Source organism: Anomaloglossus baeobatrachus, chromosome 5, assembly GCF_048569485.1.
Source record: "Anomaloglossus baeobatrachus isolate aAnoBae1 chromosome 5, aAnoBae1.hap1, whole genome shotgun sequence".
NCBI classification, from domain to species: Eukaryota; Metazoa; Chordata; class Amphibia; order Anura; family Aromobatidae; genus Anomaloglossus; species Anomaloglossus baeobatrachus.
This window is the reverse complement of record NC_134357.1, coordinates 294585647-294874004: the sequence shown is the minus strand read 5'-3', so window position 1 is coordinate 294874004 and position 288358 is coordinate 294585647. Positions and strand designations below refer to the sequence as shown.

The window sequence follows — 288358 nt, the reverse complement described above, 5'->3', positions numbered from 1 at the left end:
ATCTCCGCCTCGCGCCCGCCCTCGGGTGGAGCTGCACCTCCTTAAAAGCTCCCCCTGCCATCATGGCGGCGCGCGACCGTCCTTCTATGTTTGGATGTCTGGCAGCGTGCTGCCACGCCACTGCTCAGGCATTACTGTCTCTTGTGGGCTTGGCCCTTGCTGCTCCGGCAGTACCTCGTTTGCAGGCCGTGTTCCTGCCTTGCTGCTCCGGCAGTACCCCCGTCAACAGGCCGTGTTCCTGTCCCAGGTGAGCTCCTCAAGTCTCCATTGGACTCACCTGCTTATTGAAAGCACACGTGCGTGGGCACCTCTGTGCTACCCTCGTGCCATATTCTCGTGACTTCCACTGGCACACGTGCGTGGGCACCTCTGTGCTTCCCCGTGCAACAGGTACACCGAGACGTGAGATCTGTGCCATACAACCCTCACGGGTTAGGGCAGATCGGTGTACATAGATCGTCTGTGACATTCCAGACGATCGCTAGCAGCAACCCGCTCACTCTTCACCCACCATAGCGGCGGTCCCTTACACCGCACAGTGGACCTTGACCGGCGGAAGCAGTCCATTTCCCATCTTGGCACGCTTCCCCGGGTCCCCCTCGTAACATTACGGTCGCGCCAAAGGTCTGGCTATGGCTGAAGAGCAGCAGCAGTTGCTGCGTTATGTGCAGCAGTTGGAGTCACGATTGGCAGCAGTGGAGCAGTCTTCCTCCGATAAGACTACTCTGACGACAGTCGCCACCCAGGCGGCTACCCAGGCTGTGCTATTGGGCGGAAGGTCTCCTCGCCTTGCGCTTCCAGAGCGCTTTAGCGGCAACAGCTCTGAGTGCCGTGGTTTTATAAACCAGGTTACCACCTACTTAGAGCTGTCCGCGACTCTTTACGCTACCGAGAAGGCGAAGGTAGCCTTCGTCCAGTCCCTGCTCACAGGGAGAGCGCTGAAGTGGTCCACGCCGTTGTGGGAGCGCGGAGATCGTGTGGTGAATAACTTAGCAGCTTATCTTGGGGCCATGAGAATGGTGTTCCTCGGGCCTCAAGTCACCCACGATTCCGCGCTGCGCCTCCTACGACTTCGGCAAGGGTCTGCTTCAGTCGGGGACTTTGCTGTACACTTTAGGACACTGGCCGCAGAGCTGGACTGGCCGGATAAGGTCCTTGTCCCTGTGTTTTGGGAGGGCCTGGCAGGGTTTGTCAAAGACGCACTGGCCACACGTGAGGTGCCTGCCACTTTAGAGTCCTTGATTCAGGTTGCCTCTCGCATAGACATCCGCCAGGCGGAGCGAAGGCTCGAGGTCTCTTCAGCACCCACGTCTTCTCGGCCTAAAAAGCGTCTGACTCCCGTCTTCCATCAGACAGGTCCCCCAGCCAGTCCTGTAGGCGACTCCGTGGAGTCAATGGAGGTGTCCAAGGTGGTCTCCTCTGCCCCAGGTTCTCGGTCTTGTGTCATCTGCTTTTCCTGTGGGCAGAGGGGACACATAGCTACCCGATGTCCCAAACCGTCGGGAAAAGACAGCGTCTAGTTTCTATCAGAGGGGGGACTCTAGACGCTACTTCTCCCTCTAGGTTGACTATCAGCGCCCAGTTGCAGTTCGGCACTACTCTCTTCTCTGCCCTGGCTTGCTTGGACTCAGGCGCTGAAGGCAATTTCATCTCGACCTCCCTGGCAACCCGATACTCAGTTCCCCTGGTTCTGTTGCCCAAGCCACTCAGGGTCCGGGTAGTCGACGGGTCCATACTACTCGATCCTATCACCCAGATCACCATCCCTCTCAGGATGGATGTACCACCGGGACACCATGAGCAGGTGTCCTTCCTGGTGCTTCCAGGGGGGACGGATGAGATCCTACTGGGCCTTCCCTGGTTGAGACAGCATGCTCCTATACTCAACTGGGCAACAGGGGAGATCTCATCCTGGGCAGGATCCTGTAGAGAGCACCTCGTGACTACCGAACCACCCGCTACCATTAGGTCGGTTGGGTCCTCAGGGAATACTGAGGGGCCGGGTTTACCGACACCTTATGAGGCCTACAGGGATGTCTTTTCCAAAAGGGCCGCAGATACTCTTCCTCCCCACCGGCCATATGATTGCCGAATAGACCTGAAGCCAGGCTCCGAGCCCCCTAGGGGCAGAGTGTATCCACTCTCTGCTCCAGAGACTGAGGCTATGTCCAAATATATTCAGGACAGCCTGGCGAAGGGGTTCATTCGCAAGTCTATTTCACCGGCTGGTGCAGGGTTCTTTTTTGTGCAGAAGAAGGAAGGGGATCTGCGCCCCTGTATCGATTACAGGGGATTAAATGCAATCACAATCAAGAACAAATACCCTTTGCCCCTCATTACTGAGCTATTTGATCGATTCCGCGGGGCAAAGGTCTTCACAAAGCTGGATCTACGCGGGGCGTATAATCTAGTGCGAGTCTGAAAGGGCGATGAGTGGAAGACCGCCTTTAACACCAGGGACGGTCACTACGAGTATCTAGTAATGCCCTTCGGACTCTGCAATGCCCTCGCCGTATTTCAAGACTTTGTGAATGACATTTTCCGGGATTTGTATCTTTCCGTGGTTGCATACCTGGATGACATTCTTATCTTCTCCCCCGATCTTACCACCCATCGGAGGGATGTCATCCGAGTACTTAAGAGGCTCCGCACCCATTCGTTATATGCTAAGCTGGAAAAGTGCGTTTTTGAACAGGAATCCTTGCCGTTCCTGGGGTACATAGTGTCCAGTCAGGGGTTAGCAATGGATCCGGGGAAGTTGGAGACAGTGATGAACTGGCCTGAGCCCCGCTCGCTGAAGGCGATCCAGCGATTCTTGGGGTTTATCAATTATTATCGCCAGTTCATTCCCAACTTCTCGACGGTGGCAGCACCCATCATTGCCCTTACCTGCAAGGGCGCTAATCCCAAAGCATGGACACGGGAAACGGTAGAGGCATTTCACACTCTCAAAACTCACTTCTCCAGAGCTCCCATCCTTCATCGTCCAGACATCTCCAAACCCTTCCTACTGGAGGTAGACGCCTCTTCGGTCGGTGCAGGTGCAGTCCTGTACCAGAAAAACGAACGAGGAAGGAAACATCCGTGTTTCTTTTTCTCCAAGACCTTTTCTCCGGCCGAGAGGAACTACTCCATAGGGGATAGGGAGTTACTGGCGATGAAACTAGCATTCCAGGAATGGCGGCATCTCCTGGAGGGTGCGAAGCATCCATTTGAGGTTTTTTCTGACCACAAAAACCTCACATACCTCCAGACAGCACAACGCCTGAACCCAAGGCAGGCCCGTTGGTCTTTATTCTTCTCCCGGTTCCGCTTTATTATCCGCCACCTGGCCGGTGAGAAGAACGTACGGGCCGATGCCTTGTCACGTTGTATGGTTGTGTTGGAGGAGGACGAGGAGGAGCCTCGTCTTATACTACCCCCGGACAGCTTGAGGATGGTCACTCCCACTTCTTTGGACCAGGTGCCACCTGGCAAAACCCTCGTTCCCCCTGAACTACGGAACGAGGTGCTATCGTGGGCCCATGCCTCCAAGGTCGGGGGTCACTTCGGGGTCAAAAGGACCAGAGACCTGGTGACCAGGCATTATTGGTGGCCGAGACTACCCCAGGACATACAGGAATATGTGGGAGCCTGTATGTCATGTGCTCGGAATAAGCCGTCCCGGCAGAGACCAGCAGGTCTTCTTCACCCACTGCCAGTGCCGGATCGTCCCTGGGAAGTGGTAGGGATGGACTTCCTGGGAGATCTGCCCAAATCAGCAGGGCACAGGGTCGTATGGGTCATCACGGACCACTTCTCTAAAATGGTCCACTTGGTGCCTCTCCCACGACTCCCGACGTCACGTGCTCTCGCCACCTTGTTCATTCGGCATGTATTTAGGTTGCATGGCATGCCTGACAAGGTGGTGAGCGACCGGGGTCCCCAGTTCGCGTCTCGCTTCTGGAGAGAGCTCTGTAAGCTCCTGCAGATAGAGCTGAACATCTCCTCCGCATACCATCCCGAGACCAATGGACTAGTGGAGAGGACTAATCAGACCTTGGTAACTTACCTCCGCCATTTTATATCCGCGCACCACGACAACTGGGCTAACCTCCTTTCTTGGGCCGAATTTGCCATTAACAATTCGGTCCATGAATCCTCTGGCCAGACTCCGTTCCTACTCAATAACGGACAACATCCCAGAATCCCGGTTCCGATGCCCATTACGTCACCCGATACTAGAGTGGAGGATTGGGCTACCAAGGCCCGGGAGATCTGGGATGACACCCAAGAGGCTCTTAAAAGGGCTAAAGACCGGATGGTGACAACGGCTGATGTTCGCCGCCGCCCTGCACCATCCTTCGCCCCTGGTGACCTAGTATGGCTGTCCTCTAAGAATGTTAACCTACGGTTACAGGCAGCCAAATTCGCCCCTAGGTATCTGGGTCCGTTTAAAGTACTACAGCAGGTAAACCCAGTGGCATACCGACTCCAGCTCCCTCCACGCTGGGCTATAGCCAACACCTTTCACGTGTCCCTCCTGAAACCCGTACGACTTAATAAATTCTCGGGGTCCCTGCCGGCTCAAACCGACTCCCCGTCCGACGACCCTGAGGTGGCAAAACTTGTGGAGACAAAAGTCATACAGGGCAAGAGGTACTACCTCGTGGAGTGGGCCGGCCGTGGTCCGGAGCATAGATCCTGGGAGTTGGAGGATCATATCCGCGCCCCGGGTTTGATAGCGGCCTTCGAGCACGGACAGGGGGGGGGCCTAATGTTACATCTCGTGGCTCTCCTGAGGCAAGGACTGAGGCAGTCTCCCATTCCTTGCCTGCCACGAGCACTCCTGCTCAGCAGCGCCGAAGGTCTGCCAGACTGCGCAGTGTGCAGGAGATACCTTCTCAGAGAGGCAGCAGAAGGGTGACACCTAGTGGTTCTCCTGTTACAAGGAGTGAAGCGGTCTCCCATTCCTGGCCTGCCGCAGACTCTCCTGCTCAGCGGCCCCGAAGGTCTGCGAGGCTGCGCAATGTGCAGAGGTTTACTGCTCAGGGAAGCAGTGAGATTCCCGTTATCTCTGCACATTGTGAGACCGAGGATCCCGCCTCTATTTCCCAGAGGCAGGAGGGTGAGCATGTGCAATGCGTGGTGGGTCCTGATTCGCTCACTGACGTCACACGGCTTGATGACAAGGCTGATGACGTGGTCAATCCTGACTGGCCAGGCTGGGACGTCGTGGACCCTGATTGGGTCAAGTCCGTCATCTCCGCCTCGCGCCCGCCCTCGGGTGGAGCTGCACCTCCTTAAAAGCTCCCCCTGCCATCATGGCGGCGCGCGACCGTCCTTCTATGTTTGGATGTCTGGCAGCGTCTGTGGGACCGTCCTACCAGCCGTTTGGTTTACCGTACAAACTGTGTCCGTGTCTCAGGCTGAGTGAGTACCACAGTGCCGCAAGGCACAGCGCTGCCCCCGCTTCCCTGCGCCCACCAGGCCCCGCACCTCACAAACCCATCACCGGGCCCCGGGATCACCAACCCCTACCCACGGAGGGGCGACACAACACCTGGCTGCTCCCCTTCACCATCCCCGGGATCCCCGTCCAGAGCAGCGGTGGTGCAATCACCACAACCGTGGGTGGCGTCACGAACTATAACAATCCCCCACACCCAACCAACAATCCCCTTTCACTCACGGGCGAGGAGTGTCGCTCGAGAAACCCTGGGATCCGGCCCACAGCTCGAGCCACCACTGAGCTGCTGCCGGACCCGAGCAGAAGGGGTGAGCGCGGTGTGCTGACACCCTCCTCCCCGCCCGCGACAACTTGGCGTCACGAACAGGATCTTACCGCTCTGCCGTCTGGTAGAGGTGCGCCTTGTTACCGCCGGAGGTATCCGGCAGAAAAATTTCAGAAGCCGCCATCTTTGGCGCGAAAAGTTCCCGCTCGAGCGTCTTCTCGAGCAGTAGAGGCGCGAAGGCCAAAACCCCGCCCCGAGAGAGGGGCCGGAAAGAGCTAAGGGGGACGGAAACAAGATGTCTGCGCCCGACGGAGCCGCTGGAGGAGCGGTGGTCGCAGCCGCAGCGGCACCCGCGGATGGGAATGGACCTGCCCAGGTCCCGGCCGTACCGGCGGGAGGTGCCGTGGCCCCCACGCTCGCTCAGGTCATGCCGTTTTCCTTGCCCTATGCGCCCGGAGCTGCCTGGCTACCGCAGTATGACGGGAAACCGGATGCCCTACAGGCCTTCCGGAAAAAGCTTAACCCGTTGCTAGAGCTGTACCCCCTGACTGATAAGCAACGTGCAGCGATAGTGCTAGGCCAGTTAACCGGTGCGGCGGAGCAGGAAGCGGAGACCTGGGCCGAGGGGGACCAGCTCTCTGTAGCCACCATCTTTGAGAAGCTACAGACTGCCTTTGAGACCCGGACTGAAGCTGAGCTGAGGATGCAGTTTTACCAGTGCCGGCAACGAGCTGGGGATAGCATTCGGGACTATGCTCTACGTCTGCAGACCGCCCTCCGCACGCTGAAGCCGGTGAACCCTATTAATGAGGCGGATAGCAACAAGATGTTAGTGGAGCAATTTGCGCAGGGGATGAGGTCCCCTGAGGATCGTAAACAACTCCGGCTGTGGGGCCTGGAACACCCTGATGTGGACTTTGCTGTGTTAAAGGAGCGGGCCATTAAAGCACTACAGCCTCCAGCAACCGAAGTTCTGGAACCCGCCCCGTGGCCCGTCGTGGAAGAACTGGCAGCCCAGGTCCGTCGCATGGACGGAGACCTTGCCAAAATCCTGGCTGCACTACAACCTCTGACCAGACCTCAGCCTCCGGCGCAGATACAGCTTGCTGACAGTCCCGAGGACGTTCCCTGGATGCAGCGGAGAAGTGCCGACAACCCGCGGAGCAGACCCCCAATCTGCTACAAGTGCCGTAAGCCGGGTCATTACTACCGACAGTGCCCGTTAAACGAGCAACCCCTGGGGCCCCGGGCCAATCCTCAGGAGTAGAACATAGTGGCCCCCCGGACTGGCAGGACCGATATATCGGGGCCCGCCCTATCATCCCCGTGGCTGTGGACGGCATACCAGTGATGGCTCTCTTGGACACTGGATCACAGGTAACTACCATACCGTACACGTTGTACCAGCGGTACTGGGCCGTAGACGAACTGGCGCCCCCAGACAATAGTATAACATTGATTGCCGCTAATGGACTCCCATTGACCCAGGTAGGGTATAAACAAGTGGCTATGACAGTGGGGCAAGCCGAACTGCAACACCAGGGTATGATTGTGATCATGAATGAGCCCAGTGATCATAACCTGAAAATAGTGCTGGGAACCAATGTGATGGAGCACTGCATGGCTGATGTGTTAACCCTATTACAACAGCTAGCCGCCACAGCAGCAGGGAGCCGGCAGAGGGCTGTGCAGCGTGAGATCCGAGCCCTGATGTACCGCCAGCATGTAAGCTCAACAAGAGGGGAGATTGGTGGAGTAAGAGTGATGGATGTTGCTCCATTGACTGTGCCCCCTAGGAGTGAGATGATGATCTGGTGTAGGGCAGCAGTAGGGCCTCAGGGGCGTGACTACCCTGCGATGATGGAGCCCATGCCTTCTGAGCACTGGCCCACTGTGATGGCCGCCCGAGGGGTGGTGGATGTGAAGAAAGGGAGAGTGCCTGTGAGAGTGCTGAACTGTGGAGAGGAAGAAGTCAGGCTTCCCCGGTATGCCACCATTGCCAAGCTGCTCACCCTGGACACTCACACTATCCATGAAGCCAGTCCATCCACACTTCCACCTACCACCAGCACTTCCCCACCCCAGGGGGAGACAAAGGAGTGGCATCAACAGCTACACGTAGGCACTGATGATACCCCTACACATCACAGGGCAGGGGTACACAGGGTGGTGCAGGAGTACGAACAGGTTTTCAGTAAGCACCCCCTAGACTTTGGGCAGATCAAGGGGGTCCAACACCACATTCCCACAGGTGAACATCCCCCTATCAAAGAGAGGTACAGGCCTATTCCCCCTGCACATTACCAGTGTGCCAAGGATATGTTGAGGAATATGAAGGAGGCAGGGGTTATTCGGGACAGCTGTAGTCCCTGGGCCGCTCCGTTGGTACTGGTTAAGAAGAAGGATGGTACCATGCGGATGTGTGTGGACTACCGGAAGATCAACCAGATAACCCATAAAGATGCCTATCCATTACCTCGTATTGAAGAGTCTTTGGCTGCACTGAGAACTGCAAACTACTTCTCGACCCTTGACCTCACCAGCGGATACTGGCAAGTGGCCGTGGCCCCCGAGGACCGGGAGAAGACCGCCTTCACCACCCCGATGGGGCTCTGCGAATTCAATAGCATGCCGTTTGGGCTGTGCAATGCCCCCGGGACCTTCCAACGGTTGATGGAGTGCTGTCTGGGACATTTAAACTTCGAGACCGTCCTGCTGTATTTGGATGATGTGATTGTTTATTCCCAGACGTATGAAGCCCATCTGGAGCACCTGGCCGAGGTGTTTGCGTCCCTTGCCAAGTTCGGGATGAAGTTGAAGCCCTCAAAATGCCATCTGCTGAAACCCAGGGTGCAGTATCTAGGGCATGTGGTGAGTGCGGATGGTGTCGCCCCCGACCCTGAGAAGATCACTGCCATCCAGAGCTGGCCGAGACCAACTACAGTGAGGGAAGTAAGGCAGTTTCTGGGTCTGGTGGGGTACTATCGGCGCTTTATAAAGGGGTACACGAAGATGGCTGCCCCCATGCAAGATCTCCTCGTGGGACAGACCAAAGGTGGTAGACCCATTGGAGCCCCACTGTCGTGGGAGGACAAGCATGAGGAGTCCTTTTGCCAGTTGAAGGCGGCCTTGACCGGAGAAGAGGTCCTGGCGTACCCTGACTATGGGCGCCCGTTCATCTGTCATGATGTATTTTACCTTCTCACTGTATTTGCTGTAATACTATGTCAGGATGTGATGTCACTTTCCTTTGGTTGTACTTACTGAACACTTTGAAATGTCTTGGGATGTAAGTAACCATACCTTCCCCCCATCTCCTGTGTCTCTGGGCCCATAATGCAATTATCTCCTGTCCACACAGCCAGGGGAACTTCTCATTGTTTCGTAAGCAGTGGATAACGCCAACTACACAAACCTGTAGACATCTCGGAGCCAACCTTCTAGAATCTTCTAGTGGGCCCAACCATTGCATAGACCCCTACCCTTGAGGGGCGGGCCCACGAGCTCAAACAATTCACTCCTGTTTCTAAATGCAGTTGGGAGTTGAGTTTTTGAAGAGGAAGGGAGCGAGATCTGAATCTGCGGACAGACCTCGCCGTCCAGTGGATTGTGTGGGATTTCTGGGACTCTGAAGAGGACTATTACGTTGTGATCTGGCACTTTGGATTATCGGGAGGTGCCCCCGAATCTGTTTTATTTGGACTTGTCGTGTGCTGTTCCTGTATTCCTGTTAGTAAACCTGTTGGATCATCCTCGGCCTGTTGTCTCTCTTTGCTCTGATGTACACCCCGTCACAAACTGGTGGCAGCGGCGGGATCAGAGCAGAAGAAATGGAGGACAACAGCCAATCGACGTCTGAAACCAGAACCTCAGGATACAGGAACTGGACTGTGGCGAGTCTACAAACAAAGGCCCGTGAATTAGGTGTCGGCTACAAAGGACTCTCTAAGGAGCAACTAATTGAGGCATTGGAACACGCTTGCCTGCAAGATGGCACCGAGGAACAATTTCCACAGCAAGGGGAGCAAAGACGAGAGCCGGAGGTGAATACCCAAAAAAGTCAATGGGTTGTGTGGTACAAGGAAAAGATGGCACTGCTTGGAGCTGAAGAGAAGGAGCGCAGGATGGAGGAGATGGCATTGCTGGATAAGCAGCTCGCTGTGGAAGCCGCGAGAGGTTCCAGACAGACTGTAACCCCAGCACCCATCATGAGGGAACTTCCCAGAGTGTCCCGCAAAGACTTCAAGCAGTTTAATGAGGCTGCTGGTGACATTGAGGGCTTCTTCCAGGACTTTGAGCATCAGTGTCGATTAATGGAAGTCCCAGAAAGGGAGCGCGTCCGGCATCTGGTTGGGCTCTTAGAGGGTGGAGCTGCTGCAGCCTATAGAGCTATGGACCCTCGGTGGAACTGTGAGTATGCGGATATTAAACAGACTATTCTAGAACATTATGCTGTAACGCCAGACACTTACAGGACTCAGTTCCGTACTCTAGCATGTGATGAGGAAGTGTCCTTCAAGATGTATGCCCACAAACTCAAACATCTGTGGCATCGTTGGTTGGAGGCAGAGGAGGCCTTAACCTTGGAGACCGTCCTCCAGGTCCTCCTAAAAGAGCAGTTTTACTTCAAGTGCCCCGCTGAGATCCGGGAATGGGTGCGTGAAAGGAGACCAGCCACTGTGGAGGAAGCTGCAGCTCTAGCTGATGAGGCTCTCACCATCAAGCCTCAGTGGAAAAAACTACTACCCAGTGAGAAAAAAAACACCAACCCCCCAACGCTGGTGGCCCCTGGTCCTTCTGGCCCCAATGTTCACCATCACCCTAGACCGTCAACTCATGGGGACCTTCGTGTGACTGTGCCTCGCATTACTCATGCTCCACCTTTGGGAATACGACGCGGAGGAAGAATCCCAGAGCGCAGATGTTATGGATGTGGGCAGCCTGGGCACATGCAATTCCAATGTCCAGGTGTTCGTAGACAGAACAGCTACAGACCGCCTTTGCCTGTTCATTACCTACAGACACCTTCACCAGGAGAAGAGCTGGATTCTGTGCCTGATGACTTGCCAAGTGACTCAGATATCCTGGCTCCCCTACCCGGAGTCTATGGGGTGCGAGCTCCAGCCACCTGTTCTTCTGATCTTCAGGACAAACATCTACAGGAGGTCGTGCTGGATGGCCAAAAAGTTGTTGGCTTCCGTGACACTGGGGCTTTCCTCACCATAGCCGATCCCCGAGTAATTCAACCACAAGCAATTCAAAAGGGACCAGGAATTGCCATTGAACTGGCAGGAGGTACCCAGAGATATATTCCAAGAGCGAGTGTGACCCTGGATTATGGCTTTGGGGCAAAACAATGTGTGGTCGGTGTGATGAGCGGCCTCCCTGCAGACGTTCTTCTAGGAAATGATGTGGGGAATCTTCATTGCCACTTTGTCGGTGCGGTAAGCAGAAGTCAAGCCAAGAGAGCAGCCCATGTGGACGTGTACAACCCATCCATGGAACTGAGGCCACCAGAACTGCCATTACAGCCGGTGAGTGATTCTTCTTGTGGGGATAATATGAATGTTACTTGGGATAAAGTTCAGTTTAGACAAGAAGTAGAGACTGACCCCACCCTTGCTAGTTTTAGAACTCGGGCTGAAATAGGGCAGCTAGGGGAAAACGGAGAAAGAATTATCAGAGAAAATGGACTTCTGTATCGGGTTGCCAATGCCGACTCCCTAGATAAGCCCTGGACTTATAGCAAACAGCTGATTGTTCCTCAGAAGTACAGAATTCCCCTATTACACCTGGCTCATGACATTCCTACGGCTGGCCATCAAGGCAAAACCCGCACCGAGAGACGATTGACTCAAACTTTTGATTGGCCGGGGATTTCCCAAGCAGTGGCGCATTTCTGCCGAACTTGTGACATATGTCAGCGTAGAGGGCGACCCGGAGATCACCCAAAGGCACCCCTGCAACCGCTCCCTATAATAGAAGAACCCTTTCAAAGAGTAGCTGTTGATATCATTGGACCTCTGGCTAAACCAAGTAAATCTGGAAAGCAGTACATTCTCACTGTTGTGGACTACGCCACCCGATATTCAGAAGCCGTGGCCTTGTCAAGTATCTCTGCAGCCAAGGTGGCCGAGGCCTTGGTTATTATTTTTACCAGAGTAGGATTCCCCAGTGAGATCTTGTCGGACCAAGGCTCCCAGTTTATGTCAGAGTTGGTCCAGTGTCTGTGGCGCACCTGTGGAGTACGAGCGATCCGAACGACCCCGTATCATCCCCAAACAAATGGACTTTGTGAACGATTCAACGGCACTCTGAAGAATATGCTGAGGGCCTTCACGGACCGAGATTCAGACTGGGAGAAGTACCTACCCCATCTCTTGTTTGCCTATCGGGAAGTTCCCCAGGAGTCCACTGGGTTCTCCCCCTTTGAACTACTCTATGGAAGAAAGGTCCGAGGACCCTTAACCCTGCTCAAGGAATACTGGGAGGGGCAAGTTGAAGATACAGGAACCCCTGTTGTCCCTTATGTCCTAAAGCTGCGAGAAACCTTGGCCCAACTTGCTAGTTTTGCACAGAGTCATTTGCGTATGGCTCAAACCAGACAGAAGACATGGTATGACCGTAACGCACGCTATCGGGAGTTTGTAGAAGGACAACAAGTCTTAATGATTGTTCCCCATCGGCAGAATAAACTGCAGACCACATGGGAGGGTCCCTTCCGGGTTCTCAGAAAACTGAATGATACCAATTACCTTCTTGCTTTAGATGATCAGGGGCTAAGGCAAAAGACTGTCCATGTGAATATGATTAAGGAGTACCATGACCGGAACATTCCAATGATAGCAAGCTGTCGGTTGGCTTCAGAAGATGGTCAAGAGGATGAAGACTCTCTACCTGATCTCGTGGAAGCAGCGAGAGCCCCATCCACTGTGGAACAGGTTCCCCTGGGAGATTACCTGGACTCCTTACAGAAAATCCAGATGCTGGAAGTGCTTCAACAGAGACGGTCTGCTTTCTCATCCCAACCAGGTCGAACCACCGTCACCCAACATCATGTGGACACTCAGGGCATCCGTCCCATACAACTGGCTCCTTACCGGGTACCTGAATCAGTTCGAAACACCATGCAGCACGAACTGGAGGAGATGTTACAGCTTGGGGTAATCCAGGCCTCCCATAGCCCTTGGGCCTCCCCTGTGGTGTTAGTACCCAAGAAGGATGGGAGTACTCGATTTTGTGTGGACTATCGGTGACTAAACGACCATACCATCAGCGATCCTTACCCAATGCCTCGTATTGACGAACTTCTAGACCGACTGGCTGGGTCCCGATATGTCACTACCTTGGATCTCAGTAAGGGATACTGGCAGATCCCTCTAACGGATGAAGGGAGAGAACGGTCCGCTTTTATAACCCCCTTTGGTCTGTATGAATTTCTAAGCATGCCTTTTGGAATGAAAAATGCCCCGGCCACCTTCCAGAGAATGGTGGATCAGATCCTCCGGGGATGTGATGACTTTGCTTGTGCCTACTTGGATGATATCGCCGTCTTCAGCCACACATGGGAGGAACATCTGAATCAAGTAGCCATTATTTTGGACCTGATTCTTGCAGCCGGCCTAACTATTCGACCCGATAAATGCCAATTGGGGATGGGGGAAGTCCAGTACCTAGGACATAGAGTGGGAGGAGGGAAGCTCCGACCTGAGCCTGCCAAAATCCAGGCTATTAGAGACTGGCCTGTACCCCAAACTAAGAAACAAGTTATGGCTTTTCTGGGCACTGCCAGTTATTACCGAAAATGTGTTTCTCATTTCAGTACTGTGGCCAAGCCTCTTACCGACCTGACCAAGAAAACAATGCCCCGGCTGGTGATCTGGACTCCAGCCTGTGATGAGGCTTTTAACCGGCTGAAGGATGCTTTGATCTGCGATCCTGTCCTGGCTGCTCCAGACTACAAGAGGAGATTCATTGTGCAAACGGATGCCTCTGCTTATGGACTGGGAGCTGTCCTCAGGCAGGTGAATGCAGCTGGGGACGAGCACCCCATCGCCTATCTCAGCCGGAAACTGCTGGACCGAGAAGTGGCCTATGCAACTGTTGAGAAGGAATGTCTGGCTGTAGTGTGGGTCCTTAAGAAACTACGGCCGTATCTGTATGGACGGGAATTCACTGTGGTTACTGATCACAATCCCCTCACCTGGCTGAACAGAGTCTCTGGGGACAATGGACGCTTACTGCGATGGAGCCTGGCTCTGCAGCCCTATAACTTTACCATACAATATAGAAGGGGCAGCCAACACCAAAATGCAGATGGACTGTCCAGGCAAGAGGAGCCTTGAGTCCTGTCAGCCATGCCTGCGTGTACTTAACCAGCGACCTGTAGAGGTCCCTAGTACGTACACAAGTTGGGAGGGGAAGGAATTGTCATGATGTATTTTACCTTCTCACTGTATTTGCTGTAATACTATGTCAGGATGTGATGTCACTTTCCTTTGGTTGTACTTACTGAACACTTTGAAATGTCTTGGGATGTAAGTAACCATACCTTCCCCCCATCTCCTGTGTCTCTGGGCCCATAATGCAATTATCTCCTGTCCACACAGCCAGGGGAACTTCTCATTGTTTCGTAAGCAGTGGATAACGCCAACTACACAAACCTGTAGACATCTCGGCGCCAACCTTCTAGAATCTTCTAGTGGGCCCAACCATTGCATAGACCCCTACCCTTGAGGGGCGGGCCCACGAGCTCAAACAATTCACTCCTGTTTCTAAATGCAGTTGGGAGTTGAGTTTTTGAAGAGGAAGGGAGCGAGATCTGAATCTGCGGACAGACCTCGCCGTCCAGTGGATTGTGTGGGATTTCTGGGACTCTGAAGAGGACTATTACGTTGTGATCTGGCACTTTGGATTATCGGGAGGTGCCATCATCCTCCACACGGACGCCAGTAACGTGGGGCTAGAAGCGGTCCTATCCCAGGTCCAGGATGGAAAGGAGAAGGTGATTGCCTACGCCAGCCGAAAACTCCGGCCGACCGAAAGGAACCCTGAGAACTATAGCTCCTTCAAGCTCGAGCTATTGGCGTTGGTGTGGGCTATCACGGAGCGGTTCCGCCACTACTTGGCGGCGGCAAAATTCACCGCGTTTACGGACAACAATCCGCTGACTCACCTGAACACGGCCAAGTTGGGCGCGCTGGAGCAGCGGTGGGTAGCCCGGCTAGCCAACTATGATTTCACCATAAAGTACCGAGCTGGTCGTGTCAACATAAATGCTGATGCACTCTCCCGGATGCCCCATTTGTCAGAAGAGGGGTGCGAGGATGACGACCTCGAGGAGATCGAGTTGCCTGCGTTTCACCAGCCGCCTACTGAGAGGGTACAAGTATGTCAGCAAAGGGTGGATCTGGACCCGCGGCCCAGTCAAGAGTGGCAGGACGCCCAGGACCAAGCACCGGCTGTCCGCCTTGTCAAGACTCTGGTGGAACAAGGTGCTATGGGAATAGACCCTGCCGCTCCAGCCGAAGCCCAACGCTTGTGGAAAGAACGGAAACGGCTTTACCTACACCAAGGGAGGCTGTACCGTGAGCTGATCAACCCGAAGACCCATGAGAAAATATGCCAGTTAGTCGTTCCTCAAGCTGATGTCGCTACTGTCCTGCGGGCATACCATGATGGTGCTGGCCACTTCGGGTGGAAGAAGCTGGAGATGCTGTTGAGGGAGCGGTTCTATTGGAGTGGGATGCGTGAATCGGTGGAAGCCTGGTGCCAAGAGTGCGGTCCTTGTACGCTGAGGAGAAAGGACGAGACTAGCCAGAGGGCACCGTTACATCCCATAGTCACCCATCAGCCGCTGGAGCTGGTCGCCCTAGACCATGTCAAGCTCACCCCTAGCCGAAGTGGGTACACCTACGCATTGACCATGGTAGACCACTACTCAAGATTTATGGTGGTAGTCCCCGTTAAGGACCTGACTGGTCGAACCGCTGCTCGAGCGTTCCAGGCTTATTTTTGCCGACCCCATGGGTACCCCGAGAAGGTGCTGACTGACCAAGGCCCGGCTTTTGAAGCAGAAGTGTTTCACGAATTCTGTCAGTTGTACGGCTGCAAGAAGATCCGGACCACTCCATACCACGCCCAAACCAACGGCATGTGCGAGAAAATGAACCACTTGGTCCTGGGGCTCCTCAAGACGCTACCGCTGGAAGAACGGAACATGTGGCCGGAAAAGTTGCCCGACTTGGTCGACATGTACAATAATATCCCGTCCAGCTCGACGAAGTGCACCCCAGCGTATCTGATGAGGGCTCGGCCTGGCCGCCTGCCGGTGGATCTGGAGATGGGGTTGGAGGCCCCGGAAGCACTCCCTTCAATGGCAGAGTGGGAAAGACGGAGGAGGGCACAGTACCGGCAAATCCAGGAGTATGTGGAGAAAAACCTCAGTCGAAGTCGAGAACAGCAAGAGCACCGGTTCAATCAGAAGGCGCCCGCAGGTCCTTTCCAGCCAGGAGATGTGGTGCTGAAACGGAAGAGAAAAGCCCACAAGCTGGATGATCAGTGGGAGCAAGTCCCTTACGTCATACAACCCACAGAATGGGGAGATGGGAAGACCTACCAGATCAGTCGTGACCAAGGGGGCACCCTGGCCACAGTTTCCCGGGACCATCTAAAAAAATGCCCCCCAGCGTTGAAGGCAGAGGCTGAAGTACCGGTTCCTCCACCCGTGGAGAAGGCAGCAGAGGTAATCCACACTGTAATGGGTGACTTCCCAGCAAACTGGCCTACACAGAACGGCACGGTGATACTCCCAGTAATACTGTTCCCACAACCCGTGGATGAAGAAGTAGTGGAAGCGGTTAACCGTGAGCCAGAACCAGTGCCAGTGCCCAGGGATGAACCTGTACCCAGCCCCCTTACACCTCCGCCTGCTCCACACTATAGCATGGAGGAGGAACCGATTGTTCCCTCTACCCCACTGTCTAGCAACACTGACACCGGGCCCCGAAGGTCCACCCGTTCCAACCTAGGTAGACCCCCACTTAGGTACAGGGAGACCGTTCTATGAGTAAAAGGGGTCCGCAAATGTGAAGGAGTGGTTGTTTGTTTGAAAAGTTGAAAGTTTGAAAGTTCTGCCAATGAAGAAAATGATTACCGAACAGTAACCTGATTTGTTTGTTGATTTGCAACCGGCTGGAGCCGGCACCGTTGTCCCCGTGGGGACCGTTTTTAAAAATGCATGGGAACTATCCATGGACAAGCCCGTGAACTTGCAGGGCAACCACAGACGTTAGTGGCTTGTAAATATGTTGGTTACCGTTACCGTTTCCGCAATGCCGCCTCCGGAGAGGCAGGTTGGAGGGAGGGCCCTGAGCAGAGCAGGCCAGGGCCCAGCCGCCAAAGGAACCGGTGGCTACCCTCTGGAGGGAAGGACAGATCCCGCTCGGGTACCGTGTGCTGGACTGTGGGTCAAGGGGTGCTGCCTGGGTTTTAGGGGCAGCATCAGGGCCAGGTTACTTGGGTGGGAGAGAGCGGAAACCGTAACCGTAAACCGTTGCAACGTTTAAGAAATGTGCCTCCCGTCTTGGGAAGAATTTATTAAAAATGTTATGCATGTTGTTTAACCCTGTTATCCCCTTTTTACAGAAAAATAAAACCGGTGTAGGACGGCAGCCCGCGGACGGTCTGCATTTTGCTAAGGGGGAATGTGTCGCCCTGGGCAAGCCAGGGGTCACAGGTCACAACACCACCACACCCCACACTCCAGGTAGGCACATCACAGCTAACCAGAAATCCTTGTTGCCTTCCTCCAGAGGCTGATGATTCACACCAGGGGGTGGGCCAGGTGGTTGGCTCCGCCCACCAAGGAGATCACAGCTCTGGAGGCGGGAAGTACCAGGCAGATTAGCCCGGGGAGGGCAAGAGTAAACAACGGAGTTGAGTGAGGAGCAGATAAGAGAAGTGAAAGTGGAGGAAAGAAGAGTAGTAAAGGAGGAGAGCAAGAAGTGGTGACAGAGCAGAGAGCGTGCAAAGCCTGAGGGCCCAGCTTTGTGTAGGGCCAGAACAGCAAGATCAGCGACGGCGGCGACTGTCTGGAGGGGGACCGTTTGCAAGTTCCTGGAAGGACCCCGTTGGCTGTGTGCCCGGTGGTCTGGAGCAGTGTTCCGAAGGACAGTCAGCACCAGGGCAGGGGCCTCTCGGACCCTGGCAAGGCTAGGAGTCGCCAAATTTGCCGAATCCGTCAGTGAAGGGGACGTAGATCCCCCAGCAACCAAGTCCCGATTGAAGGCAACAGCCCAACCTGAAGCAGAGAGACACCGCCACCGCCAAGGCACCAGTTTCTCAGGGCCAGCGCCTGCGGGCAAAGTGTAGAGCTCCTCCGGCCCAGATTGCAGTCGGGGAGCGGGTAACCGGAGGGAATCCACCGCTACCATCAGTCAAACACAGGTGCAAGGAAGAGGGACATCACCGTCACCTACCGGGAGTGCAGGTGCAGCCGTCTGTGGGACCGTCTACCAGCCGTTTGGTTTACCGTACAAACTGTGTCCGTGTCTCAGGCTGAGTGAGTACCACAGTGCCGCAAGGCACAGCGCTTCCCCCGCGTCCCTGCGCCCACCAGGCCCCGCACCTCACAAACCCATCACCGGGCCCCGGGATCACCAACCCCTACCCACGGAGGGGCGACACAACACCTGGCTGCTCCCCTTCACCATCCCCGGGATCCCCGTCCAGAGCAGCGGTGGTGCAATCACCACAACCGTGGGTGGCGTCACGAACTATAACAATCCCCCACACCCAACCAACAATCCCCTTTCACTCACGGGCGAGGAGTGTCGCTCGAGAAACCCTGGGATCCGGCCCACAGCTCGAGCCACCACTGAGCAGCTGCCGGACCCGAGCAGAAGGGGTGAGCGCGGTGTGCTGACACCCTCCTCCCCGCCCGCGACACCAGCACCAAAGCAACCCCATACCATCACATTACCTCCACCATATTTGACAGATGGCGTCAGGCACTTTCAAGCATCTTTTCAGTAGTTCTGCGTCTCACATGTTCTTCTGTGTGATCCAAACACCTCAAACTTCGATTCGTCTGTCCATAGCACTTTTTCCAATCTTCCTCTGTCCAATATCTGTGTTCTTTTGCCGATATTAATCTTTTCCTTTTATTTGCCAGTCTCAGATATGTTTTTTTTTCTTTGCCACTCTGCCCTGAAGGCCAGCATCCTGGAGTAACCTCTTCACTGTAGACATTGACACTGGCGTTTTGCGGGTACTATTTAATGAAGCTGCCAGTTGTGGACCTGTGAGGCGTTGATATCTCAAACTAGAGACTCTAATGTACTAGTCTCGTTGCTCACTTGTGCAGCAGGGCCTCCCACTTCTCTTTCTACTCTGGTTAGAGCCTGTTTGTGCTCTGCTCTGAAGGGAGTAGTACACACAGTTGTAGAAAATCTTCAGTTTCTTAGCAATTTCTCACATGGAATATCCTACAACAATAGACTGTCGTCACATGAAAGTTCTTTTTTTCTGTCCATGTTGAGAGTTTAATGGAACCAACAAATGTAATGCTCCAGATACTCAACTAGCTCAAAGGAAGGTCAGTTTTATAGCTTCTTTAATCAGCAAAACTGTTTTTAGCTGTGCTAAGATACTTGCGCAAGAGTTTTCAAGGGATTTCTAAACATTCATTAGCCTTCTAACACAGTTAGCAAACACAATGTTCAATTAGAACATTGGAGTGGTGGTTGTTGGAAATGGGCCTCTATACACCTATATAGATATTGCATTAAAAACCAGACGTTTGAAGCTAGAATAGTCATTTACCACATTAACAATGTATAGAGCGTATTTCTGTTTAATTTAATGTTAGCTTCATAGAAAATAATGTGCTTTTCTTTCAAAAATAAGGAAATATCTAAGTGCCCCTAAACTTTTGAACTGTAGTGTAACACTCGTCTGGAGAATCTGGGGACGAACGTAACGTGAAAAAGTCCTTATGGTCAGTTTCGCTGGACAGTTATTCAAAAAGTCTAGAGTGTCTTTGTCAGGGTTCTTCTACTGATGAATTACTAGAAGAGGAGACTAACAATAAAAAATTAACGTCATCCCTGTTGGGAAAATTAGTGTCTAACCACAAAATTGCAAATGCCTCCCCAGCACTTTAAGGCTAGTGTTACATTTTGTTAAATTGGAATAAATGTTATGGTATAAATGTTATGGTATAATGTGTAAGGCCATGTGCACACGTTGAGTATGTGATGAGGTTTTTACCTCAGTATTTGTAAACCAAAACTATTTCTGTATTTTTTACCCATTTCTGGTATTGGCTGACAAATCCTAAGGTAAAAAAACCACCAAATATTCAATGTGTGCATGTCGGCTAAACCCAACCTTTGGAAATTTCTACTTTTAGGCCTTAAGTACATTGTGCATTTGGTGAGGTTTTTTACCTCAGTATTTGTAAGCCACAACTATTGGTAGGTAAAAAATACAGAAGTGGTGCTCGTGTTTCTATTCTACTTTTCCTCTGATTTACCCACTCCTGGTTTTGGCTTAGGCATCTTTCACACATCAATTTTTTGCCATCAGTCACAATCCGTCGAATTTTGAAAAAAATGGATCCAGCGACCGATACCGCTGGATCCGTTTTTTCTCATAGACTTGTATTAGCGACGGATAGTCTCATGTTTCATCCATCGTTCAACGGATCCGTCGAAAAATGTTTGTCCGTCGGACAGAGACGACGTCCACAGTAACTTTTTTGTGTATGTCGAAAAAACGGACAGCAACGGATCCGTTGCCGTCCGTCGTTTGGTAGAATGGAAGCCTATGTGCGCAGGATCCAAGGTTATCTGTGAAATGATGTAATCCGGCGACGGATTCCGTTTTTTTTAACTGAGCATGCTCCAAGTATTATTTAGCCCCCAGCTAGTGAGATCCATCACGAAAACCGATTGTGATTGATGACAAAAAACTGATGTGTGAAAGGGGTCTTACAAACACTGAGGTAAAAAACTCACCAAGTACCAAACATGTGCATGTGGTTTTATTTACAGTGGAACCTCGGTTTATGAGTAACTTGGTGTGCGAGTATTTCGCTATACAAGCAAAGCTTACTGTAAATTTGTAACTCTGTTTGTGAGCAAGCTTTGCTGTACAAGCAAATACTCACCGCACACACTATCGGTTCCGTACTTTAACCGCGCTCTGACCCGCTTTTGCAGTCCACACACATACAAACACACATGTACACACACACATATTATGCTCACCTTACCTTCCGTTCCCTCGCCGGTCTCCTGCTTCTTGTAGTCCACCGGTACAGCATGTGTATCGGGTTACCATCGCGATGATGGAGGAACTTCCGCTGTCAGCCGCTTCTCAAAGGCAGCTCATGCCTTTGAGGTCAGCGCGCTGGCAGCGGAAGCTCCGGCATCGGTCGCGATGGATACCCAATACACACCCTGTACCTGCGGACGGCAAGAACCAGGAGGCCGGCGATGGAACGGCAGGTAAGGTGAGCAAAATATGTGTGTTTGTGCGTGTTTGTGCATGTGTGGAATGGCACAATAGGGGACCAGGATGGGACATTGAACATGTTGTGGAACAAATTGTCTGAGCTTGCATGATTTCCTATGGGAAATTTTGCTTTCCTAGACGAGTAACTTGGATTACAGGCACACTCCCAGAATGGATTGTTCTAGTAAACCAAGGTTCCACTGTACAGTACTGTACACTGTACATGAGCCACTTGCCTTTGATTGGCCAGCGCGCTGCCTTTGAGTAGCGGCTGACAGCGGACGTTCCTCCATCATCACGATGGTTACCTGATACGCATCCTGTACCGGCGGACTACAAGAACCGTGAGGCCGGCAATGGAACGGAAGGTAAGGTGAGCATAATATCTGTGTGTTTGTGCGTGTTTGTGCGTGTTTGTGCGTGTTTGTGTGTGTTTGTGTGTGTTTGTGTGTGTTTGTGTGTGTTTGTGTGTGTTTGTGCGGACTGCAAGATCGGGTAAGAACGCAATGAAAGTATGAAACCGGAAGTGTGTGCGGTGAGTATTTGCTCGTACAGCAAAGCTTGCTCGTAAACTGAGTTACAAATTTACAGCAAGCATTGCTCGTATTGCGAAATGCTTGCAAACCGGGTTAATTGTAAACTGAGGTTCCACTGCATTTATCATTCTTTTATTTGCTATTCTTCAAAAAAGAATGGAGCTGTAAAATACAATGAGTGTTCTTAGTTTAGGAACAAGCGGACAGGTTCCGTGAAATGGATTTGATATGAAGTGGGCTCAGTTGCTTAGCCTGCTCCATGCAACTCCTTCAAAAATCCATTGCACATATAAATCTGAGGTCAAGAAGGGGTTTAAATACAATGAAAAAATAAGTATTTACTAAAACAGGCAAATCAGGAGAACTGACTGTTCCTTTTCAATGAGACTGGTAGAAGAGATACAATAAGTACCACTATGGCAGAATAAGACTCAGGGAGGGGGTAACTCTCAGTCATTTTTCTAACTGCTGATTTTCCCATTCCACAAAGAGACTCCATGTGCATTAAAATGACTGTTTTCTGAGGAAATGTATTCAGTGGAGGGGACATGCTGAGTATACAATATGTTTACTTCATAATAAGCCCTGTTTGTTTTATTATTAACTGGTTTGCCTACGGCTTCTCCATCTATTGACTCTGCTGACCCACAAATGTCCTGTACTTCCTGAACTTAAATATAAGAAAGCATACTGTTGTGAAAATCCCTGTACAACCCACTAAGTGAACCAATTATTAGAGAAAATTGTTGACCAGGGAGTGAAAATTACTATTCATTAAAATAACAACTTAGTATTATTGAGAGCGTCGCATTTCATGCCTGATGAAACGAGAAATGAGCAGCCTGCATCTAGTATATATAGCTGAATGACTCAGTGGCATCGTAAGGGACCATGTACTGTAACTGGACAAGGACCAACAGGTCTTATTAAAATATGTTAGTAATGGGATAAGCGGACTCGTGGATGTTCGGGTTCACCGGGTTCAGCCGGACTTTAGTTAAAAATTTGGTCCAGTACCTGGACTTCACCCGACCTTGACCTCGGACCTCATAAAAGTCAATGAGGCACGAACTTTGGTGCTCTAAAATGATTGTAGAAAAGGCTACAAAAGGAAGCAAAAGTAAGAGCAGGATAATTGTGGATAGCGAGTAAATAAAAAATAAAATTACATGGGGTCCCTCCTATTTTTTATAACCAGCCAAGGTAAAGCAGACATCTGGGGGCTTATATTATCAGACTGGTTATTATTTGGCCCTTCCCAGCCTAAAAATAGCAGCCTACATCTGCCTCAGAGGTGGGGCATTCATTAGATGCGCCACTTATGGCGCTTTGCCCAGCTCTTCCCGATTGCCCTGGGGGTAATATTTTGGGGGTTGATGTCAGCTGTGAATTGACAGCTGGCATCAAGTCCAGGAGTAGTAATGAACAGGCATTTATCAGACACACCCATTACTAACCCAGTAAATGTACAGTTAAAAACACACACACATACTGGAAAAAAAAGTTTATTTCATTACGACTCACCCACACTCCCTCTTTCACAAATTTATTAACTAAAAAATCCCCAATTATCTGCTATATCTTGGCGTTTATCAAAAATAGGGTATACCTCACGTCATTGTTTTTTTTAATTTATTTTGTTCCCAGCAGCGGCCAGGCATTTACCTCTTGCTAAAAACTTTTTGATTAGGTGCACTTCACTTTACCATAAAATGTATTGAGAAATATAAAGAAAATTCCAAATGGAATTGAAAAAAACCAAAATAAAAACGGCACTTCCATTGCTTTTTGGTAAAAATAACATGCTAACTTTGTTTTACGGGTCAGTATGGTTATAGTCATACCAGATTTAAAAGTTGTGTGTTTGTTTTTATTTTTAAATACATTGCAAAAAAAATGCTTCTGTCTTCATGTTCTGAGAGCTATGCTTTGTTAATTTTTGCGACAACAGAATTTAATGATGTGTGAGGGCTTGATTCTTGTTTTTTGCAAGGCATACACTGTTTTTGTTGGTTCCATTTTGGTGTATATGTCGCGGGCGGAGGAGGGGACGCTGCGCTCTCCCACTGCTCGGGTCCGGCTGCCGCTGCTGCTGCGGCCTGCTGCTGCTCGGTGGCTCGAGCGATGGGCCGGATCCCGGGGACTCGAGCGGCGCTCCTCGCCCGTGAGTGAAAGGGGTTTGGTTGTTGGGATAGTTTATTGTCCGTGACGCCACCCACGGTGATTGAGTGAACACCACCGCTGCTCTGTCTGGGGAGCCCGGGAGTGATGGTATGGAGCAGCCAGTTGTTGATTTGCCCCTTTGTGGGTAGGGGGTTTAGTGGTCCCGGGGCCCAGTGATGGGGTTGGAATGGTGGACAGGCGGGTTATGGGGCCTGTGGAGGTGCAGGGACGCAGGGGCAGTGCTGTGCCGCACGGCACGGAGGTACTCACTCAGCCAAAGGATGATGACAAAGTTCTCAGTAAACAAACGGCTGGTTGGACGGGTCCCTCGGACGGCTACGGTGCTGATGTTCCCTGCAGTTAGCGCTGACGGTCTCTTTCCTGCACCTATGTATAGTCTTTTGGTAGCGATGGATTCCCACCGGTAACCCGCTCCCCGACCTGGATATGAGCCGAGGAGCCCCCTCTTGCCCGCAGGCGCTGGCCCTGGGAAACTGGTGCCTTGGCGGTGGCGGTGTCTCCCCTTAACGGTCGGACTGTTGCCTTCAATCGGGACTTGGTTGTTGGGAGACTCAGTGGTCCCCTTCACTGACGGATTTGGCAAATTATGGCGACTCCTAGCCTTGCCGGGATCCGAAAGGCCCCTGCCCTGGTGCTGACTGTTCTTTGTATACCGCTCCGGTACCGCCGGGTCACCACCCGTCCACGGTCCTTTCGGCAACCTCCGAGCAATCTCTCCTGCAGATGGTCACCGCCGTCTGCCAACCTTGCTGTCTCAGTCCGGGGCACACACCTGGACTAACTTCAGGCTTCTTGCTGTCACTTTTCTCTGTCACTTCTTCCTTCTCTCACTACAACTCCACTGTTTTCTCCTCACACTTCAAACTCTCAAACTCAACTGCCTGGTTTTCCCGCCTCCAGGGCTGCGAACGCCTCGGTGGGCGGAGCCAACCGCCTGGCCCACCCCCTGGTGTGGACATCAGCCCCTGGAGGAAGGCAACAAGAATTTATGTTTTGACTGTGGTGTTCCTGCAGGGAATGTGGGGTGCGTGTGGTGTTATGACCTGTGACCCCTGGCTTGCCCAGTGCGTCACATTCCCCCTTAGCAAAATGCAGACCGTCCTCGGGCTGCCCGTCCAACACCGGTTTTATTTTCCTTTTGTTTTTCTGAAAAGATAAAAAACGGTAACATATATACAATTAAAATAACATCTTCCCACATCGGGAGGTACTCTTACTTAAACGTTACGGTTTTTAAACGGTTAACGGTTACGGTCTCCGCTCTCTCCCACCCAAGCAACCTGGCCCTGATGCTGCCCCTAGAAAACAGGCAGCACCCCTTGACCCCAATCCTGCACCAAGTTACCCGAGTGGGATCTGTCCTTCCCCTCCAGAGGGTAGCCACCGGTTCCTGTGGTGGCTGGGCCCCAGCCTGCTCTACTGCGGGCCCTCCCTCCAATCTGCCTCTCCGGAGGCGGCAATTGCGGAAACGGTAACACAACTTATTTACAAGCCACTAGCGTCTGTGGTTGCCCTGCAAGTTCACGGGCTTGTCCATAAGGAGTTCCTTATGCCAACAATTTGCAAACGGTCCCCACGGGGACAACGGTGCCGGCAACGGCCGGTTTCCCAAATCACGGTAGACAATCAGGTTACTTTCCATTAATTGTTCATTTTCATTTTCAAAAACTTTCAAACAGACACACTGGTGGTCCCAACGGGGACGGTGCAGCGGTGCTCCGCTGCCATCACTCAGAGTCCTCAGCTAAGGCGGATCCATCCCCCTCCACCAGCATATCCAGCATGCACTGACATGCCTGCTGTGACAGGGGCACCCGGTACCCATTTCCACCGGTACGCGGGGTATGGAAAACCACTGGGTCTCCTACATAGCGGGAACGCTCACTTGCCTCCTCAAGCTCAGCAGCGGACCTGGGGCTGGGGCCGGAGTCATCATCTCCTGTTCCTGCGTCAGGTGGGTTACCGCCAGCTGCCGCAGCCTCTCGGCCTCCAGCATCCGGCACTTCAGACCCTTCTGTGGTAGCACGGAGCAGCAGATTAGGCGAGCTTACACTGACGCACCCCATAAGTAACGGCAAGGGTGATGCATAGGCCGAGACTAGGCCGGGCCCCTCAGCCGCAGCGGCCGGTCCTGGTAGGACATAGGGACGTGGGTCACCAATCGACTCTGTTACATCCATTCCCCCTCCGTACATCGGGGCAGTTGTAATCAGCATCTCCACCTCGTTGGTCCACTGCTCCATCATCCGGAAGATCTGATCCTGCTGACGCTGGTGGAATTGAATCACCCGGGCCTTCATCCAGGCCACGGTCCCAGGCTCGGGGTCTGGCACAGTCACCACCGGGACTTCTGGCACCATTCTGTTAAGGGGCCGCGGTCCTAGCGGTTCCCCCTGGTGTACTTCAGGGACGTCCTGGACGTCTGCAGCCGGCTGGCCCGCCGGGGCGGCTTGGCAGGGTATCGCTACCGGTTGGGCAGGTAGCGGGCCTAATGGCGGAGCGGCAGCAGCCATCACGGGTAGCGGGGAGAGAGGCAGGGTGAGCGGAAGCCGGCCGGGCCCCTCAGCTCCAATGGCCGATCTCTCAGGAATACAGGGGCGTGGGTCTCTTACCCGCTCCTCCAAATCCTCTTCCACCTCGCGTCTCCACATAGCAGCCACCACGTCCGCCATGTCGGTCTCCCACTCCTCCAGGAGGAGTTGCATGTGGGCCTGCAGACGATTACTCAGCGGGATGGTCCGGTCCCTCAACCACGTCGCCGTGCCGGGCGCAGGGGCTTCCTCGTTGGGAGTTGGGTTATGCATTTTGGTAACGAGGTCTTCCAGGAACCCAATATCGCTGCAGAGTCCTGGCGTCTCTGCTTTTATAGCTGCGTTCACATGCAGCCAGCCGCCATTCCGTCTCCCCTTAGCCTCTTTCCGGCCCCTCCTCTATCGGGGCGGGGTTTTGGCCTTCGCGCCTCTGCTACTTGAGAAGACGCTCGAGTGGGAACTCTTCGCGCCAAAGATGGCGGCTTCTGAAATTTTCCGGCCGGACACCTCCGGCGGTCACAAGGCGCACCTCTACCCAACGGCAGAGCGGTAAGATCCTGTTCGTGACGCCAAGTTGTTGCCCGTGGATCAGGGGTACTCAGATCCGGGCCACGGGGTCACTTCTGTGGGTATCACGGTGGCGTGACCCGGTCTGTGATCCCCGGCTCCACAGTAAAAGGGGATTTGGTAAGGGAGATTGTCCGCGACGCCACCCACGGTTGTTGTGAGGTTGTGACACCACCGCTGCTCTGGACGGGGATCCCGGGAGTGATGGTATGGAGCAGCTAGATGTTAGTTCTCCCCTCCGTGGGTAGGGGGTTGGTTGTCCCGGGGCCCGGTGAGGTAGGTGGATGGGTAGCAGGCGGGTTATGGGGCCTGTGGAGGTGCAGGGGCGCAGGGGCAGCGCTGTGCCGCATGGCACGGAGGTACTCACTCAGCCAAAGGATGATGACAAAGTTCTCGGTAAACAAACAGCTGGTTGGACGGGTCCCTCGGACGGCTACGGTGCTGATGTTCCCTGCAGTTAGCGGTGACGGTCTCTTCCCTGCACCTATGTATAGTCTTTTGGTAGCGATGGATTCCCACCGGTAACCCGCTCCCCGACCTGGATATGAGCCGAGGAGCCCCCTCTTGCCTGCAGGCGCTGGCCCTGGGAAACTGGTGCCTTGGCGGTGGCGGTGTCTCCCCTTAACGGTCGGACTGTTGCCTTCAATCGGGACTTGGTTGTTGGGAGACTCAGTGGTCCCCTTCACTGACGGATTTGGCAAATTATGGCGACTCCTAGCCTTGCCGGGATCCGAAAGGCCCCTGCCCTGGTGCTGACTGTTCTTTGTATACCGCTCCGGTACCGCCGGGTCACCATCCGTCCACGGTCCTTTCGGCAACCTCCGAGCAATCTCTCCTGCAGATGGTCACCGCCGTCTGCCAACCTTGCTGTCTCAGTCCGGGGCACACACCCGGACTAACTTCAGGCTTCTTGTTGTCACTTTTCTCTGTCACTTCTTCCTTCTCTCACTACAACTCCACTGTTTTCTCCTCACACTTCAAACTCTCAAACTCAACTGCCTGGTTTTCCCGCCTCCAGGGCTGCGAACTCCTCGGTGGGCGGAGCCAACCGCCTGGCCCACCCCCTGGTGTGGACATCAGCCCCTGGAGGAAGGCAGCAAGGATTTATGTTTTGACTGTGGTGTTCCTGTAGGGAATGTGGGGTGCATGTGGTGTTATGACCTGTGACCCCTGGCTTGCCCAGGGCGTCACATATATATAACATTTTGATATATTTTCATTCCATTCTTTGGGGAGGTGACAAGAACAGAATAGTCTGCAATAATGGAGTATTGCAGTCTGTTACCGGTCTACTATGAAGTGCAATCACAGGTTGGACTTCACTTACGTAGCAGACACAGGAGTCTTCAGTTGGTGGCCAACTGCCAAGATAAACCATCGGCATACCATGATCACATTGCTTTGGGAGTCAGAATTGGGGTCCTTACTTGGTCCCTAACCAGTTAAAAGTCAATGTCACAATTGACAGCATACTGGCAGGTTAAACCATCGCAATCAAAGTTAGTTATGTTTACAGCACTTACTCTAGGGTGCTGGCTGTATAACATTACAGAACATAACTGAGCCCACTCCTTACACTAAATGCGCACATCCACCATAAATGTACAGCAGGTATCTCCACTAGGTTTAGTTTAGAACACCAATTGCTAGATTAATGGTAAAGAGCATGTCTCATCAGGTAAAGCTTTTATGTGTTAATCATATTTTCTAAAAAATGTTGGTAATTTTTAAATTCAAAGAATAACACAAATAAATAGCTTGTAAGCATACTGCACATTAATACAAAGATGTAAATGTAGCCCCCAGGGAAGGGGGTACTCGGTCCCTGGCGGTAACAAATGGGAATGTCACTCTGGTGGCCGTTGTCCGGTCCCATGCCCCGGGCCCTTTTTTGTAAGTGGGGATATTTTGGGTGCATAAAGTTAATGTCATGTGACGCCACCTGCGGGTTGCGGTTAAGGATAGAGAACCGCCGCTGCTAAATGTGGGTACTCCCAGAGCTGGTGGTGATTGCAGCAATGGTGTTAGGCCCTCCTCAGGTAGGTCCGTGCCTGGGAGATGATGAGGGATAATAACGGAGACCACACCAGGTTGTCTTTAACAGACTCTACTCACTTTGACCCAGGAGTTGCTGGTTCAGGTCCCGTGGAGTATCAGTGTCAATGTAGTGATCCAGGTTGCTCAGTCCCCGGCACTCTCTGTTGGTTGGGTCCCCGTAGCATGAAGCGTTTGGGGCCAGACTGTCCCTTTTGGGGTACAGTTTCCTTCTCCATACGGCGGGCAGTGCAGACCCTGTGGGGAGGTAAGTGTCCGAACCACGATCCTAGTTTACTACTGATGCCCCCTGATTATTTGGTTCGATTGAGTCCGTGAAGGTGTCCTCACTGGGCAGGTATTTATCAAGTCGTGTAGAACTGGTGCCTGATCTAGGGCCCTGTGCCCCGTGCGTGCTCCAGTCCCAGCGGTATCTACGGTACCCGACCTGGCGACCTCTCTCCTGTGCCCCCGAGTCACTGCTGCACAGACCCAGCTCAGGCACGTCCACACACCTCTCCTGTGTGCCATGCTCTCTAGACTCCCTACTGACTGCTGATCCCTCCCACTAGGCTGGCTAATCCCAGGGACTTGTTCCTTTCCATGGCGACCATCCCCTTATATGGTTAACCCTCTATGCCCAGTGTGGAGTGGAGAACTAGGATTTTAGTTGTGCTTTGGTGGTATCGGCACTAAAGGGTACTTTACACGCTGCGATATCGGTACCGATATCGCTAGCGAGCGTACCCACCTCGTCGGTTGTGCGACACGGGCAAATCACTGTCCGTGGCGCACACCATCGCTAACCCCCGTCACATGGACTTACCTTCCCTGCGACGTCGCTCTTGCCGGCGATCCGCCTCCTTTCTAAGGGGGCGAGTCATGTGGCGTCACAGCGACGTCACACGGCAGCCGTCCAATAGAAGCGGAGGGGCGGAGATGAGCGGGACGTAACCTCATTCCCACCTTCTTCCTTCCTCATTCCGGTGGAGGCAGGTAAGGAGATGTTTGTCGCTCCTGCGGTGTCACACACAGTGATGTGTGATGCCGCAGGAACGACAAACAACATCGTACCTGTCGCAGCAGCGATATTAAGGAAATAAGCTATGTGTCAACGAGCAACGACTTCACGTTTTTGTGTTCGCTGATCGTTGCTCATTTGTGTTACACGCTGCGATGACGGTAACGGCGACGGATGTGCGTCACTAACGACGTGACCCCGACGATATATCGTTACCGATATCGCAGCGTGTAAAGCACCCTTTATACTCCAGGTCCCAGGGTGTAGGTCCTGCATCCCCAAGAGGATGCAGTTCCTTGTAGTGCCCTGAGTGTCTCAGGGGCGCTACATAAACATAATAAATACTGAGTAAAGTCAGTTCGTGCAGGTAACAGATGCACAAGAAAACCTTCTAAAATTCTTAGACTAAGGGGGAAGATACAGTATGTACATGTGTGCTGGTCAATCTTCATAACTCCCATACAAATAAATAAAGAGGACCACATATGTTTGGCTACCTCTATACCCACAGCTAGATAGATGTTGGTCCTAGCAACAGGCCTCACGTCTACCAAACATTTATGGCAAATCTTGTGGTGAGATAGGAATAACAATATAACATTAACTCAGGGATACAGCTAGGGTTTAGCATGGGGAGTAAGGGTTTGGCAAAATACATGGGCACCTTCTCAGATAACAATGTTGTTTCTGAATGAAGATCTCAATGACCAATGTTAGAGTGACCATATAGTGGTAGAAAGCAGTTCTGCAGACCCAAATAAGGGTTACATATAGTGACTCACGGGGGCCTGCGGCTTAGGAGCCATCAGTGTGCACACTAGGGCAGTACGATGACGTCATTACTTTATGCTGCCTCTGAAGACCGCCATAAAAAAAAAAGTCAGAATCTGTGGTGCTGTGATTCAGGATTAGGTGAGTATACACTTTTTCTTTTCTTTTTTTTTTAATGCGTGTATATGTGTATGGGTTGTTTGGGGGCTCCTATTGTATATAGGAGGCAATGTTGAGGCACCCGCTGTATATAAGAGGCTGTGTTGGGGCTCTGCTTTATATATGAAGCTGTGTGGGCAATCCTGCATTATATAGGAGGCAATGTGAGGGTTCCTGCTGTATACAGTGTGTCCACCCATATCCTGTCCACCGCCATTAACTTGAGAACGGCGGAAGCTATAGGCATAGAAGTGGTGTCTAGGTTTAGTAAAGCATGCACTATGCAATGAAACCACCTATAGCACCACCTGGTGGAAAACAATGGAGTTAGCATTTTTATCTCGAAAACGGAACGAGATAGAGAAAAAAGGTGAATTACAAAGTTGTAGGGCATCATCAATTCAATGCGAATCGACACCTTGCATACAGAAATGCTATGATTAGAATGTGTAAAACTCACAAGGCTGTGGACGTGAAGTGATACATCATGGAGACCTTCCTACAAGTCATTGGGTATGGTGGCTGTGTGGAGTGGCCTCCACGCTCACCTGCCCTGACCCCATTGGACTTCTTTCTGTGAGGTCACATCAAACAGCAGGTGTATGCGACCCCTCCACCAACATTGCAGGACCTACGACCACGTATTACAGATACTTGTGCAAACGTGTCACCTACCATATTGCACAACAAGCAGCAAGATACAGTATGCTGTCCAGAGTCCAGATGTGCATTGCAGCTGATGGTGGCCAGTTTGAGCATCAAAGTTAAATAAGCGCCATATGCGTGACCAGCATTCAGTGTTTTGGGTATTTCGTATTGAATTGATGATGCCCTACAACTTTGTAATTCACTTTTTTCTCTATCTCGTTCCATTTTCGAGATAAAAATGCTAATTCTGTTGTTTTCCACCAGGTGGTGCTATAGGTGGTTTCATTGCGTAGCGCATGGCTACTTTACTATACCTAGACACCACTTATATGCCTATAGCTGTAGCTGTGCTGTTCTCAAGTTAATGGTGGTGGACAGGATATGGGTGGACACACTGTATAGGTGGCAATGTGGGGGCTCACGCTGTATATAGGAGGTATGTTGGGGCTCCAGCTGTATACAGGAGGCTATGTGGAAACTCATACTGTATAGAGTGGCTATCTGTGGGCTCATACTGTATATAGGAGGATGTGTGGGGGCTCACGCTGTATATAAGAGGCTAAGTTAAGGCTCCTACTGTGTATAGGAGGCTATGGGGGAGGCTCATACTGTATATAGGAGGCTATGTGGAGACCCATACTGTGTATAGGAGGATGTGTGGGGGCTCATGCTGCTTCTAGAAGGCTATGTAGGAGCTCATACTATATATAGGAGGATGTATGGGGGCTACTGCTATATATAGGAGGCTATATAGGGGCTCCTACTGTGCACAGGAGGCTATGTAGGGGCTCATGCTGTTTTTAGGGGGCTATGTGTGGGCTCATGCTATATATTAGGGGCTATGTGATCGCTAATATTCTCTATAGGGGTCTACATTTGCATTGAGTGAGTCTGCTTCCGCTAGTCGGGTTTTGGCCGGGAGCCTGCGAATCCTTGGAGTATACAGTGCTTGCGTTGGGAGGATTCACAAGTCTTTAGCATGTGAGAATCGGAGCCCAGGTGCAAAACAGATGGAGAGATTAAATTCTCCATCTTCTCCATTGTATGTCTCGGCATATATCAAACTGCACTCAAATTACAGCAGTGCAGTCCAATGTTTTGTATGCACCCATAGATTTGTATGGGTGCACTCCGTACAATATACTCTGCCAATTGAAACATGCAGTGGTTTTTTTCTCATGCCGAATCGACATTAGAAAAAAAATGCTAGTTGGCACTGCTCCATAATATAACATTGGAGCAAGTGCTATCCGATAAAACAACAGGTAGCACTCCTCCGAATTATACGAATTATATTATAATGTGAGTGAGCCATTACTTTGAGGATACCATTTTCCATGGGGGGAACAAAGGGAGGTTCTGTTAAGCTATGTTCATGACTCGCCCACCCCAGGGCTATGGGACACCCGGTGCCGAGCCGGACTAGTCCGGGGGTCGTCATTGGTGGCGGGGCCCGACTCCGTGGCCCTGGTGGGTGTCAGTTAAATAGGCTGGTGAATAAAGTTTATGGTTGTCGTGACGCCACCTGTGGTTTGCGGCTATGAAGCCGCTGTATGAGGCCTTCGGAGTGATGGAATGGCAGCAATGGTGGTACTGCTCCCCACAGGTGGAGCGGTGCCCAGGGGACACTGTTGGTGCTTGGAAGTGTCTATGCAGAGAAATAACTGAGGCAACACCAGGGGTGCAGTTTGAAGGTCTTTACTCACAGTTCTTGTCAAGGCCTGCAGGAGCCTTTGGACTGCTGGGACCACCGTCAGGGACCTCCGACAATCCCGGGTTGATCTGGGGGTAAATGCCAGTGCACCCCTCTAATTGTGTCCTTTCTCAGCTGACTTCACTGGCTACCAGCTCTGAAGCTATCTGTGGCCCTGGAATCCCTTCGTTCCCTGCTTGGTGTCACCTGGACCCTCCAAGTCCCAGGGTCTTCACCAGGAAGTGTCACTTTCTTCTTTCTTTAGCTCCTGCCTGACTAGAGCTCTTCTTCTACTCTCTGTTTCTCTCCTTCTCTGTTGCTTTCTTTCTCTGTTGTGGACACTCTGAACTCACAGAGCTCCTTTCTCTTTCACAGCTACATGCTGTCTCCTCACTCTCTCACTCTCTGAGGTAAACTGAAACTCTGACCTTCCTCTCTGCTCTACACTCGGCTGGCTCTTCCCACCCCCGGTTGCTAAGCTACCACCCTATGGGAGCAGGGATGGGTCTTATGACCCCTCCCAGCATGCAGCATGGGAGGGTTGCTGCCACTGTCCCTGGTCCCAGTGTGTGCCTAGCAATGGGTGTAGTGCAGTTTTACCTGTGAACTGGCATGTACCCCTTTCCTTACCCAGGATGGGACATCACACCTCTGACTGGGGTGCAATGTCTCTGTGGTGACGGAAGCCTCAGGGGCGCCACACTCCCCCACAGCGAATCCCAGCACGTCCTCGGGCTGAAACAACAAAAACAATGGAAGAAACTGCAAAATTTTGTTATGCATAAAACATTAAAACTTTAGGACATTACATCCCTTTATGGGAGGCACATAAATAACACATTCACCGGGGACCACATTCCAGTCCAGTGGCCCGGTAACACATAAACAGGGGGGGTCATCTTCAAAAAGAACAGGGGATAAGGATTCAGGAATAGGGTGTCATCTTCGAAAAGAACAATGGGCAGACATTCAGGGGCTATGTACTGTCCTGACTCCATTAACTCCTTGTCGTCCTCCACCAGGGGCTCCGACCCTTGATGGCGCCCACTGGGACTCCGACCCAGCGGCGATCAACAAGTCAGACAAGGTCCTCCTCCTTCCACCTCTCGTGCTGGGTGGCGTCTCCCGGAGAACTTAGGGACATTCAACAAAGGCAGGAGGCATAATTTCTGGAGCGGGCCCTTTAAAACTTTCAACTTGAACTTTTAACTTCAGGGGTTAACTTACGGATGCGGTTACCATTGCAGGGGACCGTACTGTGCCAATGTCGTATGGGACACCGGACTTCTTCTCCAGGCACAATACATCCCCGGGCTCTGAACCTCCAGCGGGAATGGTGGCGGGGGCAGCGTACACGGTACCTCTTGATCCCGGTGTGGTGCTTCACAGGGCTCACTCGTCACGGTGCTGTCGGGTCCTGGCTCCCAGCTGAGGAGGGATGCCGTGGGGGTCTGCGTGGCTTTATCTTCACGCGACATGGCTGCTGCGGCGGCCCTCTGTTCCTGGGCCCACACCACGGCGACCATCCTCCGGACTTCCACCTTCCAGTCGAGCACCTGCTGCAGTGTCTGTGCTCTCACCCGGACGCAGAATCGACCCAGCTCCCGCTCCAACCAGGCAGCGGTTCCCGCGGGGAGCTCACTCGGGCCGCGATCCTCCACATCAAGGGCCACTCCGCCTCTTCCACTTCGGAGTCCCGCCATGCTGCTGACAGGGCTGAACGCAGACATCCGCTCCCCCTTGGTCTTTTCGTGATTCTCGTTCTCCGGCTGGTAAGTCGACTTCTCCTTTCTCTAGGCAGCAAGCTCAACTGTCGAACAGTAAATTTTCTTTTCAAAGCGCCATTTCTCAATCCTCCTCCGAGCAGGGAGGAGGCAGGGCTTATTTTCGCGCTCTTTCCTGCAGGCACGCCCCTCTTCTTCCCGCGCTCAGCCAGGCTAATGGCGGCGGTTTTCAAACAGGGAAAGTCTCTTCAGCACACTTTCTTCAGGCACACAGTACCCGGTGGGACCGGGCACGAAATCCTGTTAGTGACGCCAAAGTTGACTCGCCCACCCCAGAGCTATGGGACACCTGGTGCCGAGCCGGACTAGTCCGGGGGTCGTCAGTGGTGGCGGGGCCCGACTCCGTGGCCCTGGTGGGTGTCAGTTAAATAGGCTGGTGAATAAAGTTTATGGTTGTCGTGACGCCACCTGTGGTTTGCGGCTATTAAGCCGCCGCTGCTGTATGAGGCCTCCGGGGTGATGGAATGGCAGCAATGGTGGTACTGCTCCCCACAGGTGGAGCGGTGCCCCGGGGACACTGTTGGTGCTTGAAAGTGTCTATGCAGAGAAATAACTGAGGCAACACCAGGGGTGCAGTTTCAAGGTCTTTACTCACAGTTCTTGTCAAGGCCTGCAGGAGCCTTTGGACTGCTGGGACCACCGTCAGGGACCTCCGCCAATCCCGGGTTGATCTGGGGGTAAATGCCAGTGCACCCCTCTAATTGTGTCCTTTCTCAGCTGACTTCACTGGCCACCAGCTCTGAAGCTATCTGTGGCCCTGGAATCCCTTCGTTCCCTGCTTGGTGTGACCTGGACCCTCCAAGTCCCAGGGTCTTCACCAGGAAGCGTCACTTTCTTCTTTCTTTAGCTCCTGCCTGACTAGAGCTCTTCTTCTACTCTCTGTTTCTCTCATTCTCTGTTGCTTTCTTTCTCTGTTGCGGACACTCTGAACTCGCAGAGCTCCTTTCTCTTTCACAGCTACATGCTGTCTCCTCACTCTCTCACTCTCTGAGGTAAACTGAAACTCTGACCTTCCTCTCTGCTCTATACTCGGCTGGCTCTTCCCACCCCCCGGTTGCTAAGCTACCACCCTATGGGAGCAGGGATGGGTCTTACGACCCCTCCCAGCATGCAGCATGGGAGGGTTGCTGCCACTGTCCCTGGTCCCAGTGTGTGCCTAGCAATGGGTGTAGTGCAGTTTTACCTGTGAACTGGCATGTACCCCTTTCCTTACCCAGGATGGGACATCACACCTCTGACTGGGGTGCAATGTCTCTGTGGCGACGGAAGCCTCAGGGGCGCCACATTCACATGTTGCTTTTTTGCTGCTTTCCTTTTGCAAGCAAAATCTGCTGTATTGGCAGTAAAGCAGCTGTTACAAAAAGCAGGTAATGCTGCTTTTTTGCTGCTTTTTTGCTGCAGATTATGTTTTATTTGTATATAGTACATGTTTAGTAAAGTTAATTCACCAAAAAGGTAAAAAAAAAATTGTGGTTGCATTATTTGCATCATTATTGCACACTCTTTGCTTTCTGTGGTGAAAAAATGCAGCAAGACCGCTAAAAGAATAGATGGTGCATTTTTAAAAAAAATCAGCGGTTTTCCAATTCAGTATTTCTGAAATCTCTTAGCTTTTGCTGGTATTGTAAACAACAGCTATTATTTGCATAAAAATATGCAACTTGTAAACAAAGCCTTTTACTGTGCAGGGCGGCACTATTTCGCTTTTTTTCTTTATATGGCGCAGTGTAGTGTGAAGCTAGGGAAACTGGGGAATGTGCTCTAGAAGTGATCAGTTATTGATAGCTCTGTGTTATTTTCTGCAGAAATACAGTAAGACCTAGCTGGAAGAAGTGATAGTAGCCTGCTCTGGATGAAGAGGAAAAGCGAAGATTAATAACTTCCCCCAGAGACGTCACTAGTAAGTCAGGATATTACATGTACACTTACCATATACACTATATATAGAGCTCCTGTGTATAATGTCACCGGTGATCTCTATATTATCTGTACACTATATACAGAGCTCCTATTTATAATAGTGGTAATATTAGTGTTATTAGTATTGTAGTTTCTATTCATGATCATTATTGTAGTATTATTTGGTCACTATGTGGTGATATGATGTGGTCTGGTCATGGTTTTATTGTATTTATCCTTTGTATGTGATATTATTTGGTCACCATGTGGTAGAAATATGTGTTCTGGTTGCAATTTGGTGGCATTTCTCTCTTGTATGTGGCATTATTCAGTCACTATGGGGTGGTAATATGTGGTCTGGTCATGGTGTGACACTATTTGTCCCTTGAATATGGTATTATTGGTCGTGGTATAGTGGATTGTGTTGTGGATGGAGGTAATTTGTTCTCTCTGATATTAATTAGGAGAAGATTATTTAATTCCATTTAAGATTAAATACTTGGAAGTTTAACCCCTCCCTGTCCTGTGGCTATTGCACAGTGGCAGAAGTGCACTTACCAGACTTATCCAGTGAAAACATTTAATCGCCTCTCCACAGGATAAGTGATTACTTATTGATTGGTGGGGGGTCCAACTGCTGCACTGATCAGCAACATCTGGAACTTTTAGCCCCATTAGACTAGAGCTTGTGTACGATTTCCACAGTCCCACCACCACGCTTGGAAAAACTCCACTTCTGCAAATTGTCCTCAACAATCACACATTATGCGCTGTTTGGCTCCACTATGCTGCACAGTCGTCATTTGATGCACTGCTTTGTACAGCACAAGCGATCGGAGCTTCAATTCTACTAAAAAAAAATAATAAGTTGAAAAATAAAGTTTTTAAAAATCTGAAAGCATGAAAAAACACAACTTCAAATCACCCCCTTTCTGTCCTATTGAAAATAAAACAATAAAAAATGCACATATTTGGTATCACTGCATTCAGAAATTACCAATATATCAAAATAAACTAATCCGATCAGGAAATGTAACAAAAAAAAATTCAAAAAGCCAGAATTACGGATTTTTGGCCTCCGCAACATTGTAATAAAATGCAATTAGAGACAATCATAACATTGCATCTACCCAAAAATGGTATCAGTAAAAATGTAAGCTTAGGGTGCAAAAAATAACAGGAGATCCAGTACAAGGTAGTACAGTATTACTAATCGCCTTCCCCTATACATCAAGCTTTGCTCTGATAATTTTGATGGCCTCCTTCTTTATTATAACTTTGCACTTTACCCCATTTTAGTTCTGTATGACTACATCACTCCAAGTACTGTATAACAGGTGGTGCGGCTAATTTCACCCCTCAATAACAAGCAACATAATGAGGAGTGGGGCACATATCACCTTTCTCATTATTCTGATATATCTGTGTGCCGCCCCCACGTCGGCAGCCGGGCTGCTCGGATCCGGACCCACGTTGGCTCAAGGGGCGTCCGGATCCGAGCAGGCCGCTCAAATAAAGGGGATATTTACAGGGGATAGTGTATCTACAGTTCATGACGCCATCCGTGGTGTGTGGTAAGATGGAGTACCACCGCTGCATCTGGGGAGTACCCGGTGGCGATGGAGTGGGCAGCCAGGTGTTTAACCCCTCCACGGGTAGGGGGAATGCTCCGGGACTCGCTGATAGTGACGGGGATGTGCCGTTGGGGAGGTAAGGGTCACTTGCGTACTCACTCCGTCCATAAAGCTGACACCGACAACTTAGTAAAAGTTCTGGACACCGCTGCCGCTGAGGGGAGCACGTTTGGGTCCCGTTTATGCTGTTGTTGCCTGATGATCTGGGACCTTTCCCTTGGCCCCTTGTTCTCTTTTTAGTTGTCCCCTATAGCTTAAAACTAGTCGGGTCCTGCTCCCCAGTGTGGCTAACTGAGGGAGCTTGATTTCAGGGTTCACACTTGGGATTTCCTGGACCGTTTTAGTGGAAAGTCATATACCCCTCGTGGCGCTAGTACCCCGATTTTGGAGCAGGTGGAGAGCGGATCTTGAAGGCTCCGTTCTCGTTGGGTAAATTGTCAGGTTGCCTGAAGCTACTCCCTGACTTAGGGTAAACGTACTCCGTCGTGCCCTTGTCCCAGCCCACCCCTGACGAAGCTGTCCGCAGCGATACGCGTGGGGTCCTGCCTTGTGCTTTCAGCTCCCTGCACAGGTTGGGAGCATGATATACGATATATGTCTTTACTGAGGCACCTGAACGATAGCCATCTGTGGGTTTGTTTGGCACAGGTTCTGGTTAACCCTTATGCCTAATGTATTATGTGCACTGTGTGATTCTGCATGCCATTGCTTTGTCATCTGCTATCCCAGCAGGTTTGGTTGGCTCCATTCAGGGTCATTCTCAGCTGTAGTTTTCAGTTACCAGTACAGCTTATAGGTGTTGTTCCTGGCACAGGATTTATCCTGATAGATTGTTTATTTGCTCTAACATATGCAATTCAGGAAATACGGCAGCAGGTTATCTGTCCCTCAGTGATTGGACTTATTTATACATTATTGCATTCCATGCACAGGGTGGCACCCCTCATTCCCATCATGAGATGTGGGGGTTTTTTGTACATTTGCTATGTATTTTAAATGATTTAAATCATGTTTTGTGTGTAATCTTGATTGTTTAATAAAATGGACTATTAATTATATTGAAGATCACTGTGATATGGTTTTATCCTTTGGATTGCGCGTCCCTTATGCATGAGCTTTCCTCTCCCCAACTGGTCCCAGCCCGGTGATGGTACAAGGCCGCCGGCTGTCCTCCTCAACAATACCGTGCTCCTTGTCACCATCCCCTGCGACCGGGGGTTCAGCTCCTACTAGGCCCAGACCACCGTCTGCTACCTAATACTTCCAAGGAGACCAGCTCCTGATCTCCTCTCTCCTTCACTTCCAACACTTCACTGAACTACTCCTGATACTCCTGACCTCCCCTTACCAATCCCCCAAGTGGGTGACCCTATTCCACTCAGGCCGTCCACTGGTGTGTCTGGTGGGTGTGGTGCAGAGTGTTCCTAGGATTTTGATTTAGCTGGTTTTGGCAACACCATTGGTTAGGGACCCGTCACCAAGGAGAAGGTGGATATTGTACAGAAGAGCAGATTGCACAATACCCTGTGATGACCTGATAGGCCAGGGCATTACATCTGCTCATTGTCAAGGGGTAATATATGCCCCCCTCCTGATCATAGTGCTCGTCGTGATCAAGAGATGAAATCAGCCTTTCACGTTATTTTTGGGGTGATAATCGTTCATTGTCATTGGGGACCCGCAGACCGGGTCTGTGATTGGTCAGACACACTGTCACACAGGCTGGGGGTGCACCTGACTGCAACCAATGACAGATACCGGTGGGTAGGGAAAGCAGTGAATATTCAATTAAGGTTAATAATTGGCTCCGGAAGTTAATGTGTGGCGCCCTGGACAAGCCAGGACGTCACAGGTACTACAACAACACACCCCACACCCCGGCTAGGCACATCTAGGTCAAACACAAATCCTTGTTGCCTTCATCCAGGGGCTGATGTCCACACCAAGGGGTGGGCCAGGCGGTTGGTCCCGCCCACCGAGGAGTTCACAGTCCTGGAGGCGGGAAAAGGAAGGACAGTTTTTCAGTTCAGTTTTAGGAAGTGAAGTGGTAGTAGAGGAGACTGACCGTGTCCGAGTGCGTGGCCCGGGCACATACAGCAAGGTTGGCAGACGGTGGTGACCGTCTGCAGGAAAGGCTGATTGGAGTGACCCGTAAGGACCGGGGACGGGCGGTGGCCCGCCGGTACCGGATCGGGGAGTGAAGAGAAGCCAGCACCATTCCGCAGGGCCTACGGACCCCGACCAGGCTGGGAGTCGCCGTAAAACTGGTCAAATCCGTTAGCGAAGGGAACCTCCGGGGTTTCACAGCAGTCAAGACCCAATTGAAGGCAACAGCTCACACCGTAAAGGGAAACACAGTCACCGCCAAGGCTACAGTTCCCAGTGCCAGAGCCTGCGGGCAAAAGGGGCTCCCTCAGCATCCATCCAAGCTGGGTAGCGGGTTACCGGTGGGAAGCCATTGGAACCGTGAACACAACACAGGTGCAGGGAAAGGCAGTTGTGTCGCCCGGGGACCAGGGGTACTCAGATCCGGGCCACGGGGTCACTTCTGTGGGTATCACGGTGGCATGACCCGGTCTGTGATCCCAGGCTCCACAGTAAAAGGGGATTTGGTAAGGGAGATTGTCCGTGACGCCACCCACGGTCGTGGTGAGATTGGAACACCACCGCTGCTCTGGACGGGGATCCCGGGAGTGATGGTATGGAGCAGCTAGATGTTAGCTCTCCCCTCCGTGGGTAGGGGGTTGGTTGTCCCGGGGCCCGGTGAGGTAGGTGGATGGGTAGCAGGCGGGTTACGGGGCCTGGTGAGGTGCAGGGTCGCGGGGGCAGCGCGGTGCCGCACGGCACGGTGGTACTCACTCAGCCAGAAATCAGGACACAGTTCTTGGTAAAACACTCGGCTGGATGGACGGGTCCCACAGACGCTGCGGTGTTTCCCCTGACCCAGTTTGGTGGTGTAAGTCCCTTTCCTGCACCTTCCGTACACTCCTCCTGCGCTCCGGCTTCCAGCTGGCTCCCCGATTCAGTACCGGTGGGCCACCGCCCAGCCCCGGCTACCTACGGTTCCACCAGCTGTCTCCCCGGCTCCCTGCAGATGGCCACTACCGTCTGCCTGACTCTCTGCTGCACGAGGGCCCTAGGCTCCAATCCTAGGCCCCAGTCTGCGTCTGCCTCTCTGCAGACCTCTTCTCTCCTCCTCCGCCTGAACTTGACCCAGCTTGTTTCCTGCCTCAGGCCAGCTAACTCCTGGGTGGGCGTCTCCATCTCCTGACTCCGCCCACCTGGTGTGTCAGTCTGAGCCCGAGGAAAGGAATCAAGTTTCACTGGGGGTGTCTGCTGTGAAACTGCTGGGGGTGGGTGTGTGTGTGTGTTGTTACCTGTGGCCCCTGGCTTGTCCAGGGTGCCACATTCCCCCTTAGCAAAATGCAGACCGTCCTTGGGCTGCCCGTCCATCACCGGTTTTATTTTTCTTTTTTTTTAACTGCAAAATATTAAAACATTAAACACAAGCATTTTCAATCTTCCCACAACGGGATGCACATTACTTTAACGTTGCAATAGTAATCAAACACTTTTAATAATAACAGTGGAACGGGTCCTTCAGTCACCCACCCAAACAACCTGGCCCTGATGCTGCCCCTAAGAAGTGGGCAGCACCCCTTGACCCCAGTCCAGAACCAGGCTGCCAAGATAGTTAACGGGATGGGTGCTTCGCTGCCGTTGCGGCCGGGCGGACTGCCGGAGCCGTCGTCATCTCCGTCGCGGCCGGGCGGACTGCTGGGGCCGTCGTCATTGGCGGTGCGGCTGGGATGGAAGCCGAGACCAGTGGCAGGGCGGTGACAAAGGTAAGACCTGGGCCCTCCCTCACAGACGCTGCGAGCTCCGCTACCGGTGACAGAAGTAACGGGTCGGTCGGGGCGTTGGCCGCGGGCACGGGCACTGACGTTTCAGCGGTGCCGGATGGACGGGACATCTCGTGCAGCGGTGTTCCAGGAACCAAACAGTGGCAGAGTCCTGGCGTTCCTGCTTCCACAGCCGCGGTTCATATGCGGCCGAATGCCATGCCGTCCCCCTTAGCTTCTTTTTAGCACTTCCTTCTTCAGGGGGCGGGGCTCCACTTTCGCGCCTTTCCTGCTCGGGGAAGACGCTCGAGCGGGAAATTTTTCGCGCCCAAGATGGCGGCTTTGCAAAACTTTCGGCCGGACATCTCCGGCGGTAACAAGGCGCACCTCCACCAAACGGCAGAGCGGTAGGATCCTGTTCGTGACGCCAAATGTGTCGCCCGGGGACCAGGGGTACTCAGATCCGGGCCACGGGGTCACTTCTGTGGGTATCACGGTGGCGTGACCCGGTCTGTGATCCCAGGCTCCACAGTAAAAGGGGATTTGGTAAGGGAGATTGTCCGTGACGCCACCCACGGTCGTGGTGAGATTGGAACACCACCGCTGCTCTGGACGGGGATCCCGAGAGTGATGGTATGGAGCAGCTAGATGTTAGCTCTCCCCTCCGTGGGTAGGGGGTTGGTTGTCCCGGGGCCCGGTGAGGTAGGTGGATGGGTAGCAGGCGGGTTACGGGGCCTGGTGAGGTGCAGGGTCGCGGGGGCAGCGCGGTGCCGCATGGCACGGTGGTACTCACTCAGCCAGAAATCAGGACACAGTTCTTGGTAAAACACTCGGCTGGATGGACGGGTCCCACAGACGCTGCGGTGTTTCCCCTGACCCAGTTTGGTGGTGTAAGTCCCTTTCCTGCACCTTCCATACACTCCTCCTGCCCTCCGGCTTCCAGCTGGCTCCCCGATTCAGTACCGGTGGGCCACCGCCCAGCCCCGGCTACCTACGGTTCCACCAGCTGTCTCCCCAGCTCCCTGCAGACGGCCACTACCGTCTGCCTGACTCTCTGCTGCACGAGGGCCCTAGGCTCCAATCCTAGGCCCCAGTCTGCGTCTGCCTCTCTGCAGACCTCTTCTCTCCTCCTCCGCCTGAACTTGACCCAGCTTGTTTCCTGCCTCAGGCCAGCTAACTCCTGGGTGGGCGTCTCCATCTCCTGACTCCACCCACCTGGTGTGTCAGTCTGAGCCCGAGGAAAGGAATCAAGTTTCACTGGGGGTGTCTGCTGTGAAACTGCTGGGGGTGGGGGTGTGTGTGTGTTGTTACCTGTGGCCCCTGGCTTGTCCAGGGCGCCACACAGTCACCATCAATCTACCGGGAGAGCTACCGCAGCCGTCTGTGGGACCCGTCCATCCAGCCGTTTGTTTGACCAGAGACTCCGTGTAAATTACTGGCTGATTGAGTACCACCGTACCGTGCGGCACAGCGCTGCACCCGCAACCCTGCATCTCACCAGGCCCCGTAGCCCGCCTGCCATCATCCTCCCCACTTCTTCACCGGGCCCCGGGACAACCGACCCCCCTACCCACGGAGGGGAGAAACAACATCCTAGCTGCTCCCTGTCACCGCTCCCGGGATCCCCGTCCAGAGCAGCGGTGGTGTCACAACCTCACGACAACCGTGGGTGGCGTCACGGACTAAATTCCCCAATCCAACCACCCCTTTCACTCACGGGCGAGGAGCGCCGCTCGAGTCCCCGGGATCCGGCCCACCGCTCGAGCTACCGAGCAACGGCAGCCACAGCAGCCGGACCCGAGCAGTGGGTGAGCGCAGCGTCCCCTCCTCCGTCCGCGACAACTTGGCGTCACGAACAGGATCTTACCGCTCTGCCGTCTGGTAGAGGTGTGCCTTGTGACCGTCGGAGGTGTCCGGCCGAAAATTTTAAGAAGCCGCCATTTTGGGCGCGAAAAGTCCCCGCTCGAGCGTCTTCCCGAGTAGTGGAGGCGCGAAAGCCGAAACCCCGCCCCTGTAGAGGAGGAGCCGGAAAAAGACTAAGGGGGACGAATGGCGTCTGGCCGCATGTAGTCCGCGGTTATAAAAGCAGGGACGCCAGGACCCTGCGGCCATCTTGTGGTTCCTGGTAGAGGCGGCCGCCCAGCGATGTAACAGCCGTCCCGCAGCACCGTAGCACCCGCGCCTGGAACCGCGGCGTGGGTGGAGGTCCGGACCGCCCAGCTCCAACAGCAGCTGCAGATCAGGATGCAACTCCTCTTAGAGGAGTGGGAGGCCAACATGGCGGAGGTGGTGGCGGCCATACGGAGACGCGAGGTGGAGGGAGTCTTGGAAGAGAGGGTAAGTGACCCACGCCCCTGTACCACTAGTGGGTCGGTCATCGCGGCCAAGGGGCCCGGTCTACACCCGCTCGCCCTGCTACCTCCCCCGCTACCCGTGTTGGCTGCTGCTGCCCCGCCACTAGGCCCGCTACCACCACCACCGGTAGCGGTACCCCCGCCAATCCGCCCAGGCGGACCGACCTGCAGCCGGGGCCCGTGACCGCCCGGGGCCGCTCCCGTGGAAGGTGCCGAAGTCCGAGGCCGTCGGAAGAAAAATACCGGAGGCACCCGTGGAGACTTCCCCCGAACTGGTGCCGACAGACCGCTCCGTGCAGGAGGTCCAGCGGGAGACGACCCCTGTGCCCATTCCCCACGCCTCGGCTGAGGCCGCGCCGGGTTGCTGCTGCAGGGCAGCACCCCAGGCCATGACACCGCGGGACCTTCCCCCCAGAATGCCAGTCCTGGGCAGCATAGAGGAGGTCTCGCGGGGCCCGACCCGTGCGCCGGGGCCCGCAGTAGCCCTTTACTGGGACAGAGGACAGACCCCGCTGGACCAGGAGATTGCGGAGAGGGAGCGAAGGAAGGCGGAGCTGGTAACCCGTACGATAAAAGAAAAGGAAAGCCTCCGCCAGGCCACCTTCCGGGTACGGGGCCCGTTCTATGAAGGACAAGTGAGGAGGTCTGACGTCCGTCGGGGGTACGGGTTCATATACGAACCGGGCCTGGAGGCCGAAATCTTTGTGGCCGTCGGGACGTCAATGCCCACTTACCCGAGGACCATCCAGGCCGCAACCTGATGCCGGGGGGCTTGGTCCAATACACCAGGCACTGCGGGGAGAGGGGTTGGTTTGCGCTGGATGCGAAGCTGAGGGGCAGTCAAGAGGCCCGAGTATCTGCCCAGCCCCCTCCCCTGGCCGACACCGTGGATCTGGAGTGAGTCAGCGGTCTACCGTTGTTAGCAGTTGTCCCCGTTTGGACCACCAGTACAGTTTGAAAGTTTTTAAGTGATAAGAGGTAATCAACCGAAGAAGTAACCTGATTGAGGTTTTGATTGAACCGGCCGTTGCCGGCAACTGTTGTCCCCGTAGGGACTGTCTGCAATCCTTGCATAAGGAACTGCTTACGGACAAGCCCGAGAACTTGCAGGGCAACCACAAACTTAGTGGAATGTAAATAAAAATGTGTTGGCTTGATGGCTTGATTCCGTTACCGCCTCCGGAGAGGCTGATTTGGGAGGATGGGCCTGGAGGAAAGGGATGGCCCAGGCCCGCCACTACCGTAACCGGTGGCGATCCTCCAGGGGGTTCAGGGGCTCCCATGGACGTGGGTCCCCTGAAAGAGACCGTACCCGCTCGGGCAACTTAGTTCTGGACTGGGGTCAAGGGGTGCTGCCCACTTCCGGTCTGCATTTTACTAAGGGGGAATTTGGCGCCCTGGACAAGCCAGGACGTCACAGGTACTACAACAACACACCCCACACCCCGGCTAGGCACATCTAGGTCAAACACAAATCCTTGTTGCCTTCCTCCAGGGGATGATGTCCACACCAAGGGGTGGGCCAGGCGGTTGGTCCCGCCCACTGAGGAGTTCACAGTCCTGGAGGCGGGAAAAGGAAGGGCAGTTTTTCAGTTCAGTTTTAGGAAGTGAAGTGGTAGTAGAGGAGACTGACCGTGTCCGGGTGCGTGTCCCGGGCACATACAGCAAGGTTGGCAGACGGTGGTGACCGTCTGCAGGAGAGGCTGATTGCAGTGACCCGTAAGGACCGGGGACGGGCGGTGGCCCGCCGGTACCGGATCGGGGAGTGAAGAGAAGCCAGCACCATTCGGCAGGGCCTACGGACCCCGACCAGGCTGGGAGTCGCCGTAAAACTGGTCAAATCCGTTAGCGAAGGAAACCTCCGGGGTTTCCCAGCAGTCAAGACCCGATTGAAGGCAACAGCTCACACCGTAAAGGGAAACAGTCACCGCCAAGGCTACAGTTCCCAGGGCCAGAGCCTGCTGGCAAAAGGGGCTCCCTCAGCATCCATCCAAGCTGGGGAGCGGGTTACCATTGGAACCATGAACACAACACAGGTGCACGGAAAGGCAGTCACCATCAACCTACCGGGAGAGCTACCGCAGCCGTCTGTGGGACCCGTCCATCCAGCCGTTTGTTTGACCAGAGACTCCGTGTAAATTACTGGCTGAGTGAGTACCACCGTGCCGTGCGGCACAGCGCTGCCCCCGCGACCCTGCACCTCACCAGGCCCCGTAGCCCGCCTGCCATCATCCTCCCCACTCCTTCACCGGGCCCCGGGACAACCGACCCCCCCTACCCACGGAGGGGAGAAACGACATCCTAGCTGCTCCCTGTCACCGCTCCCGGGATCCCCGTCCAGAGCAGCGGTGGTGTCACAACCTCACCACAACCGTGGGTGGCGTCACGGACTAAATTCCCCAATCCAACCACCCCTTTCACTCACGGGCGAGGAGCGCCGCTCGAGTCCCTGGGATCCGGCCCACCGCTTGAGCCACCGAGCAACGGCAGCCGCAGCAGCCGAACCCAAGCAGTGGGTGAGCGCAGCGTCCCCCCTCCTCCGCCCGCGACAAATGCGCGACCTGGAAGCAGTGTACAGCCGCGGCGGAGCCTCAGTAAGTACAGCACGCTTGCTTCTATCCCCCATCCCTTCTTCCAACATTTTTAATTGGATTCTGGTCCCGATAGACTTAAATGGGAACCAGATTCCGGTCCGGAACCGGATTTAAAAAAAATAGATAACAAGGACTCCCTGGTCCTGGTTATTTGCGAATCCGCCGATCACTAGTCCTAAGTAGGCACCCCTCTTTCCAGCACCTCCACTAGCTACGCTACTAAACAGGCACCTCTCGAGTTTATCCTTATGCAGTTCCATGCAGCTACAGTGTTATTGTGTTATCTCTCATAATTAATTATTGTATGTAACAATTTTAGTCCTTTATAACACTGCATGCTTTTATAATGTGTACAATAATAACAGAAGGTAGCTGGCAAACCTTGAAAAACTATTTTAATAATCCAACCAGGTAGTGATTCCCTGAGAGTGAACAGCCTTGTCACCCTCTAGTTAAAAGAGGGCATTAATAGAAAGGATTTGTTCTGCACTGGATTAAATAAAAGCTGGTGATAGAGAATAATACTCATGACGTCAGATATTAAAGGGGGAACTGGTACAACATAAATGTGTATTATAGTGTTTTTGCTTCTTCCATAATATAGAAATCTCTTTTGTATGTATTCAAAATAACAATGCAAAATGTGCTGTGAAGCAAATGTGGCCTAAGTGCTATTTAATTAGTTACATGAAATACCCTCTTTGGTTTTATTCTGCTGTGAGGGCTTTGTTTATAATTGGCACATTATGCACATTTTTATCAAGGTGATGTACCATGAGGGCGAATTCACAAGTGACAAATTTGTTGCAGAAATGTCTAACTTTGTCCTATTTGCGTTAAAGGGGTTTGCAGAAATCCAAATCTATGTGCTTGCAGCCTAATCAACCTCATTCTGATGTCCGAACCTGATTTTTACTACCGTAGTAGAAATTCTTGAACATTTCTGCATTCTCAGACATTTGTGTGCTGTGACTATAGAGTAGGTGGTCCTAGGGGATAGGTACCAGATGAAAAGAGAATTGATGATCCCCCCTTCCCTTCTTTTCCTTTCCTTTTCTTTAGTGCTCCCCCCTATATTTTTGCCACCATACAGTTGACAACCCTGTTATGACCTTACTTTTTAGAATCACATAACCCCTGGAAAGTCTGCTGTGGATCATGCCAGACCCCAGTTACCAGTTGACTTTCAGTTCTTCTACAAACACTTCCTCACGTACAACCCATTTTTGTGCAGTTTATTCATATGTCTGATACTCAAGCCTTTACTGTCATATATTTTCACATCTTCTCATTGTTTTGTTCGCATTTGGACTGTCATGTTCGGACAAGGGGATGTCCGGCGCACAGCGCAATGCAGAGGTACAACATGGATAGAAAGGGAGATTAAGGCACTGACGATAGGGAGCGGGGGTCAGGACACCTCTTGAAACTAACCTGTGTTTGAACCCTGAGCCCCCCTAAGGTCCCTATATGAATCCTTCTCTTTGTCACTGCCACGTGCCTTGTCCCTATCTATCCCTCCACTCACCCTGGCTAGTGTGAAGGCTGGTGAGTGCATTAGGCTACACCACTACAATAGTCTGACAAAGGAGAAGGTAGACAGACAAAGGAGCATAGACAAAAGGGATATACTTCAACTTCAAAGCTGCAGCCAGACACCAGGGTTGCAGGCAACAGGACTCCAGCAGCAACAAGAAGCTTCCTCCTCCAAGGTGGTCAGTTCAGAGTGAATCTAAAACTGGCATCAGGTGACGGAACATGTGACAATTTAAGGTGGAGGGGAGTGGTTACAAACTGGCTGCACCTGAGATAGGAGTAACGAAGAACAACCAGCAAAGAAAGGTTCCTAAATAGTGGTGGGCGGCCTTGCAGATCGCCAGATCTAACCGGATTAAAAAAAAATGGTTCTTTACCGGAATTGATCCCAGATATCAGGCCAGACGCCAATCACCATATAAGTCTATGGGTGCCAGAATCCGGTGCTTAAAAATGATGGTAGAAGGGATAGGGGGATTGGAGCAAGCACACTATACTTACTGGCCTCCGCGCGGCTGTAGCTGCTTCCGGGCCACTCATTCTACTTCCGGGGCTTCTCATTATCACTCATCCGTAAGCACTGCTTTCCCCACCCACCAGCAGTCCTGGCATCTGGGATTCGTTGCAGTCAGATGTGACCCCAGCCAGTGTGACCACGTGTTGTACTGCTTGAGATCGCAGACCCTGTTGGCGAGTATATATCGTGTTGTGGTGCAAAAATAAATAAGTAAAAAAAAATGTCATAGGGTCCCCTTGTTATGATACCCAGCACAGATAAAACATACGGCTATAGGCTGCAGCTGCCAGCTGTGCGGTTATCTTGGCTGTGCATCAAAATTAGAGGAACCTCATGCGTTTTGTTTTTTTTTGTTTTTTTTATTTATTTAAATAAATAATTTTTAAAATGGTCCTCCCCAATTTTGATTACCAACCATGATAAATCCCAACAGCTGGGGTCTGGTATTCTCAGACTGGGAGGTCCCCCCCAGCCTAAAATTTGCAGCCTGTATCTGCCTAGGATTGTGACATCCATTAATACGACAATCTTCTAACTTTACCTAAAGTTTTCCAATTGAGTTTACTGAGGTGACCTGAGGTCAGGTTACCTGCGATCACAGGTGAAGTGCCGTGGGATGTTTTTATTTTATGTCCGAAACACGTAGGGTGCTCTCATGTGTGTCCTCTCACCTTATGGATCCTTTTGAAGATTTTATTTATTTGTCCAATGAAGTTTTTTGATTTTTAGTTGTATGGATTTTCAGTGCTGAGTCTATTCTTCCTTACTCCCTCTCAGCCTTGTACCAGTTTTGCCTGTCTGGTGGACAGCGAGCACTTTTAAAGTCCTGGAACACAGTTGCCTAAGGTAAGCTGAAGCCTTCTTACTTTAATGCATATCAGCACCTTTATTAAGGTAAAAAAAAAATGGACTGGTGCCAAAACGCGTTGGTAATTAATAAAAACGCTATCTGATGATCCAAAGCTCCTCAATTCACACAGCTCAGTCCACCTTATGTGATTTACTTTATTCTGGTAAGTACAGATCTGAAAGATATCTCTTCCAGCAGACATTCACCCATACAGATCTGGAAGATATCTCTTCCAGCAGACATTCACCCATACAGATCTGGAAGATATCTCTTCTAGCAGATATTCACCCATACAGATCTGGAAGATATCTCTTCTAGCAGATATTCACCCATACAGATCTGGAAGATATCTCTTCCAGCAGACATTCACCCATACAGATCTGGAAGATATCTCTTCCAGCAGACATTCACCCATACAGATCTGGAAGATATCTCTTCCAGCAGACATTCACCCATACAGATCTGGAAGATATCTCTTCTAGCAGATATTCACCCATACAGATCTGGAAGATATCTCTTCCAGCCATGAGTAGCAGCAGCAGATATTCACCCTTAAACAAGTGTTGTGTCTTCACCTACTACAAGGTAAGCACTCTGTCAGTGGTCTTTTTTTATGGGTATTGTCCTATTGTGTGCACTTTTTTCCCTTTTGGAATTCTTTAACCCGTTATTTCTCACTCACCAACCAAAACATTGTCAATTGCTAGCCGTCTCAGCGTCTTCTTACTTGTGAGAATCAGCTCTCCAATTTTCAGTGTAGTAAAATATCCTAAAGAAAAGGCTTCCATTAAAAAAATAAATCAAACAAACTACTCCAAACAACCTCCAACTACAGCAATAACCTACGCAATAAGGCTATGGAAACCAGCCATCATTTATCAATTGTGAGTTTCTTCTTTCTCCATCTGCTTGACTGAAATAGCTGAATCACCTCTGTAGTACTCTGTGCCAAAATTTCCACAATAATGTGTACCAGGTAATCAACTCCTACCAGAACTACACGCCTGCACATTCCAACTAACTGACCCATGCATTACCAAGTCTCCTCCAGGTAGTTTGAGAGTAGAGATGAGCGAACTTGTTCAAAAAAGGTTCACCTTATTCAAGTTCGGCATGAGCCTTGCCAATACAGAATTGTGTTCAGAAGCCCGAGCACTTTTCTGAAAAAACGACAATGTTCGGCTTCGTTCAGTAACTGTTCGCGGTTGCACTAATGCTTTTCTTCTATGTTATTATGAATTTGGCTACGATAGTGGTGCTGTATCATGAGCAGAGGAGGTAGGGTGAAGTCAGAGGAGCGGCAGACTGGTTTTTTTTTCTTAACTTAAAGGTAAGGTATCGTGGTTTTTTATTTTTGTATTAAAAATAGTGATTATGAAATCAAGTATTTGTAATACAAATGAAAATTGGTGCTTATTTAGTTTTTATTTAATTCTAATTTTACTGGAGGCACTGGGGGCTGCCATGCTGGATTTGCTGTGTGTGTAACGACAGTTACTCACTCCTTTACGGCAGCCCTGTGCATAGAGAACAGTGGTCGGGATCCGACCCCATCATTTACGTTACAGTGGGCGTCTGCTGTGACCTGGACGCGCCCCCTGGGCTATCCAGATCACAGCAGAGGGAGGAGATCAGCGGCATCATTGTGGAGCTCACAGCGTATGTTGTTAGCTCCACTATACCCCTGCCAACCACCGGGATATATGAGTACGGACCGCCTCCCCTCCCCCCGTTACCGTCTACGATGACACACCCTCCCTCCGCTCTCCCCAGCCCCTGCTCTGCCCCCGCTACTGCTACCGCCGCCCCTCCCCCCTCCATTACTGTCTCCAATGACACCCAATCCCTCCGCTCTCCCCAGCCCCCGTTCTGCCCCCCGCTCTGCTGCCACCCCTCCCCCCACCATTACCGTCTCCAATGACACCCCCTCCCTCCACTCTACCCAGCCCCCGCTCTGGCCGCTGCTGCTGTGTGTGTGTGTGTGCCACTGCATGTGAGTACCGCCGCTGCTATCGTCTCCAAAAACACCCCCCCTCAATATGCACCCCCCGCTCAGTGTATCTAATCCTATCCTGTGTAATACTGTCTGCTGAGCTGTGTATCTAACCCTAATCTGTGTGATACTGTCTGCAGGGCTGTGTATCTAATCCTCCTGTGTGAAACTGCTGAGCCGTGGATCTAATCCTATCCTGTGTGATACTGTCTGCTGAGCCGTATATCTAATCCTCTCCTGTGTGATACTGTCTGCAGGGCTGTGTATCTAATCCTCTCCTGTGTGATACTGTCTGCACGGCTGTGTATCTAATCCTATCGTGCGATACTGTCTGCACGGCTGTGTATCTAATCCTATGTTGTGTGATACTCTCTGCTGAGCCATGTATCTAATCCTATCCTGTGTGAAACTGCCTGCTGAGCCGTGTATCTAATCCTCTCCTGTATGATACTGTCTGCTCAGCCGTGTATCTAATCCTATCCTGTGTGATACTGTCTGCTGAGCTATGAATCTAATCCTATCCTGTGTGATACTGTCTGCAGGGCTGTGTATCTAATCCTCCTGTGTGAAACTGCTGAGCCGTGTATCTAATCCTATCCTGTGTGGTAGTGTCTGCTGAGCCGTGTATCTAATCCTCTCCTGTGTGATACTGTCTGCACGGCTGTGTATCTAATCCTATGTTGTGTGATACTGTCTGCTGAGCCGTGTATCTAATCCTATCCTGTGTGATACTGTCTGCAGGGTTGTGTATCTAATCCTCCTGTGTGAAACTGCTGAGCCGTGTATCTAATCCTATCCTGTGTGAAACTGTCTGCTGAGCTATGTATCTAATCCTATCCTGTGTGATACTGTCTGCAGGGCTGTGTATCTAATCCTCCTGTGTGAAACTGCTGAGCCGTGTATCTAATCCTATCCTGTGTGGTACTGTCTGCTGAGCAGTGTATCTAATCCTCTCCTGTGTGATACTGTCTGCTGAGCCATGTATGTAATCGTCTCCTGTGTGATACTGTCTGCACGGCTGTGTATCTAATCCTATGTTGTGTGATACTGTCTGCTGAGCCGTGTATCTAATCCTATCCTGTGTGAAATTGTCTGCTGAGCTGTGTATCTAATTCTCTCCTGTGTGATACTGTCTGCTGAGCCGTGTATCTAATCCTATCCTGTGTGATACTGTCTGCAGGGTTGTGTATGTAATCCTCCTGTGTGAAACTGCTCAGCCGTGTATCTAATCCTATCCTGTGTGATACTGTCTGCTGAGCTATGTATCTAATCCTATCCTGTGTGATACTGTCTGCAGGGCTGTGTATCTAATCCTCCTGTGTGAAACTGCTGAGCCGTGTATTTAATCCTATCCTGTGTGATACTGTCTGCTGAGCCGTGTAGCTAATCCTCTCCTGTGTGATACTGCCTGCTGAGCGTGTATCTAATCCTATCCTGTGTGATACTGTCTGCAGGGTTGTGTATCTAATCCTCCTGTGTGATACTGTCTGCAGGGCTGTGTATCTAATCCTCTCCTGTGTGATACTGTCTGCACGGCTGTGTATCTAATCCTATCGTGCGATACTGTCTGCACGGCTGTGTATCTAATCCTATGTTGTGTGATACTGTCTGCTGAGCCGTGTATCTAATCCTATCCTGTGTGATACTGTCTGCTGAGCTATGTATCTAATCCTATCCTGTGTGATACTGTCTGCAGGGCTGTGTATCTAATCCTCCTGTGTGAAACTGCTGAGCCATGTATCTAATCCTATCCTGTGTGATACTGTCTGCTGAGCCATGTATCTAATCCTCTCCTGTGTGATACTGTCTGCAGGGCTGTGTATCTAATCCTATCCTGTGTGATACTGTCTGCAGGGCTGTGTATCTAATCCTATCCTGTGTGATACTGTCTGCAGGGCTGTGTATCTAATCCTCTCCTGTGTGATACTGTCTGCACAGCTTTGTATCTAATCCTATCGTGGGATACTGTCTGCATGGCTGTGTATCTACTCCTATCGAGTGATACTGTCTGCACGGCTGTGTATCTAATCCTATGTTGTGTGATACTGTCTGCTGAGCTGTGTATCTAATCCTATCCTGTGTGATACTGTCTGCTGAGCTGTGTATCTAATCCTATCCTGTGTGATACTGTCTGCTGAGCTGTGTATCTAACCCTATATTGTGTGATACTGTCTGCTGAGCTGTGTATCTAATCCTATCCTATGTGATACTCCTGCTGTCCTTGGTGACACTTTAGACATTTCTGGTCACCAACAAAATGGCTCTGCACTGTGTCCCTACATGTCATTCTCTGTTATCTGTTGTAATCACTCAGATTAGGAGGGGGGAGGCATGCCATCAAGCACAGGAGAGCAGACTCCGCCCACTTTACTGCAGCTGTAATCCAGGCTTTTTCTACAGTGGGATTTCAGTAGGATTTCAGCAGCTGCTCCCCCTAGTGTTTAACAGTGGAAAATATCAAACTTTTTAATATTTTTTTTATATTTTGCTCAATTAAAAACAAATAATAATATTTAAGCAAAACATTAAAACATTATTACTTTATATTTTTTCAGTTATTGAATTTTTTTTTTTTTTTTGACGATACCTTCCCTTTAATCTGTGGATGTTCTGGCAGCCAATCAGGCTGCAGAAAGCATCCACATCGTTCAAACACAAGGGCTAGTGTTATTGTCTGCCTAAGTCACATGTCCCTCTTAATATAAGAAGCAGACATACGGTGTTGGCGCCATTTTGAGACTGCTACAGATTGGGGACGGTGTTGCTGCTGCATATAAATGCAATCAATATTCTGTGGTCCTGCCAGCGATTTAAATTTCAGTATCTAAATTCTGATTAGATAAGGAAGCCAGCACAATTTCTAAACTGTACTTATTAATAAATGGAGATTTTTGGCAAAAAATTGCAATCTTTTGAGCTACCCCGCCACGTCACGGCAAATCTCTATGGGGCAGTCCTACTCTGAAATATTTTATTTTATTTAAAGGGTGCCATGCGGCCACAGGCTATTTAATTCAAACAGCACTTGCCTGTGTGACGCCCTGGCCTATCAAGTCGTCACAGGACATTGTGAAATCTGCCCTTCTGCATGGTGTCCATCTCCTCCTTGGTTACAGGTCCCTGGCCTTTGGTATTGCTAAAAGCAAGCCAATCAAAAACCCTAGAAACACTCTGCACCACATCCACCAGGCACACCAATGGGTAGCCTGAAGGGAATAGGGCCGCCCACTTGGGGGGTTGGTTAGGGAGGGTCAGGAGTGTCAGGAGTATTCAGTTGTGTGGTGACTTTCGTAAGGAGAGGTCACAAGTTAGTTGGAGGAGGTTAATAGCTGGGCTCCTCAGTTACTAGGTGGCAGACGTTGGTCTGGGGCTGGTAGGAGCTGGAACCCCGGTCGCAGGGGATCGTGTCAAGGGGCACGGAACTGCCAAGGAGGGCAGCCAGCAGCCTTGAGCCATCTCCGGGCAGGGGCCAGGGCAAGGCGGGGTACGTGGACCCTAGGTTGGGAAGTAGCTTCAAGCGTCCTGGTAATTTACCCAACGAGGGCGAAGACTTCATGATTCGTCCTCCACCCGCTCCAAAATCGGGGTACTAGAGCAATGAGGGGGATAGGACTTTCCCAATACACAGTCCAGAAAATCCCAAGCGTGAACCCTGAGAGCAAGCTCACTCTGTTAGCCATACGGGTGAGTAGGACCCGACTAGTTCTATACTACAGGGGCCAACCAGTAAAGAAAGTGCCAAGGGAAAGGTCACAGGCTAACAAGCAACACCATCGGTCACGGGATCCCAGCGTGCTCCCTCCCTGCTACAGCTGTGCTAAGAATTTCGGTTTACAAGTTGTCGGTGTCAGCGCTATTGGACTGAGTGAGTACGCAGTGACCGTTTCCTCCCCAACGGCATCCCTCTCTCACCATCACCGAGCCCCGGGGCATTATCCCCCTACCCACGGAGGGGTTAAACACCTGGCTACCAATGCATCGCCACCAGGCCCTCCCAACAGCAGCGGTGGTACTCCACCTTACCACACACTGTGGGTGGCGTCACGAACTCTAACCACAAAATCCCCTGTAAATACCCCCCTTTTATTTCGAGTGTCCGCGCGACCCCTGCCAGGTCCGGTGACCCCTCGAGCCACCACGGATCCGGATCCGGTCAGCAGCCTGGCTGCTGGCGCCGGGGCGGTACACCTGGGCCTATCCCACCCACAGCCATGACTCAGTCATGGGTACGGGATTGAAAAGCATCAGGTAAGTGCTGTTTCACACAGATAAACAGTTCTGCTTTTAAATGTGTGAGGTTGTGACGCCCCTGACCTATTCAGGGTGTCACAGGGAACTGCACTTCTTACCTTATGGTGCAGAGCTCAAACCCCCATGGTTCCGGGAACCCCACCTTTGGTATTGTTTCCAGCAGCACTCAAATCCTAGCCACACCTCACACCACACCCTGTCAGGCACACCAGTGGGTGGTCTAGCTGGAACAGGGTCACTCACCTAGGGGTTAGGCTTACTGGTGGGAGGGAGGAAGTCAGTGAGAGGAAGTGGAGAGCAGAGCTTAATCAGATTATTACTAGCTCCCAAAGAGTGAGGAACTGGGATTTGGAGCTCCCTGTGGGACTTTTGGCTAGGTTGCAGACGGTGGTCTGGGACCGGAGGAGTCGGAGACCCGGTCGCAGGGTATTAGAGAAGGGTGCCCAAATTAAGTTTTGGAGAACGGTCGGCACCGGAGTATCTAGTAACCGAACCGGTACTGAGCACGGAGGGGTACTGGACCCTAGATCAGGGAGTAGCTTCAAGCAACCTGATAATTAACCTGTGGAGGATGGTCTCTTTATGAACTTTCCCCAAGAGCTCAGAGATTGAAGGCAACAACACCACAAGGGGGATAGGGCTTTCCAGCTTATGCGGCCCACTGAAATCCCAAGTGTCAGCCATCGAGAGTACAGCTCCTCTACTTAACCATAGGGAACGGGACCCCGACAGCTTTAAGCTGAGGGGTCACTCAGAACATCTAAATACTAGTGCATGGAGGCAGGTTACAGATCATCAGCAATACCAACGGAAGCGGACGCCCGGACGAGCTCCCCTGAAGTGGCAGCGACATCCAGAGACTTGGTTTATTTCTGTGTCAGAGTCTGCTTTATGGTCGCATCAATATCAACACGACCTGAGTTAGTACACTGTCCTTCCCTGCGTCCAACCTGCACTACACACCCCTATGTCCCATTATCCTGAGTCTCGGGGCCTCCCCTACCCATGGAGGGAACGTCATCTGGCTGCCCCACTCCATCTCCCCCGGGTACTCCCATCGGCAGCGGCGATATTCCCCTTACTGCGGACCATGGGTGGCATCATGAACTCTTATCCCCTGTAAATAGCCCCCTTTTATTTTCGAGTGGCCGCGACCCCCTGGTCTGGAGACCCTCGAGCCACAGTAACCCCAGACTCGAGCAGTCCGACTGCTGCAGGGGCGGTACAAGACCGCATGTCACCCTTTAAATAAAATAAAATAAAACATGTTAGATTAGGACTGCCCCATAGAGATTTGCCGTGACGTGGCGGGGAAGCTCAAAAGATTGCAATTTTTTGCCAAAAATCTTTATTTATTAATAAGTACAGTTTAAAAATTGTGCTGGCTTCCTTTTCTAATTTTTTTGGCAGGTGGGTAGCCTCCACCAAGCTGTGCACCCTATTTTGGTCGTTCTAGCTGTCTGATTTTGGTAAGTGGTGACTGTTCACACTCAGCGATCAGTCCTGTCCACAGGCTATTTAATTCAAACAGCACTTGCCTGGGCCTGTCACGCCCACAGCCATAACTCAGTCATGGGTACGGGATTGAAAAGCATCAGGTAAGTGCTATTTCAAACAGATAAACAGTTCTGCTTTTAAATGTGTGAGGCCACATGGCACTCTTTAAATAAAATAAAATAAAATATTTCAGAGTAGGACTGCCCCATAGAGATTTGCCGTGACGTGGCGGGGTAGCTCAACAGATTGCAATTTTTTGCCAAAAATCTCCTTTTATTAATATGTACAGTTTAGAAATTCTGCTGGCTTCCTTATCTAAATTCTGATAACTAAATATGTGTTGCTGCGGCCTGCCCCAAATCGACATTTCAGCTTCGAAATAGTGATTGCTACTTCTGTGGTCCAGACACAAACTGTCATTTCATCATCTAAATCCTGATTTCTACTACTGTGGTTTAGCCCAAACTTGCCATTTCATCATCTAAATAGTGATTGCCACTTCTATGGTCTGGCCCAAAATTGCCATTTCATCATCTAAATCCTGATTGCTACTTCTGTGGTCCAGCCAAAAATTGCCATTTTATAATCTGAATCATGGTTTCTACTTCTGTAGTCCAGCCAAAATTGCCATTTCATCATCTAAAAAATGAATAAAACTCTGTGGTTCAACCCAAAATTGCCATTTCATTATGTAAATAGTGGTTTCTACTTCTGTGGTCAGGCCAAAATTGCCATTTCATCATCTAAATAGTGGTTTCCACTTGTGTGGTCCAGCCCCAAATTGCCATTTCATCATCTAAGTAGTGATTTCTACTTCTGTGATCCAGACAAAAATTGCCATTTCATCATCTAATTAGTGATTTCTTCTTCTGTGGCCCTTCCCCAAATTGCAATATCATCATCTAAATAGGGATATCTACTTCTGTGGTCGAGCCACAAATTGCCATTTCATCATCTAGTGATTCCTACTTCTGTGGTCCAGGCACAAACTGCCATTTCATCATCTAAATAGTGATTCCTACTTCTCTGGTCCAGCCCAAAATTGCCATTTCATCATCTAAGTAGTGATTTCTACTTCTGTAGTCCAGGCACAAATTGCCATATCATCAACTAAAGAGTGATTTCTACTTCTGTGGTCCAGCCCAAAATTGTCATTTCATCATCTAAATAGTGATTTATACTTCTGTGGTTCAGCCCAAAATTGCCATTTCATCATCTAAATAGTGAATCATTTAGTCACAGGTGATTCACCGGTGTGGGCTTAGGGTTGTGAAATAGCTGGTTAAAAGAGGGGAAGGGTACATAAAACATGAGCAAGAAATCCAAGGTCATGGTGGAAGAGGTTAATAAGCTTGGTGTCCAAGGTGTACATCAGGTAGGTGCTAATGTTACTGAAAGCTCTACTGAATAATCACCGGCTCGTACGATCCAAAGACAAATGACAACTTCTGTTACTGGACGGGCTACTTGACTCCCTTTCTTTCACAGTCACACGGCTGTACGACTATTAGATGAGGGCCATAAAGTGCATGTGGTACAGTGGATGGCAAGTGCTTCATCAAATGGCTGTAATAACCTGCAGGTAACGGGATACGCAAGGACTGCACGGAACCACGGGGGTTAATCAATGCAAATTTAAAAACATATTGCACAACACAGGTGGAGGAATAGTGCGGGAAAGGAGGGAGAGAAAAGCGGGAATGTGCACAGCAGTAGATATAATGTAATATACATACAACCACTTTGAATAGCTTGTCAAGGGTGGGAAGCCTCAGATTGTACTCCCAAAAGCAAAACACAAAAATCTTTATTAAGCAAAAAAAACGCAGGGTCCTTGTTACCTTACTTGCATAACACAGTGCAGAGTCATTTCCTATCTGTCCCTAACTAAAAGTAGTGTGCACACTTAACTGCAGGTTTCAGCGTGGGGTACCTCGTCACCGTTGGGGCCCGTATTCCGCCGGCAGACACCTCTAAAGTTCAGTCTTTGTCCCGTCTCTGTAATTTGCCCGTGCTGTCTGGCTCCTCGCTCCACATCCAGCCTTTCTTGGATCTGTGTCTTGGGGAGATGTCACGAACACTCAGGTACTTGGACCTTGTTCAGCAGGGCAGAATGCGGCCTTGCCTTCTTCAGCACGTCCGAACACACACACTTCAGCATAAACAGCTACCAAACAAAACTAGCTCCTCCTCACATCCTGTTCAGGACTGTACCAAGTAAATCAAGCAGCAGGGGTTTGTGCCCGCTGTTCTTTGTTTTGACAGCAGGTGGCAGCATAACAAGGAAAAGTTAACAGTCTTCTAACCTATATATGTAAATGTTAACAGGTCTTACATTCCCCCCCCTCTTTAACCTCGGCCGTCCCGGCCGATACTCTCCTGAAGCGCTCTGCACAGGGGCACACGGTGGCAACTCCTGCCCTGCTTCACAACCTGTTGCTTGGGAGCCAATGTCTTTAAAACAGGATCCAGTGACAGAACACACAAATTCATCTGCCAAGTACCGATCAGGGGGAATACCAGCATTAGCCCGCTCAGTCCGGCGTGGTACTACGGCTAAGTCCCCAGACGTCGGCGCCGTATCAGGGAGTACAGTATTCTCATCCCCATCTCTGGCGATTGGTGACTCCTGCTCTGCAGGGGTGGCACCTGTGTCTTGAACGGATGGGGGCGTGGATCTCTCCCAGTCTGCTGGGTTGGTCGGGGCCCGCCACCATTCTTCATCGTCAGAGCCCTCTTCGAGGGTAACAGGAACGGGCACGGGCACCATCTCCGAGGTACTTTGTCTGGTCCTGTCTTCTGAATAGCAGGGCCTCAGCATATTGCGATGCAGGATGAGGGTGCTGCCTCTTTGCTCGCCTCTCACTTCGTATACTGATCCGTGGGGTGAGATTCTTCTGATCACAATGTAAGGCTCTGTTTTCCAGCGCTCGCTCAACTTATATCTCGGGTGCTTCTCTGCAACTAGTACTCGGTCCCCTGGCAAGAACGGGGTTTCACACACAGGTTTCCGCTGTGGATGTGTCTTTTCTTGCAGCCGCTTGGTGACAATTCGATGGATAGTCTCCAGCCGTCGACGGTGACAGTCAACCCAGGAACCCACACTCTGACCTTCACTGATCTCGGGGGGAGCTAGGTTCAGCTCTTCAATGCCTCTTCCGGCTCTTCCAAACAGTAGCACGTACGGGGTGTACCCAGTGGTGGAGTGGACACGATTATTGTACGCCCACACGAGTTCTGCGAGATAGCCGGGCCAGTGATTCTTACGATCATCCTCTAACGTGCGTAGCATTTGTAGGTGGGTCCGGTTAAATCTCTCGCAGGCTCCGTTGCCCTGTGGATGATAAGGCGTAGTCCTTGACTTCTGCATTCCGTAAATCCTTTGCAGCTCTCTCATGACACCGCCCTGAAAGCAAGCCCCTTGGTCGGAATGTATTCTTTTGGGGCAGCCGTACACCCGGATAAAGTCATCACTGATGGCTCGAGCAGCTGATTCAGCCGTCTGATCTCTGGTGGGCGTCACCACTGCAAATTTGGAGAAGTGATCTGTCATCACAAGGCAGAACTGATAGCCCCGGTGGGAGTGACCAATCTTCAGATAATCGATCATGAGTACTTCCAATGGCTCTTTGGTTGCAATAGTCTGTACTGGTGCTCGCTGTGGGGGAGCTTTACTTAACTCACAGGAACGACACAGTTTACAGGCCTTCTCTACTACCCGAAGCATCTGAGGACAGTATACTATTCTTTGCAACCACTGGTAAGTCTTGTCCGGTCCGAAATGGGCTCCCTTCTCATGCGCCTCTCGGGCCAATGGTACTGCCATCTTCTGGGGTATCACTACTTGCCACCGTACTTCCATCTCTGTAGCTAGGTGCACCTTCCGATACAGCATCCCTTCCTGCACCGACAGCTTATCCCACTGGCTGAGAATCTGGAGGGCCACGTGCGACAGCGTGGCCCGTATTTCCTTTCTAGGCTTGCGCTGCTGGATCACCCACTCTTTCACTTGAAGCAGTTCTGGGTCAGATGACTGAATTTTCACCCATTCTTCTCTGGTTTGGCCAAGCAGGCGTGATGTCGTGCCCGATGTAATTTCCAGCATACGAGCCTCTACCACTTGAGCGGTGAATTTACTGAAGTCCGGAATTTCGTCTTCCTCCAACTGTTCATCTCTCTCCCCCACTGGGGCTTCGGTGGTAACACGAGAAAGGGCATCCGCATTCTGATTTTCATGCTTGGAGCGGTACTGCACATGATAATTGTATCTGGAGAGTCGTGCCAGCCACCTCTGTTCCATTGCTCCCAGTTTGGCGGTGGAGATGTGAGCCAGGGGATTATTATCCGTATAGACTTCAATTTGGGCTCCCGTAGATATTCCGAGAACCTTTCGGTTATTGCCCATACTAGTGCCAGTAACTCCAGCCGAAAGGAACTGTAATTCTCGGGGTTGCGCTCGGCTTCCCGTAACGTCCGACTTCCATATGCAATCACCCGTTCAGTACCATTCTGTACCTGGGCCAGTACTGCACCCAGGCCGTAGAGGCTTGCGTCTGTATACAACCGAAAAGGGAGGTTATAGTCTGCATAGGCAAGCACAGGGGCGCTAACCAAGGCCTCTTTCAATCGGTGTAAGGCTTCTGCTTGTCTTGGTCCCCAGCAAATTTTCTGTGCTTTTGGTCCTTTCGCAGTCCCTCGGAGCAATTCGTGCAAAGGTTCTGCCTCCTTCGCGAAATCTTTGATAAAGTGACGGTAATATCCGGCTAGCCCCAGGAAAGCTCGAACCTCCCGCACTGTGCTGGGTGTGGGCCATTGTAGCACTGCTCTCACTTTCCCATCGGAGGGCTGTACGCCGGCTTCCGACACCTTGTGTCCGAGATATTCAATCCCTTCCTGAAAGATCCGGCATTTTTTTGGTTTCAGTTTAAGCCCATGGGCCCGTAACCGCTGAAACACTTGACCCAGGTTTTCTAGATGTTTTTCGAAGGTTGCAGAATACACTACTATGTCATCCAGGTAAATCAACGTGGCCTCGAAGTTCATGTCTCCAAGGCAACTTTCCATGAGGCGCTGAAAAGTTCCTGGGGCATTATTTAGTCTAAACGGCATGCGATTGAACTCGAAGAGTCCCATGGGTACAATAAATGCGGTCTTGGCCTTGTCTTTCTCTGCCACAGGGACCTGCCAATATCCGCTGGCCAGATCAAGGGAGGAGAAGTAACGTGCCTTTCCCAGCGCCGACAGGGACTCCTCTATCCGGGGCAGAGGGTAGGAATCACGAACCGTGCATCCATTAAGCTTGCGGTAGTCAACACAGAAGCGGGTAGACCCATCCTTTTTCTTGACCAGCACGATTGGGGCAGCCCATGGACTCTGACTTTCTCTTACCACCCCGCTCTTCAGCATCTGCGCCAAGAGCTCTTTTACCTCTTGGTAGTACTTTGGGGGTATTTGTCTGTACCTTTCCCTGATCGGTGGGGCATCTCCAGTGGGTATTTCGTGCTGAATCTTGTCAGTACAGCCAAAATCTTCTGCGTGACGGGAGAACGTGGCTTGATTCTCCCAAATAAAGTCTTCTATGGCTTGGGCTTGCTCCGAAGCGAAGGGGCTCAGGTCCACTCCCATCTGCCCTAAGATGACGCGACTGTTCCACTGATCAGTGGGTTTCTCTTTTCTTTCCATAGAAACAGCCCAAGTCCAGGCTTCCCCTGCCATGGGCTGCAATTCAATCGATTCTGCGGTCGCCACCTCTTCAGGCGCCAGGTAGACATAGGCCAGAACAACTCCCGAGGTCAAGGTGTAGGCCTGTTCACCGGTGTTCACGCAACGGAAAGGGACTCTTCCATTTCTTACTGTTGCTAAAGTGCGATCCACCAACGGTTCATCTCCGTTCTCTTCACCACGGTAAGGCTCCACCAACACCTCCATCCCCTCGAGTGTACGGTGGGCTCCAACTGGCAAGGTGAGGACTGTCTCACGATTTGGAGGTAGAGTAATTGTTGTCTGTCTTGGGACTCGAACCCTCCCCACCGGGTAGCGGCTCCCACCATTCCTCCACAGTCCTCGGGCACGGATAAGGTGTTGGAAGACCTTTTGGGCGGGCCTGTTAGCAACTGTCATCTTCCAGTAATCACAGCCCCCCTTGTTGAAGAGCAACTGGTCTAATTCTTTCAGGACGTTCATACCCACGATAGCCGGCACTTCTCTGTCGTACCGGCCCTCCGTTAACACAATCCCTTTTTTGCCTAAGTTCTGGCCACATGCACGTATGTTCATCCACACGACCCCTACAACCGGAATGGGAAGATTGTTTGCAGCCCTCAGTTTGATATGTGCCCCTTTGTCAATGGATACAGTTTGTCCAAAATGTTGGTAGAAGAACTGTTCTGGCATGGTGGTCACTTGGGACCCAGTATCCATCAAGCATCTTACTTCTTTCCCTTCAAATTCGGCCATGATCGTCGGCGTGCTGGCTGCTATATCTTCAGGGCGTTGGTTTTCTATAAGCTCAGTTGGTCTCCCCGCCATGTGCCCATCCATGGAGGGAGGCACTAGTTTAACGGCGGTCTTTCTTGAGACGTCTTCCTCTCCGGACAGTGTCGGAATAAATGGTTCTGATTTCCACAGTTCCAACACTGGTACTCTCCAGCGGGTCTCGATCGTCTCTGCTCAATCTGTCTCCTCTCTTCTTGATAGGTATGCGTGCGGGTATTTGGCCGCGGTGCTGTCGTTCTTACTTCTGACGCCGGGGCTTGCATATTCTTCAGCAACTCTTGTAGAGCAGTAACCGTCTCTTGTAACTGATCGACTTTAGCCTCAAGTTGGCCCGGTTCTCGGTTTTTCTCACCCAGGACTATCTTATGCATACAAACTTCTCCCCAGGCGTTCTGCGGGTCGCAATTTTCAGTTTGTGCGCGGGAGACTGCTTCTTCCAATATTTCCTGGAAAGTTAGTTTTTTTTTCTACCCTGAGCCGTTCACGGAGGGCACCTTTGATCTTGGGGTTATGTAATCCGCGGAGGAATTGATCTCGCAGGGTACGGTCAGCATAACCGGGGGTTTGTGCTAGCTCTGGCTCTGCTGTAAGCATTTGTCTTATTATTCTCTGGAGTGCATTTGCATACTGTGGCAGACCTTCTTCTTCACTCTGCAGCCTGTAGAACAGTTGCGCCTGTAAATCTCCTGCTTCTGGTTTCCCGCCATACACTCTCTCAAGAATCTTCACCACCTGCTCTAACGTCTTTCGTTCACTCTCAGGGCGCAATAAAATAGTCTCTTGAGCATGGCCTTCAAGGGCAATCAGCAATATCTCCCCTTGATTTTCTGCAGTCACTCCTGCTACTGTCAACATGCCCCTCACTCTCTGCGCCCAGTCATGGAGAGGTACATTGTTGCCAGTAAATTTTGGTATATGGGTCAGCATAGCCCCCAGGGACAGCTGCCTTGCTGGTATTCCCCCATCAGGTTGTATTAGAACACCTCCATCAGCGACACCACCCTGTCCGTCCATTGTTCCGTACCAGCCTGCGTATCCTGCCGACTACGCCAAATGTAATAACCTGCAGGTAACGGGATACGCAAGGACTGCACGGAACCACGGGGGTTAATCAATGCAAATTTAATAACATATTGCACAACACAGGTGGAGGAATAGTGCGGGAAAGGAGGGAGAGAAAAGCGGGAATGTGCACAGCAGTAGATATAATGTAATATACATACAACCACTTTGAATAGCTTGTCAAGGGTGGGAAGCCTCAGATTGTACTCCCAAAAGCAAAACACAAAAATCCTTATTAAGCAAAAAAAACGCAGGGTCCTTGTTACCTTACTTGCATAACACAGTGCAGAGTCATTTCCTATCTGTCCCTAACTAAAAGTAGTGTGCACACTTAACTGCAGGTTTCAGCGTGGGGTACCTCGTCACCGTTGGGGCCCGTATTCCGCCGGCAGACACCTCTAAAGTTCAGTCTTTGTCCCGTCTCTGTAATTTGCCCGTGCTGTCTGGCTCCTCGCTCCACATCCAGCCTTTCTTGGATCTGTGTCTTGGGGAGATGTCACGAACACTCAGGTACTTGGACCTTGTTCAGCAGGGCAGAATGCGGCCTTGCCTTCTTCAGCACGTCCGAACACACACACCTCAGCATAAACAGCTACCAAACAAAACTAGCTCCTCCTCACATCCTGTTCAGGACTGTACCAAGTAAATCAAGCAGCAGGGGTTTGTGCCCGCTGTTCTTTGTTTTGACAGCAGGTGGCAGCATAACAAGGAAAAGTTAACAGGTCTTACATGGCCTCTCCTCTTTTTCCTCCACCTCAACATCAAACACAGTACAGTCTTCACAGGCGGCACCCCAATTACCCTTGTTTTCCATCTCGTCACAACTCTCCAACCAAACAAATAACTGTGAAGAACCACAGATTGGCGAGTCTCCAGAGTTTTTAACATATTCTATTCCATGGGCATCAGAGGTCTGCTCCAAAGATTCATAGACTCAAGAGGAAGAAAGCTGGAACGGGGGTCGGATGAAGTAGGGTCCAAGCAGAATCCAGACCCTCGTTAATAGACGTTAACTCCCGGGGTTGGAGGTGATCATGATGAGACTCAGATACCTGAAGTGCACACATACTGTACTGTGCAGGAACACCAAGTATACCATATCTTTCTAAATCCAACATAACACCACCACCTGCACCTTCCTCACAGTCTACCAGTTTGTCATGTATACCCTTCTCCACTCTCTCTCAGCACAGCAGCCAGTCCTCAGTCCCACAGTTGTGGCGATGTAAAAGATTATTTCCTTCTACACATGCCAAAGCTAAGAGCTTGAACTTCACCATATCTAAACTGTTAGCCACAGAAATGCTGCCTTTCCATCTTGTGGATACAGACAGTTTCCAAAAGCTGATGGCTGTAGCAGTCCCCCAGTACCAGTTAGCCAGTCCCCATTACGTCTCTAATAAAGCTGTGCCTGCGCTACACCAGCATGTCACAGACAACATTATCCGTTCCTTGAAAAACTCTGTGTCTGACAGGGTACATTTTACCACTAACACCTGGAAGAGCAAGCATGGCTACGGGCATTGCATCTTGCTGACTGGACAATGGGTGATTCTGGTGACTGGGGGGCATGCGGGGAAGAGACTGCTCCACAAATCTTAAAATCTCCAAGGCTGGCGGGACCAAGCTCTGTATCTACCACTTCTTCCACTGCTTCTGCCTCCTCCAACTCCTCTAGGGCCTCCACTTGCACCCTCAACCTCTTCCTTAATGTAACACTCATTCCAACAGAGAGAATCCCCCCCACCTCTATACTGTGCAGCGAGGGCTCACCGCAATCAGACAGTTTTGAAATTAAAATGCATTGAAGAACGCAGTCACACAGCTGAAGAGTTGTGGACAGCTATCCAGGCCGAGTTTCAGCAATAGCAGTCTCCACTAAACCTGGAGCCAGAGAAAGCTGTGTGCAATAACGGTGCCAACCTGGTGACGGCCCTACGCTGGGGCAACCTCAGACACATGCCTTGCATGGCTCACGTCCTCACCCTGGCTGTACGGCAATTTCTAGGCCACTATCCCGGGCATGGATGTGCTCTGCATAAGGCACAGTCACTCACTTTCCCTGTTTCTCCTCTCAGCTAATCGACTTACATTGCCATAGAAGTCTTTTGGCTTGTGGCAGCAGCGATGAGCCCTGATTTAGTATGTCATGATGCATTGCCTGGGCCAAGCAGTCAGGTCATGGTGCAAATCATGCTTTCAGATTGGCACAGATGAAAAACATCTGCATCCTTCTGAAGAGTTTCAAAATGGTTACTAAGATTATCATCATCAGCATCACTATTTCAGTCATCTACATGCTGAAGCACACTTTGAATAGTCTGTGGGAGGAGGTGATAGTCCCACAGGAAGAGGAAGAAGCAGAGGAGGATGCGGAAAGAATACCAATATCTCTAAAGTACGAACTGTCGTCGCAGGTGGCATGGGAAGGTGGAATACAGCAATCAAGGGAGTCTTATGGTACCAGACAAACTGTTAATGAAGGTGCAGGAGCCAAAGAACAAATGGAGGAGGACAACGAGGAAGCGTTGATGGGCACGCAACAATAAGGAGATGAAGGAAATATTGATTCACTCCCTGTTGTTCATGGTTTGTGGTAGGGGATGGAGGAAACAAGCTTGAGTGTTACTCCGCCACTAACAGACTATGGACTTGGACCTCATGGAAGCGCCCAATACATTAGCTCCTTCTTGCTGCACTATCTGCAACATGATTTCCGAATTGTTATGATTACAAATAGTGCTGACTACTGGATTGCCCCTCTATTAGACCTGCGGTACAAGAGTAAATGTGGCCAGATGCTTCCTCCCTTTAAAAGGACAAGCGCATGCTGAAATATCGAAACAAGCTTGTACACAATCTTAAGAGTGGTTTTACCCAAGACAGCAATGAGGAACACAGTGTGCATTGCTGTTCTAGACTTCCAACCCTGAGGACATCGAGGCGTCATCATAAAAACATTAGCAGCAGCAATTTAAGTGGCAGAAGCAATTTCCGCGAGTTGTGGCACACATTTTTTAGACCATCCTTTGCACCAGCAAAAGAGGATACAAGTCTGACACATAGTGAACAACTGGAGAGGATGGTGCCTGAGTATCTAGAGCTCAAAATAAATGCCATCAAGAGGGGTTTGGACTATTTTGCAGCTGTCTCACTGCAACCAATCACAGCAGCCAGCGGGCGGGTCTATATCGTGCAGTAAAATAAATAAATAATAATAATAAAAAAAAAAAAAAATGCGGTTCCCCCCAATTTTGATACCAGCCAGGATAAAGCCACACGGCTGGAGGCTGGTATTGTCAGGATGGAGAGCGCCACGTTATGGGGAGCCCACCACCCTAACAATAACAATATCACCCAGCAGCAATCCAAAATTGCCGCATACATTAGATGCGACAGTCCCGGGACTCTACCCCGCTCATCTCGAATTGCCCTGGTGCGGTGGAAATCGGGGTAATAACGGGGTTAATCATGACAAGCGTCTCCCCAAGACACCTTCCATGATTAACCTCTAAGTGAAAGTAAAGAAACACACACAGCGAAAAATCCTTTATTTGGAATAAAAGACAAAAAAACACCTCATTTACCTCTTTATTTATGCCCAAACAACAATCCAGGTCCGAAGTAATCCACACGACACTGTCAGCTCTGCTACATGAAGATGACAGGGAGCGCTCTGTGTCCTCTCCACGCAGCACCTGAAGTGAGCCGCGCTGCCACCACAGACTTCATTCTGCAATGCCGAGGTCAAGGTAACTAAATCTTCCTATGTTTCTTATTAAAGGCAGTGGCTCAATGGGTAGAGCTACTGCCTAGGGAGCATTAGTTCACGAGTTAAAGTCCTGACCGCCCTGGTAAAAAATGTAATTTATTTTAAATTATAATTATTATTTATTTATAATTCTAATTTAATTTAATTTACTTTAATTATGCACTGAGGGGAGGAGCCGGACATCAGCTGTGAGCTGCGGACCACACCTCTAAAATCAGAGCAGTTCACTGCTTGCTAAACCTGAAAAATGTACTTTTTGTGTCCAACAAATCTTTCTTCAGTTTATTCTGTCTGCTGATCGTTTTAGGATGGATCCCGGAAAAGTACAAGTCATTTTAAATTGGGTGCCACCCAGAGACCTCAGAGGACTGCAGCATGTTATGGGTTTTGCCAATTATTACAGAAAGCGTATTAAAGGGTTTTCTCAAGTGGTCAAGCCACTTACCGATCTCACCTGCAAAGGGGCTGATCTTACAGTTTGGTAATCTCAGGCGATAGAAGCATTTATGCAGTTAAAGCAATGTTTTATGACTGCTCCTGTCCTTTTTCAACCAGAGCACTCTCCGCTGTTCATTGTGGAGGGTGGACGCTTCTGAGGTGGGGCTGGGGGTGGTGTTCTCCCAAAGACCCATTACATTCACCAATTTGAGACCCTGTGCCTTCTTCCCCAAAAAGTTTTCTTCTGCTGAGAAGAATTATGATGTGGGGAATCGAGAGTTGTTGGCCATAAAGTTGGCCTTCGAAGAATGGAGGCATTTTTTGGAGGGGGCTGTACATCGGATCACTGTTCTTACGGACCATAAAAACCTGTTTTAGATCAAGTCTGCTAAATGGTTAACTTCTAGACAGGCTAGGTGGTCGCTTTTTATTCCGATTTTCACTTTTCCATTACTTTTCGGCCTAATTCCAAGAATGTTAAGGCAGATGTCTTGTCTCGCAGTTTTAATCTGTTTTTGCCTCCTGAACCTCCTTCCTCCATTCTTCCTCATGGGGTGTTCGTTGCGGTGTTATCCTCCGAATTGAAGGCTGAGATTCGTGATACGCAGTCATTTGCCCCTCCTTTGTTTCCCGATGCCAAGTTGTTTGTTCATGTCCAGTTTAGATTACGGGTTCTCCAGGAATTTTATGACTCTGTGCTTAGTGGTCATCCGGGGGACTCGTAAGGCTATTGCCAGGGTGTTTTGGTGGCCCTTTATGTAATCCGATGACGTCGTGTTTGTGACTGCTTATGGTACGTGTACACTTGCTAAAGTTCCCCATAACCGGTCGGCCGGGGAATTGGTACCTTTACCAATTTTGGATAGATCCTGGACTCATTTGTCCATGGATTTTATCACCTATTTACCTGTTTCTATTGGCAAGACTGTTGTTTGGGTGGTGGTAGACAGATTCAGCAAACAGGCGCATTTTGTTCCCTTGTTGGGATTACCTAATGCTGAGACTCTGTCCATATTGTTTATGGAACAAGTGGTTAGATTACATGGCATCCCTATTAACATTGTGTCGGAAAGAGGGGTTCAGTTCGTCTCAATATTTTGGAGGGAATTTTGTAGAAGGTTGGGTATCGAGTTGACCTTTTCTTCATCTTACCATCCCGTGACCAATGAGCAGACTGAGAGGACCAATCAGTCAGTGGACATAATTCTGCGGTGTCTGGCTACGTCTCAGCAGGACGATTTGTGTTTCTCGCTGCCTATGGCCGAGTTTGCTTTCAAGCAGTCCACGGGCATTACTCCATTTTTCTGTAACTACGGTTGCCATCCCGATTTTGGTGAATTTAACAAAATTGATTCCGGCTGTCCTGGGGCTGATTCTGTGGTTCAGAGGCTGGGGGATGTTTGGAGGGAGTTTTAGTAAAATATTGGAGTGGCCCAAGGGTGATAGAAGCGCTCTGCCGGTAAGAGACAATCAGTGAGACCTAATTTTCAGGTAGGGGATAAGGAGTGGTTGTCTACCAGGAACATTCATCTAAGGATTCCTAAATGTATTGGTCCATATGAGATCATCGAGATTGTCAACCCGGTGGCTTTTTGTTTGCGTTTCCCACAGTCATTTCGCATTTCTAATGTGTGTCACAAATCCCTGCTCTAATCTTTGGTTTCTTCTGTTTCTGAGTTTCCACATCCTCCTCCTCACGTTTTGGTTGATGGTCAGATAGAACATGAGATTGAACGCATTATCGATTCTTGGAAGGTCCGTAGCTCACTTCAGTACTTGGTATATTGGAGGGGTTACGAACTAGAGGATCAATCCTGGCTCCCAGCATGATCTGTTCATACCGATTAACTTACTTGTGCCCTTCATAGAAGATTTTGTGGGAAAATTGGGGGTCCGGTGGCCCCCCCTTTGAGAATGGGGTACTGTCATGATTTATTCCTGGCTCTGCTGCAGCTGAGCTTTAGCTATATGCCCCCACTGATACAGGTCACGTTAGGGGTTAATTCTTCCTGTCTCGTTCCAGAGCTTTGGCCACTATATTTTGGCAATGCACCTCCAGAGTTATGCCAGTGATATTTCCGGCTCCTCTGCATTCTGCTTGTGAGTGACCTGTTGTCTGCCCTACACCCTCCTGACCTCCGTGATCACCTGACCTGTTTTTGATCTCTGTTCTCTATTCCCGTCCTGTCGGTGTTTCTCCCGGTGTCTCCCTTTAGTTCCTTGCTCGTCTGTCTCCCTGTTTATGTCGCGGGCAGTGGGGTGACTGACCATGTCAGGGATGGCTGCCCAAGGTGGTCGGATCCGGGATTGTGGCTGGGGCTCGATTGGCAGCCGGATCCGGGGCTCGTGCAGCGGCCCGTCGCCCACAACAAATAAAAGCGGTTATTTACAGGGGAAGAGATTATCAGTGATGCCTCCCGTGGGTTGCGGTGAGGATTGATGACACCGCCGCTGCCTGGATATGGGATGCCCAGGGCTGATGGAGCTGGGCAGCAAGGTGGAATCCCCTTCACGGGTAGGGGAGGTGTAGTCCCGGGGCCCAGAGGATGGTGCGGGATTGCAGGGAGCAGGCAACTTAGTTTGTTGTTGTGGTGCTGGATGAGCTGGTGCTGATTTGGACGGTCAGTAAACACACACATAGTCTGTATTGTAAACCAAGGCCAGATGCCGGGAGCCTCTGGAGGGGTGTGCTGGTCCCGCACATGGGTTGACAGGGCAGGGGCCCTTCCTCCTGCACTTGTAGTTTCTTGTGTTGACTTAACCCGCATAAAACGGGAGAAATCCGCTCCCCTATGTTTTGTATCCAGTGGGAGCCGGTGCCCGCAAAATCTGACCCTTGGGATCTCTGTGGGTTCTGCCGGACACCCTATCCCCCGCGCTGGGCTTCCGTTTCGCTCTCTGGGCTACTTGTGGAACAAAGTCTGGAACCTTGTCCCCTGCTGACTAATCGGTAGGGTGCGTGAAGCTGTCCTTGCCCTGGGGTCCTGGTACCCCGACTGTGCACGGCCTCCGGACCGGATTCACGCTGTCAGCACCGGCGGGCTACAACCCTGCCCCGATCCACTTTAGGTCTCCCGCGACCGGATCTCCGTCACCTGTGGCCCTACTCTGCCGTCTACCACTTAGTCATCTCAGGTAGTCCGGGAGCTCCGACTCCTGACCACCACTTCACACTCCTCTCCACTCCATTCTCCTGACTAATCTGTTGTGTTACCTCCCCTGACACCTCAGGATCCCTAGGTGAACGTTCCCATCCGCCTGGTCCCGCCCACTGGTGTGTCCCTATAACCCCCAAAACACTCCTGAAGGTCTGACGTAATCCACACGAGGTCCCATGACGATCCCGACTCTGCTACATTTGAAGTTACAGCGCATGGTCAAAGAACATGACCACCCACTGTAACTGCAGGCAGAGAATGAACTACAGCAATCAGCGGTGACGTCACTCAGGTGAGCTGTGGCCACAGCTGGCGGTTCCCACGGCCTTTCACCTGTGACCGCAGGTAACCTGACCTCAGGGGACCTAAACGAACTCACTGAGTTCAGACCTATATCTCCTAGCAGAAAACTGCATTTTTTGCCAAGAGATAAAGATTTGGTGCTGAACTTTTTACACCATATTCCTGCACACAATCTACACCTCCAGGCAAAAATTGCATCACTATCACATGTGTTATGATGCGTTTTGATGCGCTTTTTTTTTGCCAGGAGGTGTGGATTAGAGTGCAGGAATATGCTGTAGAAATTTCAACACCAAATCTGCATCTTTTAGCAAAAAATGCACAAAAACAGTTTTGACACTGTTTTGGTGCAGTTTTCTTCCAAGAGGTGCAAATGTGGTGCTAAAATGTGTGCACCAGAATTCAGGACCATATTTGCACCTCCTGGGAGAAAACCACACCGAAATGTCATCAAAACCATTTTTGTGCATTTTTTTTGCCAAGAAATGCAGATTTGGTGCTTAAATTTCTACAATATATTAATGCACCCAATCTACACCTCCTGGCAAAAAAAATGCATCATAACGCATGCGATAGTGATGTGATTCTTGTCATGAACTGTATATTGGGTGCAGGAATATGGTGTAAAAATCTGCATCTTTTATCAAAAAAAAATGCAGTTTTCTGCCAGGAGATGCAGGTCTGTGTGTTCATTGAAGTGCTCTGAGGTCTGGCTGAGGGCCGTGGCAACCTCCAGCTGTGGCCGCGGCTAACTTGAGTGCCGTCACAGCTCACAGCTCACAGCTACCTGAACTTACAACAGGCAATCATGTTCTATGACCGCTCGGTGTAACTTCAGATGTAGCAGAGCTGGAATCATCGTTGGACCTCGTGTGGATTACATCAGAACTGGGTGTTTTGGGGTTAATAAAGTGGTGAAAGGGAGGGTTTGTATAAAATAAAGGATTTTTTCAATGTTTGTGTTAATTTCTTTTCACTTACAGATTAGTAATGGGAGGGTCTCATAGACGCCTCTCATTACTAATCTGGGGCTTAGTGGCAGCTGTGAGCTGCAATTAACGCCTTATTACCCCGTTTCCCATCGCACCAGGGCAATCGGGAAGCGCTGGGTAAGGTGCCAAGCTTGTCGCATCTAATGGATGTGGCAATCTTGGGTGGCTGCTATTTTTAGGCTGGGGGTTCAATCACCAACAGTGTCTCCAGCCTGAAAAAACCTGCCCCTAGCTGTCAGGTTTTATCATGGCTGGGTATCAAAATTGGGTGGGACCACACGCCGTTTTTTAAAACTGTTTATTTAAATACGTTTTTTAAAAAAGGCCGCATGGAGTTCCTCTTATTTTGCTACAGAGCCAAGATAAACGCATGGCTGGGGGCTGCAGTCTGTAGCCGTGGGCTTTATCTGTGCTGATATCAAAAGATGGGGGACCCTACACCAATTATTTTATTTATTTATTTTATACCACGATATAGACCCGAAGACAGCATCTGTGATTCCAACCAATCACAGACGCTTTCTGGGGGTGAGGTCTGACAGCAGGCAATCAGAGACACCAGTGGCCGGAGAAAGCAGCTATTATGTTTCATGTCTCCGGGACATGCTGTCTGAATTGTGATAAACCAGATGCTCCATTGCAGATATCTAAGCAATAAGTGCCTCAATAAAGAGAACACTGCAAGTTGGAAGGTTATTCCAAATGAACTAGCAATACAGTGGAATGTAAAGGTTTGGGCACCCCTATTCAAAATTGTTATTGTGAAAAGTTAAGCAAGTTGTAGATGAAATTTCTTTTGTATTTTAGGACAAATCAAAATATTTTCATCTTCTACATTTTACAATTAACTAAAGAGGAAAATGGGTCGATGCAAACAGTCGGGCACCCTGCGTGATTAGTACTTAGTAGCACCCCCTTTGGCAAGTATCACAGCTTGTAAATGCTTTTTGTAGCCAGTTAAGAGTCTTTCAATTCTTGTTTGAGGGATTTTCATCCATTTTTCCTTGGAAAAGTCTTCCAGTTTATTTTTTTATTTTACTCACTTATATAATGCTACTAGCTTTAGTACCCGGGCGTTGCCCAGGATAGTAACTGTCTCTCTGTATCTCTTCGAGTTTCTGTCTATCTCTGTGTGTCTGTCTCTGTGTGTCTGTCTCAGTCTCTCTGTCTATCTCTGTATCAGTCTCTCTGTCTGTCTCTCTCTATCTCTCTCTCTATCTCTGTGTCTGTCTATCTCTGTCTGTCAGTCTCTTTCCCCATCTGTCTCTTTCGCCGTCTGTCTCGTTCCAGGTCTGTCTCGTTCCAGGTCTGTCTCGTTCCAGGTCTGTCTCGTTCCAGGTCTGTCTCGTTCCAGGTCTGTCTCGTTCCAGGTCTGTCTCGTTCCAGGTCTGTCTCGTTCCAGATCTGTCTCGTTCCAGGTCTGTCTCATTCTAGGTCTGTCTCGTTTCCCGTCTGTCTCGTTTCCCGTCTGTCTCGTTTCCCGTCTGTCTCGTTTCCCGTCTGTCTCGTTTCCCGTCTGTCTCTTTCCCCCGTCTGTCTCTTTCCCCGTCTTTCTCGTTCCCGGTCTGTCTCATTCCCGGTCTGTCTTGTTCACCGTCTGTCCCTTTCCTCATCTGTCCCTTTCCTCATCTGTCTCTTTCCTTGTCTGTCTCTTTCCTCGTCTGTCTCTTTTCCTGTCTCTTTACTTGTCTCTATCTCTTTCCCTGTCTCTTTACTTGTCTGTCTCTTTACTTGTCTCTGTCTCTTTCCCTGTCTCTTTACTTGTCTATGTCTCTTTCCCCCTCTGTCTCTTTCCCTGTCTCTTTCCTTTTTTCTGTCTCTTTCCCTGTCTCTTTCCTTGTCTGGCTGTCTCTTTCCCTGTCTGTCTCTCTGTCTGTCTCTTTTCCTGTCTCTTTCTCTTTCCCTGTCTGGCTGCCTCTATCCCTGTCTGTCTCTTTGTCTGTCTCTTTCCCTGTCTGCCTGTGTCTTTCCCTGTCTGTCTGTGTCTGTCTGCCTCTGTCTGTCTCTTTGACTGTCTCTCACTCTGTCTCTTTCTGTCTCTCTCTCTATCCGGTCACCCCATCAACATCTTATTACCTCACACATAAGCTTCTTATACTAACAATTTATTTTGTTCCTATAGCAACCAATTACAGCTCCTCTTAACCTAATAGCTCGCAGCTCCATTGACTTTAATGGAAGCAGTTTTTTTGGAGCGTAACTGTAAAGCGCGGGGTTACATTTTCCCATCCAAACATAGTCTATGACATTCCCCAAGTGACATGACAAGTCTGTGCAAAATTTCGTGACTGTAAATGCGACAGTGCGGATTCCTTTTGCTGACATACATACATACACACATACATACATATACACATACATACATACACTTTATATATTAGATTAATTCCACAGCGCTTTACAGATGTGATCACCGCTGTCCCCATTGAAGCTCATAATCTAAATTGCCTATCAGTATGTTTTGGAATGTGCGAGAAAACCAGAGTACCCAGAGAACACCCAATTAATTCCACAGCGCTGTACAGATGTTAGCAACACTGTCCCCATCGGAGGTCACAATCTCAATTCCCTATCAGTATGTCTTTGGAATGTAGGAGGAGGACAGTTCTGCGAGACTCCTGGGTCACCACAGATTTTCAATGATGCTCAGATCAGGGGACTGTGAGGGCCATTATGAAACCTTCAGCTTGCGCAGTTTGAGGTAGTCTGTTGTGGATTTTGACGTGTGTTTAGGATCATTATCATTTCTAGAAGCCATCCTTTTTTCAACTTCAGTTTTTTTACAGATGGTCTTAGGTTTCCAGCAAGAATTTGTTGAAATTTAATTTAATACATTCTTCCCTTTACCAGTGAAATGTTTCTGTGCCGCTGGCTGCAACACAACCCCAAAGCATAATTGATCCACCTCCATGCTTAATGAATTGGTGAGACATTCTGTTCCTGAAATTCTGTGCCCTTTTTTCTTCACACATACCTTTGATCAATGTCTCCAAAGATTTCTATTTTTACCTCATTCGTCCACAGGACTTGTTTCCAAAATACATCAGGCTTGTTTAGATGTTCTTTTGCATAGTTCTGAAGCTGATTTTTATGGTGAGGATGCAGGAGAGGTTTTCTTCTGATGACTCTTCCATGAAGACGATATTTGTGCAGGTGTCTTTGAACAGTAGAGCAATGTACCGCAACTCCAGAGTCTGCTAAATCTTCCTGAAGGTCTTTTGCAGTCAAGCAGGGTTCCTGATTTGCCTCTCTTGCAATCCTACAAGCAGTTTTCACAGAAATTTAGCTTGGCCTTCCAGACCTTATCTTGACCTTCACTGTTACTGTTAACTGCCATTTCTTAATTACATTTTGAACTGAGGAAAGGGCCTTCTCCTGCTTTGTGGGCCTTCACCATTTTCATTTTCAGAGTGCTAGGCAGCTGCTTAGAGCAGCCCAGGGCTGCTATTTACAATAACATGCCACTGTATATGTCAGCGATAAAGCATATTTTTTGTTGACCAGATATTTGCCCCATTGCTCAACTGCAAATACAATCAAAATTAATTCCAGAAAAGTTCAATTTCACCATAAACCAGAAAACAACTACTCACATACAGGTGTATGAAGTGTCACAAATGACCTATGCTGTACAATATACAGGCAAAATAAATAAATATATTGGAGTGCTGTTTTTCACTTATAAAGCTATTGGACTATGCATACAAACATCATGTAGCAATAAGAGGAACCTGTCAGGATGATTTTGTTGGAAAAATAATTTTTATTTCTATAGCGCCATTATATTTTGCAGCACTTTACAGTTCAGAGGGTACTTGCACAAACAAGAATAGACATTAAAGTAAAGGGTACTTTACATGCTGCGACATCGCTAGCGATTGCTAGCGATGTCGTGCACGATAGCACCCGCCCCTGTCGTACGTGCGATATGTCGTGATCGCTGCCGTAGCGAACATTATCGCTACGGCAGCGTCACACGCACATACCTTGTCAGCAACGTCGCTGTGACCGCCGAACAAACCCTCCGTCAAGGGGGAGGTGTATTCGGCGTCATAGCGATGTCACTGCGGCGTCACTAAGCGGCCGGCCAATAGAAGCGGAGGGACGGAGATGAGCGGGACGTAACATCCCGCCCACCTCCTTCCTTCCTCATTGCCGGCGGGACGGAGGTAAGGAGATGTTAGGCGCTCCTGCAGTGTCACACATAGCGATGTGTGATGCCACAGGAACGAGGAACAACATCGCTACTTACCTGACAACGATTTTTTGAAATTAAACGACCTCTCCAAAACAAATGATTTTTGTCTTATTTGCGATCGTTTAAGGTCGCTCCAGCCTGTCACATGCTGCGATGTCGCTAACAACGCCGGATGTGCGTCACAAACACAGTGACCCCGACGATATATCGTTAGCGATGTCGCAGCGTGTAAAGTACCCTTAACACGCAATTAACCCATACTAAGAGGATTGGGGGTCCTGTTTAATCTACATACAAAACAGTTATTGTTTCTATTGATGTTCTAAGACCTACAGTATACTGCTAATTTCAGAAATAAAATTGTCCTGCCAGGTTCTCTTTATTATAGAAACCTCTTACCATAAACAACAGAGATGTATACAGTGTATATGGTCTACATAACACAGAGAAGAACATACAGTATGCACATTATATCTTATCTATCTCAACTCAGTATGTCTGTTTCATCAAATTAACATAAAAGAAATCACTTCTATGTTGTAATTATTCCAATAATGGACCTTTAAGCTATAGTATGCCTATACAGTGACAGTGGTGATGCCACATAAGATTGCAAAGTCACATCACCACATAATGTTTGAAAAAGCCCATTGACTATCATTACTATCATTACAATTGGAAATTGCACTCTTATGGACTCTTAGCCGAAAATTGCGCAGCCACAAGTCATTTTGTAGCCTTATCTTTACTGTCTTCATGTTCTTGTTCTTTTCTGCATTGTTACATACTTACCATGCCTAATAAAAAATATATTCGGAAAAAAAAAAATCACTGATTACAGCTACAACTATGAGCTAATATCTCATTCAATCTATAATTAGAGGAAAATTGTTCCATTTCTTAAGGCCTTTTTGAAACTCTCCTGCTTTTTTAAGGTTTTTGCATTATGCTTCAATTCAAACTAGTAATGATACACTAGATGCGCAAGACAGAAGGTCAATGAGTCCTCCAACACTTATTAAGTGCAGTGAGCAGTCAGTGTATTATTTAGTGTACCGTCTCCAAGCATATTAAAATTGTTTCAGTTACGCAATAAAAATAGTCATATATAAGGAAGAGAGCTGGGCAGTGTGTTAAATAATCCGTCTGACTGCATGTCCATCCCTCTTTCTTCCCCGCTCCTTTAGCTTATTTGTGGACAAAACAAAAAATGTATTTACAGTCTATCATACAGGACACAGTAGTCTATAAGCAGTTAAAAAAAGAGCATGACACCTACTTTGCTACTAATTCCAAAAATAAGCAGAATACTACACTTCATTGTTGAAAGCAGACACCCACAAAAGAGAGAAGACAGAAGACCCCATGATCATACTCACCAGTTGCCTAATGGAACGACCTGCGGTAGAATGCATCAAGTACCTGCGGTGGAACACAGATTACACACACACACACATCAGATCGCACATCCACATGCATCAGATCCCACATACACATCAGATCGCACACACATCAGATCGGACACCCACACACATCAGATCGCACACCCACACACATCAGATCGCATACCTGTGGCGCCCCTGAGGCTTCAGTTGCCACACGGTACTGCATCTCCTTTAAGATGTAGTACTCATCCCGGGTAAGGAGAGGTTAATCGCCGGTGTTTCTCACATTCACACACCACAAACAGTTAGGTACCTTTTTTCACTGAGGGGATGGCCTGCGGTAAATAGGGGGGTGGCCATCAGGAAGCATGGGACTTTCCCAGTCACTTGGGGAAAAGGGAAGCAGCATCTTCACACATAGTCAGTTAGCCCCAGGCACAGCTTGGGGTGAGACACACCTGGGACTTTGGTCCAATCTTCTTCTACTCACACTTCTGGGAGCGTCATAGGACCCGAGGCTTGGAGCATCCAGCTCAGCCCGGGTTCTCTACAGCTACACAGGATTTCAGGGTCTGCGGAGAGCGCAGGGAACACCCGCAACCCGTTCCATATTCCACATACACAGGGATTGGAGGGACCCGGCCAGAAAGGACTCACAGTGGGAACACCGGATGTGAATTCGAATTGCTCGGGATCGGCTGCGGCCCATCACAGCGGTGGCCAGTGCTTTGGAAGCGGCAACTGAGTTACTTAAAGAACTGTGAGTAAAACACCTGGAAACCGCAGAGACTCTGCCCGCCTGTAAGACCTGTTAACATTTACATATATAGGTTAGAAGACTGTTTGTGGACTTTCCCTTGTGTTATGCTGCCACCTGCTGTCAAAACAAAGAACAGTGGACACAAGGCCCCTGCTGGTCCGATTTACTTGGTACAGTCCTGACAGGATGTGAAGAGAGACAGGAGGAGGAGCTAGTTTTGTTTTGTAGCTGTTTATGCAGAGAGCAGTGTGTTCGGCCGTGCTGAAGAAGAGAAGGCCGCAGTCTGCTCTGCTGAACGAGGTCCAAGTACCTAAGAGTGTTGCGTGGCGTCTCCCCAAGACACAGATCCAAGAAAGGCTGGATGTGGAGCGAGGTGCCAGACAGCACGGGCAAGTTACAGATCCGGGACAAAGACTGAACTTTACAGGTGTCTGCCGGCGGAACACGGGCCCCAACGGTGACGAGGTACCCCACGCTGAAACCTGCAGTTAAGTGTGCACACTACTTTTAGTTAGGGACAGATAGGAAAAGACTCTGCACTGTGTTATACGAGTAAGGTAACAACGACCCTACGTTTTTTTGCTTAATAAGGATTTTGTGATTTGCTTTTGGAGGACAATCTGAGGCTTTGCAGCCTTGACAAGCTATTCAAAGTAGTTGTATATATATTACATTATATCTACTGCTGTGCACCTTCCCGTTTCTCTCCCCCTTCTTTCCCGCACTTTTCCTCCACCTGCTTTGTGCAATACGTTATTAAATTTGCATTGATTAACCCCCGTGGTTCTGTGCAGTCCTTGCGTATCCGGTTACCTGCAGGTTATTACATGCCTATCATTACTGGGGCTGCCGCCCCGCGCTTCAGTGCCCGCCATTCAGGGCTGTATTTTGCCTTCGTGCTGTCCTAGGCACTTTAAGTGGTCGCGCCCCTTAGTGACAACGTAACACTATGAGTTTTCGCACACGACCTCTGTTTAAGGCAGATCTACTCTGTAAAACACTTGAAAAAGTATCAATGAGAAAAGAAGGGCACTAACCCCCCCCAATGGGGATCACCACAGGCACATCAAAACATAGCATGAGTATAAAATATTCCCACCACACCGTCCCCACTTATATACTGTGACTGTCACACTGCCCCTAATAAACTACACACTGCCCTCCCTTATAAATTATACCCACCACACCTTCCTCAATTATCAAATATGATCTGTACATTGACCTCACATCATGCTGCCCCCTCCTCCCAATGTCCCATGCATGCTGCCCCCTCCTCCCAATGTCCCATGCATGCTGGCCCTCCTCCCAATGTCCTATGCATGCTTCCCCCTCCTCACAGTGTCCCATGCATGCTGCTCCCTCCTACCAATGTCCCATGCATGCTGCCCCTCCTCACAATGTCCCATGCATGCTGCCCCCTCCTCACAATGTCCCATGCATGCTGCCCCCTCCTCACAATGACCCATGCATGCTGCCCCCTCCTCACAATGACCCATGCATGCTTCCCCTCCTCACAATGTCCCATGCATGCTGCCTCCTCCTCACAATGTCCCATGCATGCTGCCCCTCTCCATGAGCTCCTAATGCTGCCTTTCTCTTTTACATAATGACACCTCCATGCTGCCCCATTCATCATACTAAGACCACCACACTAACTCTTATGCTGAGACACCCCCCCACACACACACACACTACCCCACTCTTGATATTGACTCCCCTACATTGCTCCACTCCATACTGAGCCCACACATGCTGCCCCTTCTCCATAATGAGCTCCCAATGCTGCCCCCCTCTCATTCTGAGTCCTTACACTCCCCCCATCGATTTTGTCATTGCACTATCCCTCAACCCTTGTCCTCTGTCTCTAGCATTGGCCCCTCTCTCCCATTCCCCCAGCAGCAGCCTCTCTCCCCCGCCTTCAGCAGCAGCCTCTCCCCCAGCATCAGCCTCTCTTCCCCAGCCCCCCCAGCTTCAACCTCTCTCCCCCAGCGTCCCCCAGCATCAGCCTCTCTCCCCCCAGCCTCCCCCAGTTTCAGCCTCTCTCCCCCAGCTTTCCCCAGCATCAGCCTCTCTCCCCCAGCTTCCCCCAGCATCAGCCTCTCTCCCCCAGCATCAGCCTCTCTCCCCCAGCTTCCCCCAGCATCAGCCTCTCTGCCCCCAGCATCAGCCTCTCTGCCCCCAGCATCAGCCTCTCTTCTCCGAGCCTCCCACAGCATCAGCCTCTCTCCTCCCAGCCTCCCCCAGCATCAGCCTCCCAGCCTCTCCCAGCATCAGCCTCCCCCAGCATCAGCCTCTCTCCTCCCAGCCTCCCCCAGCATCAGCCTCCCCCCTCCCAGCCTCCCCCAGCATCAGCCTCCCCCCTCCCAGTCTCCCCCAGCATCAGCCTCCCTCCTCCCAGCCTCCCCCAGCATCAGCCTCCCTCCTCCCAGCCTCCCCCAGCATCAGCCTCCTCCAGCATCAGCCTCTCTCCTCCCAGCCTCCCCCAGCATCAGCCTCAGCCTCCCTCCTCCCAGCCTCCCCCAGCGTCAGCCTCCCCCAGAATCAGCCTCCCCCCTCCTAGCCTCCCCCAGCATCAGCCTACCCCTCCCAGCCTCCCCCAGCATCAGCCTCCCCCCCTCCTAGTCTCCCCCAGCATCAGCCTCCCCCAGCATCAGACTCTCTGCTCCAGGGCCCGCTGTCATCTTCCTGGCTCACGTGAGTATCCTCTTCTTACACCGGCTTCCATCGCGGCATCCTCTGCGGTGTCCTGCTGTGAGCTCTGCATGTGAAATCCACACAACATTGGACGCAGCACAGAGGAAGGAGCTGATTGGCACGCCTGCGACCCCGGAAGTGCAGGCGCCGGCAGTTCCGGGGTCAATCAGCTCTCTGTGCCCGGCCGCCGCAGTTTGTCTGCATTCGCGTCTTAATTGATGCGGATACAAATAAATGGAGGTGCGCCTCTCCCCCCTCCCCCCTCCGAAAATACAGCGGATTTAATGGAAATGTAAAAAAAAAATTATTTTTTTTTACTGCTAGAAGGTGCCGCCCCCCCCCCCGCATCGCATCCTGCCACCCCAGGCACGGGACCATGGGTGCCTAATGGTAAATACGGCCCTGCCGCCATTACTACTCCCCTCATCATCCTCCCCGGGGCCTGCTCCCCTGAGGACAGCGACGGCTATTCCCTGGCCGCATACCTCAGGTGGCATTATGAAATCAACCTCCCCCCACATGCATCAGATCGCACACAAATACACATCAGATCGCACACCCACATACATCAGATCATACACCCACACACATCAGATTGGACACCCACACACATCAGATAGCACAATCACACATCAGATCGCACACACACACTCCCCACATTCGGCGATACCAATTGCTTCTGGCCAGCAGGGAAACCTGGGACGCAGTGTAGTGGAGTGCGAGGACCTGTGGAGGAACGCATGGAGGACCTGATGTGGAACGCATCGATGCAATCAGTATTGCCAGATGTAGTGTGTGTGTGTGCGATCTGATGTGTGTGCGATCTGATGTGTGTGCGATCTGATGTGTGTGTGTGTGTAGGTGTGTGTGTGTGTGTGTGCAATCTGATGTATGTGAGTGTCAGCCAGAAGCAGGGGAAGTTCGCGTGGGGCATACTGGCTGGGAGCGCCCACCGAAGATTGCAGGAGGAACTGGGAGCGATGCAGACATCCAGGTACTGGTAAGTATGATTCTCCTGGGAAGGGGGGGAGTCTTCATTTTTTTGGGGTGTAAACTTTCCCCCAACCATGTTTCCCCGAGAATAAGCCCTACCCCGAAAATAAGCCATAGCACATTTTTCGGGCAAAAAAATATAAGACAGTGTCTTTTTTTGGGGAAACACAATATATGAAATGCCTGAAAAAGATGTGGTAAATTTCAACTGGTATGAATACTTTTTCAAGGCACTGTATGTGTGTGTGTAACATGCAATTTGTGTATGTAGCATCCACGATACCGTAAGGGTACAAATTGATCTACTAGTAGTTGTTCTGTGGCCATCATTCTTCGTAAACCTTGGTAAAGATGCAGACACGCATTCAGCAAATGTAAATGCAACCTAAATTTTTGTATGTACAATAATAGGGAATAATTAATTCATTGAGTGCCTCTCTAACTTTATTTGATGCAAAGTATTTTGCGTTCTGTATCAAAAAATAGGCACCGAGTGCTATTAAGATAAATATTAATCAGAATGACTTAAAAAAAAAAACGTAAAAATAAAGAAATAAATGGTGTCCAAGGGCACTTAAGTTTGGCTACCTAAGCAATTACCCCTTAATGACCCAGGAATTGTTCATTTTTGTGCTCTGTTTCATCAGCAATCAATTTTACTTTTCAATCAATATAGCCATGTAAGAGCTTGTACTTTTATTTTGCTGGATGATTTGTAGTTTTGAATGACATTATTTATTTCACCATATAATGTACTAAAAAAATGAAGTCTGGAAAAATTTAGAAACCCTCCCCCCCATACACACCATATTCACCATTGTTTTTGGGACTTTCCTGTTATATGGTAAAAAATCATATAGCAACATTATTCAGCATGATTATGGCGATACCAAATATTGTCTAGTTTTATTGTCATTTTAGTAGGGAATAAAATGAAAAAATCTTAAATGTGTATAAAACTCCCCTGAAAGAAACACAAGAAAAAAAAATTGATTTCTGTCACCATTTCTTAGACCCATAACTTTTTATTTTTCTGGCTATGATGCTGTGTGAGGACTCGTTTTTGCTTGCTGAGCTGTTGTTTTTAATTATTTGGGAAACTTATGGCGTTTTCATTGCTTTTTTTGTATTCTTAGGGGAAGTGTAGGAAACCAAAAAAATGCAATTTTGTAGGTTTGTTTTTTTTTCACCATTTAGGATATGGTTTTAATCATTTATATTTTGATAGACTTTTTTACACAAGGATACCCAATATGTATATTTTTTATTTTTGTTTAAATCGGACTTTATTGAACAATACACAATTATACAACATATTAAAACAGGAAGTTTACATGTAAACCATAGGAATGTTATGTGTTTCATCTGAGAACGAATATAGATAATCACAGAAGTTTCGAACATTATACTGTATCTGTCTCAGGCCTATAAGCAAATTCCACCTATCAATAAAGTATCCCTTTTAGGTGAGGCTATGGGCCTGAGAAAAGGAATAAATGAAGAATAGATACCCAATGTGCCTAGAAAGGACGGGAAAATAAGAAGAGTTAGGGGAGTAAGTTAGACCAGGATATTTTTTTATTTTTAATGCCGGACATGTTGATCCAAATGGTTTTATTTTATTTTATTTTTTTTAATTTTTCCTATATTTTCTTAGGAGATGCAAACCTCAACTGTTCAATTTCTTATACTATATACTGCTATAACATAGTATTGCACTATATAGAAAATGTGGTGAGGGCAGCTACTTGGGCTTAGGTAGGCCCTCTACTGCCTTGGTAGCCCAGAGTCATTTACATGGCTAAATTATCACCAACGGAGCAAGCTCTGTACACTGTTATAGGCTAATTCTGGCTGTGTAACACAGCCATCATCTGACTGTTATGAAGAAGGATCAGCAAGTGTGTTGGTTTCATACTTTCATTATCGACCTATGACAAAAATGTATGTTGTTAAGTGGCTAAAGGGGTATTTCTATCTTGTACACTTATGAGATACCTAAAGGATGTGTATGAAATATATAGTTAAAGGGAACCTGTCAGGTGCAATATGCACCCAGATCCACGAGCAGTTCTGGGTGCATATTGTTAATCCCTGCCTAACCGTCGCTGTATACACTAGCATAAATAAAGAGATATATAGAAAAAGTATTTCTAAAGATCTTTTATCGTATGCTAATGAGCGATGGGACTAGTCCCTAGGGTGTTATATCCCCTGACTAGTCCGCTTCGCATGTTAGCACACCTACAAGGGCGTACTAACATGCTATTCAATGCAGCGTCTCTAGCGGTGACGGGAGTACTTGTGTTCGCTGTGACCACACTTCTGAATCCCGGGCACTTCTGGTCATGCGCAGTATGCAGCCAGGTATAAGCGTCCCGGCTTCAGAGAGGTCTACTGTGCATGACTGGAAGTGCTTGGCATTCAGAAGAGTGGTCACAGCGAACACAGGTATGCACGGTGACGCTGTATTGAATAGCATGTTAGTACACCCCTGTGGGTGTACTACTTCCCCCTTGATAAAGCGAGCAATAAAGACACGTGAAACGCGCGTTGGGTGGTTTCTTGCCAGTCCCCCTGCAGGTATATACTTTTCTGAGCTGTTTAACCATGTATATGTGTTATTTGACTGTTTAATGTTTCAAACAACCTTTGACACCTTCTATCTCCGTGACTTTGACACAGTGATTAACCAGCTCAATCTACTTTTTCTTACCTTAGCCCTGCACGGGGATGATTACTTCTCTGATTATTTCTATATATGGCTTCATGCCTTATAATCTAAAAACAGGCATTTTAGCCTTTATGGTTTAGATTTAATCTACGTGGGATTTTGCCATTACTGTTTACAATACATCTATTTTGTGTAATGTTTGTTTTGCAATGTGTGCATAACCAGTCAATTTCCTCTATGCTTCTTTTAAATGTGTCATATTTATGTCAATTTTTTAAGTGTTTACAATAAAAAATATTTTTATAATTCTATACAAAGTCCACTTGTTTTTCCTCTTTTGCCATAACATGCTAAGAGGGCGGCTAGCTGGGGGATATAACACCCTTGGGACTAAGATAAAAGATATTTAGAAATACTTTTTCTAAAGATATCTTTATCTATGCTAGTGTACACAGGGACGGTTAGGCAGGGATTAGCAATATACACCCGGAACTGCTCATGGATCTGGGTGCATATTGCACCTGACAGGTTCCCTTTAATGTGGGTCCCACCAATAGGACCTTCATCTATTTTGCTAAATGGGACCCTGAAGCATACCACTATCAGTGGAGAGATGGTTGGACTTCCCATAGATTTATTTAGGAAATCCAACTCTTTCTCTAATGACAGAAGTGCCCAAGGACCCCATTCTCGATATACTGTACGTGTCCCATTGGTGGGACCTACATTCTCTGTACATTTATAGTATATCCTGTGGCTATATCATAAATGAACAAGATGCCCCACATCCAAACAGTTTTCCTGCTACTCTAGCTCCCACCCCACTATGTCACGGATTGACCTGGCTATTGGGAACACACTTATGACCTCATATGTACAAACGGTGGCCTATCTACCTAGAAGCATATCTGATCACTCACCACTCCATGTTACACTTTCATGGGGAAACCCCCTCACCTTGTCTAGGCCTATCTGGAAACCTAATCCCTTCTGGATTCAGCTCATAGGGGGATCTTTACATGATACTATTTTAGAATATTTTCAACTTAATGAGTGCTCTGCACCATCACGTATAGTCTGGGACTCTATGAAAGCCGTGGTAAGGGGCATCTATATTAGAGAAATATGCATACGTAAAAACCAAAACAGACGCTACACCCAAAGTCTGATTCAGGAAGTATCTGTTGCGGAGGCTGCGGTGGTGCTCAACCCGACAGAGGAAACGAAAAACACTCTAGAGAGGGCACAAACGTCACTCAAAGAAAATCTCATGTCGGCGGCAGCAAATAAACGTTACCTCCTCAAACAGAAATATTTCATAGAGGGAGAGGGAGTAGGGCACTTACTAGCCACGGTCATTAAAGCACAGGAGGGATCTTCATACAGTCAGGGCCAGAAATATTTGGACAGTGACACAAGTTTTGTTATTTTAGCTGTTTACAACAACATGTTCAGAAATACAATTATATATATAATATGGGCTGAAAGTGCACACTCCCAGCTGCAATATGAGAGTTTTCACATCCAAATCGGAGAAAGGGTTTAGGAATCATAGCTCTGTAATGCATAGCCTCCTCTTTTTCAAGGGACCAAAAGTAATTGGACAAGGGACTCTAAGGGCTGCAATTAACTCTGAAGGCGTCTCCCTCATTAACCTGTAATCAATGAAGTAGTTAAAAGGTCTGGGGTTGATTACAGGTGTGTGGTTTTGCATTTGGAAGCTGTTGCTGTGACCAGACAACATGCGGTCTAAGGAACTCTCAATTGAGGTGAAGCAGAACATCCTGAGGCTGAAAAAAAAGAAAAAATCCATCAGAGAGATAGCAGACATGCTTGGAGTAGCAAAATCAACAGTCGGGTACATTCTGAGAAAAAAGGAATTGACTGGTGAGCTTGGGAACTCAAAAAGGCCTGGGCGTCCACGGATGACAACAGTCGTGGATGATCGCCGCACGCTTTCTTTGGTGAAGAAGAACCCGTTCACAACATCAACTGAAGTCCAGAACACTCTCAGTGAAGTAGGTGTATCTGTCTCTAAGTCAACAGTAAAGAGAAGACTCCATGAAAGTAAATACAAAGGGTTCACATCTAGATGCAAACCATTCATCAATTCCAAAAATAGACAGGCCAGAGTTAAATTTGCTGAAAAACACCTCATGAAGCCAGCTCAGTTCTGGAAAAGTATTCTATGGACAGATGAGACAAAGATCAACCTGTACCAGAATGATGGGAAGAAAAAAGTTTGGAGAAGAAAGGGAACGGCACATGATCCAAGGCACATCACATCCTCTGTAAAACATGGTGGAGGCAACGTGATGGCATGGGCATGCATGGCTTTCAATGGCACTGGGTCACTTGTGTTTATTGATGACATAACAGCAGACAAGAGTAGCCGGATGAATTCTGAAGTGTACCGGGATATACTTTCAGCCCAGATTCAGCCAAATGCCGCAAAGTTGATCGGACGGCGCTTCATAGTACAGATGGACAATGACCCCAAGCATACAGCCAAAGCTACCCAGGAGTTCATGAGTGCAAAAAAGTGGAACATTCTGCAATGGCCAAGTCAATCACCAGATCTTAACCCAATTGAGCATGCATTTCACTTGCTCAAATCCAGACTTAAGACGGAAAGACCCACAAACAAGCAAGACCTGAAGGCTGCGGCTGTAAAGGCCTGGCAAAGCATTAAGAAGGAGGAAACTCAGCGTTTGATGATGTCCATGGGTTCCAGACTTAAGGCAGTGATTGCCTCCAAAGGATTCGCAACAAAATATTGAAAATAAAAATATTTTGTTTGGGTTTGGTTTATTTGTCCAATTACTTTTGACCTCCTAAAATGTGGAGTGTTTGTAAAGAAATGCGTACAATTCCTACAATTTCTATCAGATATTTTTGTTCAAACCTTCAAATTAAACGTTACAATCTGCACTTGAATTCTGTTGTAGAGGTTTCATTTCAAATCCAATGTAGTGGCATGCAGAGCCCAACTCGCGAAAATTGTGTCACTGTCCAAATATTTCTGGACCTAACTGTATAAAAATAGGCTGAAGACGGAGTCGCGTGACCTTGTAACGGAAAGTGAGGATATAATGAGGGAGATAAAGAGGTATTATATGCGATTATACACATCAGACTGTGACCTTACGGAGACTGAGATAGAGCAATATTTGGATGCTCTCTCTCCCCACACTAGCCGATGAAGAAAGGGATTTGTTGGATCGAGACATCCTGTTGGAAGAATTGGAGGAAGCGCTTGGCCAGACACAAAACGAAAAAGCTCCGGGAATGGATGGCCTGCCTGGTGAGTTTTATAAAACTTATGCATCTTTACTGCTACCTAGACTACTGAAAGTATTTGAAGAGGCTGAAAGGCAGAGGGTCATCCTGCCCTCTGTGAGGGAAGCTTTAATAGTCTTAATATTAAAACCCGGAAAAGATCCTGAGATCCCGGATCCGTACTGCCCAATCTCTCTACTACCAACAGATGTTAAATTACTGGCCAAGGTGCTTGCCAATAGGATGTCCCAAGTCATCTCATCTATTATACAGAATGATCTAACAGGATTTATTCCATGTAGCGCCACATCTTTGAATCTCAGGAAATTATACTTAGGGATTCAACATAGTTCTGAGAAGCCAGGGGAAATGGCAATTTTGTCCTTGTATTGGGGGGTGCTACTGCTATGGACAATAAGAAACACTCTGCCACTTTAAGAGACAGAAACCTCCCCGTGTTGAGGTGTAAGGGGTAGTCGGACCCCTGGTAGTGAAGGAGCTGTTTTTCCCCCCCTGAAGACGCCACAGTAGTATGGTGGCAAATTGTAAATGTTAATGGTAAAATGTTACCTGTCATAAACTGTTTCCCCACTAGGTGCCAGTGTAGAGCAGTGGTTCCCCTGGTAACAGTGGCAGGGAATGAAGGGGCAGGGCAGCCTAGGTGGGGAAGGAAGGGTTCTGAATGCAGAGTCCAGTGTGCAGTGAGATGTGAGAGGCGAGCAAGCTCGGTCTGAGGTGACGGGGCAGAGTGTGGGAGTGAGACGAGGCAGTCAGCCTGAGTGAGTACTCTTTTCTAGAAAGCAGAGGAAACCCATGAGAAACGGTGGAAGAGTTGGGACTAGTCCGGAGCCGGTGGTGTGTACTAGAGTGGAGTGCAGCTATCAGGGGGATAACAAGTGGCCCCTGCAGGCGAAGGTTAGTGCCCTGACAAAGAAGTGGAGAGGTGAGAACTTATCCAGAGCCGGTAGTGTGTGCTGGATCTGCCCTACAGTAAATCCGGGTTAGAGCGCAGCTACTAGGGGGTTAACGTATGTCCCCTGCAGGCAAAGGAAAGTGCCCGTAGAGAAAAAGGAAACCGTTTTTGTAGAAAAGGACTTGTAACTTGTAACGTACTAAAGTAAACCTGCTGCAAACAAAAAGATGGAAGCTTTGTTTACTAAATCGGTGTTTGGTTTATCCGCTGCCTGCAATTGTCTCTTTCCTGAAAGTGAAGAAGGAGCTGGAGAGCACAGAAAGAACGCTGACATGTATGTGCCCCTGCCATCCCACTCTGCCCCAACAACACACCTGTATTGCAAGTAACGGCCGGGCCGGGGTTCAGCCTGCGGCCCACAAGGCGAGGGGACCTGACTACACCCCCTGAGGCGCCCCCTGCCCCCGTTACAGAGGGGTAATGGAATGTTCTGCTCCCCCTGCAGAAAGTGTGCTAATGGACAGCCCGAGTGTAAGAAGAGAAGTGAGTTTCTGTTTTGATTTTAGAAGCGTGTGAAGGAACACACAGCCGGTGTGTCTCGGAGGAATGGAGTTTTTCTTCTGAATCGAGAGAGAGACTTGCAGATAACAGGGAACAAGCGAGGAATCTGAAGCAAGAAGAAGTTTTTGATCTCCTTAACCTGGCCCAGGAGAAGTGCGCACCTTCAGATGAGACTGCTGTTGGGGGCCCCCGGGACTGGATCCACGTCCCCAGCATCACTGTGAGTTGAATATTGTGCACATACTAGGGGCTAAAGTAGGCTTCAGTAGGTAGAACACGGCATCCGTGTGGCCCGTTTAGCAAAGGCCAGAGAGGTTACGTGTAGAGTAGCATTGTACCTGACTGTTTTTGTGTTTCTTGAACCTGTAATAGTTGGAGCACCGTGCTATTGAGCGGACCAGCTAGAGAATACAAAAGTGTTGTTAAATCACGTTTTGCCACTGTATACCCCGTGCCTGAACCTGCCTTCTCCACATCTTTCCCCGCCTGTTAATAAATACACCCTTGTTGTTCGCACCTCGTCTTGTGTACTGTAACCTACTCTGCACTGCGGTGGTCCTCTCGGCAATCGCTTCAAGTGGCGCTGCAAAAGCAGGGTACAGTCACCAAGATGGAGGCAGCAGACAGCAACGGCGGGAACGCTAATATTAATGGGGGTGCTGTGGGCAATGGTAGAACCCCTGCAAGGACACTTCCAATGGGCACCATATTTAGTGTGCTACCAAAATTCGATGGCAATAACATGGCACTGTGCGACTGGGTGTCCCGGCTGCAGAGCACCCTGAAAGTGTATAACATCGGCCCAGAGCTTGAGGTGGACTTCCTAAAGGGAGAAGCACGTAGAAATGTCTGTCTACAACCAGAACCCACCCGTAGTACCCTGAAAGAGTTAGTTGGATTCTTGGAAGAGATCTATGGCAAGACTGCTAGTGCGGGACATCTTCGCGCCAAATTTTTTTCGAGGCTGCAGCGGGAAGAAGAAGGGATCTCTCAGTATGCAACAGCACTACAAGAAGTGTTAGCGGAGGTCCAGAGAAAGGAGTCAGATGGACTCGGCGGCATAGGCTCTACCGACCGGATACTCCGGGAACAGTTTATTCTGGGATTGCATAGCGTATCCTTGCGGCGAGCCCTGGCAGAACGGGTCTGAGCGAATCCGGCTCTTACTTTTCGTCAAATCCTACCAGAAGTAGTAGCCCGAAGTAAAGAAGAAAGTTACGCATCTGGGGTGGTGCGCGTCCAAACCGCCACCTTCAGAGTGGACCCAAACTGCCAGGTGGGACTGGTCCAGGTGGTGCAAGATTTACAGAAATCCGTTCTCAACGTACAGGAGAAGCTGACCCAGATGGAGCAAAGAATGAGGGACTTGTCTGGTGAACATCCCTACCCAGCTGCATCCTCCTCCTTCCAACCTGGCCCATTATACTCACGCAATAATTCCTCGGCTCTACCAATGGGGGACTGGAGGCTGCAGGCTTCCTCTCGTCAGCCACCAGAGGCACGAGGTATTCCCCAGCGAGAAGACATCCACTGCTGGGGATGTGGAGGTCGGGGGCATATTGCCAGGGGTGCCGGAATAACACTCAAAGCCAACGGAAGCCATCGTTAAACTACCAACCCTTGCAGTAGTGCGGCACTCTGCGGGGGAGGCGAGAAGGGAGGCCGCTCCGTATCATAACGAACATTTGATCGCTGGTTGTCCCATCCTACGTGCTGAATTCGAGAGTGTCCCAGTGAATTGCTTGATAGATACTGGGTCACAAGTGACGACGATGCCAGAAGCATATTTCAATCAACATTTCCAGACACTGGCCAGGCCAGAGAAAGAGACCCTTATCCGGGTGATTGCTGCTAATCAACAACCGATCCCGGTCACAGGAGTTGTGTGGATGAATGTTCGAATCTGTGGGCAAGAAGTGGGGAAAAAAGGGATCCTACTAGTCCCCGAGCCCATCAACGAAGATGTACCTGTAATATTGGGGATGAATGTCCTACGTGAATTAGATCAGATTATGTTCATCAAACAGGGACACGGATACTGGAAGCAAGCTACTACACATAAGCCTACACAGGAAGCACTTCAACGGCTGATCCGCGTCTGTGGGACGCAGAAGAGTGTGCCATCTCATCAGACGGTAGGGGTCATCAGGGCTCCTGGGAAGGAACCTATAATCCTGCCTCCCGGCCGAGAAAGTATATTACACCTCCCAGTGGGAACCTATCGCAATCTCGATGGGATAGAAGTGATTGTTCAGCCTGTAGCAACCAGAAGAGTGGACCAAGAAGTTATGATAGCTCGTACGGTAGCTGTGGTCCAACAAGGACGCGTCCCTATCAGAGCCTTGAATGTGGGCCCCGGTGAGGCCACCTTGCCTCGAGGGATGGATCTGGCCCTGGTGTACGTACATAAAGGCGAGGTAATGAGTCATAAAGAGATATCCTTATCGCCAATAGAAGGTGTGGGGTGGACCCTAGCAGTCTCTGCGAGGGCCAAAGAGATGCCATCCCCAGAGTGGAGTGGAAAGGCCATCCTCGATCAGATGGAAGTGGATGTGAATTCGCTGGGCCCTGAGCGTGTGCAAGCAGTAGAAGCTATGCTGTGGGAGAACCAGGCCGCATTCGCTCGCCACGCTGAAGATTTCGGCTGCACTGAAGCCATCATGCATGAGATACCGACCGGGGAAGCTCGTCCGATTCGAGAACGGTACCGACAGATCCCTCCCAAGATGTACCAAGAGGTAAAGACGTTACTGAAGCAGATGCTGGATTCAGGAATAGTGCAGGGCAGCCAGAGCCCTTGGGCGGCCCCGGTGGTACTCGTCAAGAAAAAGGATGGAACCATCCGGTTCTGTGTAGACTACAGAAAACTCAACGCTTGTACCATTCGCGACTCGTACCCATTACCACGAATCGAAGAATCCTTGACGGCCTTGGGGAAGGCCAAGTACTTCTCCACCTTGGATCTAGCAAGTGGGTACTGGCAAGTACCTGTGGCGGAAAAAGACAAAGCCAAGACCGCGTTCATCCTCCCGATGGGATTGTTTGAGTTTAACCGGATGCCCTTCGGACTCTCCAATGCTCCGGGCACGTTTCAACGGCTGATGGAAAAATGCTTGGGAGACCTAAATTTTGTATAAAAAAGCAAAAAAGAAAATATCATTACTTACAGCAAGATGGAATTGCAGCTGTATATTGCTCAGGCCAAAAGACTACTACTACTCCAGCAGGATACAGCTAAACCCCCACTAGGTGGAGGCAACACAGGTGCAGGTGGAGCCATTCACACTCACTTCCAAATATGGAGGAGGTGATGGCTGGATGGTAAAACTGCACACTGGTGGCTTGCATAGAGCACTGTTCACACTAGCAGACGCACAGTCGCAAACCCGCAGCCTATTAGGTGACGCCCATACTATTAGATCAGGCGGGCTGCCAAGCCGTACCCCCACTGCGCGCTACGTAGGGACAGAAACTCTGATAGCAAGGCCTAACAAAAAGGGGCCTGGCTGTATCCTGTACAAAAAAGTTTTTGAGGTTTTTTGTTAGCGTTATGGCCATAAGACGTAAGCCTACAACCCTCGTCATGGGAACCTCATGCTTGTAGGTCCCTACACTATATATAATATAAAAAAGCAAAAAAGAAAATATCATTACTTACAGCAAGATGGAATTGCAGCTGTATATTGCTCAGGCCAAAAGACTACTACTACTCCAGCAGGATACAGCTAAATCCCCACTAGGTGGAGGCAACACAGGTGCAGGTGGAGCCATTCACACTCACTTCCAAATATGGAGGAGGTGATGGCTGGATGGTAAAACTGCACACTGGTGGCTTGCATAGAGCACTGTTCACACTAGCAGACGCACAGTCACAAACCCGCAGCCTATTAGGTGACGCCCATACTATTAGATCAGGCGGGCTGCCAAGCCGTACCCCCACTGCGCGCTACGTAGGGACAGAAACTCTGATAGCAAGGCCTAACAAAAAGGGACCTGGCTGTATCCTGTACAAAAAAGTTTTTGAGGTTTTTTGTTAGCATTATGGCCATAAGACGTAAGCCTACAACCCTCGTCACGGGAACTTCATGCTTGTAGGTCCCTACACTATTGGAAGTGAGTGTGAATGGCTCCACCTGCACCTGTGTTGCCTCCACCTAGTGGGGGTTTAGCTGTATCCTGCTGGAGTAGTAGTAGTCTTTTGGCCTGAGCAATATACAGCTGCAATTCCATCTTGCTGTAAGTAATGGAGACCTAAATTTTGAAGCGACACTGATCTATCTGGATGACATCATCGTGTTCTCGGCCACGTTCAAAGAACACCTTGACCGGCTTGGACAGGTACTCGGGAGACTGCAGGCTCATAACCTGAAGGTGAAGCCCAAAAAATGCCACCTCTTAAAGAGAGAGATCGAGTATCTGGGCCACACAGTGTCACAAGATGGAGTCCTACCCTCCGCAGAAAAGGTGGCGGCCATTCAGAAGTGGCCAGTCCCTCGAACGGTGAGGGAACTCAAGGCATTTCTTGGACTCGCCGGGTATTACTGCCGGTTTGTCAAAGACTTCGCAAAGGTGGCGAGTCCTTTGAACGAGCTGCTGAGGGGGACCGCCGGAGTGTCGAAGAACCAGGGCATCTCTTGGGCTCAGAGACAAGATGAGGCTTTTCAGGCTATGAAGAATACCCTTACTTCAGCCCCGATCCTGGCCTATGCGGACTTCGACCGACCATTCCTGCTGTACACCGATGGTAGCCTTCATGGACTCGGTGCCGTATTGTCTCAGATGCAAGATGGACATGACAGAGTCATTGGCTACGCCAGTAGGTCCCTGCGGGACAGCGAAAGAAACCCCCACAATTACAGCTCCTTTCGACTAGAGCTCCTGGCCCTAGTGTGGGCCATGACAGAGAAATTTGCTGGCTTCCTGACAGGAACCAAGATCCAGGTCCGGACAGACAATAATCCTCTGGCCCTCCTTGAGAATACCAAATTGGGAGCCTTGGAACAACGGTGGGTGGCTCGCCTTGCAAAGTTTGACTTTACCATCTATTATCGCCCTGCTACCGAAAACGCAAATGCGGATGGGCTGTCAAGAGTGACGGTGGAGACCCCAGTGGGGGATCTCGATGAACGATTAGAGGAGGAAGAAACGCCAGACTTTAGCAAGTTTGGGCCCTCGGTGGTTGCGTCCCAGTTGAGTAGGCAGGCTTGCACACTGCCCTGGGGAGAACCAATGAAGAATGGGGACGTGCTCAAGATGCAGACGAAGGGCTGCAACAGATGAAACACTGGGTAACTGAGAAGCAGAAGCCAGACAAACAAGAAAGGGCTAACCTGGATGCCGAGATGAAGAGTGTCTTACACCAGTGGGAAAGACTGGAAGTTCGAGGATCAGTGTTATATCGTAAGAGACAACAGCCAAAACATACAGAAGCAAGATGGCAGGTGGTCATCCCCAGAAAAATGGCTCGAGAGATAGCTAAGGAAGCTCACGAGTTTGGCGCTCACTTCGGACCTGCAAAGACCTACCAATGGTTACAGCAGTACGTGTACTGCCCCAGGTTGGCGTCTGTGGTGGAAGAGGTTTGCCGGCAATGTCGAGTATGCGACCTCGTTAAAAGCACCGAACAAAGGGCACCTGTTCAGACCATACAGACCAAAGAACCGCTAGAACTATTGATGATTGATTATCTCCTCGTGGGACATTCCACTCGGGGACTACAATACTGTTTGGTTATGACCGACCATTTCTCCAAGTTCGCTGTAGTCACCCCGACTAGAGATCAGACTGCTGAGTCGGTGGCACTGGCCATCTGCCAAGACTTCATCCGGGTGTATGGATGTCCGAAGCGGATCCACTCCGATCAAGGTGCATGTTTTCAAGGCAAGGTGATGGAGGAATTATGTCGTATGTATGACATCGAGCGATCTCGGACTACACCTTACCATCCCCAAGGTAATGGAGCATGTGAACGCTTCAACCACACTCTACTCCAAATGCTGAGAACATTAGAGGAAGATAAGAAGGCATGTTGGCCGGATTACCTGGCAGAACTGGTCTGGGCCTACAATAACCGAGTTCACTCCACTACAGGTTACACCCCATATCTACTGCTGTTTGGAAGAGTTGGGCGAGAAATCATCGAGCTGAATTTGGAGCAGCCAGAGGATTTCATGGAACGAACTGTCACTTCGTGGGTGAAAGAACATCGACAACGATTACAGACGATACGTCGGTTGGCTTGTCAACAGCTACAGAAGAAAGAACATATGAGCCCTAAACCGATTCAAGAGATACCGCTTCAACCTGGAGATCGAGTGTTAGTCAGAGAGAAACGCCCCAAGGGTAAACTGAGTGAAAGATGGGAAGTTCAACCCTACAGAGTAATCGAACGGGTGTGTGCTGACGGCCCGGTCTACAAGGTGCAAATTGAGAATGGAGCGTCCGGCCCTAGAGTACTACACAGAAATATGTTGCGACCATGCCGGTCTGAAGCTCTTTCTACGCCAAGATCTCCTGCAGTCTCTGCCCCACTCCCTGAACTTACGTCATCTGTGTGTGAAGTCGATGATGACTGGTGGACAGTCCCTGATGCAGGGGGGGACCCTCAGCCTTCCGGAAACGGAGATCCCATGGATGAGCCACTACCGCCACGGGAAGAAGAGACCAGTCAAGATTCCACTGCAGCTCCCACAGCAAGTGTTCCTCCGGAAGCTAGTCAAGCCGGGCCTGATAGTCAAGATCTTAGAAGATCTCAGAGGTCTACTGCAGGGGTTCCACCAATCCGATATGTTGAACAATGTACTAGGTCTTCTGTACTGCCATTGTTGTCTCCTCTACAGGTTTGAACCTTCCTTCAAAACACAGTGGGTTCGAAGCTGTGATGACCGAGGACGACCATCATTAAGTGGGGAGACATATTGGGGGTGGTACTGCTATGGACAATAAGAAACACTCTGCCACTTTAAGAGACAGAAACCTCCCCGTGTTGAGGGGTAATGGAATGTTCTGCTCCCCCTGCATAAAGTGTGCTAATGGACAGCCCGAGTGTAAGAAGAGAAGTGAGTTTCTGTTTTGATTTTAGAAGCGTGTGAAGGAACACACAGCCGGTGTGTCTCGGAGGAATGGAGTTTTTCTTCTGAATCGAGAGAGAGACTTGCAGATAACAGGGAACAAGCGACGAATCTGAAGCAAGAAGAAGTTTTTGATCTCCTTAACCCGGCCCAGGAGAAGTGCGCATCTTCAGATGAGACTGCTGTTGGGGGGCCCCCGGGACTGGATCCACGTCCCCAGCATCACTGTGAGTTGAATATTGTGCACATACTAGGGGCTAAAGTAGGCTTCAGTAGGTAGAACACGGCATCCGTGTGGCCCGTTTAGCAGAGGCCAGAGAGGTTACGTGTAGAGTAGCATTGTACCTGACTGTTTTTGTGTTTCTTGAACCTGTAATAGTTGGAGCACCGTGCTATTGAGCGGACCAGCTAGAGAATACAAAAGTGTTGTTAAATCACGTTTTGCCACTGTATACCCCGTGCCTGAACCTGCCTTCTCCACATCTTTCCCCGCCTGTTAATAAATACACCCTTGTTGTTCGCACCTCGTCTTGTGTACTGTAACCTACTCTGCACTGCGGTGGTCTTCTTGGCCATCGCTTCACTTGGACGCTGCTAAGGCATTCAATAGCTTGGAATGGGGGTATCTGTGGGCGGTACTTCGGGAAATGGGTTTTGAACACAGATTTATAAATTGGGTGACGTTGTTACATGACTCACAGGTGGCGAAGGTTAGGGCTAATGGCAGGGTCTCTGAGTCTTTTCCTCTTGGAAGAGGTACTAGACAGGGTTGCCCACTCTCACCCTTGCTATTTGCTACTGCAGTGGAGCCATTGGCAGTTGCAATACGGAGGGCCAGAAAGATAACGGGATTTAGGTGTGGAGCCGTGGAGCAGAAGATATCATTATATGCGGATGACCTACTTTTATATTTAGACAGGGTACATTCCTCGATTATGCCGGCAATGGATATCATTCAAGAATTTGGGCGGAGGTCTGGCCTTCGGATTAATTGGTCCAAATCGGCTTTAATGGCGTTAGACCCTCTCCCGGTGGATTTCTCGGACTTGCAAATACCGGTTCCTGTAGTCCGAGAGTTTAAGTATCTGGGAGTAACTGTTAGCCCAATTCCGAAGGATTTCCAGGCCCTAAATCTGGAACCCCTGTTGCAGCGGTTCAGAGCAAAGGTACATACCTGGTGCCGCTTGCCGCTATCAAATATCGGTAGATCTAATTTAATCAAAATGGTAATGATGCCACAATTACTATATTTTATACATAATTCTCCAGTGTGGATACGTAGGGAATTTTTTGCAAAAATTAATACATTATTCCGGGAACTTATCTGGAAGAAAAAACAGGCTAGGATTCAATTGGAAGTGCTACAGCGGGGAAAGGAGGAGGGAGGATTGGCGGTACCAAACCCATATATATACTATATAGCCTCCCAGATGCAACATCTTAGGGGTTGGGGCAAAGAAGGAGCATATGAGAATAGTGGTGATCTAGTGAGAGAGGGATCGGTATGGAAATATCCGGGTTGCCGGTTGGATGTGGGACAAAGACAGATAAACGGGGCACGATCTCCCACGCTGGCTATGATATTTAGAGTATGGGACAGAGGTAAGGCTCTTTTGAAGATAAATGGGCCTACGGAGTTCTGGCCACTGTGGCGGAATCCGGATTTGCCAGAAATTAAAAAATTAGTGGGGTTCAGAGGATGGGAAGATAAAGGGATCCATTTAGTGTCACAAGTACTACAAAATAATACTTTTAAGAATTTTGAGCAATTGAGAACGGAGTTTCACCTCCCGCATGTCTTCTTTTATCAATACTTACAGCTGAGACACGCACTGGAAAGACAGGGGAGGACAAATCCGGTGACAGTGACACATAATCAAACATTACATATGCTACTTACATCTGAGTCCTCTAAAGGTCTTATTTCGGAATTTCGGAATTACCTGCCCATCTGGAGACATACCCACTGACTGTTAAAAGCAAATGGGAACGGGACTTTGGCCCCTTGACGGAAGACCAGTGGTCCGACATTCTAGAACAAGTCCCTAAACTGGCAGTCTCTGAGTGCCAAAGGATTTCTCAAGTATATCTCATCCACAGGGTATATAAAACTCCCAGCCTACTATTCAGGATGGGACTTAGACCAAATACACAATGTGTTAGGTGTGGACAGGATGATGCCCATTTGATGCATGTTATGTGGGAGTGTAGACACATTGGTGATTTCTGGAAACAAACCCTGGGACTCAGACCAAATATATCATATCACAATACAACCGTCGCCTTGTCTATGTTTGTTGAGTCTGTGGGAGGGAGGAGTAGACCCGGACTCTCCAACAGCCCTGGGAATAGCATGTATCCTGTATCAAGCAAGAAAGATACTGGCATACCATTGGTTAGATCCTCTACCACCAACGTTATCAGAGCTTAAAAATAAATTAAATAATGTCATTAGATTGGAAAGGGCAGTAAATTTAAAAAGAAAAACACTGAGAAAGTTTTACAAAATTTGTCAGCCATGGATGGAGTTGCCAGGTCTCCCCTCTGGGGCACTAGTGCAGGATGCAATGTTGGACCAGTTACTGTTGTGCTTGCAGTGAATGGAACGTTTGGGGGGTAAAAGTTAAAACTAGTGTTTTCTGTGGCGAAGTGGACTTTGAGCGGCGCTGTGGGAGGGGGCTGGAAGGATTTAATTGATGACTAAACGGGGAGAGAGAGGCAAGCGGGTATGGAAATATGATGCGGAGCGACACGGCTGATGGAGGAGGCTTTCCTATTAGACTGAGGCATTGTTGCATAGTTTAACTTTTGTTTATCTGTGGAGCCATGTTGTTTGTAGGCTCAATTTATATAATATAACTGTGATTTGAGAATTCCTTTTTTTATATACAGAGGAAGAACCTGATTTAAAGACAGCATATGCTTTTTCAATGTACGCTTTTACTAGTTATATAAGATGCAATATATTTTCTCTGTATTGATTCCTAATTGCTTATTAAAAAAGATCTGATTAAAAATAAATGTATAAGATGGGAATGCCCTTGTAGGCCCCAAAAAGTGTTTGCCTGTTCCAAACGTCACGTGTACAGCAAAAAAAAAAATATTCTAGTGTGAATATAACGCACCCCAGGGTTTTGGGGTACTTGGTCCCGGGCAGTATATTTACTGGGACAGATCACTGGGTAGCTGTTTCCCGGTTCCATGTTCCTGGGAGTCGCTTAAAAGGGGAATTTGTACAAGGGAAAAATAATAAAAATAGTTTTTCGTGACGCCACTTTCGGTATGCAGCAATATAGGGAAAGCCGCCACTGCAAAGTCTCTCACTGCTGGGGCTGGTAGTATTGGACAGCTTAGGTGTAATGGCTCTCCGCAAGTAGAGCTAGGCCCCAGGGGAGAATGAGGGTGGTTGTAGTCTATGGGTGCAGAGGAGTAGGCATAATTCAGATGACACAGGGGCTGCGTTTAACTTGTGCTTTACTCACTGCTTTGGAGTTGCTGCCACTCTGTTTGTACTGGTCTTTACCAATCCGGTATTCCCTTTGTTCCAGTGTCGTTGTAGGGAACTGGTGAGCTTTACCTCCATGCACCCTGTAGTCGATGGGTCCCCGTGGCTTGGAGCATTTTTGGGATCCCCTCCTGTTGTCTCCGTCTTACCTCGGCAGGTAGCTTGAACCTCTCGTGGGTCGGACCTCTGTCTCCGTTTCCAGGTTCCCTCTCTGCTGCTGTGCCCCGGACATTAACATTGGCAAAGTCATTGATGGTCCCCTTACTGGGCAGATTGTTATCAGGTGAGCCTAAAGTGTCTTCCTGAACCAGGGTTCTGTACCCCGTCGGTGCTCGGTCCAGTGAGTACTTCACCGTACTCTCCCTGGCAACCGTACTCCTTTTTACTCAGTAGGTCACTGCACACTTTCCCATCAGCACGTCAACTTCTGACTGACTTGGTGTATGGTTACTTTCTCTCTGACAAGATGTCCATCGTCAGTCCACTTCACTGACTAGCCCCTCCTCCTCTCAGGTTTCTGACTGGTGGATTGGGTGCATCCCAGCCTATAGGTGACCACTTGTCAAGTCCATCTCTAGTCTGTTACCCAGTCTGTGGAAAAGGGCGTGGTTTGTGTGTGTGTTGTGGTGTTTTACCAGCACTGGTCTTCCAGGGATCGGGGGTTGGATCTAGTACCCTGTGGCACCTGACAGTCAGGGGCGCCAGAAATACAAGCAAAATAAAGCTTTATTACATAATAATTAACTGTGACAGGTTCACGGGAGCAAAACCTACTTGGAGGTGTGCCGCCCCTGCAGCGGTCGAACGGCTCGGACCCGGGGGTGATTACTCGTGGTTCGAGGGTCTACGGACCCGGGAGCTAGGGGCCACACTGAAATGAAGAAGGGGCTATTTACAGGGGAGATATAGTTCATGACGCCACCCGTGGTGTGCGGTAACAGAGTACCGCCGCTGCCGATGGGGGTACCGGGGTTGATGGAATGGGGCAGCTAGATGACGTTTTCCCTCCTCGGATAGGGAAGGCCCCGGGACTCTGGATGGTGGGGTGCAGAGGAGCGCAGGGCTGCTGGAAGCAGGGAATGACCATGTACTCACTCAGGTCGGTTATCGTGGTGCTCGATGATGTTTTGTAAAATTATTACACAAACATGCTGCAGATGAACCAAAAGTCACAGTGCACCACTGCGAGCACGTCCAGGTATCCGCTCCCAATAGTATTGCTTTTGCTATGTCCCAATTTAGTCCGACCTCTCCGAAGCTTCGACTCCTCGGCCCCTCGTATTCCGAGGGCCACTCCTTCACTTTTCCTGAGAGCTCCAACCCCCGGTTCCCTCTCCCTTTGAGAGTTTCTACTACACTTCCTCTACCTTTGCTCCCCTGTAGCCGACTGACTTGTCACCTCCCACCAGTCTGCTTAACCCTTCGGTGGGCGGCCTACTCACTGGCTTGTCTGTCCTGTACTGGTGTGAGTGTGGATTGGGGGTTTGAATGCGGTTGGTAGCAATACCACTGGGTGGAACCTGGAACTAAGGAGGGTGGGTTCTGCACTATAAGGTCAGGAGTGCAGTTCTCTGTGACACCCTGACTAGTGCAGGGGCGTCACACTGCCGCAATTCCGCGCAAGGCAATGCAGTGGTAAACACATACCTCCCAACTTTTAAAGAAGGAAAAGAGGGACAAATTTTTAGGCCACGCCCCCTAACCACACCCATTTCACAGTCACGCCCATATCCACTCCCCATCCACACCCATTCAGCACAAACACGCAGGCAGCCGGCGGGCCTCCAGCACGGACACGCAGGCAGCCGGCGGGCCTCCAGCACGGACACGCAGGCAGCCGGCGGGCCTCCAGCACGGACACGCAGGCAGCCGGCGGGCCTCCAGCACGGACACGCAGGCAGCCGGCGGGCCTCCAGCACGGACACGCAGGCAGCCGGCGGGCCTCCAGCACGGACACGCAGGCAGCCGGCGGGCCTCCAGCACGGACACGCAGGCAGCCGGCGGGCCTCCAGCACGGACACGCAGGCAGCCGGCGGGCCTCCAGCACGGACACGCAGGCAGCCGGCGGGCCTCCAGCACGGACACGCAGGCAGCCGGCGGGCCTCCAGCACGGACACGCAGGCAGCCGGCGGGCCTCCAGCACGGACACGCAGGCAGCCGGCGGGCCTCCAGCACGGACACGCAGGCAGCCGGCGGGCCTCCAGCACGGACACGCAGGCAGCCGGCGGGCCTCCAGCACGGACACGCAGGCAGCCACAGTGAGGCGGCCGGTCGCCTTCACAGACAGGCGGCCGGCCGCCTTCACAGACAGGCGGCGGGCCGCCCGCACAGAGAGGCGGCCAGCCGCCCGCAGAGAGAGGCGGCGGGCCGCCCGCACAGACAGGCGGCGGGGGGCGCCCGCACAGACAGGCGGCAGGGGGGCGCCCGCACAGACAGGCGGCAGGGGGGCGCCCGCACAGACAGGCGGCAGGGGGGCGCCCGCACAGACAGGCGGCAGGGGGGCGCCCGCACAGACAGGCGGCGGGGGGCGCCCGCACAGACAGGCGGCGGGGGGCGCCCGCACAGACAGGCGGCGGGGGGCGCCCGCACAGACAGGTGGCGGGCCGACCGCACAGACAGGCGGCCGGCCGACCGCACAGACAGGCTCCGGCCGGGGGTGAGGGGGGAGGGAGGGAAATCAGCGCTGGGGAGATTAGTTTACTGTACCAGCAGCAGCACAGGCAGCGCTCCTCTCTATGCCACGTCTACTAGGATGGTAGGAGGGAAAAGCAGGGAGGCGGAGAGAGAGTGGGTGGGCGGAGCCCGGGAGCCGGCCGTCCCGCCCGTGGCAACGGGACAAACAACGTAAAGCGTGAAAGTCCCGCTGTATCCGGGACGGTTGGGAGGTATGCAGCATGTTAGAATGTGTACATAAGATCCCGCTGGTGGTGGCCGCAGCTTATAGGCCCCAAATCTGGTGACAGGTTCCCTTTAAAGTGAACCTGTCAGGTGCAATATGCACTCAGAGCCAGGAGCAGTTCTGGGTGTATATTGCTAATCCCTGCCTAACCGTCCCTGTATACACTAGCATAGATAAAGAGATCAGGAACAAATATTTTTAAAGATCTTATATCTTATGCTAATGAGCGCGGGGACTAGTCACAAGGGCGTTACTTCACTTGGCTAGTCGGCTCGCATAGCATGTTAGCATGTTATTACGCCCCTGTGTGAGTACTAACACGCTATATGAGCCGACTAGCCAAGTGAAGTAACGCCCTTGGGACTAGTCCCCGCGCTAATTAGCATAAGATATAAGCTCTTTAAAAATACTTTTTCTATAGCTGCCTTTATCTATGCTAGTGTATACAGGGACAGTTAGGGAGGGATTAGCAATATACACCCAGAACTGCTCCTGGCTCTGAGTGCAGATTGCACCTGTCACCAGAAATTTAGCAAAAAAAATAAAAGATTCCCCTCTGCAGCTCCTGGGCTGCTTCTGGAAAGGTTCCTGTTGCTATTGTGCCCCCTTTGAGACCTAAAATACTTTATGAAGTCTTACCTTTTTGTATGCAAATCTGTTTTTATGGTCACGGGGGTGGGCTGCCTGGCGTCCGTTATTCCCCCTCCTGCCGCTGTACGCCGTCCCCCATTGCTCATTTCCATACATTAGGACGCCTTCCTCATGTAACTGTCCTCCTGAAGTTTTGTGCATGCCCAGTGCCACTCTCGCGGGAGTAAGCACTGTGCAAAGTGTGAACGCTTTTGAGGTGATTGCGCAGGCGCGAGATTATGGGCGGCGCTGTGATTGTCATCAGCAGCGTCATCCAAGTACCTGCCCATAATCTCGTGCCCGTGCTTCTCACTCTGCCTCCACCGTTATGCGCAAGCACTGGCCATATGAACCACGTTACCTATTACCGTGGGCGCGAGATTATGGGCGGCGCTGTGATTGTCATCAGCAGCGTCATCCAAGTACCTGCCCATAATCTCGTGCCCGCGCTTCTCACTCTGCCTCCACCGTTATGCGCAAGCACTGGCCATATGAACCACGTTACCTATTACCATGGGCGCGAGATTATGGGCGGCGCTGTGATTGTCATCAGCAGCGTCATCCAAGTACCTGCCCATAATCTCGTGCCCGCGCTTCTCACTCTGCCTCCACCGTTATGCGCAAGCACTGTCCATATGAACCACGTTACCTATTACCATGGGCGCGAGATTATGGGCGGCGCTGTGATTGTCATCAGCAGCGTCATCCAAGTACCTGCCCATAATCTCGTGCCCGCGCTTCTCACTCTGCCTCCACCGTTATGCGCAAGCACTGTCCATATGAACCATGTTACCTATTACCGTGGGCGCGAGATTATGGGCGGCGCTGTGATTGTCATCAGCAAAGTCATCCAAGTACCCGCCCATAATCTCGTGCCCGCGCTTCTCACTCTGCCTCCACCGTTATGCGCAAGCACTGGCCATATGAACCACGTTACCTATTACCATGGGCGCGAGATTATGGGCGGCGCTGTGATTGTCATCAGCAGCGTCATCCAAGTACCCGCCCATAATCTCGTGCCCGCGCTTCTCACTCTGCCTCCACCGTTATGCGCAAGCACTGTCCATATGAACCACGTTACCTATTACCATGGGCGCGAGATTATGGGCGGCGCTGTGATTGTCATCAGCAGCGTCATCCAAGTACCTGCCCATAATCTCGTGCCCGCGCTTCTCACTCTGCCTCCACCGTTATGCGCAAGCACTGTCCATATGAACCATGTTACCTATTACCGTGGGCGCGAGATTATGGGCGGCGCTGTGATTGTCATCAGCAAAGTCATCCAAGTACCCGCCCATAATCTCGTGCCCGCGCTTCTCACTCTGCCTCCACCGTTATGCGCAAGCACTGTCCATATGAACCATGTTACCTATTACCGTGGGCGCGAGATTATGGGCGGCGCTGTGATTGTCATCAGCAAAGTCATCCAAGTACCCGCCCATAATCTCGTGCAAGCAGTAATAGGTAACATGGTTCATATGGCCAGCACTTGCGCATAACGGTGGAGTCAGAGGGAAAAGTGCGGGCACGAGATTATGGGCGGGTACTTGGTTAATGCTGCTGATGACAATCACAGCGCCGCCCATAATCTCGTGCCTGCGCAATCACCTGAAAAAGCGTTCACATGCGCAAAACTTCGGGAGGACAGTTACATGAGGAAGGCGTCCTTGTGTATGTAAATGAGCAATGGGGGACTGCGTAAAGCGGCAGGAGGGGGAATAACGGACGCCAGACAGCCCGCCCCCGTGACCATAAAAACACATTTGCATACAAAAAGGTAAGACTTCATAAAGTATTTTTGTAGGTCTCAAAGGGGGCACAATAACAACAGGAACCTTTCTAGAAGCAGCCCAGGAGCTGCAGAGGGGAATCTTTTATTTTTATTGTGAAATTTCTGCTGACATGTTCCCTTTAACTGGTAGGGGAGCCAGGATAAAGCAGAGCTGAAGCTGTTGGGAAGCTAGGACCCAGCAGCTCTGCTCCACAGGCAGGAGACCACTGATCGGTAAGCTAATAGAAGCCTGCAGATGTCACTCTCCATAGGTTATTGCCAGTGCTATCTGCAGGAGAGAGAAGAGCTGATTGCACGGTCTCCTCAGCGTCCTGACTCCCCGCGTGTCTGCAGCAGTGAGAAGCCGCACACGGGGAATCAGAGAACAGCTGCAGACAAACGCAGGCTCCGGGACTGGGGGGGGTCGGCTCTGGTGCAGGGGGGGGGGGGCTCTGCTGCAGGGGGGGGGTCGCTCTGCTGCAGGGGGGTCGCTCTGCTGCAGGGGGTGATTCATACCTCAGCAGCAGTCACAGGAGTAGGTGCGCGCTCGGCTCTGTAATGAATAGTAGAAGGGAGAAACAGCGAGGCGGGGCTACAGTGGGTGGGTGGAGCCGTGACAAACAGCCTCACGGGCGGGACCCGGGATCAAAGGCTCAGAAGAGGGACTGTCCCGCTGTATCCGGGACGGTTGGGAGGTATGGGTAAACATTTGTGAGTTCAGCTTTTCATGTGTTAATTTTATCAATGTCAGTAAAAACATGCGTCCTCACATCATGCAGCACTAAGACCTTTCAATCGATAAAGATTTTGGCACTTTGTTACAAGCTGTTTTGTTATCCAACTGCTGAACACATTGAGACCCTCCGGTGCACTGACAGCCGCCCAGGTGGGAAGCCGAGTGTTTGCGCCAAATAATCTGTATCCATGACAACCGCACGCCTGTAAAACTTGCCTATTACAGGCTCTCCCTAGGGCACGGCAAGAGCAAGGAGATAAACATTCATATGTAGGCCAAGTTGGCAATATAGATCTGTCTTAACCCCTTAACTCCCAGAGCCTGGTTTTCATCTTCACGACCAAGCCATTTTTTTTGCAATTCTGACCAGTGTCACTTTGACAGATTATAACTCTGGAACGCTTCAACAGATCCCGGTGATTCTGTCATTGTTTTTTGTGATCCATTGTACTTCATGGTAGTGGTAATTTTAGGATGACTTTGCGTTTACTTGTGAAAATATTGAAAATTTGGTGAAAAGTTTGAAAATTTCGCAATTTTCAAACTTTGAACTTTTATGCTTTTAATCCAGAGAGTTATATCACAAAAAATAGTTACTAAATAACATTTCCCACATGTCTCCTTTACATCAGCGTAATTTTGAAACATAAAGGTTTATCAGCAATTTCTCCAAGAAAATTTAAAAAAACAATTTTTAGGGACCACATCACATTTGAAGTGTCAGGAAATACCCAAAAGTGACCCCATTCTAAAAACTACACTCCTCAAATTGCTCAAAACCACATCCAAGAAGTCTATTAACCCTTCAGGTGTTTCACAGGAACTAAAGCAACGTGGAAGGAAAAAATTAAAATTTAATTTTTTTTACAAAAAAAGTTACTTTAGCCCCAAATTTGGCATTTTCACAAGGGTTACAGAAGAAAATGGACCACTTTAGAAATTTCATTATTTAAATTTTGGAGCGCAAAATTACTGTAATAATGTAATGAAGAGGTGCGGCCTGCACAGCCACAGTCAAATGTACAGTGCCGCCATGTGACTGTGGCTGTGCAGGCCGCGCCTCTTTATGACCATCACTTTAACAGATATGACTACGTACAGTGCACTGTGTGTACGTGTCTACTACAGTAATGCAGTCAGGCATAAATTAAAGGCACAGTGCCATCCCCAACCACGTCACTGCTAGCAGACATAACCGCATATTGCAATGTGCGTGGCCATGTGTTTTAAAGGGACAGATATCCACACCTATTGTACCCATTCCCTGTAGACTGAGCCCTCGCGGGCAGGGTCTTCTCTCCTCCTATACCAGTCTGTTTTGTACTGTTAATGATTGTTGTACGTATACCCTCTTTCACTTGTAAAGCGCCATGGAATAAATGGCACTATAATAATAAATAATAATATCCAGAAGCGTGTCCTACACTGCTACATCCCCACCAGAAAGTAGCTGGAGAGGAGACAAGTGGGGTAGGGGAGAGGTGAGCAAGACTTATTGTCGGCTTTCCCTTATTAAAATGTGTCTGTGTGCATGTATGATGTGTATATCTATGTCTGGATAATGTATGCATTTATATCTGTGTACTGTATGTGTGCATCGCTGCATACCGTGTGTGTGTGTGTGTGTGTGTGTGTGCATATCTGCCTACTGTATGTGTGCATGTCTGTGTACTGTATATGTGCATGTCTGTGTACTGTATGCGTGCATGTCTGCATATGTGTTTGCATGTCTGCGTATTGTATATGTGCATGTTTGTGTGTCGCCCAGGGCTATGGGGTAGTCGGTCCCGGGCCGCATATGTGCGGAGATGCTGTGTCACGGTTGTGTAACAGCTGATGCACGATTCCGTGACCCTAGGGACGCTTTTTAATGGGGAACATGTACAGGGGAGATGAAAGAGTTTATATTGTGACGCCACTTGCGGGTTGCGGTTAAGGTGAGGGAACCGCCGCGGCACAATCTGTTACCACTAGGGATGATGGTGGTGGCAGCCTGGATGGTAGGCCCTCCGCAAGTAGGGCCGAGCCTCAGGGAGTGGAGGGTGGGATCCGTCACAGAAAGAAGGGAGACCACACGATGGGGATGCAGTGCAACTTCTGTTTTACTCACAGTGATGTTGAGCTGTGGCACTGACGACGGCTGGTTCAGACCCCTGGTCCCTTTTGTCCCAGTGCCGGTGTGGTGACCTGGTAGTCTCTTTCCCCGGTACTACTCACTGGTTGGTGGGACCCCGTAGCTTGGAGCGTTTGTGGGTCCCTTACTGTCTGTCGGCAGTCTCTCGTCCGTACGGCGGGCAGTGCGAACCCTGTAGGGTTGGTGTTCTGTTCCGGTCCCTGGCTCAATCTTTACTGCTGGTGCCCCCGGATTCTTGGGTCAGTGAGGTCTGTGAAGGTCCCCTCACTGTGCAGGTGTTTGTCAGGTCACCTGACCAAGGGCCCTGAGCCCTGTCAGTGCTCTGGTTCTAGAGGTACTTGGCTGTACCCTCCCTGGCAACCACTCTCCTTGCCACCTAGATCACTGTTACACAACCCTGTCTGGAGACATGTCCGCCCCCTTCAACTGTCACTACCGGACTAGTCGAGTGTCTGTCTGTGTCTGTCTGTCACTTCCCACCGGGCTGTCGGCTAGGGGACTGGACTGGCTCCACCTCTGAGTGGCCATCCATTCGGTCCCGGACTAGTCAGTCATCCGTAATGGGCAGTGGGAATTGGGGATGTTATGTGTTTTGGTGGTACCGGCACTGGTCTTCCAGGTCCCTGGCGGTAGGACCTGCATCTTTGCCAGGATGCAGTACCTAGTAGTGCCCTGAGGGGTTCAGGGGTGCTACATCTGTATATGTATGTGTATTTCAGCGCACTGTATATGTACATGTCAATACCCTCCATTTAATTGTGAACTACGTTTGAGATACAGTACAAAGCTGAAGGAGTGCCATATTGGACTTCAGAATTTGCTCAAATGGTTTGTGGGTGCCACAAATAAAAAATGTCACTTTTGCAGAGCCCCTGAGGTGCCAAAACAGCAGAAATCTCCCATAAGTGACCCTATTTTACAAAAATCTGCACCACTGAATGAACTCATTTAGGGTTGCAGTGAGCATATTGACACTACTGGTGTATCACAAAATTTTATATTATTGGCTGTGAATAATTACATTTTTACCACTAAAATGTTTTAACCACAGATTTCCACTTTTCACAAGGGGAATAGTTAAGAAAAGGCTCATAGTGTGTTACAAAATTTCTCCTGAACATAGCAATACCCCACATGTGACTTTACAATACTGATTGGCCACATTGCAGGACAGAGAAGGTGCCATTTGATTTTTGGAGCACAGATTTTACAAGTGCCAAAACAGCAGAAACCCCCTCAAGTAACCACATTTTGGAAATTGTACCCCTCTGTGAATTCAGCTACAGATTTAGGGACAATCTTGTCTCGGGAAAACATCCATGGAGTTAAACACAGTGAATGTTGCAGAATTAAAAACTGCAGATAAGCTTTTGTACTATCCAGTACATTGTAGCTCCTGTCAATATTTCCAAAGCAGTAATGCAATGCCTATGTCTTTTTAGTCATTTTTCACATTAGCTATGTATCTTTCTCCTTTCTCTAGTATTCTTATAGCAGTAGCACATTGCCAATGTATCCTTATATTATTGAGTGCCACAGAATATGCTTTTGTAGTTATTTTGTTTTTTCGGGTAGTGTCTGTTCACATTTGTTGAAGCTGCTGGTCAGTTTTCTGATATAGTTGTAGTGCATTTTTTCTGATCTAGCACTCCGCCTCATAGCCAGGGTGTGTCCACCATCTTATTTAGCCAGGGACCTATTTGCCCAAACATGCAGATTTTTAATCGCATATAGAGGCATTTACACTTTGGTTTCCGATATAATGAGATCACTCTGCCGTTGGTTGTTGGACTCTAATGAATTGGCCAATACATAAGCTAAAAATCTCTTTTTGTCAATATTTCAAGAGCAGTAATGCAATGTCTATGTCTTTTTACTATTTTTTCACATTTGCTATGTATTTTTCTCCTTTCTCTAATACTCTTATAGCAGTAATGCAATGCCAATGTATCCTTAGATTATTGACCGCCACTGGATATGATCTTGTAGTTTTGTTGTTTTTTCGGTTAGCGTCTGCTCACATTTGTGGAAGCTGCTGGTCAGTTTTCTGATATAGTTGTAGTGCATTTGTTCTGACCTAGCACTCCACCTCATAGCCAGGGTGTGGTGTTATGATTCAGTGACCAAGGAGGATCAGAAAAAGGACAAAAAACTAGGAAACCCAGAATGTACTATCTAAATAGGAAAGGACAGAAAAGAGCACTATCTGCAGCCGTGCAATACCCTAGAAAAAGAACCAACACGCCTGATATGGAAAAATACTGAGGCCACATGGACTCTCCCCCTCTATATCAATACTCTGGTATTTCTGGGATCCAAACAAAACACTAATATAGTGGAGGGACTGAAATTAGTACCAAGCAGGACAAAACAAAATACATAGCAGAATATGCAGCAAGGTACACAGACATTCCCAGCAGGGAATGATCCAACTCCACCCAGAACTCCACACAGGCAAAATCAGGAAATAAGCCTTTGTACCTAAACAGAAAAAACAACAAGAAAGTGGAAACCACTAGCAGAGGTACAAAGACAAAAACTTATCTGAAAGGAGTTCTGCTAGACACAGAAGGAAGTTCTGGCTTCAGAATGTCCTTAGCACACAGGAGACAACATTGAGCACCGGCAAGGAACAAGAGAACACTACTCAGTTATATAGGCCCAGTCAGAACAACCTGATTGCCAATCATCCTCAGCTGTCTGGTTTCTATTCAGCAAGCCAACTCCACTACTAGCACTGACCACAAGAGGGAGCCCCAAACTGGAATCAGGTCCAAATGTATTTACAACAGTGTGCCCGCCATCTTATTTAGCCAGGGACCTATCTGCCCAGACACACAAATTTTTAATCGCACATAGAGGCTGTGAGGATTATGCTGAGAAATATTATGAAAATATGACAAAGATCAGTCAGCTGTCACTGTATGTCCATCCAACCCCCTGCCCTGTAGCCCGAAGAAATCATCATGCACTGCCCCAGGGCCAAATGTTGGTGAAGGTGACAAATCCAATCAAAGCATTTCTTGAGCAGAAGCACTCCCCGCTGAGTGAATTGTCCTGCTCAGGAGGTAGGTAGAGAATTCCAAGTTTATAACCTACCTTCCATCAAAACCCCCAGACGGAACTGAGCCATTTAAAGAGTTACAATATTGGGGAGTGTGTTGTTCCCACAAATAAGCTAGGAATCTGAAAATATGAGAAAACAATAGAAAAATAGGGGTACTACCGTGGCACATCTCACAATTTAGTGGTAAAGTGTGTGACATGTGTCTTATTGTCAGGCATATTTTCACATTCGAGAAAACAAAGGCCAAGGGCGCTGGACCTCATTATAGAAATAAATCGCACGGACCCCGATTCACAATAGGAAAAAACAATAGAAAAATAGGGGTACTACCATGCTGGTACATAATGAATTAATACCACATTTGTGAAAAAGTTGCTTTTATTGATACAAAAGTGAACAACAATAAATGTGTGACGCCCTGGGCAAGCCAGGGGTCACAGGTCACAACACCACCACACCCCACACTCCAGGTAGGCACATCACAGCTAAACTACAAATCCTTGTTGCCTTCCTCCAGAGGCTGATGATTCACACCAGGGGGTGGGCCAGGCGGTTGGCCCCGCCCACCGTGGAGGTCACAGCTCTGGAGGCGGGAGAAACCAGGCAGTCAGCTCAGGGACGAGCTTGAGTAAGGAGTTGAGCCCAGGCAGGGCTAGAGTGAAGTTGAGTCCAGGAGGAGGAAGTGGAAGGAGTGGAGGAGTAGTCTAGACAGGGCAAAAGTAAACAGCAAAGTGAGAGTAAAAGTAGAAAAGTGGAAAAAGAGGAAAGCAAGTGAAGTGACAGAAGAGAAAGAAAGCCTGAAGGGTCCAGCTTTGTGTAGGGCCAGATCAGCAAGGTCAGCGACGGCGGTGACTGTCTGGAGGGGGACCGTTTGGAAGTTCCTGGAAGGACCCCGTTGGCTGTGTGCCCGGTGGTCTGGAGCAGTGTTCCGAAGGACAGTCAGCACCAGGGCAGGGGCCTCTCGGACCCCGGCAAGGCTAGGAGTCGCCAAATTTGCCGAATCCGTCAGTGAAGGGGACGTAGATCCCCCAACAACCAAGTCCCGATTGAAGGCAACAGCCCAACCTGAAGCAGAGAGACACCGCCACCGCCACGGCACCAGTTTCTCAGGGCCAGCGCCTGCGGGCAAAGTGTAGAGCTCCTCCGGCCCAGATTGTAGTCGGGGAGCGGGTAACCGGAGGGAATCCACCGCTACCACAAGTCAACCATAGGTGCAAGGAAGAGGGACATCACCGTCACCTACCGGGAGTGCAGGTGCAGCCGTCTGTGGGACCGTCCTACCAGCCGTTTGGTTTACCGTACAAACTGTGTCACGTCTCAGGCTGAGTGAGTACCACAGTGCCGCAAGGCACAGCGCTGCCCCCGCGTTCCTGCGCCCACCAGGTCCCGCACCTCACAAACCTCCACCGGGCCCCGGGATCACCAACCCCTACCCACGGAGGGGCAACACAACACCTGGCTGCTCCGCATCACCATCCCCGGGAGCCCCGTATAGAGCAGCGGTGGTGAAATCACCACAACCGTGGGTGGCGTCACGGACTATAATCATCCCCACACCCAACAACCCCCCTTTCACTCACGGGCGAGGAGTGCCGCTCGAGAAACCCCCGGGATCCGGCCTACAGCTCGAGCCACCACTGAGCAGCGGCCGCCGGACCCGAGCAGAAGGGGGTGAGCGCGGTGTGCTGACACCCTCCTCCCCGCCCGCGACAAATGCATGTGATAGTAACACAATTGGTAGAAGGTATAAAGTATCTGGAGTAAAAGACCAATTACAGAGACAGAATGGAGGAAAAAATGTCCCACATGAGGAAGATAAGCTCCCACCAGTACAATTCTTAGGATCCAAAAAAATAATATAAACAGTAGGGAGAAAATAATCCCACTAAAAATTCTCGTCCATGCAGATTAAAAGAAGCAAGTAAAAAATGTGTATGCTACGCTGTATAATGTGCAAAAAGTCAATCACAGGGCCACATATTAAATAAAGCCACCAATGATAATAAATAGTACAAAGTGCAAGACAATATGTCATGTAAAAAACAACATTGGTGGTAAAGTGGCACCTGGAGACCTACCTGCTTGTATCATACACACAAAGGAGGGGGAGGCTATCATCCGCACATGTGGGACCGATCCCGACACGTGTTTCGCGTGTGCTGCTTCGGGAGACCGTGACCGCTGCAGTGTGAGTGGGGAATATATATCTAGGAATCGACAAGGCTGGCAGCAGCTGATTAATCAGCGCTGTGTCCAGAGACAGGTGGCTGCAGTAGACACTCTGAATGCCGGCACTCGATATGACTTCTGGGTTTGGGAGAAACCTCCCGGTGACGTCATACCCAGAAGTCATAGCGCTGAGGCCGTGTCGGAGTGCGCGCGCGTCAGGTCTCCATAGCAGCGCTGAACAGCTGCAGTCATGTTGTTTACTGGCACAGGTGAGGGCAAAGCAAAACAGAAAGCCAAGGACAGAGGAAAATCAACAATGTCAATAGGGCCAATGGTGATAACTATCAAGTCAGCCAAAATAGGCATATTAACAAAAGTTTACAGCAATTGGCAATAATATCGTCGGCAGTAGTCATCAGATACATAATATATGTCACAAGGCAAATATTACTGAAGTTTTATAGTAGAATCCTGAGTTTTCATCTCCTGTGGAGATCCCAGCTACAGATATATATTTGACAGTTCAGAAAGAAAAAATGGAAAAGATCAAATTTGAAAAAAACAAAAGAACAATAGAAGAAAATTAGGAACACTGCTAAAAAAATAATGTAATAAAAAGAAGCAAGAAAGGTCGGTGCAACCAATTTACAGTACAAGACAAAAAGCAATTGTAGAAAACAAAGGCCAGCGGATTCAGGAAGTAACCTAAAAACCTCCACCACAACATGAGGAGGCGGAATACACATACATGTATGGATGTTATTTCACATACGTGTATGCCCGAAATGGGGGTTTATACAATAGAAAAAACATATATTGAGACAAGATGGCACCATAGGTCAGAGAAATGGCGAGAATGAGAGTCTTTCATTCAGTCCATCTGGGGAAACGGCTCCAAGACGGAAGATCCACTGACACTCCCGCTGTGCCAGTTTCTTCTTGAGATCGATATGCTATGCGATATGGTATGTAAATTTATATAATTCTATCTTCATCCACTTGTAGAGATGCTGCCCTCTTATGTCAGAGACACTTCGGATGTCCTGAGGAGATTGGATGGTATTTATGTGGAGGGTGGTATGTCACTGGTGATCTTGGCTGTTGAGGCTTTATACATCAGCATTCAAAAACACGGCCTGCGGGCCATTGAATACTTTTTTAGGATGAGCTGCTGGAATCCACCTCTATGCTCTCTGGTGCTCGAGCAGTTGGAGTTTGTTCTCACGCACAACTTCTTCGTTTTCGGTGATTGGTACTTCCTTCAGCGGTGCGGCACTGCGATGGGGGCGGCGTGTGCACCCTCCTACGCAAACCTCTTTCTTGGCTTTTGGGAGAAAGAGGTTTTCGTGGGGGGCGTCACTGCTAGCTCCCATGCGCAGTGCTGGCTTCGCTACATAGACGACGTATTCATTGTCTGGGGAGGTGCCATCCCCGAACTCGAGGATTTTGTGCACCAGCTCAACTCCAACAGCTATAATATCCTGTTGACTTACCGCCACCATACTCGAGTCATCGATTTCCTTGATCTCAGGATCTCGGTGATGGAAGATGGTGTGGTGGCAACGGATATTTTTAGGAAAACCCTGTCTGCGAACTCTCTCCTTCATACTACATCAAGCCATCCGACATCAACGATACGGGCTATTCTGGCTGGGCAGTATTTGCGCCTCCGGCGGATATGCTCGACGGATGAGCTTTTTTGAGGAACAAGCTTTAGACATGCGGGAGAGATTCACAGCGCGTGGCTACAGTAAAAGATCTATTAAATTGGGATACCAGAGGGCTAGAGGCACCAGCAGATCCAACCTATTGTCCCGCACCTACGTGAGTCGCGGTCCATCTTCTCCCTCCTCCTCGGGAGCCACCCATTTCATCTCACCATTTAACAACCAATGGCAGGAGATCCGACGAATTTTGTCTAGACACTGGAATGTCTTAATAATGGATTCAGTCTTAAATAGCTTTATTTCTGACTGCCCCCTGATGACGGCAAGAGGAGGCAGGAGGCTCAATGATTTATTGGTGCATAGTCACTACATTGGAAAAAATGGCTTACGGGCCGCCCTAACTGGGGCTGTTTTCCATGCAGCCCTTGCCTCGCTTGCCGCAACATCATCCATACCACTACTTTTCAGGCTGCCAACTCTAATAGACAGTACAAAATCCGTCATTACATCACATGCAGCACCACTGGGGTTATTTATCACGCTACGTGTGGATGTGGCCTCATTTTTATCAGGCTAACCTCACGTGAACTTCGCAGGACGCGTGAGCATGTCCATGAAATTTTAGCTGCATCAGACGTCCAGTCTATGGAGACATTAAAGATGCTACCACGCCATTTTACGCTGAAACATATTTGTGATCCATCCAGTTTGGTGGTTCGCGGGATTGATAAAGTCCATCTGGGGATACGTGGCGGCGATCTCAAAAAGAAACTGGCACAGCGACAGTGTCAGTGGATCTTCCGTCTAGGGACCGTTTTGTTATGGACAAGATTATGAACTATTATGAAGTATTAAGAGTTATATGAAGATATCCAAAAAACAGGATTTAACCCCTTCACGACCATGGACGGATATTTCCGTCATGGAGCGTATCCTGTTAAGCCCCGCCCCCTGACGTGGGCAGGCGGCTTGGATCGGCACGCATATCAGCTGTTTTCAACAGCTGACATGTGCGCCTGCATGTTACGAGTGGAATCACATTCCACCCGTAACATTAACCCCTTACATCTCGCTGCCAAAGTCTGGCAGCGAGATCTATATGCGCGCGGCCATGTTTTTTACTTACCGCCGCCCCCACCGGAAGTCACGTGAGTGATCACGTGACTTTCGGTGGTTGCCATTGTAGCACAGGGTCATGTGATGACGCCTGCAGCTATGATGTTTCACTTTCATTTTTCCTCGGCCCCGAGCAGAGGGAAACAGGAAGTTACTATATCTGCTGTTTACAGCTGTATAGCTGTGATCAGCAGATATATAAGAGCGATCGGATTGCTGATCGCTATAGCCCCCTAGGGGCACTAGTAAATTAAAAAAAAGTAAAAAAAAAGTTTTAAAAAGTAATAAAAAAAAACAAAAAACTAAAAGTTCAAATCACCCCCCTTTCCCCCATTGAAAATTAAAGGGTTAAAAAATAAATAAATATACACATATTTGGTATTGCTGCGTTCAGAAATGCCCGATCTATCAAAATATAAAATCAATTAATCTGATTGGTAAACGGCATAGTGGCAAAAAAATTCCAAACGCCAAAATTACGTTTTTTGGTCGCCGCAAGTTTTACGCAAAATGCAATAACAGGCGATCAAAACGTAGCATCTGCGCAAAAATGGTACCATTAGAAACGTCAACTCGAGACGCAAAAAATAAGCCGTCAGGGAGCAATAGATCCCAAAAAATGAGAACTCTAAGGGGTTTCGGAAAATGGCGCAAAACGTACGCCACTTTTATTGGACAAGCTTGTGAATTTTTTTTAACCCCTTAGATGATTAGTGATGGGTGGGACCACAAACACCCGGAATTAGTGCATCCAACAGGGTTTGAAAAAAAAAAAAAAATTAAAGAAGTAAGAATTATAATAAAAACATCACATTCAAAAATAAGTGAATCCAACCAGGTTTAAAAAAAAACAACCCAAGAAGCAAAATACAATTAAAGAGAATAAACAGAAAATAAAACAAAAACCTCACATGCACAAATATCCTGGCTCCGTGAATGCAACCCGGGTTTAAAGAAAAGAAAACAATCCTAGAAAAACAAAATACAAAGAAAATAAACAGAAAATTAAAAAATAATAAAATAAAAACCCCACCTGGGATCAGTGAATGTAACTGGGTTTAAAAAAAACAAACAAAAAAAACCCCAATCGAAGAAAATAAAATTAAAAAAACAAAACAAACCTCACTCACATGCACAAATATCCGGGATGAGTGGATTCAACTGGGTTTAAAAAAAAAAAAAAAAAAAACAACAAAAAAACCAAATAGAAAATGAAAAATAAAAAACAGAGACCTCACATGCACAAATATCCAAGATCAGTGGATATAACCAGGTTTAAAGAAAAAAAAAACCTTATAAACAAAATACAATCACAGAAAATTTAAAAAATAATAAAATCATCACATGCAAAAAAGCCTGGGATCAGTGAGTGCAACTGGGTTTAAAAAACAAACAAACAAAAAAAAAACAAAAACAGAAAATTAACAAAGTTAAAAAAAAAATCAAAACCTCATAGTATATCCGGAATGATTGGATTCAACTGGGTTTAAAAAAACAAAACAACCCACCCCCCCTAAAAAAAAACCCCAGAATTAAAAATAATAAAACAGAGACCTCACATGCACAAACATCCAAGATCAGTGAATGTAGCCAGGTTTAAAAAAAAAACCAAAAACAAAGAAAATACAATCAAAGAGAATAGAAAATTATAATAAAATAAATAAAAACATCACATGCAAAAATACCCGGGATCAGTGAATCCAACCAGGGTTAAAAAAAAAAACAAAAAAAACAAAAAAAACCCCAAAAAACAAATAAAATGCAATAAAAATAAATAAACCGAAAATTTTAAAAAAATCTCACATCCACAAATATCCGGGAATAGTGAATCCAACCAGATTTAAAGAAAAAAAACAAAACCAAAAACATAATGCAATCAAAGAAAATAAAATGAAAACCTCACATGTTGTTTTTTGTATTTCATACAAACATTTAAAATATTATAGAAAAACGACGGAGGAAAAAAAGTGAAATAGCCTTTTTTTTTTCTTCCCAAAAAGGGTTGAAGTGTACACTTCCTTGTGTGATATATGTCTCATTGTAGATAACGGCAGCTGTTGTTTGGGCCTGGATTATTATATTTACATGTGAAAAATCATGATAATTGTGGTGTGTGTTAGCATAAATTACTGCACAAGGAGTGGCTGTTCCTGTAATTGCGGTCATATGGGCAGTCACCCAGCTTTCCCAGGGTCAGAAAATATGTCAGGATGGAATCTAGAGCTCCTTTCTCAGATGTTGGATAGGATCCATCAGATCTGTTCTGTGTTGAGTAGTGTGACGAGCCCCATGCGTCTGAAGGACGTCTCGCCAGCGGTCACCTGGAGGAGCGCAGTATTGATTAAGTAATTTCTTATTCTATAAAAGCCACAGAGAAGAGAGAAGAAGGCGGCACACTGCTATTATTACTCCGGGCAGCTAAGCTGGAATAGGGCCGCCCACCTAGGTGTCAGGTAGACTGGTGGGAGGGAGTAGAGGAGAGGAGTCGGCTCCAGGGGAGCGAAGGGAGAGGAAGCAGGAATTGAGTGTAGTCCTCGAATGGTGAGGAGCTAAGGGAGCGTGTGGCTCCCGGGGAGTTACAGCTTGGGTCACAGACGGTGGTCTGGGACCGGAGGAGTCAGAGACCCGGTCGCAGGGTATTGAGGCTGGGTGCTTGGACCCGGTCTTGGAGGACGGGAGGCATATGAGTCTAATAACTGGTCTGGGACCAAAAGCACGGTGGGGTACTGGACCCTAGGTCGGGGAATAGCTTCAAGCAAACCCGGCAATTAACCTGCGGAGGATAATGACTTTATGGACTGTTCCCAAGAAGCTCAGAAATTAGGGGCACTAGCGCAACGAGGGAGATAGGGCTTTCCAACCCAAGCAGCCCACTGAAATCCCAAGCGTGAGCCCTTGAGAGCACAGCTCACTACAAACAGTAGGGAGCGGGGCCCGGACAGGTTTATGCCAACGGGCCACCAGAACACTTCAAATTTGTGCACGGAGGCAGGCTCCGGACCACCCGGCAGTACTATAGGGGATGGATACCCGGACGGGCTCCCCCAAGAGGGCAGCAGCACCCAGAGACTTGGTTCACCTTGTTGTCAGAGTCTGCTTTGCGGCCGCATCATCACCAACACTGCCTGAGTACATGGTCCTCCCCTGCTTCCAATCCGCACCCCGCTCCCCAACACCACCATCCAGAGTCCCGGGGTGTCCTCTACCCATGGAGGGAAATGTCATCTGGCAGCCCCCACTCCATCTCCCCCGGGTACTCGCATCGACAGTGGCGGTACTCCCCTTACCACGAACCACGGGTGGCGTCACAAACTTTTATTCCCTGTAAATACTCCCTTTACATTTGATTGGCCGCAAGCCCCCGGGTCCGGAGACCCTCGAGCCACAGCAGACCCTGGATCCGAGCGGTTCGACCGCTGCAGGATGCTGGCCTTCAGGGCTGAGTGGCAAAGAAAAAGCCATATCTGAAACTGGCTAATAAAAGGAATAGATTAATATGGGCAAAAGAACACAGACATTGGTCAGAGGAAGATTGGAAAAAACAAATTGAAGTTTGACGTGTTTGGATCACACAGAAGAACATTTATGAGATGCAGAACAACTGAAAAGATGTTGGAAGAGTGCCTGACGCTATCTGTCAAGCATGATGGAGGTAATGTGATGGTCTGGGGTTACTTTGGTGCTGGTAAATTGGGAGATTTGTACAAGGTAAAAGGGATTTTGAATAAGGAAGGCTATCACTCCATTTTGCAGCGCCATGCCATACCCTCTGGAAAGCGGATTATTGGAGCCAATTTCATTCTACAACAGGACAATGACCCAAAGCACACCTTCAAATTATGCATGAACTACTTAGAATACCAGCTGCCTGCTTCTTCCCTATCTGTAATGGAGTGGCCAGCCCAGTCACCAGATCTCAACCCTATTGAGCTGTTGTGGGAGCAGATTGACCGTATGGTGCGCAAAAACTGCCCATCAAGCCAATCCAACTTGTGGAGGGGGAAGCATGGGTTGAAATATCTCCAAATTACCTCATCAAATTAACAGCTAGAATGCCAAAGGTCTGCAAAGCTGGAATTGCTGCAAAGGGAGCATTCTTTGACGAAAGCAAAGATTGAAGGAGAAAATTATTATTTCAAGTAAAATTCATTATTTCTAACCTCGTCAATGTCTGGACTATATTTTCTATTCATTATGCAACTCATTTGATAAAAAAAGTATGATTTTTCATGGAAAATACCAAATTGTCTGGGTGACCCCAAACTTTAGAACTGTAGTGTATGTACCCATCCTAGTATATATGTCCAGATTAAGGTTGGTGGGGGCCCCTGGGCAGAAAATCTGGTGGGGGCCCAATAACATTAACAATTTTAGCCATAACAGCAGAGCACGAACTGTAGCATTTAGATATAAATACAGCACCTCAGTCTCACATTCCCCCAGCTCAGCATACTGTGCCCTCACACTGGCCACCATGCTACCCCTTCTCTATACTGCCTACCTCCTTCACTATCTAGTCACTATACTGTACCTCCGTCTGACATTCCCCCTCCTCAGCATACTGTGTCCTCCATACTGTGCCCTCACACTGGCCACCATACTGCTCCTTTTCTACACTGCACCTCAGTCTCACATTCCCCTCCCCAGCATACTGTGTCCTCACATTGGCCACCATACTGCTCCTTCTCTATACTTCCTACCTGCTTCATTATCCAGTCACTATACTGTACCTCCGTCTCACTTTCCCCTTTGTCAGCATACTATGCCCTCCATACTGTGTCCTCACACTAGCCACCATGCTGCCCCTTTCTATATACTGCCTGTCACCTTCACTATCCAGTCACTATACTGCACCTCAGTCTTACATTCCTCTCCTCAGCATACTGTGTCCTCCATACTGTGCCCTCACACTGGCCACCATACTGCTCCTTCTCTATACTGACCACCTCCTTCACTATCCAGTCACTATACTGTACCTCCATCTCACATTCCCTCTCCTCAGCATATTGTGCCCTCCATACTGTGCCCTCACACTAGCCACCATGCTGCCCCTTCTCTATACTGCCTATCTCTTTCACTATCCAGTCACTACACTTTACCTCCGTCTCACATTCCCCCAGCTCAGCATACTGTGCCCTCCATACTGTGCCCTCACACTGCCCACCATGCTGCCCCTTCGCTATACTGCTTATCCCCCCCACACACACACTACCCAGTCTCTATACTATGCCCCTCACACTTTTCTTTCCCAATACCGTCCACTTACAATTTTCTCCCACCATACTGCTGCCTCAGACTTTCCAATGGTGCCCCCCTGATTGCTGTGCAGGGGCAAATATGCCGCATGCCCCTCAAAGGTACGCCCCTGTACAGTGTACAGGAGAATACATGACTGGTACACGCAGGGCCGGATCCAGGTTTTTGTAGGCCCTGGGCGAAAGAGTCTCAGTGGGCCCATCCACACATAGACATGCACAGATATATACACATACAGGCATATGTACACTTATATATTTAAAGAGAAATTCACAAAAACACATATAAACAGACATAAATCTATACAGTCATATACACTGACATACATAGATGACATACACAGATACTTAGGCATACGTACACATATATACTTAAAGAGAAATTTACAAAAATACATATAAATAGACATACGAGGGGCGATCCAAAAGTAATAATAATCAATAATAAACACAATGAATATATTAAAAAAAATATATATTTTTCTACATAGTCTCCTAACAAGTCTATACATTTAGTCCATCTCTTTTCTAAACTTAGAATTCCCTTCGAAAAAAATTCTTGATCTTGACCCTCAAAAAAATCCCCAACAGCGGTTATCACGTCGCTATTGTCGTCAAATTTCTTGCCCCGGAGGTGTTCCTTGAGGCGAGGAAAAAGAAAGAAGTCACTGGGGGCTGGATCTGGCGAATAGGGGGGGTGTTCCAACAGTTCAAAGCCCGTTTCTTGAATGGTTGCCATGGCAACTGCAGCTTTCTGAGCCGGCGCGTTATCTTGGTGAAACAGCACTCCAGCCTGCAGTTTGCCGCACCTTTTCTCCTTGATAGTCTCCCACAATCTTCTTATTTGTTCTGCGTAGTAGAAGCCCGTAATAGTGGCTCCCTTCTCAAAATAGTCCACCATAATAATTCCTTCAGCGTCCCAAAAAACGGACGCCATAACCTTCCCTGCTGAGCTTGACACTTTGAATTTCTTTGGGCGCGGGTCGTCAGCTCGTTTCCATGTCATTGATTGTTGTTTAGTTTCGAGATCAAAGTGGTGGATCCAGGTCTCGTCCATGGTCAAAAAATGTGACAAAAAATTCTCCTTGTCTGCTTGGAACTTTTCGAGATTTGCTATTGAAATTTCAACTCGTTTCTTCGTTTGCTCGTCGGTTAACATTTTTGGCACCCAACGTGCGGAGACCTTTCTCGTATGCAATTCTTTTGCAAGGATTCTTTGAATACTGCCATATGAGATCCCTGTGACCTCAGCTACATGCCTGATAGTCACTCTTCGATCTGCCAATACAACTTCTTCAACTTTTTTCACGTTTTCTTCATTGAGGGAAGTGGATAGGCATCCTTCACGATGTTCATCTTCCGTCGATGTTCTTCCCAGCTTAAATTCTTTGGCCCAGCGTGCAACTGTGGAATATGGAGGAGAAGAGTCCCCCAATGTTTCCACCAAGTCGCTGTGTATGTCTTTGGTAGTCATTTTTTTCAAGCAGAGGTATTTGATGACAGCTCTGAGCTCGTTTTTTTCCATTTTGATGTTCACTCCTCGGCAGTTCATATTCAAATGAATGTAGCTCCCGGGAATCGTGGCCTATTTAAGTGATTTTTTTTCCTGGACTAGTGGGTACCTAAGAGAGAAGAAAACATTTATTTTAATTTCTGTGTGCAATAGAAATAACCTATTATCATTACTTTTGGATCACCCCTCGTAAATCTAGATAGTCATATACACTGACATACACAGATACACATCATAGATGCACACACAAACACATTTCTATATATATTTTTAATATTGGGAAGCCGGCACCAGTCTCATTCACCTGCCCACTTGTCTCCATCCAACTCCTCCTGGGCATGTGTCTGTGCCACGCTGATTGGTGGCAGTCACTAACAGACATGGCCACACATAGAGCACACTAACACCGATGTATATACACATCACAAGAGAGGCTGGGGACATACACATTACTGGGGCGCATACATATTACTGAGGAAAGGGGTATATAGCAATGGGGGGCATACAGCTCTAGAGAGGGGCAGTGGCTCTGAGGTGGGGGGATAAACAGCTCTGAGGTGGGGGGTGACATGCAGCTCTGGGGGTATACAGCTCTGGGGTGGAAGGGACATACAACTCTGGGGGTATAGTATTATGCAGCCCCATTATTCCTCCATATAGTGTTATGAAGCTCCCATAGGTTTCCATATAGTATTATGTAGCCCCCATGTAGCATTATGCAGCCCCCATATGGCACTATGCAGCCCCCATATGGCACTATGCAGCCCCATATTACATTAAGCAATCCCCATATAGTACAATGCAGACCCATATAGCAGTAGGCACTCTCATGTAGTATACAGCCCCCATATAGCACAATGCAGACCCATATAGCATTAGGCACCCTCATGTAGTACACAGCCCCTATATAGCACAGTGCAGAGCCAGATAGCATTAGGCATCCTCACGTAGTACACAGCCCCTATATAGCACAGTGGAGAGACAGATAGCATTACGCATCCTCACATAGTACACAGCCCCTATATAGCACAGAGCAGACCAGATAATATTAAGCACCTTCACATAGTACACAGCCGCTATATAGCACAGTGCAGACCCTGATAGCATTAGGCATCCTCATGTAGTATACAGCCCCTATATAGCACAGTGCAGAGCCAGATAGCATTAGGCACCCCCATGTAGTATACAGCCAGTATATAGCACAGTGCAGATCCAGATAGAATTAGGCATCCTCACATAGTATACAACCCCTATATAGCACAGTGCAGAGCCAGATAGCATAAGGCATCCTCCCGTAGTATACAGCCTGTATATAGCACAGTGCAGAGCCAGATAGCATTAGGCACTCTCATGTAGTACACAGCCCCTATAGAGCACAGTGCAGACCAGATAGCATTAGGCACCTTCATGTAGTATACAGCCCCGCTATAGCACAGTGCAGAGAGCCAGATAGCATTAGGCATCCTCATGTAGTGTACAGCCGCCATATCATTTAATGCACCCCCATGGTCGTCTGGCCACAGTTATTGTACACACTCACTTCTCCTCATTCACCCGCTGCTCCGGTCTCCTCGGTGCGTCCATTGCTGTCGCTCCCTCTGACCTCTCAGCAGGCGCACAGTGATTACATCACTGTGCTCCACTGCTGAGCTGTCAGAGTGCTGACAGACACAGTGAGGAGAATCATGAGAGAGAGCATGCCGCCCAATCTCATCATTGCTCTCAATTGTATCGGCAACTGTGATGCCGATACAATTGAAAGTGCGATCCCTGGCGGGGGGAGGCCGGTGACAGCGTGGGCACCGGGCCCCCCTGACTAGCAGTACGCCACTCCTGCCACCGCGAGTGAGCCCCCCCGGCAGCTCAGGGCCCCGGCATTTGACCGGGTTTACTGTGATACAGACACCAGATGTTATACAATATACACATTATTTTATACCATCTGATGTGTGTACACAGTATATCACACTGCTCTGTACAATGGATGTGGTTTACCATGTACACAGTATATCACACTACTCTGTACACTGGATGTGGTATACCATGCACACAGTATATCACACTACTCTGTACACTGGATGTGATATACCATGTACACAGTATATCACACTACTCTGTACACTGGATGTGGTATACCATGTACACAGTATATCACACTACTCTGTACACTGGATGTGGTATACCATGTACACAGTATATCACACTGCTCTGTACACTGGATGTGGTATACCATGTACACAGTATATCACACTGCTCTGTACACTGGATGTGGTATACCATGTACACAGTATATCACACTACTCTGTACACTGGATGTGGTATACCAAGTACACAGTATATCACACTGCTCTGTACACTGGATGTGGTATACCATGTACACAGTATATCACACTGCTTTGTACACTGGATGTGGTATACCATGTACACAGTGTATCATACTACTCTGTACACTGGATGTGGTATACCATGTACACAGATATACAGTGTCCTGCACTGATCGCACCTGGGCCTACAGGACCTCACATATTCTATATGTAATATGGGCCATAGTATAATCTGTGCTGTCCTGCAGGCTCAGATGTGATCACTGCAGGATCTGTGTAGGGATGTCTGTGCTCTCTGCTGGAGATCAGTGTGAGTTATTGCAGGGGAGGGATGAGGCTGCAGCCGATGACCCGGCACTGACAGCCCGACCTGATCTGCAGCAGTTCACACTCCTGTAATAACTCACTCTGATCCCCGGCAGAGCTGTCGCTGTGCTGACACAATAGAATCCCGTGCTGCTCCCTCCTCACTGCAGCCTGCCAGCCTCCAGCCCGGCACCATGATGGATGACGTCATACTCACTGTGATCCACTAATGCCTCCCCTCCGGTCCTTCCACAAGCTCCTCTACGGCACGAAGAAGCAGGAGCAGGCGCGCCATGACGTCATCCTTGTAGATGCAGCGCACACAGCGTGCAGTGGGCGTCTCTGCAGCACAGTGACGGCCGGATTGAAATTCTTTAAAGGTACAGTGTGGACCTGAACCGTAATAAAATGGCGCCCACACTGATGGTGGTGGGGGCCCCCTCTGAAGCTCTTGTGGTGGGGGCCCCGGGGCTGGAGCCCTGCCTGCCCCACCTATAATCTGGCCCTGGTACCGCCCCTGAGTGCTCGGCCTGCTCGAATCCGGGGATGATCGTGGCTCGAGGGACCCGGACCTGGGTGCCTAGTGGACACTCCAGAATAAAAAGGGGATATATACAGGAGGAAAGTTCGTGACGCCACCTGTGGGTTGTGGTAACGGGGAGTACCGCCGCTGCCATCGGGAGTACCCGGGGCTGATGGTGTTGGGGCAGCCTAGTGGTGATTCCCTCCACAGGTAGGGAGGCCCCGGGACTTGGGAGGATGATGCTGGGGAGCACTGTGTGGGTCGCAGGACAAGTAGGAGGGTCGGGACTGCAGGGTACTCACTCAGATCACCATAGTAGTAGCAAGCAGGCGAGAAAAATTCACAGGTACAGATGTTAAACCAAGTCTCTGGGTGCCGCTGCCTCTTGGGAGAACCCGTCTGGGTATGCCTCTTCCTATGGCCCTGTTGGGTGATCCGAAGGCCCTCCTCCGTGCACAAATTGTTAATTGTTGACCCTTAGGCTTGAAACAATCCAGATCCCGCTCCCCACTTATGTGGAGCAATGCCCTTGGCTGCAGGCACGTGGGATTTTCTGGCCATTATTTGGGAAGAAAAGGGGAAGGTATGGACTTGGCACAATTTCCTTAAAAATATCTTAAGTCCTTTATTAATAATCTTCTTAAAAAGTCAGCCAAAACGCATGCACAAGGATATCGTACAGGGAAAAACTTAACGCATTTCGGACGTGGTAATAAAAACAAGTAAGTCCTTAACCAACTGGGGGATATAGCAGTGGATGACAGGTGAGCTGTTAACCTTTTTACATTATTTGGGAAGCCTATCCCCCTCGATGTGCTGGCGCTACCAATCTCTGGGCGCATGGGAGTAGAACATGAAGACTCTACTCGCTACAGGCTAATTGCCGGGTTGCATATAGCTTCACCCCGACCTAGGTCCCCAACTGTATGGTGTTGCCAACATCAGCTAATCAAAATCCTAGGTACACTCTGCACCACACCCACCAGACGACGGCCTGAGTGGAATAGGGTCGACCACTAGGGGGGTTGGTTAGGGGAGGTCAGGAGTTTCAGGAACAAGGAAGTTGTAGTTTAGAAGTGAAGGCGAGAGGAGGTCAGGAGCAGGGATCCTAAGTAGATCTAGGTGGCAGATGGTGGTCTGGGCCTAGAGGAGCTGGACTCCTGGTCACAGGGGATCATGGCAAGGGGCACGGAACTGTCAAGGAGGACAGCCGGCGGCCTTGCACCATCACCGGGTTGGGACCAGGGCACGACAGGGTACGTAGACCCTAGGTCAGGGAGCAGCTTCAGGCAACCTGACAATTGACCTGACGAGAATGGAGCCTTCAAGATCCGCCCTCCACCCGCTCCAAAATCGGGGTACTAGCGCAGCAAGGGGGATAGGACTTTCCATATAAATGGTCCAGGAAATCCCAAGCGTGAACCCTTAGAGCAAGCTCCCACACTTAGCCATAGTGGGGAGCGGGACCCGGCAAGTTCCCTACTTCCGGGACCAATAGAGAAGTAAACTTAGTGCCAGGAGGCAGGTCTCAGATCACCAGGCAGCACCATCGGGGACGGGACCCGAACGACCTCCCTCAAGCAGCAGCTGTATCCAGAACTTTGGTTTATCCACTTGTCGGTGTCAGCTTTATGGACTGAGTGAGTACAAAAGTGACCTCTTCGCACCCAACGGCACTCCCCCTCACCATCACCGAGTTTCAGGGTATCCCCCTACCTGTGGAGGGTCACAACACCTGGCTGCCCCATTCCATCACCTCGGGTACTCCCAACTGCAGCTGTGGTACTCCAAATTACCACATACCACGGGTGGCGTCACGAGCTTTAACACAATCCCCTGTAAATACCCCCTTCATTTGAGTGGCCGCACGACCCCCGGGCCGGAGACCCCTCGAGCCACCGCGGATCCGGATCCGAGCAGCCTGGCTGCTGGCACGGGGGCGGCACACTGACAGGGTGTGGTGTGAGGTGGCTTAGGATTCTGTGTGCTGGTGTTCAGTGCCCCAGGTCAAGGCTCTCAGAACCAAGGAGGGTGGGCCCTGCACCTAAGATAAAGGCAGTGCAGAACCCTGCAACACCCTGGTATAGCCAGGGCGTCACATATGTACTCATCCTGGTATATATGTCCTCATGCTGGGCCCATCCTGGTATTTATACCTTATCTTGGGCCTATCTTGGTATCTATGTTCTTATCCTGGGCCCATCATGATATAAATGATCCACATCCTGGTGTATAAGGACCCTTTCTTAGGTCCATCTTGATATATATGTCCTTATCCTGAGCCATTTTCTGGTATATACAGTCCCCGTTCTGTCTCTAGCTCATAATAAAAAACAGCAAAATAATCTCCATTCTACTCACTTCCCTCACCGCCCAGTATACTCTGTAGTAGGTGTGCAGTGGGAAGCAGCTGACATCGGCATGTGCGCTATCTCACATGCAGGGCTGGACTGGCCATAGGGCAATTCTGACAAATGCCAGAAGGGCCGGTGTCTGTAGTGGGCTGGTGCCTGTAGTGGCCGCTCAATCTTTAGTCACTGTGCGCTGTGCTGTGTCGGCCGTGCTGTGCAATTCTGCGCCTGTTATACACACTGCTGAGGAGAGTGATGGTGACCACAGCTCTCTCCTTCCTGATCAAATGTATTTGCGTGTCTCAGCCGTAAATACATTTGAACAGTGTAGCGCAGCGCTCAAGTCTGGGCTCCGACGTGCATCAGCGTGATGAGATCAGCACCTTGCTGACGTCATCACACTGCTGCGGGCGGCACAGAGACACGTCGGGCAGGGGTGAGCGCACCATGGAGGAGCGGAAGATGAACTGTACTGGAGAAGGGGAGAACAATCGTGAAAGGGACACAGCTTTCTGAGAGGTTGTGGGGTGAGTACTTTATTCAGAGTGGGTAGTGTGTGTGTGTGTGTGTGTGTGGAGGATATTTTACAAAAGGGCACTGTGGGGGGGAATTATTTTGCAGAGGCAGTGTGGGAGGGGTATATTAATGAGAGTGGCGGCTTGGGAGGATATTAAGGAGAGTAGCACTGTGGGGGTATATTAAGGAGAGTGGCAGTGTCGGGGCATATTAAGGAGAGTGGCAGTGTGGGGGTATATTAAGGAGAGTGGCAGCGTGGGGTATATTAAGGAGAGTAGCACTGTGGGGGTATATTAAGGAGAGTGGCAGTGTCGGGGCATATTAAGGAGGGTGGCAGTGTGGGGGTATATTAAGGAGAGTGGCAGTGTGGGGGTATATTAAGGAGGGTGGCAGTGTGGGGGTATATTAAGGAGAGCAGCAATGTGGGGGTATATTAAGGAGAGCGGTAGCATGAGGGTATATTAATTAGAGTGTCAGCATGGGGGTATATTAAGGACATTGGCAGTGTGGGTATATTAAGGAGAGCAGTAGCATGGGGGTATATTAAGGAGAGTGGCAGCATAGGGTGTATATTAAGGATAGTGGCAGCATGGGGGGTATATTAAGGAGAGTGGCAGTGTGGGGGTATATTAAGGAGAGTGGCAGTGTGTGGGTATATTATGAAGAGGGGTAGCGTGAGGGGATATTTTTGATAAGGGCAGTGTGTGTATGGGTGGAGATATTTTGTGAAGAAAGTACAGCAATTATTTATTCACGGTTGCAGCATGGGAAATATTCATATTAATGGATCAGAATAATGATACTTTTATATTTAAAGGGCACTGTGTCAGGAAGTGCTGCTGAAAAACAAAGAGGGAGGTCTTCAGAGACGAGTTGAAGGCATGAAATCTCATGATGGTGTCTGTACTACGTGGAAACAAAAGGGATGGGAACGACTCTGATCAGAGATGATGTCACTTATAAGGTACCTGGATGTAAATGTTTATTTGTGATGCTGCCTGCGTCTTATCAGTACTTTGGTTCTTGTATGGCCCGCAGTTTGATAATTGATAACAACAACTCTCAGCATCTCCTTACCATTGTTAAGGACAAATTGAGAGTTGTATGTTCATACAATCCAATTGTACATGGGGCTAAGCATGATTCATGTACTGACATTAGTTTTGACGCCGCAGTCATGTGCTGACTGTGGCTTTGGTGCTGCAGTCCTGTGTTGATGATGGTTCTGGCGCTGCATTCATGTGCTGATGGTGGTTCTGTTGCTGCATTCATGTGTTCATGGTGGTTCTGGCGCTGCATTCATGTTCTGGTGGTGGTTCTGGTGCAGTATTCATGTGCTGATGATGGTTCTGGTGCAAGATTCATATACTGATTGTGGCCCTGGTGCTACATTCATGTGCTGATGGTGGTTCTGGTGCTGCATTCATGTGCTGATGGTGGTTCTGGTGCTGCATTCATGTGCTGATGGTGGTTCTGGTGCTGCATTCATGTGCTGATGGTGGTTTTGGTGCTGCATTCATGTGCTGATGGTGGTTCTGGTGCAGCATTCATGTACTGATGGTGGTTCTGAAGCTTCATTGATGTGCTGATGGTGGGTCTGATGCTACATTCATGTGCTGATGGTGGTTCTGATGCTACATTCATGTGCTGATGGTGGTTCTGAAGCTACATTCATGTGCTTATGGTGGTTCTGCACTTGACAATCCAAAACAAGTTTCATAGCTATGTTAAAGCTTGAAAATAAAAAAAACCTTTATTTTGAGATCCTGAGAATTTGGCAAGATTCTGCTCAGTTTCTGCTCCAAAAACAGTGTAAATTAGCGTATGTTTGCACATTTTTTTTAAGAATGTCTCCAAATCCTCCTTAAATATTTGGTTCTAATGAAATATTCATGTACGTACCCCTTACATGAGGCTGACTGTTCATACCCTCTTGATGTCTGATGCGTCCTTTTTGTTATAAAAAATACAAACTGCTGTTGCATCTGGGGTCTATAATTGTCTGCATCTCTGACATCACATCAGCAGCGCTGTAGCAAATCAGTTAGCTGCTGAGCTCCTTGATTGGTTGCAGCGCTGTCATTGTGATGTGACATCAGCGCTGCAGACAATAGCAGACCTGGGGAGAGTGAATAAAATAAACAGACAATGCAGGGAATGGGTTCCCAAAACCGGAAAACCTAAGGTTATGTGCACACGAGGGATTTTAAACTCAAGCAAAACCGCAATGTTTCTCATGCAGAAGATGCTGAAAATCGTTGCGTTTTTTTGTCCTGACCCATCTTATGTGTAGTTTTACAGTCGTTTCCTAGCATCTATGGTTTTCACCATCTTTGTTTTTTCTTTTAGTGTCTTCTCATTGTTTTTGTTACATATTTTTTACTGCACTTTTAAGAAAAAGCGATGGTAAACACAACAAAAAACGTCTGGGCATCTTCCGAGCCTTCTCATTGATCTGCATTGTAAAGCACAGAGCGTCTTCTAAGTGGAAAACACCAAAGAATGGAGCGGTCACTTCTTTTAACCACTGGGTGGTTTTAGAAACCCAAAGTGGGCAAAAAATGCTGAAAAGCCTGAACCTCTGCACAGCAATAGATGCATATGGTCATTCGAGTATTTTTCATGGTAGTTTACATGGTGTGATCTGCCCCCAAAAAGGTCATTACACATTCCCTAAGTGGTATGTGTCGAAAATTATCACAAGTGACAACAGCTTCCCTGATCACCCATGTGTAGAATAGGTCATCAATATTAGTTCAGGGGGATCTGATTTTGTATCCCTGCCCATCAGCTATGTGACCGCGGCATTATATGGAGAGCAGCATCCTCTTCATTATCTGTGAGACCCAGCTCTATAGGGAAAATAGCGGCTTCACCAGGTCCTGCTACTAATAGCAATAAATAGGCCTGAGCTGTAATACTGGATGCAGCCGTGACTACATGTTATATGGTTGTGTTACACAATCTACAAGTGCACAAAGATATTACACATTCAACACGCGAAAAGTGGGCCTGTATACCGCCCCAACACCAGCAGCCGGGCTGCTGCTCGGACCCGGATCCGCGGTGGCTGGGGTCTCCGGATCCGAGAGGGGTCGCGCGGACACCAGGAATAAAAGGGGGGGATTTTGTGATTAGAGTTCATGACGCCACCCACGGTGCGTGGTAATGTGGGATACCACCACTGCTGTTGGAAGCGCCCAGTGGCGATGGTATGGCAGCCAGGTGTTTAACCCCTCAGTGGGTAGGGGGAAGTGCCCCGGGGCTTGGTGATGGGGAGAGGGGAGTACCATTGAGCAGGAAAGGGTCACTGCGTACTCACTCAGTCCACTAACGCTGACACCGACAACTTATAAACCGGAATTCTTAGCACCACTGAAGCAGGGAGGGAGTACGCTGGGGTCCGTACCCGATGGTCTTGCTTGTTAGCCTGTGACCTTTTCCTTGACACTGTCTCTACTTGTTGGCCCCTGTAGTTTGAAACTAGTCGGGTCCCGCTCACCCGTATGGCTAACAGAGTGAGCTTGCTCTCAGGGTTCACGCTTGGGATTTTCTGGACTGTGTATTGGGAAAGTCCTATCCCCCTCGTTGTTCTAGTACCCCAATTTTGGAGCGGGTGGAGAATGAATCATGAAGTCTTCGCCCTCGTCGGGTAAATTACCAGGACGCGTGAAGCTACTTCCCGGCCTAGGGTCCACGTACCCAGTCGTGCCCTGGCCCCTGCCCGGAAATGGCTCTAGGCCGCCGGCTGCCCTCCTCGGCAGTTCTGTGCCCCTGTGACCGGGGTTTCAGCTCCTACCAGGCCCAGACCAACGTCTGCCACCTAGTACTGAGGAGCCCAGCTCCCAACCTGTGACCTCTCCTCTCAAGAGTCACTCCACAACTGACTGTCTTCTACATTCCTGACTCTCCCAAACCAACCCCCCAAGTGGGCAGCCCTGTTCCCTTCAGGCTACCCATTGGCGTGTCTGGTGGGTGTGGTGCAGTGTTTCTAGGATTTTTGATTGACTTGGCTCTTAGCAACACCAAAAGGTCAGGGACCCATAACCAAGGAGGTGGATACCGTGCATAAGGGCAGACTGCACAATACCCTGTGACGACCTGATAGGCCTGGGCGTCACACCTGTGTACCCCCAAATGCCAGGGCTGAATTTTAGTCCCAGTCCGGCCCTGGGGTGAACATAGCCTTAGGTATGTGCAAATGACATCTTGTTCAGTCGGATTCCACCTGGAAGTCACCTGAAAAAGCGCAGCAAAAAAATGAACATAATGCACAGCAATGTAAAAATGACATTGCTCTGCATGTGTTTAGTGTTTTGTTACCTCCTTTAACTGCTTCAGGGTTTGGAAACTGTGAATAGGTGAGAAGTTGTGACACATTTTTTTGGTGAAGCTGCTCCTCCGTCCACTATAGTGTAAAATGAAGACAAAAGACATGGGCGGATTCCCTGCAGAAAATGACGGCAGAGCCACCAGTGGAGCTCCTTCAAGAAAAAGACCTGTAGTTAGGGATGTTCGAATACCTCAAATATTCAGCTTTGCGAATATTTGCTGAATAGGTCACCGCTATTCGACTATTTGCAAATATTCGATGCGCAATGTAAGTCTATGGGAAACCCGAATAGCAACTATTCGGAACTATTCCGACTACCCATAGACTTACATTGCGCATCGAATATTCGCATAGCGGCGACCTATTCGTCGGATATTCACGAAGCCGAATATTTGAAGTATTCGATCATCCTTACCTGTAGTGCTTAACCAAAGTGGTTTTGCCTAGAAAAACTCGACTGAACAGACGTCATGTGCACATACCTCTTATGTAAATCTGAATTGTCGTCACGTGTCTCAGATGAGAAGCAGAACCGCGCTGGATACTGGAGAAGGCAGCAGAAGGTGCATATGTTAACATACTAACACTACACTAAATATACAGTTGCAGGGGAAACGTTCTGCTTCTTTAAAGCAGAATATAATTGATATAAAGTTATATCCTTTCTTAGTAGTGGACCTGGTTACATTTAATAATATGATGTGAATCCAGACTAAGCGTTGTTTATGTTACAGTTGCAACAATTGTCACAGGGAGTACATGTAAAAAAAAACACAAAAAAAGGAATTTAAAGGTCCCATTCTGCAGAGCCATAGCTTGTAATGATCATATGCATACGTACACGTACCATGTTTCCTCGAAAATAAGACCTACCCTGAAAATAGGCCGTATCGAGAATTTTTCGCCTTTTTGGAGTTTGCTTAAAATATAAGCCTTACTCCAAAAATAAGCCCTAGCTGAAGTTCAATAATGAAGTGTCCATGCATTAAAGAATACAGCAGGACACTTCACTAAAGAAAGCAGACACACCCAAAAGAGGACAGCCCAAAAAAAGGCAGACAGCCCTGCAAAAAATGGCACTCACCAGACCTTGAACAACTACAGCTGGCAAGTGTCGGCGGTCTGTGGGCTCTCCCACAGAGACCTGCGTCACTGTCAGATCCCTCACAGATCAGGTCCAGTATCCCTCCTCTCTCATACACACACACACGCACGCGCACGCACGCACGCACACGCACACACACAGAGATCATGTCCAGTATCTCTCTGCCCTCACACACACACATCGGGTCCTACTATCAATCCGCTCTCCCACACACACCTTGGATTGCAGTAACATTCTGCTCATACACACATATTTGATCATAGTATCATTCGACTTTCACACACACATTGGGTCGCAGTATCACTCTGATCTCACTAAGGCCGTTTCAGACGTCAGTGTTTCAGGTACATGTGACATCGGTTTTTAACATAGATGCCACAGGTACCCATGTCATTCTATGGTGTTACTCGCACGGCCGTGTTTTTTCACGGACCATGTGGCCCCGTATGTATACACGGAGACATGTCCGTTTTTTCTCTGGCAGCATGGATGTCACACGAATCGCACATTGATGTGATCCGTGTGACATCTGTGTGACACATTCCGGAGAAAACACGAGTCTTTGAAATAAAATACTTTTCAATATTCACCTGCCTCCAGCGCTGCAGTCTTCTTAGCTGCTGTTATTTGCTTCCGACCTCTGCTCATTATGCTCATTGCATATGCTTTGCACGAGGGCATGGAAGCAGCAGCATCACCGGAGACATCAGCACCGAAAACACCATCGCCGGGGAAAAGTGAGTATCCAGCACAGTTTGTGTACAGTGACGTCACGGGTTAATCAGAGTATCCAAGGAACTCGGATGACATCCTGACCACACCTCCGTGCCACCCGCGCTATCACGGGTGTAGCAACAGTGACTTCACGGGTTCATCAGAGTTCATTGTGAACTCCAATGAACCCGTGACATTACTGCTGCGCCCACACACACACTTCTGAGGGGGCTGACCTGGGCTCACCTTATGAGGTTCAGGTCACCACAGGGAAGCACACACACTTCTGAAGGTGCTCCTGCGGTGACCTGGGCTGACCTTATGAGGTTCAGGCCACCGCAGGGAAGCACACACAGCAGAGTGTGTGTGTGTGTGTGTCTGCAGGGGCTGCTCTCACAATCAATAGGGAAAGTTCGGTTCTCCATTGAATGTGCCATCAGCATTGGATTGACGTGGGCCCCCCCCTAATTGGATTATGAGGGACCAGGATTAGGACTTTGATAGGGAAAAATAAATTGGAAAAGAGGGTGTTTCTTGTCTTTATTTATTGAATAGTTTTCTCTTTTTATGTCTTTTCAGGTTTGCTTTTTGGGAACGTCGTGGGACCTCACGATGGATTACGGCAAACATTTTGTATTGTTTTTATTTAAAAAAAAAAAACAAATAAATTGGTGAACAAGGGTTGGAGTTGGGGGGGTTTTAATCAAGTAAACTTTTTTATTCTCTTTTCAACTACTGGGTCAGTAATGGTTGTGTCTGCTAGACGCCAGCCATTACTAACACCAGGGCTTGATGCCAGCTGGTATAATGTATGCGTTTCCATTTTTGTATTCAACTACTGAAATAAATTAACTTTTTGAGGATATTCTAATTTATTGAGATGTACTTGTATATAGCAACTAATATTAGTGTAGTTTCTCAAAATGGTGCATCTCAAGCAGATAAAACGCCCATCCAAATAATTTAATGATTGCAAGCATGTAGACAGTATCTGTGTAAGTACACTTGACCCCTCTAGTATGTGAGAAACATTTGGACTGGAACTTGTGTCCAATTCATGATTTGTGCAATAGGATTTAATCCTCAGTAAAATTTGTTTCAGACAAACATACTGTATAACAGCAGGACAGTATTGCTTCAACCAGTATTGCTTCAACCATGAAAAACCTGTACATCTTTTTGTTGCATCTCCCATAACACAAACATTCCATGTAATTACATCAATATATCTAGACATTTTGGATTCTAACAAAATTTGACACTGTTCTTCTTGTTCACCTCCAAGTGAAATTTATAAATAGGCCAGATGTGTATCTTCGGTCTTTGATATATCTGTTGGGCCTGATGTATACAGACAATCATCTAGGTAAATATCTCATACTTCTCAATCGGCAGTCATTTTCATCCAACCAGTGGAAAACATCTTTGGGCAATTCATAGTTCTGTACTTCACCAAGGGCCACTATTATGAGGTGAGAAGGATACAGTATAACATGGAATATGGTAGTTACAACAATGATCTCAATCGTTTCACAACTTCGGTAAATTGCACCCTTCATATTTAGACTTTTGCAGAAAAGTCTGGAAAGATATCTTTCTACCCTCAATGGTAACATCAGAATTCTCTCTAGATTTTACAGAGGATAGTATCCCTTTCACTGTAGTGCAGTAACTTGATTAGGGCTAGTCTTGAGGTCACTCCTGGTAGTGGAGCTCTAGAGGGAACTTTGTGGGCAGTTTCATTGCAAATAAAGGAGATAGCGTATCTATCCTTATGGTATTGATGAGCCATTTCTTTAAATATTATTAAATTACTGTTATTGTGAATAGTTAAGCAAGTTGAAGATTAACATTTTGCCTTTTAGGGATAATTTCAAGATGACACATTTCATCTGTATTTTAGGCAAACAATATATACATATATTTTTATCTTTTACATTTTAAAAATTACAAAAAGGAAAACGGGTTGCCCTTGGAGAATTGTGTGTTCATCTATTTTTGACAAAGGTTTCAGACCTTAATTAGCCTGTTAGGGATATGGCTTGTTCACTATCATCGTTAGGAAAGGGCAAGTGATTTATAAAAATCCAGCCTCCTATAACCTTGTGCCAAAAAACAGTAGCTCTTCAAAAAGAACAGCAGTTCTTCTTAACAGCTGCCTAGCACTCTGAAAATGAAAATGGTGGAGGCCCACAAAACAGAAGAGGGCTATCAGAAGACAGTAAAGTGTTTTCAAGTTGCCCGGTACTCAGTTTGAAATGTAATTAAGGAATGGTAGTTAACAGGAACAGTGGAGGTCAAGATAAGATCTGGAAGACCAAGCAAAATTTCTGTGAAAGCTACTAGTAGGATTCCTAGAGCGTCAAATCAGATCCCCACTTGACTGCAAAAGACCTTCAATAAGATTTATCAGACTCTGGAGTTGTGGTACATTGTTTTACTGTTCAGAAACACCTGCACAAATATGGCCTTCATGGAAAAGTCATCAGAAGAATACCTGTCCTGCATCATCACTATAAAATTCAGCTTCAGAAGTAAGCAAAAGAATATCTAAACAAGACTGATGCATTTTAGAAACAAGTTATGTGGACCAATGAGTTTAAAATATAACTCTTTGGCCCCAGTGATCAAATGTATGTGTATAGAAGAAAGGGGCACAACATTTCAGGAAAATAATATCTCGCCAACCATTAAGCATGGGGGTGGATCAATTGTGCTTTGTGGCTATGTTGCAGCCAATGGCATAGGGAACATTTCATGGGTAAAGGGAAGATTGGATTAAATAACCTTTCAACAAATTCTTGATGCAAACATAACACTATCTGTAAAAATGCTGAAGTTGAAAAAAGGATGGCTTCTACAAATGGATAATGATCCTAAACACACATCAAAATCCATAATAGACTACCTCAAAATGCACAAGTTGAAGGTTTTACAATGGCCCTCACAGTCCACTGATCGGAACATTATTGAAAATCTGTGGCTAGACCTCAAAAGAACAGTGCATGCAAGACAACTCAGGAATCTCACATAACTGGAAGACTTTTCCAACGAAGAATGGATGAGAATCTCACACAAGAATTGAAAGACTCTTGGCTGGCTACAAAAAGCATTTACAAACTGTGATTTTGCCAAAGGGGGTGCTACTAGGTACTGACCATGCAGGGTCCCCAAACCTTTGCATCGGTCCATTGTTCTTTTAGTTAATTTTAAAATGCAAAATATGAAAATTATTTTTTGGGGGGTGCTAGAATGCAAAGGAAATGTGTTTCTTCTTTAACTTGCTTAACAGTTTACAATAACAGTAATATTAACCAGGTGTGCCCAAACTTTTGCAAACCACTGTATTTATCGTGAAGTCTGTTTTCCAGATCATCAGTTTTACTAAGTACAGCTGCAATATTTTTTGTGTCCCTCCATTTCTAACTGTATAGGAGGTAAGTGGTCTTCCACATTACTTATCCTCGCCCAGATTCTTTAATTCTCTCATATGCATTTTAAAGATATCTTGTTATGAGAGCTATATCCTCTTTCACAAAGTCCATATGTTTAGGCTTAGCAAAGTTGTGTTGCGCTTACAGACTGCAGTGAAAACATCAGTTATGGTGAGCACATCCTCTGGTGTCTGAGAGGGGACTGTCTACACTGCTGGAGAGGAATCCTGGCTGGGTGCCACTTTCCCTCATGTTCTGATGCGTCATCAGCTTCCGTCCTCTACTACTGCCCCAATCATCCATCAGCTCAGATCAGGGGTTGCAGTCCGGCCTCACCTCCTCCTACTGATCCACTGTCGCTCGGCCACACAAAGTGTTCTAGCCTTCAGGCTGTTTCTTTAGCCTTTTATAGCGCCATTTCTCCTCTGCCGGTACAATGATGGATTGCCCTCCTTCTATCCCGCCTATCCCCCCCACGAGGGATTTTTGCCTGGTTATCACCTTTTTTTTTACCTTCACCAAAAAGACTTTGCTGGTTACCAGAGTGTATAGCCCTCCCTCTAAAGTCAGGATGAGGTAAGTGAGTTGGGTTACGGTGACTTTTTAAAGGATTATTTCTTGATTCAGTCAGAAGCTCTACTATGCTGTGTCCGCTCCCGTCCTCTAGTAGATATCTCCCCATGGATGCTTTCTTGAAGGGAGATCAAGCTGTGTTGGTGAAGATTGACCCAGAGTAACAATGAAAGAATACTATGTCACTAATGGATACCGGTCTGAATGCATAAAGATTATTCAGAAGAAAAATAAAAGTTTTGGAAAAGGGAGAAGCCAAACCTAGAGTTTAACCAGATATTGCAACACTATGTTGCGAGTGTGAAGACACATGCCTGTTCAAAATCTGTTAGGGGGTAATGTTGTTATTTTGGTTTGTGTGTTAACTTGTATTGTTTAAGTCATTGTTTTCCGCTGGACTCATCGGAGCTGTCCATTGTCTGAGGATGTGTATTGCTAAGTTAATGAAAAATCCTTCAGACTCTGTCTTTCTGTCTACCTCACTCAGAGGAGAATTATACAGGAAAATTAACTATGCGGATTGGAATGCCACCCAATAAGAGCACAGCCTTATTCCACCAATCCTGTAAGACCAGCATACCCTAGTAGGAGTGCTCGGGAGATATGAAAAGGGACTGCTTGAGTCACCAGGGTGTTCTTTTGCTACATGGCTTCAACGTAGGGGTTTGGATCCTGGTTGGAAGTCCTTTACCCAGCCTAGGCACTTCGGCACCGGTTAGGGGATCAGAAACTGAATTATATTGTGGTGCTGCTGGTTTGGGGTATGTGGCCCTGGAAGCTCCGAAGGCAAGAATATTCTAAATCCTGGTGAGTCAGTGGAAGGGTGAGACTCTGTTGCCAGTTACATCGTGTGGTTTGCATGGTTTTGTGTTATATGCCTTCGACTGTTGGAGATGGAATAAAGTCTAATTTTTGTGGTTCCCGCACCCTGTGTTTTCTGAGTAGTAGTCTGCCCACGAGTAAGGAGTTCGGGCGTCCAGCTGGGATGATCCCTGGTCCATGTGGTCTTTCTAAAGGCAGAGCGGCCAGTGGACGAGAGCACCCACTGACCTCCGTGCCTCTACAGCAAGATTCACTGAGAGAGAAGTGTCAGGACAAGAAAAAAAAAAAAGCTTTTTTTGGTATCTGAAAGACATCCACGTCTTTTGAGAGGTTTCCAAACCAAGAGGCCTGAAAATGAAGTAGCCAGCCAACCCCACCAGAGAAAACCCAGCAGGGGCTCGCCTTGATGTAGAGAGTGCCAATTTGAGACCCATTTTAGAACAGTAAGAACAATGTACTGGGAATTGGCTTAAAGTCTGCTTTCCTTGTGTGCCTAGATGACCCATCTTCCCTCATGGAGAAGAGAATTAAAAACTCCAAATGGAGTAAAACAAGCCAATTTGTTGGATGAAACTTTATGTCGCGGTTTATTCAAAGCTAGGCAACTCCAGTCACCAGCAGGCTTAGTAATAAATGCATCCAGTGGTAGGAGGATCAATGGGTAATGTGACAGCTAGCTTACATTAACTGCATAACCATTTCAGTTTATATTGACCGGTCAATGGGGGTAAACTGCATAACAAGACACTAGATTATGGAAGTGTAGAATCTGGCCCTCTTAAGTTTTCATTAACTGCTTAGCAACAGCAGTTTAATGATTTTGCAAACAGTCCACCTATGAATGGAGTTTATGTATGTGCAATTGTGTAAGTCATTATACAGTCTAGCAGGAGAGGTCAATATGAATAACACACTCACTTCCATGGAAGGGGGTTCCATGTATAGCAGTGTGTTTATAGCATAGTCTTTGATGTAAAAATTGGTTAATTTCAGGGGTAGGTGAAAGATCCAGGCCCAAAGGATAAAAAGGATCATATGGGGGAAAAGAAAATAGGAGTTCTAAGCAAAAAGGAATAAATTATACAAACATTTGTACTGTGCTCTTCTAACAATGGAAACAAGGGTCGGGTGCTTCAGGCCAGAAGCTGATGACAATATTTGCAATAGTAACTAGCTGCTAGGAATGGGCCCAACTATTAGAAAATAAGTAATCATGTTAGAGAAGCTAGGAAGCAGTGGATGGAGGAAACAAGTGGGAAATACAAATAGTGCAATCAAGTTCCTGTGCTAGCTTTAGAGGAGAACTGAGAGGCAAGGTTTAATGGAGAAGACTAGGCTTGGAGAAAGGGCTTCCTAGGATTGGCAGAGAGAAATAGTCATTGAAGAGGGATTCCTATGAATGTGCAAAAGAGAAGCTGCCAAGTTCGTGTGATGGGGATTTCTACACCATCACCCCCAGAAAAAAGCAAGGTCACCCCTTTAGTGTTTATCTCATATTGGAAGTTTGTGCTGGAATAGGAAGGGGGAGATGGAGGAGCCCCCTAGGTTCACATTTTCGTTGTTTATGATCAGTCACAATCCGCCGCTCTGATAAACAATGCAATCCGTTAGACGGATTCCGTTGTTTCCCATAGACTTATATGAGCGTCGGCTTGTGACTGATGACCCTGCGTTGCATCCTCCGCCCGACCGATGGAACGACTGACCATCGGGCGGCAGGAACGCAGAGTATAACGTTTTTTGAGCAGCGGAATCCTTATGATTTCGCTGCGCATTTTCTCTCTCGGCGGCCGCACGATCAGCTGATTGCCCGGCGACCGGCTTCTGTGAGCGATCAGCTGATCACCCGGCGGCCGGCTAATAAGAGCGATCAGCTGATTACCCGGCGGCCGGCTTTTGAGAGTGATCAGCTGATCTCCCGGTGGCCGGCTAATGAGAGCGATCAACTGATCGTTCACAGAGGCCGGCCGCTGGGCGATCAGCTGATAGTTCACAATAGCCGGCCATTGGGAGATCATCTGATCCCTCTCAAAAGCCGGCGGCCGGGAGATCAGCTGATTGCTCTCAAAAGCCGGCGGCCGGCTATTGTGAACAATCAGCTGATCGTTCTCTCTCGTTTTACAACAGAATCCGCTTTCTAATTCAAATTCTTGTCATCCGTTGTATTACGCATCAGGCACAAGCGTCAAGCAACGCATGTGACTGATGCAAAACAACGGAAATGTGAACCTAGCCTAACCGGTGTGGAAGAAAGTAGCTGGGCAGCTCTATATCTTCTTGAGGAGTAACAGCATGACAATTCAGCACTATTCAACCTTCATACTTGGGGACATCCCAGTTTCCCATACAGAATGAAGAAAAATAATAAACAGAAAAACAGAGGGGAATTACAAAGCTGATCGGTATGCTACCTTTGGACAATACCTAACACTAATTAGTGTCCACAGGAGGGTTATAACTGCTAACACTTTTTTTCACTTGGGGACCAGTTACTAGTGTCTGCAGCATACACCCATGGTCATCTGTGTCCCCCAATGACATGTGAAAACATGACTTTTTTTGTACATTTCCTACTGTCACTCATCAGGTGAGTGGGTGGGGTGCTCTGTGTCTTATAAAAATGTCTCACAATTTCACAAAAATTATACATATACACCAGTATTAGCATTTATTAGGTTCAATTTTCAGTTATATACAGTAGTTTGACATATATAAAATATATATACAGGCTTGAGCAGGAGGCGTTCTTCATGCTGAGGTGTCAAACAATCTCTCAATCATGTCACCAACATGTTCCACTGAATATTTTATGTATTTATCTGGGTTCTTAGTGAAATTGACACCCTTGCCATACCTAGAAGAGAAAAGAGAGTGTATTAGAGGGCATCATAAAAGTCTGATAACCAGGGGCGTAAGATTGAGGTGGCAGAGGGTGTGACTGAGACCGGGCCTGTGCGGGAAGAAGGCCCGTCGTCAACACTGCCTATTTCAACTGGATGTGATTCCTCGGACACACATTCAACTAAAATTCATAGCAATGCACAGATCAGCTAGCTCCATGCAAAGCAATACATGCCACTGGCCAATCTGAGGCCTGCAGCAGCAGCTGGCTTGCCCATGATGGGTGGTGTATGTCAGTGACTTCATGCACTGTCCGTGCTGGCACACTGAAGTTAGCTGCATTTGCTATAGAAGAGGTCATCGCATGTCGTAAAAGCAAAAGGAAGGTAAGAATTTTTTTCTTATTTTTTTAAAATTTGCTGAAAAAGAATGGAGAACATTATTGCTGGAAGGGGCCAGGATGAGAGACATTATAACAGGAAGATTTCCAGGATGCAAAGCATTATGCTAAGAAGGGCCTCAGGATGGTGGGGCTTTATAACATGAATGGGCCAAGCATGAGCGGCATTATACTAGGAATGGGCCCAGGATGAGCAGCACTGTTATAAAAGATGGGGGAATTATTATTGAAAGGACAAGTAACTGGGGATATTATTACTGGAAAAGGCCAGGATGTGGACAGCATTACTGGTCCAGGGTGGAGAACATTATTATAGAAAGTGGCCTGGGATGGGGGATATTATTACTGAAAAGATCCCAGGATTGAGGATATTATTACAGGAAAGGGCCAGGACGGTGGAGATTATTACAGGAAGGAGCCAGAACGGGGAGCATTATTACATGGAGGGCATGGGTTTAAAGGATCTATAACGCTACAATGGCCCATGTATTTGGGGGTCCAAGTCCACATTTTGCACAGGGGCCCGTTGGACTCTAGTTAACCCATGGCTGAAAACAGATTCAGAACCTGCTATAATAACTGATTGTTGGTGTGGGGACAATTGTAAAACACAACTTACTTGAATAAGAATGCTCCATACGCATCCTGTACAATTCTCTTCTGAGACTGACGGATCCGCTCACGCTGCTTTTTGTCTGGAATAGCCCATGACTTCTGGATTTTACAGATCTCTTCCAAGCCTTCATTAAACCCCTAATTTTAAACAGTGAAGGAAAAACATAAGTATTGTTTGGAGCATTAGATCAGAATAAATCACATTAAATTGTATTAGAATATTAAACTTATAACTTTTTATGTTTCTGTCAATAGCTGTATGAGGGCATTTGTTTGATTAGATGCATCATTTAAATTGCCAACTAAAATAAAGATCTTGGTTTGTGTCGCAATATTTCTAAGATCCAAAGCTTTTTAATTTTTCATTTGATGGAACTCTGAGGTTTTTATTGGTACAATTTTGGGGTATATATGCTTAGACATGCTTTGTTTGTTTTTATTCTATTTTTTGGGGGAAACAACCCTAATAGTCACATTGCAAATCAAAAAGGTCTGTGGAGCCTCTGTTAGGAGTCTCGAAACGGAAAATAGCCAGATATCCCTCCGGGAAGGACCTAGCCAAGGAGTGGCTCTTTTTAGGAGACCACCACAACCACCATATTAAGTGGCACTCTTAGTCAATATCCAACTCTTGGCATGTTTAAAGATTGTCATATCTTTAAACTCGTCAAGAGTTGGATATTGACTAAAAGGGCCACTTAATATGGTTCTTGTGGTGGTCTCCTAAAAAGAGCCACTCCTTGGCTAGGTCCTTCCTGGAGGGATATCTGGCTATTTTCCGTGTCGAGACTCCTAACAGAGGCTCCACAGACTTTTTTGATTTGCATACTTCCCTGGGGGCAATGCACCTAGGATTTCACTGTGTTGAGCGCCTTTGTTGGCTGCCGGCAGTGTTTTCTCTGGCTGGTCTCCCCGAGATCAGTTATTGTTTTGTCTAATAGTCACATTAGCAGAATAACAGTGGCCAAATACCTGCAAATCCAAAACTCGATGTCCCATTAACTTACTTTAAAACGTTCCTTTATCATCTGTCTCTCTTTGTCCTTCAACTGTGACAAGAAAGAGAACATAGGGGATAAAAAATGTCATTCATTTACATTAAAAACAGATATTTTTCAATAAATTTCAAATCACCTTTGCTCCATGAAGTGCAGGCAGGTTCTTGTCATTGACATAGTCAACCACCTTGAGCCAGCTACAATAGAAGAAGAAAAAAAAAAAAGAACATTATTCTAGCCCAAAACAAGTGGCCTTTTATCATATAACGGAAGGTTACAGCCATTTTAAACGCTATTGTATCTCAAATAAGAAACTCTTTAATATATCTTATCACACAGATGCTTCTTTCTCTGCCAGAATTGATCAATCATTATCAAAATTCTCAATTCTGAGGTAAAATCTGTATTCATTGAAGACTTTCCCATTACGGAGATCGCCAATCTTAAAGAGGGGGCATGTTGGAGCAGACGCTCCTGATTCATTAACAGGATCCCTTACTGAATTAGGCTTTGCACATAGTGGTGTGTGACTGTGCACATCTAACCACTGGAGTAAGATGAGCAGAGCAAAAATGGCGTAAAAAAAGAAATTGCAACTTTTCAAAGCTTTTTTTTGTAAGCAATCTAGTGAAAAAACTTTGAAGTGCTTGGATTTGTACAGCAGCTATACACACCCAATGAATTAACTCTGTTAATCAAGACTAGTTGCAAAGTTACTATTACCGTATTTTCCAGCGTATAAGATGACTTTTTAACCCCTGAAAATCTTCTCAAAAGTCGGGGGTCGTCTTATACGGCGGTGCACGGTGCCTTCATGGCTTTACTGCAATTGTTTACACACAAGATATTCTCACCTGTCCTCCATTCCCGCGGTGCCTCCAGCTGCTTCATGCAGTAAGCAGTCACACAGACCCCTCTGTGATAGCATCCGCTGCATGGAGCAGCCGCTGCAGGATGTTGTCATGGCTTTACTGCAGTTGAATGCTTTACGGCACCACAAAGCATTCAACTGCAGTAAAGCGCTGACAGCAGCAGTGGCGGCGGCCCCGTGTACAGGACGCTATCATGGAGGAGTGTTTTTTTGTGGACCGCAGCCACATAAACCCCTTCACGATCGCGTCCAATACACAGGACCGCCGCCGCCGCTGCTGTCAGCGCTTTACTGCAGTTGAATGCTTTGTGGCGCCGTAAAGCATTCAACTGCAGTAAAGCCATGACAACATCCTGCAGCGGCTGCTCCGTACACCGGACGCTATCACAGAGGGGTCTGTGTGCCTGAGGACTGCAAGAAGCAGCTGGAGTTACTGCGGGCACGGAGGATAGGTGAGAACATCTTTTATTGTGTGTAAACAATGGCATAATAGGGGACAAGAAAGGAACTAGAAGGAGGATATTACTAAACAATGGGGACAATGCTGCAGGAGACATACTAAACAATGGGGACATTACTGCAGGGGACATTACTAAACAATGGGGACATTTAACCGGAATAGTTGAGGGTTGTCTTATACGCCGGAAAATACAGTACTACTTTTTTTTTCTAATGTATCACATTATGAAATAAAGTGCAAAACTGCATATATCTTTTAAAGTAGAAGTAGCTGGAATCTTATCCTGGAGGTACCAGAGTAAAATAACAGGGAATCACTCACATGGGGTAGTTGTGAGAATCTACTACTACTATAGGAGCAAGAAATCAATAACACGATAGCTGCTGCAGACCTTGAAGATGAATTCATATACGCAAAGCAGAAGGAAAGGGATAAATTGCACTGCCATGTGGAATGAGGAGGTCACTCGGGAATAGCTTTGTGATTTTATTATTCAATGTGTTTCAGAGTCTTGAGAACACCTTCAGGAATCAAAATCACTCATATACAAGACTCTGAAACGTGTTGAATAATAAAATCATGAAGCTATTCCTGAGTGACCTACTCATTCCACACGGCAGCATGGGTTAACCCTTTCCTTCTGCTTTGCGTATATCTTTTAAAGGGAACCTGTCACATGAAAAAATGCTTTTAACCTGCACATATGTTGTTAATCTGCAGCTTAATAGCATTCTGAACCTGTACGGTGCTGGCACTTAGAGCCCCACTGCCGTGAGGAAATTAACTTTAATCCTCCTGGCAGTGTTTGACTTCCACCAATAAGGATCGTGCAGGCATGGGTCTAGTTTTTAAATTTTCCAGGGCTTATAGCAACACAATAGGGCAACGTACAGGAATAAAAGTTACATACTCTGAAAAGGCTGCCCAAGCCCTATTTCAGGATACTGTTAAAATGGTATACAAAAATTACCTGTTCGGAAATTCATACTAACCAAACCGCGGGCAGCATGACTAGCAGCTTGGCTGTATAATTGCTGACGAGCATGTTATGTTCTACAACGCTCCGGCAGAGATCATAGCTGAAGCCAAGACTAATCCAGCTCTGGTACTCCTCTGGCAATATTTAGTACTACAGTTGCTGGTTGACAGGTCTCTCCTTTGCATGTACATAAGGAAAGACCTGTCAATAAGCTACAGTGCTGTTAGGAACAGGTAGCCGTAGGCAGAGCTGGATCGTCAACAATAATACAACTGGCTGCAATCTTTCAACAAGGTCAGGGATTCATGCTGCCAACAGTTCGGTGAGCATTAATTACCTAACAGATTCACTTTAGAAGGGTTGTTGGCTTCTTGTGGCCATTCAGCCATATCGCAGCCTGTAGCCCCCCAGTTTTTTTCTTTTGACAGGTGATGTCATGTAGCCATGAAAGATGGTCAGCGCCCAGATCATCCGAAGCCTTCACGTTCCATTTGAGCTGGAAGAAACCTACACACTCTTCCCTGGTTTGGAAGGGAATGTGAAGGCTGCAGCTAATCAGTGGCTACTGAGTAGCCAAAACAGTCATGTAACATTCCTCATCATAAAAGTAAGCCCAGCAGATACTTATCCGTTATGCAATACCATCAGGGAGGCGTCTGATTGGTTACAAATTTATTCTGCAGCCGGACAATGACCCAAAACATACAACCAATGTCACTACAAATTATACCTATTTTCGGCATAACGAGAAACGGGGAGTCCTGGAAGTGATGATATGGTCTCCACAAAGCCTTGATCTCAACATCATCAAGTCTGTATGGGATTACAGATATAGGCTGATTGTCGCAAGTCTACATCCACAGAAGATCTGTGATTAGTTCTCCTAAATGTTTGGAACAAGCTCCCTGCCAATCTCCATCAAACGCTGTAGTGTGTACAATTGTAACTAGAAGAATTGATGTTTTGAAAGGGTGGTCACACCAGATATTGATTTAGATGTCTGTACTGTTCATTCACGTTATAATAATTGATAAAAATAACCAAACACTTCTACTTTTATAAAGCCAACTTACTTTGTGCATTTTCTCCACACTTGCCTTAAACTTCTGCACAACTATACCAGGCCTGTTACTAAAGCTCATCCTCAACTCAATTCCCTCATACAATTACTTGACATATGCTGCCATTTTTAGGATACAAGTTTCCTTGGAGCAAGGTACAGCAAGAATATTTTTCTAAGAGGACAAACCTTCGTTGGTAGATCTGGATCTGTTGTTCTATATGTTCACGATATAGACTATCAGGATCCTTTTGGGTCACAGACACCAACTGCATGAGCTCAGACCTGAAAAAAAAATATTCACCATATACACTGTTAAACAAGGGCTATCCTAATAATGACAACTAAAGTGAACTAAAGTAAATGTTCCATCATATTGTCACCTTGTAACATTATTTGCTGCCTTATTGATCATTAGAGAAGACTAATGTGGCATGATTTACAAGGTGGGTAAAGTACAGGTCAAAAAGGACCGTTAAAGTGTTTTGTCCAGGACACTTGCAATTGTCTTGGCCAAGGAAGGGTGTGGTATATGGTGCCTCCATTTGATTGTATTAGTTATATTGCTGCCAAGATGACGTCCACGCGAGTTCTGTTGTCAATACCCCTATGCACATTACAAGAAGGTTGGCTGAGCCTGATGATTTCGGCCAACCATTTAATCTATTGGGGCTTTTTAACTCCCCTCTTCTTTCACAACAGAGAAGGATCCCTATTGAATTACAAAGCCCGATCTTTTCTTGAGAGTCAATCCACATGCACATTTGGTCAAATCAAACATGGAAATTGGAGGAAAGTCAGCAAAGAGAGCTGTGGGCCAAATGCCAGTGATCTCTCCCAACTTCAATCAATCAGTTGGCAGACCAAGGCATGTATATCAACAGTCACTCGCGAACACCTCCAATTCTAATCATAGTGCTTTAGTAGCCATTTCTTCCTTACTTTTCCAGTGACTTGAGGATATAGTTATAATTATTATGCAGAAATATTGCCCCCAGGGCCAGGTCCTCATACATCTTCGATTTAGACAGAAGTTTTAACTGCAAGTTTCCGAGGACTTTACCTGGGAGACAAGAACATAAGGCACAATAGTTCTGTTATTAGGCTGGCATTACAGACAGACCAATAGGAACAGTTTTCATACAGTCACCCTTCCCTAAACCGACAAATGACACTTCATTGTATGGCAGCTGTTGAGGACATTGTGAACATCCTTGGCCAGCTCTCATCTCCTGGTATCCTTAGCACCTCTAGTGACTACTAGGCCCCACACGATGACAAGGAGCACTGGGTCTATTTGCTCAGCTCTACTAGTAACCTGTCAACCTAGAAAATAACATAACTATCCAGGAGATATACAGTAGGACAGGTAAATATAGCCACCGGAAGAAAAGACAACACATATTCCTTATAATACCCAGAAAAACGCCCATACTTACAGATATATGTGCTGAGAAGACGCCGGCTGAATTCAGAACTGTAGCTACTGGCAGCGGAGCTGGTCTCTATAATACATGCAGAGAAAATAACATCATTATAATGATCAGACCCTAAAGGATCAGAAGAAGTAGATAACGATTCTAAAAAGAATATGAAACATAACGCATAGGAAAAATGATGGACATTTGGTGATATTAGAGACAGACTGAACACCGCAGATACAGAACTAATGAAATTCTGCATTTACTAAAGTTACACTAAACTATAAGCTGCACTAGATATGTATGGCTGCCATTATACGTAATAAATGGCACTACGCTAATAGCAGACAGACAGTCTACTACCATGTACTACTGCATACACAATAATAGCTGGCGCAGTGCTTTGCTATATTGGCCAGTGCCATAGACTTTGCATGGAGCAGTAGTGCACATGCATGATACTCTATCAATGACTCCTGGCCATGGTCTTGAAGTAACATTTCTATAGACTATAATAAATGTTCTGCAATGTTCTGTGATTCTGGACTTATATTTAAAGGAATATTCCAGTCTACAAATTACATTATATTACTACATAGGCACTATTCTTGTTGCTGTAATGTAGTAGAGGCATATTTAAGTCCCAATACAAGGAGAACGTGACGTTGAATAGAGACATCACATGATTTAATGCCGAGCAGCATATGTCTCCTCGTAAATAACACATCTATTTTCTCCATGTAAACAATATCCAGATATCCGGTATTTGTTTCCCTTCCCGTCCATTGGGCATTCTATTCATCTATAGCACACCCCAGGCGGGTCAGGTAACTAATAGGACAGCTGTCTCAGACCCATCAGATTCGTCACTGCTTCTTGATTTATAGTCTTTAATGACGTCGCCATGACAACCAGGTTGACGTCTATTATGAAGAGCTGTAGGAGCCTGATTCTTGGTGGATTTGTGTATATCTGGAGTGCTGACCTACACAACTTGACATACGAAGCAATACCCATTAGGAAATAAAACAATCACGAATGCTGGCTTCATACTGGCTCATTCCTGACCCAGATAAATGCTCTGCAAATAGAAAAACTATAAATAGAAGTCTCAAGTCACATATAATGCCCTGGTGTTGTGTATGGAAATAAGACAAACTAGAGCTCAATACGGTGGATAACAATAGAAAAAAGCCTTCTATAAGATGATCTAGGTGACAAAATAGGAAAAAGCCTTCTATAAGATGATCTAGGTCATAAAATAGAAAAAAGCCTTCTATAAGATGATCTAGGTCATAAAATAGAAAAAAGCCTTCTATATGATCTAGGTCATAAAATAGAAAAAAGCCTTCTATAAGATGATCTAGGTCATAAAATAGAAAAAAGCCTTCTATAAGATGATCTAGGTCAGGGGTCTCAAACTCAGCTGGGTGTATGGGCCGCATATAGAAAAAAAAAATGAGGGGGGCCGCATTATTTGCAGGACAAAGTGAACATTTTTAATGAATCCATGTTTTTTTTTTCTATACATCTTGGATCACTTTTGTAAACATTTTTCGCTTGTTTATTATAACAAACGTGCACTTTTTTGTTAAGTTTATGTACAGAAAGAAGGGAATTTTGTTTACTTACCGTAAATTCCTTTTCTTCTAGCTCCAATTGGGAGACCCAGACAATTGGGTGTATAGCTACTGCCTCCGGAGGCCACACAAAGTATTACACTTAAAAGTGTAAACCCCTCCCCTCTGCTATACACCCTCCCGTGCATCACGGGCTCCTCAGTTTTGGTGCAAAAGCAGGAAGGAGGAAACTTATAAATTGGTCTAAGGTAAATTCAATCCGAAGGATGTTCGGAGAACTGAAACCATGACCAAGAACAATTCAATAAATAATAGCCCGAAGGGAACAGGGGCGGGTGCTGGGTCTCCCAATTGGAGCTAGAAGAAAAGGAATTTACGGTAAGTAAACAAAATTCCCTTCTTCTTTGTCGCTCCATTGGGAGACCCAGACAATTGGGACGTCCAAAAGCAGTCCCTGGGTGGGTAAAAGAATACCTCGGTAAAAGAGCCGTAAAACGGCTCCTTCCTACAGGTGGACAACCGCCGCCTGAGGGACTCGCCTACCCAAGCTGGCATCTGCCGAGCGTAGGTATGCACTAGATAGTGCTCCGTGAAGGCGTGCAGACCCAACCAGGTAGTCGCCTGACACACCTGCTGAGCCATAGCCTGGTGCAGTAACGCCCAGGACGCATCCACGGCTCTGGCAGAATGGGCCTCCAGCCTTGAAGGAACCGGAAGCCCAGCAGAGCGGTAGGCTTCAATAATTGGTTCCTTGATCCACCGAGCCAAGTTGACTTGGGAGCTTGCGACCCTTTACGCTTGCCAGCGACAAGGACAAAGAGCGCATCCGAGCGGCGCAGGGGCGCCGTACGAGAATGTAGAGTCTGAGTGCTCTCACCAGACCTAACAAGTGCAAATCCTTTTCACATTGGTGAACCGGATGAGAACAAAAAGAAGGTAAGAAGATATCCTGATTGAGATGAACAGAGGATACCACCTTCGGGAGAAATTCCGGAACCGGACGCAGAACCACCTTGTCCTGGTGAAACACCAGGAAGGGGGGCTTTGCATGACAGCGCTGCTATGTCAGACACTCTGCGGAGTGACGTGACTGCCACTAGGAAGACCACCTTCTGCGAAAGTCGTGAAAAAGAATATCAATCATTGGCTCGAAGGGTGGTTTCTGAAGAGCCGGTATCACCCTGTTCCGATCCCAGGGTTCTAGCCGACGCTTGTAAGGAGGGACTATGTGGCAAACCCCCTGCAGGAACGTGCGTACCTGAGGGAGTTTGGCTAGACGCTTTTGAAAACAACACAGAAAGCGCCGAAACTTGTCCCTTGAGGGAACCGAGAGACAACCCCTTTTCCATTCCGGATTGAAGGAAGGACAGAAAGTGGGCAAGGCGCATGGTCAGAGAGTAAAACTCTGATCAGAGCACCAGGATAAGAAGATCTTCCACGTCCTGTGGTAGATCTTGGCGGACGTTGGTTTCCTGGCTTGTCTCATAGTGGCAATGACCTCTTGAGATAACCCTGAAGACGCTAGGATCCAGGACTCAATGGCTACGCAGTCAGGTTGAGGGCCGCAGCATTCAGATGGAAAAAACAGCCCTTGAGACAGCAAGGCTGACCGGTCTGGTAGTGTCCACGGTTGGCCTACCGTGAGATGCCACAGATCCGTGTACCACGACCTCCTCGGTCAGTCTGGAGCGACGAGGATGGCGCGGCGGCAGTCGGATCTGATCCTGCGTAACGCTCTGGGCAGCAGTGCCAGAGGAGAAATACGTGAGGCAGTGTAAACTGCGACCAATCCTGAACTAATGCGTCTGCCGCCAGAGCTCTGTGATCTTGAGAATGTGCCATGAATGCCGGAACCTTGTTGTTGTGCCGGGACGCCACTAGGTCGACGTCCGGCTTCCTCCAGCGGCAACAAATCTCTTGAACCACGTCCGGTCGAAGAGACCATTCCCCTGCGTCCATGCCCTGGCGACTGAGAAAGTCTGCTTCCCAGTTTTCTACGCCCGGGATGAGAACTGCGGAGATGGTGGAGGCTGTGGCTTCCACCCACAGCAGAATCCGCCGGACTTGCTGGAAGGCTTGCCGACTGCTTGTGCCGCCTTGGTGGTTGATGTATGCCACCGCCGTGGCGTTGTCCGACTGAATTCGGATCTGCCTGCCTTCCAGCCATGGCTGGAACGCTTTTAGGGCTAGAACACTGCCCTTACCTCCAGAACATTGATCTGGAGGGAGGACTCTGCTGAGTCCATGTACCCTGAGCCCTGTGGCGGAGGAAGACTCCCTGACAGACTCGCGTCCGCCGTGACCAAAGCCCAGGATGTGGGCAGGAAGGATTTTTCCTTCGACAAGAGTGGGAAGAAGCCACCACTGAAGGGAGGCCATGGCTGCCCGAGAAGGAGCAACGTTCTTGTCGAGGGACGTCGATTTGCCGACGTCCGGCTTCCCCTTTGCGGAGAAAGTCCCATTAAAGTGGGCGCAGATGAATCTGCGCAAACGGAGCTGCCTCCATTGCTGCCACCAACTTCTCTAGGAAGTGCATGAGGCGCCTCAAAGGGTGTGACTGGGCTCGAAGGAACGATTGCACCCCTGTCTGTAGTGAACGCTGTTTGTCCAGCGGAAGCTTCACTATCGCTGAAAGAGTATGAAACTCCATGCCGAGATATGTCAGTGATTGGGCCGGTGTCAATTTTGACTTTAGGAAAAATTGATGAACCACCCGAATCTCTGGAGAGTCTCTAGGGCAATGTTCAGGCTGTGTTGGCGTGCCACCCGAGAGGGGCCTTGACCAGCAGATTGCCTGAGAGAGTAGGACCGCTACCACCGTTGTCAGACCTTGGTGAAGGCCCGTAGGGCTGTCACCAGGCCGGCCGTTAGTGCCACGAACTGAAAGTGTTCGTTCCCTATGGCGAAGCGCAGGAAGCGCTGATATTCTGGTACAATCGGCACGTGGAGATAAACTTCCCTGATGTCGATTGATGCTAGGAAGCCTCCTTGGGCCATCAAAGGCGATGGCAAGCGGAGAGATTCCATCCGGAACCGTCAGGTTCTCTGTCCGTTGAGCAGTGTGAAGTCCAGAATAGGGCGGAGTGATCCGTCCTATCTGGTACCACGAACCAGCTGGAGTAAAAAGCCGAGACTACGTTCTTGAATGGGAACGAGGATCGCAACTCCTCCTGCCTTCGGAGTGTTCACCGCCTGGAAACGTGCATCGGCTCGTTCGGGGGACGGAGATTCTCTGAAGCAACGAGTCGGAGGACGAGAACTGAGCTCTATCCTGTGACCGTAAGACAGAATGTCTTCTACATCAGTCTTGGACATGTGGGGACCACTCCCCTGACCTGGACCGCCATGCAGAAAAGGTCCTCTGTGCACGGCGGGGGATGAAAATACCACCGCCTGAGACGTCAAAGACGCTAATTGCGAAGCACAGGATGACCGCATTGACCTGAGCAGAGCAGCTGAAAAGCCTGGAGTGCCCACCCCTGCAAAGGCTGGGGCAACGGACGCGCCTATGGCTTCATAGATGGATCTCATTAGGAGTTCTATCTGTCTGTCCGTGGCATTCTTGAGCGTGGGCCCGCCAGCCACTGCTACTACAGATCTAGCCGCCGGTCAAGAGACTGGAGGGCACTTTATGACACTGAGCCCAAACCTTAACAACGTCAGAGGGGAAGGGACAACGTGTGTTATAAGGCGTTCTGTGCTTCTGGACAGTATCTGTGAAGCCTTGAGAGCCAATCCAAGCAAGGCTGTTTAGCCGGACTGGGACTGCGGTTCGTGCTGGAGTTCACCTCGTAATAACTAGAGGCCACCCCAGGATCACGCTTCGTCGCAGACCGATAGAGGCCTGGGGCGATCCCGCAGTGCCCGGGGCCTGTGTAAGGGGCCGGGCTGGACTGCAAACTCCTAGTCTCTTAGCCGACATTTTGTCCATAGCCTGAGACATGGATAGTGAAAATGACCCAGAGAGTTTCTCAGCAAGCTGTAACTCTGTCCCTGCCGCCTGGACAGGGAACGCCGGCGAAGTTCAACAGTGCCCCCGACACCGGCTGAGCGAGAGCCACATGGCCCGAGCAATGTTCACAGCGATCCCTGAGGATACATATGTACCGCCGAACTGTGAAACTGCATACAAACATTATATATATACAGTGCATCACATATACAGTTCATCACTCTAGGGGGCCCCGCATCGAGAAGAAGCCCCCTGGTGTACCGACCCTGAAGCAGTATGTGCTGCTGAAAACATGGCTGTCGGCGTACAGTGGATGGGGGAGCCGTGGGCGTAACCCCAAAAATGCGGGAATCTGGTGCCCTGAGTGAAACGTGAGGGAGACGGAGGACAGCCAAGTGTGCTCCAGCCGTCACTGCTAGCCTCCGACTGACCGTCCCGCCCTTCCCCCTGACTGGCAGGGCCAGGGGCGGGAGTTTAAGGCGCTAGGCCGCAAAGCCGGGAGCTAAAGTTACAGACCGCGGCCGGCAAGCAGGCGCGGTCGGCGCGGTAGTCGCCAAGTCTGAGGCGAAGGTGTCTCTGCACCGTCCCCAAGGGGACGCTGAGTACCTTGCGGGGATCAGTGCCGTAGCGTGAAAAATGAGGGGGGCGGAGGACAGCGAAGTGTGCTCCGGCCCTCACTGTCGGCGTCAGCCCGACTGTCCCGCCCTTCCCCCTGACTGGCAGGTCCGGGGGCGGTAATGATTGAACAGTGCAGCCAAAATTCAACAGTGCGACCATACATGTATAGCATACAAGCATATATATATAGATATGTGTGATCACCAGAATCCCTGCCTGGGCCTCCCTGGTGTCTCTCCTCTCCAGCGTCAGAAGTGCTGACAGTAATGGCTGCCGGCGTTCTGTGGGGAGGAGGGGGTCGTGGGCGTGCCCTGGAAAGTGCGGGAATCTAGTGCCCCACTGTGCTGAGTGAGGGGGGAGGAGGATACAGAGTATGCTCCAGCCCTCAGCGCTGACGTCCTGTGCAGCGTCCCGCCCTTCCCCTGACTGGCAGGCCTGTGGGCGGGAATATGCGATACTAGGCCGCAAAAGCCGGGGACTAAATTTATAAGCGCGGCCCGCAAATAAGCGCGGCCGGCGCGGTAGTCCCCGGCGCACTAACACACCCAGCAGTGCTGCAGTGTGTATGGCACAAGCGCTCCATGCGCGGTCCCCACGGGGACACAGAGTACCTCACAGCGCGGCCGGCGCGGTGGTCCCCCGGCGCACTAACACACCCAGCAGTGCTGCAGTGTATATGGCACCAGCGCTCTGCGCGGTCCCCACGGGGACACAGAGTACCTCACAGTAGCAGGGCCTTGTCCCTGACGATACCCGGCTCCTGTCCAGCAGATTCCCCAGGGGCTGCGGAGGGAGCACGGTCCCCTGTGCCTGGAGACCGATTAGGATCCCACTTCACCCAGAGCCCTAAAGGGATGGGGAAGGAAAACAGCATGTGGGCTCCAGCCTCTGTACCCGCAATGGGTACCTCAACCTTAACAACACCGCCGACTAGAGTGGGGTGAGAAGGGAGCATGCTGGGGGCCCTAATATGGGCCCTCTTTTCTTCCATCCGACATAGTCAGCAGCTGCTGCTGACTAAGATGTGGAGCTATGCGTGTATGTGTGCCTCCTTCGCACAAAGCATAAAAACTGAGGAGCCCGTGATGCACGGGAGGGTGTATAGCAGAGGGGAGGGGTTTACACTTTTAAGTGTAATACTTTGTGTGGCCTCCGGAGGCACTAGCTATACACCCAATTGTCTGGGTCTCCCAATGGAGCGACAAAGAAAGCATTTTTAATGTAAATAAAAAAAAAATGTCATGCTTTAGGATTTTTTTTTTTTTTTACATTTTATCACCTTCTTGTAATTGTTTTACAATTAGCAGCATCATATAGTAATCTTAGCCAAAATCTTGTAGTAATGTGCCCATGCTGCAGTAATGTCCCCATCCATGTGCCCTGTAGTAAGGTGCTCCTCCTTGTGGTATTGTGCCCAGTAGTATCTGCCCATCCTTGTAGTATGTGCCCAGTAGTATAGTGCCCATCCTTGTGCCCTGTAGTATTGTTCCCAGTAATATTGTTCCAATCCTTGTAGTATTGTGCCCATCCTTGTAGTATTGTGCCCAGTAATATTGTGCCCATCCTTGTAGTATTGTGCTCATCCTTGTAGTATTGTGCTCTGTAGTATTCTGCCAATTCCCGTAGTATTGTGGCCATCCCCGTAGTATTCAACCCATCCCTGTAGTATTGTGGCCATCCCTGTAGTATTGTGGCCATCCCTGTAGTATTCTGCCCATCCCTGTAGTATTCTGCCCATCCCTGTAGTATTGTGGCCATCCTTGTAGTATTCTGCCCACCCTTGTAGTATTCTGCCCACCCTTGTAATATTGTGGCCATCCCTGTAATATTCTGCCCACCCTTGTAGTATTGTGGCCATCCCTGTAATATTCTGCCCACCCTTGTAGTATTGTGGCCATCCCTGTAATATTCTGCCCACCCTTGTAGTATTGTGGCCATCCCTGTAATATTCTGCCCACCCTTGTAGTATTGTGGCCATCCCTGTAATATTCTGCCCACCCTTGTAGTATTGTGGCCATCCCTGTAATATTCTGCCCATCCTTGTAGTATTGTGGCCATCCCTGTAATATTCTGCCCATCCTTTAGTAATACGCAAACAAAAAAAAAATTCTCCTCACCTTTCCTCCGTTCCCTGTGTGCCCACGATCAGTACTTGCAGAGTTTTGGATGCAGCATGCTTCAGCTGCGTCCAAAACCCTGCTATGTATGGTAAAAGCACAGTGGGCATGGGATTTCTAAAAACCCCATGCCCACTGTGCGTGTACGGCCCGCAGTGAAAACGGAACTGCGGTGTGGCTTCCAGAGGCCGCAGCATGTGAATTTATGCTGCGGAGTCGGAAGCGTCCTTCCTAGGCAGAGCACAGCGAGGAGACCGCAGCAGCCCGAACCCCTGATCGCAGGCACGGGCAGCTGCGGTCTCCTAAGGAGTAGACTTGCGGCCCCGCCGATCAGGACGTGCTCTGTCCAGCACGCAGCGGGTCCTGATCTTGAGCACGTACCTTACCTGCTTGTTGCGGCCCGTGACGACCGCGGCTCTGTGCTGAGGGTCGGCGCCGGCAGGAACTTCACTGCATTTGAATCCATTTGCGGTGCAGCGCAGAGGAGCTGTGTCTGGACCAATGGCTGCTGCCTGCCAATCAGATGCAAGGAAGTGACGTCGCTGTATGACGTCACCTCCTTGCATCTGATTGGCAGACAGCAGCAGCAACTGGGATAGAACTGACAGCTCCTTGCGCGGCACCGCAGATGGATTCAAATGCAGTAAAGTTCCTGCCGGCGCCGACCCTCAGCATAGAGGTGCGATTGCCACGGGGTCTGCGGGCCGCAACAAACAGCCTCAGGGGCCGCGTGTTTGAGACCCCTGATCTAGGTCATAAAATAGAAAAAAGCCTTCTATATGATCTAGGTCATAAAATAGAAAAAAGCCTTCTATAAGATGATCTAGGTGACAAAATAGGAAAAAGCCTTCTATAAGATGATCTAGGTCATAAAATAGAAAAAAGCCTTCTATATGATCTAGGTCATAAAATAGAAAAAAGCCTTCTATAAGATGATCTAGGTCATAAAATAGAAAAAAGCCTTCTATATGATCTAGGTCATAAAATAGAAAAAAGCCTTCTATAAGATGATCTAGGTCATAAAATAGGAAAAAGCCTTCTATAAGATGATCTAGGTCATAAAATAGAAAAAAGCCTTCTATAAGATGATCTAGGTGACAAAATAGGAAAAAATCTTTCTATAAGATGATGTAGAAATAGATTTATTAGAGTAAAATGCAGATTCCTTCTATAACAGGTTGGGAGAATGAATTGTAGGTGTCCATGAATACGCCAAAGCTGGCGATATGCCCTGTTCCTTCCATAGAGTCATTTTCAGCCTGTGGCTTCTATTCTACATCTGTTTCCCCACTAATATCATTAGGAGGAAAGGGTCTAAATACCAAACTCAAATGGTCTTATGATTGGGAGGGCAACACAATATTTTTTTTTTTGTTTCCCTTTCCCATGCAAGGCGCCCATTATTCTGTAAGGAAGACTATGTGGAGCCCATTATTCTGTATGGAGGACTATGTGGGGCCCATTATTCTGTATGGAGGGTTATGTAACACCCATTATTCTGTATGGAGGGCTACGTGGGACATATTATTCTGTATGGAGGACTCTATGGGGCCCATTATTCTATATGGAGGGCTATGTGGGACATATTATTCTGTATGGAGGACTATATGGGGACCATTATTCTGTATGGATGGCTATGTGGGACATATTATTCTGTATGGAGGACTATATGGGGACCATTATTCTGTATGGAAGGCTATGTGGGGCCAATTATGTATTAAGGACTATGTGGGGCTCATTATTCTGTATTGAGGACTATTTGGGGCCTCTTAATCTTTATGGAGGACAATAAGAGGCACATTATTCTGTATGGAGGACTATGTGGAGCCTGCTACTAGTTTGTCCCACTACTTTCTCCAAGTTATTATTTCTGTCCCTCTGTGTATTTGAGATTGACATCCCTAGTCTAGCACAAACTGATCAAGAACCCGACAATATCAAGGGCTTTTTCTGAAATACACAGGTACATATGGACTGGTTATTGTTGGTGGCAGACTACGCCACTGCTATGTGACCCAGCTCAGAATGCCTGCATTTTCCTGCAACCACCACAAGTGAGAGCTCAATGCAGAAATACTTTACTGCTTCCTTCGAGATCATGGTAACAATTTAAAAAAGAGCTGTCTTTTATTTTTCTTATTGCATAAAACCATAACCCCAGCAATTTTATAAATATCTTAAAGGGAATCTGTCACCTAGAATATGCGATCTGACATATTAGCAGATGCATATTTGCCCTAATAGCAGCTCCCTACCCATCCCTGTGCTGTAAAATTGTGTAATATGAAAGTAATAAAAAGAAGGGAATTTTGTTACTTACCGTAAATTCCTTTTCTTCTAGCTCCTATTGGGAGACCCAGACGATTGGGTGTATAGCACTGCCTCCGGAGGCCACACAAAGCATTACACTAAAAAGTGTAAGGCCCCTCCCCTTCTGGCTATACACCCCCAGTGGGATCACTGGCTTACCAGTTTTAGTGCAAAAGCAAGAAGGAGGAAAGCCAATAACTGGTTTAAACAAATTCACTCCGAAGTAACGTCGGAGAACTGAAAACTGTTCAACATGAACAACATGTGTACCCGAAAAACAACCAAAAATCCCGAAGGACAACAGGGCGGGTGCTGGGTCTCCCAATAGGAGCTAGAAGAAAAAGGAATTTACGGTAAGTAACAAAATTCCCTTCTTCTTCGGCGCTCCATTGGGAGACCCAGACGATTGGGACGTCCAAAAGCTGTCCCTGGGTGGGTAAAGAAATACCTCATGTTAGAGCTGCAAAGACAGCCCTCCCCTACGGGGAGGCAACTGCCGCCTGCAGGACTCTTCTACCTAGGCTGGCGTCCGCCGAAGCATAGGTATGCACCTGATAATGTTTGGTGAAAGTGTGCAGACTCGACCAGGTAGCTGCCTGGCACACCTGTTGAGCCGTAGCCTGGTGTCGTGATGCCCAGGACGCACCCACGGCTCTGGCAGAATGGGCCTTCAGCCCTGATGGAACCGGAAGCCCAGCAGAACGGTAGGCTTCAAGAATTGGTTCTTTGATCCATCGAGCCAGGGTGGCTTTTGAAGCCTGCGACCCTTTGCGCTTACCAGCGACAAGGACAAAGAGTGCATCCGAGCGGCGCAGGGGCGCCGTGCGGGAAATGTAGATTCTGAGTGCTCTCACCAGATCCAACAAATGTAGATCCTTTTCATACCGATGAACTGCATGCGGATAAAAGGAAGGCAAGGAGATATCCTGATTAAGGTGAAAAGAGGATACCACCTTAGGGAGAAACTCCTGAATGGGGCGCAGCACTACCTTGTCCTGGTGGAACACCAGGAAAGGAGCTTTGGATGACAGCGCTGCTAGTTCAGACACTCTCCGAAGAGACGTGACCGCTACCAGAAATGCCACTTTCTGTGAGAGTCGAGAAAGTGACACATCCCTCAGGGGCTCGAAAGGCGGCTTCTGGAGAGCAACAAGGACCTTGTTTAGATCCCACGGATCTAACGGCCTCCTGTACGGAGGTACGATATGACACACCCCCTGCAGGAACGTGCGCACCTTAGAAAGTCGCGCTAGACGCTTCTGAAAAAACACGGATAGTGCCGAGACTTGCCCTTTAAGGGAGCCGAGCGACAAGCCCTTTTCCAACCCAGATTGCAGGAAGGAAAGAAAGACAGGTAACGCGAATGGCCAGGGGGATACTCCTTGTGCAGAGCACCAGGATAAGAATATCTTCCACGTTCTGTGGTAGATCTTAGCAGACGTGGGCTTCCTAGCCTGTCTCATGGTGGCAACGACCCCTTGGGATAATCCTGAAGACGCTAGGATCCAGGACTCAATGGCCACACAGTCAGGTTCAGGGCCGCAGAATTCCGATGGAAAAACGGCCCTTGGGACAGTAAGTCTGGTCGGTCTGGTAGTGCCCACGGTTGGCCGACCGTGAGATGCCACAGATCCGGGTACCACGACCTCCTCGGCCAGTCTGGGGCGACGAGTATGACGCGGCCGCAATCGGATCTGATCTTGCGTAACACTCTGGGCAAGAGTGCCAGAGGTGGAAACACATAAGGGAGCCGGAACTGCGACCAATCTTGCACTAAGGCGTCTGCCGCTAGAGCTCTTTGATCGCGAGACCGCGCTATGAAGGTCGGGACCTTGTTGTTGTGCCGAGACGCCATTAGGTCGACGTCCGGCACCCCCCAGCGGCGGCAGATTTCCTGAAACACGTCCGGGTGAAGGGACCATTCCCCTGCGTCCATGCCCTGGCGACTGAGGAAGTCTGCTTCCCAGTTTTCTACGCCCGGGATGTGAACTGCGGATATGGTGGATGCTCTTCCCTCCACCCACATCAGAATCCGCCTGACTTCCTGGAAGGCTTGCCGACTGCGTGTCCCTCCTTGGTGGTTGATGTATGCCACCGCTGTGGAGTTGTCCGACTGAATTCGGATCTGCTTTCCTTCCAGCCACTGCTGGAAGGCTAATAGGGCAAGATACACTGCCCTGATTTCCAGAACATTGATCTGAAGGGTGGACTCCTGCTGAGTCCACGTCCCTTGAGCCCTGTGGTGGAGAAAAACTGCTCCCCACCCTGACAGACTCGCGTCTGTCGTGACCACTGCCCAGGATGGGGGCAGGAATGATCTTCCCTGTGATAATGAGGTGGGAAGAAGCCACCATTGCAGAGAGTCCTTGGTCATCTGAGAAAGGGAGACTGTCCTGTCTAGGGAAGTTGTCTTCCCGTCCCATTGGCGGAGAATGTCCCATTGAAGTGGGCGCAGATGAAACTGCGCGAACGGGACTGCCTCCATTGCTGCCACCATCTTCCCTAGGAAGTGCATGAGGCGCCTTAAGGGGTGCGACTGACCCTGAAGGAGAGACTGCACCCCTGTCTGTAGTGACCGCTGCTTGTCCAGCGGAAGCTTCACTATCGCTGAGAGAGTATGAAACTCCATGCCAAGATACGTTAGTGATTGAGTCGGTGCCAGGTTTGACTTTGAAAAGTTGATGATCCACCCGAAAGTCTGGAGAGTCTCCAGCGCAACATTCAGGCTGTGTTGGCATGCCTCTTGAGAGGGTGCTTTGACAAGTAGATCGTCTAAGTAAGGAATCACCGAATGTCCCTGAGAATGCAAGACTGCTACCACTGCCGCCATGACCTTGGTGAAAACCCGTGGGGCTGTCGCCAGACCAAATGGCAGAGCTACGAACTGGAGATGGTCGTCTCCTATCACGAAACGTAAAAAACGTTGGTGCTCTGTAGCAATCGGCACGTGGAGATAAGCATCTTTGATGTCTATTGATGCAAGGAAATCTCCTTGAGACATTGAGGCAATGACGGAGCGGAGGGATTCCATCCGGAACCGCCTGGCGTTCACATGCTTGTTGAGCAGCTTTAGGTCCAGAACAGGACGGAACGAGCCGTCCTTTTTTGGAACCACGAAGAGATTGGAGTAAAAACCTTGTCCTTGTTCCTGCAGAGGAACAGGGATCACCACTCCTTCTGCTCTTAGTGAGCACACCGCCTGCAGAAGGGCATTTGCTCGGTCGGGATGTGGGGAGGTTCTGAAGAACCGAGGCGGAGGATGAGAACTGAATTCTATCCTGTACCCGTGAGACAAAATGTCTGCTACCCACCGGTCTTTGACCTGTGGCAGCCAAATGTCGCAAAAGCGGGAGAGCCTGCCACCGACCGAGGATGCGGAGGGATGAGGCCGAAAGTCATGAGGCAGCCGCCTTGGAAGCGGTTCCTCCGGTTGTTTTCTTGGGGCGTGAATGAGCCCGCCAGGAATCTGAGCTCCTTTGCTCCTTCTGAGTCCCTTTGGACGAGGAGAATTGGGTCTTGCTGGAGCCTCGAAAGGACCGAAACCTCGACTGCCACTTCCTCTGTTGAGGTTTGCTCGATCTGGGCTGGGGTAAGGAGGAGTCCTTACCCTTGGACTGTTTAATGATCTCAGCCAATTGCTCACCAAACAGTCTGTCTCCAGATAGTGGCAAGCTGGTTAAACATTTCTTGGAAGCAGAATCTGCTTTCCATTCCTTTAACCACAAGGCTCTGCGCAAAACCACAGAGTTGGCAGACGCCATTGAGGTACGGCTCGTAGAGTCCAGGACAGCGTTGATAGCGTAAGTCGCAAACGCAGACATTTGCGAGGTTAGGGACGCTACTCGCGGCACTGCTGGACGTATGATAGAGTCCACCTGTGCCAGGCCAGCTGAAATAGCTTGGAGTGCCCACACGGCCGCGAATGCTGGAGCAAACGACGCGCCGATAGCTTCATAGACAGACTTTAACCAAAGGTCCATCTGTCTGTCATTGGCATCTTTAAGTGAAGCCCCATCTTCCACTGCAACTATGGATCTAGCCGCAAGCCTGGAGATTGGGGGGTCCACCTTTGGACACTGGGTCCAGCGTTTGACCACGTCAGGGGGAAAGGGATAACGTGTATCCTTAAGACGTTTGGAGAAACGCTTATCTGGATAAGCATGATGTTTCTGGACTGATTCTCTGAAGTCAGAGTGGTCCAGAAAAGTACTCAATTTACGCTTAGGATACCGGAAATGGAACTTCTCCTGCTGTGCAGCTGCCTCCTCTGCTGAAGGGGCTGGGGGAGAAATATCCAACAGTCTATTGATGGCCGCTATAAGGTCATTTACCATAGCGTCACCATCAGGGGTATCTAGATTGAGAGCGGTGTCAGGATTAGATTCCTGATCACCCACCTCTGTCTCCTCATACAGAGCCTCGTCTCGCTGAGACCCTGACCAGTGTGATGACGGCGAGGGTCTTTCCCAGCGAGCCCGCTTAGGCTGCCTGGGACTGTCATCCGAGTCAGAGTCTTCAGCCTGTGATGCCTGGGACCCCCTTGAAGTACGGATTAGTTCCAACTGAGGGGGACCGGGGAGCATAGACACAGCAGTGTCCATGGTCTGAGAAACTGGCCTGGACTGCAAGGTTTCCAGGATTTTTGTCATAGTCACAGACATCTTATCAGCAAAAACTGCAAATTCTGTCCCCGTCACCGGGGCAGGGTTCACAGGCGTCTCTGCCTGGGCCACTACTACCATAGACTCTGGCTGCCGAAGTGGCACAGGGATTGAACATTGCACACAATGGGGGTCATTGGAACCTGCCGGTAGATTAGCCCCACATGCGGCACAAGCAGTGCATACCGCCTGTGCCTTGGCACCCTTGCGTTTTGCGGATGACATGTTGTTGTCTCCTCAGAGCAATGTAGGGTATAAGCCAAGAAGCGACTGTACAGTGCAATATAAATATATATGGTACAGGGAAAAAATGCACCAAATAACACTGTGGCACTAGTGGGGCCAGCACTTATGTGCAGCTTACCGCCCGCATAAACGCGGGTGTGTGGTCGCCAGAGTCCCTTGTCTGAGTCCCCCAGAGCCTGTGTCCGTTCTCCAGCCAGACTGCATGCAGGAATGGCTGCCGGCGTCCTGTGGAGAGGGGCGGGCCCTGGGCGTGTTGAGACCAAGAGCGGGAAACTTGCGTCCCCACTGTGCCCAGTGAGAGGGCTGGAGTATGTAAATAAGACTCCAGCCCTCGGCGCTGGCTATAGAACAGCGTCTCTCCCTTTCCCTGATTGACAGGGTGGGGGCGGGAACGAAGCAGAGCTAGGCCGCAAAAGCCGGGGACTTGATTTATGAGCGCTGCCGCCGTAAAAGCGCGGGCAGCGCGAGTCCCCGGCGCACTACAAGTCCCAGCGGCGCCGCCGCTCCCGGAGCGGCCGGCGCGGTAGTTCCCAAGACATAAAATCACTCAGCTAAGCTGCAGTGACTCTAACCCGAGCGCGCAGCGCTAGTGCCCCCGGCGCACTAGCACACCCAGCAAGCCTGGAGTGTGCGTGGCCTGTCTGTGCGGGGACACAGAGTACCTGAACGTTGCAGGGCCTTGTCCCTGACTGTACTCAGCTCCTCCAGCAGGGTCTCTGGGTCTGTGGATGGAGCTCGGCCTCAGGGTTTGGGGGCCGGTAAGATCCCACTTCCACAGAGCCCCTCAGGGGGATGGGGAAGGAAAGCAGCATGTGGGCTCCAGCCTCCGTACCCGCAATGGGTACCTCAACCTTACAAACCGCAAGTGGGGTGAGAAGGGAGCATGCTGGGGGCCCTATATGGGCCCTCTTTTCTTCCATCCGATAGAGTCAGCAGCTACTGCTGACTAAACAGTGGAGCTATGCGTGGATGTCTGACCTCCTTCGCACAAAGCAGAAAACTGGTGAGCCAGTGATCCCACTGGGGGTGTATAGCCAGAAGGGGAGGGGCCTTACACTTTTTAGTGTAATGCTTTGTGTGGCCTCCGGAGGCAGTGCTATACACCCAATCGTCTGGGTCTCCCAATGGAGCGCCGAAGAAAACCTTTAATTTACATAGGAAATATGAAAGTAATAAAAGAGCCGCTGGCCCCATGGGCGGCGCCTTGCCCTATGGGCGATTGCATACTTTCCGTGGTACCACGCCCCTGTGGGCGTGATACCATGGAGTCATATGAGCGACATCCCGTCGCTCATTCTATCCTGTGTGCGTTTATACTTACCATTGCGGCAGGCTTCTTTTCCGGGTTCTCCTTGTCAGTTTCAGACGCGTCTGAAGCCGGCGAGTGAACACTTGGAAATTCTGTGAAATGCTGTACTCTGTGCGGAGTACGAATACTTGATGTGCAGGCGGGCCACCCTGCATCGTGTGTGCTCCTGCCCCTGACATGAACATTGTATCCAGTGCATGCATATCTTTCCTAGGAGCAACGTGTGCCTCTTCACCAGTGTTTTCTTACATTCTTGTGCCGTTTCTAATCTTTATAGCATCGTATGCAGCTCCATGCTCCAGAAATTAGAATACATGGATCTGCTCTAATATTTAGAGGTGTGCCAAAGAGCAGCTGTGTTTTGTTTTTCACTACTGGCAATATGCGCTTCCAAGTGAGCAGCTCTTCCTCATCGGAAGGGCAAAATACATGATACAAAGTGTGCTGGCAAACCACAAAGAAAGATCTCTCGCCGCCATCCTGGTTCCCCCGCTATTCTTAAGAACAGGTTGTAACTAGGGGCTGAACACGGTACTCCAAAGCTTCTCAAAATACATTTTTTAGGTTTCTTGGGCTCTATGCTGCTTATATACTGAGTGCTGCGCTTAGTTTTTCTACTGGAGGTAACAGTTACATTTATAGGGAATTGTATTAGATTTTTGTCACCATAACATATAGGGGTTGGACCAAATAATGGAAACACCTAACGTTTTGGCATCATAATCTTCGAACATGTTATAAACATGCAAACTGTGACATATGTTAATGTTTTGTAGTTGATTATTTGTGTATGTAAATTAACTGTTTGTTTTGCAGAATTGTAAGAACATTGATGAGAACCTGATACTAATGGCAGACCTCTCGGATTTTCAAAGAGGCCAAATTGTTGGTGCTCGTATGGCAGGCGCTAGTGTAACAGAAAGTGCCCGAATGCTTGGCGTGTCAAGAGGTACTGTCTCCAAAGTAATGACAGCGTTTGAAAGAGAAGGAAAAACGTCCGCAGCAAAGCACATCTCCGGCCGAAAGTCGAAGTTGACTGAGAGAGACCGTCGGACTCTAAAGCGAATTGTGACAGAGTATCGCAAGACCACGGCTCCGAAAATCACTGCTGAGCTCAATGAACACCTACAGAACCCAGTTTCTACGAAAACTGTTCGTCGGGAGCTGCACAAATCTGGATTCCACGGAAGAGCTGCAATTAGAAAACCGCTGCTCTCAATGACAAATGCGTCCAAGCATTTAGACTGGTGTAGAAACCTCTAGAATTGGTCCTTTGAGCAGTGGAAACATGTGATATTCGCAGACAAATCATCATTTACCCTATTTCCGACCTAGTGTACGTTTGGAGACAGCCGAAAGAAGCATTCCATCCAGACTGCCTTCTCCCAACCGTAAAACATGGTGGAGGTTCTGTGATGATCTGGGGTGTTATTTCGTGGAGATCCGCCGGGCCAATGCTATCCCTTCATGGAAGAATTAACAGCCGAGATTATTTAGGCAGTTTGGGGACCAAGGCATCCCATGGTTCAAGCTCTGTTCCCGGAGGGGAACGCCATCTTTCAGGATGATAATGCACCAATTCATACAGATAGAATCGTTAAAGCATGGCACAAGGAACATTCTAATGAAGTTGAACATCTTATCTGGCCCCCACAATCCCCAGACCTCAACATTATTGAGCATTTATGGTCGGTTTCTGCCACCATCGTCGCTCAAAGAACTGGAGGGTGTTTTAACTGCAGAATAGGCTAAAATTCCTTTGGAAAAACTTCACACCTTGTATGAATCCATACCTCGGAGAAATGAGGCTGTAATCGCCGCAAAAGGTGGACCTACACCATATTAAACTAACTTTTGTTGATGTTTCCAGGTGTTTCCATTATTTTGTCCAACCCCTGTAGATTCCAACAATGAGTCACAGATTCCAGCAATGAGTCACTTACTGGGCTGCTTGCTGCAATTTAGTTCTCGTCGAGCTAAAAAACGGATTTTTGTGTACTCACCGTAAAATCGTTTTCTCTTAGCCATCATTGGGGGACACAGGACCATGGATCTTGGGGGACACAGGACCATGGGTGTTATGCTGCCTATCCATAGGAGGGCACTAAGTAGATGCAAAAGCATAGCTCCTCCTCTGCAGTATACACCCCCTGGCCGGGCCAGGCAAGCTCAGTTTTAGTACACAAGCAGTAGGAGAAAAAACCAGTAAAAACTTACCTCAACAGAGGAACATGAGAAAAGAAGAGTCATAACCAAATACGGTACTGAGGGAACCAAGGCCCAACAGGGCAACAGGGTGGGTGCTGTGTCCCCCAATGATGGCTAAGAGAAAACGATTTTACGGTGAGTACACAAAAATCCGTTTTTCTCTGACGCCTCATTGTGGAACACAGGACCAAGGGACGTCCTAAAGCAGTCCATGGGTGGGAAACATAAAAGAAGACAACACAACCCAAGGACTAGGAACCAGTCCCGGACAACCTGGAGCGCCTACTGAGAGAGGTGCTCTACTGCCGTTTGCAGAATTTTCCTACCCAGATTTGCCTCAGCTGAAGCCTGGGTATGGAGTCTGTAATGCTTTGAAAACGTGTGTAGGCTAGACCAGGTCGCAGTCTTACACACCTGTTCCACTGAAGCCTGATGCCGAATGGCCCACGAAGCGCCAGCTGCTCGCGTGGAATGAGCCTGCAGCCCACTAGGAATGGGCTTGAGTTGCAAGCGGTAGACTTCCTGGATCGCAGAGCGAATCCAGTGAGCCAGCGTCGCCTTTGAAGCTGCCTGTCCCTTCTTAGGCCCCTCAGGAATGACGAACAAGGAGTCCGTTTTCCTAAAGGGGGCTGTCCTGGATATGTAATATCTGAGAGCTCTGACGAGGTCTAACGAATGCAGAGACCTTTCCACCCTATGAACTGGGTGTGGACAAAAGGAAGGCAGGACAATGTCCTCGTTCAAATGAAACGGGGTAAGAACCTTTGGAAGGAAATCCGGGAGAGGGCGCAGAACCACCTTGTCCTGGTGAAAGATCAGAAAAAGCTCGCGGCGAGAGAGTGCTGCCAGCTCCGAAACCTGTCTGATGGACGTAATTGCCACTAAGAATGTTACCTTCCAGGACAGAAGAGCAAGGGAGGATTCCTTGAGAGGTTCAAAGGGAGACCTCTGGAGACCGTCCAGAACGAGGTTGAGGTCCCATGGTTCCAGCGGCCGTTTGTAAGGGGGAACTAGATGGGAAACGCCCTGGAAGAAGGTCTTGAATTGCGGTTTTTGAGCCAGGCGGCATTGGTAGAAGATTGAGAGCGCTGAGACCTGCCCTTTAAGGGAACTGAGAGCCAACCCCGCTTGCAAGCCAGACTGTAGAAAATCGAGAATTCTGGGGATGGTCAGAGGCATAGGCTGGACGTTAGTTTCTCTGAAAGGAAGATTTTACACGTACGGTGGTAAATGCGGGATGAGGCAGGCTTTCGGGCGCTGATCATGGTGGCAATAACCGCGGGGGAGAATCCCGCTCTTGTTAATATCCAGGTCTCAATGGCCATGCCGTCAGCTTCAGGGCTCTGGAGTTCTGATGGGAAATGGGCCCTTGGGTTAGCAAGTCTGGGATGTCTGGAAGGCGCCACGGTGCGTCTGTGAGCATTTGTACTAATTCGGCGTACCAGGCGCGCCTGGGCCAGTCCGGTGCTATCAGTATCACCGGGACTCCCTCTGCCTTGATCTTCCTGATTACCCGCGGCAGCAGGGGTAGAGGTGGAAATATGTAAGGCAAGCGGAAGTGGTGCCAGGAGCAGACTAAAACATCCGCGCTGATGGACTGCGGGTCGCGTGACCTGGCTATGAACGCGGGTACCTTTGTATTCAACCTTGAGGCCATTAGGTCCACGTCTAGTGTGTCCCAGCGAGAGCAGATGTGTAGAAACACATCTGGGTGGAGGGACCATTCTCAGGCAGCCAGGCCTTGGCGACTCAGAAAGTCTGCTGCCCAGATCTCTACCCCCGGTATGCGTACCGCTGATATCACTGATCCCGTCGATTCGGCCCAGCTGAGGATCTTGTGGGCCTCGAGATAAGACGCTTTGCTGTGGGTGCCCCCCTGCCGATTGATATAGGCTACAGCTGTCGCATTGTCCGATTGGACTCGAATCTGACGACCCGCTAGCAGAGGGCTGAACGCTCTGAGCGCGAGGATGATCGCGCGGAGTTCCAGGATGTTGATGGGAAGGAAAGACTCCTGGGGCGTCCAACGTCCTTGAGCAGTGTGGTGCCGGTACACTGCTCCCCAGCCTAGGAGGCTGGCGTCCGTGGTCAGGACCAGCCAGTTCACTGGGAGAAAAGATCTCCCCTTCGATAGGGATGAGGACCGAAGCCACCAGCGGAGTGCGTACCTGACTGAAGGCGTCAGGTGAAGATGTCTGTCCAGGGAGAAGGGGCTCTTGTCCCAGGCCGCTAGAAGGGCTAGCTGCAGTGGGCGGAGGTGCAGTTGAGCAAAGGGTACTGCTTCCATAGCCTCCACCATCCTGCCGAGCACTTTCATGCTGAATCGAATGGAGCGAGACGGAGGACGTAGAAGGCAGCGTACCGCTCGTTGAAGAGTGAACGCCTTGTCCTGAGGGAGAAGGATCAAGCCCCGACGGGTGTCCTGGGACATGCCCAGGAAGGTGATGGATCGTGATGGGATCGGGGATGATTTGTCCAGATTCACTAGCCACCCCAAGCGGGATAGGGTGTCCACAGTGATCTGTACGCTGGTTGAGCAGTCGCAGAAGGAGGGGGCCTTGATGAGGAGGTCGTCCAAGTAAGGGAGAACGACTACTCCCCTGGCGTGAAGGACGCTCATGGCGGCCGCCATGACTTTGGTGAAGACCCTTGGTGCGGTGGCAAGGCCGAAGGGTAGAGCTACGAATTGAAAGTGGGAGTCCTGAATTGCGAAGCGGAGGAACTTTTGTCCAGATGTTCGCCAAACAATCGGTCTGGAAAAAAAGGAAGGCCCGTGAGAGACTTCTTGGAGGCAGAGTCCGCTTGCCATTATCGGAGCCAGAGAGCTCTACGGATTGCTATGGTATTTGAGGCGGCAAACGCTGCACAGGTAGCAGCGTCCATGGAGGCCTGGATGAGGTACTCCGCCGCAGCGGCAATTTGAGCTGTTACCTCTGTGAAGGTCTGAGTGAACTGGGATTCCTCAAGCGAAGTGTTAAGGGATTCTGCCCAGATCGAGATCGCCTTTGCGACCCACACAGAGGCAAAGGAGGGCGAGAGGGAGGAACCCGCAGCCTCAAAAGCAGAGCGGGCGAGGTGCTCCACCTGTCTGTCTGTCGGGTCCTTGATGGAAGAACCATCGGGTAAAGACAGGAGCGTCTTTGTGGTAAGGCGGGAAACCGGGGGGTCGACCGAGGGCGGATCGGCCCAGCTCTTAGGGGCAGGTGAGGCAAAAGGGTACCGGGACTCCATGAGTTTTCGGTTACCGAACGCCTGTCAGGCTTCTCCCTTTGCTTTGTGAGGATATCCTGAAACTCTGGGTGATCAGCGAAAACCTTTTGGGGTTTCCTTGCCCTCTTAAAGGAGGCCGCATGGTCAGTGGTAGTGGATGGGGGATCCTCCACATGCAGAGTTTGGTTGATTGCTGCTATAAGGGAGTCTATTGCAGTTTGATCATCTGGGGGTGATGAAACCAAGGAATCCTCCTGGTACAAACAGCATTCTCCCTCCTCCAGCTCTTCAGAAGCCGTGGAGCGCGTGGGAGAGCCCTTTTCCTGATCCCTGCAACCGGTGAAGCATGTGCCCGGATTACCTCAGAAGGATCCTCCATAGGGGTATCCTCAGGCTGCGTTCCGTCCAGGGACCCAGAAGGGTGTGGAGGACGACATTGCATAGCCAGAACCAGGTTCTGTGACAGTTTTTCCATGGATTGGGACAGAAACTGTACCCATTCCGGTGGGCTGGGGGCCCTAGGCTCTAGGCCGGTGGTGGCAGGGGGGTCTTGGGGGGCTATAGGGGCACAGGACTCACAGAGAGAAGAGGTGTGTTTACGTGGTAGCTCAGCGTGGCAGGCAGTGCAGGCTGAGTAATAGACTATGTGGGCTTTAGTACTCTTAGTGCCCTTAGATTTCTGCATTTTCCTAATAGGAGTATGTCAGGAGGGGGAGCAATGCTCAGCAGAGCTACAATTGATAGCAAGTACCTCACCAGAATCAGCCTATGGCCCTGTCCTCAGAAAGGATTAAGCTCTATGAAGATCTTCGCACGCTTCCCTGGGGGGACGGGGCTTATCGCGGCCGCGGGGGGGGGCTTAGCGCTAAAAGAGCGGGAAGATGAGTCAGTGTGCCCCCCCTCTGCTGTGGGTAGTAAAAAACGGCGGGAAGGGAGCTTCTGAGTTTTCCTCCCTCTCCCTACAGTCAGCACACAGCTTGTCAGCAGTGGTTATCAGCCGGCTTTTGCTGGAGCAAATAAACAGAGCAGATAATACACAGGGTGAGTCCCTGAGCCCTGGGTCCTCCCCCTACCACCGGGAAATTATCTGCAAGACTTTCTGCAAACAGCAGAACTTCCCCCTCCTCCAGCCAGCAAGCTAGAGAAAGTTAACACTGTGTGTGCAGGATCCTTGCTCCTTGCACATAATAAATACTGTAAATGCCCTGGAAGCCTTTCCTGTAGCGTCTTTTCTCCCTTTGTCTGGGAAACCAGTCAGGGGGGATCTCACCTTAAAACACTGCTTTCCAGGCAGTGAAAATAGCAGAGCCAGCTTGCTGTGTCGGTGTCATATTCAACTCAGAGCCTACAGAGAGGGGCTGAGGAATTAGTGCCATCTTCTTCTCAGAGCCTGCGGAGAGGGGCTGAGGAATTAGTGCCATCTTCATCTCAGAGCCTGCTGAGAGGGGCTGAGGAATTGGGCTATAGGGCACAGGCCTCTACCCTGGGCTTTGGAAAATCGGTGTCTATGGAACCAGTCGTCCAGCCCAGGATCCAGCGTCGCGGGAGGGGGTACGCGTAGACAACGTTTCACGTTCCCACCCGTTGATGGTAGTGGGAGATCGGTCCCAAAAGGAAACAGTCGCCCTCAAAAAATAACAAACCTTGAAAGGAAGTGCCTCCTACAGACACTAAGCTAAAACTGGGCTTGCCTGGCCCGGCCAGGGGGTGTATACTGCAGAGGAGGAGCTATGCTTTTGCATCTACTTAGTGTCCTCCTATGGATAGGCAGCATAACACCCATGGTCCTGTGTCCCCCAAGGTCCATGGTCCTGTGTCCCCCAATGAGGCGTCAGAGAAACAGTGATTTTATCCCTAGAGGACTAGCAAACCTGCTGCATTGTAGTCCTCCATATTCATGAGCTCTACATAACTCTGTCCCCACCACTGATTAGCAGCTTTCAGCTTCTACACCGTGCTGCCAATCAGTGGTAGGGGTTATAAAGAATTCAGTTTTATCAGCAAGAGAGTATCAAAAGATCAATAAGCCCAGTTAGTGACACAGCGCTGGAATAAGGGTCTGTCTGAAACACCCATTGAGTTTTCCATTGTGGCAACAGGTAGTCAGTAATAAAATGTACTGTGTGAAAGAAAGCAGAGGATTTAGGGCTGTTTGGGGTAACTATATGAATGTATTTTTGCCAGTTGTCTCGTGTAGCACTTTTGTCAATATATAAATGTTAAATTAAATTATATGACCTGACATGTATATTCTAAACCAGATACATCAACTAGATGTGCACCCTGTTAAAAAAAAAAAATCTACTAAGTTTGTTCCAATAACCTAGTATGGACCCCACAGAGGTCTAACAAATTACGTTTTACTATGGGTCTCTATCATTTGGTTGTATGCTCTGGCTAACATCAGGACAAACATGAAAGTAATAAATTGATGCCTCGTCAAGGTCTTTGAATACTAAAGGTCCAGTCACACTAAGCAACTTACCAGCGATCCCAACAACGATAGGGATCGCTGGTAAGTTGCTAGGAGGTTGCTGGTGAGATGTCACACTGCGACGCTCCAGCGATCCCACCAGCAACCTGACCTGGCAGGGATCGCTGGAGCGTCGCTACACAAGTTGCTGGTGAGCTCACCAGCAACCAGTGGCAAGCCCCCAGCGCCGCGTGGAAGATGCTGCGCTTGGTAACTAAGGTAAATATCGGGTAACCAACCCGATATTTACCTTGGTTACCAGCGCACGCAGCTACACGTGCAGAGAGCAGGGAGCAGTGCACACCGAGCGCTGGCTCCCTGCTCTCCTAGTTACAGCACACATCGGGTTAATTACCTGATGTGTGCTGCAGCTAAATGTGCACAGAGCAGGGAGCAGCACACACTGAGCGCTGGCTCCTTGCTCTCCTAGTTACAGCACACATCGGGTTAATTAACCCGATGTGTGCTGCAGCTACATGTGCACAGAGCAGGGAGCAGCGCACAATGCTTAGCGCTGGCTCCTTGCTCTCCTAGTTACAGCACACATCGGGTTAATTAACCCGATGTGTGCTGCAGCTACATGTGCACAGAGCAGGAGCCGGCACTGATAGTGAGAGCGGCGGAGGCTGGTATCAAAAGTAAATATCGGGTAACCAAGGACAGGGCTTCTTGGTTACCCGATGTTTACATTGGTTACCAGCCTCCGCAGAAGCCGGCTCCTGCTGCCTGCACATTTAGTTGTTGCTGTCTTGCTGTCACACACAGCGATCTGTGCTTCACAGCGGGACAGCAACAACTAAAAAATGGCCCAGGACATTCAGCAACAACCAACGACCTCACAGCAGGGGCCAGGTTGTTGCTGGATGTCACACACAGCAACATCGCTAGCAACGTCACAAAAGTTGTTCGTTAGCAGCGATGTTGCTAGCGATGTTGCTTAGTGTGACGGGGCCTTAAGTTTATTCTGAAAGTAATATAATAATATGCTCCTGAAATGAAAAACATGGATACACAAGAACACATGACCCTAACCTGACACAGAAATGCCATGACCATGTATATGGACTTCTCTCAGAATGGTTGGAATGGAATAGTCATGCAGTGAGAAATACGAACTTATGGGCAGTGATAAGTATGAACATGGGCGACCCTAGAAGTCTTGCACTGCTTACCTCTGGGATCGATAGGAATATTGTAAGTGTCCCCAAGAACTATTGGCAAGGGAGGGGGAGGAAGAGAGGAAAAAGAAGCAAGAAGGAGAGGGGCCAAAGAACAACAGGGGGAACAGAATATCAGTTTAGTGCACTAAAAAGAGAAGATTAAATCACTAAGTAAAAATGACAGATGTTGCTGAATGAGGAATTTACAAATCTGAAGAAGCGAAAGTAATGGATGTGTAAAGGGTCGTTTGAGCAACTAAAAAGATGTCAAAAAGGAGGCAACTGCAGGCATGTAAGTTATAAGAAAGGAATAATGTTAAAGAAATAAAAAAAGGGTAAAAAGATTAATGGTCAGATTATGAGAAGCAGAAAGGCACAGAGATAGATAGATCGATAGACAGACAAGAGGGATAGGGAGAGGGATGGATAGATAGATAAGAGGGATAGAAAGAGGGATGGATAAGAGGGATAGATAAGAGGGATAGACAGATAATAGATAAATAGATAGGAGGGAGGAATACATAGATAGATAAGATGGATAGATAGATGGATAGATAGATAAAATGGATAGATAGATGGATAGATAGATGGATAGATGGATGGATGGATAGATAGGAGGGAGGAATACATAGATAAGATGGATAGATAAGATGGATAGATAGATGGATAGATAGATAGATAGATAGATAGATAGATAAGAGGGATAGAAAGAGGGATGGATAAGAGGGATAGACAGATAATAGATAAATAGATAGATAGGAGGGAGGAATACATAGATAGATAAGATGGATAGATAGATAAGATGGATAGATAGATAAGATGGATAGATAGATAAGATGGATAGATAGATAAGATGGATAGATAGATAAGATGGATAGATAGATAAATGGATGGATAGAGAGATAGATAGATAGATAGGAGGGAGGAATACATAGATAGATAGATGGATAGATAGATAAGATGGATAGATAGATAAGATGGATAGATAAAGAGGGATAGATAAGAGGAATGGATAGATAGATAAGAAGGAGGAATACATATAGATAGATAGATAGAGCATTCAATATGTCAGTTTAAAATGTACCCGTCACCTGCATACAAAGTAAGTAGGCATACTAAAGATGACCATAAACAGAGTAAAGTGGGTTGCACCTGACAACTATGAAATCTGTATGGGGACCTCCTGACTTTCTAGACGTCCCTAAGTGGGACGTAGACAATAGATCAAGAAGGTATTCAATACCAAAACACCAAATCCTTTCGGAGAAAAGATATGCCACAATGAAAGATGGCTGGTAGTAGCTTATTGTACTACCCTCACTCAGAACACATGCATGCTCAGCTGAGTGTGCATGTGCACGGTGGATGAGATAGTTATTGGCAGGCAGCTAATCTTCAGATCTAAAGTGTATGGCAAGCTTAGGATTGTTTAGGCTTTGGTGTTCCGGAGAGCATCGCTCCTCCGCCTCTAGGCTTCCAGCATGCCTTGCACTCTTGATTGACCGTCCAGACCGGTACTGTGGTGAAATGTGTGTTTCCTGATGCTCCAAAGAGATGCCCTGAAGGATCAGATCAGACACTAACTGGCAGCTCCAGAGCAGTGGAGGGAGACTCTACAGAAAACAGCTTGTAAGCTGCGAATGGAGTGGATTTTTAACAAGTGAATTGTTTGTTTTTGAAAGCACCTTGCAATTTTAACCATTTCATATAATGAAAATAAGAATTTAGGCATAGAATAAGAGAAAGAGACATCACTAAGGCATAAAGTATTGAGTATGCCATTGACGTGCACATTTTATATGCAAAGTATACAAAAATGAAGAAAACAAGAGGTAAAGTGGGGGTCACCTGAGAAAAATAAGACAAATATGTTTTATCACCAGGTGAGGAGGTTGGAAAAAAAAACATGAGTGAATCAATGTCACATTTTCGATTTCTATGAAGGAGCTTGTGCCTCTGAGACACTGAACTCTGTTACCTTGTGATGCAAGCATGGCCCCTGCAGTCTCCTGGAACTCTAGAAGCTGTTGTAGGAAAAGAATGGCCTGGATGGAAAGAAGGGAATTTTGTTTACTTACCGTAAATTCCTTTTCTTCTAGCTCCAATTGGGAGACCCAGACAGTGGGTGTATAGCTACTGCCTCTGGAGGCCGCACAAAGAACTACACTTAAAAGTGTAAGGCCCCTCCCCTTCTGGCTATACACCCTCCCGTAGGAGTACGGATTCCTCAGTTTTAGTACCAAAGCAAGAAGGAGGAAAGCCAATAACAGTTTCAAAACCAAATTCAATCCGATAACTAGATCGGAGAACTTAAGAAACAACGTGAACAACATGTGCACCCGAAAAAACGAAACCCTAAAAACAGATAGGGCGGGTGCTGGGTCTCCCAATTGGAGCTAGAAGAAAAGGAATTTACGGTAAGTAAACAAAATTCCCTTCTTCTTTTTCGCTCCTAATTGGGAGACCCAGACAGTGGGACGTCCAAAAGCAGTCCCTGGGTGGGTAAAAAGATACCACATGAACGGGCTGTCATACAGCCTCTTCCTACAGGTGGGCCACCGCCGCCTGAAGGACCCGTCTACCTAGGCTGGCGTCTGCCGAAGCGTAGGTATGCACTTGATAGTGTTTGGTAAATGTGTGCAGACTCGACCAGGTAGCCGCCTGGCACACTTGCTGAGCCGTAGCCTGATGCCTCAACGCCCAGGACGCACCAACGGCTCTGGTAGAATGGGCCTTCAGTCCAGATGGAATCTGAAGCCCAGCAGAACGGTATGCGTGAAAAATTGGTTCCTTGATCCACCGCGCCAGGGTGGATTTGGAAGCTTGCGATCCCTTATGCTGACCAGCGACTAGGACAAAGAGCGCATCCGAACGGCGTAGAGGCGCCGTGCGAGAAATGTAAATCCTGAGTGCTCTCACCAGGTCCAACAGATGTAAACCCTTTTCAAATTGGTGAACTGGATGCGGACACAAAGATGGCAAAGTGATATCCTGATTGAGATGAAAGGAAGAAACCACCTTGGGAGAAAACTCTGGAATTGGACGCAGTACTACCTTGTCTTGGTGAAACACCAGGAAGGGAGATTTGCAAGATAACGCCGCCAGCTCGGACACTCTTCGAAGAGATGTGACCGCTACAAGAAAAACTACCTTTTGTGAAAGCCGAGAAAGGGGAACCTCTTTCAAGGGCTCGAAAGGCGGCTTTTGAAGAGCAAGGAGAACCTTGTTCAGATCCCAGGGTTCCAATGGCCGTCTGTAAGGAGGAACGATATGACAAACTCCTTGGAGAAACGTGCGTACTTTAGAAAGCTGTGCCAAGCGCTTCTGAAAGAATACGGATAACGCGGAGACTTGACCCTTAAGCGAGCTAAGGGACAAACCTTTTTCCAACCCAGACTGCAGGAAGGAAAGAAAAATTGGCAATGCAAATGGCCAGGGAGAAAACCCTTGAGCCAAGCACCACGCTAAGAATATCTTCCACGTCCTGTGATAGATCTTAGCTGAGGATGGTTTTCTAGCCTGTCTCATTGTGGCAACAACTCCCTGAGACAAACCTGAGGCCGCTAGGATCCAGGACTCAATGGCCACACAGTCAGGTTCAGGGCCGCAGAATTCAGATGGAAAAACGGCCCTTGAGACAGCAGATCTGGACGGTCTGGTAGTGCCCACGGTTGGCCTACCGTGAGATGCCACAGATCCGGGTACCACGACCTTCTTGGCCAATTTGGAGCGACGAGTATGGCTCGCTGGCAGTCGGACTTGATTTTCCGGAGAACTCTGGGTAACAATGCTAGAGGTGGGAACACATAGGGGAGTCGGAACTGCGACCAATCCTGAACCAAGGCGTCTGCCGCCAGCGCTCGGTGATCGTGAGACCGTGCCATGAAAACTGGGACCTTGTTGTTGTGCCGTGACGCCATCAGATCGACGTCCGGCGACCCCCAGCGGTAACAGATCTGTTGAAACACGTCCGGGTGAAGGGACCATTCTCCTGCGTCCATGCCCTGGCGACTGAGAAAGTCCGCTTCCCAGTTTTCCACGCCTGGGATGTGAACTGCAGATATGGTGGACGCTCTGCTTTCCACCCACGTCAAAATCCGCTGGACTTCTTGAAAAGCTTGGCGACTGCGTGTTCCCCCTTGGTGGTTGATGTACGCCACCGCCGTGGAATTGTCCGACTGAATCCGAATCTGCTTGCCTTCCAGCCATTGTTGGAAGGCTCGCAGGGCAAGATAGATTGCTCTGATTTCCAGAACATTGATCTGCAAGGTGGACTCTTCCTGAGTCCACGTCCCCTGAGCCCTGTGGTGGAGAAACACCGCTCCCCACCCTGATAGGCTCGCATCTGTCGTGACCACTGCCCAGGACGGGGGAAGGAACGACTTTCCCTGTGACAATGAGTTGGGGAGAAGCCACCAACGTAGAGAGTCCTTGGCAGTCTGAGAGAGGGAGACAGTCCTGTCGAGGGACGTCGATTTCCCATCCCATTGGCGCAGAATGTCCCATTGGAGAGGGCGCAGATGAAACTGCGCGAACGGGACTGCCTCCATTGCTGCTACCATCTTTCCTAGGAAATGCATGAGGCGCCTCAGTGAGTGCGACTGGCTCTGAAGGAGAGATTGCACTCCAGTCCGTAGCGAGCACTGCTTGTCCAGTGGAAGCCTCACTATCGCTGATAGAGTATGAAACTCCATGCCAAGATAAGTCAGAGATTGGGTCGGGGTTAGATGAGACTTTGGAAAGTTGATAATCCACCCGAAAGTCTGGAGGGTGTCTAGCGCCACCTTCAGACTGTGTTGGCATGCTTCTTGAGAGGATGCCTTTATAAGCAGGTCGTCTAGATACGGGATGACCGAGTGACCCTGCGAGTGCAGAACAGCTACTACTGCTGCCATGACTTTGGTGAAGACCCGGGGGGCTGTTGCCAGACCGAAGGGTAACGCTACGAACTGTAGGTGCTCGTCGTGTATGACGAAACGTAGGAAACGCTGATGCTCTGGTGCAATCGGCACGTGGAGATACGCATCTTTGATGTCTATTGATGCTAGAAAATCTCCCTGAGACATTGAGGCTATGACGGAGCGTAGGGATTCCATCCGGAACCTCCTGACTTTTACGTGTCTGTTGAGCAACTTCAGATCCAGGACGGGACGATACGATCCGTCCTTTTTTGGGACCACAAACAGATTGGAGTAAAAACCGTGACCCTGTTCCTGAAGAGGGACGGAGGTCACCACTCCTTCCGCCTTTAGAGCGGCCACCGCCTGCAACAGAGCATCGGCTCGGTCTGGTGGTGGAGAAGTTCGGAAGAAACGAGTTGGCGGACGAGAACTGAACTCTATCCTGTACCCGTGAGATAGAATATCTCTCACCCAACGGTCCTTGACGCTTGCTAGCCAAATGTCGCCAAAGTGGGACAGCCTCCCACCGACCGCGGGTGTGGGCATCGGAGACCGCAAGTCAGGAGGACGTCGTTTTGGCAACGGTTCCTCCGGCTGGTCTTTTTGGGCGTGACTGAGACCTCCAAGAATTTGAACGTCTCTGGTCCTTTTGAGTCTTTTTTGACGAGGCGAATTGGGACCTGCCCTGTCCTCGAAAGGACCGATAACCAGACTGACCCCTCCTCTGTTGGGGCTTGTTTTGTCTGTGTTGTGGCAAGGAAGAGTCCTTACCCTTGGAGTGTTTGATGATTTCATCCAAACGCTCTCCAAACAATCGGTCACGAGAAAAAGGCAAATTGGTTAAGCACTTCTTGGAATGAGAATCTGCTTTCCAATGTCTCAACCACAGAGCCCTACGCAAAACAACTGAGTTGGCTGACGCCACTGCCGTGCGGCTTGTAGCGTCCAAAACAGCATTAATCGCGTACGACGCGAATGCCGCCATTTGCGAGGTCAATGGTGCTACCTGCGGGGCAAATGCACGTGTGACTGAGTCGACTCGCGCAAGCCCGGCCGTGATAGCTTGGAGTGCCCATACGGCCGCAAAAGAAGGCGCTAATGACGCTCCAATCGCTTCATAGATGGATTTCAGCCAGAGCTCCATCTGCCTGTCAGTGGCATCTTTAAGTGCCGCTCCATCTTCAACAGCAACCAAGGATCTAGCTGCAAGCCTGGAAATTGGAGGATCCACTTTTGGACACTGGGTCCAACCCTTGACCACTTCAGAGGGAAAAGGGTAGCGTGTATCTTTAAGTCGTTTAGGAAAACGCCTTTCAGGATAAGCGTGGGGTTTCTGGATTGCGTCTCTGAAGTCAGCGTGGTCCAGAAAAGTGCTTAATGTACGCTTAGGGTATCTGAAATGGATTCTCTCGTGCTGCGAAGCTGACTCCTCTACAGGAGGAGCTGGTGGGGAAATATTCAACATCTTATTGATGTTAAAATAAGATCATTAACTATGGCGTCACCATCTGGTGTATCTAGATTGAGAGCGGTCCCAGGATCAGAATCCTGATCAGTTACGTCCGCCTCATCACCCATAGATTCATCCCGCTGGGATCCAGACCATTGAGATGAATGTGAAGGCCCGTCATAACGAGCCCGCTTAGGCTGCCCGGGGCCATCGTCCGAGTCAGAGTCTTCACCCTGAGGTGTAGATGCCCGTCCCGGAGCTAGGAGCTGAGGGGGACCAGGGGGCAATACATGCACAGTGTCCGTGGTCTGAAGTACAGGCCTAGCTCGCAATGTGTCAAGAATTTGTGACATAGTGAGAGACATTCTGTCAGCAAAAGCTGCAAACTCAGTTCCTGTCACCTGGACAGCATTCACAGGTGGTACACCCTGGGACACGTCCAGCAGAGGTCCCGACTGTGCAAGCGCCGCAGGGGCCGAGCACTGCACACAATGGGGGTCCGTGGAGCCTGCCGGTAGAAAAGTCCCACATGCGGTGCAGGAAGCATACAATGTCTGTGCCTTGGCACCCTTGCGTTTTACGGGCGACATGCTGCTGGCTCTCTGCATGTGAGAGAGTCTATAGCCAAAGGGCGACCAGCGCTATGTAATACCAAGTATTTGTAGCAACAAAATACTAAGAATACTACGAGCACAAGAGGGGGTGAGCCCTGAGGGCTGCTTACCGCCCGCTGAACAGCGGGTAAGAGGCTGCAGAATGCCTTGTCTGGGTCTCCCCGGCTCCCCTCTGCAGCTCAGCGTGTCAGCAAGAATGGCTGCCGGCTAATGTGGAGAGGGGCGGTCCGTGGGAGTTCCCAAACAAAAGTGCGGGAACAGTGTCCCCTCTGTGCTGACTGTGAGGGCTGGAGTATGTAAAAACGACTCCAGCCCTCAGCGCTGATGCACTGGCCAGCGTCCCGCCCCTCTCCTGACTGGCAGGTCTGGGGGCGGGAACGAACGAAAGCAGGCCGCAAAAGCCGGGGACTCGAGTTATCAGCGCGGCCGCCGTAAAAGCGCGGGCCGCGCTGAAGTCCCCGGCGCACTACAAGTGCCAGCCGCGCCGCTGTTCCAGCGGCCGGCGCGACCGAGTCCTAGACGTGGGCAGCGTCCCGCCCCTCTCCTGACTGGCAGGTCTGGGGGCGGGAACGAACGGAAGCAGGCCGCAAAAGCCGGGGACTGTAGTTATCAGCGCGGCCGCCGTAAAAGCGCAGGCCGCGCTGAAGTCCCCGGCGCACTACAAGTGCCAGCCGTGCCGCAGTCCCAGCGGCCGGCGCGGCCGATTCCCATAAGTGTGCCTGCTTCAGCTAAGCTGAATGAGGCCATGGCACAGGCGCCGCAGCGCTGATGTCCCCCGGCGCACTACAACACCCAGCATGCTGCGGTGTGAGCGCCAAATGCACGGGGACACAGAGTACCTTAAGGAAGCAGGGCCATGTCCCTGATGTACTCCGCTCCATCCAGCATCTTCTCCAGGGGCTGTAGATGGAGCACGGTCTCAGTGCCTGGAGACCGGTAAATCCCACTTCACCCAGAGCCCTGTAAAAAGGGATGGGGAAGGAATCAGCATGTGGGCTCCTGCCGCCGTACCCGCAATGGGTACCTCAACCTTACAAACACCTCCGACATAAGTGGGGTGAGAAGGGAGCATGCTGGGAGTCTGTATAGACCCTCTTTTCTTCCATCCGACATAGTCAGCAGCTGCTGCTGACTAAAAACAATGGAGCTATGCGTGCGTGTCTGACCTCCTTGCGCACAAAGCTAAAACTGAGGAATCCGTACTCCTACGGGAGGGTGTATAGCCAGAAGGGGAGGGGCCTTACACTTTTAAGTGTAGTTCTTTGTGCGGCCTCCAGAGGCAGTAGCTATACACCCACTGTCTGGGTCTCCCAATTAGGAGCGAAAAAGAAACAGAATTCTTAAAGGCTTGACCACTTGTAGAAGACATAAGTGTTTACGCATGTATAACTAATGAGGGGATACTCCCCCCTTAAGGGAACCTGTCACCAGATTTGGGGCCTATAAGCTGCGTCCACCACCAGTGGGCTCTTATTCTAACATGCTGTATATAAGACCGTCCTCCTGCCGCCACCTCCCTCCACTTGTACAGGTAGTCTTTGTTCTTCTCACCTTTCCTCTGTTTTCACTCCCTTTTGACTCACATAACTACTGTGGGTCCAGAGACTTGCTTTTCCCCTCCCTCCTTGTTTTACCTTGGCCGTCATTGTGCTGTACTGCACCTCTCGGCTTCACGACTACTCCCTTTCTTGTACCTACTTACTTCCTCTCTCTGCCACACGACCAGTCCACTTCTTGAGCTGGGCTGCACACCCTTCTAACTGTTTATATCTGCCCTCCTTTTTGTGTCCCTTAACGGGACCTTCCACATTTTTTCTTTTCTTCCTCTCCAGCTCCACGACTAGTCCGGGCTTAAAGGACCTGTTTGTGTGTGTGTATTTTCCTTCCTCTCCAGCTCCACGACTAGTCCGGGCATAAAGGACCTGATTGTGTGTGTGTATTTTTTATTAGCCGTTTATGTGCTATTGGGCACCTCTCGGCTTCACGACTATATTCATTCATTACACACAACCTCTCAGCCTCCTCTCTATTGCCTTACGACTACTCTGGTGGATACTATCTCTTTATACTTCTTTTAAGTACTTTGTCTACCTGTTTTTTGGTCATGTACTTCATTCTTTGACTATACATCCTCTGTGGAGGGTCATCTGGGTTATTTATTACCTTGGGGGGCTGGGGTCCATTTTTTGGACTCATACACTTCAGTGATACACCACCCCCCCAGGGTTCCGTTACGGCAACGGGTAGGACTTTACATCTCCCCCCCTTTTTGTGTTCTACCCACACCTGCATTCCTCATCCCCAGGTTTCCTCATTTTTTCTATTTTCTGTTCTATTTGATATTGTACTATTTATTCTCATGACAAATGTTGCATCCTCATATATTTTATGTGAATAAAATTTAACACTTTTTGTATACAATTTTGGTGCCGTTTTTTCTTCCCTCCTCTTTGTTCAAAATGCTGTATATAAGAGCCCGGGCCTCTGTGTAGAACATAAAAATGACTTTATAATACTCACCTAGGAGGTCACTCCGGTGCAGACAGGTCGGATGTGTGTCTCTGTTCTCCGGGTCCGGCGCCTCCTCTTTCGGCCATCTTGGTCTTCCTTCTTCTGAATCCGGCGTGCATGATGCGTCCTACGTCATCCACACTCGCTACCACTGAGGTCCTGTGCAGGCGCACTTGGATCTGCCATGCTCATGGCAGATCAAAGTATTGTAGTACGCCTGCGCAGGACCTCAATGCCGGCGAATGTGTATGACGTACGACGCATCATGCACGCCAGATTCAGAAGAAGGAAGACCAAGATGGCCGAAAGAGGAGGCGCCGGATCCGGAGAACAGAGACACCCATCCGACCTGTCTGCACCGGAGCCACCTTCTAGATGTGTATTATAAAGTGTTTTTTATGTTGTATACAGCGGCCTGGGCTCTTATATAGAGCATGTTAGAATGCTGCATATAAGAGCCCACTGGTGGTGGCTGCAGTTTATAGGCCCCAAATCTGGTGACAGGTTCCCTTTAACAATATCTACTAGATATTTCAGCCTAAGGATCCCTTTGAACCATACACTATCATCCGTTGCAAAGTAGCACAGAAAATATAGCCCCTCCAAAATACAACATTCACTTAGTATTCTCTTCCCATCCACATAAACCAAAAAAAAAACAAAACTTTGACTTGAACATCGTTAGATTTGGATTACACATTGAATTACAGATTCTACTATATAATTCAGAGCTGCATTCACAATTCTGCTGGCTGCTGTTGGAAGCACACAAGGCTTCCAGCTTAAGGCTATGTTCACACTAGAAAAATGATTTTTCTTAAGAGTGCACCTGTGTTAAAAAACGCACCAAAAACGCACCTGCGTTTTTGGTGCGTTTTCGGTGCGTTTTTACCGCTGGTTGCTCCCTGCGTTATTGTGCCAATTATATATTGCTAATAACGCAGTTAGCTGCAGAAAAGAAGTGACATGCTCATTCTTTTTCTTAAGAAAATTCTTTCAGTAGATTTTTTTAAGAAAAAAACGCAGTGTGCGCACAGCTAATTTTTTTTGCCATAGGTTTTGCTGGGGAATGTCTGCAGAATGGTTACAAGAATTTCTCAAAAAAATTCTGCAGCAAAAACGGACCAAAAACACAGGTAAAAAACGCAGTGTGTGAACATAGCCTAATAGTTTTATCTTGATAATGTCCTAGGTAAATACAATACTGGTAAACTTCCCAGCAAAAACACTACGCCAGAAGATAACACTGGTGAATCAGAGCTAAGTAGTAAAATATATTTTCAGAGATGATTAGTGCCATACAAGTCCCTTACTATATAGATTACATCAATATATAAATGGATGCAAGTGACTTAGGTTTACAGAAATAACATCATGCTGAAGCCCACGGCTTGTCTATGGGTGTGCTAAAAGAAATATTCACTGTACACTTTTGCATGATGTAAACCTTTAAAATTACAATTACATTAGGTAACAAAAAAAACTAAATAGTCGTTCTTCACACGGAATACCAGCCAATACTCACATTGCTAGTAAGTTCATGCACAGTGCCATCTTTAGACATACTGGTCTCCTTATCAGGATCATTCTGAGAATCATTAAAGAAATGTTATTAATTGCTAAGCCATATATCAGCCAATAAAGTCAACTAAAGGTTCAAAAATGCAATATATAAATTTACTATCAATCATAAGCATCTTTTGTTTAGCACTGAGAGTTGTCCAAGACTTCAAGAAATGAAATTCCTAATTTTCCTGGAGGATTCACATGGCTACCAGGATACAGATGGCATGTGCCCCCCCCCAGGCGTGCAGTAAAATAAGCAAGACTGACAGGGAACCAATAGTACTGAAGTGCTAGGGGCTTTATCAAAGGAGTAACCTTTAATAATGGCGACAGAGTGCCATAGTATGCATTGGTGCTACAAATGCAACATGAGATTTAGAAAACTGGTCAGTTTCACAACTGGTATCCTTTATACTTTCTTTCTCTACCACAAAGAAGAATTTTTCTTTCAATGGAGATAAAGTTGTACTTAGTTGCCAGACATGCCTGATCACTCTTTATCTGCTACCAAGTTTCCTTGAATATAAGCCCTACCCTGAAAATAAGCCCTAGCAGAAATTAATGGCCTTTTCGGAGTAAGGCTTAAATATCTGCCCTACCCGAAAATAAGCCCTACTCACGGTTCAATAATGAAGTGTCCGTGCAGCTAAAAAAGTTAAAGATACTGCAGGACACTTCATTATAGGAAGCAGACACTCCCAAAGAGAGAAGACAGACCCAGAATCATAGTCACCAGACTGGGATGCGGTGGGACATGGGGACCTGCAGTGGAATGTATTGAGGACCACACGACAACACACACACACACACACACACACACACACACACACACTGATACTGTACCGTTCTGGTGACCTGGGACGCTGTGGAACGAGAGGACCTGTGGTAGAATGCATCAAGGACCTGCGGTGTAATGTATCGATGTGTTCCTCCGCAGGTCCTCATGTTCACAGCATCTCAGGTCCCCCTGTCTGCCAGGAGCAGGGCGATATCACCGTGTGTGTGTGTGTGTGTGTGTGTGTGTGTGTGTGTGTGTGCGTGCGTGCACGCGCATGTATTCATGAGAGAGAGAGTGCGTGCGCCAGAAGCAAGAGAGGACTGCTGTGGAGAAGACAAGGACCTGCAGATAGCGCGCACTGTGTACCTGGGAACGACGCAGATGGTCCAGATAAAACAGTCTGCACTTGGATTTCTAAGGGTCCCGTCACACGTAGCGACGTTACGGCAATCCCACCAGCGATATGACCTGGCAGGGATCTCTGGAGCGTCGCTACATGGTTGCTGGTGAGCTGTCAATCAGGCAGATCTCCACAGCGATCAGAGACCAGCCACCAGCGACCCGTGTAACAACGCTGTGCTTGGTAGCCAGGGTACACATCGGGTAACTATGCAAAGCACTTTGCATAGTTACCTGATGTGTACCCTGGCTACGTGTGCAGGGAACCGGTGTCTGGCAGCCTGTAACCAGCGTACGCTGGTAACCATGGTACACACTGGGTAACTAAGCAAAGCGCTTTGCATAGTTACCCGATGTGTACCATGATTACCAGCATACTGCCACTTATAGGCTGCCAGATGCCACCTCCTTGCACATTCAGATCGTTGGTCTCCCGCCGTCAAACACGCCAATGCGTGCTGCACAGCGGGAGACCAACGAGTAAAAAATGGTCCTGATCGTTTTGTAACGATCAGCAACCTCACAACAGGGGCCCCGCTCGCTGCTGCTTGTCACACACAGCGATATCGCTGGCGAGGTCGCCGATACGTCACAAAACCTGTAACGTCTCAGCAATCTCGCTCGTGATCTCGCTGTGTGTGACTGGGGCTTAAGTGTGAAACTGGCTTAACCCCTTCACCCCCGGCCACTAAAACACCCTAATGACCGGGCCATTTTTTGCCATTCTGACCAGTGTCACTTTGACAGGTTATAACTCTGGAACGCTTCAACGGATCCTGGCGATTCTGAGATTGTTTTTTCGTGACATATTGTACTTCATGTCAGTGGTAAATTTAGGCCGATATTTTTTGCGTTTATTTGTGAAAATTTAGGAAATTTTGCGAAAATTTTGAAAATTTCGCAATTTTCAAACTTTGAAAATTTATGCCCATAAATCTGAGAGATATGTCACACAAAATAGTTACTAAATAACATTTCCCACTTGTCTACTTTACATCAGCGCAATTTTCGAAACAAATTTTTTTTTCGTTAGGAAGTTAGAACAGGTCAAAGGTCATCAGCAATTTCTCATTTTTCCAACAAAATTTACAAAATAATTTTTTTTAGGGACCACATCACATTTGAAGTGACTTTGAGAGACCTAGGTGACAGAAAATACCCAAAAGTGACCCCATTCTAAAAACTGCACCCCTCACACTGCTCAAAACCACATCCAATAAGTTTATTAACCCTTTAGGTGCTTCACAGGAACCAAAGCAATGTGGAAGGAAAAAATGAAAATTTTACTTTTTAACACAAAAATGTTACTTTAGCCATAAAATTTTCATTTTTACAAGGGAGAAAAGAGAAAGTGCACTATACAATTTATTGTGCATGTTCTCCTGAGTACGCTGATACCCCATATGTGGTAAAAATCAATTGTTTGGGCGCACGGCAGAGCTCGGAAGGGAAGGAGCGATATTTGAATTTTTGAACGCAAAATTAGCTGCACTCATTAGCGGACGCCATGTTGGGTTTGAAGACCCCCTGAGGTGCCTAAACAATGGAGCTCCCCCACAAGTGACCCCATTTTGGAAACTAGAGCCCTCAAATAATTTTTCTAGATGTTTGGTGAGCACTTTGAACACCTGGGGGCTTCACAGAAGTTTATAACGTTGAGCCGTGAAAAGAAAAAGTTTTTTTTTTACCACAAACCGGTTGCTTCAACTAGGTAGCTTTTCTTTCACAAGGGTAACAGGAAAAAATGCACCATAAAATGTATTGTGCATTTTCTCCTGAGTACGCAGATACCTCATATGTGGTGGAAATCAAATGTTTGGACACACGGCAGTGCTCGGAAGGCAAGGAGCGCCATTTGAATTTTTGAGTGCAAAATTAGCTGCACCTGTTAGCGGACGCCATGTCGGGTTTGAAGACCCCCTGAGGTGCCTAAACAATGGAGCTCCCCCACAAGTGACCCCATTTTGGAAACTAGAGCCCTCAAATAATTTTTCTAGATGTTTGGTGAGCACTTTGAACACCTGGGGGGCTTCACAGAACTTTATAGCGTTGAGCCGTGAAAAGAAAAAATTTTTTTTTACCACAAAACGGTTGCTTCAACTAGGTAGCTTTTTTTTCACAAGGCTATCAGGAAAAAATGCACCATAAAACGTATGGTGCAATTTTTCCTGAGTACGTAGATACCTCACATGTGGTGGAAAGTAATTGTTTGGGCAAATGGCGGGGCTCAGAAGAGAAGGAGCGCCATTTGACTTTTCAAACGCACAGACGCAGTGCACTGATCGGCCGCTGCAGGACGCACGGTCGGATGCGATACAAAAAGCGTCGGGGATACGTAAAAAAAAAAAGTCACGCCAAAAATTGAGCAGGGATGCAGATCCGTTATCTGCATCCCTGGTCAGTGCTTGGCGGGACGCACGGACGGATGCCATACAAAAAGCGTCGGGGATACGGAAAAAAAAAAAGTCACGCCAAAAATTGAGCAGGGATGCAGATATGTTATCTGCATCCCTGATCAGCGCTCAGCGGGACGCACGGACAGATGAGGTGTAAAAATGGACAGGGGATACAGAAAAAAAAAGAAAAAAAAAGTTATACTCACAGTACCCAGAGGATCACTGACCAGAAGAGCTGCAGAGGAACAGATGGCAGAGAGATGGACAGCTTTACAGGAGCAGCAGGCAGATCAGCAGAATGCCCAGGAAGGACCCAGCGATGGAGGCAGATGTGATCGGGCCGGTGAAGACAGGTAAGAGGACGTCGGGGGAGAGCAGAGGGGGGGGAGCGCAGAAGGGGAGAGGTGGGGGAGGAGAGCAGAGGGGGGGGGGGGGGGAGCAGATGGGGAGACCGGAGAGGGAGCTGCAGAAGCAGAATAGAGATAATGGGGGAGGCAGTCAGATCGCGGGGGGAGCAGATCGGGATGTCGGGGGGGGGGAGCAGATCGGGATGTCGGGGGGGCCAGATCGCAGGGGGGCACGGGCTAACACGGGAGCGCGCAGGGGCACCACGGGAGCGCGCACGGGCTGCAAGGTGAGCACAGTACTCACGTGCAGCAGGAGCGGTGACCTCAGCTATGGAGGCGGCGGCGGCAGCAGCAGCGGTGGCGTGGTACCACAAGTACCAGCCACTGCACGCTGCAGACATGTTGGGGGAGGGCTCGCAGGCCAGCACAGGCCTGGGGAGGGCGGCCACCGGCAGATCAGACCGCCCCACTGCACACTGATTGGAGCGATTGCGCGTCATAGCACGATCGCTCCAATCAGTGCTGCAGGGGCTGGGGGCGACATGTTTGAGGTCCACCTATGATATGCTGCAGCAGCTGCGGCATCTCATAGCTGGATCTCACAGTATCGCACTATTTCCGGCATTATTTTTGCCGAAATTAGTGCGAATGATGTGGTTGGCGGTTCAGATTTGAACAGCCAATCACATCGATCGTCGATAGGGGGTGGCGATGCCGCCCCCCTGGGCTCAAGCAAAGGTCCCCTGCTGTAAGAAACAGCAGGGGACATCATTTGAAAGCCGTTGCTATGGCCACGGCAATCAAATGAAGTTTAGGCAGTAAAATTACGTCCCTGGTCGTTAAGTCACGTTAAAATAGGACGTAATTTTACTGCCCGCGGTCGTGAAGTTGTTAAAGTCTTTTTGATTGTGAGAACACTAATTCTCAATCATTGGCCTAGGTAAACAAGTTAATAATCAGCCGAGGAGTGAGCTAAAATGATCGTTATTTAGTTTACTGGATTATGGATGTGCTGGCAACAATGTACATGCTGTTAAAGCACCACTAGAGCGTTTTTGTTTTTGTTTTCAGTGCTGCTGTGGTGTTTTAAATGTAAGTTTCCTGCCCCTATTCTTAAATGTACCCTCTGGCGGATCCTTAATTTTTCGGCACTGCTCTGGTCTCACGACACCATCTTATGATGTAAATAAAGACTGGCCGGAAGTAAGACATTAAGTCACAAGCACTCAGTACAACTCTACGAGAGCCAGAACAAGACCAGAACGAGGCTCTCATAGACTTGCATTGAGTTGTGACCTCTGGCGCTGTCCATAAAACATGAGCTGCTGGCAGGTCACAAATCGAAAGAGACCAACTGAAGTAGAAACAGATGAAGACGGCGGCAGGTGAGTAGAGGACTGTGGGCAAGAAAAAGAGAATTTTCTTTACTTACCGTAAATTCTTTTTCTTATAGTTCCGTATTGGGAGACCCAGACCTTGGGTGTTTAGCTTCTGCCTCCGGAGGACACACAAAAGTACTACACTTAAAAGTGTAGCTCCTCCCTCTGAGCTTATACACCCCCTGGTGAGCCAATCCCAGCCAGTTTAGTGCAAAAGCTGAAGGAGAATAGCCACCCACAAGTAGAACAGAGCAAGAGCCGGAACAACCGGAGACTCTATCCACGACAACAGCCGGTGATAACACGCGGAACAAGAATTTGCCAACAGGCAGCAGGGAGGGTGCTGGGTCTCCCAATACGGAACTATAAGAAAAAGAATTTACGGTAAGTAAACAAAGAAGGGAATTTTGTTTACTTACCGTAAATTCCTTTTCTTCTAGCTCCAATTGGGAGACCCAGACAATTGGGTGTATAGCTATGCCTCCGGAGGCCACACAAAGTATTACACTAAAAGTGTAAAGCCCCTCCCTTTCAGCCTATACACCCCCCGTGCTGCTACGGGCTCATCAGTTTTGGTGCAAAAGCCAGAAGGAGGAAAAAAATTATAAACTGGTTTAAAGTAAATTCAATCCGAAGGAATATCGGAGAACTGAAACCATTTAACATGAACAACATGTGTATACAAAAACAGGGGCGGGTGCTGGGTCTCCCAATTGGAGCTAGAAGAAAAGGAATTTACGGTAAGTAAACAAAATTCCCTTCTTCTTTGTCGCTCCTAATTGGGAGACCCAGACAATTGGGACGTCCAAAAGCAGTCCCTGGGTGGGTAAATAATACCTCATAATAGAGCCGTAACGGCTCCGTCCTACAGGTGGGCAACTGCCGCCTGAAGGACTCGCCTACCTAGGCTGGCATCTTCCGAAGCATAGGTATGCACCTGATAGTGTTTCGTGAAAGTGTGCAGGCTCGACCAGGTAGCTGCCTGACACACCTGCTGAGCCGTAGCCTGGTGTCGCAAGGCCCAGGACGCTCCCACGGCCCTGGTAGAATGGGCCTTCAGTCCTGAGGGAACCGGAAGCCCCAAGGAACGGTAAGCTTCGAGAATTGGTTCCTTGATCCACCGAGCCAGGGTTGATTTGGAAGCTTGTGTCCCTTTACGCTGGCCAGCGACAAGGACAAAGAGTGCATCCGAGCGGCGCAGGGGCGCCGTACGAGAAATGTAGAGTCTGAGTGCTCTCACCAGATCTAACAAGTGCAAATCCTTTTCACATTGGTGAACTGGATGAGGACAAAACGAGGGTAAGGAGATGTCCTGATTGAGATGAAAAGGGGATACCACCTTAGGGAGGAATTCCGGAACCGGACGCAGAACCACCTTGTCATGGTGAAACACCAGGAAAGGAGCTTTGCATGATAACGCTGCCAACTCAGACACTCTCCGAAGTGAGGTGACTGCTACTAGAAAAACCACTTTCTGCGAAAGACGTGTGAGCGAAATATCCCTCACGACAAACCCTTTTCCAATCCGGATTGAAGAAAGGACAGAAAAGTGGGCAAGGCAAATGGCCAGGGAGAAAACCCCTGAGCAGAGCACCACGACAGGAATATTTTCCACGTCCTGTGGTAGATCTTGGCGGACGTTGGTTTCCTAGCCTGTCTCATAGTGGCAATGACCTCTTGAGATAATCCTGAAGACGCTAGGATCCAGGACTCAATAACCACACAGTCAGGTTGAGGGCCGCAGAATTCAGATGGAAAAACGGCCCGAGACAGCAAATCTGGTCGGTCTGGCAGTGCCCACGGTTGGCCGACCGTGAGATGCCACAGATCCGGGTACCACGACCTCCTCGGCCAGTCTGGAGCGACGAGGATGGCGCGGCGGCAGTCGGCCCTGATCTTGCGTAACACTCTGGGCAACAGTGCCAGAGGAGGAAACACATAAGGAAGCCGAAACTGCGACCAATCCTGAACTAAGGCGTCTGCCGCCAGAGCTCTGTGATCTTGAGATCGAGCCATGAATGTTGGGACCTTGTTGTTGTGCCGTGACGCCATTAGGTCGACGTCCAGCATCCCCCAGCGGCAACAGATCTCCTGAAACACGTCCAGGTGAAGGGACCATTCCCCTGCGTCCATGCCCTGGCGACTGAGAAAGTCTGCTTCCCAGTTTTCTACGCCCGGGATGTGAACTGCGGATATGGTGGATGCTGTGGTTTCCACCCACAGCAGAATCCGCCGGACTTCCTGGAAGGCTGGCCGACTGCGTGTCCCACCTTGGTGGTTGATGTAAGCCACCGCTGTGGAGTTGTCCGACTGAATTCGGATCTGCTTGCCTTCCAGCCACTGCTGGAACGCTTTTAGGGCAAGATACACTGCCCTGATCTCCAGAACATTGATCTGAAGTGAGGACTCTTGCTGAGTCCACGTACCCTGAGCCCTGTGGTGGAGAAAAACTGCTCCCCACCCTGACAGACTCGCGTCCGTCGTGACCACCGCCCAGGATGGGGGTAGGAAGGATTTCCCCTTCGATAATGAGGTGGGAAGAAGCCACCACCGAAGGGAAGCTTTGGTTGCCTGAGAGAGGGAGACGTCCCTGTCTAGGGACGTCGGCATCCTGTCCCACTTGCGTAGGATGTCCCATTGAAGTGGACGCAGGTGAAACTGCGCGAAAGGGACTGCTTCCATTGCTGCCACCATCTTCCCCAGGAAGTGCATGAGGCGCCTCAAGGGGTGCGACCGACCTTGAAGGAGAGATTGCACCCCTGTCTGTAGCGAACGCTGTTTGTCCAGCGGAAGCTTCACTATCGCTGGAAGAGTATGAAACTCCATGCCAAGATATGTCAGCGATTGGACCGGTGTCAGATTTGACTTTGGAAAATTGATGATCCACCCGAAACTCTGGAGAATCTCCAGAGTAACGTTGAGGCTGTGTTGGCATGCCTCTTGAGAGGGTGCCTTGACCAGCAGATCGTCTAAGTAAGGTATCACTGAGTGACCCTGAGAGTGGAGGACCGCAACTACTGTAGCCATGACCTTGGTGAAAACCCTTGGGGCTGTCGCCAGGCCGAACGGCAGTGCCGCGAACTGAAGGTGTTCGTCTCCTATGGCGAAGCGCAAGAAGCGCTGATGCTCTGGAGCAATTGGTACGTGGAGATAAGCATCCTTGATATCTATCGATGCTAGGAAATCTCCTTGGGACATTGAGGCGATGACGGAGCGGAGGGATTCCATCCGGAACCGCCTGGTCCTTACGTGTTTGTTGAGCAGTTTTAGGTCCAAAACAGGACGGAAGGACCCGTCCTTCTTTGGAACCACAAACAGGTTGGAGTAGAAACCGTGACCCTGTTGCTGAAGAGGGACCGGGACCACCACTCCTTCTGCCTTCAGAATGCCCACCGCCTGCAGAAGAGCATCGGCTCGCTCGGGAGGCGGAGATGTTCTGAAGAATCGAGTCGGAGGACGAGAGCTGAACTCTATCCTGTAACCGTGAGACAAAATGTCTCTCACCCCACGGTATTTTACTTGTGGCAGCCAGGTGTCGCAAAAGCGGGAGAGCCTGCCACCGACCGAGGATGCGGTGTGGGGAGGCCGTAAGTCATGAGGAAGCCGCCTTGGTAGCGGCACCTCCGGCGGTCTTTTTAGGGCGTGATTTAGACCGCCATGCGTCGGAGTTCCTCTGATCCTTCTGAGGCCTTTTGGACGAGGAGAATTGGGACCTGCCCGCACCCCGAAAGGACCGAAACCTCGACTGTCCCCTCCTCTGTTGGGGTGTTTTTGGTTTGGCCTGGGGTAAGGATGTTTCCTTTCCCTTGGATTGTTTGATGATTTCATCCAATCTCTCACCAAACAAACGGTCGCCAGAAAATGGCAATCCAGTTAAGCACTTTTTGGAAGCCAAATCTGCCTTCCATTCCCGCAGCCAAAAGGCCCTGCGTATTGCCACCGAATTGGCGGCTGCAACCGCCGTACGGCTCGCAGAGTCCAGGACAGCATTAATAGTGTAGGACGCGAATGCCGACGTTTGAGAGGTTATGGACGCCACCTGCGGCGCAGACGTACGTGTGAGTGCGTCAATTTGCGCCTGACCAGCTGAGATAGCTTGGAGTGCCCATACGGCTGCGAATGCTGGAGCAAAAGACGCGCCGATAGCTTCATAGATGGATTTCAACCAGAGCTCTATCTGTCTGTCAGTGGCATCCTGAGTGAAGCTCCATCTTCCACTGCAACTATGGATCTAGCCGCCAGTCTGGAGATTGGAGGATCCACCTTGGGACACTGAGTCCAGCCCTTGACCACGTCAGGGGGGAAAGGGTAACGTGTATCCTTAAGGCGCTTGGAAAAACGCTTATCTGGACAAGCTCGGTGTTTCTGGACTGCCTCTCTGAAGTCAGAGTGGTCCAGAAACATACTCTTTGTACGCTTGGGAAACCTGAAACGGAATTTCTCCTGCTGAGAAGCTGACTCCTCCACTGGAGGAGCTGAGGGAGAAATATCCAACATTTCATTGATGGACGCAATAAGATCATTCACTATGGCGTCCCCATCAGGAGTGTGAGGGATGGGGAAGGAAAGCAGCATGTGGGCTCCAGCCTCCGTACCCGCAATGGATACTTCAACCTTAACAACACCGCCGACAAGAGTGGGGTGAGAAGGGAGCATGCTGGGGGCCCTGTTATGGGCCCTCTTTTCTTCCATCCGACATAGTCAGCAGCTGCTGCTGACTAAGCTGTGGAGCTATGCGTGCATGTCTGACCTCCTTCGCACAAAGCATAAAAACTGATGAGCCCGTAGCAGCACGGGGGGTGTATAGGCTGAAGGGGAGGGGCTTTACACTTTTAGTGTAATACTTTGTGTGGCCTCCGGAGGCATAGCTATACACCCAATTGTCTGGGTCTCCCAATTAGGAGCGACAAAGAAATTCTCTTTTTCTTTATCGTTCCTTTGGGAGACCCAGACCTTGGCACTTTCCAAAGCAGTCCCTCGGTGGGAAATAAACAGAAAAACTAAGAAGTAGGCAGAACCTAACTTCACAAATGGGCGACAGCCGCCTGAAGGATGCGTCTGCCCAAGCTCGCATCTGCCGAAGCATGAACGTGCACTTGGTAGTGCTTCGAGAAGGTATGCAGGCTAGCCCAAGTGGCAGCCTGACAGACTTGTTGAGCCGTAGCTTGGTGCCTAAAAGCCCAAGAGGCACCGACAGCTCTGGTCGAGTGTGCCTTGATCCCCGGCGGGGGAGGCACCTGAGTACTCTGGTAGGCGTCCGAAATAGTCGATCTAATCCAACGGGCTAAGGTCGGCTTAGAAGCAGGGAGGCCCTTGCGCCGACCTGAGGTTAGCACAAAAAGAGAGGTGCACCGCCTGAGCGCAGCGGTGCGAGACACATAGATCCGGAGAGCACGCACCAGATCTAGAGTATGCAGCGCTTTTTCAAAGCGATGAACAGGGGCCGGACAGAAGGAAGGTAAGGTAATGTCCTGGTTAAGGTGGAAGGGAGAGACCACCTTAGGAAGAAAGTCCGGAGTCGGACGGAGAACCACCTTGTCTTGATGAAAAACTAAAAAAAGGTGACTCCGAGGAGAGCGCAGCCAAATCAGAGACTCTCCTGAGAGAAGTTATGGCAACCAGAAAGGCCACTTTCTGAGAAAGACGATACAAAGAAACCTCCCTAAGAGGCTCAAAAGGGGGTTTCTGCAATACCGTGAGGACCAAGTTAAGGTCCCAGGGATCCAAGGGCCGCCGATAAGGCGGAATGATGTGAGACGCGCCTTGCATGAAGGTGCGGACCTGAGCCAGCCGAGCGAGACGCCGCTGGAACAGAACTGACAGAGCTGAGACTTGTCCCTTGAGAGAGTTGAGGGACAGTCCTAGCTGCAGACCGGACTGTAGAAAAGAGAGAAGGGTCGGCAAAGAGAATGGCCAAGGAGGATGGCCGGTAGAGCGACACCAGGACAGGAAAATTTTCCAAGTCCTGTGATAGATCTTAGCGGAGGAAGACTTACGGGCCCGAGTCATAGTGGAGATGACTTCAGGAGGAATACCAGAAGCCGTCAAAATCCAGGACTCAAGAGCCATGCCGTCAATTTGAGGGCCGCAGAATTCGGGCGAAAAAACGGACCTTGCGAGAGTAGATCTGGACGGTCCGGGAGATGCCACGGCATCTCTACGGACAGTTGGAGCAGGTCCGGATACCAAGCTCGCCTGGGCCAGTCCGGTGCAATGAGGATGACTCGACGGCCCTCCATTCTGATCTTGCGCAGGACTCTGGGCAAGAGAGCTAGAGGGGGAAACACGTAGGACAGACGAAACTGGGACCAGTCTTGAACCAGAGCGTCCGCGGCGAAGGCCTGAGGATCGTGGGAGCGAGCCACGTAAACAGGAACTTTGTTGTTGTGACGGGATGCCATTAGGTCCACGTCCGGAGTGCGGCAGATTGACTGAAACACTGCCGGGTGCAGAGACCACTCGCCACCGTACACGCTTTGACGGCTGAGATAATCTGCCTCCCAGTTTTCCACGCCTGGGATGTGGACTGCGGATATGGTGGACTTGGAGTCCTCCGCCCATTGAAGGAAGCGTTGTACCTCCATCATTGCCAGGCGGCTGCATGTCCCGCCTTGGTGATTGATGTAGGCAACCGCTGTCGCGTTGTCTGACTGGACTCGAATGTGCCTGCCCGCCAACAGGTGGTGAAATGCTAGGAGAGCTAGAAGCACGGCTCTGGTTTCCAGCACATTGATTGAAAGGGCTGACTCGGACGGAGTCCAAGTGCCCTGCGCTCTGTGGTGGAGACATACCGCTCCCCAGCCAGATAGACTGGCATCCGTGGTGAGAATCACCCAGGACGGGGCCAGGAAGGAGCGCCCTTGGGACAGGGAGAGGGGCCGAAGCCACCACTGAAGAGAGCTCCTGGTCCGTGGCGACAGAGCCACTAACCTGTGTAAGGAGGAAGGCCGCTTGTCCCAACAGCGGAGAATGTCCAGCTGCAGGGGGCGCAGATGGAACTGGGCAGAGGGAACAGCCTCCATGGACGCCACCATTTGACCCAGCACCTGCATCAGACGCCTGAGGGTATAACGGCAGGGCCTCAGCAGAGAGCGCACCGCTAGCTGGAGTGACTGCTGTTTGATTAAGGGCAACTTCACAAGTGCCGGCAAAGTCTCGAACTGCATCCCTAGGTACGTGAGACTCTGGGTCGGGGTCAGAGTGGACTTGGGAAGATTGACAAGCCACCCGAATTGGGCTAGAGTGGCGAGAGTGAGCGAGACACTCCGCTGACAGTCTTCGCTGGATGGAGCCTTGACTAGAAGGTCGTCCAGGTAAGGGAGCACTGCCAACCCCTGGAGGTGCAGAACCGCAATCACTGCTGCCATGACCTTGGTGAATACCCGAGGGGCCGTGGCTAACCCGAAGGGGAGAGCCACGAATTGGAAATGATCCTCTCCTATTGCAAAACGTAACCAACGCTGGTGTGAAACTGCAATTGGCACATGTAGATAGGCATCTCTGATGTCAATGGACGCCAGGAAATCCCCTTGGGTCATTGAGGCAATGACTGATCGCAGAGACTCCATGCGAAAATGCCGCACCCGAACATGCTTGTTGAGAAGCTTGAGATCCAGGATGGGCCGGAAGGTACCGTCCTTTTTGGGAACTAGGAAGAGGTTTGAGTAAAAACCTCTGAACCGTTCCCGAGCGGGAACTGGTACAATTACTCCGTTTCCCTGCAAGGATGCCACGGCCTGCGAGAAGGCGGCGGCCTTGTAGCAGGGGGGAGTTGAGAGAAAAAATCTGTTTGGCGGGCTGGAAGAGAATTCTATCCTGTAGCCGTGAGATATGATATCTCTCACCCACTGATCGGAGACTTGTTTTAACCAAGCGTCGCCAAAGTGGGAGAGCCTGCCACCGACTAAGGACGTTGCTGGAGCGGGCAGAGAGTCACGAGGAGGCTGCCTTAGTGGCAGAACCTCCTGCGGTCTTCTGCGGACGCGCTTTTGGGCGCCAGTTGGATTTCTGGTCCTTAGCTGAGTTAGCGGACGAGGCGGAGGGCTTAGAGGACGACCAGTTGGAGGAACGAAAGGAACGAAACCTCGACTGAATCCTACCCTGGGCGGGTTTCCTGGTCTTGGTTTGTGGCATGGAAGTACTCTTCCCGCCAGTAGCTTCCTTAATAATTTCATCCAGCTGTTCACCGAACAGCCGGGAACCAGCAAAAGGGAGCCCAGCAAGGTACTTCTTTGAAGAAGCATCTGCCTTCCACTCTCGAAGCCACAAGATCCTGCGGATAACTAGGGAATTAGCCGAAGCCACCGCAGTGCGGTGAGAAGCCTCTAGCATGGCAGACATGGCATAAGATGAAAAAGCTGAAGCTTGAGAAGTTAAGGCAACCATCTCAGGCATAGATTCCTTGGTGAGGGAATGCATCTCCTCTAGAGAAGCAGAGATGGCTTTGAGAGCCCACACTGCTGCAAAAGTCGGGGAAAACGCGGCCCCCGCCGCTTCATACACAGATTTGGCCAGAAGGTCAATCTGACGGTCAGTGGAATCCTTAAGTGAGGTGCCGTCAGCCACCGACACAATGGTCCGGGCTGAGAGCCTAGACACCGGGGGGTCTACCTTTGGGGAGTGAGACCACTCCTTGACCACCTCAGGTGGAAAGGGAAAACGGTCATCAGAACCACGCTTTGGGAAGCGTTTGTCAGGACAGGCCCTGGGTTTGGTCACAGCGGTCTGAAAACTGGAGTGGTTAAAGAACACACTCTTTACGCTCTTAGGCGAGGTAAACTGGTCCTTTTCTGCCAGAGAGGGTTGCTCCTCTGATACTGGCGGATTGAGATCCAGCACAGAATTAATAGAAGCAATCAAGTCACTAAGATCTGAGTCACCCTCGAGATCAATGGGGTACATGGAGTTAGCCTCCGAGCCCCCCGTAAGGGCATCCTCCTCATCTTGCGAGTCAGCTCTTGAATCAGAGCCGCGGGATGAGGAGGGAGAGGAAACCCTATGCCTTCTCTTAGGAGGACGGGGTCTCAGCGCAGAGTGAACTCTGCCTAAGAAAATGGCCGCCGGAGCGAAGAGAGGGGGCGGGACTTGGGGGCGTTCCTGTAGGAGAGCGGGAACTGGAGGGCCATAGAGACCTGCAGGGGAGGAGACACGCCCCAGCAGTGGGGAGTGTCCCTCCCCTGTGCAGGACGGCCGCCGGGAGGAGCCGTGCCTGTCCCTCTGCATGAGTGACATGCGAGGGTAGTTAACAGAAACAAGGCCTCCGGCAAAGCCGGGGCCTAAATTTAAGCGGCGAGGCCGATGCGCAGGCACCATCGGCGCGGTTCTCGGGCGAAAGCTAGAGAACCCGCCGGAAATGCCAAAATAAATACATTCAGCATACTCTCCCCATACAATAAAGAACAGGGACCCCCAACATATAAACGTCTCAGGTACTTAGCTGCTGAGACGCAGGGCCAGGTCCCTGGAGATGAGTGCTCCGGTCCAGCAGAATCCTCAAGGGGCTGTGGATGGAGACCGGTCTCCTGCCAGGCATGGAGACCGTGCTGGCTCCCACTTCAAGCCAGAGCCCAGGAGGGATGGTGAAGGAGCCCGGCATGTAAGGCTCCAGCCTTGGAAATCAACCTTACAACACCGCCGACACAGTGGGGTGAGAAGGGACATGCCGGGGGTCCAGACGTGGACCCGCACTTCTTCAATCTCTTCCAAAAAAGGAAGAAAATCATGAGAATGCATGTGTGGATGTATGCCTCCTGAACACAAAGCGATAAACTGGCTGGGACTGGCTCACCAGGGGGTGTATAAGCTCAGAGGGAGGAGCTACACTTTTAAGTGTAGTACTTTGTGTGTCCTCCGGAGGCAGAAGCTAAACACCCAAGGTCTGGGTCTCCCAAAGGAACGATAAAGAAACTTAGATTTAAAGCACCACTCCAGGGTGAAATATAAAAAATACTGGGGTAGTGCTTTAAAAAGTCTCTTGTCAGCACAGAATGACTGTTCAAATCAAGTGCAGGTGCTCAGTGCCTCACTTCGGGGCCAATCTTGTAAGTGCACCTTCCCATCTGCATGTTTTCCCTCTATCGCCACACCTTCTTTCACTGACATCTCTGGCTTCTTAGAGCAGATGAGGGCAAACAAGCAGATGGAAAGGTGAACTGGCCCCGCCACAGTGCACTTGGTCTCAACAGTCACTTTGTGCTGACAGATTCCCTTTAATATTGGGACAGGTCAACTGTATTAATGCCTGTGCTGTCCTCATAAGGTTTGTGTCAGTCTGCGTGAACAGGCCTTTAATACGGTGTTTTATCTCCTTTGGCAGGAGTGCACCATTCTCCAGACTCTTGGCTTGCCTGCTTGTTGGGCGCAGTGCACCACTGCTTGACTGACAGCTTAGACCACCTACATTGTTAAGCCGCTGGCCAGAACTGGCCACTCCCGACATTGCAAGCAGACGCAGCTTTGCCACTGCAGTGTATTAAGAGTAAAGTGGCACTGAAGCTGTCCAGGAGTGGACGCTAACAGTATGGTCCAGCAATCCTTGCCAGTTTCAGAGCAGCGCTTACAAGCATTATTGGAAACCGCTTGCAAGCACTGTCCACGTGTCCATTTGATCACCACTATTAGACTGTTGGGGTGGTTGATAACTTAAATAACAAGCAGTAAACAAAGTTATAAATTACTCTGTTCTTGATATCGTAGAGGATTTTTAATGTTAATTCTTAGTTACTTACACTGTCGCTTGCCTTTGCAAGCCCTTTGCAAATTAATTCATGAAAGAAGTTGGGAATATCTCTTCAAACAGTGCCGATCCCCTTTTATACAGTCAATTGGTGCTTGTTTATGGGCTAAAATCAGATCTTGTAAATGGGCTTATGCACATACAATCACCATTCAAGTTACCTTTATACTGTCTGCAAAATCCTCCAGTGCTTTGGCTCCAGTGGTCTCTATTGAAGTTATAAGGTTCGGTAATTTGTTCTTGGTGCTGGCAGCAGTACCCTACACATTGAGCAGAAAAAAAATTACATTTGAATTGTTTTCTGTTAAAACAGTTCTCCACTACTCAGAGAACCCCTTCTCAAATATTATATTCTCCATTGTAGAATAAAAACTCGCAATACTCATCTGCCCACAGGTGCCATTCTCCCAAGGCTCACATGACATTGTTATGCCATCTTAGCCCTTCAGATGTCTGAGGTTCATCCAAAGGAAGTACAAGCCCAGCAGCTCAATAACGGACAGATTGTTTTCCACGAACCGTATGGCCAGGGTCATGTGAGCCTCGGGAACAACTTCACCGACATCACTGAAACAGTGCCATTATAAGAGGTGACCATGGGCTATTTTTAAATTAGAAAGAGGAATATAATATTACAGAAGAAGTTGTCCAAATAGTGGTCCAACCCTTTAACTAAGAAACCGATGGATGGACATATCACCCGTGTTAGCACTTACCTGAAGAACTTTGTCAAACTCAGGCTTGGTGAGTTTGAGGTGGCGTAATATAGGGAAAATACTCAACACAGAGGTGAAGTCATGCCTGGAATTGGCTTTCTTGGCAGCCAACACAATATTTTCCCCTTCCAAAATAAGATTATCCAGCGTCTCCTAAATAAAGAAATAGATATAGGTAATGAGCAAATTTGAAACTGGTCTAAAATTGTTCTGAGCTCCTCAAAGTACTCGTGACTGACCTGAATGAGAGAATCAAAGGTTTTCTTCTGATGATGCTCAGGAATGATATCTATAAGAAGCTGGTACTCGCTCTGTGCCAGTCGCACAAATGCACTGATGCAGTAAATGTAAGTGTCTATCTCAAGATCAAGAACATCTTCTTTCCCTGGAACAGTAAAACAAATTGTTGAGTATAATGCTACAAAGGGATCTAGTGTATATAAAATTGTGTGAAGACCTCAACCAGAAAAGTGAACCTCATTCTAAGAGTTAGATGAAAACCCATCACCATAGGGAACCAGTACTCACCTAAGGGTGTACCGTGTTTCTCGCCCACGGCATCTCCGTGGTATCTGCTACGTGAGTCTTGTTCATGACCTAATCAGTATTTAGGGGGAGGCAGGGGAATAGCGTTATCCTTTACTTCACACAGAAGCCTGTGCCACACAGAGTGGTTGTCCGGTGTCCGAAATGGGAAAAGGTTCAGAATACGGGATGATCTAAAAGGCTCCTTATCCAAACCCACAAACCAAGAGCAATCAAAAGGACGCAAGGGCTACAGCCATATCTCCTGATCATATGTTAGCTATAAGCGCTAATGTCATCAGAATGGTAAGCTACGAAATCCATGAAGGGATATACAACCCACCAATAGATAATAGGATATATTGTAGTAGTAAAGGACAAGGATATATTTTTCAGAAGCATGTAGCCTGTTATTACAAATTTCAAAAAGAAATAACCGAGGAATGCAACAATGTACAATTGTTATGTTATGGGGCATATAAGTGTTTTCTGAAACAGAGGTGTCAGAAGAGTCCTCTTGAAAAACCCCTCTTAAAAGAAGCAGTTCTGGTTCCTGCCATCAGCTGCACATCAAGAAATTTCAGAATCGTATGTAGGATTGTAATCATCTGCAATAGACATGTGCATTTACCTTCAAGGATGCTGAGGCTGGACCCTCCCTTTTTCCCATCAAGCCCGTGCTGTGAGTATTGTTTGAGAAGATTCTGAGCCTTTCGGATAGTGCCTGTCACCAAGAGGAGAGCGGGAACAAGAGAAGAGCAACAAGGGAGGAAAAATCTTGGAGAATGAGCAGGAAGGTATTGAAACACCAAAATACAGATGAAAGAGCACCAGGGGAAATTAGAAAGAGACATTTACCATGGGAGTTAAGATCATCTTACAATAGCATTAGAGGAACATTGCAAGCCACCACACCGCATAGCATGCTGGTAAATCTGCCAACAAGAACATCTATACTTTACTTTCAATCCAATATATTGCTAATCATCACACACTGGGATGACTCTTAGGCTTCATTTGCACATCTGTGTGACATGTCTGTGTGTTGTCCGTTTTATTTGCTTGCTGTGCTAGATGTGTTCCCTGTATGGCATGTTGAAGAAGGTGCTCTGGTCTGTAAACTGATATGTGTGGCGGAAAACTAACACTGCGCATTACCCTGAAAACACCCTCCACACTGTCAAATATGGTGGCGGCAGCAATATGCTGTGGGATGCTTTTCTTCAGCAGGGAAAGGGGAAGTTGGTCAGAGTTGATAGTAAAGGCCCCGTCACACTAAGCCACATCGCTAGCAACATCGCTGCTAACGAACAACTTTTGTGACGTTGCTAGCGATGTTGCTGTGTGTGACATCCAGCAACAACCTGGCCCCTGCTGTGAGGTCGTTGGTTGTTGCTGAATGTCCTGGGCCATTTTTTAGTTGTTGCTGTCCTGCTGTGAAGCACAGATCGCTGTGTGTGACAGCGAGACAGCAACAACTAAATGTGCAGTGAGCAGGAGCCGGCTTCTGTGGAGGCTGGTAACCAATGTAAACATCGGGTAACCAAGAAGCCCTGTCCTTGGTTACCCGATATTTACCTTTGTTACCAGCCTCCTCCGCTCTCACTGCCTGTGCTGCCGGCTCCTGCTGTGTGCACATGTAGCTGCAGGACACATCGGGTTAATTAACCCGATGTGTGCTGTAACTAGGAGAGCAAGGAGCCAGCGCTAAGCAGTGTGCGCTGCTCCCTGCTCTGTGCACATTTAGCTGCAGCACACATCGGGAAATTAACCCCATGTGTGCTGTAACTAGGAGAGCAGGGAGCCAGCGCTAAGCAGTGTGCGCTGCTCCCTGCTCTGTGCACATTTAGCTGCAGCACACATCGGGAAATTAACCCCATGTGTGCTGTAACTAGGAGAGCAAGGAGCCAGCGCTAAGCAGTGTGCGCTGCTCCCTGCTCTGTGCACATTTAGCTGCAGCACACATCGGGAAATTAACCCGATGTGTGCTGTAACTAGGAGAGCAAGGAGCCAGCGCTAAGCAGTGTGCGCTGCTCCCTGCTCTGTGCACATTTAGCTGCAGCACACATCGTGTAATTAACCTGATGTGTGCTGTAACTACGAGAGCAAGGAGCCAGCGCTCAGTGTGCGCTGCTCCCTGCTCTCTGCACGTGTAGCTCCGTGCGGTGGTAACCAAGGTAAATATCGGGTTGGTTACCCGATATTTACCTTTGTTACCAGCCTCCTCCGCTCTCACTGCCTGTGCTGCCGGCTCCTGCTGTGTGCACATGTAGCTGCAGGACACATCGGGTTAATTAACCCGATGTGTGCTGTAACTAGGAGAGCAAGGAGCCAGCGCTAAGCAGTGTGCGCTGCTCCCTGCTCTGTGCACATTTAGCTGCAGCACACATCGGGAAATTAACCCCATGTGTGCTGTAACTAGGAGAGCAGGGAGCCAGCGCTAAGCAGTGTGCGCTGCTCCCTGCTCTGTGCACATTTAGCTGCAGCACACATCGGGAAATTAACCCCATGTGTGCTGTAACTAGGAGAGCAAGGAGCCAGCGCTAAGCAGTGTGCGCTGCTCCCTGCTCTGTGCACATTTAGCTGCAGCACACATCGGGAAATTAACCCGATGTGTGCTGTAACTAGGAGAGCAAGGAGCCAGCGCTAAGCAGTGTGCGCTGCTCCCTGCTCTGTGCACATTTAGCTGCAGCACACATCGTGTAATTAACCTGATGTGTGCTGTAACTACGAGAGCAAGGAGCCAGCGCTCAGTGTGCGCTGCTCCCTGCTCTCTGCACGTGTAGCTCCGTGCGGTGGTAACCAAGGTAAATATCGGGTTGGTTACCCGATATTTACCTTAGTTACCAAGCGCAGCAGCTTCCACGCGGCGCTGGGGGCTTGTCACTGGTTGCTGGTGAGCTCACCAGCAACTTGTGTAGCCACGCTCCAGCGATCCCTGCCAGGTCAGGTTGCTGGTGGGATCGCTGGAGCGTTGCAGTGTGACATCTCACCAGCAACCTCCTAGCAACTTACCAGCGATCCCTATCGTTGTTGGGATCGCTGGTAAGTTGCTTAGTGTGACTGGACCTTAAGACAGATGAAGCTAACTACAAGGCAATCCTAGAGGAAAACCTGTTAGAGGTTGTAAAAGACTTGATATTGGTGCATAGGTTCACTTTCCCGAAGGACAACAACCCTAAACATACTGCCAGAGCTATAATGTAATGGTTTAGATCAAAGCATATTCATATTCAAAGTCCAGACCTGAATCCCATTGGGAATCTGTGGCAAGACTTGAAAATGGCTGTTCACAGGCGCTCTCTATCCAATCTGACTTATCATTTGCAAAACAGCTGAGCTCCAATAATGCAATTGGAAAGTAAGTTTTTCTTACATCAGATTACTCTACAGAACATGATGTAACATGTCCATTTTTAGAATGCAAATTGTCTAAGGCTGCTTTCACACTTCCATTTTTTTTTCTTTCAATTGCAATACGTTGCCTTGAGGAAATACGGTATCCTGCAAAATATTTTGCAGGAATCCGTATTTTCCCCATAGACTTCTATTAGCGACAGATTGTGACTGATTGCCTTGCGTTGCATCAGCCGCGTGACGGATCAGTCATTTAGTGACTGACCGTCAGACAGGAGCAATGCTGAATATAACGGTTTTGTCCATCGGCGAAAAAACAAACGGATGGCGATGGATGCGTCAGCATCCACTCTGTGTTATAATGGAAATGTTCCCTCTCTATCTCCCTCTCTCTTCTCTCTCTCCTCCCCCCCTCTCTCTCCCCCCTCTCTCTCCCCCTCTCTCCTACTCTCTCTCCCTCTCTCCTACTCACTCTCTCTCCCCCTCTCTCTGCCTCTCTCCTCCTCTCTCTCCCCCTCTTCTCTCTCTCTCCCCCTCCTCTCTCTCTTCCCCTCTCTCTCTCTCCCTCTCTCTTACTCGATCTCTCTCCTAATGTGTCTCTCTCTCCCTCTCTATCTCCCACTCTCTTCTCCAAGTCCCCCCCCTCTCTCCTCTCTCTCTCTCCCTCTCCTTCAGATGGTCTTATCAAAAACTGGGCCAGTCAGGGCCACAAAGTTCAAACCTGATTGCCTCTCTTGGGAGGACCATGCGCTCATCTGAAGAGCTGCAATCTATTGCACATCATTTTATAGACCATAATAGAGCATGTTGCAAGTTTTCCAAAATAGACCATTGGCAGTGAGGCGAGACATCCATGCATATTGGCTACAATTAGTTCATGTGCTGTCCACGTGTGGCCTATGGACCAAAAACAGACTCTTCTGAACGAGCTCTTAAATCATGGCGCTGATAAATAAAAAACATGTGCTAGAGTCCTGCAGCAGATGACAGCATGCTTTGCACAGAGAATACACCCATAGTTTATTAGATTAGCAGTAGACCCCACACCAATCATCATAAAGTTATGGAAAGCAAGGTAAAAAGAATAAACATATTGTGCTTGTCTCCCACCCACTATCCCGGACACACGGAGTGGCCTTTACTCTGGTGAGGCTGCAGGCTGACAAAACAAGATGTGACATCAATGCTTATTACACATAATGAGATACAGACAGATATATGAGACATTGAACTAAGGTAACATCAGAAATAACACGCAGAATACATTGCAGTTTGCTGGACGGCATCTTATGCACATAAAGGCTTTGGATCCATCAACATCTATGGAATCGCAATGATCAGATTTTTTAGACAAGGCTGGAAGCAGAGCTATACACCAGCGTGTTAGAAGACTTTCCCGCAGGTGTTATGCACGTTTCGTGTTAATGCTAGCGTTGCACACTGCAGAGAACTACTTTCTAATTACCTGGTATGAAGACTGCTTGTCATCAGGACATACAAGAGAGGAAATAACTCATTATACTCCAGGAGGAAAATAAAGGGAAAGATTTGTAATTGATGGCAAATTGAGACATGTCTGAAGCCTGAAAATGATAGCAGTGACATGCTCCTTGCTAGGTCTGCAAGCCATAAGATAGTGGGTATTCTCATCTTATGTATAAATGGCATAGGATATGGAATAAATGCTTGATAGATGTGAGGGCCAAATACCCTTACCTATCAAAAAGATACAGAACTGTGTCTGCACCTGCATTGCCTACAGAAATGCCTTTTTAGTCTATGGAAGTTACAGAAAGAGCCAAAGTTGGAGGATATCTCTGTTATGATTACAATGGTAAAAGCAGGCAGCCAATTTTAATTATTAAATGAGGGTTCCAAGATGGCCCTTTTCTTGCAGATATGCCATAGGGATACCCCTATAGTAATATTTTGTTTGCGAGCAAAGTATTTTATGAAGTAGCAGTAAAGATAATAAAACACAGCCCATTATATACTCAATGCAAATGTACACATGGGCAAACAAAAAAGAAAAAGATGAGACAACTAATGGAATGACCAATCTCAGCAATATGAACCTCTCTGACAATGGAACCCCTGGCTATATTCTGCCACAGGAATGTTAACCCGTATTCAATATTTCCTGCCTGACCTGGTCTCTTGGCTGGCTTTTTGGTTGGAGTGTCCTTTCTTTTATTTTGCACAGCGGGAGAATAAGGAACGCCAGAGGAGGAGCTGTTCTTTCGGAAATGCTCTTTAAGACCTTTGATAGATCGGTCCAGTTGACTGGATCGAATTTGGCAATATACATTCATGAAGTCTGGAAAATAAAATGAAAGAAGGAAACTGGCATGTTAATAATGAAAAACATCCTATAACCCCTATTTTGAAACCATGGGGTGTACGTGTCAGGGCATCCTTACATTTCAAGGGGTCATCCACTGCTAAACAATCCCTTAATAATGGTCACAAGGAAAATGAAAGATTATAATAATATATAATTTATAATGTATACACACACAGCTCTGGCAAAAATTAAGAGACCGCTGCAAAATTGTCAGTTTTTCTAATTTTTCTTTTTATAGGTATATTTGTGAGTAAAATGTAAATTGTTCAATTATTCTATAAACTACTGCCATGTCTTTGAATTTTCAAGCAATAAATTTTGTATTTATTTTCTGAAAATGAGAAATGGTCAAGATAACAAAACAATGCATTGCTTTCACACCTCAAATAATGCAAAGAAAACAAGTTCATAATCATTTAGAAACAACAATACTAATAATGTTTTACCTCAGGAAGAGTTCAGAAATCAAATTTTTTTGGAATACCCATGATTTTTAATCACAGCTTTGTGCCTTGGCTGCTTTCCAGCAGTCTGTGACACTGCTTTTGGGTGACCTTATGCCACTCCTGGTGCAGAAATGTAATCAGTTCTTCTTTGTTTGATGGCTTGTGACTATCCCATCTTCCTCTTGATTATATTCCAAAGGTTTTCAATGGGGTTCAGGTCTGGAGATTGGGATGGCCATGACTAGGTTTTGATGTGGTGGTCCTTCATCCACACATTGATTGACCTAGCTGTGTGGCATAGTGCATTGTCCTGCTGGAAAAACCAGTCCTCAGAGTACAGGAACATTGCTTGATCAGAAGATAGCAACTGTTTTTCCAGGATAACCTTGTATGCAGTTTGATTCATACGTCCTTCGCAAAGTTTAATCTGCCCAATTCCTGCCCAATTTCTAGGGTAAAGTAATTTTCTTTGATGAGTCAAACACCTGGTCGTGGTTAGACGGAGACCTGGAGAGGCGTACAAGCCACAGTGTCTTGCACCCACTGTGAAGTTTTGTGGAGGATCAAAGATGATATGCTTCAGCAAGGCTGGAATTTGGCAGATTAAACTTTGAGAAGGATGTATGAGTCAAGCCACATACAAGGTTATCCTGGAAAAACAGTTGCTTACTTCTGCTCTGGCAATGTTCCCCAACTCTGAAGACTGTTTTTTTCAGCTGGACAAAGCACCATGCCACACAGGTAGGTCAATCAATGTGTGAATGAAGGACCACCACATTAAAACTCTGTCATTGCCAGCCCAATCTCCAGACCTGAATCCCATTGGAAACCTCTGGAATGTAATCAAGAGGAAGATGGATAGTCACAAGCCATCAAACAAAGAAGAACTGTTTATATTTTTGCACCAGGAATGGCATAAGGTCACCCAAAAGAAGTGTGAAAGACTGGTGGAAAGCAGCCAAGACGCATGAAAGCTGTGATTAAAATCATGGTTATTCCACAAAATGTTGATTTCTGAACTCTGAACTGAGTTAAAACATTAGTATTGTTGTTTCTAAATGGTTATGAACTTGTTTTCTTTGCATTATTTGAGGTGTGAAAGCAATGCATTGTTTTGTTATTTTGACCATTTCTCATTTTCAGAAATAAATACAAAATTTATTGCTTGGAAATTCATAGACTTGTCAGTAGTTTATAGAATACAATAATTTACATTTTACTCAAAAATATACCTATAAAGAGAAAAATCAGAAAAACTGACAATTTGGTGGTGGTCTCTTAATTTTTACCAGAGCTATATATATTAGAAAATATAAAAAGAGAACAAATGATACTCACCTTCTAGAACACCATCACTCCTCCGTACTCGGCACTCATATCTCCCATTGAGCGGCTGGACCCAACATCTGTTAGGATGTCATCCTCAGCAGCTGTAGTGTTCACGTCTTTCTGGAACAAGTACTCAACATTGCGTGAACACTGCAGATGATTGGATGTTAATCCTAAAAAATCAGTGCGGGGCACAGCGCTGATTATTGTGAGGCAGTGGTAGTCTGGAAGGCAGGAAACTTTTTTTTTTCTTCACTTCCCAAGGCCCTTGTTAGAAGGATATACTAGTGGGCAATCCTAATTATAGGTGCCATACAATATGGTGTCCGAGTATTTCCATACAGCTGCATAAATAACAGAGCTTTACAGTCCTGCCATCATCAAAAACTGTGATACAATATTATATCATATTATACACTGCTAAGTAGCAGTAAAATACAAGTATGAAGCAGCAGTAATACTTATACACATACCACCATATAGTGCTACCACCTTTGAATCCCCCTTTAACAGGTGTTCGTGATAAACCATCACAATATGCAGCCTTTAAAAGGTTAAAGGGTTGGTCTGAAAGCCAAGCATTTTTATCCTAACTTCCTATCTATTTAATCCCATAAATCAAAGCTATTTTCTAATATAGTTGCTTTAAAAATTCCCTACCATTCCCTCACTATACTATCCAACAGCTACTGTGTTATTTTTTTTCTATTTCCTGTCTGATGATGATTTGTTTGAGTACCCCAGTGCATGCTGGGATATTCAAAGTGTCATCAGGGGACAGAGGCTGCGGTCACTGTCACAGCCACTGCACCCTCCCTGAAACAAAGCAGGGCGGTGCTGTAACTGCTGTGTCCCTGAGTGTCTTCCTAGTGCAGTGTCTCAACTTAGCGCATGGGGGGGGGGGACAAAGCATCCGGCGGGAGAGGGGGGAGATATCTCCATCCGTGCCCTGTTATGAGTGCAACGACTGGACTGTTGTTGGCTTACGAATAGTAATAAGCCTGCAACAGAACGGCGTCACTATACCAGGCAATGGAGGAGATCAGCAACACCCTGAAGGTGACGCCACTGGTCGCTGGCAGTAACGCTGCTCTGCTGTGGGCTTATTACTATTCATAAGCCAACAACAGTCCGGACGCTGCTCTCTTTGCAGGGCACGGGAGGAGATACTGCACAAGTGCACAGTGGGGGGGAGGAGATAAAGACACAGCAGTGCCAGCACCGACCCTGAAACGATCATCACTAATGACAATTAGTTTCAGTGAGGGGCAGAGCCTTTGACAGTGACCACTGCCTCTATTCCTGATGACACTTTGAATATCCCAGCATGCACTGGGGTACTCAAACAAATCATCATCAGTAGAAAGAAAAAAAAAAAACAGTAGCTGTTACAATAGTTAGGGAGGGTAGGGAATTTTTCAAGCAAGTATATTAGAAAATAGCTTAGATTATGGGACTAAATAGACAGGGAGTTAGGAGAAAAAATATTTCCTTTCAGACCACCCCTTTAGACCACCCGTTTAACCTAAAGCACGGTGGCTCAGTGGTTAGCACTGCAGCCTTGCAGCGCTGGGGTCCTGGGTTCTAGTCCCACTAAGGACAACATCTGCAAGCAGTTTATATGTTCTCCCCGTGTTTCAGTGGGTTTCCTCCGAGTTCTCCAGTTTCCTCCTACACTCCAAAAACATACTGATAGGGAATTTAGATTGTGAGCCCCAATGGGGACAGTGTTGCCAATGTATGTAAAGCGCTATGGAATTAATAGCGCTATATAAATGAATAAATATTATTATTATTATTATACTATTGGAAAGAAAACAGAAAATGAGTCACACAAAATACATGCAAAACATGTCAGCGTTTACAATAACGAGAACCATTTCTCACCTTGGTTCCTTCCATATTCCACCAACCACTGAGAAATGCAAATAATATCCTGCAAGATTCCCTCTGGAAGATGCTCCAACACCCCTTCCTCCTGCCCCTCTATCTCTTCATCTGTACCAATCAGGTCCAAGATCAGAATGGGAGGAACGGGCTTACTGTGTCTCTGCAGGAGGTTCCGGAATTCGGCATCCAGGGATTCTTTACCCCTTTCAAATAGTGATTTCTGCAAATGTTAGCAAAAAAAAGAAAAAAATCATTCCAACTATGCAGGACTCAGGTCGATTTCACCACAATGACGGTGTGAAACAATAACTACTAGTAGTCACCCAGGCGTGGCTGACCCAAAGGCCTCATCTAATCAGCGACAACCCCTGAAGAGGAGCTGTCATCTCTCCTTTTATGTCTACTTTTATGTAAAATATCTCTGCATCAGCTTTTCTTTTCTTAAGGTGGCTTTACACACTGCAACATCGCAAACGACATCGCTGTAACGTCACTGGTTTTGTGACGTTATAGCGACCTCCCCAGTGACATTGCAGTGTGTGAAACACATCAGCGACCTGGCCCCTGCTGTGAAGTTGTGATCGCTACAAATCGTTCAGGACCATTCTTAGGTCCTTTGTTTCCCGCTGTGCAGCATGCATCGCTAGAACGTTTCAGTGTGTAAAGGGGACTTTACAGCGACTTCACCTTCAAAAAGCTGCTTTACAACGTCCCCAACAACCAGCTAGGTCGCTCTGCAGGTCCGGATCGCTGTTGCGTCGTTGGCCAGGTTTGCCTGTTTGACAGCTCACCAGAGACTTTGTAGCGATCCCGGCCAGGTTGGGATCGCTGGTGGGATCGCTAGAAAGTTTCAGTGTGTAAACCCAGCTTTAGAAGTCTTGTGCTATTCAGCTGACAGCTGGGTATTACCAGATAGAGTTGTCCCTAAACACTCACAATGTCCAATCATTTCCTGCTGGTATCAAACTGTGAAGGACACACCCCTATTGTCACTCTCCAGTCGTAACCCTCAACCCTGTTCTCTCCTTCAAGCCCCACTTCCAAGCCGACTCCAACTCAAAAATATTTCCCGCATCCATACATTCCTTAACCAAGAATCTACAAAAACATTAGAGCATGCCCTCACTATCTTCTGCCTGGACTATTGCAACCTCCTGCTCTGTGGCCTCCTTTTTAACACTCTTGCACCCCTACAATTTATTCTAAACTCTGCTGCCCGACTAATCCACCTGCCCCCCTTGCTATTCAAGGCAACTACTCTCTGCCAATCTCTTAGGGGCACTTTGCACACTACGACATCACAAGCCGATGCTTGCGATGCCGAGCGCGCTAGGCCCCGCCCCCGTCGCAGGTGCGATATCTAGTGATTGCTGCCGTAGCGAACATTATCGCTACGGCTGCTTCACATGCATTCACCTGCCTTGCGACGTCGCTCTGGCCGGCGAACCGCCTCCTTATTAAGGGGGCGGGTCGTGCGGCGTCATAGCGACGTCACACGGCAGGCGGCCAATAGAAGCGGAGGGGCAGAGATGAGCGGGACGTAAACATCCCACCCACCTCCGTCCTTCCGCATAGCCGGCGTGAGCCGCAGGACGCAGGTAAGGTGATGTTCCTCGCTCCTGCGGCTTCATACACAGCGATGTGTGCTGCCGCAGGAACGAGGAACAACATCGTAACATCGGTCCTTCCGAAATTATGACCGACGCTTCACTGATGATACGATTTGGACGTTTTTGCGCTCCTTAATTGTATCAAAAAGGATTTACACACTACGATATCGACTGCGACGCCGGATGTGCGTCACTTTCGATTTAACCCCACCGACATCGCAGCTGCGATGTCGTAGTGTGCAAAGTACCCCTTACTGTTTTCCCATTGCCCAAAGACTCCAGTTCATAACCTAACCATGACCTACAAAGCCATCAACAACCTGTCTCCTCCATACATCTGTGACCTAGTTTCCTGGTACTTACCAGCACGTAACCACAGATCCTCACAAGATCTCCTGCTCTACTCCTCTCTTATCTCCTCTTCCCACAATCGCATACAAGATTTCTCCTATGTCTCCCCCATACTCTGAAACTCTGTACTCCAACATATCAGATACCTACCTTGGAAACCTTGAAAAGGAACCTGAAGACCCACCTCTTCCGACAAGCCTACAACCTGCTGTAACCCTCAGTCTTCTATATAGCTTGGTTGACCAGCTCTGTCCTCACCTACTGTATCCTCATCCATCCCCTGTAGGCTGTGAGCCCTCGCCTTCAGGATCCTCTCTCCTCCTATACCATTCTGTGCCTTGTATTGTTCACGATTACCGTAATTTTCGCTTTATAAGACGCACCGGAATATAAGACGCACCCCAAACTTAGACATAAAAAAGGTAAAAAAAAGAAAAATGGGGTCCGTCTTATACTCCGGTGTTCTCTTACCGGAGGGGGGCAGCAGTGGTGGTGAAGCGGGTTCACAGGAGGCACAGGTTGTGCTGGCAGGTGCGGCGGGTCAGTGGCAGCGGGGTCTGTGGTTGCAGGTGCCGTGGCGTCCGTGGTTGCAGGCGCGGTGGCGTCCGTGGTGGCAGGAGCCGTGGTGGTCCGTGGTGGTGGCAGCAGCGGTGGCGGGTGAGCCGTGCAGCACGCCGGTGCAGTGAGTGTCCGCGGTCCCGGTTCAGTGGTGGCAGCGGCGACGGCTCAGTGGTGGCAGCGGCGGGGACTGCTCAGTGGTGGAGCAGACGGATGCGGTGTTTTCCCAGTGTGTCCGCGGTCCCGATTCAAGTAATGGCGCCCGGAGCGACGCATGCGCAGATGGAGCTCTCATCCAAGGGCTCCATCTGCGCACGTGCTGACTCCCGGAGCAGCGCGTGCGCAGATGGAGCTCTCATCCAAGAGCTCCACCGGCGCCATCATTTGAAAGTGGGACCGCGGACAACTGGTAACATGCTGCACAGCCGCCCGCCCCGCACGCACAGAGTGGCAGCCAGCAGGCTTGCCCGCCCACCCTGCGTACAAGCCGCCGGGTACCTGTGCTTGCATGCGGTGGCAGCCGGGTACCCGTGGCTGTGTGAGGGCGGCAGCCGGGTGCCTGTGCGAGGGCGGCAGTCGGCTGCCGCCCGCACGGGCACCCGACTGCCGCTCGCACACAGCACCCGGCTGCCGCCCGCACACAGCCATGGGTACCCGGCTGCCACCGCACGCAAGCAAGGTACCCGGCCGCTTGCATGCGGCCACGGGCACCCGGCCGCCCGATCAACTCAGACAGGATCCCCCCCCCAGGTACCGCTTTATAAGACGCACCCCCCCATTTTCCTCCCAAATTTGGGAGGAAAAGTGCGTCTTATAAAGCGAAAAATACGGTATTTTATTTGTCTCTATTATGTATACCTAGTTGTGCATTTTAAATAAATTTCTAAGAGAAATAAGAAAGGAACAAAGTTCTAAGAAAAGATGCATCAGAATTATTTTATAGGCAAAAAAAGCAGGCAGGTCCTCTTTAAATTTGATGGCAATCTGACTTAAAGGGGTTGTCCAACACTGGGAAACCCCTTCTAGGTAACACCAGGATGCAGCATAAAAAAGAGAATTTTGTTTACTTACCGTAAATTCTTTTTCTTATAGTTCCGACATGGGAGACCCAGACCATGGGTGTATAGCTACTGCCTCCGGAGGACACACAAAGTACTATACTAAAAGTGTAGCTCCTCCCTCCGAGCATATACACTCCCCGGATGACAAATCCAACCAGTTTAGTGCCAAAGCTGAAGGAGGACATCCACCCATAAGTAGAGATAGAGTAAAACCCGGAATAACCGGAACCTCTGTCTACAACAACAGCCGGTGAAAACACACGGAACAAGAAAGCTGCCAACAGGCAACAGGGAGGGTGCTGGGTCTCCCATGTCGGAACTATAAGAAAAAGAATTTACGGTAAGTAAACAAAATTCTCTTTTTCTTCATCGTTCCTTATGGGAGACCCAGACCATGGGACGTCTCAAAGCAGTCCATGGGTGGGAAATAAACAGAAACTGAGAAGTAGGCGAAACCTAACTTCACAAATGGGCGACAGCCGTCCGAAGGATGCGTCTGCCCAAGCTCGCATCTGCCGAAGCATGAGCATGCACTTGGTAGTGCTTCGAAAGGGTGTGCAGACTAGCCCAAGTGGCAGCCTGACAGACCTGCTGAGCCGTAGCCCAAGAGGCACCGACAGCTCTGGTCGAGTGCGCCTTAATCCCCGGCGGGGGAGGCACCTGAGAACATTGGTAGGCATCGGATATGGCCGACCTAATCCAACGAGCTAGGGTCGGTTTAGAAGCCGAGAGACCCTTGCGCTGACCTGTGGTCAGCACAAAAAGAGAGGTGCGCCGCCTGAAAAAAACAGGGGTGACACAGATCCGGAGCGTCCGCACCAAATCTAAAACATGCAACGCTTTCTCAAAGCGATGCACAGGGGCCGAACAAAGGGAGGACAATGAAATGTCCTGGTTAAGGTGGAAAGGAGACACCACCTTAGGGAGAAGGCCCGGAGTCGGACGGAGAACCACCTTGTCTTGGTGAAAAAAACCAAAAGAGGGTGACTCCGAAGAGAGCACAGTCAAATCAGAGACTCTCCTGAGAGAAATTATGGCCACCAGAAAGACCACTTTCTGTGAAAGACGAAACAACGAAACCTCCCTAAGAGGCTCAAAGGAGGGTTTCTGTAAGGCCATGAGGACCAGATTAAGGTCTCAGGGATCCAGAGACCGCCGGTAAGGCGGAATGATGTGAAATGCGCCCTGCATGAAGGTGCGCATCTGGTCCAGCCGGGCGATACGCCGCTGGAACAACGCTGACAGAGCCGAAACCTGTCCCTTGAGGGAATTGAGGGACAGTCCGAGCTGCAGGCCGGACTGTAGAAGGACAGGATGGTCGGCAAGGAAAAACGGCCAAGGAGCATGGCCGGAAGAACGACACCAGGACAGGAAAATTCACCAAGTCCTGTGGTAAATCCTGGCCAAGGAAGACTTCCGAGCCTGAGTCATAGTGAAGATGACCTCGGAAGGAATGCCTGAAGCCGTAAGGATTCAGGGCTCAAGAGCCACGCCGTCAATCTGAGAGCCGCAGAATTCTGGCGGAAAACGGACCTTGTGAGAGAAGGTCTGGCCGGTCCGGGAGATGCCACAGCACCTCTACGGACAGACGGAGCAGGTCTGGGAACCAAGCTCGCCTGGGCCAGTCTGGGGCGATGAGTACGACCCGACGGCCCTCCATTCTGATCTTGCGCAGGACTCTGGGCAAGGGAGCTAGAGGGGGAAACACGGAGGCCAGACGGAACTGGGACCAATCTGGAACCAGCGCGTCCGCTGCCAAGGCCTGAGGATCGTGGGAGCGAGCCACGTAAACCGGGACCTCGTTGTTGTGCCGGGTTGCCATTAGATCCACTTCCGGAGTGCCCCGCCTGCTAAATTGACCGGAACACTGCCGGATGCAGGGCCCACTCGCCGCTGTCCACGGTTTGACGGCTGAGATAATCTGCCACCCAGTCTTCTACGCCTGGGATGTGGACTGCGGATATGGTGGACTTGGAGTCCTCCGTCCACTGAAGGATATGTTGAACTTCCAACATTGCTAGGCGGCTGCAAGTCCCGCCTTAGGTGATTGATGTAGTCAACTGCTGTCGCGTTGTCTGACTGGACTCGAATGTGCTTGCCCGCCGACAGGTGAAAAACTGCGAGAGCTAGGAGTACAGCCCTGATTTCCAGCACATTGATCGAGAGGGCTGATTCGGACGGAGTCCAAGCGCCCTGTGCTCGGTGGTGGAGAAACACTGCTCCCCAGCCGGATAGACTGGCATCCGTGGTGATAATCACCCAGGACGGGGCCAGAAAAAGGAGCGTCCCTGGGACAGAGAGAGGGGCCGAAGCCACCACTTAAAGAGAGCTCCTGGTCTGTGGCGACAGAGCCACCAGCCTGTGCAAGGAAGAGGTTCCTTGTCCCAACAGCGGAGAATGTCCAGCTGCAAGGGACGCAGATGGAACTGGCAAAGGGAACCGCCTCCATTGACGCCACCATCTGACCCAGCACCTGCATGAGGTGCCTGATGGAATGACGGCGGAGCCTCAGCAGAGAGCGAACCGCCAGATGAAGGGACTGCTGATTGACTAAGGGCAGCTTCACAAGTGCCAGCAGAGTCCGTAAGTTCCTGGGTCGGGGTCAGAGTGGACTTGCAAGCGTGGCGAGAGTGAGCGAGACACTCCGCTGAGAGTGAGCGAGACACTCCGCTGACAGTCTGCACTGGACGTAGCCCTGACTAGAAGGTAGTCCAGGTAAGGAATCACTACCAACCCCTGGAGGAGCAGAACCGCAACCACTGCTGCCATGACCTTGGTGAATACACGAGGGGCCGTGGCTAACCCCAAGGGGAGAGCCACGAATTGGAAATGTTCCTCTCCGATTACAAAAACGTAGCCAACGCTGGTGTGAAACTGCGATTGGCACATGCAGATAGACATCTCTGATGTCGATGGATGCTAAGAAATCTCCTTGGGTCATTGACTGATCGCAGAGATTCAAAGCAAAAGTGCCGCACCTGAACATGCTTGTTGAGAAGCTTGAGATCCAGGTCGGAAGGCACCGTCCTTTTCGGGAACTAGGAAGAGATTTGAGTAGAAATCTCAGAACCGTTCCCAGTCGGGAACTGGTACAATTACTCCATTGGCCTGCAAGAATTCCACGGCCTGTGAGAAGGCGGCAGCCTAGGAGCAGGGGGGAGTTGACAGAAAAAATCTGTTTGGCGGGCTGGATAGAATTCCATTCTGTAGCCGTGGGGGATGGAAACCCACACCCACTGATCGAAGACGTGTTGAAACCACACGTCGCCCAAGAGAGAGAGAGAGCCTGCCACCGACCAAGGACGTTACTGGCGCGGCCAGATAATCAAGAGGAGGCTGCCTTGGTGGCCAGCTCCTGCCGACTTAGGACGCGGCTTCATGCGCCAGTTGGTTTACGGACGAGGCCGAGGGCTTAGAGGACGATCAGTTAGAGGAACGAAAGGAACGAAACCTCGACTGGTTCCTGCCCTGGACAGGTTTCCTGGGTTGTGGCATGGAAGTACTCTTCCTGCCAAAAAACTTCCTGAATAATTTCATCCAGTTGTTCACCAAATAGACTGGTCCCGGCAAAAGGGAGTCCAGCAAGGAACTTCTTAAGAAGCATCTGCCTTCCACTCTCGAAGCCACAGGAACCTGCGGATAGCGAGGGAAGTAGCCGAGGCCACCGCAGTGCGGTGACAGTCTCCAGCATGGCAGACATGGCATAGGATGAGAAGACTGAAGCCTGGAAGTTAAGACAACCATTTCGGGCATAAAGTCCCTGGTGAGGGAATGCATCTCCTCCCGAGAAGCAGAGATGGCTTTGAGAGCCCGCACTGCTGCAAAAGATGGGGAGAACGAGGCCCCTGCCGCCTCATATATAGATTTGGCCAGAAGGACAACCTGGCGACAGTGGGATCCTTAGAGGAGTGCCGTCAGCCACTGATACAACTGTCCGGGCTGAAGTCTAGACACCGGAGGGTCCACCCTTGGTGAATGAGCCCACTCCTTGACCACCACTGGTGGAAGGGGGAAACAGTCATCAGAACCACGCTTTGGAAAGCGTCTGTCAGGACAGGCTCTGGGCTTGGTCACAGTGACCTGAAGCTGGAGTGGATAAGGAACACACTCCTTGTTCTCTTAGGCAAGGCATACTGATGCTTTTCTGCCAGAGAGGGGTTGCTCCCCTGATACAGGCGGATTGAGGTCCAGTACAAATATAATGGACGCAATCAAATCATTAGCATCTGCGTCACTTCCGGACAGATCAATGGGGTACATGGAGAAGCTCCGAGCCCCCAGTAAAGGCATCCTCCTTGTCCTGCGAGTCAGCTCGTGAATCAGAGCTGCGGGACGAGGAAGGAAGGGGACCCTGCGTCTCCATTTTAGGAGGACGGGGTCTGAGACCAGATGAAGAATCCTCTGTGAGCTTTGCTGAGCGAGCCGTAGCAGCAGAAGCGCCCTGAGGAGGGGGCTGATGCATGCTCAGCAGTGTCCGGGACAGCTGTCCCCTGGAGAGTGGGGTTCTACCCAAGGCGGGGGTTCAGCCACCGGAGAGCAGCCGGAGGGACCACTGGGGATGAGCCTCCAGGCTGAGGCACCACTATGTTAGAGCAGGCAACACAATGTGGTTATGTGCTCGGTACAGGCAGTACGAGCCTACAGCAGTGCATAATAAGAACAGCCTTGCAGCACTGCTCTGATATGAGACATGCTGCAGAAGTGGGGGCTCTGTCCAGGATGACCCCCAGCAGAGTATATAAACAGAGTATATAAGCAGCTGCACAACCAGAGGTTGTGCTTGCCAGACCGTTTACATAGAGACATCTCTGTGCCCTCCAGATCCCCCAGCCCAGGCCCCCATTTGTCACAATGTGTTATGCAGACATTGAGAACGCTGAGAAAATGGCGTCCGCAGCCTGCGTCTCCACGAGGAGAGGGGGCGGGGCCTACTGTGAGAGCAGGACGGAGGGCAAATGAGGCATACGGGGCAGGGAATCCTTCCTCAGTGAGGAGTGTCCCTTCCCCGTGCTGACCAGCCGCTGGGCGGAGCCACGCTGTCCCACTGCACTGACTGACATGCAGGGGAAGAGAACCGAAACTAGGCCTCAGGCGAAGCCGGGGCCTAGATTTAAACATGCGGCCAGCGTGCAGGCACCATCGGCGCGGTTCTCCAGAGAAAACTGGAGAACCGGCCGGAAATGTTAACACAGTTATAAAACACACTCTCCCCAATAAATAAGGTACAAGGGACCCCTGGAAAGACCACCATCTGTGGTAATAACGTCTCAGTACTTAGCTTGTGAGACGCAGGTGCCAGGTCCCTGGGGGGTGATCGCTCCGTCCGTCAGGATCCTGAACAGGGCTGCGGATGGAGACCGGTCTCCTGCAAAGCAGTGAGAACCGTGATGGCTCCCACTTCAAGCCAGAGCCCGAGGGATGGTGAAGGAGCGCGGCATGGAAGGGCTCCAGCCCTGAAATCAACCTTAACAGCACCGCCGACACAGTGGGGTGAGAAGGGACATGCCGGGAGTCCAGATTGGACCCGCTTTTCTTCCAAATCTTTGAAATCAAAAATCAGAGGATGCATGTGTGTGTGTGACCTCCTGAACACAAAGCATTGAACTGGTTGGATTTGTCATCCGGGGAGTGTATATGCTCGGAGGGAGGAGCTACACTTTTAGTGTAGTACTTTGTGTGTCCTCCGGAGGCAGTAGCTATACACCCATGGTCTGGGTCTCCCATAAGGAACGATGAAGAAATAAATAAACTTGATACTTCATTCCTGTTCCAACAATAGCTAGTGTCCCACAAAGGTAACATTCTACAACTGCAGCCAATCAGCAGGAGCTGATTGGCTGCAGATGTCACAGGTTTGTCCGAGTGGTTGAGTAGGGTTTCTTCCACTTGAACAGAAATTATTAGCTGTAGTCTCATGGTCATGTGACCACCGTGGGAAACAGTGCTGACATTGTAGTAAGGGAGCTGGAAAGGAAACTAAGTATGGGGGGGGGTATTTTAATGCGGCACCCTGGGGCTATTAATCAGGAGTTGTCTATTAATGGACAAATCTTTGAAGTCTGACTTCTAAGAGCCTCTGCAAGAAGCAGATTTAGCTAAAGAATGCTGTTGTGAAATGTGCCTTAAAAGTAATGACCATCGTGTAAATTTAAAGCATTGATTTTTCCAACTTTTTCCTTCCCTAGCCACAATTTTTGGATAATAGCCAATCACATTAGTCAGAGAATATAAAAGAATTCAGATATCCAGGTGCAGTCACACCTGAATTCCATGCTTTAGCATGTGGAACACTGTGTAAATTGAGATATAGTATTTAATAAGTGCAGTACCACTGGACTTAAAAAGCCCAGTCTTATCCATCTCCATTAGTTCCATAAACACTGAATGGGGAGTCAATGCACCTTTGAATACCTAGTTATTGGAAACAATGGGGGGATCACGGACCCCATTCTACAGATTGGTTGGGTCCCAACAATCAGAAATGTTTTACCTACTCAATTGAGAAGTGATAAATATCTTTTGTTTAAAAAACAAAACAAGCCTTTAAAAAGGGCTGTTACTTGATAAAAAAAAATTGCATTAAATGCCTATTTTCTGCTACTTCACTGCACTGCAGAGATATTCACATTTGTTGCTTCTGAACTGCACTATGTGAAATCTCTGCTTGTAGTTCAACAGTGCATTTCTGCAGAGTCTTCTCTGGGGGGGTGGGTAAAATGCCTGAAATTGCAAGATCAGCTGCTGGGCTGTGATCTGCAGAGTATAGGAAGAAGGAGTGAAAGTGTATGATCTCAGAGGAAGTGCTGAAAAAGATTTCACATACTGCGCTCCAAAAGCAACAAAATGTGAATATACCGTATTTTTCGCTTTATAAGACACACTTTTGTTCCCCCAAATTTTGGGGGAAAGTAGGGGGTGCGTCTTATCCGAATATACGGGAGGGGTGTGTGTATATATACACATACATACATACACATATAAATACATACATATATATATACATATATATATATACATACATATATATATACATATACATACATACATACATATATATATATATATATATATATATATATATATATATATATATACATATATATATATATATATACATATATATACATACATATACATATATATACATACATATACATACATATACATACATATACATACATATATATATATATATATATATATATATATAGATATATATATATACACACACATACAGAGTCCAGTGGAGGTGCGGGCAGCTCTGGAGCGGTGCTGGGGGCTGCTGGGGGCAGGTGACAGCTGGGAGCGGCAGCGTTTTATCTCCTGCTCCCGCTCATATAATATGCACAGCCGCTGTCCATCAGAAGTGTGGTGCTGAAACTGCATCGCGCTGATGGGCTGGGGCAGCGGGGTATATTATATCTGCCTGTGCTTACCTTTGATCGCACAGGATCCCCCCTCCCCCTGTGTTAGATATGGCCTCCCGTGCTGCTGCCCATAGTAAAATAATAAACTCTTTATTCACCTCCTCCAGCGTCTGCCCGTCTCCCTCCTGCTGCTGTGATTAGGCACGCAGAGATATCTCTCTGCTGTCCTGATCACATGACCGGCACTAGAACCAGGAAGTAGGAAGTGCAGGAGACAGGAGGAGCTCAACCCCGAGGAGGGACACACGAGGCAGGACACTGCTGCAGAAGGTAAGGAAAGAGTTTATTTTACTAAAAGCAGCAACATGGGGGCGATATGTAACAGAGGGTGATGTCTGCCTGCCACGGTGGGCCTGTCTGCCTGCCACAGGGGCCGTGTTCAATATAAGGTGGCCATATCCAGATTAAGGGGGCTAATTTTAGGATGAGGGGGCTATGAGGGACATATACCCTATATTATTTGTTAGACGAACACTGGCATTATAAGACGGACCCCATTTATTCTAAAAATTCTCTATTCCTTCACCAAATTTGGGGGTGCGTCTTATAAAGCGAAAAATAAGGTAACTGCAACGGAGTGAAACAGCTCAAAACGGAAAGAGAGGCAGAATCAGGGGATCACAAGGCTTTTTAGTAGGTATTAAACTCACGTTATTTCTGAACAAATGACAGATCCTCCTTAATTACAGAATAGTTTTTTTATAATCAGCATACACCTATAGATATCAGCTGTGCATGTAACATACCACTCTGTTTAACTCAGGGCTGTCTGGATTGTTGTCTTGAAAATACTCTACTGCCTTCTGAATTTTGGCAATACAGCTCAGGTATTCCTCCAGTCGTCCTGATGGTCTAGAAAAAGAACAAAAAGAAAATTAATATATAAAGTCTATAAACTCATATATACAAGGAAGCTGAAAGAGCAATTATTTGACTTGTATATCCTCTAATTGTTTTCAGTGTGAGATGTTTGTGCTCTGTTAGATCGGTATATAAACTGGTCAGCTCACTAATCTTTACTATAGCGCGGGAACACACAAGAGCTTTCATCAGCGTCAGATTAAAGGCCCAGTCACACACAATGACTTACCAGCGATCCCGAAAACGATGCGACCTGATAGGGATCGCAGGTAAGTCGCTGGGAGATCTCAGGTGAGATGTCACACAGTCAGATCTTACCAGCGATGCAGGAACAATACAGATCGCAGTAGCGACCTGTATAACGATCTCCGCAGTCACTGTGACCCTGTCACACAGTGTCAAACACAGCGATGTTTCCTGCCCAGCAGGACATCGCCTTAGAAGAAAATGGCCTGGACCATTCTGCAACGACTAGCGATCTCACAGCAGGGGCCTGATCACTGGTAGATGTCACACATAACAAGATCGCTAACGGGATCGCTACTGCGTCACAGAAACCGTCACTCAGCTGCGATCTCGCTAGCGATCTTGTTATGTGTGACAATACCTAAACTCTTGCATCAGAGACAGGCTTATAAAATCTAAAAAGATCCTTTTTAGACAATTTATTGAAGCCTGTATAAAATGACTGAAGAGAATATGTGAAGAAAGGTCACTCACGAAATTTCTAATTAGTAAGAAATAAAGGGGCAAATAAGCAAGTTGTACAATGTTTTCATCACGGATTCTCATTACTAAAGCTTACTTGGCTCAGTATCTGCATGTATTTTGTCACTGGTAGTTCAGTAAATGAAGGTGTATTGCCCATAATTTATGTACATTTTCTTTATTTGTTTAGGTTAAGAAAATACAATTTAAGTTATATGTGAGAAAGAGTTCTCAGACAATTGTACAGCCGTGACATTACTGTTCTCTGACCCAACACACAACTCATGTTATCTCTATTGTATCGGGTTGCAATTATGAATTGCCTTTAAAACAGGCTCAGACATACCTGTTTGTGCAGCCACTTCAGCTGCATAGAGGCCCGTGGGAAAAGGGAGCACTGCAAGGATGAGGAGTGCCGATGCTTGTGTTGGTCCATGGAGGCTTACAGCAATCACAGTGCATACAACCAATATAATTACACTGGGCATATTGTGTGTTGTGGATTCACAGCAACAGCTTCCAAAAGCAAATGCAAAACCTGGCATCAGCTCCAGACCTTTTACCTGCCTAACTAATGATGGATTAATGGGGGACTAGCCTATGCAGCCCATTAAACAGCTTTTGAGATAATTGTCCAATTACCTTTGGTCTTTTGAAAAAGAGGAAGTTACATATTAAAAAGCTGTAATTTTTAAACTCTTACTCCAATTAGTATGTGAATACCCTCAAATTAAAGCTGAGAGCCTGCACTTTAAGTCCATATTGATTATACGGTGTAACTGTATATTGAATGTTTTGGTACACAGCTAAAATTCTAAAACTTGTGTCACTCCAAATATTTTGGCCCTTACTGTATGCATTTCGTATGTTTGTGTACTGTGTTTGTGTGTATAATTGTTACATATTTTATATATTAATGTAAATGTTTGTTTATAGACTGTAATTTTGTAAGCAAGGAACCAACTTCTCTTAGTAATTGTTGGGTTATACGGTACTCTGTAATGTCTTACAGCGTCTGAACATGTCCTCTCTAAAGGCCCAGTCACACTAAACAACTTACCAGCGATCCCAACAACGATACAACCTGATAGGGATCGCTGGTAAGTTGCTAGGAGGTCGCTGGTGAGATGTCACACTAAGCGACGCTCCAGCGATCCCACCAGCAACCTGACCTGGCAGGGATCGCTGGAGCGTCGCTACACGGGTTGCTGGTGAGCTGTCACACAGGCAGATCTCACCAGCAATAAGTGACCAGCCCCCAGCCAGCAGCGCCGCGTGGAAGCGATGCTGCGCTTGGTAACTAAGGTAAATATCGGGTAACCAACCCGATATTTACCTTGGTTACCAGCGCACACTACTTAGCGCTGGCTCCCTGCACACCTAGCCACAGTACACATCGGGTTAATTACCCGATATGTACTCTGCTACGTGTGCAGGCAGCAGGAGCCGGCTTCTGCGGACGCTGGTAACCACGGTAAACATTGGGTAACCAAGAAGCCCTTACCTTGGTTACCCGATATTTACCTTCGTTTCCAGCGTCCGCTGCTCTCACACTGCCAGTGCCGGCTCCCTGTTCCCTGCACTCCTAGCCACAGTACACATTGAGTTAATTACCCAATGTGTACTCCGGCTACGTGTGCAGAGAGCAGGGAGCCGGCACTGGCAGTGTGAGAGCGGCGGACGCTGGTAACGAAGGTAAATATCGGGTAACCAAGGTAAGGGCTTCTTCGTTTCCCGATGATTACTGTGGTTACCAGCGTCCGCAGAAGCCGGCTCCTGCTCACTGCACATTTAGTTGTTGCTGTCTCGCTGTCACACACAGCGATGTGTGCTTCACAGCGGGAGAGCAACAACTAAAAAATGGCCCAGGACATTCAGCAACAACCAGCGACCTCACAGCAGGGGCCAGGTTGTTGCTGGATGTCACACACAGCAACATCACTAGCAACATCGCTGCTACATCACAAAAGTTGTCCATCAGCAGTGATGTTGCTAGCGATGTTGCTTAGTGTGACGTGGCCTTAATTTGTAAAGTGCTGTGGAATATATTGGCTGTATAAAAATAACATTATTGTTATCAATGTGCATGTTAAAGCATTTGTGCCATGTTTGGAAGTTATTCATAAGATAGGTGACAATGCCTGATTACTAGGGGTCTGACGGCTGGGACCCCCACTGATCCAGGGAACCACGGTTTTGAAGATCACTGTATGAATGAAGAAGTGGTCAATCATGCGCCCCTCCACTCCATTCATTCTCTGTGGTGCTGACGTAGATATCTGAATGCAGCCCGGTTCTCAGGATCGGTGAGGATCAGCGAAGTAGAACCTCCAAACCTTTTAATACATGGATAAGGTATCATGGAAAGGGAGGCCAGACAGAGAAGACCTGTATGGTCAGTGTCCACCTTAATTCAGCTCTACTAAACAGATTTAGAGCTTACATGCAAACATATTTCGTCCAGAACATGACATAATGATGACACTGTATGGGTGACATCAGCTGGATGCACAGGACTTGTTGTCTGTGGTGCAAATTCTGATTTTCATTTTAGAAGAGAGAGAAGGAAAGAAAAAAGTACCACTGCCATGAGCCCGATTATAGAAGAGATCACCATGGTTTTGAATGGAATTTGATTTAAAGGAAAGTCCAAAGAGGATCTGTCAAGTATCCTCTGTTCTGTTTAGTACATACTAATATTCCCTAAAAAACATAATAATATGAATGCCTTCACAGAACTCCAAGTTGTGCCATTCCTCTGAAAATCATCCCGGAAATGCACAAAGATGTATAACGGGATGTTAGGATTCCTTGTATGAGTGTGTAGAGAAACGCCTCAATAAGAGTTCACAGCATGAAAGGGCAACAGTGTTTACCTGCCAGGCCACAGAATCAAATGCACGAACAGGGTGCAGCAAAACCCCTTAATAAAGATGGAGGCAACAGGTGCAAAACACTGATGGAGCAAACACTCACAAACTACCAATCCATGGAGAGGGCGATTGATTAGTATTAAAATTGCACACAAATGGCAAAGTGTCTGGCTTACAGGCTATTGCTGATGCCCATACTATTAGACTAGGCAGGCTGCCCAGCACTATATAAGTGCACCACACAGGAACGGAGACCCCAGTTTATAAGGCCTACATTAATGGGCCTGGCTGCATCCTGTATAAAGATATACATGCAAAAAAAAAATAAACGGATTCTTGTGTACTCACCGTAAAATCGTTTTCTCTTAGCCATCATTGGGGGACACAGGACCATGGGTGTTATGCTGCTTATCCATAGGAGGACATTAAGTAGATGCAAAAGCATAGCTCCTTCTCTGCAGTATACACCCCCCTGGCCGGGCCAGCTACCTAAGTTTTAGTACACAAGCAGTAGGAGAAAAACCCAGTAAAAACTTCTCAACGGAGGAACATGAGAAAAAAAAAGAGTCATAACCAAATAATGTACTGAGAGAACCAAGGCCCAACAGGGCAACAGGTTGGGTGCTGTGTCCCCCAATGATCGCTAAGAGAAAACTATTTTACGGTGAGTACACAAAAATCCGTTTTTCTCTGACGCCTCATTGGGGGACACAGGACCATGGGACGTCTTAAAGCAGTCCATGGGTGGGAAACATAAAAGAAGACAACACAACCCAAGGACTAGGAACCAGTCCCAGACAGCCTGGAGCGCCTACTGAGAGAGGTGCTCTACTGCCATTTGCAGAATTTTCCTACCCAGATTTGCCTCAGCTGAAACCTGGGTATGGACTCTGTAATGCTTTGAAAACGTATGTAGGCTAGACCAGGTCGTAGCCCTACACACCTGTTCCACTGAAGCCTGATGCCGAATGGCCCACGAAGCGCCAACTGCTCACGTGGTATGAGCCCGCAGCCCACTAGGAACGGGCTTGAGTTGCAAGCGGTAGACTTCCTGGATCGCAGAGCGAATCCAGCGAGTCAGAGTCGCCTTTGAAGCTGCCTGTCCCTTCTTAGGCCCCTCGGGAATGACGAACAAAGAGTCCGTTTTCCTAAAGGGGGCTGTCCTGGATATGTAATATCTGAGAGCTCTGACGAGGACTAACGAATGCAGACCCTATGAACTGGGTGTGGACAAAAGGAAGGCAGAACAATGTCCTCGTTCAAATGAAACGGGGTAGGAACCTTTGGAAGAAAATCTGGAAGGGGGCGCAGAACCACCTTGTCCTGGTGAAAGATCAGAAAAGGCTCGCGGCAAGAGAGTGCTGCCAGCTCCGAAACCCGTCTGATGGACGTAATTGCCACCAGGAATGTTACCTTCCAGGACAGAAGAGCAAGGGGGGATTCCTTGAGAGGTTCAAAGGGAAACCTCTGGAGACCGTCCAGAATGAGGTTGAGGTCCCATGGGTCAAGCGGCCGTTTGTACGGGGGAACTAGATGGGAAACGCCCTGGAGGAAGGTCTTGACTTGCGGTTTTTGAGCCAGGCGGCATTGGTAGAAGATTGAGAGCGCTGAGACCTGCCCTTTAAGGGAACTGAGAGCCAAACCCGCTTGCAAGCCAGACTGTAGAAAGTCGAGAATTCTGGGGATGGCCAGAGGCATAGGCTGGACGTTAGTTTCCCTGCACCATGAAAGGAAGACTTTCCACGTACGGTGGTAAATGCGGGATGAAGCAGGCTTTCGGGCGCTGATCATGGTGGAAATAACCGCGGGGGAGAATCCCGCTCTTGTTAATACCAGGTCTCAATGACCATGCCGTCAGCTTCAGGGCTCTGGAGTTCTGATGAGAAATGGGCCCTTGGGTCAGCAAGTCTGGGATGTCTGGAAGGCGCCACGGTACGTCTGCGAGCATTTGTACTAATTCGGCGTACCAGGCGCGCCTGGGCCAGTCCGGTGCTATCAGTATCACCGGGACTCCCTCTGCCTTGATCTTCCTGATTACCCGCGGCAGCAGGGGTAGAGGTGGAAATGTGTAAGGCAGGCGGAAGTGGTGCCAGGAGCAGACTAGAGCGTCCGCGCCGATGGACTGCGGGTTGCGTGACCTAGCTATGAACGCGGGTACCTTTGCGTTCAACCTTGAGGCCATTAGATCCACGTCTGGTGTACCCTAGCGAGTGCAGATATGTAGGAACACTTCTGGGTATAGAGACCATTCTCCGGCAGCCAGGCCTTGGCGACTTAGAAAGTCTACTGCCCAGTTCTCTACCCCCGGTATGTACCCCGTCGATTCGGCCCAGCTGAGGATCTTGTGGGCCTCGAGATAAGCCGCTTTGCTGCAGGTGCCCCCCTGCCAATTGATATAGGCTACAGCTGTCGCATTGTCTGATTGGACTCGAATCTGACGACCCGCTAGCAGAGGGCAGAACGCCCTGAGCGCGAGGAAGATCGCGCGGATTTCCAGGATGTTTATGGGTAGGGAAGACTCCTGGGGCGTCCAACGTCCTTGAGAAGTGTGGTGCCGGTACACTGCTCCCCAGCCTAGGAGGCTGGCGTCTGTGGTCAGGATCAGCCAGTTCACTGGGAGAAAAGATCTCCCCTTCAATAGGGATGAGGACCGAAGCCACCAGCGGAGTGCGTACCTGACTGAAGGCGTCAGGTGAAGATGTCTGTCCAGGGAGAAGGGGCTCTTGTCCCAGGACGCTAGAAGGCCTAGCTGCAGTGGGCGGAGGTGCAGTTCAGCAAAGGATACTGCTTCCATAGCCGCCACCATCCTGCCGAGCACCTTCATGCTGAATCGAATGGAGCGAGACGGAGGACGTAGAAGGCAGCGTACCGCTCGTTGAAGAGCGAACGCCTTGTCCAGGGGGAGATAGATCAAGCCCCGACGGGTGTCCAGGGACATGCCCAGGAAGGTGATGGATCGTGATGGGATCGGGGATGATTTGTCTAGATTCACTAACCACCCTAAGCGGGATAGGGTGTCCACAGTGATCTGTACGCTGGTTGAGCAGTCACGGAAGGAGGGGGCCTTGATGAGGAGGTCGTCCAAGTAAGGGAGAACGACTACTCCCCTGGCGTGAAGGACGTTCATGGCGGCCACCATGACTTTGGTAAAGACCCTTGGTGCGGTGGCAAGGCCGAAGGGTAGAGCTACGAATTGAAAGTGGGAGTCCTGAACTGCGAAGCGGAGGAACTTTTGGTGATCTGGGGCGATGGGATTGTGCAGGTACACGTCCTCGATGTCTATGGAGGCGAGGAATTCCCCTTCGACCATGGATACAATAATGGACCTTAGGGACTCCATTCTGAATCTCCGTACGTGCACATGTTTGTTCAGGTGTTTGAGGTCCAGGATGGGTCGACCAGACCCATCCTTTTTGGGGACCACAAAGAGCTTAGAATAAAAATCCCTGAACTTCTGGTCGTCTAGGACAGGTATTATCACTCCTGCTGTTTGGAGCGAGTGGATTGCTGAGAAAAAAGCTTTGCGTCGTTTTCGAGTCTTTGGGGGGTTTGAGAGAAAGAACAGACTCGGGGGTCGGGTCCGAAATTCTATGTGGTAACCGGAAGACACAAAGGTCTCGCACCCATTTGTCGTCTGAGGCGGCAGCCCAGATGTGTTGAAAGAGCCGCAGTCAACCTCCTACAATGAGTGTGTCTTCCAGGGTGCCGAAGGAGTCAGGAGGGGGGAAAACGTTGTGGCAGAGTCTCTCTGGTCCTGGACTGTTTCGGTCTAGGCTGCCATGACGAAGTGGGTTTCGGGGAGAGCTGAGAAGGTCGGTCCCTGCGTAGTCCGCGGCTGGTGGCGGGGACAGCACGGGATGTCGACCAACCAAATGAGTTCCGAAAGGAGCAGAACGAGGACTGTGGATGTCTGTTGAAGGTCGTCCTGGACTTCAGCTGGGGGAGGGAGGTACTCTTTCCTGCCGTGGCGTCAGACATGAGCTTGTCCAGACGTTCGCCAAACAATCGGTCTGGAAAAAAGGGAAGGCCCGTGAGAGCCTTCTTGGAGGCAGAGTCCGCTCGCCATTGTCGGAGCCAGAGAGCTCTACGGATGGCTATGGTATTTGAGGCGGCAAACGCTGCGCAGGTATCAGCGTCCATGGAGGCCTGCATGAGGTACTCCGCAGCAGCGGCAATTTGAGCTGTTACCTCTGTGAAGGTATGAGTGAACTGGGATTCCTCAAGCGAAGTGTTAAGGGATTCTGCCCAGACCGAGATCGCCTTTGTGACCCACACAGAGACAAAGGAGGGCGAGAGGGAGGAACCCGCAGCCTCCAAAGCAGAGCAGGCGAGGTGCTCCACCTGTCTGTCTGTCGGGTCCTTGATGGAGGAACCATCGGGTAAAGACAGGAGCGTCTTTGTGGCAAGGCGGGAGACCGGAGGGTCGACCGAGGGCGGATCGGCCCAGCCCTTAGGGGCAGGTGAGGCAAAAGGGTACCGGGACTCCATGAGTTTTCCGTTACCTTTGCTTTGTGAGGATATCCTGAAACTCTGGGTGATCAGCGAAAACCTTTTGGGGTTTCCTTGCCCTCTTAAAGGAGACCGCATGGTCAGTGGTAGTGGATGGGGGATCCTCCACATGCAGAGTTTGGTTGATTGCTGCTATAAGGGAGTCTATTGCAGTTTGATCATCTGGGGAGGATGAAACCAAGGAATCCTACTGGTACAAGCAGCATTCTCCCTCCTCCAGCTCTTCAGAAGCCGTGGAGCGTGTGGGAGAGCTTGTCCTGTGTGCTCCCGAGGGAGAGCCCTGGGGGCCATGAGAGAGTGCTGGAGACACCCGGCCGTGTGCTCTTTTCCTGATCCCTGCAACCGGTGAAGCATGTGTCCGGATTACCTCAGAAGGATCCTCCATAGGGGTATCCTCAGGCTGCGTTCCGTCCAGGGGCCCAGAAGGGTGTGGAGGACAACACTGCATAGCCAGAACCAAGTTCTATGACAGTTTTTCCATGGATTGGGACAGAAACTGTGCCCATTCCGGTGGGCTGGGAGCCCTAGGCTCTGGGCTGACTGTTGCGGCGGTGGTGGCGGGGGAAGGGGGGTCTTGGGGGGCTGTAGGGGCACAGGACCCACAGAGAGAAGAGGTGTGTTTACGTGGTAGCTCAGCGTGGCAGGCAGTGCAGGCTGAATAGTAGACTATGTGGGCCTTAGCACTCTTAGTGCCCTTAGAATTTTGCATGTTCCTAATAGGAGTATGCCAGGACGGGGAGCAATGGTCAGCAGAGCTACAAGTGAAGCAAGTACCTCACCAGAATCAGCCGATGGCCCTGCGTCCTCAGGAAGGAGTAAGCCCGCTCTGTGGAGATCTTCGCGCGCTTTCCTGGGGGGGGGGGGCGGGGCCTATCGCTAAAAGAGCGCCAAGAAGAAGTCAGTGTGCCCCCCCTGCTGTCGGTAGCAAAAAACGGCGGGAAGGGAGCTTCTGACAGTTTTTCTCCCCCTCCCTCTAGTCAGCACACAGCTTGTCACCGGTGGATTATCTCTGCCGACTTTTCTGCAATCAGAGCACGCAGCTAGAGCAAATAAACAGAGCAAATAAACAGTGTGAGGTCCTGAGCTCTGAGCCCTCCCCCCGCCACCGATAAATTATCTGTGCAGGATTTTCTGCAAACAGCGAGGGACTTCCCCCTCCTCCAGCCAGCACGCAGCTAGAGAAAAAATTAACACTGTGTTCAGGATCCCTGGGGCTCTCCTCCTTGCAATCAGCAAGGGACTTTCTCATAATAAAATACTGTGAATTCAGTAGTCCTGGGAGCCTTCCCTGCATTGTCTTTTCTCCCTTTGTCTGGGACACCAGTCAGGGGGGATCTCACATTAACACTGCCTCAGTCCAGGCAGTGGAAATAGCAGAGTCAGCTTGCTGTTTTGGCCACACAGGTGCAATGTTCAACTCAGAGCCTGCAAAGAGGGGCTTAGGAATTGTGCCTCTGCCCTGGGCTCTGGAAAATCGGTGTCTGTGGGACCCGTCGTCCAGTAAAAGGCAGCCCAGGATCCAGCGTCGCAGGAGGGGGTACGTGGAGGCAACACTCCGCGTTCCCGCCCGTTGATGGTATTGGGAGATCGGTCCCAAAAGGAAACCGTCGCCCTCAAAAAATAACAAAACTTGAAAGATGTGCCTCCTACAGACACTAAGCTACAACTGAGGTTGCCTGCCCGGCCAGGGGGTGTATACTGCAGAGGAGGAGCTATGCTTTTGCATCTACTTAAGTGTCCTCCTATGGATAGGCAGCATAACACCCATGGTCCTGTGTCCCCCAATGAGGCGTCAGAGAAATATATATATTTATTATTTTTTTTTCTTTTTTTTTGGGCCAAAATACGAATGCTCACAACCCAACCTCAAGGGGTCCTCTTCTTTTTGTGGTTCAGCTTTTAAATTTAGTGTAGGGACTCACAAAGATGATGTAATGCCTGCCTGGATCCATAGACTGAGACAGCCTGTAATGGACAGGCTAGAGGGAAGCCACTCACCAAGCAGGACCCCTAGAACCCTGAAACCCTTTAACCCCTATACAGAGATTTGGAATTACACAGGGCCCTGGAGATCACTACCTGTGGAAGGCTGATGTCCGATGAGAGTAGTAGTCAGGCAGGGTCAAGCCGGGAAATGCAAAACAGGGACAGAATCACGCAGTCAAACACGTAATCAGAAAACAAAGCAGAGGTCAAATCCGGATCGGGCAGCGAGGTACATAAACAGGAGGCAGGAGGGTAGTCAGGAAACAATCAGAAGTCAGAACACCAGAATCACTAACCAGGAATTCAGAACTATCTCTGGCAGTGGTCAGCAGACAGGAGGGAAAATAAGAAGGATGTGGTGTCTTCATATTGGTTGTAGCTGAATGATGGTAACTTCAGCTCGAAGACACACACCACCTACAGTCAGCCAGTGGTACTGCAGACCCAAGGAAACCCAGCCCAGTGGATGAGCGGAGCCTGCGCCCACCAGCGCCGCTGGCATCGACTCCTCTCCCATCACTATCTATGGCAAGAACACGGCGTCGCCTGGTGAACGAAGCAGAAGTCGCTGGAGCACTCCAGTGGGGACGTAACACATGAGGACCCTTGATGTTAGGTTGTGAGCATTACTGTTACTTAAAGAAACATCTAAGATCCTAGTCCATTTCTTACCCATCTCTGATGACCTTTTCTGTCTCTGTGGCCACATGGTAGTAACTAATTACATGATCTAGACAGGAAAGCGTGCGGTCCACATTTTCCTGCAGTCGCTGTAGGGTCTCTGTTTGCTTGTGGACGGGAATGATAGAATTTTCCAATTTCATCAGTCGACTTTCAAAAGAAGAAAGGATGGACACCTGCACAGGAATAAGAAAGACAAAGCGAATGGTTTACGTCATGGAAGGCCTTCGTATTTCAGAGGAAACCTGGTTGTACACTTCTGATTGCGGTGAGACAAACGCTCATTTGCCCTCAATTATTCCTCTCAGCACAACTCACATGACACCAATAAATAGGATAAATAGGTCCTTTTTATTATAGAATTTAAATTTGTAGTTTATACTCTGAACCCACAGGAATGAGGCCAACAGTCTTATAATTTGAAGGAATATGTGTTTTTTATACTTAATGACCTAAATGAAGTGCAGCCCAGCTGCTGTACCTTTGTTTATGCTCCCTATGGTCCATCTTTGTTACAAAAAAGAAGGGAATTTTGTTTACTTACCGTAAATTCCTTTTCTTCTAGCTCCTATTGGGAGACCCAGACAATTGGGTGTATAGCTTCTGCCTCTGGAGGCCACACAAAGTAATTACACTTTAAAAAGTGTAACCCCTCCCCTCTGCTATACACCCTCCCGTGCATCACGGGCTCATCAGTTTTGGTGCCAAAGCAGGAAGGAGGAAACTTATAAATTGGTCTAAGGTAAATTCAATCCGAAGGATGTTCGGAGAACTGAAACCATGAACCAAAAGAACAATTCAACATGAACAACATGTGTACACAAAAGAACAACAGCCCGAAGGGAACAGAGGCGGGTGCTGGGTCTCCCAATAGGAGCTAGAAGAAAAGGAATTTACGGTAAGTAAACAAAATTCCCTTCTTCTTTGTCGCTCCATTGGGAGACCCAGACAATTGGGATGTCCAAAAGCAATCCCTGGGTGGGTAACAGAATACCTCGATAAAAAGAGCCGAAAAACGGCCCCCTCTTACAGGTGGGCAACTGCCGCCTGAAGGAGTCGCCTACCTAGGCTGGCATCTGCCGAATCATCGGCAGGCACCTGATAGTGTTTCGTGAAAGTGTGCAGACTCGACCAGGTAGCCGCCTGACACACCTGCCGAGCCGTAGCCTGGTGTCGCAATGCCCAGGACACCGACGGCTCTGGTAGAATGGGCCTTCAGCCCTGCAGGAATCGGAAGCCTAAAAGAACGGTAGGCTTCAAGAATCGGTTCCTTGATCCACCGAGCCAAGGTTGCCTTGAAAACCTGAAATTCCTTACTCTGGCCCGCGATAAGGACAAGAGCGCATCAGACCGGCGCAGGGGCGCCGTGCGAGAAATGTAGAGCCGGAGTGCTCTCACCAGATCTAATAAATGCAAATCCTTTTCACCTTGGTGAACTGGATGCGGACCCAAAGAGGGTAAGACGATATCCTGATTGAGATGAAACGGGGATACCTTAGGGAGAAAGTCCGGGACCGGACGTAGAACCACCCTATCCTGGTGAAACACCAGGAAGGGGGCTTTGCATGACAGCGCTGCTAGCTGAGACACTCTTCTGAGTGATGTGACTGCCACTAGGAAGGCCATCCTTTGCGAAAGGCGAGATAGAGAGATCCCGCATCGGCTCAAAAGTGGCTTCTGAAGAGTCGTCAGCACCCTGTTAAGATCCGAGGGTGTTAACGGACGCTTGTAAGGTGGGACCGGAAAGCGCCGATACTTGTCCCTTGAGAGAGCCGAGAGACAAGCCCTTGTCCATTCCGGATTGAAGGAAAGAAAGAAAAGTGGGCAAGGCAAACGGCCAGGGAGTAAAACCCTGATCAGAGCACCAGGATAAGAAAATCCTCCAAGTCCTGTGATAGATCTTGGCGGACGTTGGTTTCCTGGCCTGTCTCATGGTGGCAATGACATCTGGAGATATCCCTGATGACGCTAGGAGCCAGAACTCAATGGCCACACAGTCAGGTTTAGAGCCGCAGAATTCAGAAGGAAATATGGACCTTGAGGCAGCAAGTCTGGTCGGTCTGGGAGTGTCCACGGTTGACCCACCGTGAGGTGCCACAGATCCGGGTACCACGATCACCTCGGCCAGTCTGGAGCAACGAGGATGGCGCGGCGACAGTCTGACCTGATCTTGCGTAACACTCTGGGCAGTAGTGCCAGAGGAGGAAAAACATAAGGCAGTCGAAACTGCGACCAGTCGTGAACTAGCGCGTCTGCCGCCAGAGCTCTGTGATCCTTGGACCGAGCCATGAATGCCGGGACTTTGTTGTTGTGCAGAGACGCCATTAGATCGACGTCCGGCATTCCCCAGCGGCAACAGATCTCTAGAAACACGTCCGGGTGAAGAGACCATTCCCCTGCGTCCATGCCCTGGCGACTGAGAAAATCTGCTTCCCCGTTTTCGACGCCCGGGATGTGAACTGCGGAGATGGTGGAGGCTGTGGCTTCCGCCCACAGCCGAATCCGCCGAACTGCTCGGAAGGCTTGACGACTGCGCGTGTGCCGCCCTGGTGGTTGATGTACGCAACCGCCGTGGCGTTGTCCGACTGAATTCGGATCTGCCTGCCCTCCAGCCACCGCTGGAACACCTTTAGGGCTAGATCCACTGCCCTTATCTCCAGAACATTGATCTGAAGGGAGGACTCTGTCGGAGTCCAGGTTCCCTGAGCCGAGTGGTGGAGGAAGACCGCTCCCCACCCTGACAGACTCGCGTCCGTCGTGACCACAGCCTCAGCTGGGGGCCGGGAGGATTTTTCCTCCGCCCAGGAAGTGGAAAGAAGACACCACTGTAGAGAGGTTCTGCCGCAAGGGAAAGAGAGACGTTCTTGTCTAGGGACGTCGACCTCCTGTCCCATTTGCGGTGTCCGATAGAATCGGACGCAGACGAAACTGCGCAAGGGAACTGCCTCCCTTGCTGCCACCATCTTCCTTAGAAAGTGCATGAGGCGCCTCAAGGGGTGACTGGGCCCGAAGGAGAGATTGCACCCCTGTCTGTAGTGAACGCTGACTATGCAGCGGAAGCTTCACTATCGCTGAGAGAGTATGAAACTCCATCCCGAGGCAAGTCAGTGATTGGGTCGGTGTCAGTTTTAACCTTGGAAATTTGATGATCCACCCGAACCCCTGGAGAGTCTCCAGAGCAATGGTCAGGTTGTGTTGACATGCCACCCAGGAGGGTGTCTTGACTAGAAGATCGTCTAGGTAAGTGATCACCGAGTGGCCCTTGTAGGACCGCCACCACTGCTGCCATGACCTTGGTGAAGATCCGTGGGGCTGTCGCCAGGCCGAATGGCAGTGCCACGAACTGAAGTGTTCGTCCCTGATGGCGAAACGCAGAAAGCGTTGAAGCTCGGGTGCGATCGGCACATGGAGGTAAGCATCCTTGATGTCAATTGATGCTAGGAAGTCTCCTTGTGACATCGAGGCTTCAGAGTGTTCACCGCCTGAAAAAGTGCATCGGCTCACTCGGGGGGCGGAGATGTTTTGAAGAAACGAGTCGGAGGACGAGAGCAGAGCTCTATCCTGTAACCGTGAGACAGAATGTCTCTCACCCATCGGTCTTGGACATGTGGCCACCAGGCGTCGCAAAAGCGGGAGAGCCTGCCACCGACCGTGCCTGTGTACCCGCAATGGGTACCTCAACCTTAACAGCACCGCCGACTCAGTGGGGTGAGAAGGGAGCATGCCGGGGGCCCTGTTAGGGGCCCTCTTTTCTTCCATCCGATATAATCAGCAGCTGCTGCTGACTAAAATGTGGAGCATTGTGTTCATGTGTGCCTCCTTCAACACAAAGCATAAAAACTGATGAGCCCGTGATGCACGGGAGGGTGTATAGCAGAGGGGAGGGGTTACACTTTTTAAAGTGTAATTACTTTGTGTGGCCTCCAGAGGCAGAAGCTATACACCCAATTGTCTGGGTCTCCCAATGGAGCGACAAAGAAAACTCTACTGCATCATCTTCTTTAGGCTGGCAAAATGGTCATCCTGTGACAATAGGAATCTGTGGATCTCCGAACTTTGGAGGACAGGTCATCCACACCCTGCGTATATAGGAGTTGATAGACCAGGTGTCTGAAGAGATCTTTAAGCATGGTGTCATGTGGTTTCAGTGGGAAGCTTTTCTTTCCTCCCCAAACTACCAAAGGATACCTTATAACGCTCCCCTTTTGGTGGCATCTGCAAATCTGCTTGCCTAGCACATGCCTTATTCCTTCCAAAGACAATACTAAGGACCAGGGGACACTCACGATGAGTAGAAGAAAGGCCGTTCCGGCAGCTAAATAGGAAAGGGTTCTTTACAGTTAGAGCAGTCAGACTGTGGAATGCCCTACCACAAGAGGTAGTAATGGTAGATACTATAACAGCTTTTAAAAAAGGGCTGGATGATTTCCTCAGTACACAACATTGTCAGTTATAAATTACTTAGGGACAAAATATATAATTGGAGGAAGGTTGAACTAGATGGACCTAGGTGTTTTTTCAACCTATGTAACTATGTAATACTTCCATTATGATGCTCCTGCTCTTTGGGATCTCATCTTCTGCTTTTTTCTCTTTTCCTCCTTATCTCCTATGTTTCACTATATAAAGGTAAACTGTCAGCAGGTTTTTACTACCTCATCTTAGAGCAGCAATATGTAGGCAAAGCGACCTTGATGATGTATCACTCAGTTTACTGGGTGAAGCCGTTCTGACACAGAGTTCTTAGATTTAGCAACGCAGGAGAGCTGAGAAAGCTCTCTGCTCAAACACCGAAGCGCTCTATGTACAATAAACTCAATACAATCCCAAAAGGGGATTCAAAAGCTCTAATCTACAATGTGTATAGACCATGAGCTGCTTATCTTAGCAGGGGCATGTCGGACTGCCAGGCACAAAGCAATATAGTACAGCAATGCTACTCTCCTGGTGTTAAAACAAAAATTACAAGTAAACTACAGCCCGGAACCTGATAAGAGACATATCACTGAAATCTGTATGTTAACCCCTACAGCATGCTGTTTTCAGATTACATAGGAAAAAAAAAAAACTACTGATAGATTCCCTTTAAATAGTTCCTTCACCCACGGGACCCCCTACATTGAGAGCACTGAATGCATATTGTAGTCCAGCCTTTTTCCTCATAAGTACGTAGTAAAACAGGTGTAATATAATATCCATAGAATATCACTATACTATTATTCGATCTTCTGTGGCTTGACGTTTGCATTTCTCTGAAAAATCAATCCTTGAAATTGTAATAAAAGGAGACAAAGTGCACCCCGAACATCTTCTGACCACATTGCTATTTGTGGCTTATAGTAGTGGTTTCTAATATCTACTACTGAGCATATGGATCCTAAAAGGACAGGTCATTTTCTAGAGGTGAAAAGACAGGGATACAGTCTAAAGATACCACCTGATTCTTGATTTTAGAGGGACCGGATGACTTTCTTATATGTATGCAGACATCTCATTTATCTGTAGCAGATTTTGTTGTGGAAAATAATAAATGTCAATGTGCCCAATCTTTATTTTCTCTTTGGAAAGAATTTAAAGCCAAGGTGGTAGGGGGTGATAGCTGTCGCTGTAAAATGTGTATCATCGCCTAAGGGGAATTTGCCATAGCAAGTTTTTGTTATGTAATCTGAGGGCAGGAGGAGATAGAGGCTAAGTAACTGATTTCAAAGATGTGTCACTTATTAGGCTGTGTTTGGTGTTTACTTACAATGAGTGTTTTATCCCCAGGAGATTAACATTGCCCGGACTACAGCTCATGTCCCTACTTGACCAACCACACTACCAGCACTAATTAGCAGCTTACTGTCAATACAATATATACACAGAAAGCTGTGGTGTGGGTGGCGTTAGCTACTTGACCTCTGCTAAAAACTCTGATTGTGTCATAAATGCAGCACCCAGTACACTAAGTGATACATCTCTGGACTCAGGGTCTCTCGCTCTACATTATGCTGCTCTCAGATGGGGTAGCAAAAACCTGGTGATAGATTCCCTTTAAGGCCACATGTTGAGTGTTTGGTGAGTTTTGAACTCAGTATTTGTAGCCAAAACCAGGAGTGGGTATAAAATACAGTGTGGAGCTCGTGTTTCTATTGTACTTTTCCTCTGATTGTTCCATTTCTGGTTTTGGCTGTAAATAATGAGGTAAGAAACTCGTGGCCTAATACATGGAAATGAAGACGTTGATAATTCTTACAGGGTTTAATGCTGCACAGAACCATTTTCACCACTCACCATGTTGTTGGTCAGCTGATCACTCTTCTCCAGACTCTCCTTGATGAATGTCAGCATTTCCTCTTCCTGTAAAAAGGAGACAGTGGCCATTTTTAGTGATCCAGTTGTTCTTCTGACAATCTTATCTTCTAACATTAGAATTAGCTTTGTTACTGTCCATAATCATAACCCAAGCAGAGGACAATCTGACCTAAAAGGGGATGGACCATGTTATACTAAAGGGGGCTTTACACGCTACGACATCGCTAATGCGAAGTCGTTGGGGTCACGGAATTGGTGACGCACATCTGGCCGCATTAGCGATGTTGTTGCGTGTGACACCTATGAGCGATTTTGCATCGTCGCAAAAACGTGCAAAATCGCTCATCGGCGACATGGGGGTCCATTCTCGATTATCGTTACTGCAGCAGTAACGAAGTTGTTCCTCGTTCCTGCGGCAGCACACATCGCTCCGTGTGACACCGCAGGAACGAGGAACCTCACCTTACCTGCCTCCCGGCCGCTATGCGGAAGGAAGGAGGTGGCTGGGATGTTACGTCCCGCTCATCTCCGCCCCTCCGCTTCTATTGGACGGCGGTTCAGTGACGCAGCTGTGACGCTGAACGAACCGCCCCCTTTAGAAAGGAGGCGGATCGCCGGTCACAGCGACGTCGCCGGGCAGGTAAGTACGTGTGACGGGTCTGGGTGATGTTGTGCGGCACGGGCAACGATTTGCCCGTGTCGCACAACAGATGGGGGCGGGTACCCACGCTGGCGATATCAGTACCGATATCACAGTGTGTAAAGCGGCCTTTAGGTCTTCAGGCTGTTAAAGCACTGGATGATCCAGTATCATGAGAAGCATGATCAGCAATGGCAGATGTAAGGATTTATAGCGGGCTCTCTCCTCTCCTTACGTTTTGGGATGTACTTGCGTACGTACTTTCGTTCTGGGACGAACTTGCAGTCCCATGAAATAATTCAACATTGCAGTTTCTTTGTTAGGCTAGGTTCACACTTCCGTTGTTTTGCATCAGTCACAATCCATCGCCTTGCGGAATTACGGTATCCTGCAAAATATTTTGCAGGATTCCAGTTTTTCCCCATAGACTTCTATTAGTGACGGATTGCGACTGATGATGCTGCGTTGCACCCACTGCATCACGGTCAGTCGTTTTTTAACTGACCGCCGGGCGGGAGCAACGCAGCCTGTAACGTTTTTTGAGCAGCGCGATCCTTAGGATTTTGCTGCGCATGCGCTCTCTGGCTCCCCGCCCCCGTAACCAGGATAAACATCGGGTAACCAAGCAATGCACTTTGGTTAGTTACCCGATATTTACAGTGGTTACGGGTGCAGGGAGCCCGCGCTAAGCGGTGTATGCTGGTAACCAAGATAAATATCGGGTAACCAAGCAAAAAGTGCTTTGCTTTTAGTTACCCGATATTTACCCTGGATACAGTGTGCGAGGAGGCCGACACTTCCCCACTCGGCTCCGCCCCCTCCCGCACTCCGCATATGTACACACACACACACACACACACACTTGTCCCCAGCCCTGCAGTCCCCGCGGCACTGACGTCCTCAGCTCCACCCCCTCCCGCACTCCGCATGTACACACGCATGTATACAGACAGACAGACACACACACACACACACACACACACACACTCTCACTCACCTGTCCCCAGCCATGCAGACTGCGGCACTGATGTCCTCAGCTCCGCCCCCCGCACACAACGGAGTCCGACAATGAAATTCTTTTCTTTGTCATCCGTTGTACAATGCATCAGTCACATGCGTCAAGCAACGCATGTGACTGATCAAAAACAACGAAAATGTGAACTTAGCCTCAGTCATCCTTAAAATGTTAGTTGACAACTGGGCATTACCAATTTTTTCTTGGCAATGGGGTGTATCCTGATAAACACTGAACCGCCAGCACTGATTGGACAGCATTGGAACACGCAAGAGAAATGTTAAAGAGGGTTTTTCATTTTTATGAAAGTGATCTCCAATCATTGTAAGATACCTAAAATAACTGAGCATATACTGGCCGCAGCGGTGACATCATGTGGACAGTGCGCAACAACACTGCAGCCAATCACTCCGCTCAGCGGGAAACGCCTTCTACCTCTGCTGAGATCAGTGATTGGCTGCAGTGTTGATAATAATCTTTATTTCTACAGCGCTTTACAATGCAGAAGGATCATATACAAACAAGTAAGTTATAGAAAATACAATATTTAGAGGGAAAAAGACAACCGTGCTCGTGAGAGCTTACAATCTACACTGTCTATGTGATGTCATTGCTGCGGCCCGGGGAGGGTTAGTATATGCTCAGTTATTTTAGGTATTTTACATTGCTGGGTGCCTACCTTCCTGAAAATGGAAAACTCCTTTGACAACCGGGTGTCAACTATGATTTCCAGCAAGAATGACAGAGGAATTAAATGCTATCAGCAGAACAGGACCACAATATGAGGCTGTATGAGAAGAAATATTAGGGCACCAGGATGTCACCTAAGAGGTAAAGTACACGACAATGCAAGTAAATGGGGCCCTAAATGTATTTGGGCCATGTAGCAAGGACTAGGGCAGGCATCAGTGGCTGCACATGCGCAGTGCACACGATGTACAGTGCTCGGTAGGTACATGTATAATGACAGCTGTACGCCCATCACCTGCTTCAGCTTCTCCTCTATGTCCCTCTTCCGGGAAGACGCATCCTCGTTGGGAATCATGGTGGCAGGAGAATGTCCGAATGTGAGACAGAAGCCTGAGCTCCTCCGCCCTTCCTGTCGCTCACAGGAATCACAGACAAGGACCTGGGTGACATCACCATCACATGACCGTGACGTTACGTGTCATGTGACTGAGATGCTCCGCACAGACAAGGAGCGGATAGTTTCAAAGTGAGGATTGAGGTGAGATAGATGTGGTGCTGCCTGGCCAATGTGAGGTATATACTGTTATATGTGCTACATGTGTCTGTGTGTATATGCTATTTTATGTGTGCTACCTGCGTGTCTATAGTAATATATGCGTGCTACATGTGTATGTATACTATTATGTGTGCATACTGTTATATGTGTCAGTGTATATACTGTTATGTGTGCTACAGGTGTATGTATACTATTATATAAGTGTATACTATAATATGTGTGCTACAGGTGTATGTATACTATTATATAAGTGTATACTATTATATAAGTGTATACTATATGTGTGTATTCTATTATGTGTGCTACAGGTATATGTATACTATTATATATGTTTATACTATATGTGTGTGCTACATGGGTGTGTAAATACTATTATATGCATGCTACAGGTATATGTATTGTATTGTGTGTGCTACTTGTGTATGTATACTATTATGTGTGCTACATGTGTATGTATACTATTGTATGTGTGTATACTATAATATGTGTGCTACAGGTGTATGTATACTATTATGTGTGCTACATGTGTGTGCATACTATTATATGTGTTTACAGGTGTATGTATACTACTTTATATGTGCACGTGTATGTATACTATTATATACTGTATGTGCTACATGTGTGTATACTATTACAGTTAGGTCCAGAAATATTTGGACAGTGACACAAGTTTTGTTATTTTAGCTGTTTACAAAAACATGTTCAGAAATACAATTATATATATAATATGGGCTGAAAGTGCACACTCCCAGCTGCAATATGAGAGTTTTCACATCCAAATCGGAGAAAGGGTTTAGGAATCATAGCTCTGTAATGCATAGCCTCCTCTTTTTCAAGGGACCAAAAGTGATTGGACAAGGGACTCTAAGGGCTGCAATTAACTCTGAAGGCGTCTCCCTCGTTAACCTGTAATCAATGAAGTAGTTAAAAGGTCTGGGGTTGATTACAGGTGTGTGGTTTTGCATTTGGAAGCTGTTGCTGTGACCAGACAACATGCGGTCTAAGGAACTCTCAATTGAGGTGAAGCAGAACATTCTGAGGCTGAAAAAAAAGAAAAAATCCATCAGAGAGATAGCAGACATGCTTGGAGTAGCAAAATCAACAGTCGGGTACATTCTGAGAAAAAAGGAATTGACTGGTGAGCTTAGGAACTCAAAAAGGCCTGGGCGTCCACGGATGACAACAGTGGTGGATGATCGCCGCATACTTTCTTTGGTGAAGAAGAACCTGTTCACAACATCAACTGAAGTCCAGAACACTCTCAGTGAAGTAGGTGTATCTGTCTCTAAGTCAACAGTAAAGAGAAGACTCCATGAAAGTAAATATAAAGGGTTCACATCTAGATGCAAACCATTCATCAATTCCAAAAATAGACAGGCCAGAGTTAAATTTGCTGAAAAACACCTCATGAAGCCAGCTCAGTTCTGGAAAAGTATTCTATGGACAGATGAGACAAAGATCAACCTGTACCAGAATGATGGGAAGAAAAAAGTTTGGAGAAGAAAGGGAACGGCACATGATCCAAGGCACACCACATCCTCTGTAAAACATGGTGGAGGCAACGTGATGGCATGGGCATGCATGGCTTTCAATGGCACTGGGTCACTTGTGTTTATTGATGACATAACAGCAGACAAGAGTAGCCGGATGAATTCTGAAGTGTACCGGGATATACTTTCAGCCCAGATTCAGCCAAATGCCGCAAAGTTGATCGGACGGCGCTTCATAGTACAGATGGACAATGACCCCAAGCATACAGCCAAAGCTACCCAGGAGTTCATGAGTGCAAAAAAGTGGAACATTCTGCAATGGCCAAGTCAATCACCAGATCTTAACCCAATTGAGCATGCATTTCACTTGCTCAAATCCAGACTTAAGACGGAAAGACCCACAAACAAGCAAGACCTGAAGGCTGCGGCTGTAAAGGCCTGGCAAAGCATTAAGAAGGAGGAAACCCAGCGTTTGGTGATGTCCATGGGTTCCAGACTTAAGGCAGTGATTGCCTCCAAAGGATTCGCAACAAAATATTGAAAATAAAAAATTTTTTTGGTTTGGTTTATTTGTCCAATTACTTTTGACCTCCTAAAATGTGGAGTGTTTGTAAAGAAATGTGTACAATTCCTACAATTTCTATCAGATATTTTTGTTCAAACCTTCAAATTAAACGTTACAATCTGCACTTGAATTCTGTTGTAGAGGTTTCATTTCAAATCCAATGTGGTGGCACGCAGAGCCCAACTCGCCAAAATTGTGTCACTGTCCAAATATTTCTGGACCTAACTGTATGTGTGTGTGTGTGTGTGTGTGTGTGTGTGTGTGTGTGTGTGTACTACTATATATGTGTGCTACAGGTGTATGTATACTATTATATGTTTGTATACTATTTGTGTGCTACATGGGTGTGTATATATTATGTGTGTATACTATTATATGCGTGCACATTGTCCTGCTGGAAAAAAAACAGTCCTCACAGTTGGGGGAACATTGCCTGAGCAGAAGGAAGCAACTGTTTTTCCAGGATAACCTTGTATGCGGCTTGAGTCATACTTCCTTCGCAAAGTTTAATCTGCCCAATTCCAGCCTTGCTGAAGCATCCTCAGATCATCACCGATCCTCAACCAAATTTCGGAGTGGGTGCAAGACACTGTGGCTTGTACGCCTCTCCAGGTCTCCGTCTAACCAATAGACGACCAAGTGTTGAGCAAAGCTGAAAAGGACAATGCGCCATGCCACACAGCTAGGTCAATCAATGTGTGGATGAAGGACCACCACATCAAAACCCTGTCATTGCCAGCCCAATCTCCAGACCTGAACCCCATTGAAATCCTCTGGAATATAATCAAGAGGAAGATGGATAGTCACAAGCCATCAAACAAAGAGGAACTGCTTACAATTTTTGCACCAGGAGTGGCATAAAGTCACCCAAAATCAGTGTGAAAGACTGGTGGAAAGCAGCCAAGACGCATGAAAGCTGTGATTAAAAATCATGGTTATTCCACACAATATTGATTTCTGATCTCTTCCTGAGATAAAACATTAGTATTGTTGTTTCTAAATGGTTATGAACTTGTTTTCTTTGCATTATTGGAGGTCTGAAAGCAATGCATTGTTTTGTTATGTTGACCATTTCTCATTTTTAGAAAATAAATAGAAAATGTATTGCTTGGAAATTCGGAGACGTTGTCAGTAGTTTATAGAATAAGAGAACAATTTACATTTTACTCGATAATATAAAGAGAAAAATCAGAAAAACTGAAAATTTTGCAGTGGTCTCTTAATTATTGCCAGATCTGTGTGTATATATAATATATATATATGTTGTGTGTGTATGCTATTATATATGACTAGAAGGTGGCCCGATTCTACGCATCGGGTATTCTAGAATTTACGTATTGTGTAGTTCATGTATGATTTTTGTTATATATATAGATGTTGTTGTGTGTAGTTACCAAGTGTTTGTGTAGGGCGCTGTACATGTTCTGAGTGTCGCGGGGGGTGAGAGCGGTGTTGTATGTGTGTTGCGTGTGTTGCGTTGTTTGTGGAGCGCTGTGTGTCTGTAGCGTTGTGTGTGTGTGTGTGTTGTGCGGTTTGTGTGGGTGTGGTGTGTTTTGGGGGGAGGTATGTTTTGAGCAATGTGTGTGTTGTGCAGTATGTGCGTATATTTGTGTGTGCAGCGTTGTCTGTGTGTGTGGGTGTCTGTGTAGGGCGTTGTTTGTGATTCCTAGTGTGTGTGTGTTGTGCAGTGCGCGTGTGTGTGTGTGTTGGGGGGAGGTGTGCACCTCCCATCGTGCTCCATCCCCCATGCTGCGCACCCCCCATCGTGCTGCATCCCCCATGCTGCGCACTCCCAAACGTGCTCCATCCGCCATGCTGCGCACTCCCAAACGTGGTCCATCCGCCATGCTGCGCACTCCCAAACGTGCTCCATCCGCCATACTGCGCACTCCCCATCGTGCTGCATCCCCCATGCTGCGCACTCCCAAACGTGCTCCATCCGCCATGCTGCGCACTCCCCATCGTGCTCTATCCGCCATGCTGCACACTCCCAAACGTGCTCCATCCGCCATGCTGCGCACTCCCAAACGTGCTCCATCCGCCATGCTGCGCACCCCCTATCATGCTCCATCCGCCATGCTGCGCACTCCCAAACGTGCTCCACCCGCCATGCTGCGCACTCCCAAACGTGCTCCATCCGCCATGCTGCGCACTCCCAAACGTGCTCCATCCGCCATGCTGCGCACTCCCAAACGTGGTCCATCCGCCATGCTGCGCACTCCCAAACGTGCTCCATCCGCCATGCTGCGCACTCCCAAACGTGCTCCATCCGCCATACTGCGCACTCCCCATCGTGCACCATCCGGCATGCTGCGCACTCCCAAACGTGCTCCATCCGCTATGCTGCGCACTCCCAAACGTGCTCCATCCGCCATGCTGCGCACTTCCAAACGTGCTCCATCCGCCATGCTGCGCACTCCCAAACGTGCTCCATCCGCCATGCTGCGCGCTCCCAAACGTGGTCCATCCGCCATGCTGCGCACTCCCAAACGTGCTCCATCCGCCATGCTGCGCACTCCGAAACGTGCTCCATCCGCCATACTGCACACTCCCAAACGTGCTCCATCCGCCATACTGTGCACTCCCCATCGTGCTCTATCCGCCATGCTGCACACTCCCAAACGTGCTCCATCCGCCATGCTGCGCACTCCCAAACGTGCTCCATCCGCCATGCTGCGCACCCCCTATCATGCTCCATCCGCCATGCTGCGCACTCCCAAACGTGCTCCACCCGCCATGCTGCGCACTCCCAAACGTGCTCCATCCGCCATGCTGCGCACTCCCAAACGTGCTCCATCCGCCATGCTGCGCACTCGCAAACGTGGTCCATCCGCCATGCTGCGCACTCCCAAACGTGCTCCATCCGCCATGCTGCGCACTCCCAAACGTGCTCCATCCGCCATACTGCGCACTCCCCATCGTGCACCATCCGGCATGCTGCGCACTCCCAAACGTGCTCCATCCGCCATGCTGCGCACTCCCAAACGTGCTCCATCCGCCATGCTGCGCACTTCCAAACGTGCTCCATCCGCCATGCTGCGCACTCCCAAACGTGCTCCATCCGCCATGCTGCGCGCTCCCAAACGTGGTCCATCCGCCATGCTGCGCACTCCCAAACGTGCTCCATCCGCCATGCTGCGCACTCCGAAACGTGCTCCAACCGCCATACTGCGCACTCCCAAACGTGCTCCATCCGCCATACTGCGCACTCCCCATCGTGCACCATCCGGCATGCTGCGCACTCCCAAACATGCTCCATCCGTCATGCTGCGCACTCCCAAACGTGCTCCATCCGTCATGCTGCGCACTCCCAAACGTGCTCCATCCGCCATGCTGCGCACTCCCAAACGTGCTCCATCCGCCATGCTGCGCACCCCCCATCATGCTCCATCCGCTTAGGAGTGCGCAGCATGCCGGATGGTGCACGATGGGGAGTGCGCAGTATGGCGGATGGAGCACGTTTGGGAGTGCGCAGCATGGCGGATGGAGCACGTTTGGGAGTGCGCAGCATGGCGGATGGACCACGTTTGGGAGTGCGCAGCATGGCGGATGGACCACGTTTGGGAGTGCGCAGCATGGGGGATGCAGCACGATGGGGAGTGCGCAGTATGGCGGATGGAGCACGTTTGCTCAGCCTCTCTCCTTCCAGCCTCCCTCAGCATCAGCCCCCCCCTCCCAGCCTTCCCCAAGATCAGCCTCTCTGCTCCCAGCCTCCTCCAGCACGCCGTGCTCCTCTGCCGACACTCACCCACACCCGATCGCATCCACTCACCCACACCCGATCGCATCCACTCACCCACACAACCGATCGCATCCACTCACCCACACAACCGATCGCATCCACTCACACACACAACCGATCGCATCCACTCACACACACAACCGATCGCATACACTCACACACACACCCGATCGCATACACTCACACACACACCCGATCGCATACACTCACACACACACCCGATCGCATACACTCACACACACACACCCGATCGCATACACTCACACACACCCGATCGCATACACTCACACACACAGACACTGACGATATTGCACATACGCGCTGATACTCACAACATCCGGGGATATCACATGCTTCTGGCCATGTGATCCTCCGTCAGGTCCTGGAAGCTCACAGCACAATATCGCCGCCGAGAAGCAAGCGATATCCCAGGATGTTGTGAGTATGTGGATGCGATGTGATGTGTGTATGTGAGTGAGTGTGATCTGATTTGTGTGTGTGTGTGTGCTGTTATGTTATGTATGTTCTGCAGCTGCAGGACCTTGATGTGTGGATGCGATGTGATGTGTGTGAGAGTGAGTGTGAGCCGGTGTACACTGGTAACTATGATACACATCGGGTAACTAAGGGACCTTAGTTACCCGATGTGTATAATGGTTACCAGCTTTCACGGCCTCCGTTAAGATCCCAGCATCGCAAGGTTATGTGTGGCGCTGCCGGGATCCTGACGGAGCCGGTGTAGAAGCAAGCGATATCCCAGCATGTTGTGATGTGTGGATGTGATGTGTGGATGTGATGTGTGAGAGTGAGTGTGAGAGTGAGTGTGATCTGATGTGTGTGTACTCACCTGGGAATCGGAGCCCAGTGTCAGTTGGGCCACAGCGAGCGTGCATTGCGTGAGGGGGCGGGGCCTGCAGAGAGCCGGGGCGAGAGGCCAATCCGTGTGGGGGGGCGGGGCCATGGCGAGCCCAGCGGCCAATCAGCTTTGTGTCACCGTAAGGACACAATTTCGGAGCATGACAGACAGACAGACAGACAGACAGACAGACAGACAGACAGAATAAGGCAATTATATATATAGATATGTGTGCTACCTGTGTGTGTGTATACTATTGTGTGTGTACAGTAGCGTAGCTGGCGGGGGGCAGAGGGTGTGGCCGCCCCGGGCCACATGTTCAGAGGGGGCCTACCCAGAGCTGCGATACCATTAACTATGCTGTGCGCGCCGATATAGTTCACCTCTGCGGCAGTGTGGAGGAGACATGATCTCCCTGCACTGCTGATGATGACAGCGCACACGCAGGACACAGAGTCCCAGCGTGGTGACGTAATCGCTCAGCGCCGGGACTCTGCTGTCTTGTGCGTGCAATGTCCTGCCTGCACTGCACAGCTCAAGACTTGATGGAGCAGGTGAGTATATGATTTTTTTTTTTTTTGTTTGTAAAACGCAGAACATGGGACATGTATACCAAGGCTGGGAGCCCATATACACCAGCACAGGGCCCAGGCTGAAGGCCCACATGCATCAGGCTGGGGGCTCATATATACTAACATGAGGGCCCATATATACTAGCATGGGGCCCAGGGTGGAAGCCCATATACACTAGCATGGGACCCAGGTTGGCAGTCCATATACACCAGAATGGGACCCATTTCGGGGGCCTATATACACCAGACTGGGGGTCCATATACACCAGGATTGGGATATACTATAAATACCAGGATGGGGGACATTATTACATAATGAGGGGGGAGTAACACATGTATTGATAGGTTTTAGAAAGCTGAAAGGGCTCGTACATGTGACATAAACATGAGAATTGGGGGGGGGGGGGCAGATCCAAATGTTGCATCGGGGACCATCGGACTCTAGTTATGCCACTGGTGTGGGGGGCACGTATAGAGTGTGAGGAGCCTTTATACAGTGTGGGAGCTAATGTAGGGGTCATTATACAGTGTGAGAGCTAATGGGGGGCCTTTATACTGTATCGGAGCTAATATGCGGGCTGTCATATACTGTGAGAACTACTTTGGGGGCCCTCATACAGTGTGTGGGGCCACTATTGAAGCCATTATACAATGTGGGGACTGCTGTGGGAACAATTAATCAGTGTGTCAGCTACTATGGTGTCCATTATACAGTGTGTGGACTGCTTTGGGGGGAGCTGTAGGCCCATCATACTGTGTATAGGGGAGGGGTAGAGGCATCTTACTGTGTATAGGGGAGGGGTAGAGGCATCCTACTGTGTATAGGGGAGGTGTAGAGGAATCATACTGTGTATAGGGGAGGGGTAGAGGTATCATATTGTGTATAGGGGAGGGGTAGAGGTATCAGATTGTGTATAGGGGAGGGGTAGAGGTATCATACTATGTATAGTGGCGATATCAAACTTTGTAAGGGGAGGTGTAGAGGTATACTGTGTATAGGGGAGCTGTACGGTTATCATACTGTGTATAGGGTAGGTGTAGAGGCATCATACTGTGCATAGAGGAAGTGTAGAGGCATCATATTGTGTATAGGGGAGCCATGGGAACATCATACTGTGTATAGGGGAGGTATAAGTGCTTCATACTGTATATAGACGAGCTGTACATGAGAGGGACTTTATTAAATGTTAAGTGGAGACTTAGGAACCATTATTGTTATAGGGGCACTCAGAGTATTGTGACCGTCAAAGGCACACTGGGGGCATTATTACTTTCTAGGAGCAATATGTGGGCACTTTTCTAGGGCACTTACACAGGTCATTAATATTTTCTAGGGGGAAATGTTACCATTTAGAGGGCACAAATGAGGCATTTTACCATGTAAAGGGCACAGTGGTGGCATTAATATGTGGGGGGCACAGTGGTGACATTATTATGTGGGAGGCACAGTGGTGACATTATTACCATGTGGGGGCACAGTAGTGGCATTACTATATGGGGGGTACAGTGGTGGCATTAGTACCATGTGGGGGCACAGTGGGGGCATTATTACCATGTGGGGGCACAGTGGTGGCATTACTATGTGGGGGGCACAGTGGTGGCATTATTACCATGTGGGGGCACAGTGGTGGCATTACTATGTGGGGGGCACGGTGGTGGCATTATTACTATGTGGGGGCATTATGTGGGAGGCACAGTGGGTCATTATTACCATGTGGGAGGCACAGTGGTGGCATTACTATGTGGGGGGCACAGTGGTGGCATTATTACCATGTGGGGGCATTATTATGTGGGAGGCACAGTGGTGGCATTATTACCATGTGGGGGCACAGTGGTGGCATTATGTGGGGGCACAGTAGTGGCATTACTATATGGGGGGTACAGTGGTGGCATTATTACCAAGTGGGGGCACAGTGGGGGCATTATTACCATGTGGGGGCACAGTGGTGGCATTACTATGTGGGAGGCACAGTGGTGGCATTATTACCATGTGGGGGCACAGTGGTGGCATTATTACCATGTGGGGGCACAGTGGAGGCATTAGTATGTGAGGGGCACAGTGGTGACATTAGTATGTGGGGGCACAGTTTTGTCATTAGTATGTGGGGGGCACAGTGGTGACATTAGTATGTGGGGGCACAGTTTTGTCATTAGTATGTGAGGGGCACAGTGGTGACAGTATGTGGGGGCACAGTTTTGTCATTAGTATGTGGGGGGCACAGTGGTGGCATTATTACCATGTGGGGGCACAGTTTTGTCATTAGTATGTGGGGGGCACAGTGGTGACATTAGTATGTGGGGGGCACAGTGGTGGCATTATTACCATGTGGGTGCACAGTGGTGACATTAGTATGTGGGGGCACAGTTTTGTCATTAGTATGTGGGGGGCACAGTGGTGGCATTATTACCATGTGGGAGCACAGTGGTGGCATTACTATGTGTGGCAGTAAGAGGAGCACGGTTTTTGTGCCACACAGCAGGTGCAGTAATAGGGACACATACAACAGCAGTGGCTCAGTATTGGGGTGACGGCAGGATGAGGAGTTTGTGCAGGTTGGGATTAGATGGGGTTCGGTGCCAGAAGTGTGAGGAGTCAAATGTGTCTTTGTTGCAATTTCTGTAGACGAGTTGTGGCTGGAAGAAGTTGTCATGTCGGTCTGGGCCAGATGGAAAAGACGAACAATTCCATCCGAAAGAATGTCAGCTGTAAGGGGTACTTTGCACACTACAACATCACAAGCCGATGGTAGCGATGCCGAACGCGATAGTCCCGCCCCCGTCGCAGCTGCGATATCTTGTGATAGCTGCCGTAGCGAACATTATCGCTACGCCAGCTTCACATGCACTAACCTGCCCTGCGACGTCGCTCTGGCTGGCGAACCGCCTCCTTCCTAAGGGGGCGTTCGGCGTCACAGCGACGTCACACGGCAGGCGGCCAATAGAAGCGGAGGGGCGGAGATGAGCGGGACGTAAACATCCCGCTCACCTCCTTCCTTCCGCATTGCAGCCGGGATGCAGGTAGGAGATGTTCCTCGCTCCTGCGGCTTCATAGGCAGCGGTGTGTGCTGCCGCAGGAGCGAGGAACAACATCGTAACATCAGTCCTTCCGAAATTATGGAAATGACCGACCCTACACCGATCATACGATTTCGGCGCTTTTGCGCTCGTTAATTGTAGTAAAAACGATTCACATACTCCGATGCCGACAGCGACGCCGGATGTGCGTCACTTTCTATTTGACCCCACCGACATCGCACCTGCGATGTCGTAGTGTGCAAAGTACCCCTAAGTCACTGCACTGTGATCTCTTGTATGTGCTGCAGGACCGATATCTACCACTATATAGTCACCATACAGCGGTAATATCAGTGTCATCTGCCGAGGTTCCACTATACCCATGATTAGTCTGCGCCACCGTAGTTATCATGGTTACCTGGTTAGGGGCGCAATCAGATGTTTCCCCCCCCCCCCTAAGCTGAAACAATAGCTATGCCACTGGTGTGGTACATGTATGTGTATATATTATTGTGTGTGCTTCGTGTATGTGTATATACTATTATGTGTGCTGTGTGTGTATATACTATAATGTGTGCTACGTGTGTGTGTATATATTATATGTGTGTGTACTATTATATATGTGCTACGTCTGTGTATTATTATATGTGTGTGCGTAATATATTTATATTTGTCTGTGTGGACATACTATTTGTGCTGAACATGAGGGGGTAATATATATATATATATATATATATATATATATACATATATACATACACACACACACCAACACCCACGTGGTGCTACAGAACAAATGTATGGAGACCTCAGTGGCAATGTAGAACGCATGTATAGGCCACGGTGAATGCAGAGTTTATGTATGGGGCTCTAGGTGGTGCTACCAATGCCTGTATGGGGCTCTAGGTGGTGCTACAGAATGCCTGTATAGGCATGCAGAGATCAATGTTCAATAGAATACCCTGTTATACCCTGTCCTGGTGTCCCAGGAGCTCCGGGGTTTGTCTTGATTTCATCCTTGCCTCACCATTCTGGTAGAAGCTGAAGGTCCTGCAAGGACCTTAAGGTCTCCTGACCTAAGAATATTACATGACCTGATTATGTTGGCAGGTTTTTAGGCACTACCTAGCGAGTAGGCTTGTGATGCTTGTGTGAAGGTGTGGTGGGGGCATCATTATGTGTTACTTTGTGGGGACTATGTGGCTATTATGCTGTGTGTGGGGGGGGTATTTCGGGAACTATACTGTGTGGGGGTGGCTATGGGGATATCAAACTGTGTCTGAGGGAGCTGCAGGGCATCATAATATATGTGGGGGGATATACTGTGGGAGCTTTTGGGGGGGATCATGAAAGCAGTACTGTGTGGGAACACTAATGGGCTTCACTAGGAACAATATCTATGTGTGGACACATAGAAAGAACTAGGCGATGTTAGAGAAGTGGCTTGACACACCACAGTTTTAAGTGTCTCTCTTTTTTGTTTTTCACAGTTGGGAGGTATAGCTGTCCCTAAGGCTACTTTCACACATCCGGTTTGAGCCCTGCGGCTCAATCCGGCTGTGAAAACTATGCAACGGATGCGGTGAAAACACCGCATCCTTTGCATACGTTTTTACATGCGGCCGGTCCGGTTTTTTCCGGTTGCGGCATGCTACTGAGCATGCGCAGTGGAAAATACCGCATGCGGCGACCGGATGCGGTTTTTTCCGCATCGCGCCGCATCCGGCCTCCATAGGGATGCATTGAAAAATGCGCCGCAGCGGCCGGATGCGGCGCGATGCGGTGTTTTTTGCCGGAGCAAAAAACGTTGCAGGGTACGTTCGATCCGGCCGCCGCATCGGCTAAATCTGCCGCATGCGGCAAAAACCGGACCGAACGCAAGCCCCTACGGCACAATGCGGCACTAATGTAAGTCAATGCAAAAAAAAACCGCAATCGGCGTTACAAAAGCCGGTTGCGGTTTTTCTGCAGAACGCCGTATTGTGCCGCAGAGCAAAAATCCGGATGTGTGAAAGTACCCTAACACATACAATGCCGTAGATGTCTCTACATGCCTCCTGACATGTTATTTCCAATGAAGGATTCATCCATAAAGTCTACTGTGAGGAATTCAGTAACTAAGGGTAGGACTAATGGCCCGTTACTGGACTGCTGGCCCGCAGGTATGAGACGCTCCATGTAAGTGCTAACTCCCTGATGAAAGGACCCGTGTGTCCATGCCGTCTCCAATTTCAGTGGAACATACCCTGATGCCTCTCTCCGCAAACGTGCCTGCCTCCGAGCTATGCATTAGGGGTGATGTCTGTCTCTCTGCCGCTGATCTGTTCATAAGTTCAGTCTATTGGTGGGTATGCGGGCTTAGGTCGCCTAGGCAACCTGGTAAACTGATATAGACACAGGCCTAATATGATTGGTTAATGCTGTGGGCCCCACCAAACTAGGGACCCACCGTACAGCAGATGTATATGAACACAAGGAACAGAAGTGAGTATATATATATTTATACAGTACTGTGCAAAAGTCTTAGGCAGGTGTGGAAAAAAATGCTGAAAAGTAAGAATACTTTTAAAAATGGAAATGTTAAGTATCAATTAAAATACAAAGTGAATTAATAAACGAGAAATCTAAATCCAATTAATATGTGGTGTGACCACTATGTGTTTTAGAATAAGCATTAGTTTTTCTAGGTACGCTTGCACACAGTTTTTGAAGAAGCTCAGCAGGGAGGTTGTTCCAAACATCTTGGAGAACTAACCTCAGATCTTCTGTGGATGTAGACTTGTGCAAATCCTTCTGTGTCTTCATGTAATCCATGAGACTTAAAGGGTTATTCCCATCTCCAATATCGTATCCCAATATGTAGTAGGTATTATAATAATAATAATAATAATAATAATATAATATTAGCAAACACCTCCAATTAGAAATGTAGTATAGTTTTCCTGATACAGCCATGTCTCTTGTGCAGGGCATTACAGGTTAGGTATCCATGGTTACGGCCACGCAGAGTGACAGTTAGTTAGTTGCTTGTGGTCGTAACTATAGATACCTGAGGTCCTGCAATGCCCTGCACATGAGGTAAGTTATATTGTGAATCAGGAGAACTATACTTCATTTCTAATTGAAGGCATTTGCTATTATTATTACACCTACTACATATTGGGATAGGATCTTGGAGATGGGAATAACCCTTTAATGATGTTGAGATTAGGCCACTGTGGGGGCCAAATCATCACTTCAAGGTCTCTGTTCTTCTTTACACTGGAGCTTAGCACCTAATGACATCCACCTCTATTTCACAGCATTGAGGACACTATTAATCCTGACAAAATACCTAACTCCATTTGCTAAAATGCAGCCCCAAACTTGCAAGGAACCTTCACCTTGCTTCACTGTTGCCTGCAGACCCTCATTATTTTATTGTTTTCCAGAAGTTCGTTAGGGTATGATTCCCCTTGCGTATGACTTGTGCGAGTCTTGCATCGTTATCACCCATCACGGCCACACACTCTCCTGACAGGAGCGGGTCGGCTGCATGAAAATGCATACAGCAGACCCGCTTCTGTCAGGAGATTGTGTGTTCTGCCGGGTGATACTGATGCGAGACTCGCACAAGTCATACGCAAGGGGAATCATACCCTAACGAACTTCCTTCCCTTACAGCCAAATTTTTCACATTTTGTCTTATTAAGGCCACTTTACACACAGTGACATCACTAGTGATGTCGCTGGTGAAAGCACCTGCCCCCGTCAGTTGTGAGTCATGGGCAAATCGCTGCCCCTGGCGCACAACATTGCTAACACCCGTCACACACACTTACCTTCCTAGCAACGTCGCTGTGGCCGGCGAACCGCCTCCTTTCTAAAGGCTACTTTACACGCTGCGATCTCGCTAGCGAGATCGCTAGCATGCGTGCCTGCTCCCATCGGTTGTGCGTCACAGGCAAATTGCTGCTCGTAGCGCACAACATCGCTCGGACCCGTCATACTACTTACCTGCCTAGCGACGTCGCTGTGACCGGCGAACCGCCTCCTTTCTAAGGGGGCGTTTCGTTCGGCGTCACAGCGACGTTACTAAGCGGCCACCCAATCGAAGTGGAGAGGCGGAGGTGAGCGGGACGAACATCCCGCCCACCTCCTTCCTTCCTCATTGCCGGCGGCCGCAGGTAAGGGGAGGTTCCTCATTCCTGCGGTGTCACATATAGCGATGTGTGCTGCCGCAGGAACAACGAACAACATCGTACCTGCAGCTGCAACGATATTTGGGAATAGGGGAGCATGCCAACGATAAACGATTTTGCACGATTTTGCGACCTTTGTTGAACGCACGTAAGTGTCACACACAACGACATCGCTAACGCAGCCGAATTCCGTGACCCCAACGACATCGCTTTAGCGATGTTGCTGCGTGTAAAGCGGCCTTTTGCGACCGCCCAATAGAAGCGGAGGGGCGGAGATGAGCGGCCGTAACATTCCGCCCACCTCCTTCCTTCCTCGTTGCCGGCGGCCGCAGGTACGATGTTGTTCCTCGTTCCTGCGGTGTCACACATAGTGATGTGTGCTGCCGCAGGAACGACGAACAACCTGCGTCTAAAAGCAGCAACGATATTTGAGATTAGAACGACATGTCAACGATCAACGATATGGTGAGTATTTTTGATCGTTAGCGGTTGTTCGTACGTTTCATACGCAACGACGTCACTAACGAGGCCGGATTTGCGTCACAAATTCCGTGACCCCAACGACATCTCGTTAGCGATGTTGTTGCGTGTAAAGTGGCCTTTAGTCGAAAGCACCTGCTGCCATCTTTCTGCACCGCTTTTTTCCATAGTTGATTCTTTTGGCTTTTTTTTCCATGTCGATATTATGTTTATTGGCCACAATTCTTCAATGAAGGCCACTTCTGGACAGACTTCTCCAAACAATATACGGTAGTCGTGTTCAAACATTTTGTGAATGACACAAATTTTGTATTTCACAAAGTTTCCTGCTTCAGTTTTTATAATGGCAATTTGCTTTGACTTTAGATTGTTATAAAGAGTGATCAGATGAATGTCAAATTTTGTCAGTCATTCCTTGCCATGAAAATAACCACACAATTTCCACTGACTTTCAGCCCTGCCACAAAATGATCTACTTATGGTGCAAATGCCAGAAGTTGCAATATTTTTGCACAGCTCCCTATTTTGCAAACATTTTGTGCCTTTTCAAAGCAATTGCACATATAGTGAGGCTAGGGGTTTCGAAGGCTCGCCTGGTGAAAGAGGAACAACAATTAAGCTACTACTCTCCAAGAAAAACATCAAGGACAGACTGGCATTTTGCAATAATTACAGGGACTGGACTGCAGAGGGCTGGAGTAATGTTATTTTCTCTGATGAAGCCACATTCAGACTGTTTGGGACATCTGGAAGAATGATTGTCTAGAGAATAAATGGTGAGCGCTGCCTCCTTGAGATGTGTCTCAAGCCAACAGTAAAGGCGGCCGGATGCGGCGCGATGCGGCAAAAACCGCATCCGGCTGCCGCATGCGGTTTTTGCCACTGCGCATGCTCAGTAGCATGCCGCAAGCGGCAAAAACCGGACGGATCATTCACTTTGCGTCTTGCTTATTAATAAAAAAAACAATTCTGTTTCAATGCACTCCTTTGCAGCATCATTTTTACCCTATTTATAAAGAGCTTTTTCACAGTATATTGTGCATGCGTGCGACTGTAATAAATAAATGAATATATTAGATAGCAACATTTAGTTAGGTCTGGAAATATTTGGACAGTGATTTCAGTTTTGGCATTTTAGCTATTCACCTGAATATATTCAAGATACAGTTAATATGGGCTTAAAGTGCAGACTCTCAGCTTTAATTTAAGGGTATTCTCATCCTAATAGGAACAAGGGTTTAGAAATTACAGCTCTTTAATATGTAGCTGTCTCTTTTTCATGGGACCAAAAGTAAGTAGACCATTATTTCATCAGCTCTTTAATGAGCTATTGCCTTTTTAATCCATCATCCATTAAGCAAGCAAAAAGGTCTGGAGCTGCTTCTAGGTATGGCATTAGCATTTTGATGCTTTAATTTAGCAGTCTGTTAGCCCCTTTTTCCCTTGCTTGATGCAGTCCTATTTGCACCCATCAGAGCCTAGTCTATTGACTCGTTTCATTGCTCTAAATTATCTGTTTCCAATTTCTACTGTCCACTTTTCATACTTCTTTACAAACTCGAGACAACGCTTCTTATGACAATTTTGAAGTCAGGGCTTCTTCACCTTCTTTCGGGCCACCATTCCAGAGTTGTGAAACATGTGTTGCACAGTACTTGCATGGCCGTCTGTGATCTTACTATAAGGCCCCCTTCACACGTCAGTGATTCTGGTACGTATGTGCTTTTTTTTTTGTACGTACCAGAATCACTGACATACGCAGACCCATTATAATCAATGGGTCTGCTCACACATCAGTGATTTTTCACTGAACGTGTCTCCGTGCAGTGTACACACGTGTCCGTGATTCTGCATGGAGACAAGTCCGTTTTTTTCTGGCATCACTGATGACCCACGGACCACACTATGGTGTGATCCATGTGTGATCCGTGAAACACGTACCAGAAAAACACTGACATATTAAATAATAAACATTTTCAACTAACCTTTCCAGCGATTTGCTGTGCAGCCTCCACTCTCTGCAGCTCCTGCCCAGCTCATGAATATTCATGAAAGCAGGAACAGCCGACCCGGAAGTAGCTGCAGAGAGCGGTGGGCGGACGCTGCAGAGCCGAGGAGTTCAGCACCATGGACAGCAGGAGTGAAGGCAGGTGAGTAATGTCCATTTGCAATCACGGATTGCACATGGATAACCCACGTGTGCCGTGAATCACGGAACAGGGAGGGACATGTGCGTCTTTTACACATCAGTGAAGAACGTCAGTGTTTTTCACTGACGTGTGAAGGGGGCCTTAGAATGCATACGAGCCACCTCCACTGCTGGGTTTGTCATGCTAGAACTGATAGACCTTGGGAGTTGCTAATTTGTTGACTTCTGATATTGTGCCTGGACGTCCACCTCTTGAGTTTTGAATAGATGGACAGACTTTGTTTAATATTCTTCCAACTGTCATGGCACTCACATGATACAGTTTGTCAGTTTTCTTGGTTGAAAGACCGCAATCGATGAGCTTGCTGATGCTATTTTTCTAATCTTGGGCAATCTTCTTCATAGCTTTTTCGTGATTTGAACCAGTAATTTTAGCTTGGGAATCCACCTAATAACACACTGAACTACGATGGGCTGCTAAGTCTTTGGCTTTACCCAGAAAAAAACGAGATAGGATGAAACTTTACATTTATTCGTTATACTCTCCACTGATGTCAACACACTTCTTACATCGGTATTCCAAGTTCTGTAAGACTAGCAAAAAAAAGGATTTCGGTTGTGCCTCAAACCAGACATCCGTAGCCGCCATAGCATCAGAAATGGTGTGAAATTTGGTACCCTTGAGGTGTTTCTTTAGGTTTGGAAACATGATAGTCAGAGGGAGCTAGATCTGGGGAATAAGGTGGTTGGTCAACCAGCTGGAAGGCCAGCTCTGCCAGTTTTGCCGTGGTCGCTTGTGCAGTGAGAGCAGAGGTGTTGTCTTGCAGGAACAAGATTCCTTTGGACAGCTTGCCATGCCTTTTGGCCTTCAGAGCTGCCTTCAGTTGGTCCAAAAGTTCAATGTAATACCTTGCATATAAGGTGGAACCCTTTTGTAGGTAGCCCACTAGCAGCACGCCCTCCTTATCCCAGAACACAGATGCCATCACCTTAGTGGCTGATTTTTGCACCCTGAACTTCTTTGGATGAGGACAACCACTGTGCCTCCACTCTTTTGACTGCTCCTTGTTTTCAGGGTCATGCAAATAATTCCAGGTCTCATCCATAGTGACCAGTCGATCCAGGAAGTTCTTATCAGTCCGGAAACGCTGACAAATAGACCGGGAAGTTTTCACTCGCATGCTTCTCTGATCTGTTGTCAAATATTTGTGGACCCACTTTGCAGATATCTTCTTCATGTCCAAATGGTCATGGATAATGACACAAACACGTTCACGTGAATTCCCCATGATGTCTGCTACAAGGGGCTGCTGAGAAGTGTGAAGAAGTATGTTGACATCAGTGGAGAGTATATGGAATAAATGTAAAGTTTCATCATCCTATCTTGTTTCTTTCTGGGTAAAGCCAAATACTTATCAGCAGCCACTCATAATATAATCACCAGCAGAACTGGGATACAACAGCGCATGGACCAGTTTAATAAAAGCTATAGTCTGCATGGGAAGTCAGGCTCCACCAGGTTAAAAAAAACGGGGAGTGACTTTGATAGGTCTTCTACAACATGTGATCCAAGAAGTAACCAGCAGGCTAGCAGAAATTAACTCCTGCAAGCCTGTTCCCTAATGAGAACACAGCTGATCGACTCCTGAGCCTGTCTGTGTTACTCAAAAGCACCAAAGGAGGCATAGTCTGAAGTGTCAAATTCTGCAGTGTGAACAGCGTCATAGTACTTAGCAAGTTTAGAGCCAAACACCATGTGACAATACCACAAAAAAATATATATATTTTTTTGCATTGTAGCAGTAAGGTGCCCAGTGCTAAATTGATATATTCTTCTATTATACTGAAGATAGCAGTAACAGTGGCCAGTGCAAAATATATCCTTCTGTTATACTGAAGATAGCCACTAGATGGCCACCTCTGCTGCAAAAATAAGCTAAAAAGGAAAATTATTGCTATAGACCTAATTGTGATAAAATGTTAAGCTATTTCACAGGATTAGATTGTTTGACAATTTTAACAAAAGTAATTAAAATTTAGCCTCTAATGTGGAGATAAATTAAGTCAGACACCTGTAGGAGATATGCTTCCTCTTAGGCTATGTTCACACTAGAAAAATGATTTTTCTTAAGAAATTTCTTAAGAAATTTCTTAAGAGTGAAGGATTAGTGCACCTGCGTTAAAAAACGCACCAAAAACGCACCTGCGTTTTTGCCGCGTTTTCGGTGCGTTTTTGCCGCGTTTTCGGTGCGTTTTTGGTGCGTTTTTACCGCTGGTTGCTCCCTGCGTTATTGTGCCAATTATCTATGGCAAAAAAACGCAGTTAGCTGCAGAAAAGAAGTGACATGCTCATTCTTTTTCTTAAGAAAATCTACTGAAAGAATTTTCTTAAGAAAAAAACGCAGTGTGCGCACAGCTAATTTTTTTACCCATAGGTTTTGCTGGGGAATGTCTGCAGAAAGGTTACAAGAATTTCTCAAGAAATTTCTGCAGCAAAAACGGACCCAAAACGCAGGTAAAAAACGCAGTGTGTGAACATAGCCTAAGGCTACTTTCACACATCTGGTTTTTGCTCTGCGGCACAATACGGCGCTCTGCAGAAAAACCGCAACCGTTTTTTTTTGCCGCTGGTTGCGGGTTTTTTTGCGTGGACTTACATTAGTGCCGTATTGTGCCGCATGGGCTTGCATTTGGTCCGTTTTTTGCCGCATGCGGCAGATTTAGCTGATGCCGCGGCCGGATGGAACGTTCCCTGGCACGTTTTTTGCTCCGGCAAAAATCCGCATCGCGCCGCATCCGGCCGCTGCGGCACATTTTGCAATGCATGCCTATGGACGCCGGATGCGGCGCGATGCGGAAAAAACGCATCCGGCCGCCGCATGCGGTTTCTTCCACTGCGCATGCTCAGTAGCGTGCCGCAACTGGAAAAAAATGGACGGGCCGCATGTAAAAACTTATGCAAAGGATGCGGTGTTTTCGCCGCATCCGTTGCATAGGTTTCACAGCCGGATTCAGCCGCACTGCTCAAACCGGATGTGTGAAAGCAGCCTTAGGGGCTTTTTAGAAAATTGATCTATTTATTAAGGTTCCAGATATACTTGTTAGTATGGAAAAAAATAAGTTCTCTTTACATAAAGGGGTATCACACATTATATAAGGCCCTCTAGGGTATCTTATCACAGCCCCCAGAGCATACGCTTATCTCTAGTCAAAGGCATATCCTATTAGCATGAAAAAAATTGTTCTGACAATTGTGCCCCATGATGCGTGTTTTGCGGCTATCTTCATCGGAATTATAACTTAGTACTGGCCACTGTTACTGCTATATTCAGTATAATAGATGAATATATCAATTTAGCACTGGGCACCTTACTGCTAGCATGTAACTCTTACGTTTGGCCTTTTAGGGCAATCTATAGGGTTTGTAAAATCTTTCCTTTTGTGGCATGATTTTTCCTCTTAGGGATCTTATTGGATAATCAAACAAAAATGAACTTTTATGTTTGGCCCATTGGGGTAATATACAAAATTTGTATACAATAACAAGCAGAAGAGTAACAGTGTTTTGAACTTTTGACTTTCAGGCTCCATTTCTCATCATCCACTTCATCTTTGAGCGTGAGACTACCTTCATTTTATAGACAATCATCTTGGCTATCTCATGCACAAATTTGACTTGCAACTATTTAGCATATGATTAGTTAGGCAGATTCTCGTCATGTTAGTGCATTGTTACTGTTTTGCTCCTAAAAATCTAAATTTTAATTTTTATTATTTTGTAAATCCACTTTTAGGCTTTAAACACTGCCTGAATCCTTATGGGTATGCACTCAATCAGATTTAAGCATGTCTCGACCAAAATCTGACCCTAGGTCTTTTCTACACGTTTCCAATCTTGGTGCATACTGGTTGATTCACTTGGGTATGTATACAGCTCTTTCTTCAATGCTACACACGAGTTTTTGATTGGTCCCAATAGTCACCAGACCTCAACTCAGTCCAGCACCTCTACTTAATTGTCATTGAACCATTTCTTAGCCAATCTCGACACGTGCTTCAAGTCATTGTCCTGCTGGAACATTATGTCATCCTTTTCATACCCTTAGTACTTGAAAGTTGTCTCACGCTCAAAGCTGTAGTATGTAGTGGATGGTGAGATATGGAGCCTGAAAGTCAAAAGTTCAAAACTTTGTTACCCTCCTGGTTGTCACTGTATGTTTATAGACCATCTTCATTTAGTATTTATCTTGGACACTTTGTCCTTTGAGAAGACTATGCCTTAAAAAAAAAAATTACTAATTTTGGGCATTTTATTTTTCTTTTTAAAGGTAGGTTTTTATAACTTTCCTATTTTATATCATTTGTTTGTAGCTGAGTAGCATGTTCTCAAGGAAAGCAATTAAAGGGAATCTGTCACCTACTCACCTGTGGGGCGGTCCCATATGGTCGGTCTTATGGGCGTCGCTGTTCTTGGATCCAGCGCCTCCTCTATCCTTGCTGTTCTCAGGTCCAGTGCCACCTCTTCTATCCTTGCGATCACAGTCCTCCTTGCTACGTGTGGATGACGCATCCTACATCATCACAACAGGTCGGCATTGCGCTCCTGCGCACATGCACTTTGCTCTGCCCTGCATGCGTCAGTGCGCCATCCCCTGCTCCCATCGGTGGTTCCATGGCGTGATCATAAAAAGCATCGATAAATACACCAAAAAACATCAACATTTTTCTGAAGCATCTTTTGCTTGAAAACCTCAACTGGTATATTGTCGTCTGTAAGACATCATATGCACATATCCTTATTACATGTATCAGTTTTTCTGTGATATGGTGTGTGTGTGTGTGTGTGTGTGTAAATATATTAGTGAATCGATATGTTTTTCAAGCCTCTTAAAAGGATTTTCTAATTTTCTTTTCAGCTATACCTACCCCTCCGCAGAGCCAGCACTTCCTCTCTTCTACTGCTCACTTTCAGGATTTGGTTTTGCTTGCTGATTCCAGTAGTCATCACATGACCACTGATATGTGATTTTCATACTTGCCATAGTCTACTATGTCATCCACTTGTATGTGAAAGTGGAAAAAAAAATTAAATAAGAATTAAAGAAATTCTATCACAGGGTGTGATGGAATAACCAGGTACCAGGGCTCCTAAATTGACCCTCAGGCTAGGGGAGCCCTAGCTGTCCCTGATTCAAGAGATACGTCTGATAGTGACGATGTCTGGGCCGCCTACCTTTCCCTGCTCCTGAACAGCACTGATCTAATGCAACCTTTCCCTCACCCCAGGGGAGGGCCGAGACAGGAGTTGTTGAACTCACAGATAAGGACAAACGCGAAACCAAAACTCGATGACACAACATGCTCATATAGAGGTTTTAGACAACAAGTGATAAGGAGGAAAATAAGAGCAGAGCGGAAACAACGAGATAATGGGAGAACTCCACACACAAACTAATACAATTGCCAGCAGGACTAGGATACAACAGCACATGGGCCAGTGTAGCTAAAGTTATAGTCGGCATGTGAAGAAGGGCTCCTCCATCTTAAATAGGCATGGAGTGACTGTGATAGGTCTCTTACAACGTGTGATCCAAGAGGTACCAGAAATTAACTCCTGCAAGGCCGATCACTAATGAGAACACAGCTGGTCAATGCACGAGCCTGCCTGTGTAACTCAGAAGCATCAAAGGAGGCATAATGAGGAGTGTCAGACTCTGCAGTTTGTACACCGTCAGATGCCACCATTAAACTCAGCGATTTTAGAGACAAACACCATGTGACAAATTGAATCCTTTAGTTATTTTTAAAGGCAAAAATGTTTGCATATAAAACACAAAATGTTCATGTGAATATACCCTTAGGCACTGATTCATTAAGACTGGTGTTTCCTACACCAGTATTAATGAGAGTCATGCAGGAATAAAATGTGCACATCCCCCTTAATGAATTTGACATGTTATCAGTGGCAGGCGCCCCACTAAAATTGGGCTGGGTAACCTTTCTGGTATAAAAAACATCAACACATTTGATGGGTAGATGCAGCCACGGCTCATCCCACCCCAGATCCTCCCCAGTTCCAACCATTTTGGTGGCGCTGCCCAAAACTGGCATCAAAATATTTTGTGCAAATATTTTGTGACTTTTCATAGTGGTTTATGCACGCTTTCTTAGTTCTTCACCGAATGACCCATGTAGTCTATGCATCTCATTATTAATAATTACAATTGGTACAAGCTGATTTCACATATGCATTCTCATTTCTGATTTTCTGTTCCATCAGAGAAAAATAAAAAGTTATGGCAGCGTTATAAGACTAATACTTCAAGTGTGCTTTCATTATAATGAGGTTCTTTTGGGTTTCTGTCTTTATATTAGCTGGGTAAATAGCTTTACATGCAGCTTTATTGTTCCTGCCATTTCTACATAAGCTGCAGCAAATCATGGAAAGCAGAGGTGAACACAGCATTAGTATATGAAAATGGGAAAACTTACTGGAGATAACCACTAGGTGGTGCAGTAGAGCTTTAGAATATTTCTCTATTTTTTTTTGTATTTGCAAATTAGATTTCTTATTTTTTGTATAAATACTAGAATCAGTGTTCTTACGATTAGCAGTTTCAATGACCAGATGATGAAGGGATTTTCCCTTTTGTATATCATCCCTATTATCCTTTTTAAGGGCAGTCCATTTGGTGATGCAGCCTGATTCATGAATTTGTGTCTACTTTTGGTACAGTATTGGTCTTATGTGACCTTTAAGAGAGCTTAAAAAGGTATTCTCAGATTTTAAAGTTATTACCTATCCATGGCATTGATAACATTGTGATCGATGGGGGTCCATCTCCTCGGGCACCCAGTAATCCCGATACACTAGGCTTTTAAAAGAATGAAGTGGCCATGTGGCTAACCTCCACTCCAGGCACACAGGGGGGGTTTTGGGATAGCTGGGGGCCTCAATAGTCGGACCCCCGTCAATTGGTACGTTATCCCCTATATTATGTATAGAGAATATGTTTCCAATTTAAGAATCCACTTTTAGCAAAGAGTGTGATCCACAGTCTGTCACCTCCAACTACGAGTGACATGGATCCCAGGACAATCCTAAAACGAGTAGTGATAACTTTTCACTAGCTCTCTAAGAGCAGAAGAGATTAACCCCATATTGGCAGGTTAGTAGTGTTTTTACATGTGACAAGTTCCCTTTAAAAGTGTTGACTGGATTAGGGAAACCCCTTTGTCATCATTGGAGATCAGTGGCTCATTCAGCTCGTTCCTCAGTTAGCCATGGCAGAGAGCCTGTATCCACCACTAGTAGGGGCTCTCTACATACTAATTTATACAATGGTGTAAATCAGAATGCAGTAAGCTCTTCCGAGGTGATTGCAGGCTTTCATCATTTAGCTCAGCGGTACGCAACCTTTAGACTATGTGCCTACGTTGCTTTTTTGTGTGCTTCATTTCTGCACACAAAAAACATGTTTTGGTAGGAAAAAAGCAGCTAAAAAAAACACTTTTTTATTGCATTTGCTCGTTTTTTCACATGCATTTTTCCTGCTTTTTGTGCTTAAATCATGACGATTGCGGGGGTTCAGGTACTGTATCCCCGCAATCGCCAACGGGTCTCCTGCTGATGTTAGAGCCGGGACCTGGCTCTCACTGACCAGAGCGGTGCCTTCTCCGTTCCCGGCAGTTTAACCCCCTGAATGCTGCGATCAGCGCAATTGCAGCATTCAGAATGCAGGGAGAGGAATCGCTTACCTCTACCTAGCAATCGGGTCCCTGTAATGTGATCACAGTGACCCGATCGCCATCATAGTAGGGGCTCTTTTCCACTTGAGTACCGCTTCCGATGCGAGAGCATCGGAAGCAATATGCTAATGACCCTCTGCTGCGGGTGTCAGCCGAGGGTCATGCGGTCACATCACAAGAGCGGAGAAGATGGAGGGAGCACTTTCTCCCCATCTCCTCCCCAGCCTGTCTCTGCATGCATCGCACTGCGGTCGGATGACATGCGAGTGCAGTGCGATGTTTTACACGCTCCCATAGGCTTGCATGGGGGTGCGTGAGCTGAGACTCGCTGCCAAACACAGCATGCTGTGATTGTACTGAGAGCACGATTCATGCCGAGAAATAACAGGAAAGAGGAGACTGCCTCATTGATTAACATTGGTGCAAGTGCAATCCAATGTATATCGGATTGCACTTGCACATGAAAATCGCAGGTGGAAAAGAGCTCTAACTCTGAGCTATTGAGAGCCTCACAAACCATGCTGTATGCACGGTGTGCGAGGTGAAGTGCTGCGCTATAATCCCTTGAAGTGTAAATAATAATAAATAAGCAAGGAAACACGCATGAAAAAACACCACGTGTGCATATAGCCTTACTGGGGCCATACTGCTAGATTCTACCACTAGCAATGTTTGCTGCTCCCATGCATGCTATAGTAATAATATAATCCATAAATGTCTCTCCTGTTTGAAACATCAAAGAGGAGCAGACAAGATTCTAAAGTCCTTTGGAGTTCAAAAAACAGCAGAGAATTTCACAACTTCAGTGAACTACAAATGAGACAGCCACAAACATGAATGGCCATCTCATCCTCTTGGTGAACAAATGTGTCATAAGCGAATACTCTGATAAAGGAACACTATATGCAAACCCATTGTACTGTCTTGTCTAATGCAATCAAGTCCCCCCCACCCTTTCAACACTTTCTGCTGTTTGAAGTAACCTACAAAAAACTGTAGCTTAACACAATATAACAAGTTATATAATAATATAACAAGTGTTTTCTCCAAATTCAACACAAAATGGCAGTTTTAAAAAGGTTTCGTCACTATAGGTCATCAGTGTCAGAAGGTAGATGTCTGGCACATGGCCCCCCCACTGATCAGCTGCTTTTAGTGCCACTGGTGGCTGCATATTAACAGTTGAGGAGCTCTGTTAACTGTTAGTGCTGTGGTTGTATTTCACATCTGCCCCTATAAGGCTACTTTCACACATCAGTTTTTTTCCATCAGGTACAATCCGGAAAAAAACGGGTTAAACGGATCCGGTACCGCATCCGTTTTATCCCCATAGATTTGCATTGTTACCGGATTGTACCTGATGGCTTTGCGTTGCATCCGTTTTTTTCCGGATGCGGCAAAATTTATCAAAGCGGCGGCCGGAGGCAACGTGTCTTGCAACGTTTTTTTGTCCGGCAAAAAAACTGCATCGCGCCGGATCCGGCGCGATACGGCGTGCTTTCCAATGAAAGCCTATGGACGCCGGATCCGGCGTAATGCGGTAAAAAATGGATGCGGCTACCGGATCCGTTTTTGTAAACTGCGCATGCACCAAATTAATTAAAAAAACTGATCCTTCAAAAAAAAGGACAAACCGGATGCAAAAACGGATGCAAACCGTATCCACCGGATCCGGTTTTGTACGCATCCGGCGTAACGGATCCGTTAAAAACCGGATCCGGTGGATACGGTTTTACATTTTTTTGCCAGATCCTTTGGATCAGGAAAAAAAAGGATTGTGCCTGAATGCAGAAAACTGATGTGTGAAAGTAGCCTAAGAATGAATAGGACTGGATCTGCCTTTTCATGGCCTTGACCGTACACAGTTGATGGAGCTGTGCTGTTCAGCTTCACAGCTGCCAACATCCGGAGTAACTGGTCAGCGGGGGTACTAGGTATCAGACCCCAAGCTATCTAATATTGTTGACCTGTTCTTGTCTCCTCCATTATTGCATACACTGCTGATCTTGATCAGAACAACATGGAGAGAGGGGTAGTATGAGTATTTGGCTACTGATCAGGATATGTTCTTGTAACTTGAACTATATTGTTAGTGCCCTCCAGTCGCAGAATACAGCCCTACACTTCTAGCTATACATGCCAACGAGATGTGACTTGTGTGTGGATACACAGACTGAGTTTCACTCGAATGCTAAGGACCAGATGATGTGTCGAAATGCCACTTTGTGATTATCAATATGCTGTGAAATGAAACTTCAATCAGCAACCCATTACCTGTGTACACAGGAGCTTGGTTTAGTGTGATTATCCGACACATTGTGATATAAGGCCTGACACTTATCACAGGGAGTGAATGAGCTGCTCTTTATCTCCATTGCTCCACTAATGTTAACCATTTGCACACAATGTTGTCATACACATCCCCACTGCTGCCTTCCATAGAGAAATCCGAGAAACAGAAGCAAAACTGGAAATCAGTAGCTGGGTTTATTTAACACTTGTGACAGACCATCATTGGAACAGATTTCAATTACAAAGCCTGCTATACCCCATTTAAGTAGAACGTGTGATCTTTTTATGTACTACATCTCACAAAAAAAATCTACTCACTTTCTCAACAATTCCTTGATGGGAAATCCCAACCTTTTTATCATTTACAGTTGAAACCAGAAGTTTACATCCACTATCTAAAAAGAAGGGCAGTGAGCCCCATAGGGGTGAATGGACCCCATGACCATCGTGAGGGTGCAAGGTTAGGAAGGGGTTAATTGGTTGAACTGGGATAGGGGATAGTTAGGGCTATTGGATTGGTGGAAGGAAGATGTAGGGGGATTGGAGGGGAGCAGGGAAGGGGTGGGGGGTTGTGGGAGGTATAAGAGAGGGGGGTGGACTGATTACCTCCCCTTTCGTCGCTGGAAAGTTGTGGCCCCAGGACGTGCTGCCTGCTGCTATGACTGACCTTCATGCCCTGTTAGAGATGGTGCGGGGGGCCTCCGAGGTCCTCGGCGTGGAAGTTCTGCGGCAGCAGCTGGTGGCGGTCTGTGGAGCTGGAGCGGTACAGCCTGCTACTCCTGCGCCCGGACCGCAGCTACGTGCTCGGCGGGCGCGACCGCCGGAGCGCTACTCCCCCAGTGGGAGGGGGAGAGAGAGATCTAGGAGCCCCTACGGGGACCCTCCGGGACAGCGGAGCCCTCCATCTGACCAGGGGGAGCTGCCGGCCGCCGGGAGGAATCCTCGACGGAGATCCCGCGGGTCGGGGGTGGGCGGAGCCTCGGCGGGGCCCACTTCCGGTCCGCGGCCAGCACAGTCCAGGACCGGACCAGCGATCACAGCAGCTCCCAGTGAAGTGCCGGCTGGGGGTGGCGCTCGTCGAGGTGTATCACGGACGGAGACTCCCTGCAGACGGCAGGGGAGAGCGACAGGTCGGCGGATGGGTGATGTGGGGAGCGGCGACGTGCGGAGCTTGGAGGAGGGGTACGGTGGCCCGGAGGCACGGATGAGGTCCACAGTCACGGTCCCCGCCAGCAAGGATCGGGCTGGGGGGGGTTCCCAGCGACGGTCAGATGCAGCACGGCCTTCCTGCAGTCGGCAGGGAGGGAGCCCACTGAGGACGGCGGCAACCACAGCAGCGCAGCAGGCGCCCATGGAGACAGCGAGGAAGGACGGCGGCAGGGCGCCACGGCGTGAGAAACGAAAAAGGTCGAGCAGGAGGCGCCCGGAGGAGCAGGGTGCGGTGACCGTGGGGGTTGACGGCCGCCAGGTGCAGGCTGTCCCCTCGCTGGTCCCCCCTGAAGTCTTCGGCAGCACGTCAGATTCCGGCAGTGACGATGGAGCGGCGGCAGCGGCAGGTCGGGCAGAACGGCGGCAGGACGATCGTGGTACGGCTGTGCCGGCGTCGGTTCCACGGCAGCCTGGTGAGCAGACGACTGACATGTTTAATGCTGTGTGTAGTGGGGGCGGGGGTTCCGTTGCGGGCAGTGTGGCTCAAGGGGCGAGTGTGGTCGGGCAGGCTGGTTTCCCGGGCCCGGAGTTTTGGGGGCAACTTTTGGGGGCGTTACAGGGGTTGTCGGCGGAGCGGGTTAGTCGGACCGGGCCGGGGGCTCCGGTGGGGGCATGGGTGGGCCCCACGGAGGTGGTGCAGACTGAGGCGGCGGTGAGCGGGGTGTCGGTGCGGGACCCTGCCTCGGCGGTGGGTGCGGGAACGGCGGCCAGTGGGACGGCTGACGTGGGTGCGAGCAAGGAGGCGGAAAAGGAAAAAGAAAAGGAGGATGAGGTAGTGCGTTTGGATGATAGGGCACGGAGTGAAATTTATGTGTGTTTTGAAGGGCAGTTAGGGGTCCACTTGAAGAAGGAGGTGAGGGAAAAGATTTGGAAGGGGGAGTACGTGGAAATTTTTTCCTTGCTTCCCTTGGAGAAGTTTAATTTGGATAAGGTGAAACCCAGTGATACAAAAAAGGAGAAAGAGGATGAGGAAAAACGAAGGTATAGATTGATCCCGAGGACGTTCACTAACTGGCTACAGGCCTTTGCGATCTTAGCCAGCGTGATCGGGGAAAAGGAGCCGGAGCATTGTTCCGCCCTATTTGGTTATATGGACGCGATTGGGGAGGCGTATAGAGTGTATGGCGGTTTAGGGTGGCTAAGATATGATGAGCAGTTCCGGCAACGGAAGGCTCTGCGGCAGGGTGTCCAGTGGGGCCACAAGGATATTTCTTTGTGGATGCGGTTAATGACGGCTCCGGCTCAGCCCTTTCGAGGGGGTGCCGGGAGCCCGGGTGCGAGCGGCGGGTCCTCGGCTGGACAGAAAAAGGGGGCTTGTTGGCAGTATAATGAGGGACAGTGTAAGTTTGGGGCCTCGTGTCGGTTTAAACACGAGTGTTCCGGATGTGGAGGGTCCCACCCCTTGGCCAGGTGCTTCAAAAAAGGAAAAGGAAAGGCGGGGGAGGGGTCTGGAAAGAGGGAGGACGCCAGTGAGAGTAGAGGCGATGCTTCCCTATTTAAATAGGTATCCGGATGTTAGGGCGGCGGAGTTGTTGGCAAGGGGTTTTACGGAAGGTTTTCGGATTCCGTTTGAATCTGAGGCGCCGGTGTTTCGCCCGGGGAATTTGAGGTCCGCAAAAGAACATCCGGCGGTGGTGAAGGAAAAGCTGCAAAAGGAGGTGGAATTGGGGAGGATGGCGGGTCCATTCCAGGACCCGCCATTCTCCAATTTGAGGATTTCCCCCCTTGGGGTGGTGCCTAAGAAGGAGCCGAACAAATTTCGGCTCATTCATCATTTATCTTATCCGGCGGGATTGTCGGTGAATGATGGGATATCGCCAGAGTTGTCGGCAGTTTCTTATGTATCTTTTGATAAGGCTTTGGAGCTGGTAAGGGTTGCCGGGCGGGGGGCCCTGATGGCAAAGGCGGATGTGGAAGCAGCTTTTCGTTTACTCCCGGTGCATCCAGAGAGCCTTCATCTCTTAGGGTGCATGTGGGAGGGTGAATACTATGTTGATCGCTGCCTGCCGATGGGCTGTTCCATTTCGTGTGCTCATTTTGAGGCATTTAGTACTTTTGTGGAATGGGTAGTCAAAGATGTGGCAGGAGTCCATTCTGTGATTCACTATCTGGATGACTTCTTTTGCGTGGGTCCGGCGGGCTCTTCGGTCTGCTCCTTGTTGTTGTTCACGTTAGAGCGGATCGCGCGGAGCCTAGGTATTCCGTTGGCGAAGGAAAAAACAGAAGGGCCGGCGACGGCCCTATGTTTCTTAGGGATTGAAATCGATACACTGGCAATGGAATGCCGATTGCCGGAGGGGAAGCTTCTGGATTTGAAGGCGTCGGTGCGGGTTTTGTATCAGGCCAAGAAGGTGCGGTTGCGGGATTTGCAGTCAGTGCTTGGAAAATTGAATTTCGCTTGTCGCATTATGCCGATGGGGCGGATCTTTAATAGGAGGCTGGCAAGTGCAACCGCGGGGGTGAAAGCTCCAAATCACTTTGTCAGAGTGACCAAAGTGATGAAAGGGGATTTGTTGGTTTGGGAGAGGTTCTTGGACCGGTACAACGGTCGGACCCTTTGGATGAGCGAGGCTTTGTCCAATAGCCAGTTGGAGTTGTACACGGATGCGGCTGGAGCGACCGGTTTTGGGGCAATTTTTCAGACGCACTGGTGTGTTGGAAAGTGGCCACGGCTTTGGGTGGAGGCAGGTCTGGTGAGGAATTTGGCTCTGCTGGAATTGTTTCCCATCATTGTAGCAGTGGAGTTATGGGGCCCCGTTTTTTCAGGAAGAAGGGTTTGCATGCATTGTGACAACATGGCGGTGGTGCATTCCATTAATGCGCTGTCGGCAAAATCCCCGCCGGTTGTGGGGTATTTGAGGCACTTGGTGTTGAGGTGTTTGGAGTTGAACATTTGTGTGGTGGCCCGGCACGTGCCGGGGATTCGAAATGAGGTGGCTGACGCGCTATCACGATTTCAGTTTTGCAGGTTCAGGAAGCTGGTGCCGGGAGCGGACGCGGATGGAGAACCTTGTCCGGAATGGCTGTGGGACCTGGCATCGGTGTAGCATTTGAGGGGATTAGGAGATCGGTGGCTGAGGCTACTTGGTGCCGATATCAGGCGGTGTGGAAGGAATGGGCGGAGTTGGAAAGGGGAGATTTTATGGAGTCGGGTTACAAGGGCCGGGTGTTGGGGGTCCTGGTGTTCATTAGTGGGGATTTTTCGGCAGGTCGGTCCATTTCGGTGATTGGTGGCAAGTTGGCGGCTTTGGCCTTCTTATTTCAGATGCAAGGGGTTCGGGACGCGACTAAGGATTTTCTGGTGCGGCAGGCAATGAAGGGTTTTCGGAAAGGGGCCCAGTCGCGTGACATGAGGCGGCCGGTGTCATTGCCATTGTTGGGGCGTTTAGTGGGATGTTTGGGGGAATTGTGTTCGTCTCCTTTTGAGCGAGTGTTGTTTTCGGTAGCTTTTGTATTGGCGTTTTTTGGTGCTTTTCGCATTGGGGAGTTGGTTAGCCCGTCCAAGCAAGCGATGGGTGGTTTGATGATGGAGGATGTAATGCTGGGGGAGGATAGAGTGGAATGTCGGCTTCGTTTTTCAAAGACGGATCAGAGGGGACGGGGGCGCTTAGTGGTGTTGTTTGCGTTACCGGGGCACCAACTGTGTCCGGTGGTACAGGTTTCGGAGTTCTTAAAGGTGCGCGGAGGTTACCCTGGCGTTTTCCTGCGGCATGCGGACGGATTGGCCTTGTCGCGTTACCAATTCATTGCGGTGCTGAAGACGGCTTTAGCACGGGTGGGGGAGGAGCCCAGTGAGTACGGGTCTCACTCCTTCCGGATTGGGGCGGCAACGGAAGCCGCCAGGTGGGGTTTGAATGAGGATTGTATCCGGCGGATTGGGAGGTGGGAGTCTTCCAGGTTTCGCTTGTACATTAGGCCTCACTTGGTCAGGTGATGTTGCAGGAGTGGGGGATTCCTGGTTTGCGTTGATGCGGTTATGTGACAATTTACTTGGCTGTTGCTGTTTTTATTCGTGGTTCTTTATATTTTGTAGGTCCATGCCTTGTGTGGATCCTCGGGCACTCCTACGTGTATTGGGGAGCGTTGCGAGCGGATGTGCGTCGTGACGGTCGGCAGCTCGGAGTGTCGGTGTCGGAAGCCCGAGTTAAGTGGCTCGGAATTCGGGGCATGACCTGGGGTAGAGTGCGCCCAGAGGTGGCTTACTTTAGCCGTATGGATCGTGACCCTGATGTGTTAATTTTGCACGTGGGTGGGAACGATCTGGGAGTAAGGTCGGCGAGGGAATTGAAAAGGGACATAAAGCTGGACCTGTTACATTTGTGGAGGGCGTTCCCGGGCATAGTCATTGTTTGGTCGGACATTATAGCTCGGACGCAGTGGCGTTTTGGCAGGTCGGTGGACCGTATCAATAGGGCTCGGAGCAAGCTGAACCGGGCAATTGGAAGGTTTGTGGCGAGAAATGGTGGGTTGGTGGTGCGGCATCGAGAATTGGAGGAGGACACGGAACAGTATCTGAGGAGAGATGGGGTTCATCTGACCGAGGTGGGTCTCGATTTATGGATGTTGGGTTTGAGGGATGGCCTGGAGCAAGCGCTGGGGGTGTGGGGGGCCCGGGCCAAGTAAGGGGGTCACTTGGCCGGTCTGTGGCGGGGGGATAGGTCCGTCTGAGAGGTTGGGAGTACCGACAGTTGGTTGGTTGGTACGAAGTCGCTCAAGGGGAGTGGCTTCGGATTGGATGGGAACTTGTGGGCGGAGGTCCCGCAGGTTCTGGGAAGGGGTAATTAACGATGGAACGTTGTTACCCCTCACCTTTGGGCCGGGTGGTTACGGCCGAGGTGGTCCTCTGGGCCGGTTTGGAGGTTACGGCCGGGGGGTTATGAAGGATGGTTGGCCTCTCGGACGGATCTATCGGTGTGTATGGTTATACGGGTATATATGTATAAGGTTTAAGTAACAATTGAGTGGCATGTTGAGCCACGAGTTTTGGTATACATATATACGGTAAATAAAACTGTGGCCATTCCTGCAATAAAGTCGTGGTTCGAGTCTTTATTTTAGGTAGATATGGTTGGGTGCTTTGTATGGTAACCTGCTTATCCCTTATAGATGCGTCAAGAAGGGCAGTGAGCCCCATAGGGGTGAATGGACCCCATGACCATCGTGAGGGTGCAAGGTTAGGAAGGGGTTAATTGGTTGAACTGGGATAGGGGATAGTTAGGGCTATTGGATTGGTGGAAGGAAGATGTAGGGGGATTGGAGGGGAGCAGGGAAGGGGTGGGGGGTTGTGGGAGGTATAAGAGAGGGGGGTGGACTGATTACCTCCCCTTTCGTCGCTGGAAAGTTGTGTCCCACCCGCCCGCCCTGATGCTATGTATATAAAAACAAAAAAAAAAAAAAAAAAAAAAAAAAAAAAAAAAAAAAAAGGAAAGACTGGAGAATATAAGATTGATTTGCCAAGTTGTTTTGTCACAGCGGGGGGATAGGTCCGTCTGAGAGGTTGGGAGTACCGACAGTTGGTTGGTTGGTACGAAGTCGCTCAAGGGGAGTGGCTTCGGATTGGATGGGAACTTGTGGGCGGAGGTCCCGCAGGTTCTGGGAAGGGGTAATTAACGATGGAACGTTGTTACCCCTCACCTTTGGGCCGGGTGGTTACGGCCGAGGTGGTCCTCTGGGCCGGTTTGGAGGTTACGGCCGGGGGGTTATGAAGGATGGTTGGCCTCTCGGACGGATCTATCGGTGTGTATGGTTATACGGGTATATATGTATAAGGTTTAAGTAACAATTGAGTGGCATGTTGAGCCACGAGTTTTGGTATACATATATACGGTAAATAAAACTGTGGCCATTCCTGCAATAAAGTCGTGGTTCGAGTCTTTATTTTAGGTAGATATGGTTGGGTGCTTTGTATGGTAACCTGCTTATCCCTTATAGATGCGTCAAGACACATCAGCATGTTTTTCTCACTATCTGACATGAAATCGGAATAAACCTTTCCTGTTTTAGGTCAATTAGGAACCAAAATGATTTAGATTTGCCAAATGCCAGAATAATGAGAGCAGCATGGAGAGGTATGGAATCCGACCGTTTCTTCAGCTATTGAAGAGCACAGCGCTCGGCACTGCACATGCGCTAGATTTTAAACAACACTTGAATTCAAATTCACAGAAAGGCAGTAAATCAAAATTATCCTCAAAGGCTACCTTGACTAATTTACATAAAAACACTTTTATTAAATCCAATTAAAATTCACAAACCATCCCACACCGTGAGTAATAAACACACAAAATCCGAGGACTATGAAGCAGCCTCAATATAGATATTTCCTAGCGAGAGAGAAAATACACCTTCAGAGTATTGGTTCGATAAGCGGGCTTTACACGCTACGATATCGTTAATGATTTATCGTCGGGGTCACTTTGTTAGTGACGTACATCCAGCGTCATTAACGATATCGCAGCGTGTCACACTTATGTGCGACCTAAAACGATCGCAAAAGCGGCCAAAATCGTTTGCCGCGGAGAGGTCGTCCTAAAACAAAAAATCGTTCTCTTCTAATTAGTGTTGTTGTTCCTCGTTCCTGTGGCAGCACACATCGCTGTGTGACACCGCAGGAGCGACAAAACATCTCCTTACCTGCCTCCACCGGCTATGCAGAAGGAAGGAGGTGGGCGGGATGTTTATGTCCCGCTCATCTCCGCCCCTCCGCTTCTATTGGATGCCTGCCATGTAACGTCGCTGTGATGCCGCACGACCCGCCCCCTTAGAAAGGAGGCGGACCGCCGGCCAGTGCGACGTCGCAGGACAGGTAAGTCCATGTGACGGGGGTAAGCAAGGTTGTGCGCGACAGACAGTGATTTGCCTGTGTCACACAACCGACGGGGGCGAGTACTATCGCTTGCGATTTCGCTAGCAAGATCGCAGCATGTAAAGCCCGCTATAGTGTTAAAGGGCAACTATTTCTAAATAACCCTTAATCTTTCTTTCCACTACCTACCAATGGAGATATAACTTACGTTACACGCACCCTAAAGGTAAAGTGGTGCCCCCATTCCTCAGTGGCTTTCCCTCATATGACATCACTCACCTCCCTTCTTATTTAGCAAGGCTTACAGGATAATATCATTTGATATTAAGGGAAACAAACCAGAAAAATTACTTATCTGAGATGTATTCAGGGCAAGTGCTCTTCAGCTATAGTGTCGCTCTCTCTCATATGGTGATGCCCAGGCTTTCCATAGTCCTTAACCAAAAAAGATATGAAAGCCTTGATGCGTTTCCCCCCATTTGTTGATTGGGGTTCATCAGGAGACAAGATTAGGTTATAGCACAATCGCCAAAGCTGTCAGTTGGCTACATATATTGCAGCACATGTCTCTCCGTACCGATGCATATGATAGACCCTTGAATGGTATTTAAAAGGATTGTGTCAAGTTTCTATCGTTAGGAGCACACCTGTCCCCAGCTTCCTGCTTACCAGGGGCAGTTTGCTCCTGAAGATTAACAAATAGAACCAGAGGCATGGGCTGAGCTTCTGGCCTGAACTGCCCGCACTTCAATACTGCAAGGAGAGACAGCTTGGCCACTGCAGCATCGGCTGAGTGCAGGGGCTCTGTAGCTGATGTATCTAGAGATTTGCATCTAATTCTAATCCACCTCTCTCCTCAATACCACCCCGCTTCTCCTCTCTGCATGTCCCTCCACTGGCTTCCAATCTTCCACCGTATCCAATTCAAACTTCTAACACTGACCTACAAAGCTGTGCATAATCTTTCCCCTCCGTACATCTCCGAACTACTCTCCCACTACACTCCAACACGTCACCTCCGGTCCTCCCAAGATCTCCTCCTCTCCTCCTCTCTCATTCGCTCCTCACACAACCGACTCCAAGACTTCTCCCGAGCATCCCCAGTCTCCTGGAACTCGCTGCCTCAACACGTCAGACTATCCCCTACCCTTGCAAACTTCAAACGGAACCTGAAAACGCACCTGTTCCGAAATGCCTACAATCTACAATGAACTCGCTGCCGCCCGACCACCGTGCGGAGCTGCCGCCCGACCACCGTGCGGAGCTGCCGCCCGACCACCGTGCGGAGCTGCCGCCCGACCACCGTGCGGAGCTGCCGCCCGACCACCGTGCGGAGCTGCCGCCCGACCACCGTGCGGAGCTGCCGCCTGACCTACACCCCACCTATTGTCTCCTCCCCATAATCCTATAGAATGTAAGCCCGCAAGGGTAGGGCCCTCTTCCCTCTGTACTAGTCTGTCTACTGTAACTTGTATACGTATTTTGTATGTAACCCCCTTCTCATGTACAGCACCATGGAATTAATGGTGCTCTATAAATAAATAATAATAATAATAAATAATAATTATTCAAAGCTAAGATTAAGCCATAGATGACAACAGAAATCTATCCGTGAATTGTTGTCAATGATATTGTCATCCAAAACAACCATCTTCAGAATAACCATGGATGACTACTCATTCCCCAATGTTTGGTCAGGCCATTTTGGAGCTTCAAATTTAAATGCCACACAACATCATAAAAAGGAATTTCATAATAGATCATTCTATTTGGACAACTTTTCATGTAGCCATGGTGGATGTATAGTAATAATCTGCTGGGTTCCAATCTATTCACAGAATTGTAAAACGTCAGCGGTGTGCGCCCATGGCAAACAGAGTGCTTTTCGCTACTTTGCATGCAACTATTGCATTTAGGCCTAAGCCACACGGCATGAAAATCGGAGCGAGTGGAATGTGATAAAACATTGCATTCCACTCGGACCAATATTAGCCTATGTGCCAGCACCCATGAGCGATTATTTTCTCAGCCCTAATCGGACCGAGAAAACAATCGCAGCATGCTGCGAGTGTAATGCGAGTCTTGTTTCTCTCGCACCCATTCAAGTCTATAGGGCGAGAGAAAAATCGCTCTGCACTCGCAGTACATCGGTGTACCACAAGTGCAGGGCGAGAATGGCAATAGCCGGCAATGGAGGAGAGAGGGAGATAAAGCCCTCCCTCCCCTCCTCAGCCACGGCCCACCCCTCCTCAGCACTGGCCCGCCCCTCCTCAGTGCCGGCCCGTCCCCCCGAAGCTGAGGTCCAATCGCACGATCGGACCTCAGTCGCAGTGACACTCGGCTCCTGCTGTGCTGCTAGCGTGAGCCAAGTGTCATGCGAGGATCGCGGTAGATTCCCGTGTGGCCCCGGCCTTACATCCACATGTTCTGAAACAAAAGGACAAAGAGCACTATGTATGTTGTGGGAGCACATTGCATCTACAATGCGACACATCACTTTCATCTGAACCTCCTGCCTCATAGTATCAACTTTTGGAGCAGACGCTATTGGCGACATACTGTTTGAGATTTTAAGTATAATCGGACTTTCAAATGGATCTTGACGCTGAAAAAAAAGACCCAATAAGCCAGAAGTGGAAATATGTATGAAACTAGAAGAGAACTCCACAAAACCAGACCAATATCACAGGGGGTCCAATTGTTTTTAATGGCCCACCTGCTGCACAAGCTTAAATGCATAATAAGGAGAAAGGGAACGGCAAGCTTTTAAAGTGCAAAAATATAACAAATGTTTATTATGACAAGTGACAATTCATTGTAGGATAAAAACATTTAAAAACAGAGACCAATAGAAAATGACAATGTCCTATGACCCTCCATATCCCAAAACACATATGTTATATGCAAGCATGAACATGGGGGATGAGATACCTGCATCAGGGCACAATGAACAAATGTACACATACACAATTCAATGTTCATGCCTAATCAGGCCAATAAATATTACAAGGTGCCCAGATGGTTGTCTCAGAGATTCGCCACACCGGACGACAACATCATATTACCCCCAAAGCACATCCCCGACCACGTGTGATGTCTGTAAACATAAACGTGGAGGATATGGTAGCTGAATTTAGGGCACGGGAAAAAGGCGTGCACAAATGCTGACAGCACCTTTTCCCCTGATGAAGATAAAGAAAATCGCTATTGAAACGTGCGTTGGGCTGGTATGAGGATGCTCTGAGACCTCAATTGTATTTCCATGAGCCGGTCACCTTTGGCTCCGTGTCCCCCTCCTCATCCATTGTGATGATCCCTGAAACACCCATCTGAGCTTTTTTGGTAAACTCCACTAGTATTTGTGCACGCCTTTTTCCCGTGCCCTAAATTCAGCTACCATATCCTCCACGTTTATGTTTACAGACATCACACGTGGTCGGGGATGTCCTTTGGGGGTAATATGATGTTGTCGTCCGGTGTGGCGACTCTCTGAGACAACCATCTGGGCACCTTGTAATATTTATTGGCCTGATTAGGCATGAACATTGAATTGTGTATGTGTACATTTGTTCATTGTGCCCTGATGCAGGTATCTCATCCCCCATGTTCATGCTTGCATATAACATATGTGTTTTGGGATATGGAGGGTCATAGGACATTGTCATTTTCTATTGGTCTCTGTTTTTAAATGTTTTTATCCTACAATGAATTGTCACTTGTCATAATAAACATTTGTTATATTTTTGCACTTTAAAAGCTTGCCGTTCCCTTTCTCCTTAATATGTATGAAACTGTAGCAAGTTTTAAACTTTAAAAATGTTTATTTAATGGATGGAACTTTGACTTAGGTATTGGAAAGCCCTTTAGTCTTTGGTATCAAGTCATCCCTACTCACACTATGACTTTTTGTGTGTACGGTTTTCTTCTGCTTCATCAACTATATGACATGAATGTGACCTGAGTGCAGGACGTTACCTGACCAGTAGTTTACAATTAAGGCTCGAGTTCAGGAAAAGTAAGAATTTTGTCCATGATAGGGGTTGGGGCTGATTATTAGCCAGCTCGGGCTGTTATCTGTCACTCAATAGTGCTGGTAATTACAGACTCTGACAGTGCTGCATCAGGCCAGTAGGAAATCCCTTTGTGTGAAGGAATGTAAGTGACATGGAGAATGTGACAAATGTAGAGCTGAGCAGCGGGACATGTAAGACATGGAGTTGTCAGTGGAGGATGAATGTGTGTTGCCAGATGAAAGATTCCTTTGTAAAAACAAGTACCTTTGTCATCTGTGGTCATCTTCAACATGCAGTGGATGCGGATTTGGATGTTGGATGGCAGCTGATGGTCTTTTATAGTATTTTACTTGTAATAGTCTCATTAACACAGCTTATCTGCATATATTTTACATATATATTTATATGAGCAGTGTTTCATATGCAGAAAACATTATTAGTTTTAATTATTACTATTAGTAATAAGTTTGTCCACTACTGTACAACCCCTCAATTGCACCACTTCACAGGACAAAATAATAGAAATATAACCTGTACCGGTGTTTCTCAGTTGGCGCTGTGTCTTGCAGTTACTGCGGCTGTTGTCCAGCTGTTGTCTTCACTTCAGTTAGAGCAGAAGTCATCAATCCAGGAGGTAATATGTTGTTTTTTTCTGTTTGTTTGTTTTTTTATTTTGTTCTGTGCCACGGAGCTTGTTTCTAGTCTCAGTCCAGACACAATACCAGAAATAAATAGCAATACTCATCCCTGAATCCTATATTTTAAATGGCAAACAGAAGTATAGTAATAAAAACTCATATAGCTTAACTATAATGAGGACCGTGAGCATTTTATGGATACCCTAATGGAAACAAAATAACCCCCTTAATAATTAATGGAATCCATCTGATGATGTTTGCGTTTGTCAAGGGACAAATACAGCTTGTGACAAAACTTCCCTACTGAGGCTCAAGAGTATGTGTGCCTCTTGTCTAAGCCTATCGTGTCTCATACTATCTGTTATACCTAAACCTATATCTGCTCTCTGATGGAAAGCTGATGACATGCATCATTAGTACAAAAATACTTTGAGACCCACCATCAGTACATGACTACAAGCACCAAAACTACGATCAGTACATAAATACATTATCAGAACAATCATCAATACATGAATACATCACCAGAATCACCTACAGTAAATGTGTTTATATAGTAATTATGGTTTTGATTATTCATTCATATATTGGTGGTGGTTCTGGCAATGTATTCATGTAGTAATGCTGGGTCTGGTGATACATTAATTTATTGATGATAGTTCTGGTGCCATTGTCATATAATGATGGAGGTTAGTGCTGATAGTGGCTCTGGTGATGAATTTATGTACATATGGCGGTTTTGGTTTTGTAATCCTGTACTGATGGTGGTTCTGGTGATGTAATAATGTACAGATGATAGTTATAGTGCCGTGCTAATGTACTGATGGTGCTTAATAATAATAATAATAATAATAATAATAATAATGATGATGGTTCTGGTGATGTATTCATGTACTGGTGGTGGTTTTAGAATTGTATTACTATACTTATGGTGGTTTTGGTGTACTATTAATGTAGTATTGATGGTTCTGGTGATGTGTTCATCCCCAGAACCACCATCACTACATGAATACAGTACTAGAACCACCATCGTTGCATGAATATAACACCTGAATCGCCATCAGTACATGAGTAATGCACCAGAACCAAAATCAGTACATGAATACATGAGCAGAACCAGCCTCAGTGCATGAATACATCAGCAGAACCACCATCAGCTCAGAAATACATCAGCAGGACCACTATCAGTACAAATTACCTTCAGTACATGAATATGGCACCTGAACCACCATCAGTACATAAATAGATATTGGGCCAAGTGCTGCCCAATTT

The 288358-nt window shown here is 48.8% G+C and overlaps 1 protein-coding gene across 10 annotated transcripts; it reads right to left on the bottom strand.

Annotated features, from left to right (window-relative positions):
• Positions 1-144991: 144991 nt before the first annotated feature.
• EXOC7 (exocyst complex component 7) lies at positions 144992-259880 on the bottom strand. Of its 10 annotated transcripts, XM_075349595.1 has the most exons (22): positions 247070-247221; positions 244409-244474; positions 238127-238311; positions 227264-227369; positions 215508-215730; positions 211651-211818; positions 210967-210978; positions 206776-206868; positions 206148-206216; positions 205859-206004; positions 205620-205772; positions 205065-205163; positions 188829-188891; positions 179806-179872; positions 177840-177878; positions 152002-152067; positions 151505-151625; positions 150752-150847; positions 147329-147389; positions 147202-147243; positions 146199-146332; positions 144992-145192 (listed from the first exon to the last, which is right to left on the bottom strand). In XM_075349595.1, the coding sequence occupies exons 1-22, from the start codon at positions 247127-247129 to the stop codon at positions 145087-145089; spliced, it is 2175 nt and encodes a 724-aa protein (XP_075205710.1). In that variant the 5' UTR covers positions 247130-247221; the 3' UTR covers positions 144992-145086. The 10 variants fall into 10 exon arrangements, with proteins under 10 accessions (XP_075205710.1, XP_075205701.1, XP_075205711.1 ...); XM_075349586.1 differs by lacking the exon at positions 206148-206216; XM_075349596.1 differs by lacking the exon at positions 210967-210978.
• Between the last annotated feature and the right edge of the window lie 28478 nt (positions 259881-288358).

What these genes read in the sequence shown, in the direction of transcription:
- EXOC7 (XM_075349595.1), bottom strand. Translation starts at nt 247,129, where the DNA reads ATGATTCCCAACGAGGATGCGTCTTCCCGGAAGAGGGACATAGAGGAG. An exon ending in CTGCACTTCATGGAGCAAAG is followed by an intron (nt 147,244 to 147,328) that starts GTGATTTGAAAT and finishes TTCTTGTCACAG; the next exon opens with TTGAAGGACAAAGAGAGACA. An exon ending in TATGGAGCATTCTTATTCAA is followed by an intron (nt 145,193 to 146,198) that starts GTAAGTTGTGTT and finishes TTTCTCTTCTAG; the next exon opens with GTATGGCAAGGGTGTCAATT.